The sequence below is a fragment of the Monodelphis domestica genome, chromosome 4 (genome assembly GCF_027887165.1).
Source record: "Monodelphis domestica isolate mMonDom1 chromosome 4, mMonDom1.pri, whole genome shotgun sequence".
In the NCBI taxonomy this organism is placed as follows: Eukaryota; Metazoa; Chordata; class Mammalia; order Didelphimorphia; family Didelphidae; genus Monodelphis; species Monodelphis domestica.
The window spans coordinates 172,763,043-173,051,400 of NC_077230.1; the positions used below are offsets into that span (position 1 = coordinate 172,763,043).

General features: G+C 36.4%; 2 protein-coding genes and 1 pseudogene across 5 annotated transcripts in view; 1 reads left to right on the plus strand and 2 right to left on the minus strand.

Moving 5' to 3' along the window:
• Positions 1-21,795: 21,795 nt before the first annotated feature.
• Positions 21,796-146,690, minus strand: LOC130453710 (putative sodium-coupled neutral amino acid transporter 11). Of its 4 annotated transcripts, XM_056793970.1 has the most exons (14): positions 146,592-146,607; positions 145,327-145,444; positions 116,708-117,017; positions 113,977-114,056; positions 112,402-112,476; positions 97,372-97,506; positions 95,118-95,183; positions 79,231-79,337; positions 74,984-75,063; positions 49,946-50,016; positions 49,275-49,436; positions 44,051-44,163; positions 37,571-37,702; positions 21,796-22,869 (listed from the first exon to the last, which is right to left on the minus strand). In XM_056793970.1, the coding sequence occupies exons 3-14, from the start codon at positions 116,788-116,790 to the stop codon at positions 22,582-22,584; spliced, it is 1,392 nt and encodes a 463-aa protein (XP_056649948.1). In that variant the 5' UTR covers positions 116,791-117,017; positions 145,327-145,444; positions 146,592-146,607; the 3' UTR covers positions 21,796-22,581. The 4 variants fall into 4 exon arrangements, with proteins under 4 accessions (XP_056649948.1, XP_056649949.1, XP_056649947.1 ...); XM_056793971.1 differs by lacking the exon at positions 116,708-117,017 and having other exon boundaries at positions 21,797-22,869; positions 146,592-146,690; XM_056793969.1 differs by lacking the exons at positions 116,708-117,017; positions 146,592-146,607 and adding an exon at positions 146,452-146,584 and having other exon boundaries at positions 21,798-22,869; positions 145,327-145,441.
• Positions 47,202-47,900, plus strand: LOC130458861 (YEATS domain-containing protein 4-like; annotated as a pseudogene).
• A 47,546-nt stretch (positions 146,691-194,236) lies between the features above and the next one.
• Positions 194,237-288,358, minus strand: part of LOC130453582 (putative sodium-coupled neutral amino acid transporter 11) — a 96,813-nt gene continuing 2,691 nt past the window's right edge. Inside the window, exons 2-12 of the mRNA XM_056793972.1 lie at positions 262,849-262,928; positions 261,419-261,493; positions 256,723-256,857; positions 254,595-254,660; positions 243,260-243,366; positions 239,166-239,245; positions 220,349-220,419; positions 219,672-219,833; positions 216,097-216,209; positions 210,440-210,571; positions 194,237-195,580 (exon numbers count right to left, since the gene is read on the minus strand). Of these exons, the coding sequence (XP_056649950.1) occupies positions 195,287-195,580; positions 210,440-210,571; positions 216,097-216,209; positions 219,672-219,833; positions 220,349-220,419; positions 239,166-239,245; positions 243,260-243,366; positions 254,595-254,660; positions 256,723-256,857; positions 261,419-261,493; positions 262,849-262,928 (1,315 nt within the window). The 3' untranslated portion in view covers positions 194,237-195,286. The remainder of the gene's footprint in view (positions 195,581-210,439; positions 210,572-216,096; positions 216,210-219,671; positions 219,834-220,348; positions 220,420-239,165; positions 239,246-243,259; positions 243,367-254,594; positions 254,661-256,722; positions 256,858-261,418; positions 261,494-262,848; positions 262,929-288,358) is intronic.

Genomic DNA, 288,358 nt, shown 5'->3' on the forward strand with positions numbered 1-288,358 from the left:
TGATATGGATGAATATTTACAAAAATATAAATTGCCTAGACTAACAGAAGAAGAAATAGATTTCTTAAATAATCCCATATTAGAAAATGAAATCCAACAGGCCATCAAAGAACTTCCTAAGAAAAAATCCCCAGGGCCTGATGGATTCACCAGTGAATTCTATCAAACTTTCAAAGAACAGCTAACTCCAATACTATACAAACTATTTAACATAATAAGCAAAGAGGGAGTTCTACCAAACTCTTTTATGACACAAACATGATACTAATTCCAAAGCCAGGGAGGCCAAAAACAGAGAAAGAAAATTATAGACCAATCTCCCTAATGAATATACATGCAAAAATCTTAAATAGGATGCTAGCAAAAAGACTCCAGCAAGTGATCAGAAGGGTCATCCATCATGATCAAGTAGGATTTATACCAGGGATGCAGGGCTGGTTCAATATTAGGAAAACTATCCACATAATTGACCACATCAACAAGCAAACCAACAAGAACCATATGATTATCTCAATAGATGCAGAAAAAGCCTTTGATAAAATACAACACCCATTCCTACTAAAAACACTAGAAAGCATAGGAATAGAAGGGTCATTCCTAAAAATAATAAACAATATATATCTAAAACCATCAGCTAATATCATCTGCAATGGGGATAAACTAAATCCATTCCCATTAAGATCAGGAGTGAAACAAGGATGCCCAATTATCACCTCTACTATTTGACATTGTATTAGAAACACTAGCAGTAGCAATTAGAGAAGAAAAAGAAATTGAAGGCATTAAAATAGGCAAGGAGGAGACCAAATTATCACTCTTTGCAGATGACATGATGGTCTACTTAAAGAATCCTAGAGATTCAACCAAAAAGCTAATTGAAATAATCAACAACTTTAGCAAAGTTGCAGGATACAAAAAACCCACATAAGTCATCAGCATTTCTATATAATTCCAACACAGCTCAGCAGCAAGAACTAGAAAGAGAAATCCCATTCAAAATTACCTTAGACAAAATAAAATACTTAGGAATCTATCTCCCGAGACAAACACAGGAACTATATGAACACAACTACAAAACACTTTCCACACAACTAAAACTAGACTTGTACAATTTGAAGAACATTGACTGCTCATGGGTAGGACGAGCCAATATAATAAAAATGACCATCCTACCCAAACTCATCTATCTATTTAGTGCCATACCCATGGAACTTCCAAAAAATTTTTTTACTGATTTAGATAAAACCATAACAAAGTTCATTTGGAAGAACAAAAGATCAAGGATATCCAGGGAAATAATGAAAAAAAATACAAAGGAAGGGAGCCTTGCAGTCCCAGAACTCAGACTCAGATTACAAAGCAGCAGTCATCAAAACAATTTGGTACTGGCTAAGAGACAGAAAGGAGGATCAGTGGAATAGACTGGGGGCAAGCGACCTCAGCAAGACAGTATATGACAAACCCAAAGATCCCAGCTTCTGGGACAAAAATCCACTATTTCATAAAAACTGCTGGGAAAATTGGAGGACAGTGTAGGAAAGATTAGGTTTAGATCAACACTTCACACCCTACACCAAGATAAATTCAAAATGGGTGAATGACTTGAACATAAAGAAGGAAACTATAAGAAAATTAGGCGAACACAGAATAGCATATGTGTCAGACCTTTGGGAAAGGAAAGACTTCCAAACCAAGCAAGAATTAGAAAGCATTACAAAATGCAAAATAAATAATCTGGAATACATCAAATTAAAAAGTTTTTGTACAAACAAAACCAATGTAACCAAATTCAGAAGGGTAGCAACAAATTGGGAAACAATCTTCATAAAAACCTCTGACAAAGGTTTAATTACTCAAATTTATAAAGAACTAAATCAATTGTACAAAAAATCAAGCCATTCTCCAATTGATAAATGGGCAAGGGACATGAATAGGCAGTTCTCAGCCAAAGAAATCAAAACTATTAATAAGCACATGAAAAAGTGCTCTAAATCTCTTATAATCAGAGAGATGCAAATCAAAACAACTCTGAGGTATCACCTCATACCTAGCAGATTGGCTAATATGACAGCTATGGAAAATAATGAATACTGGAGGGGATGTGGCAAAGTGGGGACACTAATTCATTGCTGGTGGAGTTGTGAATTGATCCAGCCATTCTGGAGGGCAATTTGGAACTATGTCCAAAGGCTGATAAAAGACTGTCTGCCCTTTAATCTAGCTATAGCACTGCTGCGTTTGTACCCCAAATAGATAATAAGGAAAAAGACTTGTACAAGAATATTCATAGCTGCACTCTTTGTGGTGGCCAAAAATTGAAAAACGAGGGGATGCCCTTCAATTTGGGAATGGCTGAACAAATTGTGGTATATGTTGGTGATGGAATACTATTGTGCTAAAAGGAATAATAACGTAGAGGAATTCCATGGAGACTGGAACAACCTCCAGGAAGTAATGCAGAGCGAAAGGAGCAGAACCAGGAAAACATTGTACACAGAGACTGATATATTGTGGTACAATCGAAGGTAATGGACTTCTCCATTAATGTCAATGCAATGTCCCTAACAATCTTCAGGGATCTAAAAAAATACTATCTACAAGGAGAGGATAAACTGTGGAAGTAAAAACACTGATGAAAAGCAACTGCTTGACTACAGGGGTTGAGGGGATATGACTGAGGAGAGACTCTAAATGAACACTCTAATGCAAATACTAACAACAGGGAAACGGGTTCGAGTCAAGGACTCATGTGATAACCAGTGGAATCGTGCGTTGGCTGTGGGAGAGGAAAAGGTGGTGAGAGGGGGGGGCAGTGAGGAAAAGAAAATGATCTTTGTTTCCATTGAATAATATTTGGAAATGACCAAATAAAATAATGTAAAAAAAAAAAAGAATATGTGGTCTTTCTGTGAGAGTGCTAGTCAAAGGTAGTGGTCACAATGATGACTGATGAATACTTCCCGAGAGCCCAGGTGCTTTTTCTCTCATGTACATTAGACAAAAGAAAGTATTAAGAAAAGTACTAGGAAGTCAGAGCTGCTTAATAGGTAATAAACCATCCCTATGTAATTAGGAAATATATATATATATACACATTTATAGGGGAACAGTGTGTTGCCATTATAAAATAAGTCACTGATATTTCTGATCTCTCTTTTTCACCCTAGCTCCTCCCTCCCCCCTCCCTCCCTCCTTCCCTTCCTCTTCCCTCCCTCCCTCCCTTCCTTCCTTCCTTCCTTCCTTCCTTCCTTCCTCCCTACCTCCCTTCCTCCCTCCCTCCATCCCCTTCTGCATTCCTTTCTCCCCTCCTTCCTTCTTCCTTTCCTTCCTTCCTTTTGTTCTCTTAAAATAACCATATAGGAATATATAGGAATTCCCCCTCTCTGTATACACAGATACTCACACATATACTATATATACACATGTTATGCAATATTTAGTGGCACAGTTAGTTTCCAAGAATAAATTAATTTGGATTATGAATGCCATATTGGAGAGTTTTGATTTGATCCTATTGGAAACTGGAGACACATGGAAGGATTCTGGGCAGCAGGATGGTATTATGTGAACAGTCCTCTAAGAATATTAATCTGGTGGTGGTGTGTTGGTTCAAGAAGGGGTTTTGGAAGGATACTCAGTTTATAATAAAATATATTAAGGGCAGGACTAGGACCAGAGTTCCTCAGGCTAGGATGAAGGAAAATAATAGAGTAATACAAAGGTAGAAAGTATAAGGAAGTTGCCTATAGGTAAGGACAAGGGAAAAGGATAAGAATCAAAAGAAAATAGACATGGTGGGCAGTTGGATGGGTTTTCCCCTTGCAGATGGTAAGCAAAATGCTTGCATGATGCTAACAACTTTTAAAGGTACAGATCACAAAGAATGAAAGCATTCCTTTGAGACAGGTCCTTGGTAAAGTGCTGGGACAGTCTTTTGGAAAGTGCAGCAAGGATGTATAAGCAAGGAATATGCCAAGAACAAGGGAGACCTGCAAAGGTTGAATAAAATGTGTCTAGAGGGGCAGATGGAACATTCAGGAACTTCTGGGGGAAAGGAGAATTCCACAGAAAGTTCAAAAAGGGAGAAACTGTTTGGCCAGAGGAGTTTCTGGTCATTCTCTTATCTAAGACTGTAGAAAAGAGCTGGTTAGGAGAGTTGCTCTTCTAATATCCTTTTTTTGGCTGGAGGAGCTGAAGAAAAATGTTCTGTCCTAAACTGAAGATCACCCTGGATCACAATTTCCCTGAGGTGAACTATATCCCTTGAAAGACAGTTTTGATTCCACCATCAAAAAGTAGCCATATAGAATAGTTGGCAGGGTCTCCTTGGTCCCTCTGCCCTCTATCCTCTGCCCCTCCCTTCTTTTCAAGAAATAAATCAGATAATTTAGAGTATAGAAAAAATGTCTCAAAGTTTTTGTAATAGGAGGGAGGCACTTCAAATCAAAGAAGAAGAAGACTGGGAGTGGATGACTCACTCTCTGGTTGGGTCAAGACTTCATTAAAAGTTGTCCATCTTAGTGGAGGAAGAGGGAAGGTGCTACTCAGAAACCAGTCCCTAACAGCAGCTGGTCTCAGCATCTTTCAAGCCCCCTCTCTTTTTCTCTCTCTTTTACAGATGGTAGATATGACACCTGGTACAGTATAGGGATTCCAGGAATTAGGGTGACAGAATATTTTCAGGAAATGTAGAAAGACACTTGGGGTAAGATAATGATTGAAGCACCATCCAAGGTTCATAGAATGGTCAGCAACAGCATGTCTTTGCCAGCAATAGACATGTATTACTATGAGAGACCTAAAGAAGGGGAGGGAGAGGGCACTTGGGCTCATCCACAGACAGGCTATGAATTTAAACCTCTTGACAGAGGGCATTCAGATATTTATCTTAAATGGACTCCAAGTTATCAACGTCTGACAATCTCTTAGAAAGGATAATGACCAAGGCTACAGTATTGATTCAGTTGTGTTCAAATTCCTTACTTTTGTGTTGACATGTTGATCTGCTAGCTAAAGGCTAAAAGGAAGAGAACAACTCTTTGATTCTCACAAAGTGGCTTTTTTACTTAGGCAACTAGGAAGTTGCATCTACATCAAAGGCCCAATACTTAGTCTTCTGAGCCAATTACATTTTTAAAATGCTTTCAATACCTACCCTATGTGGCAGATATTGCTTCTACCATAACCTGGAATAAGTGGACTAAAACTCTTTGAAGACACCCTGGTAAAACCATCTTAGCAGGCAATCTGAACTAGGTTGAGTGTAATGAACATTGTTTAAACTCATTGGTTAGTTGAGAAGGTGTCTACCCCAAGCATGTGAAGATTCCACTAGAAGGAATTTATAGATGAAAACAATCTGCTTCAATGACATTAAGATGGCTGAAGCAGGGACTGTGGAGCTTAGATCTTGGTCAGTCCTTGAAGACACCATGGTTATTCAGTGTTTACTGGGCTATCACTAGGCATCTTGACTTTTACATTGCCACTAGATTTTGATGAATCTGGAGGAGAGAATGAGGTGGAGGACTTTGGGCAACTTTGCATCAATTAGATGCAATTCATGTGAAAGTTAATATATCAGCCTCAGAACACTATCTATAGTCAGGACATTAGTGAATGGTCCCTTTTTATCAATATGATTAACCTGACAATAATTAGAGTCTTGTTAACTATTATAACTTCTGCTTTTTATGCTTTTTTAAAATTATTTTTCTTAATTTGGTCAATTTCAAACATTATTCCTTGTTTACAAAAATCATATTCTATTCCTCCCTCCCCTCCCCCACCCTTCCCTTAGCTGACTGCAGTGAACCATTCATGACTTCATGGAATAGAGTTCCTCTTCCCAGGTGTTTGTGACATACCATTCCTGCTGAGTATGCCAAAACATAGTAATCTCAGTTCAAGGCTGCATGAACAGTTCCAAGATCTCCTGGGAATGGGTTAACTCCCCTGTTCACATTCTGGGGAGAATTGGGGAGGATAGATTGTGTCTCTCAAGAAGAGCTTTAAATCTGGTGTGCTGCTTACAATAAACATTCATTATCCCTCTTTGATAATGTTCCAGTCTTTCTTTCTTGCGACTCCATAGCTGTTCTATGACAGCTCTAAGCTATCCCCCGACACTTCTAAACTGTCCCCTATTGTGACTCTGTAGATGTCCCTGGCAGATGACACACAATTCAACTGGGCATTACAGGTGACCTTGATCAGAACCTATTTCCATGTTGTTGATGTTTGCACTAGAATGTTCCTAAGTATTTTATATTGTCTAGGGTGATTTTAAAGGGAATTTCTCTTTCTAATTCTTGCTGCTGAGATGTGTTGGTGTGAATCTTAAAATTTCTCAGACTTGTGAATCTTAAAAATTCTCAGACTCTACCTTAGAACATTTGGTTAAGACCATTCCCCATTTTAAACAATGAAGATACTTAGTCAGGAATGTATGTGAGAACTTTACATTACTCCACCCATACTTAAGCATACCTTTAGGGGAAGATAAAGTTGTAAACTCCTTACTGAACAATGAAAAGTACTTAACCCATACTTAAAGTGAAGCAAAAATCCTTAAGCTAAGTCTATTTTTAGATCTAATACAAAAAGGTGCTAAATACCTATGAAGGTCAAATTAATCACTAAAAGTTCAAGCAAGCTTAGCAAGAGGTGTGAGGCATTAGTCTACTCAGGTGTGAATTACTCAAAATTTTAGTCTACTCAGGTGTGAATTAAGAATGGTCAGTCCTGTAAAAACGTCTACTGTGATTGATAGATGTGAAAACTTAGAGGAGGTGACATAGGAGAAAATTCTCTTTAAAAGGAGGTCAGAAAGGCCTCTGAGAAGAGTAAGCTTGCCAAAGCTGAATTGGAGGTCTCAGTGGCTGAACTTAGTGGAGCTGAGGAGCTAAACTGGAGGGCCTCTCTGAATACTAGAATCTTGCTTGGGACAAATCTTGTGGTGAGTGATTAAAGACTGACTGGTCTCTTTTAAGGCTTAAAGCCTAGGCTAATCTAGGCCGACCTAGGCTTTTTCCTACTATTCCCTCTTACTATGTTTCTCTCCCTTTCATTATTTCCTTAATTTGTATTAATTAAAATCTCTATAAAGCCCAGCTGACTTGGGTATATTTAATATTTGGGAATTTTCCCATGGCGACCACTATATTTTTGATTTGAAAACATATTTTTGCGGTCACAGTTTAAGCCAACCACTCTTATCTGTAACATTGGAGATATATAAAAATGCTGATGACTTATGTGGATTTATTTTGTATCTTGCAACTTTGCTAGTTGTTGATTATTTCCACTAGCTTGTTGATTCTCTAGGATTCTTTAAGTAGACCATCATATCATCCTCAAAGAGTGATAGCTTGCTCTTCTCATTGCCAATTTTAATACCTTCAATTTCTTTTTTTTTCTTAAGGTGGAGGCATTAGGTAGGTCAGTATGGGTGGAGTGTGAACTTAGAGTGGAGGGTGTGGGATTGGAAGCATGGGCAGGTTGTGAATTCAGAATGGAAGGTGTGGGATCAGAAGCATGGGGAGGGGGAGGAGTGTGTTGGTTAGAAGTAGGGTTTTCTGAGGCTGATGGGGCAGGGGGAGGGATGGGTTGGTTAAGAGCAGGGGGTTCTAAGGCAGAGTTGGCAGGAGGAGAAGTGGGTTGGCTAGGAGCGTTAATGTTCAGAGATTCTGATAACTCTCTTTTAATGTTCCTCATAAAAGCTATGATCTCCCCCAAACTTTCCTCCATAAGCTCAAGCCAAGTATTTAGTTCTGCATTTTGTTAAGTAGTTGAAGGAACACTTGGTTGGTTTGACTGAGAAGTGGGTTTTGTAAGGAAATACAAGTAACAATCAAAATCCCAAGGGGGAGTAGCATGTTGATTATACTTTGCCATAAGCCCCATGGTATGAGAAATTTCAGAGAGGCAACAAATGCGAATTTTATAAGGTTGGTCATGGAGCTGAATAGCCAGTTGTTAAGTACATTATAAACTGACTGTATCCACATATTTCTAAAGTAAACACATGGGAAGCAGGACAAGGCCAAAAGCTTTCCCCAGGTTTCCCTTAATCCTAATTTAGGCAGGTGTTCCCTAAAGGAATGGGATTTAGAAACAGCTCTCCTATCCAGGACCTTAGGGCCCTATTGCTAAGATTTAAAACAGCTGTTTTCTATTTAATTTAAGGAGAAATCAAAATGTTTTTACTCACCAGCTCTTGCAGCTGTGTTTTGAAGCCCAGTTAGCATGTTTAAAAAGACTGACTGATAAAGCAAGTAATAAAGAGAGAAAGGAAAGAAATTTTACAGAAATGTTTGAGGGTTTTTGTCACAAACCGACATGGTCTGCCATAAACTCTTATAGATAAAAGAGTGGTTGCCTTAAACTGTGACCAGGAAAATATGGTTTCAAGACTTTGAATTTCCAGAACTGTAAAGATAATTTTTTGTGTCTTGATTTTATATTAAAAATAAAGTGGTCACCATGGGAAAAATTCCCAAATATGAAATACCCAAGTCAGCTGGGTTTTTATGGAGATTTTAATTAATACAAATAAGGAATCAAGGAAAGGGAGAGAGAGAGTAAGAGGAAATAATGGGAAAGAGGCCTAGGCCATTGGCCTAGTTCTGAGCTTTAAGAGAGACCAGTCAGTCTTTAATCCACTCACCAGAAGATTTGTCCCAAGCAAGATTCTAGTGTTCAGAGAGACCCATCTACTCCAAATAGTCCGAGCTCCAACTCAGCTGCCAAGGCTTCACTAGTTTCAATCACTGAGAGAGAGACCAGCCTCCAATTCAGCTCCAAAGCTGAAATTCCTTCAGAGGCCTAAACCTCTTCCTTTTAAAGAAAATTTTCTCCTATGTCACCTCCCCTAAGTTTTCACATCTATCAATCACAGTAGAGGTTTTCACAGGACTGACCATTCTTAATTCACACCTTGTTATCACCTTCTCTGGGTAGACTAAAACCTCACACCTTTTGCTAAGCTTGCTTGAACTTTTAGTGATTAATTTGACCTTCCTAGGTACTTAGCACCTTTTTGTATTAGATCTAAAAATAGACCCAGCTTGAGGGTTTTAGCTTTACTTTAAGTATGGGTTAAGTACTTTTCATTGTTCAGAAAGGAGTTTATAACTTTATCGTCCCCTAAAGGTATGCTTAAGTATGGGTGGAGTAATGTTAGAAGTCCCCACATTCCTGATCAAGTATCTTCATTGTTTAAAATGGGTTTAGCTTAATCAAATCTTCTGAAGCAGAGTCTGAGAATTTTTTAAGATTCACAAGTCTGAGAAATTTTAAGATTCACACCTTCCCATGTGTATCTTTGTTTGATAAAGATTATTCCATTTATTTAATTTCTTCAAGTATCTCTTGGTGCCATCTGTGATTCTTCCCCTCCCTTTTTCTTTTTCTTTTTTTGGCATATCATCTTATAGCATTTATTTCCCCAATCTCTTCTTGTGAATGATTCTATTTCCCCCTTTTCCCTCTCTTTCTTATTTATCTTTTCATGTTTCTCTTGATCTTTGTGTTTGGATATCAAACTTTCCACTTTGTTCTGGTCTTTTCTTTACAAATACTTGGAAATCTTCTATTTTACTGAATGCCCATACATTCCCCTGGAAGTATATAGTCAGTTTTGATGGATAGGTGATCCTTGGTTGAAGACCCAATTCTCTTGCCTTTCTGAATATCATATTCCAAGTCTTGTGGTCCTTTAGTGTGGAAGCTGCCAGGTCTTGTGTGATACTGATTGGTGCTCCTTGGTATCTGAATTCTCTCTTTTTGACTTCTTGCAGAATTTTCTCCTTAGCTTGAAAGCTCTTGAAATTGGCAATTACATTCCTGGGAATGATTTTTTGAGGATTCAGTGTAGAGGGTTTTCTATGAACTCTTTCAATGTCTATTTCCCCCCCTTGTTCAGGAACATCAGGACAGTTTTCTTGGATGATTTCTTGTGGTATGATGTCAAGATTTCTGTTTATATCTGGCTTTTCAGGTAGACCAATGATTCTCAAATTCTCTCCTTGCTCTGTTTTCCTGATCTGTGATCTAATCAGTGAGATGTTTTATGTTTTTCCTTATTTTGTCAGTCTTTTGGCTTTGCTTTATTAATTCTTGCTGTTTTGCAAGATCATTGTCTTCCAATTGCCCAATTCTGGATTTTAAAGACTGGGTTTCTTTTTCAGTTTGGTCTATCCTGCTTTTTGTGACTTCCAGCTCTTTCTCCAATTGGGAGTTTTTGTCCTTTAAAACTGTTATTTTATCTTTGAACTATTTCTCACTTTTATTGCCAGAAGGCTTACATCTTTTTGATCAGCTCCAATTTAAATGCTATAAGAGCCTGTGGACAATTTTCATTTTTGGGAAGGTTTTGGTGCATTTATTTGAGTTTCTTCTTGTATTTCCTCTATAGCCTGGGTTTTTCCTCCATAAAAAATTTCCAGGGCCAATCCCTTCTTCTTGTTTTTCTTGGAGGGAGGTTGTTGTTTCTGGGCACTATTTGCCATCACTGTGGATGTTTTTCCTTCCCTTTTTAGTCAGAAATCTGAGTGAGATAGGCAGGCTCTCTGTGTATGGAGTTAAGGAGCAAGGATTTTGCCTGAGTCAAGCTCTAGAATCTCAGCAGCTTCTGCTGTTTACTGCCCTTCTCTGTGCTATCTTCCCATGAGCACCCACTGTCTGAGCTCTTCAGCCTCCTGGGGTTTCACATCTAGCTGCTCTCAGGGTTATGTCTTTGGTGGTCTTAGCCAGCTCCCAAGGACCTAGAGGTGCCCCTTACTCTCTCTAGAGGTGCCCCTCACTCACTCAATTATTCTGGTGTGCACTGGCTCTGACGCTGGCTCCATAGTTGGAGTGCGGGAGGGTAAATCAGCTCGTGTTTTGGTGGGAGCTTTTTAAGCCCCTTATAGTGTGGAAATACCCAAATCCTACTTACCTTCAATGCTGAGCTCTACTGTAGAGTCCCTTCCTTCTTATGAATTTGCTTTTTTTTTGGTCTTTTGAGGTGGTCTGTATTGTTGGGTGCTGAGGAGAGGAAGAGTCCTGGGTCTAGACTGCCACCATATTTACCTGGAAGTCTGCTTTTATGCTTTTAAAGGGAAGAGAAGGGGTACTAGTTTGCCAGTACTATTAATTCAGCTGAGTATCTCAGAATCTCTGGCCTATCTTAGAGAGATAGTTCAGCTTTATTAGTGTAAACAAAGACTGTTCTAAACAAATCTTGTTCCAAAATATTTTAATAGGAGAAATCCATGTAAAATCTACAAGAAAATAAGTTACTGTTTTCTGATACCATGAAAATTGGTGCCAATCAAGTTTTTTAGATTATAAATGTGCTTTTAAAAGTTTATAACAAAAGATTCAAATATTAAAGCAGATTTATAAATGATAAGAAAAAAGATGCAGGAGATAGAAAAAGGAACATTATGAAATCTTGTAAAAAATCATGGTAGGGAAAGGATAGAACTAAGATGGTGGAGAAGATGCATGAACTTATTTGATCTCTATGAAATTATCTTCAAAAACATATGATATAATTCCTCATAATGAATTCTGGAGGAACATAATCCACAAAAAGATGGAATGAAATAATTTTTCAGATCAAAACCATTTAGGAGGCCAGCATAAAAATTATATTGCAATAGAGTGGATTTAGAGCATTAAGCAGCAAGCCAAAGCAGGCCTCACTGTGTCAATGGGCCCTGGGCACAGCTGAATCATCAGTGAAGACCTTTGGAGCTCTCAGCCACAGATGTTGAGTGCTGTGGGGTCAGACATCTGCTTAAAAGAAGATTAGAGGTATCCCTTTTTCGGCTCTGGGCATGAGACTCTTATTGCATTGCCCATACATAGATCCAGGTAGCAGAATTGGGTCATAGTTTCAGGATGAGGAGAAGCACTATCACACATCAGTGCTTGATACTCCCCAGGGGTAACTTGGGAGCAGGAAATCCTAGTCAGAATTACAAGGTCTAATAGAATGCTTGTGGTTGTTCACAGACTGCCATGGGCCACGGTCCAGCCCCACTCGTGGATCCAGGGTTTTTTAGTAGGTAAATGAATGGTTAGGTGAAAAAATTAAAAATGGAAGACAGCTGTGCATGTAAATCACCCAGGGGCAAGCATTGCATATCATGGCTGCTCTGCCATGCCCAGGTTTGGTCTTTATTTTTATACCCATTTTCTTGGCACACAGATACATCTTTCAACACACATATTTGAGTAAAGATAATTAGGAAATTGATACATTAACTTTTAACAAATCACTTGATTAACATTTTGAGATCATTCTATATTCTTGTATTATGATTACAGATGCTGACAGAATGAATCCGGGTTCTACCCAAGATAAATGATTTCATCATAGGTGGCTTAATTTTATCATTAACCTGTGGGGAGCTTGAGCTTACAAACAATCAAGGAAATTTACTTATTATTTTAATAAAAAGAAATAATCAATCAGATGTTCTTAAAGACAATTCAACAATCATAACATTGGATTTGAGAGATCAGAGAGATATTGAGAGCAAAATTCAGATTAATTATTAGGCTAATCATTTTTCAGGGTTAGCAGCGAGTTTCTACCAAGGGGAGTTTCTGATTAATGAAATCGAGTCACTGAGGCATGGTGAAGCTTGGTGTACTTGTACATTTTCTGTAGGTCTTTATCATTGATTTATATGTTGGCTTTAGGGGACTAACTTTCTGTGCAGGGGAGTAGTGGAAATTCTGGGCTTACTGGGAATTATGTACGTAAGTAAAAGTTAACCATGATAGTCTTTTGGGTTTGGATTTGAGAGTCTTATCTTTTGGTGATGTTTTGGGGTGATAAGAGTGCAAGTACATCACTCTTATTTTATTCCTTCTAAGGCTAGGGAGAGGACAAGAATCATATCAATCCCATGAGTGAGGGATGTAGATGAGAGAAGTCATATAGAGGGGGCTGAGTGGGCAATTCCATTTTCCCAAAAGAGCCACTCTGTGACCTCTTGGCTCCCACAAGTGACTTTGTCAAGGAATCATGGCCTGTTGTCTCCCAGCAACAGAACAAAGCACAGCTGGAAGAATATTAAACACACCTCTTCTTACATCATACCACCTTGAAAGAACTGAAAGTTTATAGATGCTCAGAGCCAGCTCTGAAGGCAGTTACACAAAGAACCTGAAGCTTAAAACAGTGCTCTCCCTTAACTATAGTTACAGAGTCCAAAGTTTAACAGTTTTTTTAATTAAAAGAAAAAGACTAGAAATGAGCAGAGAAGAAAAAGAAACAGCATAGAAAGTTATTTTTGTGACAGAGAAGATCAAACAAAAACTATAAGGAGACATACAAGGTCAATACTGCCGAATCTAGAACATCCAAGAAAAATATTAATTGCTTAAAATCCCCAGAAGAAATAATGGAGAACTAAAAAACAAGCTTTTAAACATCAAGTAAGAAAGGTGGTAGAAAAATTGGGAAAAGAAATGAGAGTGATCCAGGAAAATCATTTAAAAAAAGATCCACCAGATTGGTAAAAAAGGCACAAAAATACTAAAGAAATTAATATCTTAAAAACCAGAATTGACCAATTGCTAACTAAAAGAGGCTTAAAAATCCAATGAAGAAAATTCCTCACAAGGAAACAATTTGGTCAATTGGAAAAAGAGGTTCACAAATTCACTGAGGAAAAGAACTCTTTACAAAGTCGAACTGGCCAAATGGAAAAGGAGATACAAAAGCTAATTCAAGAAAATCTTGCTTTAAAAATTAGAATTGGTTGAGTAGAAGCTAATAACACCATGAAACATCAAGAAACAAACAACATCAAAAGAATGAAAAAATAGAAGAAAATGTAAAATATCTCAGGAAAAACAACTGATCTGGACAATAAATCCAGGAGAAATAATCTAAGAATTATTGGACTACTTGAAAGCCAAGATAAAAAACCTAGACATCATCTTTCAAGAAATTATTGAAGAAAGCTGCCCTTATATTCTAGAATCAGAGGGCAAAATAGAAATTTAAAGAATCTACCAATCATCTCCTGAAAGAGAACCCCAAAAGATAACTCCCAGGAAAATTATAGCCAAATTCCATAACTCCCTGATTAAGGAGAAAATATTATAAGCTGCCAAAACAGAAACAATTCAAATATTGTGCAATAATAGTCAAGATAACACAAGATATAGTAGCTTCTACATTAAAGGATCAGAGCACCTATTATATTGCCCTTTTCCAGAGGGCAAAAGAGCTAGAACTTCAAACAAGAATTACTTGCCCAACAAGGTTGAACATACTCCTTTAGGGGAAAAATGAGTGTTCACTGAAATATAGGGCTTTCAAACATTCCTGAAGAAAAAACCAGAGCTGAATAGAAAATTTGACTCCCAAATACAAGACTCAAGAGAAGCATAAAAAGGTAAACCAAAAAAGAAATCAAAAGACATCCAATAAGGTTAAACTCTGTCTATTCCTACATGTAACACATTAACTTTTAACAAATCCTTTAATTAACATTCTATGATCATCCCGCATACCAAGTTGCTACAAAAAAGCAGATATTGCTAGAGATAAATGTCACAGGCAGGGCAACTAGGGGTCGGTCCCCACTGACCTGTTGGATGACCAGCTAAGAAAATCATTATTGCTTTTAATCAAGTTGCATAATCAATCATGATTACTTAGGAGATAGATACCAAAAACGTTTACTGCCAGGTACATGGTTAAAGAGTAAATTTAACACAACCCAGATTTAGATATTTTCCAATTTCCAGCTACCATATTTTAATGTTTCATTCTGGTATCTTAGAAATGTTACTGGGACTTCAGTAAACATAAACAAACAAACATAAGAGAGAAGTGTGCTGTATCAGCTTGGGCTTGAGAAGTGATTCCCTGGCTAGCAGTGGGGGTGTGGAATCTAGAGACTTAAACCTAAGAAGAAAAAGGGAGGTATAACACCTAAGTGGGTACATAAAAATCTTTAGGTTTTAATTCTGTAAATTTGATCTTTGGGGTGGTATTTTGGGGGGATTAAAATAGAATATATGGATTAATCCTGCAAGTAGCTTGCTCTTATATTATTTTTCTTGAAAGTAGGGAGAGATCAATACTCATAGCAATTCTAATAGTAAGGGATGTTAGTGGAAGAAGTCACATAAAGTGGGGCTGAGTGGGTGTCTCATCTTTTCTGGAGACTGCTTTGAAGCCTCAGTTTCTACCTGTGACTACCTGTGTTTGATGGTCCCCAGCACTTCTCAGCACCCAGTTGCTTATTATTGTGAATCTTAAAACTGCTCAAACTCTACCTTAAAACATTTGGTTAAGGCTATTCCCCATTTTAAACAATGAAGGTACTGAGTCAGGAATGTATTGGGATCTTTAAAATTACTCCACCCATACTTAGGCATACTTTAGGGGAAGATAAAGTTGTAAAACTCCTTAGGGAACAATGAAGGTACTTAACTCATAATTATAGTGAGGCAAAAGCCCTTAACCTAGGCCTATTTTTAGATATAATACAAAAGGGTGCTAAGTACCTATGAAGGTCAAATTAATCACTAAAAGGTCAGGCAACTTGCAAGGGACAACTTTAGCAAAGAGGTATGAAATACTCAGAAGTTTTAGTCTACCCAGAGAAGGTGATAACAAGATGTGAATTAAGAAGGTGATAACAAGATGTGAATTAAAAATGGTCAGTCCTTTGGAAAACATCTACTGTGATTGATAGATGTGAAAATTTAGGGGAGGTGACATAGGAGAAAATTCTCTTTAAAAGGAGGTCAGAGGCCTCTGGATGTAGTTCAGCTTTGGTAGCTGAGTTGGAGCTCAGACTAGTTTGAGTAGCTGTCTTTCAGAACACTAGAGTTTTGCTTGGAAGGATCTTGTGGTGAGTGATTAAAGACTGACTTAGTTTTCTCTCTTAAGGAGAAAGGCCTAGGCCTTTGGCCTAGGCCCTATTTCCTCTTACTCTCTCTCTTTCTCTCTCCCCCCCTTTCCTTAATTCCTTAATTTGTATTAATTAAAATCTCCATAAAACCCAGCTGACTTGGGTATTTCATGTTTGGGAATTTTTCCCCTGGTGACCACTTTATTTTTAATATAAAATCAAGACACTAAAAATTTATCTTTGCAGTTTTCACAATTCAAAGTCTTAAACCCATATTTTTGTGGTCTTGGTTTATGGCAACCACTCTTTTGTCTGTAACATTATTCAACCCAGGTGGACCCAGTAGTTTTTGGATCACCACCATGTCTTAGAGGCATAGCTGTCACAGCTTTATTAGTAACAAAACCTGTTGATCTAGTATTGAGATTTCCATTAATAATTATGTGCCCATATGAGGTAAAAGCATTGTTGCTAAGGCATAGAACACAGGTATTTTCTGATCAGAGAATTACAAGGTATGAAATAACCTTGATAAACAATGAAAATATCACTTTAAAATGCTGTACAACTCTTAACCCTGCCACCTTGCTTCCAGATTTACCAATTTCAGGAGAACCATTACACAGTTGGGAAAGACTAGTGTCTATGACTGAAAAGCCTTGAGATAATCTCTTAGACACTCCCTTAGACAATCCAGATCTAGTCTTATTTACTGATGGTTATTCTTTTATGAGGGATGGCATTTGCTACACTGGAGCTGCTGTAGTCACAGAATTTGCCACTGAGTTTCAGCTTTACTGTCCTCAAATATAAGTGTTCAAGGTACAGAACTTATAGTCCTGAAACATACCTGTATAATTGCCAAAGATAAAAAGGCAACAATTTATACAGATTCTAGATATGCATGTGTCATTCAGTGAGTATGTTATAGCTTCAGAGAGGATTTTTTAAGCTCAGCTGGAAAATCTATAGCTAATGCAAAAATTATTAATGAAGTTCTTTCTGCTTTCCAGCTGCCCGAAACAGCTATTTTTCATTGCTCTGCCCATACAGGTGGCACTGACCCTGTCTCTAGGGGAAATGACCCGGCAAATACCACTGCAAAGCTAGTGGTTATAGAAGGACATGAATTAATTTTAACATTAAAAATCACTGATGACTTAAATTTATCACTTTCCTGTAATGAAAAGGAAGCAGAAAAATGAAAGCAAAAATTTAAAGCAAAACAGATTAATGGAGTATGGGTGTCATCTGAAGTAAAACCCATACTCCAAATTTTCAAATCTGATCATAAAAATGATCACTTTGATACCCAGGACATTGTGGACTCTATTAAAGAGTATGGATTGCCCCTGGTATAAATACTATAACCTCTAAAGCGTGTACAGCCTGCTCAGCATATAATCATCATTCCTTTTGTGGCAAGGCTTTTGGTGGGCATCCTCTGGCTTACACACCTTTTGAGCACCTGCAGACAGATTTCATAACAATGCCAAAGACTGGACATTATAAATTTTGTCTAGTCATAGTAGATCAACTGACCAGATGGCTGGGAGCATTTCTTCCAGCTTGAGCAACAGTAGCTTTTGTTGCTAAGGTGCTTTTAAAAGAGACTAAAGAGACTATTCCTCACTTTGGCCTGCCAGCATGTATTGATTCAGATAGGGGAAGTCATTTTACCAATTCAATTTAATTCAGATATATTCTTGTTTGGGGATAACTCCTAAATTTCATGTACTGTATCATCCCCAGAGCTCAGGCCAAGTTGAAAGAATGAACAGAGAACAGAGAACTTAAAACTATGATTAGCAAATTATACAGTGAGACTCATTTAAAATGACCTGAAATTCTCCCACTGGCCCCATTTTATCTTAGAATTAGGTCCAGGGGAGATCTATACATTTCACCATTTGAGAAGCTTTTTGGATATCTCCCTATACAGGCTAAGGTCTTTCCCCCTGCATATACATCACTATTAGGGGGAGATACTTCTATTGCTTCCTATATACAGGAATTATAGTACAAACTGAACTATATGAATCTAGAGCTGCAGTACAGTACAAGCAGGACCACTAGACTTTTTACTTCATGACCTGAATCCAGGAGAAAATGGAGCTTCCATTATAAGAAACTTCCATTATAAGGAACTTCCAGTGCACTGGAGCAACTCAGCCTTCCTGGGAAGGGTCTTTCCAAATATTGCTAACCACTCCAATATCTATAAAAATTGGAGAGGACTATTGGATTCATTTCTCACATGTAAAGAGAGCATCTTCTATTGAAATGGATTGACTATATCCTATCACATGCATTGGAGATAATAGTCCAAAGGCAAGTAGATACTGTTTTTGTAAACACATTGAATTCCTGAATCTTTATTTTTATTATTACTTTTCTTTTCTTTTTATTAGAATATTTGATTTTTTCCTTTTTCTCATTTCTTATACTTAAAGTACATACAATCAATATTAATTTTTATTCTATAGTAATATAAATTAAAATATATATTTGCTATAATATTAATGCATACCCCAAAGCTTTAGACTATGGAAACATGCCATTTATTGATGAATATTATGGGACTGTGATTAATGATTGTGTCTGATTCTAGGAGAAGGGAACAAAAGAGTAACTGCACAGTGCTAAGGAGCACAAGATAAAAAGGGACCAAACCAATCCAAGTAGGATTAATGAATTTCTAAGACAAGACTTGAACCTAGTGTGAGACACAAGGTTGTGATGCTTGACATATTTTAAGATGTTGGACAAGTTGTACCACACTCTTTGTGAAATACTCACAGACAAAGGTCAAAGTTTGACTATAATCCTGACTTCCCCTATCCCTGTGAAGTTAAAATCAGATCAGGGAATAACACTTCCCTATCACAGAAAAATCTAGTCCTTTTTTCTCTCTTATATTATGGCAACTTCCTGTAGTCTTGGCCTCAAATGGGTAAGTGAAATATTACTGCATTTTGTCCTACAGACTTGTAGGACAGAAATCACTTTAACTGGGTCCTGATTCAAGGCCCTGTTATAGGTTGATTTTCCTTTACTTAGAATTTTTACACATAAGACTTTGATAGTCTATTTCATCCAGAAGTTATTTTTTCATTTTTATTTGGACTTTTTTGATGTTTTTAATTTCTCTTGCCAATTGATTCATATACCTCATAACTCAGCCATATGTTTTTCAACACCCTTTTCAGGGGGGTGGGGAATGTATTATTATTCCAAAATGCAAAGTTTAAATTCTTTTGACACTAATTTTAATTTAATAAACATGCTACCTCTCCAAATCCAGAAAGTGAACTTTTTGGGATGTGGCGATTTGAACTGTGTGGGGTTGAATACATCTGTTTTGTACGTATACTCTTATGCTGAAGGGGACTTACCCCTGACTGGCTTTTTGTCAATATGCTTAGCAATCATGGGTTTGTTCTTTTCCCTTTCATCCCCAGATTACTGTAATTTAAAAGATGGTTATGTTTACAAGATCCATTGGAGAGACCCATCTTCCACCAGATCTCAGGGGAGAATGTATAATTGAAAATCTGTTACCCCAAAAAAGAACTACATTTCTCTGGAGCCCACCATCTTCCTGTCATTATGTACGTCTTGTAGACAGGGAATAAATATTCAGTGGGCAGTCCTGTTCACTCTCTTTTTGGCTTATAGTGATCATGGTGTCAGTGGTAAGCTAAGCGAGGGAATTTTAAAGGGCTAATCATCCATGGGCATGTGGTCTTTATTTTATATCCTCTTTATTCTTTGATTTCTAATGATCATTAGTAAATCTCCTAAAATATAATATTTTTACATTTGAGATCAATCTCATTTTAATTTTTACAAAAAGAAGCAGCTTGTTTGATTGAAGTATATTTAAAAATAGAATAATAGTATAAATTAGTTGCTGGTGCCTCTTTTGTAGTTAATATTCCTTGGATACTCACTCAATAAACATTTATTAAGGACATATGTGCCAGTTAGTATACTAAGCCCTGGGGATACAAAGAAGGCAAAAGACAGTACTGCTTTCAAGTAACTCACAGTCTTATGAGGGAGATCTTATGTAGATAATTATGAATAAACAGGAAAAGTTGGAGATAATTCAAACAGAAAAGGCATTCTAATTAAGGGGAATAAGAAAAGGTTTCTGGTAGAAAGTGAGATTTTAGTTGAGGCTCAAAATAAACCTAAGAGATGATGAGGAAGAGAATTCCAGCCATAAGAAAAAGCAATGAATGTGCTGAGAATATTTAGTTCTAGAAACAAAAAGGAGCCAATGCTGCTGGATCACCCCATATTTATTTGGTGGGGACTAAGGTATTAGACAATTGTAAAGATCAATATGTGAGGGGGAGGTGATTGCAAAGGTCAAGGTGTGAGGGGGAGGGGGATAGGAAGGATTTTGAATGCTGTAATAGAAATATGAGAGACAGAAGTTTTTGCAGGACTGGAGTTCTAGCTCTAAAATGCAAAAACCCAGGATTCCACCGGAATGTCCCAGGTTGGTGGCAGTTGGAGCTGGGGGAGGGGTCTTTTTGGGTCTCTGGGTCAGGGACTGAAGTTACTTTTTCTCTGTAGGCTTTAGTTGGACACTGAGAGGAGAAACTTGGCTTTTGGACTTTGTCTCTCTGGCTCTGAGGAGTTGGAGTTGACCAGGGGTCTTTTGTGTCTCTGTGTTTGGGACTGGAAGTCATACTTTTTCCTGGTGGCTTTTGGCTGGCCATACTAAGAAGAGAAACTGGGTTTTTGAACTGGGTCTCTGGTTTTCTGGCTCTGAAGAGTTGGAGTTGACCGGGGGAATTTTTGGTCTCTGGGTCTCTGAATGGGAGACACACATTTGCTTTCTGGAGTTTGAAGTTGGCTGAGAGACTTTTGTGAAGCTGACTTGGCTTTTGGACTCTGGTGGGGCTGACTTGGTTACTTGAAGTTCTCTGACTTTGGACAGTTGAAATTAACAAGAAGGAGAAATCTAACTGAAAAAAAAGAAAGAAGATCTTGAAAAGCCATTGTCCTCCATCTCCCTATCTAATAGTCACAGTTTGTGACTGGACTACTTTCTCAATTTTACCTCAGTTAGACTAGGGACTTCCTCATCCCCTTTATCTCAGTTTCCCATCCTGTTATCCCAATAAACCCCTTACCTGAGAAAGAAACTTAGAGTATTTTATAATTCACTCAAGGGGGAGGGAAAATTGGGAGGAGAAGCATGGCAGGAGGAAGACAGTTGGAAGAGAGATTGAGGGAGGAAGGAGATTAGGAAATAGATCAGCCATTGTTAGGGATCAATAGGCAGATTCCCCTAGAGCAGTGTCCCATGTGTACCAGCATCCCTGTGTGTGTGTGGTAGGATCCCCCCAGCAACATTTCTCTGCCCTCCATTACCAATAAGCAGCCTCAGGTTCCCTCAGAAGTTTTAGGTTCCTGAAGCAGTCCTCTCTCTAGTCAAAGCCAGAGAATAGTAGCCATTGTGAAGTAATAAGTTTTTCCTCAATTTATCTTCTCCATATTAAGAAGTAAAAAGTTTAAGTCAGCTTATTATTTTATTTCAATGCCAAACAGAGGATTTGGTATTTGATTCTGGATGTAATAGGGGGTCACTTGGAATTTGATAAGGGACTATGTGCCATGATCAGATCTGCCCTTTAGAAGGTCATTTTGGTGACTGAGTAGGGGATAGATTGTAGTGGAGAAGGACCTGAGGCAGGACAAATATACCAGAAGGCTATTGCAATAATCTATGCAAAAGGTGATGAGAACCTATTACAGACTAGTGTCAGAGGAAAGAAAAGGCAAGAGATGTTACAAAGGTAAAATTACAATAGTTGGCAATAGATCAGGTCAGGAGTGAGAGAAAGTGAGGGGTCAAAGGAGGATAATGCCCAGGTTTCAAATTTGAGTGACTTGGACAAGTATCCTTGATAGTTAATAGGGAAGTCAAGAGACAGGAAGGGTTTGGCAGAAAGGATACTCTTGAGCTAGAAATCCACAAAATAGAAGAGTAGTTTATTTTTATCACTTTACTCAAAAGGAGGTAAATCACTAGGCATTATAATGAGTGGTGTTTCCATCAGTGTAGATATTTTTGTTGGCCTTTACCTTGTCTTTTCTTTTCTTCTAAAGACTTGGTCTTGAAAATTTTAAATGAAGACAAAAGAATTAGAAATCTTACTTTCCATTCCTTATTTCAGAGAACAATGTGCTAGTTCACATATTAAGAAGAAATGATCATTTGGGGGAGCTAGGAGATTTTTTTTAAAACCCTTATCTTCCGTCTTGGAATCAATACTGTATATTGGCTCCAAGGCAGAAGAGTGGTAAGGGCTGGGCAATGGGGGTCAAGTGACTTGCCCAGGGTCACACAGCTAGGAAGTGGCTGAAGCTAGATTTGAACCTAGGACCTCCCGTCTCTAGGACTGGCTAGGAGATTTTTTAAAGATTCGAGTTCTCACACTATTTTTAACAATCATTCAAAGACTTATATCCTACTGCAAAATCAAAATTCAGCCAAATCTACTTCTTTATTCAAAATAGAGGCAGTGCCTCACAATATAAAAGAAACTGAAATCTGAGTAAAGGCCAGGGTATAAAAAGGGATCTCCTGAACACAAGATAAGGCAACAGAAAGAAATACAATTACTCATGTCAAAACTTATAGGTCACATAAAATTATAATATCATATTTTTATTAGCAACTAGATTACTGGACAGTACTTGTATTCAAAACAGATGGCTGTATTGTTGGTTCAAAAGAAGAGAATGAGTTATTGAAGAAATTTGTGGATAAACAATAGGCCATTTCCTGTCCATGGCTGCAGTCATCTGGATATCGAATTGTCATGACAAATCCAACTATCATCACAACCACACCATTTAAAAGTGTTACACTGGACATAATCTTATCTGGGTGGATCCATCTTTCTTCAGAGAGTTTCAGATAACAAGCTGATGGGATGATAAAAATAAGTGGAGCAGCACAGAGGACACCCTGTAAGGAGGAAATGAGAAGAAAATAAGGTAATTTGGCAGAACAAACACATTTTTCCCCTGACAGTTACCAAACCAAAAATTTGTAATTGTTCTTTAAAATGTATTTACTAACTTGTGATTGAATCAGAAAGAGAGGAGAAAATATCAAGGGATTTAGGAATTATGTTTTTCCCTTCTCAGAGTAGATTTATATTTAGAGGATTTTCCCACTATAGAACCAAAGAATATTAGGACTAGAAAGGATGCAGAGGCAATCTTGGTCAATCCCTCCTTTGGACTGAAGTCGAGAGAAGTGTAAAGTGATCTACCCAAGATCAGAGAGACGGGCAGAACCCTACCTACAACCCAGGCATCCCGTCTCCCAAATCCCAGTGTTCTTTCTACTTCTAAGACTTTAAAATATAAAAATAAAATCATAATATAGGTAAACAAATAGCTTTCTTAAACTATGATTTCAACATATGTTTAAGAATATTTCTCCTGGATATCATGACATACTTTTATTTTTATTTTTTTGTAAATGCACGTTTGAATAATTTTAAGAAATGCACATTTTGTTTAAATATCCTATTTATGAAACTAAAACATAATTCACAAAGTCAATAAAATAAGGTACAAAGATGTATTTGGACAAATTCTAGAAATTTCCTTTTATTTTTGGTTATGTGTTAGTTCATTATTTTTCTATAATCTTGGCAGACTATCAAATATAAAGTTTTTAAACTCTTATTTGTATGAGTTTGGACTTTCTGGGGAAGCAGACCTCCTCTTTTCACCTGGGAATCTTAGTATAAATTTAAGTTTATATCCTTGTAAATAAAACAGGGTAAATAAAACTCTAAATGTGCTTAGCAATAAATAACATGTCTAACCCCACCTTTGAGTAAAATCAAACATACTCATTACCTTTGCAAATAGACATGAAGGCTCAACTCACCATCCTATATTAGCATGTGGATAAACATAACCAAAGGGAAAATAGCAGCTTTATTTAACACAGAGATTAGGAGGTAAATATATATAACTAAGAAAGGGGAACTTGTCCCTTCTACCTATTATCAACATCCTCCCCACTCCCACTATGGCTGATTTTGACTATCCTTTGTAGTATATTAAAGATATGAGAGAAGCTTTTGACTTAAAGGCTTGATAGCAGGGTTGCCTTACAGAACATGGGAATATTGCTCATATAGAAGGTTGGTGGATTTGATTGGATTCAGAGATTACATTTTTCATAAAGGCAATATTTTTCATTTTTAGGGTTTGCTTTATTTTTTGGTACTGCTATTCTTTGCCTTTGATAAAAGCAAATCTTCTGAACATGAAAAAGAACAGACAACAGCTCCAGAGTAGCTTTGATGGAAGCATATGGCCCAGTGGGCATCCAATTAGAAAACTGCTTCCAGGTTCAGTGATAAGTCACCAGGCATTTTGCTGCCACTTACCCCTATACTTGGAAAACCCAATGAAAAGAGCAGTTATAGTTTACAAAATTATGTCATTGGCACAATAGCAGTTGATAAATTGAAAAAGGGAACAGAAACTACAGAGGAATTTTGGTAAAGTTTCAGGATTTGGGAGATTATGAGTAAGGAAGACATAGTATAATGCTGTGGTTGGTCAGGAACATCTTGATTCAGATCCTGCCTTTGATACTTCTTAGAAGTTGAACAGCAGTTAAATTTATCCAACCTCACTGAGGCTCATGGATAGGATGGAGATAATGCCTGCAGTCCTTAAATCAGAAGGTTTTTGGTAAGCTTAAACCAGATGAAAGGATTCAATCTGGAATATTGGTCTTGTTTTTCTTTGAAGCCCTGGTTCTTAGGGATTCTGACTTGAATTAAAGCATGATGAAGGAAGGAAGGAAGGAAATAAGCATTTATAAAGTGCCTATAAAGTGCCAGGCCTTGTGTTTCCTTGATTCTCAAAACAACCTTGAGTTTGTTTTGTTATTATTGTTGCCATTTTAGTTGTGCCCTACTCTTCTTGAATCCATTGAAGTTTTCTTGGCAAAGTTATAGGTGTGGTTTGTCATTTCTTCTACAGGTCATTTTACAGATAAAGAAACCAAGGCAAACAAGGTTAAATGACTTGCCCAGGGTCACACAGCTAGTAATTGTCAGAGGCTGAATGTGTACTCAGGAAGATGAGTCTTTCTGACTTCAGGTCTGGGACCCTACCCACTGTACCACCTAGTTGTTCTTCAACTTTGGGAAGTAGGATGAAACTGAGGCAGAGAGAGGTTCGATGACTTGCTCAGAGTCACAAAGCTAGCTAAGTATCTGAGGCTAGATTTGGACTCAGGATGGGCCCAGGGCTCTATCCAGCATACCATCTAGCTGCTTCCTGCAGTTTGGGAAAGAAAGTGACAGATTAGAATAAGCCTTGAACAGGATTTAATAATCCTGTTCAGGAATAAGATAACATCATAGACCTGTAAAGATGCAGTTAGTAAAAATTCCAGTTAGTGGAAGAAAACACCTGGAGTCTCTATATATTTTCCATATAGAAAGACTTTGCAAAAGGGATGACTGGCAACTGACATGGAGAGCAAAAAAGATTTGTTTTCAGCTGAACCAGGTTTGAATGTGTCAGTGAACTGTGCAGACTTTGGCCCCACAGTGAGGAGCTGACTAACTATACTTCGGGGTAGTATAAAAGATTCTGAAAACTGATTGAAGTCCTGTTTCTATGAAATAAGTGTTACTGGTCTATTACTTTGAAATAAAGAGCCTTAAATATGTCAGTAAACCACTCAAATGCAAATGTAGAAAGACTATACTGTACTCTTCAAGAATCCATTTTTTGGGCAGGGATAAACATACGTAAAGCTTATTCACCCAGAACCACAGAGGTGTGGAAACTCTACAGGCTGAAACCTGCCAAGAGTTCCTCTTAAAGAGCTATCACCATCTAGAATTTTGGGACTATTCAAAAGCCAATGTGTTCGATAGGGCAGACCAGTGAGCATTCTATTTATTTTATACATCTCACAATTGAGAAAGAAGTTACTAGGAAGAAATCTAATCATTAGAAAGAAAACTAATGTTTTAACTGGAAAAAGTCTGATCAGATGTTCTGCCTGAATGCAAAGTTCTTGTCTCAGGATCTGCAAAAGCATGTAGTCATCAGCAGTTTGCCCTGAGAATTCCACCAAAATGGTGGCATGACTGATGATGCATGTCAACATTGATAGCACATACAGTATTATTTTCTTTGCTTTGGAAAATTGCATTCTTTTAAATTGAGGATATTGTGACTTCTTTTGAAAGCATGCCAATATTTGTTATACCATGGAGAAATAAGGAAAAGACTGTAAAGGTCTAAAATTTAACATCAACTAAACTGCCAACACATTTGCTGTATGCCCTGATTTTTATACATGGCACATAAAATTTCCACCACTTTATGTTGTCTACTAGTAATATAATAAATGTTTATGAGTCATTTCCCCCAGCTACCATTCAAATTCAAATTATTTTTTCCTAATTTCATTGTTTAATTCCTTACATTGAGGCAAATGATTCTTTTCTTCTCATTGTTATTAATCTAATTCTGAATATTAGACAGTTAAGTATTATAATCTTACTGTAAGTTCAGTCTCCCTGATTCCTTTAATCCGATTACTTATTTTTTCCTCTTGGTTCTCTTTAATTTAACCAAAAATAGACTCAGTGTTTCACATTCACTCAGAGTTATATTATTTCTTCTAGGTATTATTTTAAAAGACTGTTTAAATGAGACTCTTTTTTGTTAGTAAACAAAATGTTGCCTATATTCAGTTTGCATGACTTCTTTTGCTGTGTCATACTTCCCAAAGGTGATCCCACAAAAGAACTGGAGGAAATATGAGTGGATTTGCATTTAGAGGATTAAGCTCCTTCCAACTCTAAATCTATGATCCTATGATTATGGTCCCTTCCAAATATCTATAATCTTTTGTTTAAAAAAAATAACATCAGGACAAAGACAGAATTGGAGTCCATTACTAAGTCTCTTGGGCCTAATGAATTTGGGCAATTTTTTAGCAAACATGGAGAAATCTAGAGAAAAGGCTAGAGAGAATATATATCACCACCCTAAAGTGAGGGAAGATCCAGACCCAGTTCTTGTTTCAGGATTCCTTGCAAAGGGAACTGAACTGGTACCTGTGTTACCTTCAAAGTAACCACGTTGATTAAAAAATTCCATCAATCTGCCTTTACCCTAGGTCTCTTTGACATTGTACCAAATTCTAGATGTGTTGCATCTCATTTTCTCTAGAACTGACAATTTAAATTTCTCCATTTGAAGTTCCTTCTACTTTTAAGTCTAATAACTGGTTAGTTCTCTAAAAAATGTGCAATCTCCTTTTCATAATCTGAAAACTTTTCCTGAACTGCTCATGTTTTCTTCAGATCAATAGAAATAAGGATGTAATCTTCATAGTATATAGACACTATGCTTTGAAGTAATATTAAATGTTAGAAAAAAACACAATAGGAGACTACTACTTTACTACTGTGAAGATTATATATGAACACTCCCTTGATTATGAAAATGAAATTTACTCTCCCCTGATTGTGAAGATTAAATTAACTCTCCTCTGCCCATTTTTAGATTTAATCATCAAAACCAAATTACGTCCCAATTACTCTTGAGTAGGAGAAGTCTGTGAGCCACATGTGAGATAGTGGGTGATGAATCAGAATTGGTCCCCTTTGCAGTCCTAAGCAAAGCTTTAGCTATAATTTGTACATGTAAAATGGAAAGATGTAACAGGAAGTAATGAAAAGGTATGGTCTTTAAAAATGCCAAGAACTTCTTGTGGAGAGGCTCTTCAGTCTTTTGTCTTCAACTTGACTTTGGAGGAGCTCTGACATAGGATCTCAGACTGCTCCTACTTTCTTTAGAACTACCATGTGGGGTGAATAAGAAGAGCTGACTCCTTTCCTGGATTTTCTGAAGGAATTAGTCTCAGGGGAGACCTATGCCCTTGAGAGAGGCTTCCTGCATCCCCAGGTCCTCAGCTCATGGCTGAGGCCCCTCTTACTAAGGGCTAATTAGCCCTGCCTGGGTTGAGCCAGAGCCTGGAGCAAAATACTTAGTGCTTAGGCTAGATATCTTAACCTTTCCTCTCTTGGATTTTCTTACTTACACTTTTTCTATATTTTATAAATTAATTCTTAAAATAAATCTCTGGAATTTAACTTAATTCCTGTTGCCCCTACTCCTAAATAATCCAGTTCAAGCATTTACATAAACCCCTCACATTTTTCTCCCTTACACTACACATTGACCACTGCATATATATTATTTTGTCCCTATCTCCCAATAATTTGAGTTCTAAAAATACAAGCAGGAAATATGAGATGACTTAGTTCTTAGATCTTTGAGGACAGGTTTTCCCATTCCTAATTAACCTTCTTCTGCTTTGCTGATTTATTTTCTGGTTGGGATTGAACACTGAGGTATAACTACAAGAAGAGGAAAAAGGATAATTGTCATTTGAGGTGGCCACTCTGTACCCTATGGAGTGAGGGTGATGATGCTGTCACAGTACCAATATAAGGTTGATATTGCAACCCTCACATCAGTGACAATCCTATAATGGCATCACCACTGTCTTCCATTCTACCTCAGTCACTTAATTTAAACCAACTTGATATTTCCTTACCAGTCCAAAAATGGCCAGGGAGCAAAATGTCTTGTTGGATATAATTCCTTTATAGTTATAGTATTATTTTAAGCAAGATACCTTTTAAGACATGATAGGCCAAAGGAGTAGTCAGAGGAAATTATACACTGAGTATTCATGAAGGAATTAAAATTAAAATCCTGGTAAATGCTACTGTGGTTTTGCAAAATGAAGACTGTGATGATGACTGCATGTCTCATTTGTGGGGTTTGTAGCTTGCTGCTGCTACTCAGCTGCGGGAATCAAACAAGATAGCCAAAATACTAAAGCTTATTAGCTAAGACAATATGTTTCCCTTGAGGTTCCACTTTTTATTTCCTTTATAGTCATTTAAAAACAGACCTACAGGTATAACTTATTTTCTTTTTTAACTCTTAACCTTCCACCTTAGAATTAGTACTGAGCATTGATTCCAAGGCAGAAGAAGGGCTAGGCAATTGGGGTTAAATTGCCCAGGATCACACAGTTGGGAAGTGTTCTCAATCCACTCTAGCTGCCCCCAAGTCTCACTTTTTAATAAACGCATTGGGTGGACTTCTTTTAACTAACAGAATTTACAGAGAAGGGAACTGGATTATATCATATACTTTGGAGCTCAAGCTTAAGGGGAAGTCCTAGTTTCAGGATAATGTTATTAAATACTATAATAATAATAATAAATGAATACATATGTGCCAGGTACTGTGCTAAATGCTTTACAAAGATCATATCATTTGATCTTCACAACAACTCTGGATGGTAGGTACCATTATTTCCCCCCTTTTACAATCAAGGAAACTGAGGTAAAGAGTCATGATCACAGCTAGTAAGTGCCCAAGGCCAGATGTAAATATGGGTCTTCCTTTCTCCATACACAGTTTTGTAACCTAAAAGGACTCTAGGGCATCTAATCATTGTAGCCTGCAGTACCCAATGTAGTGTCAACTGCCAAATGTTTTTGTTGTATTTTTTCAGACATGAGACATCTTATCCCCAAGCACATCACACAATCTTCTCTAGGCTAGGGTATAGATCTTAGCCTTTGTCTTCACCCCCCCTACCCTTATCACTGATCTCATTTCTGTCAAACTCTGGCTGACTCCGTGGTCACACTACAAAACCACTTTGCCATTTTAATATACAAAAGCTGTCAAGTGATCCAAGGAATTTCGATGTAGAAATATACATCTGATTTTGAGAGAGAGACTCAGGGAAATAAGGAACTCGACTTATGGGCAAAAGGACTGGAATACATTGAGCTTGTGACATTAGGAGTGCATGTATGTTCATTTTGAAATAAAGTGGTTTGAATGATGTATTAATTTAGAATCTTGAACCCTAGAAACTATATTTCAAACAAGCCCCTTTTCCTTTTACTGTATGTGCATCATTTTACGTTGGTTGAGATTTTAGTTTCGGGTTTGACCAAGCTGGCTCTCTCTCTCTCTCTCTCTCTCTCTCTCTCTGGCTGGACTCTAGGAGGTAGAGAGGGGCTGGCTCGGTCTCTCTGGCATTTACTTTCCCTTTGATCTAAGTTGATTTTAATAAATAGTATTAAATATAACACTTGTAGTATTGGATATTAATTTTAATCTCTACATTTTTGGTGACTCTAAGAAGGGACTAGAACTCAGAGCTTTTTTTTTTTTAAACCCCAGCAGATTTCTGCCCTGTCTGCAGCTGAGATTGCTCTTTCTGCACTACCCAGCAAAAGCAGCTCCCACCAGTGGCTCAATCCCCAGCTAAATGGCCAGACTGTAGCTTCACCCCACCTCACATCAAACCTCTGCTAGGTTGCACAGCTGAAACAATGCCAGTGTGGCTTCAGCTGGAGCGGCTACCTTAGCCATGGTACCATGGCCCAACCTCTGTGCTTCCTGCTTTTCATACTTACCCCTGCTCCATTTGATGTACTGCCTTACTGTTTGCTGGGGAGTACAAGCTTTCCCCCACCCTCAGCCTAGCACAGAAGGGAAGCCCCTTTTCCTGACCATGGCAGCTTAGCCTATGCCAGGCTCTATGCCTTGGTATGGAGGTATGGAGGGTCCTGGCCCTCTTTCCACAATTCCAGCTCACCTCCGAACCCTCTCCCTGGTTTATTAAAACTGCCTTACTTATGTCTCTCTCAGACCCCACCTAATTTTGTAGTCATATCCTCCAATTTGGTCAGTCTGTCAGGCTATTTACTCATTCCACAGCTTGGGGATGTGGGTATGTAGCCTGGGTGTTCTCTTCTCCTCCATCTTTGGGTACTGGAGAAGGTGGGTTAATGTTTATCTGGTAAATTGAGAGGTCCTCATAAACTAAAGACTAATATTAAGAAAGAACCAGTAAATGAGACAGTGTGTGACACTGTTAATGATCTTTGGGAAACAATAGAAAATGAGATCAGTTAGGCAGGGCAAATGCCATACTGATTTTCCAAAAGAGGGAAGACAGTAGATTTTATAACCTGAAGGTCAGTGAACTTGATGTGAACCCCTGGCAGACTTCTAGAATGTATTTTAAGGGATGGTATGTAGCTGTTTCCAATAGGAAATGGTGATGACCAAGAGCCAGCCTGTCCTCATCAAAATGCTGAAATTTAAGAGGGGTATGGAAACTCCTACATTTGGGTTGAGAAACTTGTTTCACAGATTCAAGATAAGAATGGTTTGGCTAGATAGCAGCTTGTGTGGAAAAGATAAAGGGGGCCTGGCTTAGCAAAGGCCCCATGTGAGTCAGCATGCAAATGGCAATGAGAATAGCAAATACAATCTTGGGTTATGTGTAGGTATTCTACCCCCTAAGAGGATCTGCTAAAGGAACTGGGGCATGTTAGCTACCCCTATTTGAGTTGAGGCAGGGATTTGATTGTTGTCTTCAAATATGTAAGACTTTAATGTAGTGGAGAGATCAGATTTATGTTGCTTGGTTCCAGATGGTAGAATGGGGAGCAACTAGTGGAAGATGCAAAAAATGTGGGTTTCAGTTTTGATGGAGGGATCATAAGTTCTTATATTTAGAGCTATAAGAGAGATAAGAGTCCAGAAAATCTAATCTCTTTGTTTAACAGAGGAAGAAAGTGAGTCACAGAGAGGTTAAGGTACTTGCTTAGAATCTCCTAGCTATTGGCTGGGATGGGATTTGAAACCAGGTCTCCTTGACTCCAAGTGCAGGTCCCTAACTGCCTATATCAATGATGGGTAACATTTTGAGCTTGGTGTGTCAAAATTCACCAAAAAACAGCATAACTCCAGTGGTGTGTCACTGTGAACAAAACCCTCCAAAATTCACAGTATTTGTATTTTAAATAACAAACATTTATAATTGTAATATGTAACTATATTTAATAAACCATAAACTAATTATTTAACTTACCTCCTTAGTGACTTCTTTGTTCATTTGTCAGTCAGTTTCTTTTCTTGATCTTGCTATTATTTAACTTGTGTGGGGTGCCGTGAACTAAGATAAGTGAGGGGAAGGGGGATTTCTTTAACTAACCTGCCTATCAATGACATTTGTTGCTGAATTTCTGTAGGTTCTCTCTGGGGTGAGAGAAGCCACAAGGTAGGAAGATAGAGACAGGATAGAAGTTTTGATACCACGAGGGAAGTGACGGAGTCCTAGTAGAGATATGAGGTGTTCAGGATGAGTCTTTATTAATTATCAATGAGCCACAGCTAAGCTCTGATCAAAGGACCAATTCTGTAGGCTTTTCCAGTCCTGAGATCCATACCACGCAGGTCAGAGAGGTGAATAGAGAAAGATTAAAGATGGAGCTTGGCCAGAGGCCAAGCTCCTGCAAGGACAGCCATCAGGTAGCCTGAAAGAGAAGGAGCGCAGAGAGCAGAGAGCAGAGAGAGAATGAAGGCGGAGCCTGCTGGGCTAGATATAGTTTTTGATATGCAAATATACACAGTACATAGGGATGACCCTCATTGGTCAATGACAAGGCGCAGGTGTGGTTTCTCTTAACCAGGTGAGAACAAAGAAACCTGTTTTCCCGCCTAACCTGGGAGAAGCTGGGGTCAAGGGTCAGAGGCCTTCCCAGCCATGAGCACTACTGAGCATGCCCAAGACTGAGCAATCTGCACATACTGTGTTCCCCTTGCCCATAGCCAGGGGGCGGACTGCTACAATTTCATTGACTAAATCTCCAGTTGAAGGTTGGTATTTTATATACTTCAAATCTAAGCAAGCGCTAACTTCATCTGTTAATCCCTTTCTTTTGTTGGTTTTGATATTTAGTGCTGAGAATAAGGTCTCACAAAAGTATGTAGAGGGAAAAATTGTGAGTAAAGCTATTGCTATATTTTTCAGGGTGCTAAAAGTGTCTCCACAGGTGCACATGGGCCAGAGTCTTGCCCAGTCTTATGCCATGCCAGGCCCTGCCACTCCCCAGCTGGTTGGCCCTGAGGGCACTGCAAGATCAGCTGGCTGCCGCCCAACCACCAGTCTGCCTGCCCACATGCTCCTTCAACATGCTTCTCCTCCCTGCCCCTATGGGAGCCCCATGGGTCCCAGCCTCCTGGTGCGTGCCACCTATTGCTCGCCTGCTGCCCCTGTGGCCAGTGTGGGAAGCAGCCCTCCCCCTTCCCCATGGCTGCAGGCATGAGGCTCCCTGGGTGGGCCCAGAGGGGAGCTGAGCTCACATGTGGCTTTGTGTCATTGAAAATGGCTATGCGTGTTAGTACTGACCTATATGTCATAGGTTTGCCATCACAGGACTATATCATGCTATCTCCTTAAAAAAAGTCATAGTCATCTAGGTAACACAGTGGATGGAGCACCAGACTTGGAGTTGGGAAGATCTGGGTTCAAATATGACCTCAGACACTTCCTAGATTGTGACTCTGGACTAGTCACTTAACCCCAATTGCCTACCTTAAAAACATTTTTTTAAATTCTTTTATTTTTTAAACCCTTACCTTCTGTCTTAGAATGAATGCTATGTATTGGTTCCAAGGCAGAAGAGTGGTAAGGGATAGGCAATGGAGGTTAAGTGACTTGCCCAGAGTCACACAGTTAGGAAGTGTCTGAGACCAGATTTGAACCAAGGACCTCCCATCTCTAGGCCCGACAACTGTCTAGCTTTTGCTGTTTTTTGACTTAGAATTAATGTTAAGACAGAAGGCAAATGTTTTTTAAAAAGTGAATGTAGAAAAGGATCTCACAGGCCTTCTAAAGTAATAACCTTATTTTATGAGGAAATTGAAGTTTCAGTGATTTATTTGCCCAAGATCATATATATGGGAAATGTCAAATGTAGAGTTTGAACTCAAGCCTTTGACCATAGAGGAAATGTGCTTTTCATTATTTAAAAAAAAAAAACCAACTAAATTACAAAAATGTAGCACTGTCTAAAAGTGGCATGGGTTCTTTGAAGAGGCAGTAGGATTCCTACTCAGTTGGATTTTTTCAGGCATAGACTGGAGAACCACTTTTCTAGAGTATCATAGGGGGAAGATGCCTGTTCCAGTGTGAGTTAGACCAGATAAGCTTCTGAAGTTATCCCAACTCTGAGGTTCTGGATTCTACACTATTACCCCCAAAAGGTTCTGAACTTGATAGTAGAAAATGAATACATGTTAAATTGTGTGGTAGAGATTTAAAGGGTGATAATAATTTAGAGAAGGATGTAGGGGATTCATAGGGACCAAAGTAGAGTAAAGTAAAGCTAGAACTTGAAGTGAGCCTTGAAGCAGGATTTTGATTGGGATCAGTTATGGGAAGAAAGGCAATCCTTCCAACCTCACTGAAGATTCACTGCTGTCATAGTTCTGGCACAGGAGAAAACAAATATGGCTTCCAGCACATAATGAAAAGTATTGGGAAATACATTTTCATAGATAGGGTGGGTCACACATAGGATGACTCCAGGCTCTCATCTATGAGAGATAGTCATCTCCACTTAGATTTGGTTGCTGGTCCTTCAAACCCAATGTGTCCAAAATTGAACTTAGTAGCTTATTACGCTTTCCTTCATTCCCACTTCTTTATTTCTATAGCCAGGCTCATGAACATTCTTAGTCATTCAGATTTATAAGCTTGAAGCCATCTATGATTCTTCTGTTTCTCTCATCCCCAGTGTTGAAATCACTTTGAAGTCTTTTGGATTCAACCTTTATAACTTCTTTCCCCTGTAACCTCTTCTCCTTACTCACACTACTGCCAACCAAGCTCATGCTCTTGTTACTTCATTATTATAATATCTGGACTAGTGTAAGAGCTCTTATATTGTTCTCTTTTCCTCCAGCCTCTCCCTTGTCCAAAATATCTTTCATTACTGCCCAAAGAAATCTTCTAAAGCATGGGCCTGACTATGCCATTACCTTGCTAAGAAACTTTCATCATATCATTATTGTCTCTGGGATAAAAAACAAACCCATTAGCTTGGCATTTAGGGCCCTACTTAAATTGGATTCAGCCTAATTTTCCAGCCTTTTCATAATATTCTCCTTTATATACTCTATGTAAGACTGAACCAATATGGCCTCCAAACTCTACTTTTCATTTTCTGATATCTTGAATTTTCATTCACTACTCTTTCATGCCCAGCACATCTGACTCTGAATTTTCTGTGATTTTTCATCCCAGATGGGGCACAATGGGAAGAAATACCACCATAAAATAAATATTGCAAGGACCGAGTATGTAGTATACTATGGCCTGTGGATAATAACTCACATTCTAAAGTGCCATAGAGTTATAAGCTTCTCACAACAGCTATTGTGACAAAAGATGGTTCCATTATTATACACTACTTTCTGACCTAACTCATCAACTTGCTGTTCTCTAAACATGGCATTCTATCTCTTCTCTCTCTTTCTTTACTTTTGCATTGGCTCATCCTCACACCTGAAATGCTCTCTTTTGTCATATTTGCCTCTTGGAATCCCTAGATTTCTTCATGGTCCAAATCATTACACCTTTATTCAAGAATTTTCCTGATCTTCTCAATTGTTAGTGCTCTCCTTCCTGAAATAAGTAACCTAAAATAATATGTAAATATAATTAAAATAATTGTTTATTTTAAGATAAGGGAAAGAAGGGAAGGGACTTGGAATGATCCATCTAAAAACTATATATATATATAACCTTCCCCTCCAATCATGCTGATAACCTACAATATTTAATAGTTCTCTACAAATCTAATTCCTACAACTAACTAAATTAAACCACTTTAGTTAATATATAAAAGTGGTAAGAAATTGAATGTAGCAGGAAAGTCTCAAAGCATAAAGGAAAGGTCTCACTGACAGTTGTCCTCTGGAGTCTGTCAGGAGTCCTAGTAGAAATCACAGCAGCAGTAGGAACATATAGGAATAGATACAGATCCAATAAGAAGGGGAGTCATAGTTTAACTCACAGTCTACTTGTGGAGTTTAAACCAATCTCAAACACTTCCAAGAAGGTGAAACTTGCTTGGAGGAAAGGTCACAGTCTCCTCCTCCAGAGAGTAACCAACTGCTCCTCCAGAGTCAGTCTCTCCAGGATTCTGGAATTCTCTCTCTGCCTCTACCTTAGTACTTCCTGCTTTCCCTCTGATTTCTCTATAACATTCCAGAATTACTTTGTATTTACCTTTTCCACATTACCTACATTTTCTATTTACTCACCTGTATCTGTTTTTTGCCCAGTCAGAATTTAAGCACCTTGAGGATAGGAATTGTTTGCTTTGTTTTTTTTCTTTGTACTTTTATGGCTAACACAGTACTTGGTGCACAGTCGATACTTATTGAAAGTAAAATTAATGAACTGCTATTTTCCATATTCCATATCTTTTTCAAATTCTCAGTGAAGGCATCATCTTCTTTGATTTTACTTTTCTCATCAAAATTTCCTAGAACAATTTTATCCCTTCTTTGCTCCTTTCATTCTCCACTTTATATCATACTTATCTGTGTACTTGTGATACCCTAAGAACATGTAAACATCTTCAGAGATAGTAATGTCCTCTTTTGTCTTTGTTTTAGGTAGTGGGCATAAGATATGGGTTAAAATGGACTTATTGTAGAATTTACCTTCATTGCAGTTGGGAAGTAAGGTTTTTGAGTAGTAGAGTAGAAAGATGAAAACAGTAATTAAAAAAATTAGAATGGTAGTCGTGTGTTGAAGTGATTAGAGGAGAATAATGTGGAATCAGGGAGAATAGCTAGAAGGTTCTTGTTTAAAAAGACACATGGTAGTGAGGACCTTGTATTAAAGTGGTAGCAGTTGGACTGAAGAGAAAAGATGTTAACAAGCAAACATATTTAGGTACTGCTTTAGATTTACAAAGAAAAAGAAGTTTTGTAGGAAGAATGAATGGTCGAGGCTCAATGATAGCTTCATCTATATAGTTAGATATTTATCTTTTATACCCACCACAATCAATCCACCAAGAAGTAATATATTAAGCACCCACTACGCATTAGGAACTGGGGATACAGAAACAAAGATGAAATAGTTCCTGCCTTCAAGGAGCTTATATTCTACAACATATACATAAAAAGGCATGAGTTTGGAAAGATAGGATAGAATCTAGTTATGCAGGCCCTTAAAAGCTAAACAGATGAGCCCATATTTGACCCTAATGGCAAAAAAGAGATACTGGAATCTACTGAGTAAGAGAAAGACATGATTAGATGGGTAACATTAGGAAAATCACTGTGGTATGGATGATTTGGAGAGGAGGGATATGAAGTAGGAATAAATGCAGAGGCTATTGTAAAAGCCCAGTTTAGAGGGGATGAGGGTCTGAACTAAGGAAGTAGCTGGTTAAGTAGAAAGATGACAACATCTGGCAATTGACTAGATATGAGGGATATGTGAATCTCTGAATATGTTTTTGCCTGTTAAGAAAATTCATACTCATTAAGACATATTGTTTAATTGTATGAGTACTACAAATAATATACAGACATATATTTCATTAATCATGGAATCAATAGATGTTTTAGAATGGGTTCTATTGAAATTTGAAAATATATATTCTTAAGGCTTGCCCATTATTTGCTGAATGTAAACCTGTTCTGGGCTTCAGAATGGAAGAAGGAAATAATTTAATTATACTTACACTTAGGTCTAGCACGATCCCAAGACAATCAATCATCATTGACACTGTTGTAGCCATAGTAATGATGACTGTTGTCACTATAGCATGATACCTTTTTGAAAGGTTCCCGTGAAAGAAAACATTAGCAACTACCTGTCAAAAATATAATATTTGGAAAATTGAGCATCCATTTCATGTTTATATATTCTTTATTTATATGTGCTTTTTTGATACAGTATTCACTTTCTAATAAAAATGCTTTCCTGTGAAACTTTTTCTGAAAAAAAATGTTAATTGTGCGCAATTATTGGTGAGAATATTTTAAACATGATATTACTAGACAATATATGTGAATATTTAATATATGCATATGAATGCATACATAAAGATTTAAAACCTTTAAGGTAAAAATCAGAACTCATCCCAAATATATCTATATTTTCCAAAACTAAGCCTTGAAATGATCAGTACTGCTAATGATCATTTTTTGTGCTCAGGAAATAAAACATTACAAACACAAAGACAACTGACTCCCAGCTTTAGTGTAAAATATAAACTATCCTTGTGATAGAAAAGAGCTGCAAGACTTATCTTATTCTTTTCCCCTGAATACCTACAGCCCTACAACTAAAATAAACTATACACATAACTCCTTATTTGGAAGATTCCTAAGGAAAGAGATTTCACAACTTTGTTCAGTGGTCCATTCCTTCTTTGTTTTTATCTGAACTCCCTCTTGCAGTTAAAGGCTGTTTTCTCTTGTCTTTTTCTCAGTGATGGTAGAGAGGAACTCAACATCATTCTCTAGAAAATAATCAACTTAATTAACAAGCTTTTATTGATCACTTACTATTTATTCCACTGCCAGGTGCTGTAGAGAATACATAAAACGTTATCATGCATGGAATCCTTGCTCTTCAGAGCTTGCAATCAATCTTGGAAAATAAAACTAACTGCAAAATTAACAAGGAAGTGCTAACAAGTGCCTGGTATATAGGAGGCCCTTGAGAAACAAAACTGACTGACTCTCTGGTGCTCACTCTCAGTATATTAGAAATTTGTGGACAGTTTATAGAATAACAGAATTTAGAATTGCAATGAAACCTTTGAAATAATCTAGTCTCTTATTGTATAGAAGTACCTTCCATCAGCAAATGCTCATAGAAGTTCTTATTGAATACTTTAAGGGAGCGAGTGCTTGATATTACTGTTGTTGTTCAGTTGTTTTCAATTGTGTCTGGCTCTTTGTGACCACAGTTTTTGGAGTTTTCTTGCAAAGGTATTGGAATGGTTTGCCATTTCCTTCTCTAGTTCATTTTAAAAATGATGAAACTGAGGCAAATGGGGTTGAGTGAGATACCCAGGGTCACAGCTAGTAAGTGTCAAAGTCAGATTGGAACTCAGGATGGTGAGTCTCCCTGACTCCCAGACTGGCACTCTATTCACTGTGCCAGCAAGCTCTTCACCAGAGAATTTACTATGTATTCATATAGTGTAGACTAGAATAGACACAGAAAACTTTGGGAAGAAGCTAGTTCAGCTAGTATTTGAAGCAAATAGGCTTTCAATAGGCTTGTGTGTTGTTGCAGAGGGGATTAGGACACTCCAGGAGGATAAGAAGAGCATAAACAATGATATAGAGTCAGGAATGACCATATAGAGTCAGGAATACACCATTCTTGGTGTATTCAAGAAACAGAGAGATCAGAGTGAATGTAGTCAAAGGCTCCTAGACAGCTACATCTGAAATTTAGTTAATTCACAGGGCTGGAAGGGAACCTTTAATCAGGTGATTATCAAGATCCAAAATCATTAGAGACCTTGACCTAATCATCATTAAGCTAAGTCATTAGAGAACTCCTAATCCAAGCTCCTTATTTTACAGATGAGGGCACATTTTTTTTCAAATTCTTCAGGTTTTCCTTTAATGCCCATCCTAATCTGACCACTCTCTACTTTTTTTGAGTCATATTTCATAGTGTTCCCCTTACATCTTGAGTGCTTCAGTTATACTGTTTACTAATTGTTCCTCTAACTTTGTTTATTTGTGCTTTCAGACAGGCTTGCCACTATTCTTCCAATGTACCCCCTCTGTACTTGTGTCTCTTAGAATTCTGACCTTCTTTTAGGGTTCAAAGTGGGACCTTTCCTATGAAGTTGAGATTCCTACTTCAATTGGATTATATTTAATTATCTGTTGACCTCTTGTATTCTGTGAAGTAGTATGTAAAGTTCTGGGGAGCTGGGGATGTTTTGTTTTATCTTTGGCTGTTTAGGATCTAGCACAGTGTTTTATGGAAGGTATGTAACAAATTCTAGTTGAATTGAATAGATAGAACACAACAATGGCAGAACAGTAGGGTGGTACTGGATTATAGAATGCTTAAAAGAAGCTAATGAATTTTCCTGTGTTATCTAGATAAGTCATCTCTCCCGGGTGACATAATGTAGCATAGTCTCATGGATAAAGACCTTAGAATCAGGCTTAAGTCCTATGTCTGATACATACTGGATAAGTGACTCTGGGAAAGTCTCAGTCTCTCAGTGACCCAGGCAATTGCTTTCAGGCTATAATTCATGTATGTGTTTGCAATGTGCACCAATGGAAGGAGTTTCCACACCATGAGTTCCCCAAGTAGATGAAGTCATATATCTGTTCCAAATTAAACCAAACAAAAAGCCTACACAGTGCCTAAACACAATTAAAGTGCACATCTTTGGAAGGCCTTTAGGGAATAATTATACTGATAGGAAGTTCAAAATTATAACAGTGGTAAAGGAGTTATTTTGGGGCTGGTAGACCTTTTGGCAATCCTCAAATAATACCCTGTATGTGCTCTACTCTGCCTCTGAATAGCCTTTGCTGAACTCACGCCATATACTGAGTGTGTGTGTGTGTGTGTGTGTGTGTGTTTATTTATTTGTATTTTCTTGTGTATGCCTTGAAGGAAAAATAAAAAGATAGAGTAAAGGTGAAAGAGATATAAATGAGGGTATCTTTTATCTAATCACTACTCCCATAGGAGAGTTTTTAATTTAATCACCTTACCAGTTCATGGCATTTGGAAACAGAAAAAAAAATATATTTAGCTCTGAGTCCTGCAAGATGCAAACTTGAAAGTGGCATAATTCAGACAATTGATGTTCTGCATCTTCACATTGTATCAGTTCTGATCTGAAGACAAGATTTGGACCTGATACAGGATTGGAGAAAAATTAAAACAGAAGATTCCTACACCTTCCCTGCTGATGTTGAAATGAACTCACAGCTCTTTCCTCTTCTACCACAGAACTCATACTTAAATCTATGAATTGGAGCATTCACAACCTCACAAAAAGAGGTCCGTGATTAGTATGTATAAAGAATAAAAGCTGTGAGCTTAGTCCAATTATTTTGGAAATCAGGTTAGAATGATGCACAGTTACTAAAATGTGCCTTCCTTTTGATCCAATGATATATCTCCTAGGTCTACAACCCCCCCCCCAAATTAAAGAAAGAACTAAAAGATGAATATTTACAAAAATGTTTAGGACAGGTCTTTTTCTAAAGGCAAAGAGCTGAAAAACTAAGTAAGGGAGTGTCCATTAACTGGGCAATGGCTCAATAAATTATAGTATAGGGAGATAAATAATACTATTATGCTCTAAGAAATGATGAAAAGAATGGGTTCAAAGAAACCTAGAAAAATGTATTTAATAATGCAGAGACAAGTAAGAATAAGCAGAACAACAATTTTATGAGAATAGTAACATTTTAAAGACAAACAACTTTTAAAGACAATACCAAAGACAATGACCAACCAGAATTCTGGAAGATTTACAGGACTCACTTCCTGATGGAGATGAGACTCATGGTGCTGAATGAGAATACCATTTTGTTCAAGGACAGTGGAAATTTCTGTTTTGCAAGGCTATGCTTTTTTTTTTAAATAAGGGTTTTCTTTATCTTTTAAAATAGGTGTGAAGAGTGAGGAGAGAATACTTAATTGGAAAATAAAACAAAGCAAAAAGAATATAAGAAGTATTTTGATTACTTGTTCAATACCTGCCTGAGAGACAGAATGATACAGTGGAGAGAGGATCATATCTGACTCACAAGATGTGCCTCCTAAACATGTGTGACTCTGGGAAAGTTGCCAATCTACACATCTGGGGGAATTTTCTCACTTAAAATTTCCTTTTATAATGAAATCATAGGTCTAGATCAATCCATTCTAACCACCTCCAAAATATCTTCTTGCCTTCTAGAGCATACTGACTTGAATGTTCTGGATGAGCTTCAGGATTTTCACTTTATACATTAAACATATCCATACTACATTGTATAAATCATCTCTAGGATAAGGCTCTTAAGTCTAAGGGCCTCCTCAGTGTGACTTCTGAAAAACTCACTGTGGATCAGTCACATTAAACTATGAATGTATACAAGTGAATTGAATTTTTTATGGATTACATGAAGGGCCATCAGAAAACCACCTTATTTTACTTCAATATGGCAAAAACCAAAATACTTTCTCCCCTCTCCCTGATCTTAATAGAAGCTTTGTTTAATTTCTCAAATCCTATTGGTAGAGATTTCAGTGGTTGCCATTAGAGATTATCTAGCCCAATACCATTGAAATATACACGTTTCTTTTTAGATGAAGGAAAGAATTGCCTTTTTATGGATGCATAAAAATGGTTTAAGTTTTAAATTTAGGCATTTAAGGAAGAACATGACATTTCCAGTTTATATATGTGTGTAAAATTAACATATTAAAATATATAATCTAATAATAAAGAAATTATACACACACACACACACACACACACACACATATATATATATATATGTATATATATATAATTAAACTAACTGTACTGAGGGGATTCTGTCCCATACAGCTTTTGTGTTTAAATAGAGTTGACCAAGGAAAAAATTTAAGTAGAAAAAGTCATGAAAGAAATTTTAAATGGATCTAATGGACTAAAATGTTGGATATGGGTGTTGTTTTTCAAATTTGGTTGGGCTGTACCAAATTCCAGGAAAAACCAAGGTATGCACTTATATAAATATTTGACCTGATGTTAATATAAACACAAGCATCACTATGATTTACAAATTCTGCTTATGAAAATTTCTCATAAATCTCTGAATAGGCAGCAGAATTGAATGGGCAGTGGAATGAAAACTGTTTTGGAAGTCAGAGTATGTCAATTCTAGTACTAACTAACCTTGGACAAGCTATTAAATCTTTAGGGCTTTAATGTCTTTATGAAATGAGGGAGCTGGTGCTGATGATTTTTAATGTCCCTTTCAGCTCTAGAATTTCAAGAGTGAAAACATTTTCTTTCAATCCTGCTGTTGAATAATTAGATAGAAAATATAATGACTGATAGAGACTATATTGAACTCATATATTTACAAAAATTATTCTCATATCTGTGACAGAGGCTGACACTAGAGAAAAAGTGCCAGGCTGAAGAGTATATGAAGTTGACCTCCTTGATGGGGGAGGGACCCCAGGGGTGGAATCCGAAGGAAGAGAATGTTGGGAGAGCAATGACTCTCTTGGTCTTGAGAAGCTGAAGACAGAAGTTGGGGAAAAGACTTTCTTCTGAGGGTTACCCATTTTTCTTGCTGGTGACTGGAAATCTTTCCTCCCAACACTTCCCAGTTGAAGGGACTTCTGATGAGAAACCTGAGCAGACTTTACTTCAGCTCCTGTTGGCCAGGGGTGAGTCAACTTGACTTTCTCTTAGGGGGCTCAGAAGGCCTGAGTTCTCCCCCAAACTTGAGGATGGAGGGGAAAGGGTTTAGATAGAGACAGGGACCCCCTTTTCCCACATTCCTTTGCCCATTATTTCTTTTGTATTACCTGTTTGAGTTGACACTAAAAGTTATCTGTTCCCCAAGGTGAGTGTGAGTGAACAGATCAATGGGAGACCCTTTGGTCTTGAGTAGTGGAGGGGGGGAACAAGAGGGACAAGAGCGAATCTGGGAAAGCAGCTTTAGCTAAGGAGGGAAGGCAGATGGGGGAAAATATTCAAATCCCCTCTCCTCTCTCTGAGCCTACTTGCTACATCTGCTGTCTTTCCTAAACCCTGCTTTGAGAAGGGGATTCTCTTCTCTTTCTCCCTCTCCATACCAAAAGTCCAAACTTCCATCTTTTATCTTTTTTAATACATATCAGGCAGGTAGGATGCTTTGAGTATACAATATTAGAGTTTGAAGTAAGGAAGCTCATCTTCCTGAGTTCAAATATGACCTCAGACACTTACTAACTGTGTGACCCTGGGCAAGTCAATTAACCCTGTTTGCCTCAGTTTCTTCATTTGTAAAATGGGCTGGAGAAAGAAATGGAAAATTACTCCAATATCTTTACTAACAAAAGCCCAAAAATGGGATCATGAAGCATTGGACACAAACTAAAATGAATGAACAACAGCATTCTTATATTATATCAGCAGATAAATACATGTGTAAAATCTATAATAGAAAAATGGATTGTAATTTCTCACCTCTCTGGTCACAAAACATTCAAGTGGATAAGTCAAAATGACAGTGATCCCATAACAAAATCGTCCACCGTTAATTAGGGCATCACTTTTGCAATAATTTTCAAACAAATCTCCTGGGGAATAAAATAAGTTTAAGTATTTAATAACTCAATAAACCTGAGATTTGTATGAATTGTCAGAGAGTAAAATGAGCAGAATCAGAAGAAAAATTGATAATATACCATTAAAATTGTAATAAATGAACCATTTTGGAAGATTTAAGAATTCTTATGCAATGATCAACATGATTCCAGAGGATGGGTGTTGAATAATATTGTTCTTCTCAGGACAGTGGAATGTTAAGGATGAGAAACTCATTTTTGGATAAGGTCAGTGTGAAAATTTGTTTTGTTTAACTATACTTATCCTAACATAAACTTTTTTTTTCCTAGTGGGGTAGGGGAGGAAGGTGATGGAAAAATGTCTTGTTAATGGAAAAAATAAAAATATATAATTTTTACAGTGAGTAAGATATTATCTAAAATGTCAAGTTTCAATCTATTTTTTAAAAGAATCTGGAACACGACTTGTTCATTTCATAGGTCTAAGAAAAAACAAAGTACCAAGTTGTGTATTGAAACATGAGTTAGTTGCTCTCTCTCAGAACTGAAATATCACTAATTAGTGATAGCTAGTTATTCTCACCATTCATTTTTGGTGGCCTGACTACAAATTACTTTTGAAAGCTGTTTTGGGGTTATTTCTGGCCACTTGCAATATTTTTCCTTTGACCTCAGAGTTCTGGATTTGGGGAGCTTTGGATTTTGGCTCTGATATTGCTTGAAGATTTCATTTTGGGCATTCTTTCAGGAGAAGACTGATGAGTTTCCTGAGCAATGCAATGATCCAATATAACTCCAGAAGTCCAGTGATAAAGAATGGTATCTACCTCCAACAGAGAGGCGATAAATTAAACATGAGGTTAAACATGATAGAATGAGACATTTATGGTCAATGTGAAGACATATTTTGCTGGACTATGAATATTTGTTACAAGGGGTATTTTTGTGGGAAGGGAAGAAAATTAATTCTTGTTAACTGAAAAACAGAAATTTAATTAAAAAAGAATTTTAGAGAACTCTGGAATTAGCTTCATAAAAATATCCTCCTGCTTTTTTTTGTCTGATTATTCAATTAGTTGTAGAAAGAAAAAATTCTGGTGAAAATAAACAAGTTTGCTTTTGAAGTATTATTCTCAGAACAAGGATAGTCCCCAAAGGAAGTAGAGATATAGACATCTGGAGACCTGCATTTCCTGAATACCACAATACAAGAGCTAAGCACAAACTCTGTACTATGGGGAGGAATTTCAAACATTATCCTTCTTGGCATTTGGGAGTTCTTAATACATTCATTATTATCATCCAAAAATTGATACAATCTTCCATAGACAACATTATACAGAATCAAGATAAAAGGACTAGTTATCCTTTTAAAAAACTGTTAGTAACTATGTATGTCCCTCAAAATAAGTATTTTTGAGAGAGAGAGCATTATCCATTTTGAACAATTTGGAGAAGAGGATACAGAAATAAAATCAGGAAAGGGGAGGAAGATGATAAAATATAGGTATTTAGGGCTTGTACTTTTCAGCTTAAAATGTTTTTCCTCCTTTTAAATTATTTGGCCACCTTGTTTTAATCAGACCAGATGGAAGACTAGATTAAAATCACAGACTCTATTTAGCTAATCCAGAAGGAAAAGAAGGAAAAACATACTCTGAATTTTTTTCTTTCAAATACCAAACCTGCTTATGAATATAATGCACGATTCCTTTAATTCATATCATGATAGCTTCTTTCAGATGTTATAAAACTTTCAAGGGGTAGAGGGATTCAACTTATTCCATTTAGCTCCAGAGGAAAGGACCAGGACCCATGCATGAAAGGTGCAAAGAGGTCTTAGTAATTTGAGTGGAATTCCAAAAAATGGAATATGTCCCCTCTAGGGGTAATGAGTTACTTCTCCTTGGAAACCTTCAAACAAAAGCTGGATATTCACCTCTTGGGTGTATGAGAGAGGAGATTCTTTTTTCAGGTATGGATAGGATAAGATGTCCTTTGAATTCTTTTCCTGTTTTGAAATCTGGTGCTTCTGGTACGTTAAACATACTTTTAGCAGCATTCATCTGTAGTTCAAGAGTAGCAATGATAGTTTTGTGTCCACATGATACCATCAATGGTTGAATTACAAATAAACTAGTTTTAATTTTTTGTACATGTATTATTCTATTTACATGTATTGTTTTGTATATGTATTATGATTCTATTTAACTTTATTATTATGAAGATAGTGTGGTATAGATAGAGAGCTGACCTCAAAGTCAGGAAGACCTGAGATGTTGGTTATATGACCATGGGCAAGTCATTTAACCTCTTTGTTCTCTAGGACACTCTCAAAGATTATTTTTTTGTTGTTGTTGTTCAGTCCTTTCAGTTGTGTCTGGCTCTGTGACTCTGTTTAGAATTTTCTTGGCAACGATTCTGGAGTGGTTTGCCATTTTTTCTCCATCTCCCTTTAAAGATGAGGAACCTGAAGTAAACAGGGCTTAAGTGACTTGCTCAGGGTCACACTGCTAGTATTTGGGGTGAGATTTGAATTCAGGTCTTCCTAATTTCAGGCCTAGAGTGCTACACTGTACCATGTAGTTGCCCACTCTAAGATTCTAAGATGCAGCAAAGAGGCTGATTAGCACTGATACAGGAAGTTTTTTCATCCATGAGTTCCCTATACCAATGAATGATTGACCCTATTTTTATTATTACTAGTGAAAAGATGAAAGTTATTTACATTAGGTTTTCCACATGAGCAATGGTACAGGGATAAGAATGAGTACGGTGTATTTGATGAACAGCAAATAGACCTATATGATTCTACTGGATGGTTCACGAAGGAGGAGAGAGGGGCATAAGTCTAGAATGGTGGTTTGGGGTTTGATTTTTATCCAATAGGCAATGAGAGCCATGGAAGGTTTCTGAGTAGGGAATTGAAATGAAGGTAACTGGATTTTAGAAAGTTTAATCTCACTTTCTTTGAGAGGAATTTGACCATGGAACCTGACAGTGGAGGAGCTCAAGTGTGAGAACTCAGGCTGCTTCCCTTAGACGTTCACATGGATATGTCAGCATATGTGAAGAAAATCCAGTTTAAATTAAATGAAATTTATAGTAATCCTTTAAGAGTTGTGACTAAGCCACCATATGAGATTACAGAAATGGGTTGTGGTGAATTTGAAATATTCACAAAAATATTTTTCAATGACCCTAATGAAAGGCCTGTAATACTTTATCACTTATTAAAGCTATTTCAGTCAGACACCAATGCAATGCTGGGGGAAAAATAAAACAGTGGTTTTTGAGTTCTATGATGAAATGATATTTCAAGATTCAACAGCAATGATGCAACAGTTGCTAATGACATCTTGCCAATTAACCTTAGGAACCTATAAGCATGAAACAGAATTTGCTGAACTTGAAGTGAAGACCAGGGAAAAATTAGAAGCTGCCAAGAAAAAATCAAGCTTTGAAGTTGCTTAACTTAAAGATTAAAAGCAAGTCATGAAACTATCAATTGTTAAAAAATGAAATCAGGAAGCTCAAAGATGATCAAAGTAAAGAGATATATTTAAAAAATCTCACAAGGACTTAGTAGGGAAGCAACTGAAGAAAGAGTGGATTTCATGAAATGGTGTGAATACTATTATGTTTCTTAAAGGAACTCTAGGCATAATTGTGTATCTGAGGCTTCATAGCAAAGACTACAAGGATTTCTACCTCTTGGACAATTTCAATGGAAAAATCTGCATTTGCTAACCCACTGAGAGCATTTCTATGACTTCAAGTACAGCCTCTAGTTTTTTTTTTGTTTGTTTTGTTTTAATTGCATTGTGTATAAAGCTTGGTAACTTTTGTGAGAAATTTTCACTTTCAGGTATAGCTTTTGCACAAATTTTATATATTTCAGAAGGTGGAATTAATTTTTAAAAAATGAACTTGCCTGTTAAACTTCTTTGAGTAGGCTTGAGCCTATTTTGTATATGCTACTGAGAGAGAGGTCACCCAGAGAAACGAACCTTTCCTCACTTGCAGTGATCACTCTGCCTGCAGGCCACAGACTTAAAACATTTAAACCCATGGAGCCATATTGGCCATAAAGTGGATCAATAATGGACCTGAAGGGTCTTTTAGGAGTATGAAGTTCATCGCAAATGTAAACTGTGCAACTCCAAGGACACCTGGGAAAATGTCCATTCCCAGTGGACTGTGTTAAAAGTTTCTTGTTTCTCACTTTCTACATTTTGAAGGGAAGTCTTGATATTCTGTTTAGCCAGTGAAGCACAACAGCAAATTCTGTCCAGGGAGTTATCAGTGTGCCCCTTCCCATTTAGGGAATAAGGACTGAATGATGATTTCATTGGTATTGGGAACTCCTGGGTTAGAAAGCTTCTGCCAATGCAGGTAGGCATCCTTTGGGCTGTTTATAGCCTGAGAGTTGCCTAGAGCATTGCACGGTTGGGCCACTCACCCAGGGGCAGAGCCAGTGTGCATCAGGGAAAGGACTTGAAGCTGGGTCTTTCTTTCTCTGAGTCCAGCTCTATTTATTCATGGTGTACTCTGCCTCTCATTTACTTAAGCTTAATCTTAGGAGACTGAAAAATATATTTCCATGTTTGAATATAGTTTGTAAATAAATATTTGGAGATGAAATAACTTTTGATGGATTAATTAAAAAAAGAAAGGTTAATCCCACAAAGTATAACATGGATTGTTGGTAAGGATACTCCAAGATCAGAGAAATCAGCTGAGAGGCTAGTTATGAAGTATGAGCATCCTTAACTAGGGAGATGGCAGTGGTCATGGAAAGGAGAATAAGCAACAGGACCTGGTATTTAAATGTGGGAGATTGGAAAAAAGTAAATGAAGAAAAATGGAGAACAATAAAACCACTGAGAAAAATGTACAAGTGTCAGGGAGAGATAGATTGGTGAGGGGATAGGAAGAATTTAGTGTTAAATTGAGTTTTTAGGCTTCCAGCATGTAGGAGTTAATGCTTCTTTCCCTGAGATATGAGGGAAGGAGAAGATAGACATAAAGATAGGTGGTAGGAGTGTTAAATTAAAAATAAGAAAATACTAAAAATGCTACCAGATAAACAATGGAATACAAAAATGAATCTCTCACTATACCTTGTGTAAGGCCAGTAAATGTCAGATATCCAGTGGTAGCAAAAAGGACACTGATCAATGCAGAAATCATGACAGCTATGTGAATGACTCGAGACCATTTAGCCACTGTGGGTTCCTTCAGGGAGCCATAAACTAAGAAGCTGTTATGGTGGCAAATGAATGCTATAATAGAAAATAAGGAGAACATTATTAAAACACACCCCACATTTGATCCAAGTTTTCTTCTTTATTCCAGAAAAGGTTAAGACTTTTGTCCCCACTCAGACCACGACTGTGTGGTAGCCTCATGGCATTTTTGACAAAAATGTTCCCTTTGATGGAAAGTTGAAAAATCATCCCCCTACTTGTCAGTCTCCTTGGATAATCTTAGGAATAGAGCAGTTTAAAAATATCATGCAGTTAATAACAAGTGTCACTGAAAACCTTGGAAGAATATCATGACACCTGTTCAATTTCCAAGCTCAGAAATATAATTGTAATAAGAAAATTATTGGACTTTGGAAAGATTTATTCGTGTGTAAACTGAGACTTTGGTGATAAGTGGGTAGGGTAAATAGCTAATTTTACTTATTCACATGCTAATAGAAAAGCTAGAAAAGCATCTAAAAATGAATCAAAGTACTTTTATACCAGACATGCCCAAGGCTGAAAGACCAGAGTTACTTGCTTACCAAATGACATAACACCAACTGCTTGAACTGCATTGGGCTTTGCAAAAACCCAGGCATCTTCTGTTCTTGTTCTAGGAGGGAAAATAATTTTAATATTACAACTATTAAACAGTTTTGTATGATTAAAAGTGATAAAAATGAAATAAGATCAACAGATATTGCTTGAGTTATGTGAATTGAAATTTTATATTGATAATACAACATATAATAAAGGACTCCTGTATCCCTAATTAACTTCAAAATAAAAAAAAATATAAAGGAAAGGCGAGATATAGGAAATCCTGATAATATTCTCCCTCTCCCTCCCCTTCCATCTTCCACTGTAGGCCCATAACACCCACAGAGCCTTTACACTTCTTTGGGAAATAGACTATTTCATACATTCTATATTATGGAGATGGGAAAAATAATTATATTACATTAATTATGTATTATCATATATGATCATTAATAAAGCATTTGTTAAGTGCCTACTTTGTATGTGGTTTTGTGTGTTTGTATGTGTGTACAAAGGTAGACTTAGAACTGGAAAGAACCTTGGAGGTTATCTAGACTAACTCCCTCATCTTATAGATGAGGAAAACACAGAGCAGAAAGACAAAACAATTTTTGCTCCAAGTCATACTAATAATAGGTAGGGGAGAGAGAGAAAGGAAAGGTGGAAGGGAAAAAGGGAGAAGAGGGGAAATGGGGAAAACAGAGACAGAGAGAAGATTTGAACCTAGATCCTTTGACTTCAAATCCAGTACTGCTTCATTCATATCACAGAGTGATATAAAAAGTGATAAAGAATATAGACAAGATAGAAGTCTCTACCCTTTGATCTACTGTTAAGGGAACTATGAATTTTAAATGGTTAAGGCATTATGTTTGCTTGGGAGGAAAGATAGCCCAAAGTAACAAATAGTGGCAACTAATTAATGCTTTTAATAGATTATTAGATGAAGCCATTACCATCTTTTTACTGAGAGATCTAGATTGCACAGGAATAGGTCACTGGATGGGTAAGTTTGCTGAATGGTAGAAACAAGTAAAAAGTCTAGATCATGAAGTGATGCTCCAAAAAGGCAGGCTTGAACAAAGCACCGCAGGAATTAGTGTCTTGGTGAGCATAAGGGGACTTGAAAGATTAATTAGTAAACTCAGGAGTTCTTAAACTTGTGGTTCACAGACTTTTTGGCTTTTGTTGTTGAATATTTTGGGGAATGTCTTTCAATATGATTTGATTCCTTTGTAATCCTTTGTAATTTAATTTGTACATTTAAAAAACCTTCAGAAAAGGAGTGCAAAGGCTTCACCAGCCTCGATAAGGTGTCTGTGATACCAAAAAATTAAAAAAAAACTCTCAGATTAATTTTAAAGACAAAATTTGTCTATATTAATATATCCATTCAATTCAACCCACTCAATAAGCATTAATAAATGCCTCCCATACCACATGCTATGCAATGAGCTGGGGATGCAAAGACAAAATTGAGAGTTTCTGGTCTCCTGTGGCTTACACTTCAGTGATTATAGATTTAAACTCAAGTGGTCCTATGATATCACTGATACAGATTGTAACCTATCCATATCTACCCATCCTGTGCAGCAATTCTTCATATCCTCCCCAAATCATATCATAGAAAATCAACCTAAATTCTTGGGACCTTCCTAAATTTCTCTTAGCATCTTTTAGATACCCAGAGAGCACCTGGGATGTCTTATCTCTAGTTCACCATGTTATCAATACATCTTCATTCTTGATCACATATTTCTTGTAGGACATAAATTTTTAGAATCATAAAATGTTAGACCTGGATGATACCTTAAAGATAATTTTAATATGGGGTTATGAATGTGTTTGTATATGTATGTCCAATGAAATCTATGGGCCTCTTCTCAGAATAATGCTTTTGAATGCATAACAGATAGGATCACAAAGGAAGGAAATTATATTGATTAGTTATTAAAATATTTTTAAAAAACAAGTTTGTGGCCCTCAGATTAAAATCCCCTGATCTAGTTCAGGCCATTTCTTCATAGATGAGGAAGTAGGGGACCAGTTTCACATTTGGTTTTCATAATGGGGCTGGAGCAGAGCTAGAAAACACCTTTTTCAGTCTTAATGGTAGAAGCTATTCTTCTCTCCAACTTAGTGGGCCATTACTTCAGAAAAGTGAGATGGTTCTCACAGATACAAGAGAGCTTTAAAGAGGAAGCCTGGGTCTCTGCCTGCTGTCTGCTACTAATTAACTGGCTCCAATTCCGACAACTTTTTGAGTGGGAGATGCTGCCACCTGCTGCCTTCATCATTCCTGCTGCACTAAGAACGAACAAACTGGCATACCTGTCAACTTTCCCTACTAATGGAGACAGCAAATACACACACACCCATTTATAATTTAAAAAAACTCTGTCACCATTCCTGATGATGACTCAGCTCTGCCACAACCAACTGACAACTCTTTGACTCAAGGGTTCCCAGGCTTTCCAATACCTTTGATATGTTTTCTCTCCCTGTTAGTTGCCTGCATTTGAAATCTCTGCTTTCCCAAGGGAAAGAGTCTGACAATCACCCACTTTTCAAAGCTTTGGACTCAGAAATTGGGAGGTCACTTTCCATTCTCCTCGTATCTTTGACTTTCATATAATCTAAAAAATAATAAAACCTTCTTTTCTGTTTCTGTCCAATTTGGGCAAAAGCAGGAAAAGAGAAGGAAAAAGGTACCAGTGAAGGTATATAGAATCCATGTGGTCAAGCTCAGGGAAGGAGCAAGAAGTGTTGAGTATGCTGGGTTTCCCCCAATGAGAACAACATATAGGCAATTTTTAGGACCTTACCTATTAGACTCTAGGTAACTATCAAGTACAAGTCATTTATTCATTAGATCATCTATGCTTTGAAATTATTCACTCGAACATGAGGCTTGTGGAGGAAGCCAATGGCAAGCCACTAAAATTTCCTACATATATTTATTTCGTCACTTGGAGTTTAGAATACATGAACTTCAAGATCTCTTCTAAGTTTCAAATATTATGAACCTTCTTTTTACTCACTGCTATTTTATAAAAGTGTAATGTAAGGAGTGAGAGACCCCCAAAATTGAACCTTGCTGTTAAATGAATAGTTAGCCAGTGGGGGCAGCTGAGGAGCAGTGGAGAATGAGCAAGAGGATTCTGGGTAAAGGAACTGGGAGCTGAGAGAATTCTGACCAACTGAACTTCTTCCAGTCTTGGAAGGAATATTTGAGGTCAGAGGATATCTGAAACCATGAGGAGAAAGGATCTGATTTCCTTCTTGTTGTGTACCTGTCTTCAGCTAGAAATCCTCCACAACTTCCCTTCACTTGTCTCCTGCTACTCAAGACTGACAAGGAGTCAGTTGGATGCTGTGGCAGAGCCAATTTGCCCTCTCCTTTGGGTCTTTCCCCATTATAACTTTCCCTGGATAGATCATAGAGATATTGGTTTAAGTTAGTGTAGAGAGATAAGAAAAACGGTGTTGGGAAAAAGGCTTGAGGCACAAAGCCTCTGGCCAAGGACCTTTGAATACCCAGAATATGATTATTAGGGTTTCCCTATCCTTCCATCCTATTTCCTTACCCCCCACCCCACCCTCTTATTCCCCACCTCTTCAAATGAATTTCAGTTCATGTCCATTTGAGTTTTGTTTGGGAGTTTTTCATAAGAATATAAAAGTTGGGTGATTTGTGAACAAGATCAAAGTAAATCTTATTTCATCTGTGACAGCTAAGGATCCAGCTTGTCACTGAGTTTATGAGGAAGGGTCCAATAATGAAGACCCTTACCCTTGAAAGGACTGTCTGGGATACAAATCCTTTCCTAGCAGTTGTGCTCACATTCAAGACCCAAGAATATAGTTTGTGGTGTATCCTTTGGGAGAAAAGGAAACAGATCCCTTCTGTTTCTCTCTGAGTAATCAAAAACTCTAAGGTCAATCAACCTTGTCAAAGGAGTGACACAGCCATCTTTCCTCAGACCTTTCTGCTTCCCTCTCATCCTTGTCTTTCAAATCTCCTTTCAACTTCTCACTAGAGAAATATATCCACCCAGTGGGTTAAAACCTGTTTACCCCTCTTCATTAGTAAAAGAGGAGAGTCCCTCTCCATTTATTATCTTTTACAATTGGCACCCCAGATGCTTAGGATAGAACCATTGTTCAGTTAGTGGCAGTTGGAAGTGACTGGAGGGAAGGGTAGCCATCTTGGAAGAGGATAAGTTGATAGACATTACTGTTTACTCCAGGGAGGAGGAGGTTCTTAAAGGGTCAGATTTAAAACATTTTTACTGTGAAGGGGTTTTTGGAATAAAGGGCAAAGAATCAAGGTACAACACAATCAAACATGTACCAAAAAATCTTAATTATCTGTGCGGCTCTCATCATGATGGAACAGTTGTTTTATTGGCTGTATGATATGTGATTTTTGACTGCATCTGGCCAATAGTCCACATAGCACAGATAAGGGTCTGGATTAACAATGAAATCAAAGGTGTATGGCCAATGTTGCCTGCCATATATGGAACAACAATGTTAGTATGGTAAATGTTTACCACTTTAAGAAAGGGAATAAAATTAATCTTAGGCAAGCAAACCAACATTGATGACCCTAAGTTAACAATAGTTCTCAACCAAATGAACACAATGAATGAACTGTACCAAGGACTGGTGACAAAACTTGATAATATGGGAATGAGCAATGACACCAAGACAGATAAGGACACTGACAATGACTGTGACAAGGACAAGGACACTACACCTACACTAACCATAGAGGTCTGTGCTGACAAGGTAACTGCAGACAAGGGAACAAACACAGAGATTTATAGACACTGGGGGTGCTATAGGGATACAAAATGTCCTATCTCAACAGGACTATGCAAAATTGAATTCATATTCAGGAGTGATTCACATGAAAGTCCACAAGCCCTTTTCAGTAGCAGACCTAGAAGCCTTGGGTAAAAGAATTCCCAAGTTCTTTATCGAACCTTCCTATTGTTTAAAAGAGCTAAAAAGGGCATTTAGGCTGTATGAACCAAGCTTTACAGATATTGAGATTCTTTTAGAACTATTTAGTACTGCCGAGCAAGCCCAATTCATAAAAAAAAAAAACAAAAACAAAAAAACCCTAGAGATGATCCCAAACTTATGAGCTGGCCAGAATTTCAGGGGATGTTGAATTTTCTAATCCCCAGAGTTTTTCTTATCTAAGAAAAGCTAGGGAAGATCTCCTTGAAGCAGTAAAGTCTTTCAAAGGTATTATGGGGAAGGACCCAAAGGAGAGGGCAGATTGACTCTGCCACAGAATCCATCTGACTCATTGTCAGTCTTGAGTAGCAGGAGAAAAGTGAAGGGAGGTTGTAGAGGATTTCTAGCTGGAGATAGTTATACAAAAAGAAGGAAATCAAGTTCTTTCTCCTCCTGTGGTTTCAGATACCCTCTGACCCTCAGGAAAACGCTCTAGTCAGTTTCCTTCCAAGGTTGGAAGAAGTTCAGTTGGTCAGAATTCTCTCAGCTCCCAGTTCCTTTACCCAGAATCCTCTTGCTCATTCTCCACTGCTCCTCAGCCAGCTTCCCCCACTGGCTAGCTGTTCATTAAACAGCAGGATTCTGTTTTTTGGGTCTCTCATTCCTTACATTAAAAAAGGGAGGTAGCATAATAAAGTAGATATAGAGCAATCCTTGAATCCAGGAAAACCAAAGTTCAAGTCCCAACTCTGACATGTATAGCTATGTGACCTTTAAAAAGCCATTTAACATCTCAGGGGCAGTTAAGGCTATGTGTTGTAGAGAATTCAATGACCTGTATTGGAAAAAGGAGTTTCCTCACTGAGTAGCTTTCTATCCTAATGAAATGATAGTTGTCACCATAGGTGAGGATGTATAGATAGCATCAAATAATAACAATATTTAGCATTTGCATAGCATTTTAAGGTTTGCAAAGTGTTTTATAAATATTATCTCATTTGAACCTCACAACAACCCTAAGAGGTATGAGCAGTGATTATTCAGATTTTTATAAATGAATAAACTGAGACAGAGTTTAAATATATTGCCCAGGATCTTGTAACTAGTAAGTATCTGAGGCTGAATTTGGTATCAAGTATTCCTTGTGCCAGATCCAGAGCTCTAACCACTATATAACCTCACTGTCTAGCTGGTAGAAATTACCTTTGAAGATGAGATAAGCTCATACTAGACAATAAAAGAGATGGTATTTTCTTTAGACACTTTTCTCTTGGACTTTTATCTATTTTTGCTTTGTTCCTATAATGAGTGTCACTTTGGGGTCTTCCCAGTAAACATTTTGCAAGGGCTCTTTTTGCATTTTTACAGCTAGCATGACATTCTATGTTTCTTCTGACTTTATCATTTGGCTTCACATGAATCATTTAAAATAGATTGAAGTTTGCTAAATCACAGGAAACTTTCCTTTCATATCTCAGACACAAGCCCCAGGAAGCCAACCATCTTCTCTCTTGGTAAGATCAGGTTAACAAAGAGATGGCTTGGTAACATCCATAAGGAGTGTCCAACCACCACTACTTGCAACTTCTTTCTCTGACCCTTTCTGGATGATGTTTCCTCTATGAACATCTGCACCCATAGCATTAGTCACTCAAGCAAAGTAGGTGCCTCCTCTTTAGAGAATCCAATTACCTTTCCCCTCACTAGAAGAAAAGTCTGATATTTATTCTTTAACTCTGAGTGTTTTGTTTAGTGGATCTGTAACAGTATAACTTCATTATGTAGGAAGTAAAAAACAGTGAGAATATTCATGATTGGAAAATGGAGATGAGCTAGTGATGAAGTGAGATGAGGGGCAGTAGATGGACAATCCAAATTATACAGTGGTATCCTAAAAATGTGTTTGGGTTTTTTTTTTTTAAGCAAAGAACAATATCCATCATGCATGGAGGTCTCATGAAAAATAATGGATAAGAACTGCATAAGATGATTCAATATGGAGGACAATCTATAATAGCAAAGGGAATATTAAAATCACCAACTCAGGAGGGTAAGATCTATATTATGCCAATGGCACCTGGCGATATGTTTTTGTAGAAATCCCAACTAGCATAGAATATAACCTATCTTATTGTCTCACTGTCTGAAGCTAAAAATATCCCATGCCTTAGAACCTTCCTATGTCTACCTATGAATCAATTGCTTTCATCCTAGTCTTAAAGTAATCTTGTTTTGTTGTAACACTCAGTTCAATCAATGGACCTGTTATCTATAGGCAACCCTTGAATATCATTACCTCACAGATCAGCATAAGGAATTCATAGGAATTTTTTGGAAGTTTTGAGTAAGCCGCAGATGATACAAGAAGGTCAGCAGACTACAGAAAAAATTTAGAAACAGAAATGCATAAAAACTATATATCGTATTGTAAAATGTCAACATATTTGATTTTTAATACCATAAATAAAAAACATTTCTCTTTAAAAGTTAAAATAAGTAAATTATTAAAGTTTGCGAAAAGAACAAGAAAGCCAGGAGATGACACACAAGGTTAGAAATGTTACCAGTGACCTACATAGAGCCTATGACCAAATATTTAACTCAAATTGTACAGTAAGATACTATAAGAATCACATAAAAGAAAAAAGAAAAAATCAAACTTCTCTGATATGAAGGGGCAAGAAATTGGATCTCCTACATTGTTGAGGTGGGTGGGTGGGGTATTCTCCCCTATACCACTGATCACAATCCTTTCAGAGTCACCACAGCTACCATTTCATAAAACTGGTTTTTGCAGGGAGAAAATAACAGATCAACTAGAACCATTCCTGAACTTCTTAAGGCAGCCTCAAGCTCATCAATGTGGCTGAATGTGACAATGTGTGGGCTCAAGAACACCAAATTTCAGGAAACCCTGCCCTATAGTACTATATACTTTGTATATCTGCCCATCAGGTCATTCTTGTTCATGCCTTCCCATGAGTTTGAGGAGGCGGGGTGTCCCTTTATCCTCTTGGAAGACTCCTTGTTCTGTAGACTTCATTAGGATACTTGTTGAGTCTGGGGACATCCTCCTGTTATCCTTCATTCTCACCATATGATTTTTCAACTGTACATCTTCTAATAATATCCATTACTCTAGTTCTTCAAAATTCTCTCTTCATTATATGTTGTAGATAGCTCAAATTTATTATCTCTCTGGGTAGCTAGTTTGGCCCAGGAGACAGAGCACTAGGCATGGAGTCAGGAAGACCTGAATCCAAATTTGACTTCAGACACTTCCTAGTTGTGAGCAAGTCACTAAACCTTGTTTATCTCAGTTTTCTCATCTGTTAAAATGAACTGGAGAAGGAAATGATAAACCACTTAAATTTTTTTTCCAAGAAAAGTCCCAAAACAAATAATGAAAAGATGGACACTACTAAAAACAATTAAGTGACAACCACCAAATCATTCTTCTACATTTTACCTTGTATGAAATGGGCAAATCACTTAACCAGTTCATCTTTATAGTAGATTATAGTATTCTATAACTCACAGCCATGACTATATTGTCAACAGACTACTGTTATAAAAATGGTGAATATTTGTTACTTACAGAAATCTGGGGTCACTAAAGGAACTTTACAAATTCCCAAGGAGAATTTATCCAAGAATTTCCTCTAGTTTAATATTGGGTCCACTCCATTCACAGTGTCACAAGTACATGTGCATACTCACATATACAAAAACAAACACAGTGAAACCCAATACTGACATGTCATAATTTGGGCAACAGACTTTTTCATCTACATGATTTTTACTATGAAGATAATTAGGTCAAACTTTTCTTATTCTTTTACTAGTATCTTTTAGGAGAAGCAGTGATATATTCTTTCATTTAGATACTAGTTCCTTGTCAAAAATGTCAAGATTTCTATGATTCAGTTCCCTTAGTAGTATATTCACTCAATGGTCATGGGACAAGGATTACAAATTCAGGAGCCCACCATGGTCTAAAAATTGAGATTCTTAGCTCCCACTACCTCCTACTATTCTGCTACTGTCCCTGCAGAAGTGAAAGCTGCACTAGGTTGAGGGTTATTTAATTTCTTTTTTGCTTCATCTACTGCCATTGCCAAAAAAGTAATCACTGGGTGGGCCAACTTATGATGAGCCTCTCTATACTTTATTAGTCTGATCCTTGAAATGTAGATTCTCATTTTTCCAGTTCCATACTCAAAAGCCTTTTTAATATAGTGATTGTTTAGTCATTTTAGTCCTGTCTGATGCCTTGTGACCCCATTTGGGATTTTCTTGGCAGAGATACTGGAGCATTTTGCCAGTTCTTTCTCCAGTTCATTTTATAGATGAAGAAACTGAGGCAAACTGATTTAAGTGACTTACCTAGAGTCACACAGCTAGTACACAGAGGTCAAATTGGAACTCTAGTTTTCCTGCTTCCAGTCCTAGCTCTCTATCTACCATGCTTCCTAGTTGTCCTATCTTTAGAATGCTAGAGAGAACTGAGGGGCACCACTGCACTATGATATAGCTTTGTAATGAGCATGTGTGGAATAATAAGTTTGGTATGATAAATGCAGGAAGACTTCAAATAACTCTATAAATATATGAACAAAAGAAAGATATAGCTGAATCTTAGGAAATCCTACAAAGAAACTGATGGAGGAAACATTGTTCAACTCATTACATTCCATTTTAGTTCAATACTTCAAATGATAAGCCATGAAAATTAATTCTGATATATGGTCACCCTGTTATCTTTTATCCCCAAAAAGAAAGACTAATTTAAGGGTTGTTTACCTGTTATCTATTGATGTTCTGCCCTTTATGAAACCCTGTCCTATAGCAGAATATGCTACAAATACCTACCCAGCAGGTGGTCCTCACTTATGCCTTCCCATGAGTTTTAGAGGGGAGTCCTTGTATCCTCTTGCAAGGCACCTTTTCTGCAAACTTCTATTACCACAGCATTGGTGCAGTTCATTTTATTTCCTCTAGGTTCCACATTAGGGTTATGATGAAAAACAATCCTTACACTTGATCGCTGATTAAACTGCTGACAATATTTTTCTTTCACTATTAATCTTTGACACTTCCTTACCTGAAAAAGTCACACACTACCCAATTTTCTTGGCTTTTTTACATAAAAGTCTTAAAGTGTTCATTTGGCATGTGTTTGGCAACCCCACCAGATATTTGTTCTATGTTTGTCCCTGAGTCCCTTTATGCCTAAATATTGTCAGTTGTTTTTTTTTTTTGTAAGAATAGGAAACTCTCAGTTTACCATTGAAATTTGCCAGTGATGACAAGGCCAAAGAATGCTTGGAGAGATTAAAAATAAAATTCATTTACTATCTTGGAAAATTACAGATTTTGGTCAAACATTTTACGTACCAGCAGTCTAATTAAGAGATGCCACCATGACTAAATGCAATTTAACAGGCGGACCCTAAAAAGTAAATATCTAAGTAGTTTGAGCTCTGAAATTGGAGATGTCTGCTCTTTCTCTGTACCATCAGGAATATCTACAAGTTAGTATTATTTTCCTGAAAATTTCTCAGTTTCAGCTCTAAAGAACTAAATTTGTTTGTTTGTGCTCTTCTGAAGGACTAGAGAATGTTGCTCAGGTCCCTTTCTCTTTTTAAGTCGTAAGGCAACACTCACTTGAAACACAAAGTTGATTTCGCTGAAGGAATCATAAATTTACAATTTTATATTTAAGTTCTGCTGCTTTAAGAGTCATATCAGTTCTTGAGCTCTGAAATAAATTTACTTTGAGAAAATGAGATTTTATAAATGTAAATAAGTCGTAATATTGGAGAGGGATTGAAAGATACAGGGAGGCTTTTAGGAATTGACACAGAGGCCAACAAACATGTATTTACAATCTAGGGTACTCCAATCCCTTTGGAGTTTGTGGAGCCTATAATTTATTATCAAAATATGAAATTTAATAAACACAAGTAAAAGTAAGATAGAAGAAGGGGCAGAAGATGCTGGGAAATTTGGGGATTTGGCATAGAGATCAAAGCAGCCTGGGTTTACATTCAGGGTACTCCCATTGCTTCAGAATTCTATTCAGTAGAAATCATAGGAGCTATCCTAAAAAGCAATGCAGAGGAAGAAAAGAAATAAGATCATGTCCCCTAATACCAACACAAACACACACACACACACACACACACACACTAACTTGTCCCCTAAAACCAAGACAGTTAGCTAGCCAAATAAGGTAGATGCATGCACACCCAACAGTAACAACATCATGTCTTCAGAACCAAGAGAGAAAAACAGGCAGGAAGACACAAACACACACACACAGACACAGACAGACACACACACACACACATACACACACAATTTCAGTTGTAAGTTTAGGGGCAAAGAAGAACTACCTGGACTAAATTCCTAGCAACTTTAACTAAAATTTCTCGGTTTGTACATAGTGCAGCCAGTTCTGAAAGAGAACCTCCTTATTTTTTGAAAATCTGAGCAGAGATAAGATAAAACATTAGGAAACAGAGGCAGGGGTTGGACTCTGTGGACACAGAGGTTTTTTCCAGCTCCAGATTTCAGAGCTTAAGATAGCTAACAGTGTTCACAGACCTCTGAAAATGTGCTGCAAGGTGATTCCTTATCATCAGAACATTTTGCCTCCACATCAAGAGATCAAATATTACATTTCTCAATGGCATTGTTCCAAACCTTTTTTTTTTTGCTAAACACAGACACCTTTCAAAGCATACAAACTCTATAGGGAATCTGTTATTGGCAAGAGGACATCATGCATTAACCTCTTTAACCAGACATCCCTGGAGTTAAGTGCTTTGGCTGATGTGTAAACAGAGCTCTCCATTTCCTGTCACATTACCAACCATTAATACAAACAGACCTCTCCCCACTTCCCTAACCCCTTCTCTTATCTGACTTTGCAAACAGTCTGCATCACTTGACTATTTTCCATCTTCCCCAAAGTCTTGCTCACTTTATCAGCCAATCTGTCCTGGGCAATCAGTGTTTAGATGAGCAAATACAATAGTCCAGAAAAATTCCTCTATTAAGTTTACTTACTCTATTACCTCAATATCTAACTCACTGCTCTTGTGCTTCATCCTCTGATATCTCAACTTCACTTCATTTTTTTCTTAACTTAAGAATCAAAGGGGAAAATGATATTAAAATTTATAGGAAAACAGAGTAAGACAGGCTAATTTTTCTTGATCTTTAACTGACACATCATTTTTAACTGACACATCCCTTTTAGTCATGCAAGAAGCATGGACGGTCAGATAACAACAGTAATGCAAATTCTCTTTTAAAGTAAAGGAGGAAATGAAATATTGAGACTTTAACCACTACCTATGTACAAAATTCTTAGGACAAAACATGTTCATCACTTTGTAGTTAAAATGAGGCTTTCCCCATGAATTCTAGATAAACCTAAACTGCATATTCCTTGATAATTCACTATTAAAAATCATACTTGAAGAATGATTTGATTGAAATGAACACCAAAAGAACACATCCCATTTCACAAACAGTGTCTGAGCAAAGAAGAGATAATATTTGGTAGGATGCCCCACCCAAATGGTGGGGCATATTTGTGGGAATAAACAGGTGCAACATGCCTACCTATCTACATCTACCATTTAGCCTACCTAAACCAGAATTCATTAGCCTTCCTTCAACCCCAGTTTTCCTCCTCATTTTCTGCTTTAATTGAGGGTATCATAGACTTTCTAATCACTTCAGTTTAAATTTTCTATTCTTTTCTATTCTTTTTTCTGTTTTTTTTTCTATTCTATTTTTTTCTATTCTATTCTGTTTTCTATTCTTTCCTCTTATTCATCCTTGAATTGTCAGATTTTATTGATTCTACTTTAATTGTATCTTTCCCACCCATCCCCTTCTTTCTTTAAAAAGGTTTTTTAAGCAAATGGTGGTTAAGTGACTTTCTCAGGAACACAAATTTAAAAAATGTCTGAAACCAGATTTGAACTAAAGACCTGTGGACTCTATACCTGTCTCTTAGGAATCATGCCAACTAGTTGTTCCCCTCACCCCACCACTTTCTCTTATGAAATGCTAAGAGCACTGTTCCCAAGTTAGGGTTCTAATGGTAACAGAGATAAAAATAAATGGCAGTTTGGGTTGATTTGAATAATTTATCAAAGGTGATATTTGGAGTGTTTGGTTAGCTCTTGAACCAGCTCTAAAATCCCAGGATTAAGAACTAATAGTGAATTTAAAATTATTTATTCCAATTCTCTCATTTTACATATGAAGAAACTGACATCCAGAGAGAAAAATGAGTTGTTCAACATCACACAGATAATAGTTGCAGAGTTAGAATTTGATTTAGATCTTAGTCCAGTATTCTTTCTGCAACATTCCTCCCAATTCCCTTGACTGAAGTCCAACAATTCCAGATAACAGATAACAGAAGAGAAAGGATTATTGGTCACTGAACATGAACAGAGGATTTTGAACTGGAGAATGAATGTGTTAAAATTGTATACTGTGGGGAGAAGTTGGGTGTCTCAATGGATCAAGAGCCAGGCTTAGAAACCAGAAGTTGTAGTTTTAAATATGGTTTCAAATACTTTCTGGCTGAGTGACTCTAGACAAGTCACTTAAACCTAGTTGCTGAGGCCTTACCACTCTTCTGCCTTGGAACCAATACACAGATAGAAGTCACAGGTAAAAACAAACAAACAAACATCTGTATCTTGTTCTGGTCCCCTTGATCACCCACCACCCACATTAGTATAGTAAGTTTTAAAGTAGTCAGTCTAAATTAACAATAGTGAGCAGTAAGATTGCAAAGCCAAAGGGTAGGGTAGTTAGTTCAGTTGATACAGTTCTGGTCCTGAAGTCAGAAAGACTCATTATCATGAGTTCAAGTCTGGCTTCAGACACTTAGTAGCTGTGTGATTCTGGGCAGGTCACTTAATCCCATTTGTCTTAGTTTACTCATCTGTAAAATGAACTGGAGAAGGAAATAGCAAACCACTCCAGTATCTTTGCCAAAAGCACTCCAAATGGGGTCATGAAGAGTTGGATACAATTGAACTGAATGAACAACAAACCATACCAAAGATTAAAAGAACACATTTTGCAAACTGTATCCTATATGAATTAAAAATTATTTCCTTAGACTATGTGCTAAATCAGGACCTTGTTAGTTCCATGATCTCTGATAAACTCTAGACATCTTCGGTTAGACCAATAGAACACCAAATATTGCTGATAATTTTGTTAGAGTTAATGTGGACATTTTAATAAATTAACCCCAAGGTAGTATGGTTAGTCTGTCTTCCACTAGATGTACCTATAAAAATGAGGTCCCAAACTCCTGGCTTACCCCCAACCCAAGCACTCTTCTATCTCTATCAGAGTCCAGGCTGCCAAATACTTCCAACTGTAATGCAAGGTTATATGCATGACTCTCTATGCTTCTCCCCCTCTCCACTCTTTCCCCCATGCTTTCTACCTTCCTCTATCATCCCATCTTTGTCTCTGTACTGTCTGCCTCTACATCTCCTTTTCTCCATTTGTCTCTGTGTGTTTTGTGCATTTGGCCCTGCACACTGTAATGTTGTTGAGGAGAGAAAATGGGAAAAGTCTGCAGCAGAGCTGGAGAAGCTAGGACTGCTGAACCGTCAATCAAGGAGGACATTCTAATTGGAATGGTGACCAGGAAGGACTGTCCTGCCTCCCTCTTCCCCTTCTCTCCCACCCTTTTAGTTGATTCTTCTGTTGGTAGCACTGAAGTCAGCTCAAAGTGAGTATCTTGGTATACCAAATGAAGTACTCTCTCTTTTCTAAGTTTAAGTAAGGGCTTTTATTTGGGAGAAGGGGAAAGGTAAAGAAGTTGAGGGGAGAGCCAGTTTGGGGTTTCCCTAATATTAAAACAATTCCTAAGTTGGAGGATGGTGGAATAAAGTTCAGATTTGGGAAAATGGCCAACAGGTTTGAAAATTCAGTCACTGTAGTATTGTAGGGAGAAACCAGAGAACAGGACTTTTCTGTCCTTCCTCCTTTTTGTCCCAACGATAAGAGACTAAATTTTTCAGCTTGTCTGATCCTTTTTAACGGTCCTTAATTAATTAAACTCTGTGCCTTAATAAAGTGTGATTGAAACATTATTCCCCACTGCCATCATGATATTTCCTGGAGTACCTGCCCTCATCATAATTTCATGAATTAATTAGGAATTCAGAGACTTTTGAGAAATTGGCATTCAGCATCAGACCCTGTTTCAGGATAAATATCTATGTGAATAGAAACTGACAGGAACCATGACCCAGGAAATAGCCTCTATAAGATCATGTTCCAGGTCTAGTCAATTGATAAACTAAAGGGAGAGCTGTACAATGGATAGTTAGAAGAACTCTTAAATATCCCCCCTACACACACACACACACACACACACAAAGATTCCTCATCTCTACTCCCATCTCCACACAAAACTTTGTCAATGGAAATTGCACATGAGAAAACTCATCCATTTTTCATTTTCTTGCTGGGAGACAGCTGGGCTCCCTTTGGAGTGAGAAAACAGGACCCAAGGATCCCCCTATGGAGGCAATAAAGAGCATCTATTTTGAGTTATGGCAAGAGCAATGAGAACTATAAAGGGAACCATGCCACAGAGCTATGAGCTCCCTGCAGAGAGCAACATAGGGCAGGTGAAGACAAGACTCTTGGAAGGCTGAAGGAATCTTTGCTTCTGAGACTAGAATCAATTCAGAAGGAATTTATATTAGGGTTCATTCTGGAACTTCTATTCCATGTTCCTTTCAAATAAACCTTTCTTTGGTAATACTGTAAGTATACTATTTCCATTTGAGGAATTAATCTCAGTATCCTGGAGGGGTGGCATGTGAAGATTTTCTCAGGTTTCTTGAAGAAGGACACATAAATCAAGAATGGTGAGAAAATCTACCCAAGTAGAACCATTCCCTTCATGTCATGGAAATCTCTAAAACAGGGTAACAAGTAGCACCTGGTCAGTGGGAATCAACAATGGAGCCAATCTACTTTAACATAGATCCTGAATCTTTTCCTAATAGAGGATTAAACATATCAAAAAGCATTATTTCCTGCATAATTTTTCTAGTTATGATTTTTAACCACCCTACCCCAACACACATTTTTTTGTCACTGTCTGAATAGAATTTCTTTAAAGTTTTTTTTTTCTTTTTAGGCTTGAGGTGGGGATCATCTAGCTCACATTTTGGTTCCCATCATATAAATGATAACAGAATTATTTTAATTAATAATTCCATTTTAGGCATAGTCTGTGCCATGAAATCTCTGGCTAGCTTTATTCAAAGGAAATAAAACAATCTCTTCACCAGCTCTATCACTGAATTTTACTATAATGAAAATGGCCTATGAGTATTCTACTAGTATTCTTTGCCATCACTTCCATTTTAACTAAAAGCATTTCAAAGTTCTAGAATTTTGCTTAGTTCTTTCAAAGACTGCAACTCTTCTTATCAGGGCTCCAGGTTGTCTGCCATATAAAGTGCAAATGAACACCATGGAAATATAAATCCATGTTTTAATTTGGGGAACTAGAGTGGAAACATCACAAGTCATGTGTAGAAATCTGATGTGATTTTAATTTTGGAATGAAGGGTAAATAACTGAATATTTTGCCGGTAACATAATTTCTACCCTGAATGAAAATTCCATGGTAGTGTCTCAGTGGCATTTGAAAAAATGGATGAACAAACAAAAGAAAGGATTTTGACAAGAGGCAAAATGAAGATTTTCATGGTGCAAGTACTTATGTTTGAAGACACCTTTAATTCTTGCAGGCAAAACATTGGGGGTAAAAATGGATTTTTTGGATTGCTGTGATATATAGTTTTAGTGTCCCAGCTGAGATTCTACAGAGCAAGTAAACTGCTCTATCCCTTAAATATTTTCAGAATATAAATGGTTAAAAGTATAAAGCAAAGCTAAACATCCTGTCTCACAGAACCTTCCAAGCACCTGAACTAGAAAATATTTGAAATCATATCAAAAGGTAGAATTTCTGGCCATACTGAAGCAGAACTTGAATTGTGTGCTTTATTTTGAAAACACTGCTACTGCAAAAGCGTTTCCATAGTAACAAGGTCAACACCAGCAGCTACTGTAGACTTCCCCCAACATTTTTTGATGATGGCTTTCAAGATCCGTTCCAAATACCCACTTTAGAAACTCAGTGAGAGAGCGGTTTTCTTGATCACCCATCTGAAGTAAAATGAGGCAAAACATTCACACACAGAGCACGGAAAGGCTCATGTTTTATGGATTTTGAGCATTCGTATTTGTCACATTTTCAGCAAGAAGTCAGTCCTAGTAGCTGCCATGTCAGCCACTGTATGTGCCCTGCAATAAGTCTGATTATCTATCATAACAAACAGAAGATCATTTTCAGCCTTCTTCAAACAGAGATGAGAAGCTGCATGGTTTCAAAATACACCCCTCTTTTAGCACCTAAACATTGAGAATGCCAAATAAAAAATCCAGTTATTAGAAAAGTTTCAGACATTCATGTGAACCTTATCTGTTAGGAGATGATTAATCAGAAAGTTGCCACATTGTATTGCCATATAAACTAAATAGTTATTTGGTCACCAAACAAAATCATTTAATTAAGACCCACTTTAATCAAGTGACATTTCCACAAAGTAGTGTCTGGTCACCACAACCAGAAGCAATTCCTCACATCTCTGAATTCCTACAGCTCTTTTCTTAGAGCAAGTATCATGTATTATTTTGTTTATATCTTATAGTTATTGGTACATGCAATTCTTCTACTGAGAAAAAAACTATGGAAACACTTTGGATTTGCATTCATATGCACTTACTACCTGAGAAGAGTTTAGTTATTTTATCTGCCTCACCTCTAATAGGAAAATTGCAATAATTACCTCACAGGCTTATTGTGAGGAACCAAAGGGATAATAGATATAAAATATTTTGTGTAGTGTACTTTGCTATAGAAGTTATTATTAACATATAAATTCCTTAAAGGTGGGAACTTTGTAGGATTCATCTTTAAATACCTCATAGGAATTCATAGATTGGCTTGCACATAGTAGATGCTCTGTAAAGATTTATTGTTGAATGAAATTTATTATATTATTATTGTTTTTATTATTTATATAATTAATTACATAAATTATATTATTATATTGAAAGAAATCCTCTACATGCTCCTGGTAGGAGATGATATTGTACTAATTGCCTGAAATATTGGATAGCTTCCTAAAAGAGATTCATAACCATTCCCCCCAAAGTTGGGCCTAAATATCAACCCAGGCAAATCCAAGCAGAAGAATGCTTTTCTTCAGAACAAAATATACAGGGCAATAAACAACCTGTACATGCAATTTTATACACACACTGTAAAAATAGACTTGAATCTAGGACTTTAATCCCCAGAAGTCCTTGCTCCACTTCCCCAGAATGCTTTGTAATCTCACTGAATTCTCACCTGGGCCGAGAGCAAAATCATTATTTAAAGGGTCTCTGCCCACGGTAGGCTCACTTCTCTTCTTGGCTCCGCTGGCAGACAGGTCTCATGATGTGAGTGAAATTTGGGTGGGCCTCATGGCCCACCTAGCACATTCTTCTTTTGCTTGTATTTTCTTTAATAGTTGACCTTTAATAAACTTCATAAAAACAATACTCCTTGCAGAAAGAAACTAATTTCTACCTGCCTCAGTATCCCCCAAATTTTAATCTTTACAGAAAACGAAATACTCTCAATCTTCTGATTCTTTTCTTTACTGATCTTTAGTCCAGCCTTTAATAGCTACTGCCTAGAATTTTTTTTTAAGCACGTTTCTCTGGTCAAGGTTTTTTTACCCTTGCAAAGCTGCTGCTCATTCCAGCCATTAGATAGCTTGCTCCCAGCCCTGCCTGCCTGCCTGCCACTGCCATCTGCTTTGGACGGCCACTCCTCCCTGCCTGGGTGCATCCTTATCTGCAGGGCCCTGCTCCAAATCCGTTTGGAGATTGCAACTCACCTGCCTACCCCGGCTGCCAGCTCTGGTTCCGGCTCCCCAGCACACAGCTCCTGCTGCTGTCCTGGCCCTGCCCACCCTGGTGTTCTCTCTCACTCACCTGGCCCACCTGATTCAATCTAGATTGCAATCACCTGGTGACCTGCCTGCCCAACAAACTAGCTTTGGAGCAGATCACTCATCGGTCAAGACTCATTTGGTATTTGGTATTTGGTATTGGCTCCATGTGGGCGGATTGGGCTCCATGTGGGTGGATCAGAGTGTAGGAGGGAGAGAGACAAGAGGGAAAAAAGAAAGGTTTTTTCAAGCAGGAACATAAAAACATGGCTATTTTACAAGGATGTCTTTTAATTGCATTGATCCTTTTATTGACTTCACCTGCGTGTCAGAGAAAATATTTAGTTCCCTATAACCATTGAGCTAACTATGGGGAAAAGACTCTGCAGCTCAGTGAACTGAGAGCCAGGCCTATAGATGGGAGGTTCTTAGTTAAAGTCTGGCCTGAGATACTTCATAGCCCTGTGGCCCTGAGCAGATTGCTTGGACCTCATTGCTTACCCCTTATCAATTTGCCTTCAGACAATAGACATTTAAATGGATAATTAATAATTAAAAAAACACACCTAAGGAACTTTAAAGACTGGAGGTTATATATTTTAAGGCATTTCAGACTCCAATGGTTTATTAAAAAAAAAACTCTGTATTTCTATTGCATTTTCCTGATTGTTTTAAGATATAACTTTGTGATTTTAAGTTCATATATTACTAGATTCAATATTATTCTGTTATACTGTTCATTTAATGTACTGAGTTTTAAAAATTCTGTTGCTTTTCCCTATAACCATATTGAGATCATTGTAATTAAGCCCATATATGAAAAAGACCGCTTTTCTATTTTTGCCTTTGTAAAATTGTTACATTGAGGATAGATAGACTTCTTCAGAACTGGCTACAATTGCTATAACAACCTTTGGAAAATTTAATGTGTTAAATATCTCAATTGGTTTTAAGGGTTTTTTGAATATGATTTTTGGAATTTTTTTTTAACAATCTCTGGTTATTTTGCCTGCCCCTACCACGAGGTAAGGCCCACTCCAGTAGCTGAAGTGAAACACAATTATAACCCCCAACCTTCCTGCATTTCTAAATATGTGAATGGAAATTGGGGCAGTTAATCTCAGGGCATTTGTACCCCTAAAAAAAAGCCTCCAAAAAAGGAATATCTCTCATTTATACTCTTCAGCTCACTATTTTACTTCCACCAGAATGATATATAGATTTCTTATGTTCTTAAGCCAAGATGAGTTTTACTTTGTTTAAAAACATGTTTATTACCAAAGTTTAAAGATTTGCTATGATTACAAAAACTTGTGACAAATATCCATCAATTCATAGGTTTTTTTTAAAAATGCCATACAGCAACTTATGCGAAATATGATAGTGTGTTTGTTTGCTATTGTAATTAATTGGGCTATTGAGAATTTTGGGGATATTGATATCTACATATTTGTACTACTGTTCTTTAAAAATGAAAAATGTTACCTTGTTCAATTCATTTGCCTTCTACTCACAGTGGATCATGGCCAGACATGAAGAGGAAATGGATCTCATTTTTGGTGAGAAAGCCTTGTATTCTATATCTTCTTAGCTGACACAGTGTGTCAATGATTATAAGCTATATTTTTGAATTTTAAAAGACTTTTATTATATTTTTCTTGCATGTGCAATATATTATGTCAGGTGTTTTTTTATTTTTTTCTCTCCTTTTTTATATTTGAAGCACATGTCACCAGGATTAAGATTTTCTTTAACATTTTGACTTTTCAGTACTATAAGTTTAAGATACATTTGCTAATGCATACCCCCAAAGCTAGAAGAGTATAAAAATGATGCCACTAATTATTTTTAAAAAATTATGGGACTTTGCTTAATGATTCTGTCTGATTCTAGGACAAGATACACACAAAAGAGCCATTGCATAGGGCCAACAATAAGCCAATCCAGGATGGATTGATGCCCTTCTAAGCCAATATAGAGGTCTTGAACCTAGTGTGAAGACTCGAGGTTACTGTGTTTAACATTTGTTATGACACAGGCTTTCCTTGTGTCCACACTCACTCTGAAACTACTCACAGAAGAGTATCCCCAAACTTGGCTCCTACTTGGCTTCTATAATCTGGTCACTTCCTTTTCTGCCTTTCATAGTGTGGTACCTTTCTGTAGTCCTGGCTACTGACTGGGTAAATGCATCATTGCTTAGATCATTTTGATTGGGCCCTGATTCAAGGACCTGTTATAGATTTATTTTTCTTTTTACTTAGAATTTTTACACATAAGACTTTGATAGTCTATATTTTCATCCAGAGGTTTTTCTTTTTTATTTGGATTTTTCTGATATCTTTTTTAATTTCTCTTGCCAATTGATTCATATACTTCATAACTCAGCCTAAGTGATCCTGTATTTTTCAATCACCCTCTTAACGGGGAAATGTAAAAAATATCATTATTTAAATTGCAAAGTTTAAATTCCTTTTGAGAAGAATTTTAGGTAAAGGAAGATGCTACCTCTCTGAATCCAGAAACTGAACTGTTGGAGAAGCCACCATGAAGAAGCCTCCAGACCAGCTGCACAAGAATGAATTTTGGGTGTGGTTGATTGAACATTTATTTGTATGTATACTTTCATGCCAAAGGGGACTGCCCCCTAACTGGCTTTTTGTCAATGCATCTAGCAATTATTGGTTTTGTTTTTTTTCCCCCTCTTATCCTCAAATTGTTGTAATCTTTAAATTGATTATGTTTTTATGATCCTTTGGGGAAGTCCTTCTTCCCAAGAGGATCAAATGGAGAAATGTAAAAATAGACTTGAATCCAGGACTTCAATCCCCAGAAGTCCTTGCTCCATTTCCCCAGAATGCTTTGTAATCTCACTGAATTCTTACCTGGGACAAGAATAAAATCATTATTTAAAGGGTCTCCACCAACTTCTCTTCCTGGCTCCGCTGGCAAACAGACGCGTCTCATGATGTGAGTGAAATTTGGGTGGGCCTCATGGCCCACCTAGCATGTGCTTCTCTTGCTTGTATTTTCTTTAACCCTTGACCTTTAATAAACCTCATAAAAATAATACTCCTTGCAGAAAGATACCTCAGTATCCCACAAATTTTAATCTTTACAACACACACACATACACATATATTATATATGGATGTATATCCATCCAAGTATGTACTATATAATTTACATTACACATATTATATATGCCATAATATACTATATAAACACATATATCATATATACTATATGGAAATTATATAACATATTATATTATAATTATATAATATATTTTAAAATTATTTTTATTCTAGTTAAAATTTAATATATTTTAAATTTATAATATATAAATTATATAATTTTCATGTAGTATATATACTATACATAATTTATAAATTATATATACTATCTTTACATGGTATATATAATTTATAAATATATATGGTGTTATACATGCATTATATATTTATATAAATGTACATATATTTATATGTGTATATCTTATATATACAAATATACATGCATATATTCACATATATACTTCACACATATACATACATATATACACATATTTTATCGACTATTATATATAATTATATTTTATATGTATTATGTTTGTTTGTTGAATATGAACAATGAACTAGACTCAGAACTGAACGGAAGGAGGAGAGCAGGTTGGCCTGCATTCAGGAAACTGCAATTGCATTTAATAATCAAAGTTTCTCCCTAAAATAAAGGTCTATCTTTTTAACATGGAAATGTTTCTTTTGCTAGTATATAGAGATAAGTGAAGGGATGCTACAGTTGCCAAAGAATTGAAGCTGAGGCACAGTGGCCATGAATAAGCTACAATATATAACTAACCAAGATCTGCCTGAGCACATTGGTATAAAAGATGCCATCAGTGAGATGTAAGCCTGGAAAATAGTCATGTGGCAAGAAGGAATAGAAGCTGAGATGTACACTGGTATTCATCACGTTATAAGAACTAGACCAAGATTCCCAGCAGGTTATGCGAATCTTCAGAGGAGGATTTACATCAGGACATAGAAAAAATGCATAAGATGAGAAGGTATAGAAAAATTATGATTTATATTGTAAGTACTTTAGTGAAATCACATTCATTTGTGTATAAGAAGTATGATAGTTGTTGAATAATTATTCAACTTTATTATTCAATACTTTAAAGTTAAATAATGAGTAGAAGGATCCATAATTGAGGCAACATTTTAAGTTAGAAAAGTACTGGATTTGTAGTCAAAAGACTTAGGTTCAAATTCGGGTTCTATCATTTACTATCTGTGTGATCTTGGGCCAGTCATTTAACCACTGAGTTCCTTAATTGCAAAATAAAGGAAAGGGATGAAATGACTCCAAGGCTTATTCCAGCTTTAAATTTGTTACCATCTTGGATGAGAGGCAACAGTTAAAAGTTTATAGCCGTCATTTCAATCTCTTTTATGTTCTATTCATGTTTACTTGAATGCCATTCATTTCAGGCTGCATTTTTTTTTATTGCATATCCTAACAATGTCAGACCTGTATTGATTTAGAATCTTAAACTCTAAAGACTGCAATTTCCACAAGCCCCTTTTCCTTTTCCTGTCTGTGTGTCTCCTAACAGGGATTGGGGTTTTAAAGTTTCCATTTCCACCCATGCAGCCTCTCTGGCTTGTATAAGCATAGAGGAGGGAGTGATTTTTTTGCCTGCCTCAGTTCTCTCAACTGTAAAATGTGGATAACACCTACCTCCCAAGGTTGTTGGAGGAATCAAATGAGATATTTTAAAGTGCTTAGCATAGAGACTGACATTGAATATGGACTTAATAGGTGCCTGTTTCTTTATTTCCTTTCTTTCTTTCTTTCTTTCTTTCTTTCTTTCTTTCTTTCTTTCTTTCTTTCTTCCTTTCTTCCTTTCTTCCTTTCTTCCTTTCTTCCTTTCTTCCTTTCTTCCTTTCTTCCTTTCTTCCTTTCTTCCTTTCTTCCTTTCTTCCTTCCTTTCTCTCTTTCTCCCTTCCTTCCTTCCTTCCTTCCTTCCTTCCTTCCTTCCTTCCTTCCTTCCTTCCTTCCTTCCTTCCTTCCTTCCTTCCTTCCTTCCTTCCTTTCTCTCTTTCTCTCTTTCTCCCTCCCTTCCTTCCTTCCTTCCTTCCTTCCTTCCTTCCTTCCTTCCTTCCTTCCTTCCTTCCTTCCTTCCTTCCTTCCTTCCTTCCTTTCTCTCTTTCTCTCCTTCTCTCTCTCTTTCTTTCTTTCTTTCTTTTCCTTCCTTCCTTCCTTCCTTCCTTCCTTCCTTCCTTCCTTCCTTCCTTCCTTCCTTCCTTCCTTCCTTCCTTCCTTCCTTCCTTCCTTCCTTCCTTCCTTCCTTCCTTCCTTCCTTCCTTCCTTCCTTCCTTCCTTCCTTCCTTCCTTCCTTCCTTCCTTTCTCTCTTTCTCTCTTTCTCCCTCCCTCCCTTCCTTCCTTCCTTCCTTCCTTCCTTCCTTCCTTCCTTCCTTCCTTCCTTCCCACTTCCTTCTCAGAACAATTTTTGAAGTAAGTAGTATAAATATTATTATCCACATTTTACCGGTGAGGAAAATAATAACAGGTAGCACTGAGGTAGCACTTTAAGTTTGCAAAGCTCTTTACATGAGTTATCACATCTTATCCTCATGTTGCCCTTATGAGGTATATATGGATAGATACATGAAGTAGGTGTATAGATGAGGTAGGTGGTATCTCTATTTTACATATGAGGAAACTGAGAAACAGAGAAGTTAAGTGACTTATCCAGGAACATAGAGTTAGTAAGTACCTGAATCAAAATTTGAACTCTAGTCTTCTTGATTCCAAGTGTAGCAGTCTATATGCTATGGCAGCAAGCATGAAATTACTTGCTTATATTAACACAGCCACCATGCAACTCTTCTTTTTAATAGGCATATTTTCATTTTTAATACATATATGACTATAGTTCAAGATCAAGTTATTAACAAAAAAAAACTTACATGTATGGACCTAGAGTAAATGCTCTAATAATTACAAATATCAAGATCATTGCAGTTAAAACTGCCGATGTAAGGGATACCTGCCAAAGAAAATACAAAAGGTTATCAGTTCATTGATATAGATATTTTACTTTTAATGTTATTTTATTCCTTCAATCCAATTTGATTTTTCTGAGTAATTAATATTCTCAGAATTACTAATTATTTCTACTTATTGCTCTAGATAGGAATTAGGAAAACTCCAGCCTAACAGGTCAGATTTGAGCTTTGGTTTAATATCAGTTCCATCCCTTTAAAATGATCTCTATTTTCTAAATACTCGTGTCCATTGTCTTTTCATGTTTTCTCCTCCATTAGATTATAAATTACTTAAGACCAGGGATGGGGATTTCATTTATTCATTTTTCTACTTGACTATTTATTTATTTGTTTTTCTTTGTATCTCTAACTTAGCCTAGCAGATATTAGAAACTAAATTATCATTGACTTTACTTTTCATCCAGTACCCTGAGTAGGTACTGAACCATGATTTTGCCACATATGTCTGCTTCTGCAAAACGACAAACAGATCTGCAAGCTGTTAGTGGATTTTGATGCAGGGCCATTAGTTGGTAATTGGTGTGACATGCTCAGTGTCTGAATTGAAGTAGATATTTCTATTTCTATTCCTAGTGCATGCGTATGTATGGGTGTGTGTGTTTCTGTTCCCGTTTCTCTTTTTTTTCTCTTTATGAACTCTTTCTCTGTTTTTTCTTTCTCTCTTTTTCTTCTTCATTCCTCCATTTTGTTTTTTATTTCACTTTTAATTGCTAAGCCAGAGAACCAATATTAAATTTAAATTTTACCTATAAATTAATATAAATTATATGCATAGGTTTTATATTTTTTCCCAATTCTGAAAACAGATCTATAAAATATTTTGTATATTTTCTCATAAATCTATGGGAGAGAAAAATGCTTTTTAAGAAATTAATCTGATCCTTGATTAATATATATTATTTTATACTATATTATATATGCATAATATAAAATAAATATAAACATATATAATAAAACAAAATAATAATAAATATAACATAAAATTATATATATATTAATCAAGGATCAGATTAATTCCTTAAATTATATTTTTCCTTCTTAAATATATTTCTTAAAATATATTATTATATTTATAATATATACTATATCTTTATAATTTATACATATTATATTAAAATATATATATATATATTAGTTGATAGTTTCAGCATATAAAATACCTCACATGCTATAAGCAGGGGTTTGCTGCAGTCAACTTTGATCAACTCTCAATGGCTGATTGTTAAAGTTTCAAAATAATTAATTTTATCCCCAAATTGGCAAACACAAATCACGATTTGCTTCATTGTTTTGTTGATTGCTTAAATCTAAGAAAGTTAGGGGCAAAGTGTTAATGTAGATTAAACTTAAAAGTGTGACAGCCATATATTTCTTTCAGGAATCAGTTATTGAAACTTTATCAGCATACCCCTGGCTATGAAGGCTAAGAATTGATATTGGACCTATGAGTTTAATAGCTTAAGACACTCCCTTGTGAGAAAACTCCCTCTACCATTACAGATCAGCACCGTCTCTGCAACTTATGACCTTAGTGAATTTCCTGGAGCACCAGGAAGTTAAGTGACTCACCCATGGTCATACAGCTAGTACATGTCAGAAGTGGGACATGAACCCACACCATTCTAGCTTCATTAAATATCTAATACTTGATGCTTTCTTTATGAAGCTGACAGTTACCTAGTATGCCAGATTCACATACTTCTTCTATGGATTCTTTTTATTTCCTAAAATTTGAAATCTATTATTGATAGTCTTCCTGTAGTTTTTCTATATATTAAATCTAGAAAAATTTTAAAGTGAGAATTGTTTAATTCATTATGTTTACTTAGGATAGTGCATATAGAAACATAGGAACACAGGCATTTCTTAAGTTTGTTGATTTACTGACATTAAAAGGAAATCCAAGAAGAATGTTTAAAATATTGAACATAATGAAAAATTTTTTATAATATAAAAATATACATATGGAAAAAACTGGAATGAAATGAAAGAAAGGACACCTTCAGGCAGGAAGGCTTTGTTTAAACTCTACTACTAAATGGAAAACTCTTATAAATATTCATCTTAGATAACTCAAGCAAAATGGCCCTTTGGACAAAACCATGATATTTTGTGTGGAAAGTCTGGGAGAAAGAGGGCAGAGGCAAAATGATGTGTATCATTATTCTTTGCTGTTGTTTAGTCTTTTTTGGCTGTTTCTGATTCTTTGTGATCCTATCTGAGGTTTTCTTGACAAAGACATGGGTGTGGTTGGCCATTTTCTTCTCCAGATAATTTTACAGATAAGGAACTGAGCAAAATAGGGTTACATGATTTGCTCAGGTTTGTGTAGTTATAATTGTCTGAGGCTGGATTTAAACTCAGGTCTTCCTGACTTAAGTCCCTATGATTTATCTATTGCATCACCTCACTGTCTAACTCTACACTTTATGTTGCATATAGAACCCTCTATCTGTGGAAGTATACTAGATAAGTAAAGTTTTAAATTTAACCAATTATTAAGAAATTACTAACGAATGGCAAGATTTCACTTCTCATCAGAATGTTCGTTGTTATGTTGAGTGAGATCATGACTTTAGAGTTTTGAGGGAACTTGGAGGTCAATTAATCTAACACATTAATTTAATACATGAAGAAACAGAGGCCCAGAGTTTAAATGACTTGCGAAAGGGCACCCAAGGATTGAATAGCTGAACTGGCATTTGACCCCAGCTTCTCTGACTTTCCCTCTGTACCTCCTACTTCAGGCTCAGAACAATAATACTTAATGCAAATATGTTTGAGACAATAAAATGTGTGATCCAAGAGTCATACTTGAATAAAAGCATAGTAATACATAAAAGCTATAGTTGTACCATTTATTTCAAAGTGCACAGTGTTGATAGATTTTTCTAATGTGAAGAGAGACGAGGCATTATTCCTTGTGAAAAACTTTGCATGAGTTGAAATCCCATATGTTAGCTACTATTATTATCTGCAGTAAAAATCATTTAAAATTTTATCAAACTGACAAAAGGTATTAGTCACATGAATAGTAGTTTGCAATCAGCAATATTTTAATAATGTAAAAATGGACAAAAAGGATTCTAGAATCTAAAAGTTGTAAGGGATCTCAGAGGCTACCTGGTCTAACCCAAACTAGAAGCAGAATCTTCTCTATAGCATATGCTTTATTTCTTAAAATTATTTTTATTTATTTTGTTATTTTCTAGTTATATGAAATACATTTTAACAACCATTTAAAAAAACTTTTGAATTCCAAATTCTTTCTCTCCCTCCTGCCCATGCTTCCTGCCCTATTGAGAAGGCAAGCAATTTGATTTAGATTATTCATGTGAGGCCATATGGCACATGCTTTAACAAGTGGTCATCTAACCTTTACTTTGAAGATCCCAGCAGATGAAAACTATTATTTCCCAAAGAAGCTCATTTCACTTTTCTGCAGCTCGAATTATTACACTTGAAAAAAACTCATTTCTTCTTGTTCTGTCCTCTGAGAGAAAGTTGATTAAATTTCAGCTTGTTCTCTTCCCCTTCTCCCTTGCCCCTCCAAGACTTGTCTTCTCCATGCTCCAAAGCCCTGGTTCTTTTATGCAGACTCACTGGAAATCTTTTCTAGTCTTACCTTTCCTTTGCTGTCTTCTGGAGGTACTCTGGCATGTCTGGCTTTCTTGAAATGTTATACTCATTACTAAATGCATTATCTTCAAAAAAACTCTCCTCATTAAAGATGTTGAAATCTAATCAATATATTATGCTGATTTTTTGCTAATAATGTCACAGATTTAAATCTTGCTATTTTTTTAGCTACTTAAAAAGGTTGGAAAACATTTTTAATAAATGTCACCTGCATATGTCATTTTTCGTTTCTGCTCTTAAGGTATCAAGCTTGTGCCTTGCAATAGTACCTGCTTTTAACCAGAAAAAGAAAGGGCACATTTAGTTCACACTGTGATTTCATGTTTAATCACTGATCCTTGAAGACCCATCTAATGACTCAACTACAGTTTACTTTAGGATAATCATAAATCATTTGACTTTGCAGATAAACACTACAATTAAGACCTCTGCACTGAAAACTGTGATTTGGCACAATTACTTCAGTTGACAAGGAAAATTTCTGCTTCTATTTTAATTGTGGAGATTACCTTTCCCAGCTTTGCTATGTCATGGTACAAGGATAAAGGAAGGGAAAAGAGAACTGTGGCGACCCCAATAATGAAGTGACGGCCGATGAAAAAGTTCCCAGGATCAACTAAAATACAAAGAAGATTATATGTTTAGAGGTATACATAATAAGTGCACACACACATCATTATATAGAACTTAGATTTTGTTTGACCAGACCCATGATTTCCCTGGTGGCAGGAATTTTTTCTCCCAATGCTGGTTGGCACACTCTCTGCATCTGAGAGTATAAAGATCACCGGGGGCAACACAGAGTGCATCTCCCAGACACTGGGTCAGAAATAGAATTTGAACAATAGTCTTCTGGTCTGCATTCACTATGATATATTTTCTCTCATGAAGAGAATATATTCAAGCAACAGAACAAAGTTCTCCCCCAGATCTGGGACTTCACAAGTGTACCATGTCTCTAATTGATAATTTTAGAAATCTGGGGTGGGACATTGAGGTGACATGCATTGAAGTGACATTCCCAGTGCCACTTAGCTGTATCTATATCTGTGTATATATTTATATATTTTTATCCATATCCATATCTATATCTAGGACTATATCTATATTTATATCTATCCATGGGACAGCGAGGCAGCCCAGAGGACAGAGTATGTATGGGCTTAGGATCAGGAAGACTTATCCTTCTAAATTCAAATCCTCACTAGCTATGTGACCCTGGGCAAGTTTCTTATCTCTGCCTCAGTTCCACATCTTATAAAAGGTGCCAGAAAGAGAAATGTCAACCAGTCCAGTATCTTTGCCAAGAAAATCTCAAAATGTGGTCATGAAGAGTCACACATGACTGAAATAACTCAAAGCTATAAACACATATATGTATGTACCTTCATATGCACATGTCAGAAGCAGAAACTGAGCTCCAGGTCACAGGATCATAGCACTATAAATCTACAGTCAAAAGGGATATCAGCTCTTTTCATTTATTTCATCTAAAGAATCTGACACCAATGGAGGTTAAATAATATTTTCTAGGTCACACAGGAAGATTTGGAAGCAGTATTTGAAACCAGACTCTTAAATTCCAGTATTCTTTCGATCATATGCAAGTCTTTGATTCCAAGACTACTTCCCTAGCCAATATAATCTATCATCACTCGTTTTGTTTAAAGCTCAGCATATTAAAATACAAGCCATATCACAAATATTTCAGGAAGAGACAATTCTCAGGAAAGCATGTCAAACACTTAAAACTCTAACAAATGTACAAAGTATCTTAAAGCTATGTCTCTAGTTTAAATATCCTAATAATTCAAGCAGGGGTATGAGTAGTTTTTGACCTTCATCTAATTTTAAAGAAATGTTTAGATCAAACAACACATCATCTTTATATCTGTGTATCCATCCTAGGAATAGATAAATGCATGAGGTTTTTTTTTTCCCTCAAGAGAAGATGGAAGACGGGGACTTCCAGGTAATCATGGCTACAATCTAGACGCCACACACTTCCTCTCCCTGGCACTGAACGAAATAGACTACATCAAAGGAGCATAAAAATCACCTTTGGAGAAACAGAAGGACTCCCCAGTACTCCCCAGTACCCCACAGAGGCAAAGGTATGTGGGGTTTGAACATTTCCACACTATAATAAGAAGGAGGAAAAGCTTGCACAGAAACGTGAACTGAGCTACCTGAGCGCTCACTGGGACAGCGAGTGAGTGGGAAACGTCTCTGTCTGGGGGGACACTCCAGGGTCCTTGGGATCTGGGGACTGCCAGGAAAAAATGTCTCAGGGCTGTTTCACAGGAGAATCCTGCGCTGAGCACAGGGGGCCCAGGGAGGCATACTCGGGGCGGTTGTGCTGAGTATCTGGGCAGAGCTAAACACCAGGGGCAGACCACGCACTGATTATCTGAGCAGAGCTGAACACCTGGGTAGTTTGGCTGTGATCAGGGGCCAGTGCTCTAAGAAACCTCGGAGGCTGGGAAGAACTACTCTGAAGCAACCTAAATTCACAGAAAACCCACCCATATCACCCAGACCCCAGACCAAAAAGGAAAGGGGAATAAAACCACCAAAGGGATGGCTCACATGGCCCAAAATCAGGCCTCCAGGAAGAAAGGGAAAAAGGTGACTATTGAAAACTTTTATGGTGGAAGTACCCAAGGAAAAGAAGAGAATGAGGATGAAATCCAAAAAAAAATCAGAACATGCCTCCCAAAATGGAAACTATCAACAAGCTCTGGAAGATCTCAAACTGGAACTTACAGAAAAGGTGGAAACCTGGAAAGAAAAATGGGAGAAAGAGATCAGCAATCTGACAGATAAGACTGCTCAAATGGAAAAAGAGCTTGAAGCATCCAATAGAAGGGCAGACAAAGCTGAAAAGCAAAACCAGTCCCTAACGACCAGAATTAAGCAACGTGAAGAAAGTGAGATCATAAACAGCAAGAATCAATAAAGCAAACCCCCAAAATTAATGAATTAGAAGAAAACATAAAATATCTCACTGAAAATGTCACAGACTTGGAAAACAGAGGAAGAAGAGAAAACCTCTGATTATTGGTCTCCAAGAAAAACTAGAGATAAACAATAAACTTGATGTTATTCTACAGGAGATTATAAAAGAAAATTGCCCACACATTCTGGAGCAAGGGGGCAAAATAGAAATAGAAAGGGTTCATAGAACACCTTCTATACTAAATCCCCAAAAGATAACCCCTAGGAATGTAATTGCCAAATTCAAGAGCTTCCAAAAAAAGGAGAAAATCCTACAAGAAGCCAAGAAGAGGAGCTTCAGATAAAGGGGGGCTCCCATAAGGATCACACACGACTTAGCGGCTAACACACTAAGAGACCGCAAAGCATGGAACACGATATTTAGAAAGGCAAGAGAGCTGGGTCTCCAACCAAGAATCAACTACCCAGCAAAACTGACTATATACTTCCAGGGGAAAGTATGGGCATTCAACAAAATAGAAGATTTCCAAGCATTTGCAAAGAAAAGACCAGAGCTCTGTGGAAAGTTCGATATCCAAGCACAGAAAGCAAGAGAAACATGAAAAGGTAAATATGAAAGAAAGGGAAAAGGAGATAAATCTTATCTTTTTCTTTAAGTCAAATTCTCTTCTATAAGGACTACATTTACATCAAATTATATATATTAATATGTGGGGAAAATGTTTTGTATAACTCAAAAATTGTAGCATCATAAGAGTAGTTAGAAGAAACATGCATAGGGAAAGACTGGGGCATTAAGAAGATTTGGGGCAAGTGGGAGCAAAGAAAGGAAAAGGGAGGGGGGGAACCGTCGATAACACTAAGATTTACTTCAAGAAATAGGGGAGGACTTAATAGAATAATCTTTCCCATATAAAGATAAACATGGGAAGGGGAGGGGAAGAACTCTCATATGAGAAGGAGAGGAAGAGAGCGTGAAGTGGAATTACTTAAACCTTACTCTCAGTGAAATAAAATCTGAGAGGAAAGAACATCTAGGTCCAGTGGGATCCTGAATTCTATCTTATCCAACAGGGCAAGAAAGAAAGGAAAATTAAGGAGGGGGAGGAGGGAGGGAGTATAAAAAGGGAGAGAAGAAGAGGGGGGAGGGGAAGGGAGCATAAAAAGGGAGGGGCTAAAAAGGGAAGCATCTCAAGGGAGGGAACTAGGGGGACTGACCTAAAGTAAATCACTGGTTCAAAAGGAGATAGCTAAAGAAGAAAAGTCAGAACTAGGGGAAGATATCAAAATGCCAGCGAATCCACAAATGACAATCATAACTTTGAACGTGAATGGGGTGAACTCACCCATAAAACGTAGACAAATAGCAGATTGGATTAGAACCCAAAACCCTACCATTTGTTGTCTTCAAGAAACACATATGAAGTGGGTTGACACTCACAAGGTTAGAATTAAAGGTTGGAGTAAGACCTTTTGGGCCTCAACTGATAGAAAGAAGGCAGGAGTTGCAATCCTGATATCTGACAAAGCCAAAGCAAAAATAGACCTGATCAAAAGGGATAGGGAAGGTAAATATATTCTGTTAAAAGGGAGTACAGACAGTGAGGAAATATCACTAATCAACATGTATGCACCAAATGGTATAGCATCCAAATTTTTAATAGAGAAACTAAGAGAATTGAAGGAGGAAATAGACAGTAAAACCATATTAGTGGGAGACTTGAACCAACCACTATCAAATTTAGATAAATCAAATTAAAAAATAAACAATAAAGAGGTAAAAGAGGTGAATGAAATCTTAGAAAAATTAGAGTTAATGGACATATGGAGAAAAATAAATAGGGGCAAAAAGGAATACACATTCTTTTCAGCACCACATGGCACATTCACAAAAATAGATCATACACTAGGTCACAGAAACATGGCACTCAAATGCAGAAAAGCAGAAATAATAAATGCAATCTTTTCAGATCACAAGGCAATAAAAATATTGATCGGTAAGTATACATGGAAAACCAAATCAAAAATTAACTGGAAATTAAATAATATGATACTCCAAAATCAGTTAGTGAGAGAAGAAATCATAGAAACAATTAATAATTTTGTTGAGGAAAATGACAATGGTGAGACATCCTTTCAAACCTTATGGGATGCAGCCAAGGAAGTACTTAGAGGAAAATTCATATCCCTGAGTGCATATATTAACAAATTAGGGAGGACAGAGATCAAGGAATTGGAAATGCAAATCAAAAAACTTGAGAATGAACAAATTAAAACCCCCTAGAAGAAAACCACACTAGAGATCCTAAAAATTAAGGGAGAAATTAATAAAATAGAAAGTGACAGAACTATTGAGTTAATAAACAAGACTAGAAGTTGGTACTTTGAAAAAACAGACAAAATAGACAAAGTACTGGTCAATCTAATTAAAAAAAAAGGAAAGAAGAAAGGCAAATTAATAGCATCAAGGATGAAAAGGGGGATCTCACCTCCAATGAAGAGGAAATTAAGGCAACCATTAAAAACTACTTTGCCCAACTATATGGCAATAAATATACCAACCTAGGTGATATGGATGAATATTTATAAAAAAATCAATTGCCTAGATTAACAGAAGAAGAAAAAGATTTCTCAAATATTCCCATATCAGAAAATGAAATCCAACAGTCCATCAAAGAACTTCCTAAGAAAAAATCCCCAGGGCCTGACTGATTCACCAGTGAATTCTATCAAACATTCAAAGAACAGCTAACTCCAATATTATACAAACTATTTGACCTAATAAGCAAAGAAGGAGTTCTACCAAATTCCCTTTATGACACAAACATGATACTAATTCCAAAGCCAGGCAGGCCAAAAACAGAGAAAGAAAATTATAGACCAATCTCCCAATTAAATATAGATGCAAAAATCTTAAATAGGATACTAGGAAGAAGACTCCAGCAAGTGATTAGAAGGGTCATCCACCATGATCAAGTAGGATTTATACCAGGGATGCAGGGCTGGTTCAATATTAGGAAAACTATCCACATAATTGACTATATCAACAAGCAAACCAACAAGAACCACATGATTATCTCAATAGATGCAGAAAAAGCCTTTGATAAAATACAACACACATTCCTACTAAAAACACTAGAAATCTTAGGAATAGAAGGGTCATTCCTAAAAATAATAAACAGTATATATCTAAAACCATCAACTAATATCATCTGCAATGGGGATAAACTAAATCCATTCCCATTAAGATCAGTAGTGAAACAAGGATGCCCATTATCACCTCTACTATTTGACATTGTATTAGAAACACTAGCAGTAGCAATTAGAGAAGAAAAAGAAATTGAAGGCATTAAAATAGGCAAGGAGGAGACCAAATTATCGCTCTTTGCAGATGACATGATGGTCTACTTAAAGAATCCTAGAGATTCAACAAAAAAGCTAATCGAAATAATCAACAACTTTAGAAAAGTTGCAGGATACAAAATAAACCCACATAAGTCATCAGCATTTCTATATATCTCCAACGCAGCTCAGCAGCAAGAACTAGAAAGAGAAATCCCATTCAAAATTATCTTAGACAAAAAAAAAATTACTTAGGAATCTATCTCCCAAGACAAACACAGGAACTATATGAACACAACTACAAAACACTTTCCACACAACTAAAACTAGACTTGTACAATTGGAAGAACATTAACTGCTCATGGGTAGGACAAGCCAATATAATAAAAATGACCATCCTACCCAAACTCATCTATCTATTTAGTGCCATACCCATGGAACTTCCAAAAAATTTTTTACTGATTTAGAAAAAACCATAACAAAGTTCATTTGGAAGAACAAAAGATCAAGGATATCCAGGGAAATAATGAAAAAAAATACAAAGGAAGGGGGCCTTGCAGTCCCAGATCTCAGACTATATTATAAAGCAGTGGTCACTAAAACAATCTGGCACTGGCTAAGAGACAGAAAGGAGGATCAGTGGAATAGACTCGGGATAAGTGACCTCAGCAAAATAGTATATAACAAACCCAAAGACCCCAGCTTTTGGTACAAAAATCCACTATTTCATAAAAACTGCTGGGAAAATTGGAGGACAGTGTGGGAAAGATTAGGTTTAGATCAACACCTCACATCCTACACCAAGATAAATTCAAAATGGGTGAATGACTTGAACATAAAGAAGGAAACTATAAGAAAATTAGGTGAACACAGAATAGCATACATGTCAGACCTTTGGAAAGGGAAAGACTTTAAAACCAAGCAAGATTTAGAAAGAGTTACAAAATGCAAAATAAATAATCTGGAATACATCAAATTAAAAAGTTTTTGTACAAACAAAACCAATGTAACCAAAATCAGAAGGGTAGCAACAAATTGGGAAACAATCTTCATAAAAAACCTCTGACAAAGGTTTAATTACTCAAATTTACAAAGAACTAAATCAATTGTACAAAAAAATCAAGCCATTCTCCAATTGATAAATGGGCAAGGGACATGGTTAGGCAGTTCTCAGCCAAAGAAATCAAAACTATTAATAAGCACATGAAAAAGTGCTCTAAATCTCTTATAATCAGAGAGATGCAAATCAAAACATCTCTGAGGTATCACCTCACACACAGCAGACTGGTTAACATGACAGGAAAGGAAACTAATGAATGCTGGAGGGGATGTGGCAAAGTAGGGACACTAATTCATTGCTGGTGGAGTTGTGAATTGATCCAGCCATTCTGGAGGGCAATTTGGAACTATGCCCAAAGGGTGGTAAAAGACTGTCTGCCCTTTGATCCAGCTATAGCACTGCTGGGTTTGTACCCCAAAGAGATAATAAGGAAAAGACTTGTACAAGAATATTCATAGCTGTACTCTTTGTGGTGGCCAAACCTGGAAAATGAGGGGATGCCCATCAATTGGAGAATGGCTGAACAAATTGTGGTATGTGTTGGTGATGGAATACTATTGTGCTAAAAGGAATAATAAAGTAGAGGAATTTCATGGAGACTGGAACAACCTCCAGGAAGTGATGCAGAGCAAAAGGAGCAGAACCAGGAAAACATTGTACACAGAGACTGATACACTGTGGTACAATCGAGGGTAATGGACTTCTCCATTAGTGTCAATGCAATGTCCCTGAACAATCTGCAGGGATCAAAAAACTATTATCCACAAGCAGAGGATAAACTTTGGGAATAAAAACACCGATGAAAAGCAACTGCTTGACTACAGGGGTTGAGGGGATATGACTGAGGAGAGACTCTAAATGAACACTCTAATGCAAATACCAACAACAGGAAAATGGGTTCGAGTCAAGAACACATGTTATAACCAGTGGAATCGTCCTTCAGCTATGGGAGAGGGAAAAGTGGTGGGAGGGGTGGCGGGGAGGAAAAGAAAATGATCTTTGTTTCCAGTGAATAATGTTTGGAAATTACCAAATAAAATAATGTTTAAAATTAAAATAAAAAGAGAGAGAAGATGGAAGATATGCATTGGCCACAGGCAGAACTTCATAGGATAATAACAATAAATACTGTTATGTCCTGAGGTAACATGGGAAACATTTTGATATCACAATAACATCAGTTTTTTTAAAATCTGCAAGTAGTCTAACTTTTAGTTGTATGGATGGCTTTGAGACAGATGTAATGAGAATGGAATTGATTAAATATTCTCAGAATAAAATGATCTTTTTATATTATCAATCTTTATGTGATCAGGATTTATTTTCATTTTTGTTCTTTTTCCAGGAATACCTGTTCTCCCATGTCATTTGATCCCTAGAGAAGTTCTATGATCTTTGTATGTTTGCCAATTTTTCTTACATGGAGAATAGCTGACTAGGGGGAAAGGAGCTAGCATATTTTCTCCTTCCATCTCCCTCTCTTGTTTAACTAATTGTGAATGCTGAGGAGGCATCTACTAACACACACACACACACACACACACACACACACACACACACACACACACACACATATATATCAGTGGTCCACTCATATATATTTTTATATGAATGGACCACTGGCAAGGGATGGAAGGTGGAGAAGAAAAAGAAAGATGAAGGAGAAGGGAGGTTTGTAACTTTAAGAAGAGAATGATATATCTGGCTTATATCTTAAACTGAGGAGATTCCATTGAATAACTTACATACAGAGTTAGAGAATATCAGTGTGGAAAAGTGAGAGGGAAGGGGAGGAGAGAGAATAGACAGAAACTGAGAAAGAGGCAGAAACAGGAAGACAGAGACAGAACAGAAAAAGATAAAGACAAAGAGGGAGGGTGGAAGGGTCACCAATTCCTATTCCAAATTTGACCAGTTGGAGCAGTAAAAGAGACAAAAGGAAGTCAACAGAATTTGTCACTGAGCAAGGCCTCTTCCACAGAAACCCTCCTATTCAGGACTATAAGTGACACCAGAGATTTAAAATTCAACAAACTCCTCAGAATTTGCAATCATCTGTTTTGTTTTCTTCTTTCTAATAAGATTTTTACCTGTAGTATTGTGATCTCAGCTTGGGCCAGGATAAGGAGTGAAAAAAAAAAAAACAGAAAGTCTTTGAGTGAAGAAAGCAACAAAATCCTCGAAAATGTATTTGGATGCTTTGTGTCACACATTTTGGTGACACAAAAGTTATATTTATATATGATTTCTATCTCTCATTTTAAGCCTATTGAATGGTCCCTCGAACAAAGGTCTGAATCTAATAAGTAAATTTTAATACCTTTAATTGTAAAGTCCTAAACTTGGACTCAAAGAATCAAGTGCATGAGTACAAACAGTAGCTGGAAAAGTTTAACAAAATGACCCAGGCCCTTTTTTTGGTTTTTGTTCTATTGTGATGTCATAATGAGGCAATAACCTTGTAGTCAAAAAGCTTATTTGATTATCATAAGCTATACTGAGAGGCACAGTGAGCACCAAACCTGCATCTCCTGCAAAAAGTCAACATGCACAAAATGAAACCCTTTACATCTCTACATCTTCCAGGCTACCTGACCTCTTCTAAACTTTCCTTTTACCATTTAATCTTCTATCACCACCTTCTCTCTCTCTCTCTCTCTCTCTCTCTCTCTCTCTCTCTCTATCTCTCTCTCTCTCTCTCTCTCTCTCTCTCTCTCTCTCTTTCTCTCTCTCTCTCTCTCTCTCTCTCTCTTACACACACACACATACACACACACATTCACTGATGTTCTCCTCCTCCTCCTCCTCCTTTAATACCCTTACCTCCCATCTTAGAAAACTATGTATTGGTTCCAAAGCAGAAGAGTAGTGAAGGCTAGGCAATGGGGGTTATCAGTGTATTTAAACAGTGATTTTTAAAATCTGCAAGTCACATAGATAGGAAGTGTCTGAGGCCAGATTTGATCCTAGGACCTTCTGTCTCAGACCCTGACTATCAATCCCCTATAATATCTAGCTCCCCCTTTTATCCTTCTCTTCACTTGCATGTCCACCAATCTAATTCAAGGCTTCATTAATTCTAATTAACATTTTATTTTGTCTCCTTGCTTCTAATTTCTTCTTCCTCAATTATTCTTTTATACAAGTGACAAACTAATCCTCCTAATGTATGAATAAGTCTGATGGACCCTAATTTACATTGATTCATAACTACTCAAAATTCTAACTCTTAGCTTGTAATTTAAAAAGATTGGGCCTAGAGTGAGGAAGACCTGAGTTCAAATTTGATCTCAGACACTTATTAGCTGTGTGACCCTGGGCCAGATACTTAACCACTCTTTGCCTTAGTTTCTTCATCCACAAAATGAGAATAATAAGTGTTTATATCTCTCATAGTTGTTGTGAGTTCCAAATTAGATAACAGATGTAAAGCATTTAGCACAATATCTGGCCCAGAGTATTGTGTAAATATTCACGATTGCTATTATTATTATTATTATTATTATTATTATTATTATTATTAAAGTCCTACATAATCTTTTTGCAGCATACTTTTTTGCTTTTGTTTCACAATACTGTTGTTTTTAAGTTCTTACCTTCCATTTTAGAATCAAAACTGTATATTGGTACTAAGGCAGAAAAGCGATAAGAGCTAGGGAATGAGGGAATTGGATCCAATACACCATATTGATTCTAAGATGGAAGGTGATGGGGTTTTATTTATTTGTTTTTTTGATTTTGGTTTTTTATTCATTCATTTTTTTAAAAATCCCTTACCTTCCATCTTCCAAGGCAGAAGAGTGGTAAAGGCTAGGCAATGGGGGTTAAATGACTTGACCAGGGTTACACAGCTGGGAAGTGTCTGAAGTCAGATTTCAATCTAGGACCCCCCACCTCTAGGCCTGGCTCTCAATCCACTGAGCTACCCAGCTGCCCCCAGAAGGTGATGTTTATCAGAGGTGTGTGTATGTGTAATAAAATTGTAATAGTGAGGGGAACTTAAAAGGAAAGGACCAGAGAAAAGCTGTTTTAGGGGACTAAGTTTTGTGTGACACTTCCCCTGTCTTCCCCTGAGTTAAGCAGTTACTAATGGAGTCAAGAAGTTCAGAATAGAGGGTAAGTCTACTCCCCACAGCTTTCCTTCCAAACTTGATGGATAGAAATTCTTCTTCTATTACATAAACCCTGAATCAATTCTGTTATAATTCAAATATCTAATTTATTTTGAAAGGAAGGGAGAGGGCAGAGGGAAAAAGGAAGGTCCCTGCTATCTCTTCCTATGGCAACTTTTGAGGGCTTGACGAAAACTCTCTCTAGGGAATATGGCTCTGAATTTCCCCTAAAGGAAAAGAAATATATAGTCTCTATTCCAAAGGTTGTCTTCAGTTGGGCAAGAAACTTTATTCGGTTCATTTCTCATATCCATCTCTCTCAGAGTCCTAGATAAGAAGACCAGAAATTTCTCTCTGGCTCCAACTGTTTTGAACTTGGAACTCTCCCAAGGGAACAAGGGAATGGCTAAGAGCAAGGAAAACCTGAAGTTTGAAGAGATCCCTCAGAAAAAGGCAAATTAAAAATTCAGAGGACCTGTGGGGGATGGGAGAGTTCCAAGTTCAAAACAGGTGGAGCCAGAGAGAAATTTCTGGTCTTCTTATCTAGGAGTCTGAGAGAGTTGGATAAGAGAAATACTCTTCTCAAACCCTTTTGCCTGAACTGAATTGAATGAAGTTCCTTGCCCAGCTGAAGACAACCATTGGAATAAAGATTATATTTTTCCCTTAGGGGGGAACTCAGAGCCATATTCCTTAAAGAGATTTTCCTTGGTCCAGCCTTCAAGAATTATAGTTAGGAAAAAAAATAGTAGGGACCTTCCTCCTTCCCTCTACACTTTCCTTTCCCTTCAAAATAAATTAGATACTTTGAATTATAACAGAATTGATTTCAGAGTCTATGTAATAGAGGAGAATTTCAATTCATCAAAAGAAGGAAACTGTGGGGAATAGATTTACCCTCTGGTCTGACCAACTTACTCCATTAAAGCTGCTCAGCTGAGTGGAGGAAGAGGAAATGTCACACAGAACTCAGTCCTAAAAAAGAGCTGCTCTCTGGTTCCTTCATCTTTTAAGTTCCCCTCACTATTACAGTATGTGTGTGAAGGGGAGTGGTGATGGAAGAGTAAAGGGCCAAAGATGACTGAGTTTGTGAGTTTGAACTCCCATCTCTATGCACTGAGCCACCTCAATGTCCCCTCACACTAGTCTGTTTCATGCTCTTTATTTTCCAGTCAAACTGGCTATTTTGTCATTCCTGGAATTGGCATTTTGTGTCTTGCCTTCATGCCTTTGCAGAAACTGTTCCCTGGACCTCTCCCCTCCCCCAATCTGGAAAACACTCCCTCTTTAGCCCCACTTCTTAGAAACATTACCATCCTAAAAGTCTTGACTCCGTTGCTACTCCTATGAAAAGTGAATCCAGATCCTTGTTGTCAGTATTTTCTCTCTCCTTCAAGTGCCTTATATTTCCTTGAATTTTGTACACACAATGAAATCTCTAGTATCACTCAACTCCTTAAGAACACTTTTTAAAAATTGTGTATATTTTCCTCACATCCACCTTATAGTAGCAACTGTTTAATAGACATTGGATGAAACAAAACTGAAAGGAATCAAATAATGTACAAAACAAAAGAGGTGAAGTTCCTCTATACTCTGCCCTGTCAGGAGACATGAAGTTTTGTATTCAGTTCTGATCACCACAGTTTAGACTTCTAGAGACAGATTAGAATACACACTAAAGCAGGCAAACAAGATGGTGCCCTGGGAGATTTGGTCAAAGGCATGATGTTTAGCCTGGAAAAGACAAGACTTGAGGAGGAGGGGAAGGGAGTGGAACACATTATAGATGGAAGAAGGAATCAACTTGTTCTCAGAGGACAGAATTAGGAAAAATGAGAAGAATTCACAGGTAAGGTGGGGAGAAGGAAGGAAAGACAATAAGCATTTACACATTACTTACATGTTCCAGGTCTTGTGCTAAGTCAGCTTATCAGTGGTTTAATAGTTGATGGAACATAGAAGGAATAATATTAGCTAATATGTAATTTTTGGGTGCCAGGCATTGTGCTAAGTGCCTTACAATTATTATCTCATTTGATCCTCATAACAGCCATGAGTGGTAGATGCTATTACGATCCCCATTTTTCCAATAAGAAAACTGATGCAATAGGTGGTTAGTGACTTGCTTAGTCATATAACTATAAGTGTCTGAAGCCAAATTTGAGCTTAGCTTACTTGGCATGGCAGGTAATCAATCACTTAGATGGGACTGAGACACTGACTTGATACTGTGCTCAAGGAGAGAATGAATGACTTAGAAAGAACAAAACTTAGATAGTCTTTGGATGCTTCAAATAGGCTGAATAGGACCTCAAGCTATAATGAAGCCATTCTGAACACCAGGTAAAGAACAGATGAATTCATAGTCAACCTCCTGAAATGGATTCCACTGTCCTTGATACCCCAGCATCCTTTTTTAAACCCCTCACTTATTAAGTATTGGTTCCAAGGAGGAAGAGGGGCAAGGCTAGGCAATTGGGATTAAATAACTAGCCTGGGATCACATAGGTACTAAGTATCTGAGGAGAGATTTGAACCCAGGTCCTCTGGACTCAAGACCTGGCTCTCTATCCATTGAAACACCTACATAATTGCCCCTCTAGCATCCCTTTAATGCTGAGACTGATAGCAGGGTCAGTCATTAGTTACTTTACTTCCTTGAAAGAGTAGGGTCAGTTTTCTCTTTGTCAATCCTGGGCCCTTTTTCAAGTTCATTAAGTTAATAAACAGAAATCTTCTTAGACTTTGCCTCCCCTAATTTGGTCTGGGTACTCCTCAGAAAAATTTCTCTATTTTCATATGCTTCAGATAAGAGAGTCTTGACCATCAGAACTGACAACTGCATCCTAATATAACTAATGGGTGGCCCTGGAGTCAAAGGAGATTGTTGGGGGCAGTTAGGTAGCTCATTGGATTGAGAACTGGGCCCAGAGAATGGAGGTCTTGGGTTCAAATATGATTACAGACATTTCCTAGCTATGTGACCCTGGGCAAGTCATTTAACCACAATTGCCCAGCCTTTATTCTTCTGCCTTAGAACCAATACAAGGTATTCATTCTAAGACAGAAAGTAAGGGTTTAAAATAAATATACATTATTGATCTCTGGGCTTGGGTTTGGATGAAAGGATTCAGCAATTATATAGTGAAAATATCTTCTCATCAAAGTCAATCAATCAATCAATCAACAAACATTTATTAAATGCTTACTGTATGTCAGGCACTATGCTAAGTAAAGTTGTGTGACTAGCTACCTTAGCTTCCTCACCTTTAAGATAGAGTACTATTTTCTTATTCCCCCCAGAAAGTGATTGGTTAAATATTTTATAAAATACTACTTAAAGTTAGCTATTATTTAGTTCTGAAATGCATGTTAAAATCACTTTAAGATCTTCCTAGATATTGATGTCTATAAGAGATGTGACAGTCACTCGTGTTACTGAGATCAGAACTATATCATTTCTTTGGTATAGAGAACTTAATGAGAATATTCCCTTTACCAATACAGAATGGCACTATCTCTGAATTTATACTCTCAGCACTCCAAGTTGTCTTGGGCATTGAGAGTAGTTTTACTGACTTGCCCAGAATCACACAGCAATATATATATATATATATATATATATATATATATATATATATATATGAGGTGAGTCTTCAACCCAGGTATTCCTGACTCTGAAATCAAGTTTTTATTTTTAAAAAATGCATCTACATAGATAGACTGAGGTCAGATTTGAACCCAGGTCCTCCAACCTGAGGAAGGTTTCTAGTGATGATGCTATACAACTGTCGTTGGCCAGTCCTCGATATTTTAAATAAATGATTTGAAGATCTATTATATGCATATGAACACTGGGGGATGATCTGTATGGCATAATTTATGTATAGCATAGTTTATATCTTTGATGACTGAATCAAAAGGCTTGGAGATTTTAGTGGAATGGGGAAAATGGAGTAAAAGTAGTAAGTTGAAACTTTGTGGGGCAAATGTGAAGTACTACACTTAGGGTTCAAAGAATCAATTGACCAAATATGGGATTTGAGAGACCAGGATAAATAAAAGTTCATGTGAAAAGCATATCAAGGTTTGAAAGTTAAATATAACTCAAGCATGGGGAGTCACTGCCAAAATACCAAATGTAATTGTAAGCTGAATAGAAACATTGTACCAGAAGGAGGGATGTAACAATTCTCCTCTTCATTGATCAGATAACATTTACTTTGTTATGTTCAACTAAGATGAAGTATATGGACAAAATATGAGGCTTCTAGAGGGGTGTACCTAGAATATCCTTTGAAGACCTGAAAGGACTGGAGAGGTTGACTTGAAGAGAAAATTGGGCAAGACATAGATTAATAGCTGTTTTTATTGTGGAAGAGTGATTATTCTTGCAAGTGAGGCAGGAAGATCAACGGGTATGAATTAGATTGTGGCTAAATAAAAAAAAAAGTCTACCAATTAGAACTGTTAAAAAATATTGACTTCCTTCTAAGATAGTGAATCCCCATTTTCTGGAAATGTTCCAACAAAGACTAGATGAAAATGTATTAGGGGAGTCATTGAGAAAATTCCTGCATGAATGATGGTTGGACTAGGGGATCTCTAAGGTTCCTTTTAAGAAAATTAGAGAGTGTGAGAATATATTATTAGGATCCCTGGGATATATAGTACAAGGAGAAAAAAATTTTTGATTACATAACTCTAACTTTCTTTACTGGGAACTAAATTTGCATATAAATGTATAAAGATAAAAGGAATGTGTATAATGAAGATGAATATTACTATTAGTAGGCATGGTTGTATGATGGATAAAAAGCTCTACTTAATGAAAGTTTTTCTTCATAAAAACTCAAAATATAAAATAAAGAAACTATATAACATTAGTCAATAGCTTAAAAAATCTTTCATAAGGACTTACCTCCAGAAATTCTTTGAAGAACTTTGCATAGAGTGTCTCCTATTATTATGTTATAGCTAATCATAGCTAGAAACAAAATAAAGATAACATAATTAACATCAAAGACAATTTTTTTAACCCTTACATTCCATCTTGGAGTCAATACTGTGTATTGGCTCTAAGGTAGAAGAGTGGTAAGGGCTAGGCAATGGGAATCAAGTGACTTTCCCAGGGTCACACAGATGGGAAGAGTTTGAGGTCAGATTTGAACCTAGGACCTCCCATTTCTAGGCCTGGCTCTCAATCCACTGAGCTACCCAGCTGCCCCCTAAGACAATTTTCAAAGAGACATTTAATTCTGAGTGGTTCCTCCAATTAAAAAGTTTCTAGTTGTATCTGTCATTTTGATAGATTTTATTTTATTTTATTATTTGCTTTCAAGTTTGTGAATTCCTGCTTTAATTTTTCAGAATTTCTACTCTCATGATATTGATTTGTTTCTTTTCAAGTTTTTTGTTAAGTTGCATCCACAACTCATTGATTTACTTTTTTCTCTTTTGTTTATGTTTAGAGTTACACATTTCCCCCCTAAAGACTGATTTAGTAGCATTCCAAAAAGTTTTGGTATGTTGTTTTATTGTCATTTTCTTTAATGAAGATTTTTACTCTTTCCAAAACTTGCTTTACTCACTAATTTTTAGCATTAGATTAATCTCCAATTAATTTTAGGTAATTTCTTTTGTGAAGCTTTATTGAATATGTAATTTTGTTGCATTATAGCTAATACAAATTGTGCAATATTTTCGCTTTTCTGCATTTTTTGGTAAACATGCTATGCATAACTGAGAAAAATAAAATTGATTTCCAGAGAGTTATATTTATTTTTTCTGAAATTATAATTTTATCTTAAATAATATGAAGAATAGTCTGATTTTGCTTCTCTAATATGGACATTCTTTTGTCTGTTCAACTAAAAATATGAATTTAATTGTTCACCCAATATTCAAGATAACTCAAAATTTTAAAATCTCAAGTCAGAAGACATAAAAGTAATTATTTATATTAAGAAAATAAATTTCAAGTCTACAAAGGAATTGACTCCAGGATTATCTAAGTAGATTTTCTTCCAGCACACTTAAAATAATTGAAATCACAGAGGCATAACCTATATTACTCTGTTGAAAAGCTCACTTAATCAGTTAAAACAGCAAAAAGGGGAAGAATTTCTATATCATTACCTCTATTACATACAATCCTTGAGTTTTCTAATGAGATTGACAGTCAACTTACAACTTAAAAGATGGCCAATATGATATGAATTAGTCATGAAAGCAATGAAGAAACTGATCAATGTCTTAGTGACTTTTAATGAATTCAATCCATTTAGGCCGACTATCTATGGCACAATGATTTTGTACTTCAACATTTACCTTTTATTATGATGCTTTGGTAAGGAAGATTTACTCTAAGTTGCAAAAGAGAAAAACCACAGAAATACAAATGAACTATCAGACTTACAAATGTTTTTCATGAGCCATTAGGTTTACAGAAATGCTATTCAATCTTTAACTATTTGATTCTCTTGTTTTTACTTATTCTTTAGTCATCCATAAATCTTGGCACATCCAGAATTTTGTACAATATGTATCACATTTTAGCTTCTTAATAAACCCTTGTTGATTTGACTTCTCATTCTAAGGTTCAAGAGAAGAAGCTTATGTTCCTATCATATTCTCATTTTAGCCTAAGCACATTCTCATTGAAATTTAATGGAAAAGGAGCAAGAACCAGACTATTGTATTTCTTTGAATTTCACCGTCTGAGTTCCCTTTAGCATGATCTCTGTGGGATTACTTTCTGAAGCAGACCATGAAAGAGATAATGTCTGACATGTTGACATTGGTGCTATGCTTTCCTCTACATCCTCTACATGAAGGCACACAATGTCATCAGCATTGCTACTCTGACCAGAACTGACTGAAGAGAATCCATAACCTGGAACTCAGCAAATGAGGTCTGAAGAAGCTCAAACTCCAACTTCTTAAAGATTGGGCTTTAAATCAGAGAAGAAGGCAAAATGGACAAAGAGAGAAACAACATGATAGTGACCTTATATGCTCACTTAAATTTCTTACTTTATAAAATAAATAGGTAAACAATTTCTCTACTTATCCTTTCCAATATACATCTAAAACCTTCATTTAAAACTACATTTATTTGAGATGTGTCACAGTCATGAAAATAATTGTAATATTGAACTTTATAGTTGTCTTACCAATGAAAGGATATGAAAATTGAAGCAACGAGAGGAGTAGATACCCTGGAAGACCAAATGTTTTGCGGACCAAAGCCTGATAGCTATGTGTTCCAGAAAGGACTCCTCCTTTTATCAATAAAATAAGGGAAAAGTCTGTAAAGAAAACAAACAGGCTGTGTATGAGAGTATATACTGAATGCAAAGATTTTCTTATTTAAGTCTACATTAAGCTAGAGGAAAATGCTAAATTATGCTGCCATTTTGGAGGTGAGATAACAACAAAAAGGTTAAATGGCTCACTGATGAAGAATTAACTTGATAAGGTGTGATTTTCTTTTTAGGATGCCATGAGTATTTATTACTGTTGTTTTTCATTAGCTTTTTCCATCCTAGAGACAAATAGTCTCAAAGAATTAATGCATTGACTGGAACAGAAGGTAGGACTCTGAAGTGAGTGTCAGGAATTGAATTTTCATTTCTTAAAAGATTATCTGCAATTTTAGAAAATTCTTTGATGACTATTTGACTCATTTTCTCACTTTAAAAATGTAGATAAGCAAGATTAAATGAAAACTAAGTTAAAAAGAAAGGAATCCATGCAACATTGTTCCTATATTTTTCCACCCTCAAGGTTAGCAACACAAAATATGACAGGAAAAAAACACAGTTGTCCTCACAGTAAAAAGGGAAACCCCAGCAACTCTGTATCAGAGTTATTAAGTAAGCACAAGGAAACATTTCAATAACACTATATTTAGAACTTGTTGATCCAATCTGAGGGGGTTAATATGGAGTGAAAAATGTAGAATGCAAATGTTTTCACCTTTGATTTTTGTAGTTATGCCAATTTTCCAAATTATTAAATGTGTTTCTGAATAAAAATTTTAACGTATTTTTAAACTATTAAATTTACCATGCCCTTGGTTCTAAAGGAAGACAAGTGTTAGTGACATATGCATGAATTGAATTCCTCTACTAACTGACTCACTGGTCCTAGTATGAAGGTGATTGTAGGTTCTGAAAGGTCATACCAATAGGATATAAGTTCTAAAAATCTATGAGCTGAGAAGAAAGGTAGAACAAGGTAGCACAGGAGTAAGGAAAGCAGGTCTGATTTGGACTCACAGAACTGCCAAAGTCACTGGGTTCTCATTTGCCATGTGACTTTGGAGAATTCATTCAACATCTCTGGGCCTCAGTTTACTCATATATTAAAAGAAAAATTTGGATTAAATGATTTTTTAAAACCTTACTGATTCTAAGGCAGAAGAGTGGTAAAGACTAGTCAATGGGAGATAAGTAACTTGTCTTGAGTCACACAGCTAGGAAGATTCTGAGGTCAGATTTGAACCTACGACTTCCCATCTCTGGGCCTGACTCAGTCCATTGAGCTACTCAGCTGCCCCCTTGGATTAAATGATTTCTAATGTCCTTTCTATCTCTGAATTGAAAATATCAGTGTACTACATGACAGTTATGAAGGCCATTTGTTTACCTAAATATGGAAAGACAGATTCATCATCACTAGAAGCCTGGCCATTGGTGACACACACAAATGGTCTTCAGAAATTATTCAGGTTTGAAAATAAATAAAATTCATTTGGAAGTTTTAATATAATCACATTTCAATCTATGTATTATTATGATTTCATTTTTAATGTGCTCATGAATGTATGTAATCATATTCACTGTTACTTATCCAGAAAATGGTTACTTTAATCATTACAAATGCATTGAGGTTATAGACCACTTTTGATATAATCCACAAATAAGTGAAAACATTCAAATAATCAAATTACATGATGGAAAAATCATCAACATCTATTTTTACCCTTAAATAAAGCCTGTAACATATCATGAACAGAAGAATAGGCAGAGACAAACCACTAGTCTGGCTGAACATGCCTCATTAAAGAATTAAAATAGACTTAACAAGTGTGGAAGCAAACAATCAGCCAAATTAGAACATGAAGTTAAAATGAAAAGAGATGTACAATTCCTACTTTCAGACTTGTCTTTAAGAACTCTAGTTAGGAGAGTAGCATTTCTTCGATATAAAGTAGCTCTGAATAACAAGAAAATATGATACAGTTTGAAAATCCAAGGGACAAATAAGGGCAACATGATGAAGGACATTAGAGTGAGGATAAATATAGGGAGAAACAGAAGCAATAATAGAGTCATTATGTCATAGATTACCCAGCCAGAAGCAGAAATTAGATCATGAATTCCAAAAGTAAACCAAAATGTTGGCATAGAGGCAAAATACAGCAATGGGGAGGAACTTTAGTCATCAGGAAGATTTAAAAATTCCTCTTTGCTAAAAGCATAGGTGCTGAGAAATTTGTGACTAGTCACAATGGTCATCTCAACCTTAAGAAGATAGAAGAAATTACCAGGGAGTATTAGTAAAATTTCCAAAGAAAAATAATTGGAAACAGGAGAAAGTAGCTACTCCATATTAAAGTTCATGATAGGATCATAGAATCATGGAATTAAAGTTGGATGGGACTTGAAGGTATATTTAGTTCTTCTTTCTCATTTTACAGATGAGGAAACAGAGGCCTTAAGAGGCTATGTAACTTGCCCAAGGTCAAACAAGTAGTAGATATAAGGGATGGGAAGCCAAAGGAAGAGTATGTGGGGCATAGTCAGAGAAGTACATGCGATTTTGGGGGAATAAGTTACTAATAATTCAAAAAGGAAAGACAGAATCTTTTTTTTAGTTTTATAATATTTTATTTGATCATTTCCAAGAATTATTCATTAAAGACAAAGATCATTTTCTTTTCCTCCCCCCACCCCCCATAGCCGACGCGTGATTCCACTGGGTATCACATGTGTTCTTGATTTGAACCCATTGTCATGTTCTTAGTATTTGCATTAGAGTGTTCCTTTAGAGTCTCTCCTCTGTCATGTCCCCTCAACTGCTGTAGTCAGGCAGTTGCTTTTCCTCGGTGTTTCTACACCCATAGTTGGTCCTCTGCTTATGAATAGTGTTTTTTCTCCTAGATCCCTGCAGATTGTTCAGGGACATTAAACCGCCACTAATGGAGAAGTTCATTACGTTCAATTATACCACAGTGTATTAGTCTCTGTGTACAATGTTCTCCTGGTTCTGCTCCTCTCGCTCTGCATCACTTCCTGCAGGTCATTCCAGTCTCCATGGAATTCCTCCACTTTATTATTCCTTTTTGCATAATAGTATACCATCACCAACATATACCACAATTAGTTCAGCCATTCCGCAAATGATGGGCATCCACTCATTTTCCAATTTTTTGCCACCACAAAGAGCGCAGCTATGAATATTCTTGTACATGTCTTTTTGTCCATTATCTCTTTGGGGGTACAGACCCAGCAGTGTTATGGCTGGATCAAGGGTACATTCTTTTATCGCCCTTTGGACATAGTTCCAAATTGCCCTCCAGAATGGTTGGATCAGTTCACAACTCCACCAGCAATGAATTAATGTCCCTACTTTGCCATATCCCCTCCAGCATTCATTACTTTCCTTTGCTATCATGTTAGCCAATCTGCCAAGAGTGAAGTGATACCTCAGAGTTGTTTTGATTTGCATCTCTCTGATTATAAGAGATTTGGAACACTTCTTCATGTGCTTATTAATAGTTTTGATTTCTTTATCTGAAAACTGCCTAACCATGTCCCTTGCACATTTATCAATTGGAGAATGGCTTGGATTTTTGTACAATTGATTTAGCTTTTTATAAATTTGAGTAATTAAACCTTTGTCAGAGGTTTCTATGAAGATTGTTTCCCAATTTTTTGTTTCCCTTCTGATTTTAGTTACATTGGTTTTGTTTGTACAAAAGCTTTTTAATTTGATGTAGTTGAAATTATTTATTTTACATTTTGTGACTCTTTCTATGTCTTGCTTGGTTTTAAAGTCTTTCTCCATCCAAAGGTCTGACATGTATACTATTCTGTGTACCTTCTTTATGTTTAAATCATTCACCCATTTTGAATTTATCTTGGTGTAGGGTGTGAGGTGTTAAACCAAACCTAATCTCTCCCACACTGTCTTCCAATTTTCCCAGCAGTTTTTATCGAATAGTGGATTTTTTTCCCAAAAGCTGGGATCTTTGGGTTTATCGTATACTGTCTTGCTGAGGTCGCTTGCCCCCAGTCTATTCCACTGATCCTCCTTTCTGTCTCTTATCCAGTACCAACTAGTTTTAATGACTGCTGCTTTGTAATATAGTTTAAGGTCTGTCTGGGACTGTAAGGCCCCCATCCTTTGTGTTTTTTTTTTTTCATTATTTCCCTGGATATCCTTGATCTTTTGTTCTTCCAAATGAACTTAGTTATGGTTTTTTCTAAATCAGTAAAGAAAATTTTTGGGAGTTCAATGGGTATGGCATTAAATAGATAAATAAGTTTGGGTAGGATGGTCATTTTTATTATATTGGCTCGTCCTATCCATGAACAGTTAATGTTTTTCCAATTGCTCAAGTCTAGTTTTAGTTGTGTGGAAAGTGTTTTGTAGTTGTGTTCATATAGTTCCTCTGTTTGTCTCGGGAGATAGATTCCTAGGTATTTTATTTTGTCTAAGGTGATTTTGAATGGGATTTCTCTTTCTAGTTTTTGCTGCTGAGCTGTGTTGGAGATATATAGAAATGCTGATGACTTATGTGGGTTTATTTTGTATCCTGCAACTTTGCTAAAGTTGTTGATTATTTCAATTAGCTTTTTGGTTGAATCTCTAGGATTCTTTAAGTAGACCATCATTTCATCTGCAAAGAGTGATAACTTGGTCTCCTCCTTGCCTATTTTGATGCCTTCAATTTCTTTTTCTTCTCTAATTGCTACTGCTAGTGTTTCTAGTACAATGTCAAATAGTAGAGGTGATAATGGGCTTCCTTGTTTCACTCCAGATCTTATTGGGAATGCATCTAGTTTAATCCCATTGCAGATGATATTAGCTGATGGTTTTAGATATATACTGTTTATTATTTTTAGGAATGACCCTTCTATTCCTATGCTTTTTAGTGTTTTTAATAGGAATGGGTGTTGTATTTTATCAAAGGCTTTTTCTGCGTCTATTGAGATAATCATGTGCTTCTTGTTGGTTTGCTTGTTGATGTGGTCAATTATGTGGATGGTTTTCCTAATATTGAACCAGCCCTGCATCCCTGGTATAAATCCTACTTGATCATGGTGGATGACCCTTCTGATCATTTCCTGAATTCTTTTTGCTAGTATTCTATTTAAGATTTTTGCATGTATATTCATTAGGGAGATTGGTCTATAATTTTCTTTCTCTGTTTTTGACCTGCCTGGTTTTGGAATCAGTACCATGTTTGGTACTCTTTTATAAGGACTACATTTATATCAAATTATATATATTAATATGTGGGGAAAATGTAATGTGTAACTCAAAAATTGTATGCATCATTAGAGTAGTAAGAAGAATCATGCATAGGGAAAGTTTGGAGCATCAAGATGATATGGAGAAAGGGGGGGTAGAAAGAAAAGGGGAGGAGGGAATTGTTGATGGTACTAAGATATACTCCATGAAAAAGGGAAAAAACTAAATAGAATAATCTTTCTCACACAAAGATGCACATGGGAAGGGCAGGGGGAAGAATTCTCTTATAAGATGGAGAGGAAGAGAGTTTTTACTTAAACCTTACTCAGTGAAATCAACTCTGAGAGGGAAGAGCATCTAGATCCATTGGGATCTTGAAATCTATCTTATACAATAGGGTAAGGGAGAAGGGAAAACCAAGGGGGGGAGGGGCAGGGACACAAAAAAGGAGGGAAGGAGGGGGGAGGGAAAGGGAAAAAAAGGGAGGGGCTAGAAAGGGAAACATATCAAGGGAAGGGACTAGGTGGACTGATTTAAAGTAAATCGCTGGCTTAAAAGATTTTAGCTAAAGAAGAAAGATCAGAATTAGGGGAGGATATCAAAATGCCAGGGAATCCACAAGTGACAATCATAATTTTGAACGTGAATGGGATGAAAGCACCCATAAAATGTAGACGAATAGCAGAATGGATTAGAATCCAAAAACCGACCATATGTTGTCTTCAAGAAACACACATGAGGTGGGTAGACACTCACAAAGTCAGAATTAAAGGATGGAGTAAGACCTTCTGAGCCTCAACTGATAGAAAGAAGGCAGTAGTAGCAGTCATGATGTCTGAAAAAGCCAAAGCAAAAATAGACCTGATTAACAGGGATAGGGAAGGTAATTATATTTTGTTAAAAGGGAGTATAGACAATGAGGAAATATCACTAATCAACATGTATGTGCCAAATAGTATAGCACCCAAATTTCTAATGGAGAAACTAGGAGAATTGAAGGAGGAAATAGATGGTAAAACCATATTAGTGGGAGATTTGAACCAACCACTATCAAATTTAGATAAATCAAATAAAAAAATAAATAAGAAAGAGGTAAAAGAAGTGAATGAAATCTTAGAAAAATTAGAGTTAATAGACATATGGAGAAAAATAAATAGGGACAAAAAGGAATACACCTTCTCAGCACCACATGGCACATTCACAAAGATTGACCATACACTAGGTCACAGAAACATGGCATACAAATGCAGAAAAGCAGAAATAATAAATGCAGTCTTTTCAGATCATAAGGCAAAAACAAAATAATGATCAGTAAGGGTACATGGAGAGCTAAATCAAAAATTAATTGGAAATTAAATAATATGATAATCCAAAATTGGTTAGTTAGAGAAAAAATCATAGAAACAATTAATAATTTCATCGAGGAAAATGACAATGGCGAGACAACCTTTCAAACCCTTTGGGATACAGCCAAAGCAGTACTCAGAGGAAAATTCATATCCATGAGGACATATATTAACAAATTAGGGAGGACAGAAACTAATGAATTGGAAATACAAAAAAAAAACTTGATAGCGAAAAAATTAAAACTCCCAGAAGAAAACCAAACTAGAGATCCTAAAAACTCAGGGAGAATTTAATAAAATTGAAAATGATAGAACTATTGAACTAATAAATAAGACTGGAAGCTGGTACTTTGAGAAAACAAACAAAATAGACAAAGTACTGGTCAATCTAATTTTAAAAAGGAAAGAAGAAAAGCAAATTAACAGCATCAAAGATAAAAAGGGGGAACTCACCTCCAATGAAGAGGAAATTAAGGCAATCATTAAAAACTACTTTGCCCAATTGTACAGCAATAAATATACCAATCTAGGTGATATAGATGAATATTTACAAATATATAAATTACCTAGACTAACAGAAGAAGAAATAGAATTCTTAAATAATCTGTAAAAGAAATCCACCAAGCCATCAAAGAACTCCCTAAGGAATGATCCCCAGGGCCTGATGGATTCACTAGTGAATTCTATCAAACATTCAAAGAACAGCTAATCCCAATACTATAGAAACTATTTGACATAATAAGTAAAGAGGGGGTTCTACCAAATTCCTTTTATGACACAAACATGGCACTGATTCCAAAGCCAGGAAGGTCAAAAACGGAGAAAGAAAACTATAGACCAATCTCCCTAATGAATATAGATGCAAAAATCCAAAACAGGATACTAGCAAAAAGATTCCAGCAAGTGAGCAGGAGTGTCATTCACCATGATCAAGTAGGACTTATACCAGGAATGAAGGGCTTCTTCAATATTAGGAAAACCATCCACATATCTGACAATATCAACAAGCAAACCTACAAAAATCACATGATTATTTCAATAGATGCAGAAAAAGCATTTCATAAAATACAACACCCATTCCTATTAAAAACACAAGAAAGTATAGGAATAGAAGGGTCTTTCCTAAAAATAATAAATAGTACTCATCTAAAACCATCAGCCAATATCACCTGCAATGGGGATAAATTAGATACATTCCCAATAAGATCTGGAGTGAAACAAGGCTGCCCATTATCACTTCTATTATTTATCATTTATCATGAGGTGTATGGGGTGCTCAGAAAGGGGTAGTATCTCTGGTATGGAGGGCTTGTTGTGCCCTCTTAGGGCAGGTCTCTAGCCTCTGACCCTCACTTGACCCCCAGCTCTCACTCGTGGCTCCTTGTATCTGCTAGCATGCGGCAGTGGCCACACTCCGCGCAACAGCTTTGATAGGCCAGCTAAACCTTGTGAGGGTAGCCATCAGGTTGTAGACCCCTGGTGAACCAAGGCTTTGCTCACCCATCATGTGAAGACTGCTTCGGTCGAATAGACAGAAGAAACCAATAAGAAGGTTCAATGGCTGAGATGGCGACGCAGCAAAACACTGTGGAGTGCTTAGGATGTGTTGGAGCACAAAAGACAACATGGCCACCAGATGCAGCTGAGGAAGAAGTCTCCAGGTGTAATGATTTTTCGTGCCACTAGACCCAGGTTTCCAATGCCCAGAGAGTGGGACTGTCTCTGTGCATCGACTTTTCCACTTGAATCTCCTTCACGCAAAAGTGTATTTGTGCACACTCATCTATACACCATAGATGAAAATGCACAAAGACAATCATCATCCTCGGTTACCGAGAGACTACTACTACTATTTATCATTGTACTAGAAAGACTAACAGTAGCAATTAGAGAAGAAAAAGAAATTGAAGGCATTAAAATAGGCAAGGAGGAGACCAAGTTGTCATGCTTTGCGGATGATATGATGGTCTACTTAAAGAATCCCAGAGAATCAACAAAAAAGCTAATCGAAATAATCAACAAATTTAGTAAAGTTGCAGGATACAAAATAAACCCCCATAAGTCATCAGCATTCCTATACATTTCCAACACATCTCAGCAGCAAGAATTAGAAAGAGAAATCCCATTCAAAATCACCTTAGACAAAATAAAATACCTAGGAATCTATCTCCTGAGACAAACACAGGAACTATACGAACACAACTACAAAACACTCTCCACACAACTAAAACTAGACTTGAGCAATTAGAAAAACATTAACTGCTCATGGGTAGGACGAGCCAATATAATAAAAATGAACATCCTATCCAAACTGATCTATCTATTTAGTGCCATACCCATTGAACTTCCAAATTTTTTTTTTTACTGAATTAGAAAAAAAAAAACCATAACAAAGTTCATTTGGAAGGACAAAGGATCCAGGATATCTAGGGAAATAATGAAAAAAATATATACAAAGGAAGGGGGACTTAGAGTCCCAGATCTCAAATTATACTATAAAGCAGTGGTCATCAAAACAATCTGGTACTGGCTAAGACAGAGAAAGGAGGATCAATGGAATAGACTTGGGTCAAGTAACCTCAGCAAGACAGTCTATGACAAACCCAAAGACCCCAGCTTTTGGGACAAAAATCCATTATTTGACAAAAACTGCTAGGAAAACTGGAAGACAGTGTGGGAGAGACTAGGTCTGGATCAACACCTCACACCCTACACCAAGATAAACTCAGAATGGGTGAATGACTTGAACATAAAGAAGGGAACTATAAGTAAATTAGATGAACACAGAATAGTATACATGTCAGACCTTTGGGAAGGGAAAGACTTCAAAACCAAGCAAGACTTAGAAAGAGTCACAAAATGTAAAATCAATAATTTTGATTACATCAAATTAAAAAGTTTTTGTACAAACAAAACCAATGTAACTAAAATCAGAAGGGAAGCAACAAATTGGGAAACATTCTTCATAGAAACCTCTGACAAAGGTTTAATTATTCAAATTTACAAAGAGCTAAATCAATTATACAAAAAATCAAGCCATTCTCCAATTGACAAATGGGCAAGGGATATGAATAGGAAGTTTTCAGTTAAAGAAATCAAAACTATTAATAAGCACATGAAAAAGTGCTCTAAATCTCTTATAATCAGAGAGATACAAATCAAAACAACTCTGAGGTATCACCTCACACCTAGCAGACTGCTTAACATGACAGCAGAGGAAAGTAATGAATGCTGGAGGGGGTGTGGCAAAGAGGGGACACTAATTCATTGCTGGTGGAGTTGTGAATTGATCCAGCCATTCTGGAGGGCAATTTGGAACTATGCCCAAAGGGTGATAAAAGACTGTCTGCCCTTTGATCCAGCTATAGCACTGCTGGGTTTGTACCCCAAAGAGATAATAAGGAAAAAGAGTTGTACAAGAATATGCATAGCTGCACTCTTTGTGGTGGCCAAAAACTGGAAAATGAGGGGATGCCCTTCAATTTGGGAATGGCTGAACAAATTGTGGTATATGTTGGTGATGGAATACTATTGTGCTAAAAGGAATAATGAAGTGGAGGAATTCCATGGAGACTGGAACAACCTCCAGGAAGTGATGCAGAGAGAAAGGAGCAGAACCAGGAACATTGTACACAGAGACTGATACACTGTGGTACAATTGAACGTAATGGAATTCTCCTTTAGTGTCAATGCAATGTCTCCGAACAATCTGCAGGGATCAAGGAGAAAAAACACTGTCCGCAAGGAGAGGACAAACTGTGGGAGTAAAAACACCGAGAAAAGGCAACTGCTTGACGACAGGGGTTGAGGGGATATGATTGAGGAGAGACTCTAAATGAACATCCTAATGCAAATAACAACAACATGGAAATGGGTTTGGATCAAGGACACACGTAATACCCAGTGGAATCACGTGTCAGTTATGGGAGGGATGGTGGGGGGGGGGAAGAAAAGAAAATGATTTTTGTTTCTAATGAATAATGTTTTAAAATGACCAAATAAAATACTTTTTAAAATTAAAAAACAAAAAAGACATGTACAGAATTTGGAAGCAAGGACAAATAACTGAGTTTGAATATAAAGAGTAGCTTGATCTTTTAAGAATGTTAGGAATGTTAAATTCCAAAACATCTTGAGACCTTGAGTGAATGGTAAGGATATTCAAAGGATTTTTAAGGCTATATTTGACACAAGAGAAAAATGAAAGAAAGTCTAGTAGGAACTTGTTTCAGTTAGTGAAACAATGATTCTAAATGATGAAGAAAACACGGGTTATTATTCAGTCATTCAACTCTTTTGGACTCCATAGAGGGACCCACATTTTCATGGAATTTTCTTGGCAAAGATACTGATGTGTTTTGTGATTTCCTTCTCTGTGGATTAAAGCAAACAGAGATTAAAGAATTTGACCAGGGTTATACAACTATTAAGTGTTTGAGATCATATTCGAATTTAGATCTTCCTGAGTTGAGACCCAGAACTCTATCCCCTGAGTCACCTAGCTGTCCCCTGAGTAAAAGAGTACTTAACTTCCAGTTTTACTTATGTCTTTTCTGCCAAGAAAGATCATCTCCAGATTATGAAATACAAACAGAAGTCGCCAACAGGGAATGGAACACAAGTTAAGTAAGGACACAGCAAGAAATTCTATGGTTCTCAATGATTTAAGGACACCAGAAAGAATCTGTGGATGTGAGGGCTAAACTCCTTTCCGTTGATACTATTTGGAAAGGAATAGAAAATTGAAGAAATATTTACATAATGGAAACAAGTCAATATGTTTCCAGTTAAACAAAAAAGGCAAGAAAAGTGCTTCCTTCAAACTATAGGTCCGATGGGTTTAAACTTCACTCCCCCCCAAAATGAGCACATAATTGAAGTAAGAATTTGGTAGTGTTTGGAAAGGAGTGTGAATATGTACTGGCATAAATTTATTAATGTCATGGCAAACTAATCATAGATCCCGGTATATCTGGATTTCAGTCAGTAAGTAATTGAAGTCTGTCCTGATATGCTTATATGTACATAATATAAGTGACATTGACTGGATGATAATACATTTAAATGGACTTGGAACTAATTAATGACTGGCCCTAAAGATTGATGATCATTAGACTGACATGAACTTGGAAGGGATTTCCTAGTGAGTGCTACTCATTCATATCAATCCCTTAGATGGAGGCATAGAAAATGTTTTTATCAATCATTTGGGCAACATGAGCTGAGAGGTATGGCTAATACAACAGATAACAAGATTGAAATCCAAAGACACCTCAGTGGTTGCTTTGATGATTGAACCCATCAGATGACATTTAATAGTGTCAAAAATACTATTAGGTTTTTAATTTTTGTAAATCAACTACACAAATCCAGTAGGTGAGAGATATATAGACGAGTCAGCTAAGTGATGCAATGCACAAAGCACTGGGCCCGGAGTTAAGGAGATTTGAGTTTAAATCTTGTCTGTGTGGCCTTGGCCAAGTTACTTAATCCCAATAGCCTAGTCCTTGCTGGTCTTCTGTCTTAGAATTAATACTAGGACAGAAGGTAAGGGGTCAAGAAAAAAAAGAATTTTGATAATTGAAAAAATAAGTGACTTGCACATGGTCATATAACTACTATGTGTCAGATGCTGTTTTTAGATCTAGGTCTTTTTGTCTCCAAGGCTGTCCTTCTATCTAGCAGGCCCTGCTCTTCTTCTCCTTAATCTTGAATTTTAAAAAAGTCAATGGTCACTCTTTGGGTCAGAGTACAGAGCAATCATAATTGACATTTCTATAGCACTTGAAAAATTACAAAACTTTTCCCCAATAAGAATCTTAGAAGGGAGGTAGTAGGAGAATCATTTTCCTCATACTACAGATGAGGTTCAAAAAAGTGTAAGTGACTTGCCTAAGATGGGCATGGTATAGTGAGGTGCGAGGGACTGGCCAACAGCCCTCACACTAAAGGAAAGATAGATAGAAGTTTATCTCTGGGGGAAACCAGGATCTGAAGCTGGGAGGGATGGCAAGAGAGAGAACCAGACATCCAATCATATATAAATCAAGCTCCACAGACTTAAGCTCCGGCCTTCCACTTCATAGATACATGAAACAGTAAGAAGACCACAACATAACATCATGGGCATCAGAAATGAGCTTAGAGATCAGGAGAGACAAAGCCCAGTCCTTAAAGCTGAGCTTTGATCATGGACTGTTATGGCTTAATGATAGGGGTTAGAGCAGTAGAGGTGAAAGACTGAGCATGGCCAGAGGCCTGCTCCATGAGAGAGAGAGAGAGAGATAGTAGTAAGGATGAAAAATGAGTGGGTAAAGCTGGGCTGGGCCTGTGGGCTCGTCCATTTATTGATTACCATATGCAAAGATACATAATGTATAGTAATTAATGACATAGAGGATTATCATTGGTAGAAAGGTAAATTGTCATAAGATAAAGGCGGATCCTTCTTCAGCCTGGGGAGAACAAAGAAACCTACTTTCGTGTCCAAACTAGTTGGGATCAAAGTTCATTGCCTTACTGGCCATGCACAGGACAGAGAATGTGCTCTTCTCAGGCCCAACTTTATGACTTAATTATCTGTCTTGAGTAAACACAGCTGTGGACTGCTACATATAGCAAACAGAGTAGTAATAGACTTGGAGTAAGGAAACACAGATCTTCTTCCCCCCATCATCTATATGACTTTGAGCAGGTTAATTCACCTTAATGGGCTTCAATTTTCTCATCTGCAAAATGAGGAAATTGAACTAGAAGATGTACATATAATTCCTTCTAGTGTTTAAGGGAAAAGTGAAAAGTCAAGCTCAGGTCTTATGACTTTGGGCCTGGTGCTCTTTCTATTGCTTTTTTTACATATACTTATAGTGTCTCTCAGAAAGTAAAATCAGAAAAATCAGAAAATGTTTTTTGACCCATTTTTATTTATTTATTTTTTTTAGTTACTACTGTAAAAATATATGGGGCATCTCGGTGGAATTGCCAATAGTTTCAACTAAGCCTTTTTGATGTTGGTTTAATTCATTTATAAGGATCTTCTGACTCCTCTATAAAGTGAATAAACAGTCTGAATTTATGGACCGTCTGAACTTTCCAAGGTGTGCTTGTTCTGTACACATTGTTTAAATGTCCTCAGATAAAGCCAGGAGTAAATATATCTGGAAAGAAATTAATTAGTTGACAGCACAAATGGACTGGGAAATCAGAAATTAAAAATCACTAGAAGAAATCCTTTAGGAAATTGGATGGGAAAGACTAAATGAATTCAGCATTTCAGTGAAGTCTTTAAGATTAAACTCAAGAACCACCAAGTTCTGGAAGCCACATAAATGAAATTGGACTACAAAGCAAAAGTTTCATAATGATGAGCTGAGAGGTCTTAGGACATGGGCCTGGCTGTTTGAAGGTTCCTTTCTCCCCTTAATCCTATCCTCAGTTTAGTCTTCACCACATGCTTCATTTGCTCTTCTCCCAGCAAAAGGCAGTGAACCGGGTCGAAGAGTGTACATTTGAGAGCAGCACTTTGCAGTGGAGTAAGGAAGTGGTGCGAAGAAGAGAAAATGAGGATGAATCATAGAATTAAGTATGGAAAGATCGGAGGATCTCTTTCTAATCAGTGGGGAAAGGGATAGTAGATAAAAGTGACCTAAGGAAAAAGGAGTTAGGAAATTGAAAGAGTTCTGAATTGCTGAAATTTGAAACAAGTTAGTGGACAGCATGCACATTAGAAACAAAACAAAACAAAGCCAAACACCCCAAAATTGTCAATGAAATTTTTGTCTTTTCAGTGACGCCTGCATAAATGGACCATTAATTTTGAATGCATTATCCTGACTTAATGATTTTATGAAGGAGACCAAAGCACACTTCCAGTATCTGTGTTTCATGTTTTTTTTTTTTTTTAATAAAACCCTTACCTTCTGTCTTGGAGCCAATAAAGGCAGAAGAGTGGTAAGGGCTAGGCAATGGGGGTCAAGTGACTTGCCCAGGGTCACACAGCTGAGAAGTGTCTGAGGCCAGATTTGAACCTAGGACCTCCCATCTGTAGGCCTGGCTCTCAATCCACTGAGCTACCCAGCTGCCCCCACTTCCAGTATCTGTCTTTCATGTTTTAACCAAATCTTAAAAAATATTCCTGGAATTTTCTCCACACAGTGAAAGGAACACATCAAAGGATTTGAAATACAGGCAGTATAATGTTTTTCTTTAGTAATCAGACCTTAGAATCCATAAAGCTAGTAAATGACTTTAGACATTGCTGACATAATCCTGTGAATAAATTGATGATTCCCAAAATCCAAATGCAGATATTCTCTGACCCATTCAAGTAGTAATGATGATAATACAAGGATAATCAGTTATGTTGTACTCTACCTGTCACGTAAGCGACCCAAAATAAAAGTAGTATTCCTAAAGGAAGACCGGCTTGATTTATTGAATAAGGTAACCCTAGGGGAAAAGAAAACAAATACCCACATAGATTAAACATGCAGCAACCCTTTAATATTTTGGTTATTTGTGCTAATTTTAATTGTTAAGTTTCAATGGTCTCCTTGTAGCTTCATGTACTACCATGTGATTAATTGTTCATTCAAACATAAAGTCTGTAACTAGAATGAAATTAAATCTAGATATTAAAAAGGGAACAATTCTGCCTTTCCAAGGAAGCATCAAATAAAAAGGAGGTGGTGTATATGAGTAAATGATGGTTTCTTTGGCTGCAGGTGAAATGGGAACTAAGCTTGCCAGCAGAAAATGTTCTATATTTGGAAATGTAAACAAATAAAGAAATAAATGATTATGTAAAAGCATAAAAATTATGTGATCAGTCTGGTGCAATGGAAATAGCACCAGATTCAGACGTCACAGAACCTGAAGTCAAATCTCAGATGTGCCACTTACTACTTACTACCTGATAGAATTTGTAAGTCCTGTAAACACTATAGGCTCCATTTTATCATCTGTAAAAATGATCAAGTGGGACTGGATAACCTTAAAGATTCCTTCCAGTTCTCAGCCTGGGCTTTTAGCTCTAGATTCTCTGATACCAAGAAATTTTGTTTTTTCAGAAGCACATGAAGATGATTAAAAAGCATGAGAATTAGTGAAATTTCTTTTTTGTTGTAGCTCAGAAAATGATCATGTGGACAGTTTTCCACATTCAGTCAGTAGTATTTCTTTTCTACCTTTTTTCTGAGACATTGAGTTCAAAAAACAAAATGACTTTTATTTTACTTTAAGGATAAAAATATATGCAGTTCATGCAATATTTTTGTTTATTTATCATTTACTGAGAAAAACACAAAGAAATGCTGAGTTCTTTAAACCTAGTTGACTGTAGCTTTATTTGTGGTAAAGTTTAAAACTTAAAAATGAATCCAATTTTGGGGACAATGTGTGATTTTAATAAACTTATATTTCTAGAGTAAGAGTAACTTTTTTACATTTTTTTTACATCTATAAAAAGTGCTCAAATGTTGAATATTGTTTCAATTTCTCCTAAAATTTTCACTTTTAAAATAGTATTTTCTTCATGGCTTCATAATTTCCAGAGGTTTTTCAATCCAATAAAGGTTCTTGGAAAGATAACAAAAGTGGTGACTGTTAAATGCAGAATGGAAAAAAGCATAATTTGATTCCACAGTTCACTGTTCAAAACCCTACAAAAACAGGCTCAAGACCCAACATCTTGTGAGTTAATGCCTTATTCTAACGATAAGAGAATGTTACCCCTTAGCTGGTAGAGCATAAAAAGGGAATTCACCTTACTTTGGGAGAGACGAAAGAGGTTGGTATTCATCTAAATGAGGAAAGATCCCAAGAATGCCAAATGACTAATTACATCATTTAAAAATTGGGTATCATGTTGAAAGATAGAATCTAAATAATATTGCCTTTTATGATATGACTATATCTACTTATGGCTAGATTTGAATTTAAAATACTCACCTATTATTGCTGATCCTATGATTGAGTTGACAATATTAAAAACAGCAGAGGACTGATGAGAATTCATAAGGACATGCTGCCTACAAAAGAAAAATATCATTATGAAAGAAATCAACTCAATTTCTTCTTATGTAATATGAGGAAGTTAAAGTGAATGGTGTCTAAATATTCTCTTCAAATCCAAATTCTAAAATTCTCAATTCTTGAGGATTAAAAAGGTTGAAATAGACAATAAATTAGTCATTTTAATATAATTAGTCTTTTTGAAAGGACCACCTAATGTTAACTGAAACAGTATTTGTGACATTGAGCTTAATAGTGAATGTATGACGATAAAATGACACCTTTTTGTTATTAAGGACTATTTTTCACCATTTAGTTATCTTTTGTTCCATAGACTGTGACAACAGCAAAAATTTTGGCTAATTTAGGAATTTCTAGCATATTGAAACAAATTCTTTAAGATGAGGAATTAGTTTTCTATATGCACACATACTTAAAGGGAGATACCATCTTTTTACACTTAATATATCTTTTGGCTTCTGTTATTTTCTTTAGTAAAGTGTACAACTTGTATTCTGTTGTCTCTTTTACATATGCTTAAGTGATAATTGAGGTAGCTAGGTGCCTCAGTGGAAGGAGCACGGGCCCTGGAGTCAAGAAGAACTAAGTTCAAATCCAGCCTCTGACATTTACAAGCTGTGTGGTGGGCAAATTACATAACCTTTTTACCTTAATCCACTAGAGAAGTAAAAGGCAAGTCACTCCAGTATCTTTGCCAAGAACATCCCATATGGAATCATGAAGAGTTAGACATAATAGAACTACTGAACAACAAGGTAATAAATATCTAACTTCACTAATTAGAATTATCAGTTATTTTCTGTTAAATATATCACAAAATTTTCTGTTTCATTTGGAATAACTCAATAATATATTTTTTTCCACTCAGATCAATCAAGAAATAAGTATTTTTTAAGCAACTATTAGGTACCAGGAACTTTAATAGTTTCTACGAATCCACATGCCAAGAATGAAACAGTTCAAAAGCATAACAGGTTGCTATCCCAAAGGAGACAGGGATATATAAAGCACCCAGAATACATCTAAAATTAATTTTTAAAAAGCAGTTAAATCAAGGAAGTTTGGAAGAAAGGATACTAGTAATTGAGGGACTCAGGACAGGCATCAAATTTTTTAAAAGCTTATGCATGAATAGTGTCTTCTGAAAATTTTTTAATTTTTATTTTTTTCCAGATTACTGCCTATTCACTACCCACTGTCAGTCTCTTTCTAAATAGCAAACTTCTTTAATCTGGGGAGAGAGATCACTTCTCTCATTCTTCAGTTGTAACTGCTCTTCATTCAGTCTTGAGTCAGTTGAAGTTTGTTATGTTTATTCTAAACAGGGATGAAGGATAAGGTTGAATGGCTGGTAGATTGGAGTCAGGGGAAGAGGGAAAAGGGGATCCCTAGCTAGCTAAACTCTTCTCCCCAAAGTTAGGTAACTCAGGTTTGGTGCCCTGACCTCCTGAGAGGTTCAGTGTTGAACCCTGGCTTTTGACACCGCCCAACAGGTGATTCCAAGTTCAGGGTAAGGGAGATTGTGATAAGTCTTCTTGTGGACTCCTTTTCTCTTTAAGTCTCTGTCCTCTTCTTGGTTTGAGAGGGTTGTGATCAGGTTCAGGGAAGGAAAGATTTCTGAGATTGGGATCCAGTCAGATATTGACCTTCTCCTCAGGAGGTCTCAAGTCCAGAGAGAGCAGAACAACTGACTCTTTCTGGGTTGTTCTCTTTCCCCAAGGTTCCAAACCTTCTTAAGCCATCCCCCTACTGCTGATGGAATCTTTGCAGTCTCTCCAGGCTTTTCCATTTCCAAAAGTCTCTGGATTTTCTCTCTCACATCTCCTCGTTTTTGTCTTGTCTGCATGGTGTCATCTTGATCCCACAAGAATTACTTACAAATTCTTTTCCTATGATAATCTGTCTATTCTATTTGCTATTCCCACTTAATATCTCCCACCCAAAATAATAAATCTTAGTCTAGTCGATCTATGTTCTATTCTGAAACCTATCTTATGCTAAGATCTGGGTTAAGGGAAAAAAATTTTAGGTTAAATATATAGGTATAAAGTTTTTGTACAATGTAACAATTTTGACTTGGGGTTTAACAATATTTGTAACAGTATACACAAAACTTATTCCTATGCAATAACAATGTAATATATGTCTATGAAACCAATGTACTTTCTTCTACTCCTTATATCTTTTATGCTATATAAAATGTATCAATTATAATGTATATTTATATACTATTCTTTTATGTACTGGTTGATTCATTCTCTCCCTAAAGCTAACTCTCTTTGTAAAGAATTTCCCTTTCCTCCCTAAACTATTCTGTCCCTGTCTGTTAAGGGTTATTATGTTAATTCTTTCCTATCTTATGTTAGTTTATTAGCTTGTTAGTATTCTACATATGTACATGTACATTTCCTATACAAATATTACATATAATACATACACATTACATATATACATAAGCTCTGTTTCTGAAGTCATCCAGACAAAAAGTTACTCTCCTTTTTGCATGTATGCTTTCTGTCAGAGACTTATTTACAGTTGTACATTGTTCTTTGTATAATGGACTGTTCTTATTTAAGAGACAGTCCCTAAAAATCAGTGTGATAATGAGTTTATGTTCTAAGTATGTAGTGTGGATGCATATACTTACCACTCTTCTTGTATTCCTCTTCTTATCTTGTCTGATGAATCTGAATTTCTTCTTGTGTCAGGTTTATGTGCATGTGTGTGCATTTCTCTAAGTGTGATGTTAATGTATACAACAGTTAATCTTACGTGACCCTTTTTATGGAAGTTCGTTTTCCATATTGTCCTTGGTTGAAAGTTCTTTTCATGTTTTTAAAATCCATCTGCAGTCTTTGGTGCTGATTGGAACTCTCCCAGGTCCTGAACTCTTCTCCTTTTCTGGTCCCCCTGTTGTCTGTTGTCTCACCTTGACTGTCAATCTCTCATCAGGTTATCTAGAAATACAGGATCATGCATGTGTGTAAGATTGTTTTTGGCATTGTATGCTTGTGTGTAAGGGTGATTTTGTATTGGGCGTGTGCTAGTGAGATTTTTTTGCAAAAATTGTCTGTGTTTTCTTCATGAGTGAGTGAATGCTATGTTCTTATGTCATGATGTGTGTTTCTGCAGAGGTTTTGAGATGGAGAACTATATGTATGTTTTCCCTGTTTGTATATTGTATCATTTTAATCCATATTCACTTTCTTTTGGGCTTTCTGTATTCAGCATCCTTCTTCTTCCTGTGCATCGTGTGTTAGGGTATGGGTTTCCTGGTTATGTTTTGAGTAATTTCTGTTGTTCCTGTCATTTCTATTATTTCTGGGGCATTTTGTGTCTTCACGGATTCTGGGGCTATTTCTATATTTTCTCCTGACATGTAAATTTGGGCCTAATGATGTTTTACATGAGAAGAATGGTACCATGTTGGTATCTTTATCTCTCACTGTTCAGATAATTTGGATTCTGTCTGTTTCTATTTGCACTGTCTCTTGGGGATGGCCTTTTGCCTTCTTCCTGAGATACTGTCTATAATGGTCTCTATGCACTAAGCATAGGTCTTCTCTGTCTCTGGGATCTTTGGCAGTTTCACTCAATAATTTGGGGTTAGATGTATTCCTCTGGATTTAGTCAGTCTGTTCTTGCAACTACAAGCTATATTCTTGTAGAACCCTCATTACAGTGTCTCTTTGCTTGATGGCCAATATCTCCATGGGGTGCCCACCCTCTTTTTCTCCCCCTGGAAAAGTTATGCTTTGGGTGGAGGAAGAGGGATATTTGTGACCTTTTCTTCTGTTTTGGCGCATTAGAATCTTTCAGGTGGTATTGAACTGTTATGATATTCTTTTGTTCCCAGACCCATGGTACCATGAAGTGAATTTTACTTGGGTAAGGTGCTCCAATGGCATTCTTGGTGTTGCTTATTTTTATTCACTAAGGATCTGTGAAACTGTTTTAATCTTGTCAGCCACGATTTGTTAATCTGTCTAACTCAAGTTAGAATACTTTTCAGTGTTGTTTTCTGTCTGGTTTCTCTGATTTAAGTGAGGCTTCTTCATAGAATGTATTAGGTCTTTTGTCTACTCTCACTCTGGATCAGTATACGTTCTCTTGTTATATGTTTCTGCATGGAAGTTGTCCAGTCATGGTATACAGGGTCCTCAATAGGTACTGTATTTTGGCTTGTGATAGGCTCTAAATTTGAGAAAGGAAGATGTGATAGAAGTATTATGGTGTTTATATCTTCCTCAGTTTGTTTTATATTATAGTTCTGTAATGCCATTTGTTTTCATCCTAATCCAGTGTCATTATCCACAACCTTGAATTTCTCACAAAGTTCTTGATAGTTATTGATTCCCAATTCAGACATCATTCCCTCCACTAATTTTGTGTCTTTTATGCTTTGACCTAACTCTTCAGATGGGATCATTTGTTTTGGATTCAACTTGTTAATGTGTCTATCTGTTTCCCTCTCTTTTGAGGCACTGTGGTCTTGTTTGAAAAGCTTGATGTATTCATAAGGTTCTTGCTCTTCATTGGTTTCTAAGTCAAATATCACTGTATCTAGTGGTTATGTGTGATCCATGCCTTGATTTAACTCTTGGTCAGGGGTTTCTATATTCTCCAAGTTTTTTAACAGCTGTTACCCAGTAGTATGTTGTGACGCTGTGTTATGTGTTGATAAATCTGGTTCTTGTCTATTTATGTATTCCTGTGGATCTGTTATCATATTGTGAATCTGCATGATTTCTTCCATATCTTCTGCCTTTCCTTTCCCCATGTGTTGTGAATTTGTGTATTTTGTCAATGCTTGTGATTCCCTTGTGCTAAAGTATAATGCTACTTTCCTCTTTGAACTTCAGGATGTTGGACAGTGGCATGCTGGCTGCTGACAAGAGTGTCAGAGAGGAGGTCTGCATTTAGAATGTTGAGATGTAGTCTGTCAAAGCTGCTTAAAGGCTGTGTCTCAAACTCATGTTTTGTTCTCTTTTACCCATTCCCTTATATTCTGTTTCAGAGTCTGGTTCAAGAGATAGCATGTCATTGTTGAGTGAATTTTGACTTGTGCTAACTCCTTTTCCAGGTATGTTGTCATTGTGTGGTTTAGGGTTTTTGATCTTATATTGTGGGTAAAATTCCTTTGCTGTTATGTTTAAGCTAGCTTTCTTTGCATTGTCTTTTGCTTCCCCTCCATGGTCCTTAATTGTATCAGCTTGCAACTATTCTGTATCTTTTTGTTCTTTGGGCATTTTAATGGTGGGGTTTATGTCTTTAGCTTTCAATTTCTTTGTGTTTTTTTTTTCTGCTACATTGTTAAAGTGGCCTGGAGAATTTTAATATTGCTCTTTTCCTATTGGAATCATGTTAGGTTGTTGTTGCTTGAAAGATTTGTTATTCCTCCCTCTTTTTGTGATCCCCAGACCCAGTCCTCATGCTAAAAAATTATCTAAGTATGTTCTGATTTATTCTTTGATTTTTTCCCCTTGCATTCTTTTATGCCCCCTTTCTGTGAATCAATATATCATTTCTCATGTCTGAAATGCTAATTTTCAGTTGTTTTCCATTTCAATTATTGATCTCTGCTTTGCACTCATATTTTCTCCAATACTCTGCATAATTCTCAGTTCTCCCACCATTAAATTTTTAGATTCCTCCATTTTTCTTCCACCCCCCCCCTTTTCCATTCTGTGGATATATTCCCATGTTTCCTCCCTGAGGTTCCTCCCAAGTTATTCCTCTCTGTCACTTACTGTGTAGTAAGTGAAGCTAAATCCTGGCTTTATTGTGTGTAACAGTTCTCCTTGGATACCACTTCAGAGTAATGTGGCTTTGCACCTTGGCTTATGGCAGCTTGCATTGACTTCCGGTCAGGTACCTCTCTTCCTCCCTGAGTCTGCAATGGTTACAACACTGTTTATCATTATTTTGCTGTTTCCCATAAGTCTTGTTGTACCCTCAGCCCTGTGAATTTTGGTATTAGTATTTTACACCCCTGTTGTACCCTTGTTCATAGTTTTGTTTCATTGGGCAGGACTGGACTAAATGTCCTGTTCTTCCACAAACGAAACACTTCCTACTGTCTCTTTGCTCCCTCTGTTGGTATTGGTTGCTTTGTCTATTAAAAATTTTGATTGTGGCCAGGTTTTCCACTTCCTCTATTTCTTTTTGCTTCAGGGATTCAGTGGTGTCATGTAATTTTTTCTTAAATTTTTCCTTTTCCTATCCTGTTCTTCCTGACTTTTAAACAGGCAGGTGGTAGTGTCCCTAAGCTCATTTAAGGGAAGTTAATTGTATTTTGGACAGCAATTACAGAAGAAGTTTTTTAGGTGTTGAATGCATCCCCACAAAAACTGTCTCCTGACATGAGCTGTGGACTCCTAGGAGTCTTGGTTGTAACCCAGTATTGCTTCTACATTCTTGAGAAGGCAATCCATAAACAGGGAAGGATGTTCTTTCTTCTCCTGTTGTAGCAGAATGACAGTATTGCTTGTAAGAGATCTTCCCTAAATTTTTTTTTTCAAATACCTCATGTACAAGGGCCTTGCAAAATCAAGATCTGAGTGTTCCTTTGGCCAGTTAGTAAGAGTCTCATCTTGTCTATTTTTTTTTTCAAAAATTGCTTGTTCTCTTGTGGAGTAAAAAGTTCTCCCAAAAGAAACTCTACATTTCTAAAATCAGTCTCATAGAGTCAAAATGTTCTTTTCAGCTCCTTTAGAAAATGTCCTTTAGACAATGAAATGGTTCAGAAATGAACTGAGGCATTTTTTTTTCAGAGATTCCAAGTCCTGTGTTGTGAAGGACTTGTGTACTTTGGCATGTACTGTCCCAGAATTGTGTGTCACTTTTGCAAAGTCTCTGAGAGGCATGATTTTCTGAGTCCCCTGGACCTCTTCAGGTTTTCTGTTATCAGGTGTCTCTACTGTCATTGCAATGTTGTAACACACCCCTACTGCCCCTGGTGTTATGGAATTAGCTGCCTCAGAGCCCTTGTCCATGTCACTGTTCTTGGTCAAGATTTCTTTTGTCATCTTCCCAGCCATTGTTTCTGTTGGTTTTCTCATATTTTCTTTCTTTTTTAGCATGTACTCCTAGCATATTTCTGTCAGTATAGGGATCTGTGTAAATAATTCCTCTAGCCTCTTGTCCAGCACTAAGGTATTCGCTGCCTTCTTATGCATTATGATCTTGGTCCCTGACTTGATGTAATTTACTGCCTGTCCAAAAGCAGTGAGGGCTACATAAATCTTAGGGAGAGTTTAATAGAGTATTGAAAATTCTAATGGTATCTTGTTCCAGTAGTTAGTCATATTGAAAATGCTTCCTATAGTGTCATGTATCATGACTGCTATAATGTTGTATATAAAACAGTATCCTCAATATGCCATTATAGCCCCCATCAGCATTTTCCAAAACATTATCTGAAACATTTCTTTTCTTTTCTCAACTATCCATGTCTTTGTTTGGTGTTTTCCCTTACTTGGAATCAAGATGTCTGATTCTAAGTAGTAACTGCCTCAGTGCTCTTTCTCAAGTTGGCTGCCCTACCCAGGGAACTGCAACTGTCAACAGATAACAGTTGATAATGGCTTCTGTCAGACCTCTGGGGTGTCACTTGTAATAAAGGGGTTTTTTATGTGAAGAGAGAGGAGAGGGGGAGAATAGAGCCTTCCCTCCCTCAAGACCAGAACAAAGGGAGGAGGAGTTGATGTTAGGTTTGGACCAAGAGGTAGAAAGAGGGTGAGTCTGTTCTTTCCCCCTTACAGTCCTCTTTAGTTATGGCTCCTCATTAAGCCTGCCTGTTCACTCCCCACTCCCAGTCTCTTTCTAAATAGCAAGCTTCTTTAATCTGGGGAGAGAGATCACTTCTCTCATTCTTCAGTTGTAACTGCTCTTCATTCAGTCTTGAGTCAGTTGAAGTTTGTTTTCAAGTTTATTCTAAACAGGGATGAAGGATAAGGTTGAATGGCTGGTAGATTGGAGTCAGGAGGGAAGATGGAAAAGGGGATCCCAGGCTTGCTAAACGTCTCCCCAAAGTTAGATCACTCAGGTTTGGTCCTGAGAGGTTCGGAGTGTTGAACCCTGGCTTTTGACACCACCCAACAGGTGATTCCAAGTTCAGGGTAAAAGGAGATTGTGATGAGTCTTCTTGTAGACTCTTTTTCTCTTCAAGTCTCTGTCTCCTCCTTGTTTTGGGAGGGTTGTGATCAGGTTCAGGGAAGGAAAGATTTCTGAGATTGGGATCCAGTCAGATATTGACCTTCTCCTCAGGAGGTCTCAAGTCCAGAGAGAGCAGAACAACTGACTCTTTCTGGGTTGTTCTCTTTTCCCAAGGTTCCAAACCTTCTTAAGCCATCCCTCTACTGCTGATGGAATCTTTGCAGTCTCTCCAGGCTTTTCCATTTCCAAAGATCTCTGGATTTTCTCTCTCACAGAGGGAACTGCAGATATCTTCATGGTCTATGCCATCTGGAGAAAGGTGTATGGAACACTAGCCACCCTGATCAGATCCCTTAACATTGATATATGGATTGATTTGTTTACTGACACCCCAAGGCAATTGAAAGGTTGCCTTATGGGGCCAAATTACTCTGCTAAAACAGAGGCTGCTCTGATAACCAACTCACTGTCCAGAGGAGGGAAGAGCAAGCCTCCCAGAGAGGATTGGGGCACTCCTTCTCCTATTCCTCCTCTGCTCCAGGGAGATCCTCAGGAGCCACCTCCCTATATCATGAGGGAAACCTCCCTTCTCTCCTCACCTTCTCCTGTGCCTCCTCCACTATTTGTGTTTCCTTCCCAAAAGTCCCTGCCATCCCCATCAGCTCCCCCTTTGCGCACCTTCCCTACACCCAGGGGCTTAGTATGGCTGGAAGAAAAAAATGGGTGTTCACTCCCAACTACCCTTATGCCAAGGGGGTTCTGGTATGGGTGAGGATTTACAGCCATTCCTAGTTTATGCCCCTTCTTCTTCCACAGACCTCTACAACTGGAAATATTAGCATCCCTTGTTGTTTTTGTGTGGCTAGCTATAAGATTACAAGGAAGGGGCAAAAAAGAGTTTAAGATGCAATTGCACAAAGCGGAATTTCTTTCCTAGTTGCTGTTCCCCACTCCCTTCACCTACATTCCAAACCTTCCAACATCCAGCATAGCAGGCTACATAGAAGAAGCTCTGCGTGCTCCAGCAGCAAGCTTCCATGAAAATACCTGTTCAATGATTTTTTTCCTTTTTCTTCCTTTGATGGGCGCCCAAGGGAGCAAAAAGGAGAAAAATTCAGAGCAGAAAAGGGAGATTTTACTCCACAATTTAAGGTAATTTTCACTTAAAATTGTTTTTGATGTATTCAACTCACTAATGATTTTGATATGGTACAATGTAATTTCATTTATTGTGGTATCTGTTTGTCAGTTAAATGTAAAATGTTAGCCAGATTTTATTGAGCACAAAAATTCGTGGTTAGAGTTTGTTTTGTTAAGCCCTGCCATGCATAATGGTTTCAGTGAATTTGAGTTGTTTAAATGTGATTAATAGCCAGTCTGACAGAATGTTTATTCTATAAGGACAGAAATTGTACTGGCTACTTTGTGAATGTAAAAAACATTCAGAAAAAGTTGTAATGTTGTTGAGGAGAATGTATTCTGGAATTTTAACTTGGGATTTTTCAAATAAGATATTATTTTAATGTATGTGCTGTCAGAACTAGCAACAAGTAATCATATTACATAAAAATTTTCAAAGTGGTTAATCTGTGCATAGGATTTTGATTAATCTCTGTATGGGATTTAATAATACAAGTACTAAGAATTTGATATTTTATTAAAGAGGGAATTTCTAAACATTGTATTTGACTAAGGTTGTATGAATTGTTTTTAAAAGAAATGTGTGAAATGTCTTAGATGGGATTTGTGATCAAGAGATGAACATGCATTCAGACACAAATTGCCAGAAAGTAATGATGAGTGAATATAAAATATGTATGCCTTTGTAATAAAAAGAGAATTAACTTTTCCACCTAAATAAGTTAAGGATATATGATATGCAAACTGTATGCCCTTAACAAGAACAATTTTGACCGGCCCTCTGTCATACCCTTTAATCAAGAAGGGCTTGACATGGGGATTACATGCAATTCAGTATAATACCTTTCCTCCACCTACCATAATGGCAAAGAGGAGAAGGCATAAGAAATAAGAGTAATTAAAAATAAAATAAACAAATATTAGGGGTGGATTTTAGCATGAATTAAACACCAAAATTATAATTTGGAATAATGTTGATGAAATTTAATCAGGTATGTGGCAATATTTGAGGTATAAGGAAACTAAACTGGATATTCTATTCTGCTTTAGACAGAGGATTGAAAGGAGTCAGGGTAAATACTCTGAACTTCAGTTAGTTTAAATAATGAAAGATTGCTAAAAGACTTAATCAAAGTTATTTGGAAGGGTGGAGTTCAAACTAAAATCCACTGAAAGTAATTTATTATGGAAGGTTTGATACATTCAAAATTTTAAATTGTGGTAAGTCCACTTGTTAAAGAGGGATAAGTGACAAGGTTGTTAAGTAATAAAAACCTAAATCAAACCAAGCAACCTTAGGATAAATTGCTTACAAGCTATTAACCCCTTCTTCAAACATAGGAGGGAGAAAGAAGTACTTCTAATTGCTTCACATTGATACTCGGGGACTAAACTAGCAAAACAATAAATGCGTATGACCTCAAAGAAGTTGACAACTACTGTGTGATAAAAATTAAAGAGGAGTATATTTTAATTATATACTTCAGAAGTTTTAAGATATTCAAATGAGTAAACATTGCCAGTTGTGTCCCACCAAACAGCTTGTTTGAAGCTATAAAATGTTAATGCGAGTATTCCATGTCCCAAATAATAAGATTAGTTAAGTAATATGTAATTGATGAGTTATCTCACAAGAACTTTGGTAATATAACTTGAGAGACCCCCCCCCCAGATGTTAGTTGGTGTTTTGATTAAATATTGACCTATACAGTAGCCAAGGAACAGGCAGGATTTTGAAAATGGTATATGTGTGACAAATGCTTGCTCAAAATTTATGACTGTTCTGTGAATTGCTGCTAATGTGATCTAAAATTGATAACTGATGAGATCTATACTAAAGACACAGAGTTTTGATGATATAATCCTTTAAATCAGGATCTTTAGAGTTTTTGATTAGCACTTGCAGGGATACCAAATGAAATGTTATTTTTATGATGGTAAAGCAACTCAGAGGAGATTAAGAGGTATGTTGTGGTGAATATAGAAGAAAGAGGGACTTTGCTCTAGAGTCCATAAAGCTTGAATATGCAGATTTGTAGAGAAGAGAGGGAGTAAGAGAGAGAGAGGGGAAGGTGAAAGCGTGAAAGCGAACAGATAGATGTTCTGCTCTTATAATTGGATCACTGACCTAAGGATAATTTCTAAAATTAATGTTTTTGGTGTTGGTAAATCACAAATGATTCTGGAATTTCTCTGGAAAGTTACCCTGAAGAGAATCCAGTATGGACTTATTTTAGTCCTTCAGATGGCCTGGGTCCAGTAGATGATCCAACTCTGATTTATATTTACTGTGGCACTACTCAGTTCAGCACTAAGAATATGAGTGATCAGCCTTTGTTTGAGGGTATGGAAATTTGTTTTTGGGACTGCTGATGAGCAGAATTTCTCTGAGCTGTAATGGGTAATGCTTGTCTTTTAAGGGAAAAGAAGGCTTCTGGGATCTAATGGTGACAAAATACACAAAGGACAGAGAACATCCTGGGATGGTTACAGAGGCATATTCTGGGCTCACCTGGAAATGGACCTTTTCTGGCCATCTAGGTTATTAATTCTTGAGTGACACAATGATGGCATGAGTCAGTGATAGCTTTGTTCTGTACATGAAGCCCCTCACTCTGCGTCTCTTGGGGCATGAGAAGTGCTTTCTCTGTCTGTTTTTCCCTTTAGTGACAAGTTCCCATAATCAGCATATAGTGCAAATTGTAGAAATAAAAGTTTCAATTTCCCCAAACTACCTATTAGTTTAATAATTGAAAATTATCAAGTTGTTAGGGAACACACTTTGAGAACTAGGTAAAGTTAGTAATAAATGACTTGTATGTGTAGCCTTGATTTACCAAGATTAAAGTTTGGATTTTGTGCTTGGAAAAGAAATAATCCAAAGCTTTCTGGATTTCCTTGAGGATCTAGGGTAAAGAAATTCATCTTTGAAATCTTGTTATCAAGTGGTTATTGCTGCTATGTAAATGTGGGCTTTGCAAAAGAATATTGTTTGATAGAAACATCACCTGTCAGTTCTGCAAACAAAACAAAGGAATTAAATTTCCTAAAAGGATCAATTCCTGTCAGAGGATGATTTCTGGAGATGAAGTCTGTTGGCTAAGATACCCAAATGTTAATGTTTGATATCAATTTCTATTGTATTAGTACTCTCTGTCTATATCTGTTGCTCTAGTTTTTGCCCCAGTCCTAGTTTTTATACGTCTGCCTTACAGACTGACTGTGCCCCTTGTGAGCTGTCTGCTGGTCAAGGGTACCAGTCATTAGACACATCCTTCAGGTCTCCTAGCCATCAGGATCTGAGCAGTCACTGAAGACATGCCCCTGAAGACCCTGTGCCTACTGCCCCCTCCTCCCCAGGATTCTATGCCCCTTATCAGCTATGAAGAAGCTACAGAAGACTAGAACCATTGCTACTGTTCCCTTGGATACTTGGAGGAGGGGGATGGCATGGGGCATTGTGCCCCCATATTGTAGGAGATTTTTAAGCAGACTATAGGCAGGAAAATTCACTTCCTCTCACTATATACCCTTACCTGACAATGAGTCAAGGATTAGACTCTACTAGTAGTAGAGGGGGAATTGAGACAAGACAATAAAGCCTCTGGAATGGGCGGGAGAATCCTGCAGGCTCTTACAGGGGTTGGTTGGTGACGTACATGGGGAACTGATGTTAGTTAAAGATCATGTATATGCTTTTTCTATGGGAAGGGCCAACTCCTTGCAATGCACCTGGTAAATTTCACTGTACAGCCTGAGGGTGGGAGACCTCTTCCCCGTGGAGCCAGACAAACCCCAAGGTCATGCTGCAGAGAAGGAGGGTCCAGGGTTTCCCTTATAGACCTCTCAGTGGCTCATGAGATCCAGGAAATGATAGGTGGGAAAAGAGGGCACCCTGATAAAGATTGTTTTGCAGGACAAATCTGCTTGACCCAGAAGGGGGCTGAATTACCAGCACAGTTCCAGCTACACCTGAGCCTCTCCCCCTTGCCCTGTGCTCACAATCACCTGCTTGTTCCCCACCTAGATCCAGCATAGCCCCTCTGCTCTCAGCACAGGCCTTAAGAAAGCCAAAATCGGACATGGGGACTTAGGCTGGAGATGGATAGCAAGGATCCAGGGATAGAATTTACAGTGCAGCAAATAGCTGACAAAGTGCCACCCTTGCATATTGGCCATAACTGAGGGATTCTTATGGATTTGGGGCTGGCATCCACCCCCACAGTCTCTGCATCTGGGTGACCTATTGAGACTGCCATAAAGCGTCCACTTCCTCTTCACTAATATGCTCAGGACAGTCTCTTGGCTCTGTGTGAACTCTCAGCCTCTTTATTACATTGGTATCAGGGCACAGGGGTTTGTGGCTGCCTCACACTCTCTGGATGCTCTGTACATAGATTTTATCCCAGATGCTACAGCTAAAACCCAATGTAGATGGGGACATGAGCAGATCCTCACCCTTGGGGACTTGTAGGGGAATGGTACCTGTTTTGTTCATTCCAAGACAGACCTCAGCAGCTGGTTTCTTGCCCTCAGTGTTCTACTGTTGTGGCAGCCATCCCCCCCCACCCCAACTCACCAGAGGCCTGGTACTGGAAAGCCCTCCCAGATACATGGTTTGCCTGCACTATAGGCATTACACCGATTCTCTCCCCCAAGACACTTGAAACAAAGAATGCTGCTGGTAAACCTGTGCTTCACATCCTTGTCCACATGATTCCCGAGGTTTACTATTCTTCAGGTGAAGGGGATAGGGCATACTTTGAGAGAACACATGCTGAGGAACACATCTCTGATTTGGTCTGACACTGACAGGCACCCATTCTTATTCCGATTTTGATAGAACTGGGGGTGGGAAGTAGTGTAGCCTTGAGCACCATTGCTTTGGTCCAAGGCAGTTGAAATTTTCAGTTCCTATCACAGCAAATTGACCTAGACCTCAGAGAGTTAGAAAACTCTGTTAATTTTTTAGAAAAATCCTTGTCCTTCCTGGCTGAGATGGTACTTCAAAATAGGAGGGGACTGGATCTCCTCTTCCACAAGCAGGGTGGCTTCTGTGTGGCATTGGGAGAAGTGTGATGTTTTTATGCCAACAACCCCAGAATCATCCAGAACTCCCTGGCTATGCTCCAAGGCAGGATTCAAGATCAGGATCGAGGCAACCCATAAGGCCCTAATAGGTACTCTACTATTTTTGCTTGGTCACCCTGGATGACAACTTTCCTTACAGCCATTGATGGGCTGCTCCTGATTATGGCCCTTCTCACTGGGCCCAGTCAATTAACTGGCTTCTGTCCTATATCCAACAATGCCTAGGGGCTGTCAAACTTTTTGCCCACTGAGCTTGAGACTGAAGTTGAGTCAATGATTTGACTCACATACATAAGAAGAGGATGGAATGAAATAGAGTAAAATGAATTTCCTGATTAAAAGGTAAAGGTAGTAATCAATAAAGTACATTTTCCCTTATAGCAGGTTTCAGGAATATGCTTTCTCAGGTTGCAACAACAGCTGGTCAGGTGATGGTTTCTAAAGGACAAGATAAACCAGGTATAGGAGAAGCTATACAAAGAATGTCCTTCCTCCCTAGGAGATGGTACATCTGGCTTGTGTCCAATAAGACTTAATTCCCCTGGCCAGTCATTAAGGCCACATTTCATTTATTTTAAACTTAAAGCCATATATCCTTCATTAGCTTTGTATGAGCTCATTTTACCTTTTCACCTCTCTCATGTATGTAAACCTATAAAAACTGTAACTTTGCCTCAGGGCAGCTTTCACTAGGAAGACTGCCCTGACTAGTTCAGTATGTGTTATTAATCAATAGATTAATAAACAAATATTGGTTGTGTTAATTGGATTTCTGGGTGTCAGGACTTGCTTATTGAAGTAAACTACTTCATCCTCATTTTCTAGCTTAAAAAACTGAGGCTCAGGGAGATTAAATTATTTGTCCACAGTTATAGAGCGGTTAAGTGGTGAAGGCAGAATTTGAACCAGGCTCTCTGATTCCAAATCCAGAATTCTTTCCACTAACCTACATCTTTCTGCTTTGCATAAAAGCTTGTCATAAATATCTCAATTTAAAGATAAAGAATAATTTACATGAATTGGGGGACACACCTTTTTCAAATCATTAATTTTATCAGTAACAATCATTACTTAGCTTGATTCTTTTAATTTTAAGTCATCTAAACTATAAGTAGCAAGTGTGGAAATCAAGTATTAATTAAAAGTTATCTAGTGATTTTGAGCACCTTTTTTTCATATTAGTTATTGCAGCACTGGTCAAAGAATGGAAACAGTGCCATGAATGTAGGTGGCATAAAATAAAACCTTGACTGTTTTACAAAATAGGAGACAATTATGTAAGCTTAGAGATAAGTTTCATTATGTCCCTATGCTAGCAATAAACTCCAGGGAAAGAACATATTTGGTTAACTGATTATTTTGCCTTTATTGAGGAAGCAGAAATAAAGGTTTACAATATACACATTGTATTTTCAGTGTCTCTAATCTTACCCAATAGGATATTTTCTAATCATTGTTAATAGGCAGAAAACTTGGCACCATGAATTAGCAAGTAAGCTAATTGGAATTATAGTTTATTGTAGAATGTATTTAGTTCATTTTACTTTCTTAAAAAACAACAACAGGACTTCTGGTCAAGATGGTGGCTTAGAAACAGCAAAAGTTCAGACCACTGAAAACCCTTCCTTACCGATCACAAACTGAATGCTCCTAGGGGATTGAAATTCAAACTTAACAACAGAAGAGAGGTTGGGAACCCTTCTTCTAAACTCAAATCAAAAGGTACACCCCCCCCCCCAAAGCTGGAATCCTAGAACACTTGGGTCTAAGGGGAAGCCAGAAGGTAGGTCCCAGGATCCATTCTCCGCCCCCCCCCCCACCCAGAGTGCTGAGCCCACAGCAGCAGCAGCAGCCAGAAACTCAGGGCCTGCAAAGATGTTATTTTGAAGGGTGTACCTTGAAAGCAACCTGGGCCAGTCTCAGGGCATCCAATACAGACAGCAGGGAAGCAGCCTGAGAGAGATGGAGGGAGCCTGTAGCCCCCTGGCTGGGTCCTTCCATTAGAGTCTCACCAGAGGTTTTTGCTTTGGGGCACATTCAGAACAACCCAGCTGAACCTAATTCCATCAGGAGTCCTCAGAGCTCAGGGAGGCCAATACCCCTCCCTCCTTAGAGTGCAGGGCCTTCTGAAAGGACAGGAACCTCAGGGCCTACAAATGTGTTATTTTGAAGGGCATACCTTGAAAGCAACCTGGGCCAGTCTCGGGGTGTCCAATACAGATGGCAGGAAAGCAGCCTGAGAGATACAGGGGGGGCCTGTAGCCCCCTGGCTGGGTCCCTCCACTGGAGTCTCACCTGAGGGTTTTGCCTCAGGGCACATCCAGACCAACCCAGCTGAATATAATCCCATCAGGAGCCCTCCGAGCTCAAGGAGGCCAGATCCCTTCCCCCTTAGAGTTCAGGGTCCTCTGAAAGGACAGGAACCTCAGGGTCAGCAAAGGCACTGAGGTACCTTATGGACAGTGCTATGGCAGGTTCGGAGCTTGGAAGTAAGGCAGCGGAGAAGTGACTTTTTGACAAATAAGTGACAAAGGAGTGACTTTGGACACATTTTATGGAGCAAAAATACAAAATACAGAGGAGATAGAAGAGGAAACACAAACAAATGCTCCAAAACCTTCCAAAAGAAATGAAAATTCTCCACAAGATCTTAAAGAATTTAAATTGGAAATTATTAAAAAGATGAAAGCCTTCTAGCAGGAAAAATGGGAAACAATGCAAAAGGAACTCAGCAATAAGAGAAACCAAAATATGCAAATGCAGAAACAGCTCGAGGTCTCAAAAAAAAGGTCAGAACAAACTGATAAGGAAAACCAGTCTTTAAAGGTCAGAATCAGGCAACCGGAAGACAATGATCTTGCAAAAGAGCAAGAATTAATAAAGCAAAGTCAAAAGACTAAAGAATTAGAAGATAACATAAAATATCTCACTGGCAAGGTGACAGACCTAGAAAACAGAGGAAGGAGAGACAATCTGAGAATCATTGGTCTACCAGAAAAGCCAGGAAAAAATGGTAATATTGTTATGATAGTAAATGATATCATCAAAGAAAACTTCCCAGAGATTCTAGAACAAGGGGGAAAATATGCATTCAAAGAGTCCACAGAACACCCTCTACACTAAATCCCCAAAAGACAACTCCCAGGAATGTAATTTCCAAATTCCAAAGCTTCCAAGCAAAAGAAAAAATCTTACAAGAAGCCAGAAAGACAATTTAGATATAAAGGAACACCAATCAGGGACACACAGGACCTAGAAATTTCCACTCTGAATGACCGTAAGGCATAGAACATGATATTCAGAAAAGAAAGAGAGCTGGGTCTTCAACCAAGAATCAGCTATCCATCAAAACTGACTATATATTTCCAGGGGAAAGTATGGGCATTCAACAAAATACAAGATTTCCAAGTGTTGCAAAGAAAAGACCAGAGCTCTGTGGAAAGTTTGATATCCAAACACAAAGACCAAGAGAAACATGAAAAGGTAAATATGAAGGAAAGGGAAAAGGAGAAAAATGTTATCTTTTTCATTTATTCAAACTCTTCTATAAGGACTACATTTATATCAAATTATATATATTAATATGTGGGGAAAATGTAATGTGTAACTCTCAAAAATTGTATGCATCATTAGAGTAGTAAGAAGAATCATGCATAGGGAAAGTTTGGGGCACCGAGATGATATGGAGAAAGGGGGGAGTATAAAGAAAAAGGGAGGGGGGAATTGTTGATGGTACTAAGATATACTCCAAGAAATAGAAAAAAAACTAAATAGAATAATCTTTCTCACACAAAGATACACATGGGAAGGGGAGGGGAAGAATTCTCCTATCAGAAGGAGAGGAAGAGTACTTAAACCGTACTCTCAGTGAAATCAACTCTGAGAAGGAAGAACATCCAGATCCATTGGGATCTTGAATTTTATCTTATCCAACAGGGTAAGGGAGAAGGGAAAACCAAGGGGGAGAGGGAACACAAAAAGGGAGGGTAGGAACCAAAAAGGGAGGGGGTTAGAAAAGGAAACATATCAAGGGAGGGGTCTAGGGGGACTGATTTAAAGTAAATCACTGATTTAAAAGGTTATAGCTAAAGAAGAAAGATCAGAAGTAGGGGAGGATATCAAAATGCCAGGGAGTCCACAAGTGACAATCATAACTTTGAATGTGAATGGGATGAATACACCCATAAAACGAAGACGAATAGCAGAATGGATTAGAATCCAAAACCTGACCATATGTTGTCTTCAAGAAACACACGTGAGGTGGGTAGACACCCACAAGGTCAGAATTAAAGGATGGAGTAAGACCTTCTGGACCTCAACTGACAGAAAGAAGGCAGGAGTGGCAATCATGATATCTGATAAAGCCAAAGCAAAAATAGACCTGATCAAAAGGGATAGGGAAGGCAAATATATTTTGTTAAAAGGGACTATAGACCCTGAGGAAATATCACTAATCAACATGTATGTGCCAAATAGTATAGCACCCAAATTTCTAATGGAGAAACTAGGAGAATTGAAGGAGGAAATAGACAGTAAAACCATATTAGTGGGAGACTTGAGCCAACAACTATCAAATTTAGATAAATCAAATTGAAAAATAAATAAGAAAGAGGTAAAAGAAGTGAATGAAATCTTAGAAAAATTAGAGTTAATAGACATATGGAGAAAAATAAATAAGGACAAAAATGAATACACCTTCTCAGCACCACATGGCACATTCACAAAGATTGATCATACACTAAGTCACAAAAACATGGCATACAAATGCAGAAAAGCAGAAATAATAAATGCAGCCTTTTCAGATCATAAGGCAATAAAAATAATGATCAGTAAGGGTACATGGAGAACCAAATCAAAAAATAATTGGAAATTAAATAATATGATAATCCAAAATTGGTTAGTCAGAGAACAAATCATAGAAACAATTAATAATTTCATTAAGGAAAATGACAATGGTGAGACATCCTTTCAAACCTTATGGGATGCAGCCAAACCAGAAATCAGAGGAAAATTTATATCCCTGAGTGCATATATTAACCAACTAGGGAGGACAGAGATCAATGAATTGGAAATGCAAATAAAAAAACTTGATAGCTAACAAATTAAAAAACACCCAGAAGTAAACCAAACTAGAGATCCTAAAAATTAAGGGAGAAATTAATAAAATTGAAAGTGATAGAACTATTAAACTAATAAATAAGACTAGAAGCTGATACTTTGAAAAAAAAAACAAACAAAATAGACAAAGTACTGGTCAATCTAATTTAAAAAAGGAAAGAAGAAAAGCAAATTAACAGTATCAAAGATGAAAAGGGGAATATCACCTCCAATGAAGAGGAAATTAAGGTAATCATTAAAAACTACTTTGTCCAATTATATGGCAATAAATATACCAATCTCCGTGATATGGATGAATATTTACAAAAATATAAACTGCCTAGACTAACAGAAGAAGAAATAGAATTCTTAAATAATCCCATATCAGAAAATGAAATCCAAGAGGCCATCTAAGAACTCCCTAAGAAAAAATCCCCAGGCCTGATGGATTCACAAGTGAATTCTATCAAACATTCAAAGAACAGCTAATACTATTTGGCGCATACATGTTGATTAGTGATATTTCCTCAGGGTCTATAGTCCCTTTTAACAAAATATATTTACCTTCCCTATCCCTTTTAATCAGGTCTATTTTTGTTTTGGTTTTATCAGATATCATGATTGCTACTCCTGCCTTCTTTCTGTCAGTTGAGACCCATAAGCAAAGAGGGAGTTCTACCAAATTCCTTTTATGACACAAACATGGCACTGATTCCAAAGTCAGGCAGGTCAAAAACAGAGAAAGAAAATTATAGACCAATCTCCCTAATGAATATACATGCAAAAATCTTAAATAGAATACTAGCAAAAAGAATTCAGGAAATGATCAGAAGGGTCATCCACCATGATCAAGTAGGATTTATACCAGGGATGCAGGGCTGGTTCAACATTAGGAAAACTATCCACATAATTGACCATATCAACAAGAAAACCAACAAAAATCACAAAATTATTTCAATAGAGGCAGAAAAAGCCTTTGATAAAATACAACACCCACTTCTATTAAAAGCACTAGAAATCATAGCAATAGAAGGGTCGTTCCTAAAAATAATAAACAGTATATATCTAAAACCATCAGCTAATATCATCTGCAATGGGGATGAACTAGGTACATTCCCAATAAGATCAGGAGTGAAACAAGGATGCCCATCATCACCTCTACTATTTTACATTGTACTAGAAACACTAGCAGTAGCAATTAGAGAAGAAAAAGAAATTGAAGGCATTAAAATAGGCGAGGAGGAGACCAAGTTATCGTTCTTTGCAGATGACATGATGGTCTACTTAAAGAATCCTAGAGATATAACGAAAAAGCTAATTGAAATAATCAACAACTTTAGTGAAGTTGCAGGATACAAAATAAACCCACATAAGTCATCAGCATTTCTATATAATTCCAACACAACTCAGCAGCAAGAACTAGAAAGAGAAATCCTATTCAAAATTACCGTAGACAAAATAAAATACTTAGGAATCTATCTCCCAAGACAAACACAGGAACTATATGAACACAACTACAAAACACTTTCCACACAACTAAAACTAGATTTGAACAATTGGAAGAACATTAATTGCTCATGGGTAGGATGAGCCAATATAATAAAAATGACCATCCTACCCAAACTCATCTATCTATTTAGTTCCATACCCATGGAACTTCCAAAAAACTTCTTTACTGAATTAGAAAAAACCATAACAAAGTTCATTTGGAAAAACAAAAGATCAAGGATATGCAGGGAAATAATGAAAAAAATTCAAAGGAAGGGGGCCTTGCAGCCCCACCTCACACCGAGCAGATTGGCTAACATGACAGCCATGGAAAGTAATGAATGCTGGAGGGGATGTGGCAAAGTGGGGACACATTCATTGCTGGTGGAGTTGTGAATTCATCCAGCCATTCCTGAGGGCAATTTGGAACTATGCCCAAAGGGTGATAAAAGACTGTCTGCCCTTTGATCCAGCTATAGCACTGTTGGGTTTGTACCCCAAAGAGATAATAAGGAAAAAGACTTGTACAAGAATATTCATAGCTGCACTCTTTGTGGTGGCCAAAAATTGGAAAATGAGGGGATGCCCTTCAATTGGAGAATGGCTGAATAAATTATGGTATATGTTGGTGCTGGAATACTATTGTGCTAAAAGGAATAATAAAGTAGAGGAATTCCATGGAGACTGGAACAACCTCCAGGAAGTTATGCAGAGCAAAAGGAGCAGAACCAGGAAAACATTGTACACAGAGACTGATACATTGTGGCACAATCGAAGGTGATGGAACTCTCCATTAGTGTCAATGCAATGTCTCTGAACAATCTGCAGGGATCTAGGAGAAAAAAACACTATCCACAAGCAGAGGTCAAACTGTGGGAGTAAAAATACCGATGAAAAGCAACTGCTTGACTACAGGGGTTGAGAGGACATGTCTGAGGAGAGACTCTAAATGAACACTCTAATGCAAATACTAACAACATGGAAATGGGTTTGAATCAAGAACACATGTGATACCCAGTGGAATCACGCGTTAGCTAGGGGATAGATGGGGTGATGGGGAGGAAAAGAAAATGATCTTTGTCTCCAATGAACAATGTTCAGAAATGACCAAATAAAATAATGTTTAAAACAACAACAGTAACAACTCTGTGTCTTAACTGTAATTATTTAACTATTTAATGTACAATTATTCAATAAATCATAACACTAAATGTTAATGGAATAATTTTTAATAATTGATTCAATGCCATTTGTCAAAATAAACAACTTTTTATAAATTCATTAAAGAGGGTCAAAAAGTTGTTATATTTGCTAAAAAGAATTGTAATTTTTTTCATTTCTAACTATGAGATTACTACTAATGAGATTACTCTTTTGCCTTTTTCACAAGAAGATACTGCTAGCTACAGCTATACAGTTATTGAATTTGTTTCATTTTACCTAGGGATAAGTAGACTCTTTACAAACACATATTGATGATAAAGAAATAACTGGAAGTGAAAAGGAAAGGAAAAGGAAAGTTTTATCACCTTTTATGTATCTAACTTTGTATATGATTTCGGTATGAATAGAACCAGAAAGGGACATTACCATGTAAGTAATCACAGGCCTTCCTAATTCCTCCCAAAATCTCTCTCCACCCTCCCTTACACCTCTTCTTCAACTCAGTGTTTACACAACAGTGTAAAGGAATATGCTTAAGTCTATACTGACAGAGCACAGGGAGAAAAGTGGCAGTCAGAAAAATACCTCTGGTTTGAGTCTCTCTCTACTCTAGAAACACCCCCTCTATCATTCTGGTTTATAATGCCCTTTCTCTGAAGCATCCCTTCCCATCACTCCCATATGGAAATTTCCATGCCTGATTAACTGAAAAGAAGAAAAGGCCATCCCATTGCTTACAAGAATAATTTCATAATTCAATCTATTTAGCCTTCCTTGTATTACTTAAGGTTCTTAGCTCAATACCAGGCAAAGGGTCAACATCAAACTGCACTTGGGATTCAGTGAAGACCTCAACCCAACTAATTACAGCTTTAAAATCTCCAGGGGACAGCTTTAAGCAAAGTTTTCCTTGATGTCTTTTTTGTTTTCCATATTTACAGAGGAAGAAGGAATTAAAGAGTAATTATTTAGATTCTTCTTTACACACTGATGCCTTAATTTCAAGCATTAGATTCCCACCACATTCTATCGTATTTTAGGTCCGCATTCCAGTCATGTACTACTCTTTATGAGTCCAATTGGGTTTTTCTTGGTAAAGAAACTAGAGTGGTTACCATTTCCTTCACCAGCTCATTTGACAGATGAGGAAACCAAGAGAAACAAGGTTAATTTACTTGCCCAGAGTCACACAGCTAGTGTCTGAGGCCAGATTTGAACTCAAAAAGAAGAGTCCTTCCTGACTCTAGACCCAATACTATCTTCTGCCTCACCTAGCTGCATAGCACATAGAAAATAAGGAATGATGTCTGAGTTTCAAGATCAAAAGCCTCATTTTTCATTTCTAGTATACAGAAGTGTATTTTTAGGTTGCTTATATAAAGGAAACTAAGTCAATGAATATAATAAAATATTTAGGGGATCTTTAAATCCATCAGTATATGATATCTAACATTTCTTTAACATTTCAATTATCACCTCTTCTCAATTAACTTTCACTAAAATAAATCTCAAAGAAATGCAAATTAAAACAACTTAGAGGCACACCACCTCCCACCTATCAGATTGGTCGATATGAAAGTTAAGTGATAAATGTTGGAGAGGATGTGGCAAAATAGGGACACTAATGCACTGTTAGTGGATTGTGAACTGATGTAACTATTCTGGAGGGCAATTTGGAACTATGCCCAAAGGGGCTATAAAACTGTTGGATACCCTTTGATTCTGTAATACCTCTACAGAATCTGTATCCTGAAGAGAATATTAAAAACAGAGGAAGGACCTATTTGTACAGAAATATTTATAGCAGCCCTTTTTTGTGGTGGCAAAGAATTGGAAAGTGAGAGGATATCCTGTTCAATTTGTAAACTATTTTCTGTGTATTGTATGCTTGTCCTCATAAGAAAAATAGAGAAATGTAGCATAATACCCATTTTACAAATGAGAACCTTAGGGTAGCCAAAGGTGAGGCATTTTGTATAGCGTTACAAAGAAAGGTATTTTTAATTGGAATTACAACAGAACCTGTCTCCTGTTCTGGATTCTTAAGTCCATTTTTCTCCTTTAAAAGGCTATGTAAATTTTATTAAGATTAATTTCTTGCGTGAAGAAACAGCTACTTACAGTTGGCACACTGAGGCTTCCAGAGGGGATTTAATAAGCTTTGATCCCACCTATTTTCACATGAAACCAGGGCGAGGAGAGCTGGTTTTCCTCTATTTTTTGAACTTGACTTAATACAATATATTCTAGGATTATGATATCTAAATGTCTCAGAAAACTAATTCAAAATAACCTTGTCCTCTAACAGTTCCTAGCTGTTTGTCCCTGGGCAAATCATTTAACCCCCATTGTCTAGCCTTACCATTCTTCTATCTTGGTACATAGTACTGATTCCAAAATGGAAGTTGAGGATTAAAAAAAAAAAAACAGGTGGAGGCATGCTCAAAAGCACACCTTTAGTAAATATGTCAGTTTTCAAATTCAGGCTTTCTTGCCATAAGATTAGTGTTCTTTTCTACCTCATCACAGTCTCCCAGCTAACAGCATAAAGAAGGACTATATATTGTGGAAGTGAGAAATTGAGAATGATTTTGTAGCAGGAGTTTGGAGCAGCTGAGACTGATGACCTGTCATTCAAATGAGTGTTCTATTTGGAATGTGACTGGGAAAGGCAGTTGGAGACAGATCAACTGACAGCTGGCTGGACCATTTTGGCTTGTAAGAGGGAAGAAGGCTGTTTTCTCTTGACTTTGGAGACTCAAGCCTGAAGTTGTTTTTTGTCTTGAAGACAGAAGAAAGAAGGACAAAGTCCAACTCTCTCTCTGATTTGCTCTATTGTGATAGTGACTGAACTTCCAGACCTATCAGCCATTTCTCCAAATTGAAATATTCCATCATCTTCCAACCTGCGACTCATTGTAGTATTGGGAAAATCCTCAACCCTTTTACCTCCATTTGATCCTTTCCTGTCTTCCCCAAATAAACCCCTTACTTAAGATAAAGAAGAGAAAGAGTATTTCATTTGAGACATCACAAGCTCACCCTGAGTTGATTTAGAAGAAGAAGAGGGAAGAAGAAGAAAGGGAGAGGTGAGAAAGGAGGCAAAGAAAGGAGGACGGGAGAAAGGAAGAAGATTAACAGCCTGATCTTAAATTATAAATTACCAATCAAAATAGTCCCTTATTACAGTATCAAAGAATAAACTGAGGAGCTAAGATTTCAACCTAGAAGGAACCTTAGAGATTATGTAGTTCAATTTCAATAATTTTTGGATTAGTAGACATATAGTAGCTAGGAATTAAACCCAGTCCCTCTGATTTCAAATTTAGTATTCTTTCCACTACAGGTTATAACCTTTGATTAAAAGAGGATAAGAAACAAATTTTCCTTTATTCCTGACTGAAGTCATAGAAGGGAGTATGATTCATCTGAGGCCAGTTTCTTTCCATCTGAAATAACAGCTTTCTATATATTTCTTTTTACTGATTTGAAATATTCAACTTATTCCCAGGAATACCCCAGAAGGCATCTTATTTTAAAGAGAAAATTATATACACTATTAAGACATACAAAAATGCCACTAAACACAAGCATATAGGCTTTTAAAATGCTATAAAGGAGGGAATACAATTATCAGAGTTGTGCTTGAGATGGAGGGAAGAAATTACTTTTTGGGCCAAAGGGGTACTTAGTATATATCTTGTCATATACTCTCAACAACAAGGTAATGGCTAAGTGACAGTATCAGGAACAATAAAGAATACATAACACCAAACCAAGAAACAAGGGGAAAATTGGCAACTGGTGGCGCCTAACTTTTTCCACTGGCCAGAAACCAGCCTAGGAAATATGCAGAGTGCCAGTTGGGGATGCTAGGCAAGGCTAAGCCCCAGGATCCTGAGGCAAGCAGGCCAAACAGGCAGGGAGGTAAGAAGCAGTCCAAAATTCTTTAAAAGGTCCTACAAGTATCTTAATGGTCAGAATATGAATTTGGAGTGGGGGATGGGAGGAGAGAGCTCAAGGAAGAAAGGTAGGAGCTCACGCCCATGATATGCCAGAATAATGGTGCATCTGGGGATTCAATGCCTTTCTAAGCCACATATGTGAAGATTAAAATCTAGTCTTAGGTGTCCAGCTTTGAAATTCCCAATATATCCTGTCTATATTTTTGCACATAGAATCTTGCCCAAAGATCTCAAGTTCCAATTTCATCCAAAATGTAAATGGTTGGTGTTTAGTAAATGTTTATTGAATTGTTCAGTTAAATGCAGAGTCTCAGATAGGAAGCTAGGGATTAATGAAGCTAGCAAGAAGGTGACCCTTTTGATTCATGATTCTCTTCCACTAGTATTAATGAACAGAAAGTTAAGAACCTAAGTATCATTCCCTCCAACTTCAATAAGGTACTAAATTCTTGACCTCTACCTCTCAACTTTTAACGAGGGTCATAGAATTGGTCAAATGAGAATCAATAAACCTATATAGACTACATTGCTTTGTACATTCACTAGTACACAGCAACAACTCAATAAATGAGATAATCTACACATATAAATTAAGCAATGATGTTTGGCATCATAAAAACATCTTTGTCTTTTGTGTTTGTATTTCATAGCACTTAGCAGAGAGCCTGGCATATATCAAGTGCTTAAATGAGATATAGTCAAGTGTTTGTTGATAAACGAGTCCTTTTCCCCTTAATGTTAAAGATTCAAATTCTATTTTTTAATCTCTTTAGCTCTAACAGTACTTTTAAATTAACTTCCTATTTTCTTACAGTAACAAAAATCATATGCTTGCTATTCTGTGTCAAAAGAAAAACAACTCAGCTACATAGCACATTCTTGCCTAGAAAGCAATAAGGATTTGTTCATTGGTTTTAAAATTTACAAATGCGACACTCTTGAGTGAAATGGAAAGCAATCAAATTCACCCTGCATTTTTCTAATATTATGCAAACAACTATATTTATCTCTGGTAGTCTATCAAGGGGTTAATTTTCCTTAGATAAGCTGAAGCCCTTATATAAGACTGTAGACATTTGACCCTAGGGAAATAATCATGGGAAACTTTTCTCTCCTACCCTGAAAGTTTGTTTTTAGTATCACAGATGGAGAAAAAGATTTCTACAAAAAAAAAGTCACAGCAAAGTCCAATAGCAACAATGAAAATATATCTGTTTTGGGCTACTTTCTAGAGCTTACAAAAACAGTGCATAATTATTTAAAATTTTCAATTTAGATAATATTCCTGATTAACGATTATCCTTAAAAAGTCAGCTAGTCCATTCCCTGCCAGTTTGCTGGATTAGAAATTTTTTCACTATTGTTGAGTCTTGACAACTCTTCATGACCCTATGAACCATAGCAGACCAGGACCTTCTTCTATCTTCCACTATCTACTGAAGTCTGTCCAAGCTCATGTTCGTTGCTTCCATGACACAATTTCTTCATGTCATCTTCTGTTACTCCTTTTTCTTTCAATCTTTCCCAACACCAGGGTCTTTTCCATTGAATCCTGTCTTCTAATTTTTTGGCCAAAGTATTTATGCTTCAGCTTCAGTATTTGGCCTTCCACTGAACTGTCTGAATTAATGTCTTTAAGGATAGATTGTTTTAATATCCTTGCTCTACAAAGGACTCTCAAAAGTCTTCTCTAGCACCACAATACAAAGGCATTGATTCTTGTGGCACTTATCTTTCCTTTATAGACTAGTTCTCACAGTCACATAATGCTAATGAAAAAAAATCTCAGCTTTGACTATATGAATTTTTATCAACAAGGTGATAATCTGCTTTTTAGTGTGCTGTCCAGATTTTGCATAGCTTTCCTTTCAAGGAACAAATGTTGTTTAATTTCATTACTGCAGCCACAATCAGCAGGTCTTTGAGCCCTCAATTACAAAATTATCAAAATTATCATTCCCTAAATATATTTACATAGCATATAATATGTAGGCATATCTTGCTTTATTTAATTGATGTCCTTTTGAATGTGTGTATAAGCTTTCTTTCAATCAAATATTACTTTAAATGCATTTTTAAAATCCAAGAAATCAGGAATAAAAAAAGTGAAGTAGAGTAAAAATGAAGTCCCTGATCCACTGATAAAGGTAGTAATCAATAAAGTATACTTTTCTTTATAGAAAGCAGGCTTAAGGAATGTGCTTTCTTAGGCTGTAACAACAGATGGTCAGTGGAACCAGAGGATGGTCCCCCAAGTAAGAGATAAATCAGGTATAGGATAAGATATACAAAGAATGTCCATTCTCCCCAGTTTATGGTACATCTGGCTTGTGTCAGATAAGACTTGATTGCCCTGGTCATTCTGCCCCAGTCATTAAGGCCACATTTCACTTATTTTAAACTTAAAGCCATATACCCTTCATTAGCTTCAAATGAACTCATTTTGCCTTTTTACCTCTCTCACATATGTAAACCTATAAAAACTGTCTTAACTTTGCTTCCAGGCAGCTTTCATTAGGAAGGTTGCCCTGGCCAGTTAGGTATGTATTAACAAACAAATCTTGGTTCCATTAATTGAACTTCTGAGTGTCCAGACTTACTTATTGAAGTACACTACTTTAACAGGATCTACTGAAATGCTACCTACTTGGCATTCAAAGTAATTTTTCCCTCCTCTGTTTTCCCCACAGTAGTTGGTATATACTAGACATTCTGGTTTGGAAAGATCATTAAATTTGTTTCTCAACTTAACTAGGTAGCTAGATGGTCTATAGATAGAATGCTGGATCTGGAGTCAGGAAAAACTGAGTTCAAATCTGGCCTAAGACACTTTCTAGCTGTGTAAACCTGAGCAAGTTAACCATTACCTCAGTTTCCACAACTATTAAATGGGCTGCTTAGCACAGAACCTCACACATGGTAGGTAGCAGATAAATATTTGTTTCTTCCATTCAGAATAGCTGTATGGCTCTGGACAAATCACTTTATTTTCTGAGCCTCAGATCTCTTAACTGTAAAATGGATATAATAATACTTGTATTATCTACAATGACTGTTACATAAAAAGTTCTCTGCAAACTATGAAGTAGTATGCAATTGACACTACTAATATAATTGAACAGCAAACATTTCTAAAGTGCCTACTACATTGAAGGCAATATGCTACATGTTAAAAAATTTAAAAAAGGCACAGGTCTTCAACTTCAAGGAGTTTACAACTAGGAGAAGGGGGAGAAGACACAAAGTTCAAATATGAGGCCAAAAGTTTTGAGAGATTTGAATTAATATTACTGAATGTGAGAAGCAGAAAAAGAGAGCAATACTAATGACAATGTACATTTTTATAGTGCTTTATATTTTGCAAAGGTACATAAACATTGTGGGAAGAATCCATAGGAAGATTTCCCCATAAACAGATGTGGGTGAAGCCTATTCCAGATATGAGGAATAGTCTACAAATGCATGGAGTCTGGATATAAAGGATATAAAGTTTTTAAACGTGTAATCCAATATTTTGTTGTTACTGAAGCTTGTGTATTTTGTTTTTTTTTACAAATCCATAATATACCAATTAAATGCTGGTTATTACTATGGCTTCTATGACATATATACTTTCTTGTATTATAATTACTTGTCTACATTTTACCACCAAATTAGACTACAAACTCCTAAGAGTCAAAGACTTAGACTGTTTCATCTTCATAAGCTACTATCTGTATATATAGCCTTCCCTATCAGCCTACACTTAAATGCTGAAGTGAACAGAAGAAAGGGAGGAGAAAAGGAATAAACTGTTTGAAAATCTGGCAGTTATCTGAGCAAAATGAAAGAACTAATTCACATACTCCATATTTCCTCAATGTAAGCATCACATTAAATATCTTTCAGATTAGTCATATTGTTTTGAGAATTTTCCATGTTTTCCCTTCTCAATTGCCAATGTTCACATGGCCAGTGTGATGAATAAACATGCTGTGACTTGGTTCTACAGAAACTCCTGTCATGTTCCAGGGAAAAATGACTTGTGCATCCATTAAATTGAGGGGGGGAAACTACAACTCTCATTCACCAGGCTCATACTATAAATTTTCCTCAACTTTCTTATTTTCATCATATTCTCATTCACCTTTAGGCATTTCTGTGCAAGGGACTAGTTATGAAAGAAGGGTGAAAAACTGTGACAAGGTGGGGTGAGGAAGAAAAAGAACTTCTAAGAAGCACTGCATAAGACACAGATTACAGTGTTCTATTTCAAGAACCCAACTAGTGATGTCTTAGTATTTACCAAAAGCATAAGTTATTTTAAAGTTCTTGCCATAGAACTACCAGTTCTCAGGTCTGTTTACACAATGACTAAGAACAGTCAGTATTTGCATATCTTGAAAGAAAACAGTCTTCTCTTAATACTTAACTCATCATGTGATGTCTATCCCCTACCCATCTCTCTTCCAGGCACGCGTGGAGGTAAAGAAAATTATAGGTATTTTCCGTTTGAATTTGCACTCCTCTAGCCCCAAAGAATCTCCTCCATCAAGAGCTAATTGGCACAAGAGGCCAGGTGGCACAACATACCCATTCACACCCCCACCCCAAATCACTGCACCTTTCCCAAGACAAGCAACAGGTGCCCCCGCCCCAGCCAATCCCCAGCTGTCAAGCGGTCTGACAGCTGTCATTCCCTTTCCTTCGCCCTCCGAACCCTTGCTCCAAGTTCCTTCCTCCGCCCAGAGTCACTTTGACACGGAGCTTCTCCTTGAGTCACTTGGCTTTGCCAAGGAAACTTTTTTTTTCGGGAGCTCACTTTCAGGTATTGCCCGCTGTTCCTTCAGAGCCCTGAAAAGGGCCCTTTGTTGCTCTTTACCGCCGCCGGACTCCTCTGTCCCAGTTCCTGGCATTCAATCGAGCTTCAAGTTACCAGAGTAGCCCCAGTTTAAAAGAAAGCAAAGCTACAATATCAACACCACCAGCCAGAATCCAGAGAGACCGAGAGACGAAAAAAAGAAAAGCAAGTCTTCTCTGAGTCAGTTCCCTGGCTGGCCGGTAACTCACGCTTGCAGGGCAGTCGCTAGGCTAGGGGGGTAAAGGAGTTTAGTTAGGCCTCGCTGAACTCTCCCTTTCCCAGTTACTCTCCTTCCCTGCACGGAGTGGGTCGGGCGAGGCTTACCCCGAGGAAGCGAGAGGAGGCTGGGGTGCTGCTGCCGGGGGTTCCTCGGCTCTCCGGGTACTGTAGTCCATCCTCCGGCTGCTGGTGGCGCCCGCTCCTCTTCCAACTCTGCAAGCTGCTGTGGGAAGTGGGAAATCCTAGTTGGGTGAAAGCATCCAGGGAGGCTCGCCCCGAAGTTTATGCGCAGAAGAGCATGTCCACCCGCAGAGCCACCCACCCACCCACCGCCTTCCCTTTCCTTCCTTCCTTCCTTCCTTCCTTCCTTCCTTCCTTCCTTCCTTCCTTCCTTCCTTCTTTCCTTCCTTCCTTCCTTCCTTCCTTCCTTCCTTCCTTCCTTCCTTCCTTCCTTCCTTCCACCCTTCCACCCTTCCACCCTTCCACCCTTCCACCCTTCCTTCCACCCTTCCACCCTTCCACCCTTCCTTCCACCCTTCCACCCTTCCACCCTTCCACCTGTGGGGAAAACCAGCTCCCATCGCCCAAGCTGCAAAGACCGGCAGCAGCAACTAGAGGCAGGCTCTTGCCCCCCAGGCTCGAGCGACCAGCTATGAGAGGAGGCCCTGTGCTTCCCACCCAGTGGGTTTTACTCTGAAGCAATTTGGAGGCGAGCAGGGAGCCTAGCTGACCAGAGCTTTCCGGGGTGGGAGAAGGGGACTGCGACTTGAGCAGCCCTACGAGCTAGCAGCTGCTTCAATAGCAATGCAAGTACACCCTCTCACTCCTAAAGGCTGCGCCCGAGGGGTTTGAGCCCACTGCCACCTAGCAAAATAAATAAATGAAACTTTTCTCTCCTTCAAAAAAAAAAAAGAGGTTGGGTGGGAGAGTAGGGACGAGGAGGAATGTTACGAGTCTGCTTTCTCCTCTTCTCCCCAAGGCTCCGGCTTCCTTTTTCAAAGGGAGACAGAGGTTGCCCTGTTCTTTCCCTAGACTCAGTCTTCCAGGTTCCCCTTCCTCTCTTCCCTTCATCTCATGGCCGCGGTTTGGGTTCTCCAGCTTAGATTTGACTTGTAGGGAAAAGCCGCTTTTCTTTCCGTAGGGGTGACCTCTCCCGCCCCCTTCTAGATGGGTTTCCCCCGGCGCGGAGTCGGCGCAGGACGCCGCCCTCCCTAGCCTTGGCTCACCCACCCTGCCCCATGACCCTATCCCGGAGCACGGAAAGTCGCTGCCAGCTCTTCGGGATCTCAGTGCCTTCAAGGCAGCAGAGAGAATGTGGGAGAGAGGGGAAGAGAGAAAAGAGGAGGGCGAGCTGAGGTTCCGGTGGGTACCTAAGGAGAAGGAATTTCCTTCTACCGAGGGCTTCTGGTCTTTCTGGATCTGGTAGAGAAAAGCCTTAATTGAGAGTCGCTTCAGGGCAAAGCGTTTCCCTTCCCACCACTAGGGGAATCAGGGAGGCCACTACTACCAGCCTTGGAGCCCCACAGGTGCGAAGGGAAGATACCTAGCCAGGGCTAGAAAGAGGAGACTGGCTCTGTGGAAGTAAGGCTGGCAGACCCCTACTGTCAGTCATTTAGTAGCAAAGCAGTCCCACAATCCTCCTCTGCCCACCAACTTTTAGCAAAGTCCTTTCCCTGGACTGCCTGACACAAGTGGATGAGTGAGACAGAGAGAGAAAGAGAGGGAGGGAGGAAGGAAGGAAGGAAGGAAGGAAGGAAGGAAGGAAGGAAGGAAGGAAGGAAGGAAGGAAGGAAGGAAGGAAGGAAGGAAGGAAGGAAGGAAGGAAGGAAGGAAGGAAGGAAGGAAGGAAGGAAGGAAGGAAGGAAAAGGAAGGAAGGAAGGAAGGAAGGAAAAAAGGAAAAGGAAGGAAGGAAGGAAAGAAGGACAAAAAAAGGGGCAGCGAAGTCGTTCTGTGGATAGAGAGCAAGGCCTGGAGTGAGGAGGTCCTGGGTTCAAATATGGCTTCATATACTTCCTACCTGTGTGATCTTGGGCAAGTCACTGAACCCCCATTGCTTAGCCCTTATTGGTCTTCTGCCTTAGAATCAAGTACCAGATCTAAAATGAGGTAAGACTTAAAAAAAAGATAATGCCTTCCCAATATATGTTCTTTTATTTATTTATAGATAATATACATGTACTAATAGTTATACAAAAATAGAAATTAACAAAAGATGAGATAAAGATCGAATAATATCTAACTAAATTCAAAAGGAAGACATTGGAACTAACTGAGTAGAGTAGAGACATACAAAATAACTTTAGCAACTTTATAGAGGATGGATTGGATTAAGATAAAACTAGTTACAAAGTTATTTCAATTATTTAGGCAAGAGGTAATGAGGGTCTGGATTAGGGTGTGGGCTCTGTAAGAAGAAAAAAAAGAGACAGTCTTGAGAGAGATTGTAGAGGTATAAAGAAAAAGATTTGGCAACCTCTCAGACATGTAGGATATGAGAAAGTAAGGGCTCAAGGATAACCCTGGGGTTATGGACCTAGATAATTAGAAGCATGGTGGTGCCCTTATCAGAAAACAAGAAATTTGGAAGGGAGGTAATTTGCAGGAAAATCCCAACCTGTCCATGCTTGCTCATCTTTAGAGACTCCTTCTGCTTGCTGGACACCAGTCACTGTTCTAGAGAGCAAAGCCCTGCCTTCAACAGGTGCCTGCCTTAGCTGCAAGGTAGAAAATGGGGATTGAGTTTGGGAAGGATGGAGAATTTTCCCAATGGCATCTGCACAGCTGCTGTTGTGAATACCTTGAGGAGAGGTTAGATTTTAACTATTCTGAGAAGCTGACACCAAACTCAGAAAAGGAAAAATTGGGGTTTTATGTCTATGCCTCCAGTCTCCCCAGGGTTCAATCTCACCTTCACTCAGCACCACTATCAATAATTCTAAGCCTGTTCATATTGTTAGCCTGTTCCAAAAAACTTCAGTAATTTTTGTTTTGTTTCTGGAATAATTTGCTTCTGCAAATTCCTTATCTGTTATTTAAAGTCCTCTTCAGAGCTGAGACTTCCGGTCAAGATGGCGGCATAGAAGCAGCGAAAGTTCAGAGCTCAGAAACCCTTTATTACCAATCACAAACAGAGTACTCCTAGGACACCAAAATTCAAGCTGAACAACAGGATAGACCTGGGGAACCCTCCTCCTGGACCTGGATCGAAAGATACTGCACCCCAAAAGCCAGAACCCTTGATCACTTGGATCTAAGGGGTAGGCAGAAGGAAGGTCCCAGGACCCATCCCCCCCAACCCAGAATGCTGAGCCCACGGCAGCAGCGGGAACCTAAGGGTTCTGAGGAATCACCTTGAAAGCAACCCGAGTCAGTCCCCGGGGTGCCCAACACAGAAGGCAGGGAAACATAGAGAGAAGGGGGGAGCCTGTAACCCCCTGGCTGGGTCCTTCCATCTGAGTCTCAAGGGAGGTCCCAGCTGTAGGGCACCAGCTGAACCCAATCCCATCAGGAGGCCTCAGAGCTACTGAAAGGACAGAAAACTCAGGGCTGGCAAAGGGGTTGCTCCGAAGAACTTACTTTGAAAGTAACCCGGGCCAGTCTCTGGGCATTCAACACAGACTGTGGAGGAGGAGGTTGTTTTTTTTTCCTTCCCTTTTTTTGGCTCAGGGATCATTAGGCCCACTCAACCTGAACCTAATCCCATCAGGAGACCTCAGAGCTTCTGAAAGAACAAAAACCTCAGTGTCCCTGAAGGGCTTACCTTGAAAACAACCTGGGCCAGTCTCCAGGCATTCAACACAGATTGTGGAGGAGGAGAATTTTTTGCTTCAGGGCTCACTCAGCCTAAACCAGGTGAACCTAATCCCATCAGGAGCCCTCAAAGCCCAGGCAAGCCATAACCCCTCCCCCTTTAGAGAGCAGGGTCTTCTGAAAAAAAAAAAAACTGAAACCTAGAGGTGAACTCAAGATGACAGCCTAGAAGGAGCATAAACCTGGCAGCCTGGCCAGAGCTTTGGAGATCCTCCATATTTGCTCCAGCCGTCCAGGAAGTTTAAAACTCAGAGTAAACCCAGCCCAACTAAGCTGAACTCAATCTCATCAAAAGTCCCCAGAATGCAGGGAAGCCCAGGCTCCCCATCCATCCTCATTGACTGCTGGACTTTAAGTCAATCAAAAGCCTCCAGAGGACAGGAAAGCTCAAACCCCCAACAACCCTCCCCCCAGAGATTAAACCAAGAGAAGTTCTGTTAAAGCTCCAAGAGGGGAGACTGATAGAAGTCCCCCAAAAACAAAAAAATGAGAGGAACAAGAGCACAGACAAATATGGGGAGTAAAGAAGGGGTGAATTGGAACAAACAACAGAAACAGAAGAAAGAAACTACAATAGACAGCTACTACTCAGCAAATGGAACAGAGGGGGAGAGATCAGCAAACGATAAACCAGAAATCCCAGCGAATTAGATACAGGCTGTGGAAGAACTCAAAACAAACTAAGAGAGGCTGAAGACAATTGGGAAAAGAACTTAAAAATTATGATAAGTCATCTGGAAACAGAGGCACTTGAACTAAAACAAGAAAATAGTGTCCTGAAAGCCAAAATCATCCAGCTGGAAAATGAGGCAAAGGAGATGAAAGATGAGGCAAAGGAGATGAAAGACGAGGTAAAGAGGATGAAAGACGATCCTCAAAGAAAATCAGACCAGAAGGAAAAAGATGACCAAAAAGCCAGAGATGAAATCCAATCTTTAAGAACCAGAGTAAAACAACTAGAATCAAGTGACCTCACAAGGCAGCAGGACACTATAAAACAAAACAAAAAAAATGAAAAAATTGAGGAAAATGTGAAGAATCTCATTCACAAAACAGACGATTTAGAAAATTGTTCAAGAAGAGACAATTTAAGAATGATTGGACTACCAGAAGACCACGACAAAAGAAAAAGCCTGTTGATCCAGCCATAGCACTGCTGGGTCTGTACCCCAAAGAGATAATGGACAAAAAGACTTGTACAAAAATATTCATAGCTGCGCTCTTTGTGGTGGCCAAAAATAGGAAAACGAGGGGATGCCCATCAATTGGGGAATGGCTGAACAAATTGTGGTATATGTTGGTGATGGAATACTATTGTGCTAAAAGGAATAATAAAGTAGAGGAATTTCATGGAGACTGGAACAACCTCCAGGAAGTGATACAGAGCAAAAGGAGCAGAACCAAAAAAACATTGTACACAGAGACTGATACATTGTGGTACAATTGAAAGTGATGGACTTCTCCATTAGTGTCAATGCAATGTTCCTGAACAATCTGTAGGGATCTAAAAAATACTACCCACAAGCAGAGGATAAACTGTGGGAGTAAAAACACCGATGAAAAGCAACTGCTTGACTACAGGGTTGGAAGGGATAAGACTGAGGAGAAACTCTAAATGAACACTATAATGCAAATTCCAACAACAGGGAAATGGGTTCGAGTCAAGAACACATGTGATAACCAGTGGAATCGTGTGTCAGCTATGGGAGAGAGAAAGGTGGGGGGGGAGGGGAGGAAAAGAAAATGATCTTTGTTTCCAGTGAATAATGTATGGAAACGACCAAATAAAATAATGTTTTAAAAAAATAAAAATAAATAAATAAATAAATGCAAAAAAAAAAGAAAAAAAGAAAAAGCCTGGACATAATACTAGAGGAAATTATCCAGGAAAACTGTCCCGAGATCCTAGAACAAGAAGGGAAAGTAGAGATTGAAAGAATCCACAGATCACCCCCTGTATTTAATCCCCAACTGACAACACCAAGAAATATTATAGCCAAATTCAAAAACAATCAGATGAAAGAACAGATATTACAAGCTGCCAAGAAGAAGCCATTCAGATACCATGGAAACACGGTGAGGATAACACAGAATCTGTCTGCATCCACACTGAAGGACCGAAAGGCATGGAATACGATATTCCGGAAAGCAAGGGAACAAGGTCTACAGCCAAGAATAAAATACCCATCAAAACTGACTATATTCTTACAGGGGAAAGTATGGTCATTTAACACAGCAGAAGAGTTCCAAGCATTCATAAATAAAAGACCAGAGCTGAACAGAAAATTTGAAATTCAACCACAGAACTCAAGAGAATCATCAAAAGGTAATTAAAAAAGAGGGGAAAAAACAACAACAACAAGAACAACAACAAATTTTTTTTTTTAATTTTCATTTGGTCATTTCCAAACATTATTCATTGGAAACAAAGATCATTTTCTTTTCTTCCCTCCCCCCCTCCCTCCACCTCTCCCACAGCTGACACACAATTCCACTGGGTATCACATGTGTTCTTGATTCAAACTCATTTCCATGTTGTTGGTATTTGCATTAGAGTGTTCATTTAGAGTCTCTCCTTAGTCATATCCCCTCCACCCCTGTAGTCAAACAGTTGCTTTTCATCGGTGTTTTTACTCCCACAGTTTATCCTCTGCTTGTGGATAGTGTTTTTTAGATCCCTGCAGATTGTTCAGGGACATTGCATTGAGACTAATGGAGAAGTCCATTACCTTCGAATGTACCACAATGTATCAGTCTCTCTGTACAATGTTTTCCTGGTTCTGCTCCTTTCGCTCTGCATCACTTCCTGGAGGTTGTTCCAGTCTCCATGGAATTCCTCCACTGTATTATTCCTTTTAGCACAATAGTATTCCATCACCAACATATACCACAATTTGTTCAGCCATTCTCCAATTAAAGGGCATCCCCTCGTTTTCCAATTTTTGGCCACCACAAAGAGTGCTGCTATGAATATTCTTGTACAAGTCTTTTTCCTTATTATCTCTTTGGGGTACAAGCCCAGTAGTGCTATGGCTGGATCAAAGGGCAGACAATCTTTTATCGCCCTTTGGATGTAGTTCCAAATTGCCCTCCAGAATGGTTGGATTAATTCACAACTCCACCAGCAATGAATTAGTGTCCCTACTTTGCCACATCCCCCCAGCATTCATTACTTTCTATAGCTGTTATGTTAGCCAATCTGCTAGGTGTGAGGTGATACCTCAAAGTTGTTTTGATTTGCATCTCTCTGATTATAAGAGATGTAGAACACTTTTTCATGTGCTTATTAACAGTTTTGATTTTTTTGGCTGAGAACTGCCTGTTCATGTCCCTTGCCCATTTATCAATTGGAGAATGGCTTGGTTTTTTGTACCATTGATTTAGCTCTTTGTAAATTTGAGTAATTAAACCTTTGTCAGAGGTTTGTTTGAAGATTGTTTCCCGATTTGTTGCTACCCTTCTGATTTTAGTTACATTGGTTTTGTTTGTACAAAAACTTTTTAATTTGATGTAGTCAAAATTATTTATTTTACATTTTGTGACTCTTTCTAAGTCTTGCTTGGTTTTAAAACCTTTCCCTTCCCAAAGGTCTAACAGGTATACTATTCTGTGTTCACCTAATTTATTCCCCTGTAAGAATATAGTCAGTTTTGATGGGTATTTTATTCTTGGCTGTAGACCTTGTTCCCTTGCTTTCCAGAATATCGTATTCCATGCCTTTCGGTCCTTCAGTGTGGATGCAGACAGATTCTGTGTTATCCTCACCGTGTTTCCATGGTATCTGAATGGCTTCTTCTTGGCAGCTTGTAATATCTGTTATTTCAGGGGAAAGACTTTAAAACCAAGCAAGACATGGAAAGAATCACAAAATGTAAAATAAATAATTTCAACTACATCAAATTAAAAAGCTTTTGTACAAACAAAACCAATGTAACTAAAATCATAAGGAAAACAACAAATTGGGAAAAAATCTTCATAAAAACCTCTGACAAAGGTTTAATTACTCAAATTTATAAAGAGCTAAATCAATTGTACAAAAAACCAAGCCATTCTCCAATTGATAAATGGGCAAGGGACATGAATACGTAGTTTTCAGATAAGGAAATCAAAACTATTAATAAGCACATGAAGAAGTGTTCTAAATCTCTTATAATCAGAGAGATGCAAATCAAAACAACTTTGAGGTATCACCTCACACCTAGCAGATTGGCTAACATGATAGTAAAGGAAAGTAATGAATGCTGGAGGGGATGTGGCAAAGTAGGGACATTAATTCATTGCTGGTGGAGTTGTGAAATGATCCAACCATTCTGGAGGGCAATTTGGAACTATGCCAAAAGGGCAATAAAAGAATGTCTACCCTTTGATCCAGCCATAGCACTGCTGGGTTTGTACCCCAAAGAGATAATGGAGAAAAAGTCTTATACAAGAATATTAATAGCTGCGCTCTTTGTGGTGGCCAAAAATTGGAAAATGAGGGGATGCCCATCAATTGGGGAATGGCTGAACAAATTGTGGTATATGTTGGTGATGGAATACTATTGTGCAAAAAGGAATAATAAAGTGGAGGAATTCCATGGAGACTGGAACGACCTCCAGGAAGTGATGCAGAGCGAGAGGAGCAGAACCAGGAGAACATTGTACACAGAGACTAATACACTGTGGTATAATCGAATGTAATGGACTTCTCCATTAGTGGCAGTTTAATGTCCCTGAACAATCTGCAGGGATCTAGGAGAAAAAACACTATTCATAAGCAGAGTACAAACTGTGGGAGTAGAAACACCGAGGAAAAGCAACTGCCTGACTACAGCGATTGAGGGTACATGACAGAGGAGAGACTCTAAACGAACACTCTAATGCAAATATTAACAACATGGCAATGGGTTCGAATCAAGAACACATGTGATACCCAGTGGAATCACCTGTTGGCTACGGGGGGTGGGGGGGAGGAAAAGAATATGATCTTTGTCTTTAATGAATAATGCATGGAAATGATCAAATAAAATATTATAAAATTAAAAAAAATAAAGTCCTCTTCAATTTGAGTCCCACTGATGTTTTCAGCCATCATGCTACTCTGCTTAATTAATTCTATGACACCACTAAACCTGCCCATTAGTCATTTGGACTCAATCTGTCCTTGCTTATTCTGCAATAGCAAGCAGTATTCAGTAAACAAAGAAAAATACAGTCAGAACATCACCTTAGGGAGATTTAAATTTATAATAACTAGTCTCCAGGAATGTTGAATTGCTTTAAGCATCTATTTAAGTATAAATAGTGAAAATGAATTCTAAGTTCTTTTAGATACTTGAGAATAGAGGGAAGTGGAATTAATTTGGTGTTAAAGGGCTTTGTTGTTTATTTATTTCAGTGGTGTCTGACTCTTGCTCTCCCCATCTGGGATTTTCTGGACAAAGATACTGAAGTGGTTTGCCATTTTCTTCTGTAGTTCATTCTGCAGATGAGAAAACTGAGACCAAAAGAATTGTGATTTCCCCAGGGTCATACAGCTAGTGAGTGTTTGAGATCAGATTTGAACTCTGACTCCAGGGCTTAATTCTCCATCCATTTTTGGGTCACCTATTTGTTCTTGGAGTTAGAGGACATGTGAGCTCAAATCTCAGTTTTACCACATACTTTCTTTATGACCTTGGGCAACTTATTTAACATTTGGGGGGACTTAGTGGATCAGGGCCATGACAGGTGGATAAGTAAACTTATAGGTCCTTTTAAGCTTTGAATTAATGATTTTATGAAAGTAAGAACAATATCTTAAATAAATAAAAGAACAGAAATTTATATAGCCCATTAGATTTTACAAACTTCTTTATAAACTATGTTCTCTCAATCAATCTTCACAACAACCTTTTAAAGTACATACTGTAGACATCATTACCACAATTTGACAAATATGGAAATGAGACTTCAGGATATTAAGTGATGCCCACAATTACAGAACAAGTGTTAGGAAGAATCAAATGGGTACCTTCTAATTTAAATGTTATATCTCATATTTTTGTTATGAATTTAATCTTCAAGAAAAATAAATTATTACATGAAGAATAAAAAAATTCAAAACTATGAAGTTATTTTACATGGTTTATTTTTAAAACATAAACATTAAATTTATCAAGGTTATAATAAAACTGACATCAAAGTCCTCTTCTGAATTTTTTATTTCCTTCTGGGTATTTAAATATTTTAATGTCTTATTGATTCCTTTTTGCTTGTTTTCCCCATATTGTTTACTTCCCATTAACTCACCCTCAACTCAATAAAAGTTCTCTTTTTCCAAATAAGTATAGTCAAACAAAACAGACCAACAAATTGCTCATGTCTGAAAATGTCTCCATTTGCACCTCTCAGTCCTCACTTTGCTTCCATTCTCACTTTAAGCTGAGTCTATTTTCCACTATACTCAACTGCCTACTTTCTACCTATCAACCTATTTTCCTGAATGCCCTTGCCACCTGTTACAGTACACTGCACTTAGTAGTTGCTTGATAAATACTTATAAAAGTGAGTAGAATTAAGTGAAACAAAAGCAATGAGCAATTCTCTGACCAATATTGGGATATGTTCATTATAAATCATAAGACAAGACCCCTTGACAATGCTTATTTTTAGTAAGTTCTTACTACTACACATTATCAAAAACAAAATTATATTTCTTTAAAAATGTTTTGTGATTCAAACTTTTCACTAATTTAGATTTGCTTTCTCTTCATTAGTTTGAATTTATACATTCTGAAGAAATACCTGAATCTAGAAGTGACACATTTTGAGGTCTAATAGCATCAGTTGTATGATGACTGACCCTAAGATTATGACTATACTGAAAATATTTCTGTGGTATTAGATGGGTGATATAAATAGTATTTTAAAACTAGAGATGAGATTGGAAGTGACAAGTTTGCATAGCTGCTTGAGTTCCATGACCCTACCAATCTACCTTCCATTCGTACACATGAAAAGCATGTACTTCTTTGATCAACTGTTATTTTCAAAAGTGTGTTATCAATCATACGTGATTGTCATGTGTGATTATATTATCAAAGAATGTGCCTCAAGGCTTGTTTTCTCATTTTCTGATAGAGATGCTTATGGAACAACTCAGAGATGACTGGTTCACCTGAAAAGGGAAATTTCAAGGTCATTTTCACTGGCACTATATTCTAATGCTCTAAGCAACTAAACTAATCATGTATAAATACTTCCAGAGTAGAAATAAAAATGAAATTAAATAGGAGTTTCTATTTGTCAGTGACAAAATTAAAGATGTAGTTGTTGTAAAAAGTAATAAATGGCTAGTTATAAAATTAGATAGAAAAACTCACCAATACAGGTTCAAAACTGTTCAGATCCTTTTGATACAGGTAATCAAAAGTATCTTCAGTGTTGAAATGAAGTTCAAATGTGAACTTCCCTTCAGGGCCAGGTTCAAGGACTCTAAAGAGACTCTTATAAAAAGTAATATATTTATTGAAATATATAAGAATAAATAAAGGATTTCTAATTCTAAAGGATTCTGAATCCACCCAAATAAACTCCCAGGTTCCACAAGGAACTGCTTCTCCTGTGTTTCACAGGCTACACTAATCCTCCCTGATCTGACTAAACCAAATTTATACTATCTAAATAAAAACTATCATTATAATCCTTATAATTCTTAACTTTGCCTTCAAATTATAAAATAACAAAGACAAGCTGGTTGACTCTGAACAAGAATCACTTTAGGACACTGAAAGTCTAAAGCAAAGACCAAGTTTTTCTTTGGTCTTCTCAAAGTTAAATCAGTCTATAAAAACTGCAATAGATAGTCAATAGTGTTTCTCAAGTTGTGAAAGGAAAATGCGAATCTCCTTCAGGTGTTTTCCTTCAGACAGACAGAGAGGCAAAAATGTTACTTCCTCCAGCCCTGATAGAGAGTGTCTGGGAGTGTGTCTCTGCCAACTGCCAGAGACCAACTCCCAAATGCCATAGAGAGTAACTGATAGAGGCAAATGTTTATAACTGTCAATAATTGAAATGAACACATTCTCTCAACTCTGCTTCAGATTTCAACTCTTTCTCAAGTCAGGCACTCTAGTTTTTATCTCTAAACTAATAAAACAATACTTATTTTCTAATATCATCCTTACACAAGATATACCTTATATTGCTAGGAGAAAAAGTTCAGTCCCTTAAGAGTACCCTATAATCACATACACAAATTCACATCTATGCCATCTATGTCATATACACACATCATACACATCATGTATTTATACACAACACAGAAACAAAGACAGGTATATATATATGTATATACATATATATATATATATATATATATATGTAACAATGTCCTGCAAGGAGATAGTAAGATATAATTCATTTAGATGAATTATAGATAGAATTAATGTCTGTCTTCAAAAACAAATCCAGAAACTATATGAACATAATTATAAAACATTTTCTATAGAAATAAATTCAGATTTCAACTATTAGAGAAATATTAAATGTTTCTGGGTGGGCAAAGTCAATACAATTAAAATCACCATCTTTTTTTCCCCCCTCGCTTGACAGTTTTATTTTATTTTTAAATTTGTATTTAATTAGTCAATTTAGAACATTTTTCCTTGGTTACAAGAATCAAATTTTTTCCCTCCCCTCACTCCCCACTTTCCATAGCCAACATGCAATTCCACTGGGTTTTACATGTGTCCTTGATCAAAACCTATTTCTGTTTTGTTGAAGTTTGCACTAGAGTGATCAATTAGTGTCTACATCCCCAATTATATCCCCCTCGACCCATGTAATCAAGGAGTTGTTTTTCTTCTGTGTTTCACTCCCACAGTTTTCTACTGAATGTGGATAATGTTCTTTCTCCTAAATCCCTCCAAGTTGTTCTGGATCACTGCATTGCCACTAATGGATAAGTCCATTACATTGGATTGTACCACAGTATATCAGTCTCTGTATATAATGTTCTCCTGTTCTGCTCATCACACTGTGCATCAATTTCTGGAGGTCATTCCAGTTCACATGGAATTCCTCCAGTTCATTATTCCTTTGAGCACATTAGTATTCCATTACCAACATATACCATAATTTGTTCAGCCATTCCCCAATTGGAGGGCATCCCATCATTTTCTAATTTTTGGCCACCACAAAGAGCACAGCTATGAATATTCTCGTATAAGTCTTTTTCCTTATTATCTCTCTGGGGTATAAACCCAGCAGTGCTATGGCTGGATTAAAGTGCAGACAGTCTTTTAGAGGCCTTTGGGCATAGTTCCAAATTACCCTACATAAAGGTTGGATCGATTCAGAACTCTACCAGCAATGCATTAATGTCCCAACTTTGCCTCATCCCCTCCAACATTCATTACTTTCATTTGCTATCATGTTAGCCAATCTGCTAGGTGTGAGCTGGTACCTCAGAGTTGTTTTGATTTGCATCTCTCCAATTATAAGAGATTTAGAACATTTTTTTTTCATGTGCTCAGTAATAGTTTTGATTTCTGAGAATTGCCTATTCATGTTCCTTGCCATTTATCAATTGGGGAATGGCTTGATTTTTTTTGTACAGTTGATTTAGCTCTTTATGAATTTGAGTAATTAGACCTTAGTCAGAGGTTTTTGTTATGAAGATTTTTTCACAAATGGTTGCTTCCCTTCTAATTTTGGTTACATTGGTTTTATTTGTACAAACCCTTTTTAATTTAATATAATTAAAATTATTTATTTTACACTTTGTAATTTTTTCTAACTCTTGCTTGGTCATAAAACCTTTCCTTTCCCAAAGATGTGACAAGAACACTATTCTGTGTTCAGCTAATTTACTTATAGTTTCCTTCTTTATATTCATGTCATTCACCCATTCTTAGTTTATGTTGGTGTAAGGTGTGAGATGTTGATCCAAACCCAAGATCTTCCATATTGCCTTCCAATTTTCCCAGAAGTTTTTTTATACAAAAAAGTGGATTTCCCCCCCAAATCTAGTATCTTTGTGTTTATCATAGACTGTCTTGCTGACATCACTTAACCCTCTGATAGAGGAATGATCCAGAGACTTTGAAGGACAGAGTCTGGAGGAAAGACAAAGGTTCCCTCACAGGAGGGGAATGGGTGAGAAGGCTTAGAATCTTGAGGGAAAAGGAGATTCTAAGGAGAGGCAGTTGATCTCTTTCTCTATCTTGAGACAGCTAAAGTTACAGTCTGATCAGAGATTTCTCTCCTTAGCTATTCAAAATCCCTCATTGATCTTAATCACCATTTCCCCACAAAAATAACAAGGATTGTGGCAGAACCTGAGAAGCATAAAAACAGCGTAACAACTTCTCACACAGCTCTTGTGACACCCTGGGTCTGGATATTTGCTCTGCTGTGAGAAAGACCAGGGGTCACAAAACCGCAAACCTCTCAGAGACCAGGCTGGCAAGCCTGAGTCTCTCAACTTTAGAGGGAGGGAAAAAAGATACTTTAGACAGACAGGGATTTCCTTTCTCCTCTTTCCTATAGACCCCATCCTGTAGACATCTTTTTTATCTTATCCCTAACCACAATTTGTTAGAATGAAGTTGTCAGTCATCCTAAATTGACTTCCTTGTCATATTGAAAGAGAGAGAGAACCAATTTCTCTCTCTTTTCACAAGGGAAAAGTTTAAACCATTAAATCAGTTATTAGAGGGGAGTAAATGCAGAGGTAGTGGAAAGACATATTTGAAGAATACTGAAAGGGGGAATCCATCTGGCCCTCCTTCTACTGTCTTGGTATTTATCCTCAACTCTTTCTCCATATACCCAAACCAACCCTCTAATATACCCTAACTCTATTTCACTAATCCTCCTTTCTATCTCTTAGTCAGTACCATATTGTTTTGATGACCACTGCTTTATAGTATATTTTCAGATCCAGTGCTGCTACACCCCCTTCCTTCACATTTTTTCATTATTTCCATGGATATCCTTGATCTTTTGTTCTTCCAAATGAACTTTGTTATGTTTTTATTTTTTTTATAATTCAGTAAGAAAGTTTTCTGATAATTCTATGGGTAGGGGACTAAATAAGTAAATTAATTTGGGTAGAATTGTCATTTTTATTATGTTAGCTTGTCCTACCCATGAGCAGTCAATTTTCTTCCAATTATTTAGATCTACTTTTAATTGTGAGGAAAGTGTTTTGTAGTTGTGCTCATATAGTTCCTGTGTTTGTCTTGGCAGATAGATTCCTAAGTATTTTAACTTGTCCAGGGTGATCTAAAATGGAATTTCTCTTTCTAATTCTTGCTGCTGAGATATGTTGGAGATATATAGAAGTGCTTATGACTTATGTGGGTATATTTTGTATCCTATAACTTTGCTAAAGTTCTTGATTATTTCTACTAGCTTTTTATTTGATTCTCTAGGATTCTTTAAGTGGAACCATCATATCATCTGCAAAGAGTGATAGCTTGGTCTTCTCATTGCCTATTTTAAAATCTTCAATTTCTTTTTCTTCTCTAATTGCTACTGCTAGTGTTTCTAGTACAATGTCAAATAATGGAGGTGATAATGGGCATCCTTGTTTCACTCCAGATCTTATTGGGAATACTTCTAGTTTATTCCCATTGCAGGTGATGTTTGCTGATGATTTTAGATATATATTGTTTATTATTTTTAGGAAAGGCCCTTCTATTCCTTTGCTTTCTAGTGTTTTCAGTAGGAATGAGTGTTGTCTTTTGTCAAAGGCTTTTTCTGCATCTATTGAGATTATCATGTGATTTTTTGTTGGTTTCCTTGTTGATATGGTAAATTATATGGATGGTTTTCCTAATATTGAACCATCCTTGCATTCCTGGCATAAATTCTATATGATCATAATGAATAACCCTCATGATTACTTGATGGAGTCTTTTTGCTAATGTTCTATTTAAGATTTATGCCTTTATGTTCATTAAGGAGATTGGTCTATAATTTTCTTTCTCTGTTTTTGATCTGCCTGACTTTGGAATAAGTATCATATTTGTGTCATAAAAGGAATTTGGTAGAACTCCTTCTTTGCTTATTCTGTCAAATAATTTATATAATATTGGGATTAGTTGTTCTTTTAACAGTTGATAGAATTCATTTGTGAATCCATTTTGTCCTGGGTATTTTTTCTTAGGGAGTTGTTTAATGGTTTGTTCAATTTCTTTTTCTGATATGGGGTTATTTAGGTATTCTATTTCTTCTTCTGTTAATCTAGGAAATTTATATTTTTGTAATTATTCATCCATATCACCTAGATTGCCATATTTATTGCCATATAATTGGGCATAATAGTTTTAATGATTGCATTAACTTCCTCTTCATTAGAGGTGAGGTCTCCATTTTCATCTTGGATACTGTTAATTTGGTTTTCTTCTTTCTTTTTTTATTAGATTGACCAGTACTTTGTCTATTTTATTTGTTTGTTTTTTTTTTCAAAATACCAACTTCTAGTATTATTAAATCAATAGTTCTTTTACTTTCAATTTTATTAATTTCTCCTCTAATTTTAACATCTTTAATTTAGTTTTCATCTGAGGATTTTTAATTTGTTCACTTTCTAGTTTTTTAATTTGCATGCCTAATTTATTGACCACTGCCCTTTCTAATTTGTTAATATATGAACTCAAGGATATAAATTTTCCCCTAACTACTACTTTGGCTGCATCCCATAGATTTTGAAAGGATGTCTCATTCTTATTAATTGTTTCTATGATTTTTTCTTTAACTAACCAATTTTGGAGAATTGTGTTATTTAATTTCCAATTAATTTTTAATTTGGCTCTCCATGTAACTTACTAAATATTATTTTTATTGCATTATGATCTGAAAAGTTTGCATTTATTATTTCTGCTCTTTTGCACTTATTTGCAATGCTTTCATGCCCTAGTACATGGTCAGTCTTTATGAATGTACCATGTGCTGCTGAAAAGAAGGTGTATTCCTTTTTGTCTCTGTTTTTCTCCACATATCTGTTACTTCTAATTTTTCTAAGATTTCATTTGCTTCTCTTACCTCTTTCTTATTTATTTTTTGGTTTGATTTATCTAGTTCTGTTAGAGTAAGGTTCAGGTCTCCCACTAATATTGTTTTATTATCTACTACCTCCTTCAACCCCACTAATTTTTCCTTTAGAAATTTAGATGCTATGCCATTTAGTGAATACATTTTGAGTACTGATATTTCCTCATTATCTATACCGACTCTTATCAGGATGTAATTTTGTTCCCTATTTCTTTTAACTAGATCTATTTTTACTTTGACTTTGTCAGATATCATGATTGCAACTCATGCCTTCCTTTTGTTAGTTGATGCCCAATAGATTTTTCTCTATCCACTTACCTTTTCCCTATGTGTGACTACCTTCTTCATATGTGTTTCTTGCAAACAAAATATGGTAGGATTTTGGTTTCTAATCTACTCTGCTATTTCCTTGCATTTTATGGGTGAGTTAATTCCATTCACATTCAGAGTTAGGATCCCAGCTGTGTATTTCCCAACATTTTGATTTCCACTCTTAGTTCTGCCCTTTCTTCTTTCACTATTTCCTTCTACACGAGTGTTTTGTTTTTAATCAGTCCTCCTAATTCCCATCCTTATTTTACTTCCCTTTCTAACCCCCTTCTTATTCCACTCTTATTTTCTTTATGGTCTTTTTAAAGTACACCCTCCCTCTCCCTCTCTTGTATTGCTTCCCTCCACACCAGTCTTTTTGGTACTATTCTTCTTCTCTCTAGGACACAAATCAATTCTCTGCCCCAGTGGATCTTTGAGTCAATTTCAATGCACATAAAAATTAAGTATTTCCTTTCCCCAACCTCTTTACCCTTCCAGTGCATTGGTGTTCTCTTCTACTCCTGCCATGCATGTCTTTATGACAGATACATTTACCTCATTTTGTCTCTTTCCCCTTTTCTCTTAGTATTAACCTCTTTCTTTTTACCCCCCCTCTCTCTATATATAGTTATGCATTGATTCATACATACATTCATACACACACACACACACATACACACACACACACACACACACATATAAATACATATATATTGGTTTTTTATCCTATAGAGTTTATCACTGACCCCTCTAAGTATAATTCTTCTTGCTACCCATTTGATAATAACAATTTTTAAGAGTTACACATATCCTCTTTTCTTGGAAGAATATTAATCATTTCAACTTATTGGGTCCCTTAAAAAAGGTTTATTCCCCCCCTTCTTAATTGCCTTCTGGTGATTCTCTTGAGTTCTGTATTTAGGCATCAAATTTTCTGTTCAAGTCCAGTCTTTTCTTTATGAATGCTTGGATGTCTTCTATTTTATTAAATGATTATACTTTCCCCTACAAGAATACAGTCAGTTTTGCTGGGTGGTTGATTTTTCATTGTAGACCTAGTTCCCTTGCTTTCTGGAATATCATATTTCATGCCTTTTGGTCCTTCACTGTAGATGCAGCCATATCCTGAGTTATCCTAACTGTGGCTCCATGGTATCTGAATGACTTCTTCTTAGCAGCTTGTAATATTTTTTCCTTGGTCTGGTATTTCCTTAATTTGACTATAACATTCTTTGGCATTGTCAATTCAGAATTAAATACAGGAGGTGATCTTTGTAATCTTTAAATCTACACTTCTCCCTCTTGCCCTAGAATGTTGGGGCAGTTTTCTTTGATTATTTCCTGTGGAATGATGTCCAGGCTTTTTATTTTGTCATGATATCATTGTAGTCCAGTGATTTTTAAGTTGTCTCTCCTGAACCTGTTTTCTAACTCTTCCATTTTGTAGATGAAGTGTTTCTTATTTTCCTCAATTTTTTCAATCTTTTGATTTTGTTTTTTAGTTTCCTGCTGTCTTATGAAGTCATTTGCTTCTAGTTTTTGGATACTAGTTTTTAAAGACTGGATTTTATCCCTGACTTTTGGGTCATCTTTCTCCTTCTGATCTTTCATCATCTTTGTCTCATTTTCAATCTTTTTAATTTTGGCTTTCAAGACACTATTTTCTTGTTTTAGTTCAGGTCCCTCTGTTTCCAGATGACTTATCTTGCTTTTTAAGTTCTTTTCCCAGTTGTCTTCAGCCTCTCTTGATTGTTTTTTGAATGATATTTTGAGTTCTTCCAAAGCCTCTGTCCAATTTGTTGGAGTTTCTGTGTTTTTTGCTTGCAGTTCCTTGATCTTCCTCTGTTCCATTGATCCTCTTTTATTCATTGCCTGGATAGAAGCTGTCAATTATAATTTATTTTTTTCTTTTTCTGTTGTTTAGTCATAATTTTCTCTTCTTTCCCTCCTGTGGTTGCCTGTAGTCTTGTTCCTTTTATTATGTGCTGGATCTGTGGGTTTGGGCTGTTCTGTACCAAAGGCTCTTGTTCTCTATTTTACTGATTGATCAGGTTAGTCAGATCTTCCCCAGTTGACAGCAGAATCTATCTGAGAAGGAGCTAGACTTCCCACCCTGTTATCAAAGTTGTTGCTTGTAATTTGTTGCTGCCTTTGCCCCTTGGAGCTTAGTTTACAAAGCTCTCAGATCAGTCTGTGGGGGATGGGTGTTGAAGGTGTCCCTGCCCTTTGAAGGATTCTTATCTGCCCTATTGATAAGATTGAATCAGGGCAGAGTTGAATTGGCTGTGCCCTGAGGCCAAAACTTTGTGTGGGGGTGAGGGTGGGGCAAGATGGAGCATCTTGGCTGTGACTAGGGTCCCTGCTCTGCACTTCTCCTCCAGCTGCCTCTACACCACCTGTGTTCAAAGCCCTGAGCCTGGCACAGCTATGCAACTCCCTCAAGACTACCACCCATACCTGCCCAGAGATTGCAGCCACTGCTGGAGGCTCAGCATTGTAGGGGGGGGTGTTCCTGGGACCTTCCTTCTTCCTTCTCCTTAAACCCCCATGTTCTTGAATTCAGTCTTTTGGGGGGGGGCATACCTTTTAAGTTGGGTCCAGGAGGAGGGTGCTCTAGCTCTACCCTGTTGTTAGATTTGGTTTTCAGTCCCCTTGAAGCATTGTGTTTTTGTTTTGGTAAGGAAGGGTTTGTGGAGTATTGACCTATTACTGTCTCTAAGCTGAAACCTTGAGTTTGCCCCTTGCTTGACCTAAAATAACATTCCCAACTAAACTAATCTAATTAATTTATTTAAAAAATTATTTAGCTAGAAAAAGTAATAACAAAAATTATCTGGAAATTCAAAAGGTCAAGAATATTAAAGGAAATAATGGAAAATATTAAGAAAGGTCTAGCAATACCATATTTTAAAATTACATTATTAACCAGTAATTATCAAAACTATTTTTATTGGCTAAGAAATAGAAAAGCTGATCTTTGGAACTAAATAGACACATAACAAATAGTCATAAAAGACTAAAGTAATCTTGTGTTTGATAAAATTAAAAGAGCTAAGTTTTTGAAAAAAATTACTATTTGGTAAAAATTATTGGGAAAACTTGAAAGCAGTTTGGAAGAAACTAGATATATACAAATATCTCCCATCATTTACCAAAATAAAACCAAAACATATACATCACCTAGGTATAAAGGGATATATAAACAAATGGAAGAATAAGGAAAATATCACCTATCAGATTTAACGATAGTAGAATTCATGAATAAACGAGATAGAAAGCAGTGTGAAATGTAAAATGGATAATTTTGAATATATTAAGTTGAAAAGTGTTTGTGCAAATAAAATTAATATAGTCAAGATTAGAAGGAAGGCAGTAAGTTAAAAAATATTATAGAAAATTTCTTGGATAGAGGTCTTAAATCTAAAAAATATAGGAAACTTTGTCAAATATGTAAAATATGAGTCATTCCCCAATTGATAAGTGGGGAAAAGATATGAGCAGACAGTTTTTGGATGAAAAAACCAAAGCTATGTAAAACTGTTTTTAAAATGCTCTAAATCATTATTGATTAGAGAAATGCAAATCAAAGCATCTTTGAGATATCACTTTATATTTGTTAGATTGGCTAAAATGATAAAAAGGCAAAATTACAAATTCTGAAGGGAATGTAGAAAAATAGTGATACTGATACATTGTTGGTAGAACTCTGAACTGATCCAATTATTTTGGAGAGCAATCTGGAATTTTATTCAAAGTGTAATAATACCGTGTATATATTTTCATCCAATAATAGCACTCAAATTTATTTACTAAGATGATCAAGGAAAAAGGAAAAGAAACTATATGCTCTAAAATATTTATAGCAGCTTTGTTTTGAGGCAAAGAACTGGAAACTGAAGGGATGTCCATCAACTGGGGAATTACTGAACAAGTTGGGGTATATGTTTTTAATGCAATACTATTGTGCCATAAGAAATGATAAACAAGATGATCGCAAAAAAAAGTGGAAAAACTTATGTGAAGTGATGCAAAGTGAAGAGAACCAGAACATTTTACTCAGTAACAATAATGTAGGCTGATCAAATGTGAACAGTTCAACTATTATTAACAAGGCAAAGATCCAGGACAAATTGAAGGAACAAGGTTCTCCACTGCCACAGAAGGAATAGACAGAGTTTGAATGCATATTGAAATATGTCATTTTTCACTTTATTTCCTCCATGAATTTTTCTCTGATATAAGAAATATTTGTGGGACAGCCTTTCCATCCATGCTGTCCCCATGGAGGAACAGCCTTTCCATTCATGCTGTCCTCCCAAGAACTACTCCCCATCTTGCTCTCCCACTTTGCTATCCTCCTGGCCATTCTAAACATTACTTTTTAAATTAATCAATTTCTCTTTTTGTTTTTAAGCCAAAAAAAAGTAATATGTGTCTTGTTTTATAATATGATAAACAGGAAATGTATTTTAATATAATTCATGTACAACCTATAATATCACCTGTCTTCTTGGGGTGGGGGAGGATGTAGGAAGAAGAAAAAAATGAAATGAGAAACAGATTTTTGGACATAGTTAACTGTGAGAATGTGTTTCCTTTGGAAAAGCATATTTTTATAATTGATTACGTGTTAAAGGAATTTTCTTAATCTCTCCTTTTTAACATTTTTTTAAATTTGGTCAATTTCAAACATTATTCCTTGGATGCAAAAATCATTTTCTATTCCTCCCTTCCCTCCCGCCACCCCTCCCATAGCCAACATGCAATTCCACTGGGTATTACATGTGTCCTTGATTCGAACCCATTTCCATGTTGTTGGTATTTGCACTAGGATGTTTATGTAGAATCTACATCCTGTAAAGGGTGAAATTATGGCTGAGTCTGAATGTATAATTAATTTAGGTCGCCAAGAATTTTATTTATAAAATCCTAATGAAAAACCCAAATAATAAAATACCCAAGTCAGCTGCCAAATTTTATGGTGATTTAATTGATATAGTAGAGAAAATTAAGAAGGGAGAAGGAAAGGGGTGAGGATTTCTCCCTCCCCACACCTGACTGGTACTGGGTGGGAAGATTAGAAGATCTAGAAAGTAAGGGTTTGGAGTGTGAATGAGGAAGGAATCAACCTGAACTCCAAAAGGGGCTCAGCTGAGATGCCTGAACCTGAATCGGGTCAAGGACAAAACTCATGGCCAAAACCCAGACAATAACTGCCACCACTCCCAAGATGTCAGAACGCCTAGCACGCTGCCAGCCAGTCGCCTCTTCAGGGAAAGAGAAAGAGGCAGGAAGTGATGTGCCTTATGTGGATGTTTTACATCACTTTTCTGTGTCTCATCTGTACCAGTGAGGACTTAGTTTGATTTAGGACAGCCCAGAAGTCTGTCCTTTTATTGCACATGTCTGTTAAAGGTCATCTCCTCAGCTAATTAAATCTTGAGTTTGATGGAGAACTTCAAAATGTTGTTAAACTGAGTAGGGTGGAGAATGTAGAGTTTCCAAGACCTGATTATGTTATTCCAAGTATCTCCATTGTTATTGATCAGTAAATAGCTAAATCAGATCTTCTAAAGAATGGTCTGATTAGGGTGGAATAGTTTTAAAATTCACAATCCCCAATCATATCCCCTCAACCCCTGTAGTCAAGCTGTTGCTTTTCTTCTGTGTTATTACTCTGACAGGTTTTCCTCTGCATGTGAATAGTGTTTTTTCTCATAGATCCCTCCAGATTGTTCAGGGACATTGCATTGCCACTAATGGAGAATTCCATTACATTCGATTGTACCACAGTGTATCAGTGTCTGTTTGCATTGTCCTCCTGGGTCTGCTCCTTTCACTCTGCATCAGTTCCTGGAGGTTGTTCCAGTTCCTCTGTGTCTTTATGAGGCAGGAATGGAAGATTTCAAAGTAAGAGCAGCAGAGATGAAAAGAAAACTTTTTTTTCTGTGAGAGTTAGTTATAGAGCTGAAGATTTTGTTGTGTAGAAGACAAGATATATATAAGAGAGACAGTTGAGAGTTCAGTTCTTTTACCTCAGGATTCACTAGCGAGGAAGAGGTCAGTCTGTGTCTCTGTGACAGGCAGTTTTACTACTGAGGCTGTAGAGGATTAATGTTTACTGATTATCTTAGGGAGGTAGGTAGTGAATATACTTTTAGGTAGACAGTGTAGGTAATTCAGGCCTGGGTATTACCTACCCAGAAGAACCTGTCTTTGAAGAAGTTAAATTAGGGTAGGATTTTAAGTATAGTCACAAGGTATTAGAGTGATAATTTCACTTTCATCCTTTGTTTCTAACTGAACTTCTTCTAAATTAAACTTAGTGTTTTTATCAAATTTCTCTCATCACTTTTGTCAAACTCCTGCCCCAAATTAACCCTTAACATACATATTTATAACACATCTCTATTTACATGGTTATACATTATACTGCCATATATAAACATATATGGCAACAAAAAAGAAGTAAAATATTCTTTATATAAAGTCCAGATTTGCCTCTTTGCAACTTCCATTTTTTCCCTAATTTTGCTATCTGAGATCAAGCAGATAAGGTCTAATTCCTCGTTCTCAGAAATCCATTTAAATACTTGAAGATAACTATTATCTCTCATTGAACCCACTCCTTACCATCAATCTCGTCTTTTCCAGGATAAACATAGCTAGTTTCTTCAACTAAAATTTATATAGCTTGGATTCCAGATCATTCATCATTCTGGTTGGATTTTTCTGGATGTTTTTTTTTTCCAATTTGAACATTATTTTATTTAGTCATTTTCAAACATTGTTCCTTGGAAACAAAGATTATTTTCTTTTCCTCCCCCCCCTCCCACCACCCCGCCCATAGCCAATGTACAATTCCACTTGGTATCACAACTGTCCTTGATTTGAATCCATTTCCATGTTGTTGGTATTTGTATTAGGGTGTTCATTTAGAGTCTCTCCTCAATCATGTCCCCTCAACTCCTGTAGTCTAACTTTTCTGGATGTTTTTCAGCTTTTTATCAATGTTCTTGCTAAAATGAGATACCTCAAACTGGAAAAAAATACTATTCTTGGGGTCTGACCACAGTACAGTATAGTAAGACTATCTATCACATCTCTGGAAGCTATGCTTCTCAATGAAGACTATTTTTGGTGATGCCACATTACATTTTAAAGTTAAATTGATTTTATACCCACTGAAATTCCTATGATTTTTTTTTCCAGAGGAACTTTGATATATTTATTCTTCTTCATCTTTTACTTTTGAAGTCAATTTCTTTAGCTCATGTAAAGATTTAACATTTTATTTCTATTTAATTTCTTATTGAATTCAGACCAAATTTATGACCTGTCATTATCTTCTTAGATCTTGACTCCATTACCTAGTCCATTAGTTTTGTGTCATCTGCAACTTTCTTATGATTCTATTTATCCTTTAATCCAAATCATTGGTAAAATGTTGAACAAAATATTGTCAAGCACAGATCTATATAACACTGCACAGGAGATGTTTCAAGCTAACAATGAATCACTGACTAATCTTTACATCTAATTTTTCAAGCAATTCTAAACTTATTAAGTTGTACTATCATGTAGCCAACATCCTTCCATCTTTTTTTTAAACCCATACCTTCCACATTAAAGTTGATACTATGTATTGGTTCCAGGGCAGAAAAACAATAAGGGTTAGGCAATGGGGGTTAAGTGACTTGCCCAGGATCACAGAGATAGAAAAGGTATGAGGCCAGATTTGAAAACAGAACATCCCACCTCTAGGCCTGACTCTCAATCCATTGAGCTACCCAGAATCCCCCCTTCCATCTTTTCTATGAGAATAGTAGGAGATACTTTAATGTTTTGCTAAAAATTTAGAAAGCATATATTCATAGAATTTCATCATTCTAGATCAGAGTAACCCTGTCAACAAGAAAATAAGGCTAATCTGCCATAACCTTTTCTTGATGAAGCTCTTTGTGAATGCTACTTTCTAGATACATCTGATTTAATGGTTTGTTGTTCAGTCATTTCAGTCAAGTCTGACTCTTCATTACACCATTGAGGTTTTTTTGGAAAAGATACTGAAGGGAGGTGGAGTCAAGATGGTGGCAGAAGTTCAGACCTCTGAATGCCCTTCTTTACCGATGACAAACCGAATGCTCCAAGGGGACTGAAAATCAAACCTAACAACAAGACAGAGCCAAGGTACCCTCCTGCTGGACTCAATTCAAAAGGTATGCGCCCCCCCCAAAAAAAAACCCAGAATTTGAGAACACTTGGGTTTAAGGGGAAGGCAGAAGGAAGGTCCCAGGACCCCCCCGCCCCCCCCCCCCGCCCACCAAGAGCTTTGAGCCTCCAGCAGCAGCAGGAATCTCTGGGTGGGCAAAGGTGCCGGTCCATAGGGAGTTCCTTGTGGGCAGGGCTGTGCCAAGCTCAGAGCGTCAAACACAGAGAGTGGGGAAGGAGCTGGAGAGGTAACATAGAGCTGGCAGCCTGACCAGAGCTGTGGAGATACTCCATATTTACTCCAGCCTTCCAGGAAATTTTGGCCTCAGAGCACACCCAGCCCAACCCAGCTGAACTTAATCCCATCGAAAGTCTTCAGAACTCAGGGAAGCACAGGCTTCACACCCCTCCCTCATTGATTGCTGGACTTTAATCCAATCAAAAGCCTCCAGCTGACAGGGAAGCTCAAACCCCAACAAACCTCCCCCACAGACTGCACTGAGAGATCTTCTGTCAAAGCTCCAAGAGGGGAGACTGACAGAAGACCCCAAAACCAAAAAAATAAGAGGAGAAAGAGCACAGAGAAATACAGGGAGCAAATAAGGGGTGAATATGAGCACACAATAGAAAAATAAGAAAGAGATTATAATAGACAACTTCTATACAGCGAACAGAACAGAGGGGGAGGGATCAGCAAATGATAAATCAGAAATCACAGTAAAATAGATACAGGTTTTGGATGAACTCAAAAAGCAATTCAAAACACAATTAAGAGGGGCTGAAGACAATTGGGAAAAGAAATTAAAAACTAAGATAAATCATCTGGAAACAGAGGCACTTGAACTAAAATGAGAAAATAGTGTCTTGAAAGCCAAAATCAATTAGCTGGAAAATGAGGCAAAGGAGATGAAAGATGAGGTAAAGAGGATGAAAGATGACCTACAAAGAAAATCAGACCAGAAAGAGAAGGATGACCAAAAAGCCAGGGATGAAATCCAGTCTTTAAGTACCAGAATACAACAATGAGAATTAAGTGACCTCACAAGGCAGCAGGACACTATAAAACAAAACCAAAAGAATGAAAAAAATGAGGAAAATATTAAGCATCTCATTCACAAAACAGAGGATTTAGAAAATCATTCAAGGAGAAACAATTTAAGAATCATTGGTCTACCAGAAGACCATGACAAAAGAAAAAGCCTGGACACAATACTATAGGAAATTATTCAATAAAACTGCCCCAATATTTTAGAACAAGAGGGAAAAGTGGAGATTGAAAGAATCCACAGATCACCTCCTGTACTTAATCCCCAACTGACAAAACCCAGGAATGTTATGGCCAAATTCAAGAACTATCAGAGCAAAGAAAAGATATTACAAGCTGCCAAGAAGAAGTCATTGAGATACCATAGAACTACAGTGAGGATAATGCAGGATCTGGGTGCATCCACAGTGAAGGACCGAAAGTCATGGAATATGATATTCCAGAAAGCAAGGGAACTAGGTCTACAACCAAGAATCAACTACCCACCAAAACTGACTATATTCTTATAGGGGAAAGTATGGTCATTCAACAAAATAGAAGAATTCCAAGAATTTGTAAAGAAAAGACCAGACTAAACAGAAAATTCAATACCCAAGTACAGAACTCAAGAGAATCATCAAAAGATAATTTTTTTAAATAGTGAAAAAGGAAAATAAAACAAAACAAACAACCCCCCACTTTTTTAAGAGCCTCAATAAGTTAAAATGTTATGTATCCCTATAAGAAAAGAGGTCATTGGTAACTTTTAAAAACTGTTGTTATCACCTGGGCAGCTAGAAGAATTAAACTTAGAGAGAACAGTGACAAACTGTATAGGATGAAAGGACAAGACATAAATAGGCATATAGATATAAGCATGCATAAATACATATACGTGTGTGTATGTATATATGTATATACACAACTAGAGCTAAAAAAGAGTTTAATACTAAAAGAAATGGGAAAAGAAACAAATGGGGGTAAATTTATATGTCACAAAGAAGCTCCTGGCAGGTGGGGGAAGAATATCAATATACTGGAAGGGTAAAGAGGTTGGAGATAGGAAATACTCAAATCTTACATGCTTTGAAATTGACTCAAAGAGGGAAGAACAGTCCAATCCATTGGGGCAGAGAATAGATTTGCACCATATAGGGGAGTACAAGGGTAACAAACGGATTGGTGGGGAGGGAAGCAGTACAAGGGAGGGAGAGGGGGTTAATTTTAGAAAGACTACAGGGAAAATAAGGGGGGAATAAGAAGGGAGAGGGGTATAAAGGGAAGTGAAATAAGGGTGGGAACTAGTAGGACTGATTAAAAACAATCATTGGTCTAGAAGGAAATCGTGAAAGAAGAAAAGGCAGGACTAGGAGTAGAAATCAAAATGCTGGGAAATACATAGCTAGTGATCATAACTCTGAATGTGAATGGAATGAACTCACCCATAAAATATAAGTGAATAGCACAGTGGATTAGAATCCAAAAAGCTACCATGTACTGTCTACAAGAACCACACATGAGGAAGGTAGATATGAATAGGGTGAAAGTAAGAGGATGGAGCCAAATCTATTGGGCATCAACTGATAAAGAGAAGGCAGGAGTCATAATCATGATATCTGACAAAGCCAAAGTAAAAATAATTCTAGTTAAAAGAGATAGGGAAGGTAATTACATCCTGATAAAAGGCAGTATAGACAACGAGGAAATATCCGTACTCAACATGTATGCACCAAATAGTATAGCATCCAAATTTCTAAAGGAAAAACTAGTGGAGCTCAAGGATGAAATAGATAGATAAACTATACTAGTGGAAGACCTGAACCTTCTTCTATCTGAACTAGATAAATCAAACCAAAAAATAAATAAGAAAGAGTTAAGAGAAGTGAATGAAATCTTGGAAAAATTAGAGTTAGTATATATGTGGAGAAAAATAAATAGGGACAAAAAGGAATATCCGTTCTTTTCAGCAGGACATGGTACATTCACAAAAATTGACCTTGTATGTATGTAGGGCATAAAAACATTGCAATCAAGTGCAAAAAAGCAGAAATAATAAATGCAAACTTCTCAGATCACAATGCAATGAAAATAATAATTACTAAGGGTACATGGAGAAGTAAATCAAAAATTAATTGGAAATTAACCAATACAATTTTCTAAAACTGGTTAGTTAAAGAACAAATTGTAGAAACAATTAATAACTTTATTGAAGAAAATGACAATGATGAGACATCCTTTCAAAATGTATGGGATACAGCCAAAAGAGTATTCACAGGGAAATTTATATCCTTGAGTTCATATATTAAGAAATTAAGAAGGGCAGAGGTCAATGAATTGGGCATGCAAATTAAAAAAAAAAAAACTAGAAATCGAACAAATTAAAAATCCTCAGATGAAGACTAAGAGATCCAAAAAATCAAAGGAGAAATTAATAAAATTGAATGGCAAAGTACTATTGATTTAATAAATAAGACTAGAAGCTGGTACTTAGAAAAAACAAATAAAATAGACAAAGTACTAGTCAGTCTAATTAGAAAAAGGAAAGAAAAAAAACAAATTGACAGTATCCAAGATTAAAAGGGAGACCTCAACTGTAATGAAGAGGAAATTAAGGCAATCATTAAAAACTACTATGCCCAATTATATGGCAATAAATATGGCAATCTAGGTGATATGAATGAATACTTACAAAAATATAAATTGCCTCAACTAACCGAGGAAGAAATCAATTACCTAAAAATATCCATATCAGAAAAAGAAATTGAACAAGCCATCAAAGAACTCCCTAAGAAAAAATCCCCAGGTTCAGATGGATTCACAAATGAATTCTATCAAACAATCAAAGAACAACTAATCCCAATATTATTCAAACTATTTGACAGAATTGACAAAGAAGGAATTCAACAAATTCCTTCTATGACACAAATATGGTACTGATTCAAAAGTCAGGTAGGATAAAAACAGAGAAAGAAAATTTTAGACTGATCTCCTTAATGAATATAGATGCTAAAATCTTAAATAGGTTACTAGCAAAAAGACTCCAGGAAGTCATTACAACAGTTATTCACTATGACCAGGTCAGATTCATACCAGGAATGCAAGGATGGTTCAATATTAGGAAAACCAAATCACATGATTATCTCAAAAGATACAGAAAAAGCTGTTGATAAAATACAACACCCATTCCTATTGAAAACACTAGAAAGTATAGGAATAGAAGGGCCTTTCCTAAAAATAATAAAAAACATATATTAAAAACCATTAGCAAACATCATCTTTAAAGGGGATAAACTAGAAGCCTTTCCAATAAGATCAGGAGTGAAACAAGGATGCCCATTATCACCTCTATTATTTAACATTGTACTAGAAACACTAGCAGTATCATTTAGAGAAGAAAAAGAAATTGAAGGCATTAAAATTGGCAATGAGGAGACCAAGCTATCACTCTTTGCGGATGATATGATGGTTTACTTAAAGAATCCTAAAGAATCAACCAAAAAGCTCATCAAAAGAATCAACAATTTTAGCAAAATTGGAGGATATAAAATAAACCTGCACAAGTCAGCAGCATTTCTATATACCTCCAACCCATTTCAGCAGCAAGAATTAGAAAGAGAAATTACATTTAAAATCACACTAGACAATATGAAATACTTAGGAATCTATCTGCCTTGACAAACACAGGAACTATATGAGCACGACTACAAAACACTCTCCACACAATTAAAACTAGATCTAAACATTTGGAAAAACATTGATTGCTCATGGGTGGGATGAGCTAACATAATAAAAATGATAATCCTGACCAAATTAATTTACTGATTTAGTGCCATACCCATTGAACTACCAAAAAACATTTTTTTTTTACTGAATTAGAAAAAACCATAACAAAGTTTATTTGGAAGAACTTTGGAAGATCAAGGATATCCAGGGCAATCATGAAAAAAAATGCAAAGGAAGGCAGCCTTGCAGTCCCAGATCTCAAACTATATATAAAGCCACCATCATCAGTGGAATAGACTTGGGGTAAATGACCTCAGCAAGACAGTCTATGATAAACATAAAGATGCCAGTTTTTGGGACCAAAACTCACTTTTTGATAAAAAAAACTGCTTGGAAAATTGGAAGATAGTATGGGAGATTCTGGGTTTGGATCACCATCTCATACCCTACACCAAGATAAACTCAGAATGGGTGATTGACCTGAATATAAAGAAGGAAATTACAAGCAAATTAGGCGAACACAGAATAGTATACATGTCAGATCATTGGGAAAGGAAAGACTTTAAAACCAAACAAGAGCTAGAAAAAATCACAAAATATAAAATCAATAATTTTGATTACATCAAATTAAAAAGTTGTTGTCCAAACAAAACTAATGCATCCAAAATTAGAAGGAAAGCAACAAATTGGAAATAATCTTCATTACAAAAACCTCTGACAAAGGTCTAATTATTGAAATTTATAAAGAGCTAAACCAGTTGTACAAAAAATCAAGCCATTCTCCAATTGATAAATGGGCAAGGGATATGAATAGGCAATTTTCAGTTAAAGAAATCAAAACTATTAATAAACACATGAAAAAGTGTTCTAAATATCTTATAATCAGAGAAATGCAAATCAAAACAACTCTGAGGTATCACCTCACATGTAGCAGATTGGCTAATATGACAGCAAAGGAAAGTAATGAATACTGCAGGGGATGTGGCAAAGTCAGGACATTAATTCATTGCTGGTGGAGTTGTGAATTGATCCACCCATTCTGGAAGGCAATTTGGAACTATGACATGTACAAAAATATTCATAGGTGTGCTCTTTGTGGTGGCAAAAAATTGGAAAATGAGGGGATGCCCTTCAATTGGGGAATGACTGAACAAATTTTTGTATATGTTGTTGATGGTATACTATTTTGCTCAAAGGAATAATAAAGTGGAGGAATTCCATGGGGACTGCAACAACCTCCAGGAATTGATGCATAATGAGAGGAGCAGAAACAGGAAAACATTGTACACGGAGACTGATACACTGTGGTACAATTGAATGTAATGGAGTTCTCCATCAGTGTCAGTGCAATGACCCTGAACAACTTGGAGGAATGTATGAGGAAAACCACTATCCACATGCAGAGGAAACACAGTGGGAGTAAAAACACTGAAGAAAAACAATTGCTTTAATACATGTGTCAAAGTGATATGGTTGGGGATATAGACTCTAAGTGAGCATCCTAGTGTAAAAAACAACATGGAAATAGGTTCTGATCAAGGACACAAGTAATACCCAATGAAATTGTGCATTGGTTGTGGAAAGAGTGGGTGGAGGGGAGGGATGGAAATAATGTGATTATTGTAACCAAGGAATAATGTTCTAAATTGACTAAATAAATTAATTCAAATAGAAAAAAAGAAATTAGATAAATTTGTAGTGAGGGTAGGATCTAGCCAGATCAGTCACATGACTTTTTCCAACTCCATTCAGTAGTTTCTAAAAAGAAGAGGAAGAAGGATATTGAGGGAGTAACTCAAGACACAACTGCCCTCTGGGGCCACATTAAATTAGTGTGAGCACCAAACTAGGAGAGTAGCTGAGAAAAAGAGCATTGCATCAGCAAATGTCCAAATCCATTGTTGTATATCAGTTACCTTGAGAGGTTATGTAGTATTGATTGAATGAACACTGGTCTTAGAATTAAAAGACATGTCAAAATAATAGCTAGGCTTTGTACCTAATTTGAGTCCTCAAACATGTCACTTTACCACTTGAAGACTCAATTTCTTCCAATGTAATTATTTTACTTACCTCACAAAATTGTTGTAAGAAAATTGTAAGCTCTCCAATTCAATGTCAATAAAGATTATTATTATTATGACAAAAAAGATCCAGAAGTGTTTGGCCATTTCCTTCTCCAGTTCATTTGCAGATGAGGGCACTAAGGTAAACATGGTCTTGCTCAGGGTCACACAGCTATCTGAGGCCAGATGAATTTAGGAAATGGGTTCTTACTGACTCCATGTCTAATACTGTACTCACTGAACCACCTAGTTATTCCAATAGAATTTTCCGAAGAATAAAATTCAAACTGAAATAGTAATTTTCTAGGAAACAAAATTGAAGGTCCTATTCCTTTCTCTGTCATTGTCTCTATCTCTCTGACTATTTTTCTTTCTCCTTTCTTCTCTCTTTCTCTCCTCTTCTCTCTCTTTCTTTTTTCTTTTCTTCTCTCTATCCCCACCTGAACTCCCTTCTCTGTATCCCTTCCTCTTTTCTTCTTCTGACTCCATCTCATCTGTCTCTGTCTCTGATTCTCTGTCTCTCTGAGTTCTCTCTGACTTTGTCTCTCCTCTCTGTTCTCTTTGTTTCTCTCTTTTTTCTGTGCTCTATATCTATTTTTCTCTCTTCCTTTTTCTCTTCCTTCCCCTCCTTTTCTTTTTTTTAAAATAAGAACCTTTGCTCTTCTCTAGATCTGTGGTACCTTTCCCTTTGATATATCACTGACAAAATTTATAGGGAACTTTGACAAATTCACAAGGAAAAGAACCATCCCTACACTAATAAATGACAAAAGATATGAAAGGTAATTTTTGAATGAAGAAATCAAAGGCATGTACAAGCATATGAAAAAAATGCTCTAAGCCACTACTGATCAGAGAAATGCAAACAAAAGCAGTTCTGAGATATCATCCCTCACACATAAGATTGGACAAAATGACAAAAGGGCAAAATGACAAATGTTGGAGGGATGTGGGGAAATGGGGAATCAATATACTGTTGGTAGAGCTGTAGACTGATCCAACAATTTTGGAGAAAATTTTGGAGTTATAAAACTGTGTAGGCTCTTAAACTCAACAATATCATTGCTGTGTCTACTTCTCTTAGAGATCAGGGAAAAAGGAAAAGAAGCTTTATGTTTCAAAATATTTATAGTGGCTGTTTGTGGTGGCAAATGCATAGAATTGAGGGGATGCCCATCAATTGGAGAATAGCAAAAAATGTGGTGGTACATGATTGTGATGGAATACTATGCCATAACAAATGATTAGCAGACTAATTTTAATAAAATTTGGAAAAGAATACATGGGATAATGAACAACAAAATGAATAGAACCAAGAGGAGAATATCATACACAGATATAGAATAAAATGTGAATGTAACTTCCAGAATATGAACTGAAAGATGTAAACATAAAATACATAGTTTACATGAACACATTTGTCTCCTGGATGATGCCTTTTGTTAAGCAGAGAGGGAGGGAGAGGCTGGGACACTTGTGGAAAAATTCTATTAATAACTTAAAAACAAAGAAAAGGAATTATCACTGACAGTTATTCAACAAACACAACTCTAGTTATTTCTTTCAGTATCCAAGAATGCTCATCTGGGCTGTCTGTCTATAATGTTTAACTGATTGTAGTTCAGAGATGGATTATTATCTTCTTACTAATCTTGGGTATCAACTCCCTATTAGCCATTTTTGGTCTCTTCTTTCCAACTTAAGAGTGACTTTTCTGGGTAGAAAACATAGAAAAAAAGTTAAAAGGTACTTCTGACTTTTCTAACCATTCATTCTCAGTTATAAAGAATTCCTATTCTTTCCTTGACCCTTCTCTTTCCTAACATTTAGCTTTGAAAAAAGAACAACTTGGTTGTTATCCTTAGCTTTCCTCAATAGCCTCAGGTCAGTCTGAACTTTAGCTCCCAACACTGCTCTTATAGGATCATGCCAATCTTTTGCATTCATTCCTTGTTTTTTGCTCTTGCTGCCATCATTATAAGTGGCATGAGCATTGTACCCCCAAAACTCATGAAAACTGTAAGTAGGGATATTCCTTTGCTCCCTTACATCCTTGTGACTCCTAACCCAAAACATCTGATAACTCTAATAAGACCCTGAGAGTATTATCCTCCTTGGATTGTCCTTTAGATTTAAGATGAGCAAAGAGATGCACCTCTAGGCTATACCTGGATACCATTGGACTGTATCTTAGATATCCATCTGTCCTCTAAACTATGAGGCAGTCTTTAGGCAGACTCTGGTCAGATGATCAACCCCCCCCCACACACACACACACGAAATTACGAAATTCCTGAGTGTTTACCACTCTAGTGTCACCATGACCCAGCATCACATCTACACTGTTGTAAAGAGTATAAAATCCCCAGAATTGATGTAGTCTGGGGGACAGCTTTTCCATCCATGCTGTCTTCCCAAGGAACTACTCTCCATCTTGCTGTTCCACCTTGCTATCCTCCTGGCCATTCTCAACATTACACTCTAAATTAATAAATTTCTTCTTTTATTTTTTAAGCTAAGTTTTGGATCTTGCATTCTTGGAAAATGTATCCTTCCTGAACCCTAGGGGTTCACCTTTGTACTCCACAGCAGTTCAAAAGGTTGCCCATCACTGTGTTAAACTCTAGCCAATGCTGTATTGATGGAAGAATAGTTAACATTTTCTTCCCTCCTACATTTTGTTCTCCTAGAGAGCCAATTATCTTGTATAAGTAAAGTGTCTTCTTTACATCTTAGTGCTTTTTGCATAAGAGCAAGAGTCTTGTATTGCACACCAAGGATCTAAACTCAGGGGAAAATTCCCCAAACTTTCACATGCTAATAGGCCTTGTCAACACAAAGACCTTTTATCAATCAATTAATGAACAGAAAGTTGAATTCAACAAGAAATTTAGTAATTATTCTCTCCTTGTTGTAGATATTATATTTATAGATATAGAATCTAAATTAACAGAAAATGTGTTTACCTGCCAAACTTATTATTTAATAATATTTATTTTCACTCTCATAGTGTATTCATAATATTGTTTTTTTTAATCATAAAATTACTTTTTAAAATGTGGTACATTTAGTCCCATAAAGTGGAAGTTCTGGGGACCTAAAATTTGCAATATTTCTCATAACATCAGTAGTAAATAACAAAATCAGAACTGGAAATTACATATTATTCTTCATCCCTAAGATTAGACATTTAGACACTTTCTCTGGGCATGAAAGAGCAAAAATAAACTTAACTCATATACATTGACATGGCATGGAACTCTGGGTTTCCCTTTATACCCTGATTCCACAAGTAGAAAATTTCTTTCCTTACTTATTATTCTTATGATGCTGAGGAAAAGGTGCATTTGGGCCTTAGAGACTCATGATAAGGCAAGATCCCCAAGAGAAATATTTTAAATATTTTCCTTGAATTCTCCCCTAGATTTTGAGAAGGCCATAGAGATATACCTTCCAGCTATGCTTTGATACCATCTGACTATATCTAAGTCCGTGTCTTCAGGAAACAAACAACATCACTCTAGCCCCCAGCCAGGTGACCAAAAGTCCTCCACTTCTTCCTTTGCTCATACCATCACCATTCCCTTTTCAGACACATAGAAAAAGGATATAAGAAGGTCAGAAAGAATCCCCCTGGGGAGGTAGTATCCCATCAATGCTTTTCTCCCAGTCTCTTCAACATGAATTCCAAATAAATAAATTTCTCTTTTTATTTCTAAGCTAAGTTATAGAGTCTTTCACTCTTGTAAAGGGTACCTGTCCTGAACCCAGGGGTTCACCTCCAATCCCCCCAGAAAAGACTGACTAGAGATATATTGTTTCTTGGTTCTTTGTCTCTGGTTTTTGCCTTTTTGAGTTCTGGAGCAGGTCTACCATGCTCAAACAGCAAGAATGCATGTTGCCCTGACTCTTGATTCAATGTTAGGTTTCCTTCCCACTTCAATAGATCTCTGTAAATTCTCTGCCATCTTACTCTTACTCCACTCACCTTAAAACCATATGCTATGACCAAGCAACCAACCATCCCCATTTCCCTATCTGGTTGTGCTAAATATCCTGGTAGAGGGAAGTGGACCAAGCCAGCCTCCTCCATTCTGTTCTGTGAATCCTTATTAATATTGTGGAAGTACCTTACAGGAATCTTTTGTATGCTGGAAAAAGCTATACCTGTACCCTCTTCTGACTCTGGACCCCATGAGAGTTTGTGTGTCCAACTGGTCTGTGAATACACTAAAAGCTTATTTTAGTCTTCTAAATTGAAAGAATGGAAAACAATCCTTAATAGATTTTAGTAATGGAAGGAAGTGAAAACTGAAAATGTTATTAAAAATCTATCATCAAAGAAAGATACTAGACATGAAAAATAAAGTCTTGTATAAATGTGTTCATTTGTTACTTTAAAAGTTCCTCTGAGCAGGGTAGTGGGGAGAGCAGGGGATAAGCATCCTTCACTCAGACAGAAATCTTGATAGATTTGGACTCATCAGCCTGGATAGAGACAAGGTAGCTGGATTGTAATCAAATGGATTGCCTAAATGGGGCTTTCATTAACTTGATAATTATGTATTTGGTAGAAGTCAATGCAGTGACAGCTAAGACAACTTAGGCTGATCTTTGATGATGTAGTAAGGGATTTCTAGCAAGGCATAACAAGGCAGACTGACAGCATGGGATGCTGCAAACCAAGATCTCACAGGGCAATGACAGGGCCAACATTCCAAAACTCCCAGGAGGGGAGGAAGGAAACAGAAGCTGGCAGTTGGTGGACTCTGGATGAGGGAGAGAAGCTGCTTTGGCTCTAGCTGTCAAGATAACCAGAGGGTAGCCGTTTGGTATTTCTGGAGTGGACCCAGAAAAACCATTGGTTTTTTCTCTTTGGTTGTCTTGACATTTCTTCCTGTTCCTACTGCTGATGCTACAGAGAAAGTGGATTTCTACTGGTACTAGTGACATCTCTCTGGGACTGCTGTCTGGAGCAAAGAAAGACTCTTGGTTGTGAGATCTCTTTCAGCCCATGTTGTTGTTACCCCTACAAATCCCTCTGTAACTTTAATTACTCCTATCATTAGTTAGGTTAAGATAATTTTAGAAAGTATAAGGTTTTAATATCTGGGGTTTGTTAGAAGTAAGTCACTCCCTGATTCACTTCCCTTCCTTTCTCACTTTTGTTAAATAAATCTTTTTATATATTTATAGTTACTTTGAACCCTTCCTTTAACCCTCCCCATAATAGTTGATGAGTTATCTAGGTACTAACCTGGAAAATAATTGACTTAGGCCAGCAAAAATCAGATAGAGAGGAGATGGGCAGTTGGAGCTATCTGGGAAGATTCCATTAACCTTCTTCAGCACTTGGGTGCTCTCCACAGGGCTGGCCCTGATTGAAAGGGAACTCTCTGGCTCTTTCTGGACTCTAGGGGGGGATTTAAAAAAGTTTAAGGGCCACTAGCATATGTGCTAGGAAGCCATTTTCTGTTGCTTTTTTAAAATTGATATTTTGTTGTTCTGTTCTTGAATGTTTAGTAATATTAATCAAAGTGGATAATAATAGAGCCTATTGTATCATATAGTAATATCATATACACTGTTAATATCATGTCAGAGGACATGGAAAATGTGATATTGTTTTTCCTGTGGGATTATTTCCTTTATATCCCTTATGGAATTTTTAACCTTTTTTCCCAGTGTTGATATATGATTTTAGGGTATGAGTGAATGGAACCGGTGATTGTATTAAGTATAAGATCAATGTTAGTCTATGTGCTTTTGATTTGTTTATGTGTATTTGTATTATATAAATGTGACTTTGTGTTTTTTTGTGTGTGTTGGCCATAGATTTAGAGCTATTATGGGATGAATAACAAAGGATTCTGAGATGAAACAGATGATTATGATAATGAAAGAAAAAATAGAGGCAATAGAGTTATGCATGAAATTCCAATTCATGAGGATTCTCAAAAGATCTTTGCTTTTATCTGGGAAAAAATTAAGAGGATCTGGACTAATTTGCCCCAGGGATTTACTGACTTGCCTAGCAAGTTTTCAAAAATTCTGAATGGATACCTAAAAACTATGACATTCAAAGAAAGTAAATTGGTGCATTTTGTGGATGATATTATTCTTGCATCCCCAAATTCCAAGAGGTGTCTAAAATAGCAATATTCTTTTGTTGGAATTATATAAATGTGAGCATAAAATCTCCAAGGCAAAATGACAATGGGTTTTGCCTCAAGTGCAATATCTTGGTTTTTGTTATATCAGAGGATTCCAGAAATATGTGAATCTTAAAAATTCTCAGACCCTACTTCAGAACACTTGGTTAAGACCATTCCCCATTTTAAACAATGAAGGGACTTAGTCAGGAATGTGAGAACTCTACTCCACCCATACTTAAGCATACTTTAGGGGAAGATAAAGTTGTAAACTCTTTACTGAACAATGAAAAAGTACTTAACTCATACTTATAGTGAAGCAAAAGCCTTAAGCTAATTCTATTTTTAGATTTAATATAAAAAGGTGCTAAGTACCTATGAAGGTCAAATTAATCACTAAAAGGTTGAGCAACTTGCAGACTTGCAATGGGCAAAGAGATGTGAACTTACTCAGAAGTTTTAGTATACTCAGGTGTGAATTACTCAAAAGTTTAGTCTAATCAGGTGTGAATTAAGAATAGTCTGTCCTTTGGAAAATATCTACTGTGATTGGTAGATGTGAGAACTTAGGGGAGGTGACATAGGAGAAAATTCTCTTTAAAAGGAACTCTCTCTGAGAGAACTGGGTGGTGGCTGGCTGAAAATTCAGTTTGCCAAAGCTGAATTGGAGCTTGGACTAGTTGGAGTAGCTGGGTCTCTCTGAACACTAGAATCTTGCTTGGGACAAATCTTGTGGTGAGTGGATTAAAGACTGATCTCTCTTAGGGCTTGGACCTAGGCTGGCCTGGGCTGACCTATCCCTTTTCTCATTATTTCCTCTTACCCTCTCTCTCCCTTTCATTAATTCCTTAATTTGTATTAATTAACATCTCCATAAAAACCCAGCTGACTTGGGTATAGTTCATATTTGGGAATTTTTCCCTGGTGACCACTTTATATTGGATTTAACTCAAGACAATATCTTGAAACTATATTTCCATTGTCACAGTTTTAGCCAACCAATCTTTTAATTGTTACAGTTCATGGCTGACCATGAAGTTGGTGGAAAAACCCTCAAAAATTTCTGTGAAATCTCTTTCCTTTCTCTCTTTATTATTTGCTCTATCAGTCAGTCTTTTTAAATGTGCTAACTTGGTTTCAAATTACAGCTGCAAGAGTGGGTGAGTAAAAACATTTTGATTTCTCCTTTTAAATCTTAGCAGCAGGGCCCTAAAGGCCCTGGATAGGAGAGCTGTTTCTAAATATCCTTTCCTTTAGGGAACAATTGCCTAAATTAGGATTAAGAAAAACCTGGGAAAAGCTTTTGGCCTTGTCCTGCTTTCCACACGTTACTTTAGAAATATGGAGTTACAGCCAGTTCAGAACTTAGTTAACAACTGGCTTTTTAGTAAATACTTTGTTCTCTTTTTAGTACAAGCATTGATTTGCAACTTACTTAAAAGCTGGCTCATCAACTCCATGACCAAACTTGTAAATACAGAATTCCTCGTCTCTGTGAAAGGGCTCATCCCATGGAACTTATTCCAAAATTTAATTGACATACTAATTTCCCTTGAGTTTTTGATTGTTGTAGCTGTAATATTGGATCTCCTTGAAGAACTCATTTCTCAGTCAAACCAACCAATTGCTCCCTCTAATATTCAACAAAATGCAGAACTAAATACTCAGTGGGAGCTTATAGAGGGAAGTCATGGGGAGATTGTAACTTTTATGAGAAGCATTAAAAGAGAGTTAAGGACTTCCGGGTAATTATGGCTGCAATCTAGATGCCACACGCTTCCTCTCCCCGGCACCAAACGAAATAGACTACATCAAAGGAACATAAAAATCACCTTTGGAGGAACAGAAGGACACCCCAGTACTCCCAGTACTCCACAGAGGCAAAAGTACGTGGGGTTTGAACATTTCCACACTATAATAAGGAGGAAAAGCTTGCACAGAAAAGTGAACTGAGCCGCCCTTCCCCCACCCTACCTCCCCCACTAAACCAGAGTGAGCTACCTGAGCGCTCACCGGGACAGCGAGTGAGTGGGGAACATCTCTGTCTGGGGGGCACTCCAGGGTCCTTGGGATCTGGGGCTACTGGAAAAAACGTCTCAAGGCGGTTTCACTGGAGAATCCAGCCCTTCAGCGGAGCTGTACTTGGGGCGGCTGTGTGGAACACCAGGGGCAGACCACACATTGATTATCTGGGAGGAGCTGAACACCTGGGCAGTGTGGCTATGATCAGGGACCCAGCACTCTAAGAAACCTCGGAGGCTGGGAAGAACTAGTCTGAAGCAACCTAAATTCACAGAAAAACCGCCCATATAACCCAGATCCCAGACCAAAAAGGAAAAGGGAATAAAACCACCAAAGGGATGGCTCACATGGCCCAAAATCAAGCCTCCAGGAAGAAAGGGAAAAAAGTGACTATTGAAAACTTTTATGGTGGAAGTACCCAAGGAAAAGAGGAGAATGAGGATGAAATCCAAAAAAAAAATCAGAACATGCCTCCCAAAATGGAAACTATCAACAAGCTCTGGAAGATCTCAAACTGGAACTTACAGAAAAGGTGGAAACCTGGAAAGAAAAATGGGAGAAAGAGATCAGCAATCTGACAGATAAGACTGCTCAAATGGAAAAAGAGCTTGAAGCATCCAATAGAAGGGCAGACAAGGCTGAAAAGCAAAACCAGTCCCTAACGACCAAAATTAAGCACCTCGAAGAAAGTGAGATGATAAAACAGCAAGAATCAATAAAGCAAACCCAAAAAATTAATGAATTAGAAGAAAACATAAAATATCTCACTAAGAAGGTCACAGATCTGGAAAACAGAGGGAGAAGAGAAAATCTCCGAATTATCGGTCTCCCAGAAAAACCAGAGATAAATGATAAACTCGATATTATTCTACAGGAGATTATAAAAGAAAATTGCCCTCATGTTCTGGAGCAAGGGGGCAAAATAGAAATAGAAAGGATTCATAGAACACCTTCTATACTAAATCCCCAAAAGACAACCCCTAGGAATGTAATTGCCAAATTCAAGAGCTTCCAAGTAAAGGAGAAAATCCTACAAGAAGCCAAGAAGAAGAGCTTCAGATATAAGGGGGCTCCCATAAGGATCACACATGACTTAGCAGCTAACACACTAAGAGACCGCAAAGCATGGAACATGATATTTAGAAAGGCAAGAGAGCTGGGTCTCCAACCAAGAATCAACTACCCAGCAAAACTGACTATATACTTCCAGGGGAAAGTATGGGCATTCAACAAAATAGAAGATTTCCAAGCATTTGCTAAGAAAAGACCAGAGCTCTGTGGAAAGTTTGATATCCAAGCACAGAAAGCAAGAGAAACATGAAAAGGTAAATATGAAAGAAAGGGAAAAGGAGATGAATCTTATCTTTTTCTTTAAATCAAACTCTCTTCTATAAGGACTACATTTACATCAAATTATATATATTAATATGCGGGGAAAACGTTTTGTGTAACTCTCATAAATTGTCGCATCATAAGAGTAGTTAGAAGAAACATGCATAGGGAAAGATTGGGGAATTAAGAAGATTTGGGGAAAGTGGGGGCAAAGAAAGGAAAGGGAGGGGGGAACCGTCAATAATACTAAGATTAACTTCAAGAAATAGGGGGGGAATCAATAGAATAATCTTTCCCATATAAAGATACACATGGGAAGGGGAGGGGAAGAACTCTCATATGAGAAGGAGAGGAAGAGTGCGTGAAGTGGAATTACTTAAACCTTACTCTCAGTGAAATCAAATCTGAGAGGGAAGAACATCTAGATCCAGTGGGATCCTGAATTCTATCTTATCCATTAGAGCAAGAAAGAAAGGAAAATTAAGGAGGGGGTGGTGGGAGGGAATACAAAAAGGGAGGGAAGGAGAAGGGGGAGGGGAAGGGAGCATAAAAATGGAGGGGATAGAAAGGGAAGCATCTCAAGGGAGGGGACTAGGGGGACTGACCTAAAGTAAATCACAGGTTCAAAAGGAGAAAGCTAAAGAAGAAAGGTCAGAACTAGGGGAAGATATCAAAATGCCAGCGAATCCACAAATAACAATCATAACTTTGAACGTGAATGGGATGAACTCACCCATAAAATGTAGACAAATAGCAGATTAGATTAGAACCCAAAACCCTACCATATGTTGTCTTCAAGAAACACATATGAGACGGGTTGACACTCACAAGGTTAGAATTAAAGGTTGGAGTAAGACCTTTTGGGCCTCAACTGATAGAAAGAAGGCAGGAGTTGCAATCATGATATCTGACAAAGCCAAAGCACAAATAGACCTGATCAAAAGGGATAGGAAAGGTAAATATATTCTGCTAAAAGGGAGTATAGACAATGAGGAAATATCACTAATCAACATGTATGCACCAAATGGTATAGCATCCAAATTTTTAAAAGAGAAACTAGGAGAATTGAAGGAGGAAATAGACAGTAAAACCATATTAGTGGGAGACTTGAACCAACCACTATCAAATTTAGATAAATCAAACCAAAAAATAAACAAGAAAGAGGTAAAAGAGGTGAATGAAATCTTAGAAAAATTAGAGTTAATAGACATATGGAGAAAAATAAATGGGGACAAAAAAGAATACACCTTCTTTTCAGCACCACATGGCACATTCACAAAAATAGATCATACACTAGGTCATAGAAACATGGCACTCAAATGCAGAAAAGCAGAAATAATAACTGCAGCCTTTTCAGATCACAAGGTAATTAAAATATTGATCAGCAAGGGTACATGGAGACCCAAATCAAAAATTAATTGGAAATTAAATAACATGATACTCCAAAATCAGATAGTTAGAGAAGAAATCATAGAAACAATTAACAATTTCATTGAAGAAAATGACAACAGTGAAACATCCCTTCAAACCTTATGGGATGCAGCCAAGGCAGTACTTAGAGGAAAATTCATATCCCTGAGTGCATATATTAACAAATTAGGGAGGACAGAGACCAAGGAATTGGAAATACAAATCAAAAAACTTGAGAATGAACAAATTAAAACCCCCTAGAAGAAAACCACACTAGAGATCCTAAAAATTAAGGGAGAAATTAATAAAATAGAAAGTGACAGAACTATTAAGCTAATAAACAAGACTAGAAGCTGGTACTTTGAAAAAACAGACAAAATAGACAAAGTACTGGTTAATCTAATTAAAAAAAGGAAAGAAGAAAGGCAAATTAACAGCATCAAGGATGAAAAGGGGGATCTCACCTCCAATGAAGAGGAAATTAAGGCAATCATTAAAAACTACTTTGCCCAACTATATGGCAATAAATATACCAACCTAGGTGATATGGATGAATATTTACAAAAATATAAATTGCCTAGACTAACAGAAGAAGAAATAGTTTTTTTAAATAATCCCATATCAGAAAAAGAAATCCAATAGGCCATCAAAGAACTTCCTAAGAAAAAATCCCCAGGGCCTGATGGATTCACCAGTGAATTCTATCAAACATTCAGAGAACAGTTAATCCCAATACTATACAAACTATTTGACATAATAAGCAAAGAGGGAGTTCTACCAAACTCCTTTTATGACACAAGCATGGTACTGATTCCAAAACCAGGCAGGCCAAAAACAGAGAAAGAAAATTATAGACCAATATCCCTAATGAATATAGATGCAAAAGTCTTAAATAGGATTCTAGCAAAAAGACTCCAGCAAGTGATCAGAAGGGTCATCCACCATGATCAAGTAGGATTTATACCAGGGATGCAGGGCTGGTTCAACATTAGGAAAACTATCCACATAATTGACCACATCAACAAGCAAACCAACAAGAACCACATGATTATCTCAATAGATGCAGAAAAAGCCTTTGATAAAATACAACACCCATTCCTACTAAAAACACTAGAAAGCATAGGAATAGAAGGGTCATTCCTAAAAATAATAAACAGTATATATCTAAAACCATCAGCTAATATCATCTGCAATGGGGATAAACTAAATTGATTCCCATTAACATCAGGAGTGAAACAAGGATGCCCATTATCACCTCTATTATTTGACATTGTATTAGAAACACTAGCAGTAGCAATTAGAGAAGAAAAAGAAATTGAAGGCATTAAAATAGGCAAGGAGGAGACCAAATTATCACTCTTTGCAGATGACATGATGTTCTACTTAAAGAATCCTAGTGATTCAATGAAAAAGCTAATTGAAATAATCAACAACTTTAGCAAAGTTGCAGGATACAAAATAAACCCACATAAGTCATCAGCATTTCTATATAATTCCAACACAGCTCAGCAGCAAGAACTAGAAAGAGAAATCCCATTCAAAATTACTGTAGATAAAATAAAATACTTAGGAATCTATCTCCCAAGACAAACACAGGATCTATATGAACACAACTACAAAACACTTTCCACACAACTAAAACTAGACTTGAACAATTGGAAGAACATTAACTGCTCATGGGTAGGACGAGCCAATATAATAAAAATGAACATCCTACCCAAACTCATCTATATATTTAGTGCCATACCCATGGAACTTCCAAAATTTTTTTTTACTGATTTAGAAAAAACCATAACAAAGTTCATTTGGAAGAACAAAAGATCAAGGATATGCAGGGAAATAATGAAAAAAAAATACTAAGGAAGGGGGCCTTGCAGTCCCAGATCTCAGACTATATTACAAAGCAGCGGTCATCAAAACAATTTGGTACTGGCTAAGAGACAGAAAGGAGGATCAGTGGCATAGACTGGGGGCAAGCAATCTCAGCAAGGCAGTATATGACAAACCCAAAGATCCCAGCTTTTGGAACAAAAATCCACTATTTCATAAAAACTGCTGGGAAAATTGGAGGACAGTGTGGGAAAGATTAGGCTTAGATCAACACCTCACACCCTACACCAAGATAAATTCAAAATGGGTTAATGACTTGAACATAAAGAAGGAAACTATAAGAAAATTAGGCGAACACAGAATAGTATCCATGTCAGACCTTTGGGAAGGGAAATACTTCAAAACCAAGCAAGAATTAGAAAGAGTTACAAAATGCAAAATAAATAATCTGGATTACATCATATTAAAAAGTTTTTGTACAAAGAAAACCAATGTAACCAAAATCAGAAGGGTAGCAACAAATTGGGAAACAATCTTCATAAAAACCTCTGACAAAGGTTTAATTACTCAAATTTATAAAGAACGAAATCAATTGTACAAAAAATCAAGCCATTCTCCAATTGACAAATGGGCAAGGGACATGAACAGGCAGTTCTCAGCCAAAGAAATCAAAACTATTAATAAGCACATGAAAAAGTGCTCTACATCTCTTATAATCAGAGAGATGCAAATCAAAACAACTCTGAGGTTTCACCTCACACCTAGCAGATTGGCTAACATGACAGCTATGGAAAGTAATGAATGCTGGAGGGGATGTGGCAAAGTGGGGACATTAATTCATTGCTGGTGGAGTTGTGAATTGATCCAACCATTCTGGAGGGCAATTTGGAACTATGCCCAACGGGCGATAAAAGACTGTCTACCCTTTGATACAGCCATAGCACTGCTGGGCTTGTACCCCAAAGAGATAATGGACAAAAAGACTTGTACAAAAATATTCATAGCTGCGCTCTTTGTGGTGGCCAAAAATTGGAAAACGAGGGGATGCCCTTCAATTTGGGAATGGCTGAACAAATTGTGGTATATGTTGGTGATGGAATACTATTGTGCTAAAAGGAATAATAAAGTGGAGGAATTCCATGGAGACTGGAACAACCTCCAGGAAGTGATGCAGAGCGAAAGGAGCAGAACCAGGAAAACATTATACACAGAGACTGATACATTGTGGTACAATCGAAGGTGATGGACTTCTCCATTAGTGTCAATGCAATTTCCCTGAACAATCTGCAGGGATCTAAAAAAAATACTACCCACAAGCAGAGGATAAACTGTGGGAGTAAAAACACCGATGAAAAGCAACTGCTTGACTACAGGGTTGGAGGAGATAAGACTGAGGAGAGACTCTAAATGAACACTATAATGCAAATTCCAACAACAGGGAAATGGGTTCGAGTCAAGAACACATGTGATAACCAGTGGAATCATGGGTCGGCTATGGGAGAGGGAAAGGCGGGGGGGGGGGGGGAGGGGAGGAAAAGAAAATGATCTTTGTTTCCAGTGAATAATGTATGAAAACGACCAAATAAAATAATGTTTAAAAAAAAAAACTTGAATTTGGGGGTCCATCTTTAAATGTCAATATCTCTTATGTAGAAGGCCTTGATCACAAAAGTATTATAGAATTAATGAAAAACTCAGTATTCAGTTATCTAAAACAACATTTATTCCTTAATGATTTCTTTCTATTTAGGCTCTGTTTTTACAGTTTAAAGTATTAAGTAAAAGGGTTCTCATAAATTCATAGAAATAAATTTTGTGATTGGGGAATGGTTGAACAAATTGTGGTATCTGTTGGTGATGGAATACTATTATGCTAAAAAGAAAAATGAACTGGAGGAATTCCATGTGAACTGGAAAGTCCTCGAGGAATTGATGTAGAGTGAAAGAAGCAGAACCAGGAGAATTAGTGTACACATAGACTGAGACACTGTGGCACAATTGAATGTAATGGACTTCTCTACTAACAGCAATGCAATAATCCAGGACAATTCTGAGGGACTTATGAGAACGAACACTATCCAAATCTATAGGAAGAACTGTGGGAGTAGAAACACAGAAGAAAAACAACTGCTTGATCACAGGGTCGATGGGGATATGATTGGGAGGTCTTGATCAATGACACATGTAAAACCCAGTGGAACTGCTTGTTAACCACAGAAGTGGGGTGGGAGCAGGGGAGGGAAAGAACATGAGTCATGTAACCATGGAAAAATATTCTAAATCAATTAATTAAATAAAAATTTTCAAGTAACAAAAGAAATAGATTTTGTAATTCTTCTAATAATTATTAGTCATAGAGTTCTTTCATCTCTCCAAATTCTCCCACTGTCTCTACTAAGTGAAAAAGGGGATTTAGACAAAAATTAAGGATAGTGCATTTACTTTCACTTCATTTAGAAGGGCAATAGCACAAAGATTCATGTCTAAAGTGATGGTATTGGTACTAATTCTTTTAGTTTGGATCACCTTCAGTTCATTTGATCCTTTTCTTATCTTCTGACCAAGCTTAAGGAAAGTTTCTCCCCAAACCTGTACAAGAAGATCTTTTGAACTGGATAGATAGAATCCAGTTCAATCGGTATTACCTTTCTACTCCCCTCGAAAAAAAAAAAAGCCTACTTTTGGCTCTATTAGAAGAAAATTGGAATATGGGATAATACTGTAATTATAATTAGCAACTAATTGAAAATGAAACCTTTAAAAATTGACTGTCAATTTTCAAATTGTTTAATATGGGGGACTTGAAAATATATTTAAAAAAAGACCATTAAAGTTTGGGTTCTCTATGACTATAAATAATTTACCTCACTGAAATAAAATAACTAAAAATAAAAAAGTAAAAGCACTTGTAGGAAAAAAAAACAACTAGAACAATTTTTTTGGTTAATAGCCTAATAACCATTTGGAACATAGCAAACATTCTTGTGTCTGTTACTTACTACTAATACTGTTACTTAATATCATTCCTACCTTGATACCTTATCTGATGTAGCTTTTAACATATTCCCCCTCCACCCCCCCCAGAAATGGGTGAAGAGGACAGTTTGGAGGATATGAAATGCCAGCCTTAGCAATAATTTAATTTGAAAGCTTCAGGAAAACAGAATGTAGTCTACATTAAAACATACAAAAAGAGAGAGAGCATGAGAGACATAAAGACAGTTAGATGGAGGTAAGAGAGAAAAAGAGAGAGAGAGGGAGAGAGAGAGAGATAGGAAGAGAGAGAGAAAGAGAGAGATAGGGAGAGAGAGAGAGAAAGAGAGAGATAGGGAGAGAGAGAGAGAAAGAGAGAGATAGGGAGAGAGAAAGAGAGAAAGATAGGGAGAGAGAAAGAGAGAGAGAGCAGAGAGGAGGTTAATGGGAGAGGGAGGTGGGAGAAAGGGAGGGAGAGACAGACAGACAGAGTCTTAGACAGAGGGGTAGGGTGGGGAGAGAGAGAGACAGGGAGGAGAGGAAGGGGGAAGGGGAAAGGGAGAGACAGAGACAGAGAGGAAAGGGGAGGTGGGAAGAGAAAGAGGGAAGGGAAGGAGAGAGAAGGAGTAAGCAGCATTTAAGATAAGGTAACAAAGGCATGTGGGTGGAAGACACTATAACATATGAGGGAAAAGAAACAGCTAGTTTGAAGTATTAAAAATAGAGTAATAGCATAGATTAGTTGCTAGTCCATTTTTTTTGGAGTTAATATTCCTTGGATATTCAGTCAATAAACATTCATTAAGCACATAATGTGTGGAAAAAAAGGTAGCACTGATTTCACGTAACTCACAGTCCTATGATGGAGACATCATATAGATAATTATGTATAAACAGGATAAATTGGAAATAATTCACAGAAGGAAGGCATTCTCTTTAAGGTGAATAAGGAAAGGTTTCTGGTAGAAAATGGGATTTTAGTGGAGGTTTGAAATAAACTTAACAAGAGCTGATGAGGGAGAGAATTCCAGTCACAAGAAAAAGCAATGAACATGTAGAGAGACCTTAGTTCTAGAAACAAGAAGGAGCCAATGCTAGTGTATCACACTATATTTATTTGGTGGGAACTAAAGTATTACAAGATTGCAAAGGTCAAGGTGTGAGGGGGAGGAAGCTATGAAGGATTTTGTATGCCAAACAGAGGATTTGATTTTTTGATTCTGGATGTAATAGGGAGCCACTTGGAATTTGATAAGGGAGGAGGTACCATGATCAGATCTGCCCATTAGAAGGTCATTTTAGTGACTGAGTAGGGGGTAGACTGTAGTGGAGAAAGACTTGAGGCAGGACAAATATACCAGAAGGCTATTGCAATAATCCAGGCAAAAGATGATGAGAACCTACAACAGACAAGTGTAAGAGGAGAGAAAAGGCAAGAGATGTTACAAAGGTAAAATTACAATACTTCACAATAGATCAAGTCAGGAGTGAGAGAAAGTGAGGAGTCAAAGGAGGATGACACCCAGGTTTCAAATTTGAGTTACTTGGACAAGTAACCTTGATATTTAATAGGGAAGTCGAAAGTCAGGGAGGGTTTGGCAGAAAGGATACACTTCCTCTAGAAATCCACAAAATAGAACAGAGTAGTTTTTTAGTATTTTACTCAAAAGGAGGTAAATCACTGGGCATTATAATGAGTGGTGTTTCCATCTAACCTGCAGTATAGATATTTTTGTTGGCCTTTACTTTATCTTTTCTTTTCTTCTAAAGACTTGGTCTTGAAAATTTTAAATGAAGACAAAAGAATTAGAAATCTTACTTTCCATTCCTTATTTCAGAGAACAATGTGCTAGTTCAAAGATTAAGTGGATGAAATGATCATTTGGGGGAGCTAGTAGATTTTTTTAAAGATTTGCGTTCTCACACTATTTTTAACAATCAAAAGTCTTTGGACTTATGTCCTACTGCAAAATCAAAATTCAGCCAAATCTACTTCTTTATTCAAAATAGAGGCAGTGCCTCACAATATAAAAGAAACTGAAATCTGAGTAAAGGCCAGGGTATAAAAAGGGATCTCCTGAACACAAGATAAGGCAACAGAAAGAAATACAATTACTCATGTCAAAACTTATAGGTCACATAAAATTATAATATCATATTTTTATTAGCAACTAGATTACTGGACAGTACTTGTATTAAAAAAAGTTGATTGTATTGTTGGTTCAAAAGAAGAGAATGAGTTATTGAAGAAAGAGGCATTAGTGGATAAACAATAGGCCATTTCCTGTCCATGGCTGCAGTCATCAGGATACAGAATTGTCATAACAAATCCAACTACCATCACAACCACACCATTTAAAAGAGTCACAGTAGACATAATCTTATCTGGGTGGATCCATCTTTCTTCAGAGAGTTTCAGATAACAAGCTGATGGGATGATAAAAATAAGTGGAGCAGCACAGAGGACACCCTGTAAGGAGAAAATGAGAAGAAAATAAGGTAATTTGGCAGAACAAACACATTTTTCCCCTGACAGTTACCAAACCAAAAATTTGTAATTGTTCTTTAAAATGTATTTAATAACTTGTGATTGAATCAGAAAGAGAGGAGAAAATATCAAGGGATTTAGGAATTATGTTTTACCTTTCTGAAAGTAAACTTATGTTTAGAGGATTTTCCAACTATAGAACCAAAGAATATTAGGACTAGAAAAGACTCTGAGGCAATCTTGATCAGTCCCTTCTTTGGACTGAAGTTGAGAGAGGTGTAAAGTGATCTGACCAAGATCAGAGAGATGGGCAGAACCCTACCTACAACCAGGCATCCTGACTCACAAAGTCTAGCGTTCTTTCTACTTCTAAGACTTTAAAAATATACAAATAAAAAAAATAATGTAGGTAAACAAACAGCTTTCTTTTTTTTTTAAACCCTTACCTTCTGTCTTGGAGCCAATACTGAGTATTGGCTCCAAGGCAGAAGAGTGGCAAGGGCTAGGCAATGGGGGTCAAGCGACTTGCCCAGGGTCACACAGCTGGGAAGTGTCTGAGGTCAGATTTGAACCCAGGACCTCCCGTCTTTGGGCTGGCTCTTAATCCACTGAGCTACCCAGCTGCCCCCATCAAACAGCTTTCTTAAACTATAATTTCAACATATGTTTAAGAATATTTCTCCTTTATATAATAACATATTTTTATTTTTTTATAAATGCACATTTGAATAATTTTAAGGAATGCAATTTTGTTCAAATATACTATTTATGAAACTAAAACATAATTCACAAAATCAATAAGAAAGGTATAAAGATATATTGGGACAAATTCTAGAATTTTTTATTTTTGGTTATATGTTAGTTCATTCCTTTTCTATAATCTTGGCAGACTGTCAAATATAAAGTTCTTAAATCCTTGTTTGTATGAGTTTGGACTTTCTGGGAAGCAGACCTCCTCTTTTCACCTGGGAATCTTAGTGTAAATTTAAGTTTATATCCTTGTAAATAAAACAGGGTAAATAGTACTCTAAATGTGCTTAGCAATAAATAACATGTCTAACCCCACCTTTGAGTAAAATCAAGCATACTCATTACCTTTGCAAATAGACATGAAGGCTTAACTCAACATCCTAGATTAGCTTGTGGATAAACATAACCAAAAGTAAAATACCAGATTTATTTAACACAGAGATTAGGAGGTAAAACATATATAACTAAGAAAGAGGAACTTGTCCCTTCTACCTATTATCAAAATCCTCCCCACTCCCACTATGGCTGATTTTGACTATCCTTTGTAGTATATTAAAGATATGAGAGAAGCTTTTGACTTAAAGGCTGGATAGCAGGGTTGCCTTACAGAACATGGGAATATTGCTCATATAGAAGGTCAGTGGATTTGATTGGATTCAGAGATTACATTTTTCATAAGGCAATATTTTTCATTTTTAGGGTTTGCTTTATTTTTTTGGTACTGCTATTCTTTGCCTTTGATAGAACCTTTAAAAGCAAATCTTCTGAACATGAAAAAGAACAGACAACAGCTCCAGAGTAGCTTTGATGGAAGCATACGGCCCAGTGGGCATCCAATTAGAAAATTGCTTCCAGGTTCGTGTGATGTCACCAGGCATTTTGCTGCCACTTACCCCTATACTTGAAAATCCCCAATGAAAAGAGAAATTATAATTTACAAATTATGTCATTGGCACAATAGCAATTGATAAATGGCAAAAGGGAACAGAAACTACAGAGGAACTTTCTTAATGATTTCAGGATTTGGGAGGTTATGAATAAGAAAGACATTATAGTATAATGTTGTTGTTGGTCAGGAACATCTTGATTCAGATCCTGCCTTTGATACTTCCTAGAAGTTGAACAGCAGTTAAATTTATCCAATATCACTGAGTCTCATGGGTAGGGTAGAGATAATGCCTGCAGTCATTAAATTACAAGGTTTTTGGTAGGCTTAAGGCTGATGAAAGAGTTCAATCAAGAAGATTTCAGTCTTCTTGAAGGGAGAAATCATATTTTTTTTCTTTGTAGCCCTGGTTCCTAGGGATGCTGACTTGAATTAAAGCATGATGAAGAAGAAAGGAAGGAAGAAAGGAAGGAAGAAAGGAGGGAAGGAAGGAAATAAGCATTTATATAGTATCTATAAAGTGCCAGGCTTTGTGTTTACTTGATTCTCACAACAACTTTGAGTTTGTTGTTGTTATTGTTGCCATTTTAGTTGTGTCCTCTTCTTGACTCCATTTGAGGTTTTCTTGGCAAAGATATAAGTGCGGTTTGTCATTTCTTCTCCAGGTCATTTTACAGATAAAGAAACTGAGGTAAACAAGGTTAAATGACTTGCCCATGGTCACACAGTTAGTAATTATCTGAGGCTGAATGTGTATTCAGGAAGATGAGTCTTTCTGATTTCAGGTCTGGGACTCTACCCACTGTACCACCTAGTACTTCTTCAACTTTGGGAAGTAGGTTTTATTATTAACCTCATTATACAATTGATGAAACTGAGGCAGAGAGAGGTTCAATGACTTGCTCAGAGACACAAAGCTAGTTAAGTATCTGAGGCTGGATTTGGATTCAGGATGGGCCCAGTGCTCTATCAAGCATACCATATAGCTGCTTCCTACAGTTTGGGAAAGAAAGTGACAGATTAGAAAAAGCCTTGAACAGGATTCAATAATCCTGTTCTGGAATAAGATAACATCATAAAACTGTAAAGATGTACAGTTAGTAAAAATTCCAGTTAGTGGAAAAAAATACCTGGAGTCTCTATAAATTTTCCTTATAGAAAGACTGGCAACTGACATGGAGAGCAAAAAAGATTTGTTTTCAGCTGAACCAGGTTTGAATGTATCAGTGAACTGTGCAGACTTTGGCCCCTCAGTGAGGAGTTGACTAACTATACTTTGGGGTATTATAAAAGATCCTGAAAACTGATTGAAGCCCTGTTTCTATGAAATGAGTATTACTGGTATATTACTTTGAAATAAAGGGTCTTAAAAATATCAGTAAATCACTCAAATGAAAATGTAGAAAGACTATACTGTACTCTTCAAGAATCCTTTTTTTTTTTGGGCAGGGATAAACATATGTAAAGCTTATTCATCCAGAACCACAGAGGTGTGGAAATTCTACAGGCTTAAGCCTGCCAAGAGTTCCTCTTAAAGAACTATCACCATTGTGAATCTTAAAAAAACTGTACTTTAGATTTGATTTAGCTATTTCCTTATTGTAACAATGGAGATACTTGGTAATCAGGAATGTCTTGGGAACTTTACTTTACTCCACCCATACTTAGACATACTTTAGTGGAAGATAAAGTTGTAAACTCCTGATTGAACAATGAAGGTACTTAACTCATACCTTATAGTGAAGCTAGAACTTTAAGCTAAGTCTATTTTTAGATCTAATACAAAAGGGTGGTAAGTACCTATAAAGGTTAAATTAATCACAAAAAGGTCAAGTAACTCACAAAAGGCAAGTTTAACAAAGAGGTGTAAAGTACTCAGAAGATATAATCTAACCAGAGAAGGTGAGAACTAAAGAGTGGTGAGAACTAAAGAATGGGTGGTCCTGGAAAAAGCGTCTACTGTGATTGGTAGCTGTAAAAAATTAGGGGAGGTTACATAAGAGAAAATTCTCTTTAAAAAGGAGGCTAAAAGTCAGTTCAGGAGGTCCCGAACTCAGTTCAGGAGATTGAGTTCAGTGGAGGACTGGAACTTCCTTGGAGATAGTCTTGTAGTAAATGATAAGACTGACTCCCTTTCCTTTAGACTCAGGAAGGCCACTTTGACCAAGGCCTTTAACTACTGCCTGGCTCAGTCTGAGCCAGAAGAGTTTAAATTAATTCTCTCTTTCTCCATCTCTCTCTCTTTTCCTTAATTTCTTTTCTCTATATTAATTAAAATCTCCATCATTCCCAGCTGACTTGGGTATTTTATTATTTCAAAATCATCCCTGATGACCAATTATTTAGATTTTTCAAGTCAAAATGCCAAAATTATCTTACACCATCTAGAATTTTGGGACTATCCCAAAGCCAATGTGTTCGGCAGGGCAAACCAGTGAGCATTCTATTTATTTTATGCATCTCACAATTGAGAAAGAAGTTACTAGGAAGAAATCTAATCACTAGAAAGAAAACTAATGTTTTAACTGGAAAAAGTCTGATCAGATGTTCTGCTGAATATAAGGTTCTTGTCTCAAGATCTGCAAAAGCATATAGTCATTGGCAATTTGCCATAAGAATTCCACTATGTCTGATGATACATGTCAACATTGAGAGCATATACATTATTATTTCCTTTGCTTTGGAAAATTGCACTCTTTTAAATTGAGGATATTGTGCCCCCTTTTGAAAGCATGCCATTATTTGTTATACTGTGGAGAAATAAAGAAAAGACTGTAAAGGTCTAACTAACATTTTACCATCAACTAAACTGCTAACACACTTGCTGTATGCCCTGATTCTCATACATGGCAAGTAAAGTTTCTACCACTTCATGTTGTCTACTACTAATATAATGAATATTTATGAGTCATTTTCCCCCTACCTGCCATTCAAGCTCAAATTATTTTTTCCTAATTTTATCCTTTAATTCCTCACACTGAGCCAAATAATTCTTTTCTTATGATGGTTATTAATCCAATTCTGGTTATTAGATGGTTAAATAATATAATCTTAATGTATGTTCAGTCTCCCTGATTCTTTTAATCATATAACTTATTTTTTTTCTCTTGGTTCTCTTCAATTTTGCCACATGTACCAAAAATAAGCTCAGTGTTTCACATTCACTCAGAGTCAAATTATTTCTTCTAGGTATTATTTTTAAAAGATTGAGTAAATGAGACTCTTTTTTTGTTAGTCAACAAAATGTTGTCTATGTTCAGTTTGCCTGACTTCTTTTGCTGTTTCATACTTTCCAAAGATGATCCCAAATAAGAACTGAAGGCAGTATGAGTGGATTTGCATTGAGAGGATTTGTGTTCAAATCTACTTCATACATTTACCTGCTACATGATTCTAGGCCCCCCTTTCCTCTTCTTAAAAATGATCAGGCTGAACCTCTAAAGCACCTTCCAACTCTAAATCTATGATCCTATGACTAAGTTCCTTTCCAAATATCTATAATCCTTTGTTTAAGGAAAACATAAGGACAAAGGTAGAATTGGAGTCCATTACTAAGTCTCTTGGGTGGGCCCAATGAATTTTGGCATTTTTTTTCAAACATGGAGAAAGCTAAAGAAAAGGCTAGAGAGTGTACATCACCATACTATAGTGAGGGAAGATCCAGACCCATTTCTTGTTTCAGGATTCCTTGCAAAAGGAACTGAACTGGTACTTGTGTTCACTTCAAAGTAACCACATTGATTAAAAAATTCCATCAGTTTGTCTTTACCCTAGATATCTTTGACATTGTACCACATTCTAGATGTGTTGCATATAATTTTCTCCAGAATTGACAATTTGAATTTCTCCTTCTACTTTTAAGTATAATAACTGGTTAGTTCTCTAAAAACAAAATATGCAATCTCCTTTTCATAATCTGAAAACTTTTCCTGAGCTGCTCACATTTTCTTCAGATCAATAAAATGAAGGATATAATCTTTATGGTATGTGGACACCATGCTTTGAAGTAATATTAAATGTTAGGGAAAAATACAAGAGGAGACTATTACTTTACTACTTTGAATATTATATATTAAGACTCCCCTGATTGTGAAAATGAATTTAACTCTCCCCTGATTGTGAAGATTAAATGAACTCTCCCCTGCCCATTTTTAGATTTAATCACCAAAACTGTATAAACCCAACTTACACTAGAGTGGAGGAGTTCTGTGACTCACATGTGAGATAGCGGGTGACAAATCAGAATTGACTCACTCTCCCCAGTATAGTCCTAAGCAAAGCTTTAACTGTAATCGGCACATGTAAAATGGAAGGAAGACACAGGAAGTGACAAAAAGATACAGTCTTTAAAAATGCCAAGAACATCCTGTGGAGAGGCTTTTGCTTTTGTCTTCAACTTGACTTTGGAGGAGCTCTAACTGAGGATCTCACACTGCTTCTACTTCCTTTAGAACTACCAGGTGGGGTGAATAAAAAGAGCTGACTCCTATCCTGGATTTTCTGAAGGAACTAGTCTCAGGAGAGATCTATAATCTTGGGAGAGGCTTCCTGAATCCCCAGGTCCTCAGAGGAGCAAAATACTTAGTGATAAGGCTAGACACCTTATCCTATCCTCTCTCTAATTTTCTTACTTTCACTCTTTCTTTGTTTTATAAATAAATTATTAGAATAAATCTCTTTGGAATTTGACTAATTTTTATATAAACCCCTAACATTTTCTCCCTTATATTACCCATGGACCAATGCCTCTTTATTATTTTGTCCCTATCTCCCAATAATTTGAGTTCTAAAAATACAAGTAGGAAAGATGTGATGACTTAGTTCTTAGATCTTTGAGGACAGGTTTTTTCTATTCCCAATTAACCTAATGTCTTCTACTTTGGTGATTTATTTTCTGGTTGGCATTGAACACTGAGGTATAACTACAAGAAGAGGAAAAAGGATAATTGTCTTTTGAGGTGGCCACTCTGTACCCTGTGGAGTGAGGGGGATGATGCTGTCACAGTACCAATATAAGGTTGATATTGCAACCCTCACATCAGTGACAATCCTATAATGGCATCACCACTGTCTTCCATTCTGCCTCAGTCACTTAATTTAAACCAACTTGATATTTCCTTACCAGTCCAAGGATGGCCAGGAAGCAAAATGCCTTGTTGGATATAATTCCTTTATAGTTATAGTATTATTTTAAGCAAGATACCTTTTAAGACATGATAGGCCAAAGCAGTAGTCAGAGGAAATTATACACTGAGTATTCATGAAGGAATTAAAATTAAAATCTTGGTAAATGCTACTGTGGTTTTGCAAAATGAAGACTGTGATGCTGAGTGCATGTCTCATTTGTAGGGTTTGTAGCTTGCTACTGCTACTCATCTGGGGCAATCAAACAGGACTGCCAAAATACTAAAGCTTATTCACTACTAAAATGTTTCCTTTGACGTTCCACTTTGTATTTCCTTTGTAGGCATTTAAATACAGACCTACTGTCACTGATATCTATAGGTATCACTTTTTTCTTTTTTAACTCTTACCTTCCATTTTAGAATCGGTACTGGGAACTGATTTCAAGGCAGAAGAGTGGTAAGTGCTAGGCAATGGGAGGTAAGGGACTTACCCAGGGTCACACAGCTTGTAAATTTTCTCAATCCACTCAGAAACCTAGTTGCCCCCAGGTATCACTTTTTAATAAACTCATTGTGTGGACTTTTTTAACTAACAGAATTTACAGAGAAGGGAACTGGATTATATCATATACTTTGGAGCTCAAGCTTAAGGGGAAGTCCTAGTTTCAGGATAATCTTATTAAATACTATAATAATAATAATAAATGAATACATATGTGCCAGGTACTGTGCTAAATGCTTTACAAAGATCATATCATTTGATCTTCACAGCAACTCTGGATGGTAGATACCATTATTTCCCCATTTTAAAATCAAGGAAACTGAGGAAACGGATCAAGATCATTGCTAGTAAGAGCCCAAGGCCAGTTGTAAATATGGGTCTTCCTTTCTCCGTACACAGTTTTATAACCTAAAAGGACTCTAGGGCATCTAACCATTGTAGCCTGCACTACCCAAAGTAGTGTCAACTGCCAAATATTTTTGTTGTATTTTTTTTAGACATGAGACTTCTTATCCCCAAGCACATCACAGAATCTTCTCTAGGCCAGGATACAGATCTTAGACAGCCTTTGTCTTCACCCCCCTACCCTTATCACTGATCTCATTTCTGTCCAACACTGGCTGACTCCACGGTCACACTACGATACCAGTAGGCCATTTTAATGTAAAAAAGCTGTCAAGTGATCCAAGGACTTTCAATGTAGAAATATACCTCTGATTTTGAGAGAGAGAGAGAGAGAGAGAGAGAGAGAGAGAGAGAGAGAGAGAGAGAGAGAGAGAGAGAGAGAGAGAGAGAGAGAGAGAGAGAGAGAGAGAGAGAGAGAGAGAGAGAGAGAGAGAGAGAGAGAGAGAGAGAGAGAGAGAGAGAGAGAGAGAGAGAGAGAGAGAGAGAGAGAGAGAGAGAGAGAGAGAGATATGCTCAGGGAAATAAGGAACTCGACTTATGGGCCAAAGGACTGGAATGCATTGAGCTTATGGCATTAGTAATGCCTGCATGTTTATTTTGAAAGAAATATTTGAATGATGTTGTTTAGTCATTTCAGTCATGTCTGACTTTTCAAAGATACTTGGAATGGTTTGTCATTTCCTTTTTTAGTTCATTTTGCAGATGAGGAAACTGAGGCAAAAAAGGTTTGGTGATTTGCCCAGAGTCACATAGCTAGCAAATATTTGAGAACAGATTTGAACTCAGGAAGATAAGCCTTCCTGATTCCAGGTCTGGCAGTTTTTCCACTGTGCCATCTAGATGCCCACAATAAGAGTCAGGGAGAAGCAAAATTTTGTAACTCCTATGAGCACTTGTCCTATTCCATCCCAACTCTTTTTTCAACATGCCACCTTGTCTCATTTTCTTGGCTCCATTAGACCCTTACTTGATGTTATAAAGTGAATGCCCAGTAAGGGACAAGAATAGTTCACCTTGCTGTCTCCTCCAACTTGTAGGCCATAAACACCATTTTTGAGGCATGTTTTCCTCCTATGTCCTGAACTATTCATTTGTTAGTGTGTCAGGTTATTTACTCCATCCACAGCTTGGAGATGTGGGTATGTAGCCTGGGTGTTCTCTTCTCCTCCATCTTTGGGTACTGGAGAAGGTGGGTTAATGTTTATCAGGCAAATTGAAGGGTCCTCATAAACTAAAGACCAATATTACCAAAGAACCAGTAAATGAGACAGTGTGCACCACCATCAGTGACCTTTGGAAAATGATAGAAAATTAGATCAGTGCCTTAGGACTTAGGCAGGGCAAATGCCATACTGATTTTCCAAAAGAGGGAAGACAGTAGATTTTATAACCTGAAGGTCAGTGAACTTGATGTGAACCCCTGGCAGACTTCTAGAATGTATTTTAAGGGATGGAATGTAGGTGTTTCCAATAGGAAATGGTGATGACCAAGAGCCAGCCTGTTCTCATCAAAATGCAGAAATGTAAGAGGAGTATGGAAACTCCTACATTTGGGTTCAGAAACTTGTTTCACAGATTCCTGATAAGAATGGTTTGGCTAGATAGCAGCTTGTGTGGAAAAGATAAAGGGGGCCTGGCTTAGTAAAGGCTCCATGTGAGTCAGCATGCAAATGGCAATGAGAATAGCGAATACAATCTTGGGTTATGTGTAGGTATTCTATCCCCTAAGAGGATCTGCTTAAGCTACTGGGGCTCTTTCTCTACCCTTATTTGAGTTGGGGTAGAGACTTGATTGTTGCCTTTAAATATTTAAGACTTTAATGTAGTGGAGAGATCAGATTTATGTTGCTTGGTTCCAGATGGTAGAATGGGGAGCAACTAGTGGAAGATGCAAAAAAAGCCGGTTTCAGTTTTGATGGAGCCATCATAAGTTCTTATATTTAGAGTTATAAGGGATATAAGAGTCTAGAGAATCTAATCTCTTTGTTTTACAGAGGAAGAAAGTGAGTCACAGAGAGGATAAGATACTTGCTTAGTATCTCCTAGCTATTGGTTGGGATTGGATTTGAAACTAGGTCTCCTTGACTCCAAGTCCAGGTTCCTAATCCCTAAAAAAATCATGAAGGCAGCTAGGCAGCACAGTGGATAGAGCACCAGGCCTAGAGTTTGGAAGACCTGGGTATAAATATGGCCTCAGACATTTCCTAGATGTGTGACTGGGCTAGTCACTTAACCCAAACTGCCTAGTTTTTGCTGTTCTTTGACTTAGAATTGATGCTAAGACAGAAGGCAAATGTTTTTTAAATAGTAAACATAGGAAGGATCTCAGAGACCCTCTAAAACAACACCCTAATTTTATGAGGAAATTGAATTTTCAGTGATTTATTTGCCCAAGATTTTATATATATATATATATATATATATATATATATATATATATATATACATATATATATATATACGTATATATATATATATATATATATATATATATATATATATATATATATATATATATATATATATATATATATATAGGTGTATGGGGTGCTCAGGGAGGAGTAATATCTTTGGTATGGAGGGCTTGTCATGCCCTCCTAGGGCAGCCCTCCAGCCTCTGACCCTCACCTGACACCCAGCTCTCACTTGTGGCTCCCAGTAGCTGCTAGCATGTGGCAGCAGCTACACCCCGGGCAATGGCTTTGACAGGCCAGCCAAACCTTTTGAGGATAGCCATCGGGTCGTCGACCCCTCGTGAACCAGGCCTTTGCTTACCCAGCATGTGAAGACTGCTTTGGCTGAACAGATGGAAGAAACCAATAAGAAGGTTCAACGGCTGAGATGGCGATGCAGCAAAGCACTGTGGAGTGCTTAGGGCGTGTTGGAGCACAAAAGACAACATGGCCATCCAATGCAGCTGAGGAAGTCTCCAGGTGTAACGACTTTTCGTGCCACTGGACCCAGGCTTCCAACACCGAGAGAGTGGGACTGTCTCTGTGCATCGGCTTTTCCACTTAAATCTCCTTCACGCACAAGTGTCTTTGTGAACACTCATCTATCATAGATGAAAGCGCACAAAGACAATCATCATCCTCGGGTACCGAGATACTACTACAATATATATATATTTCCATATATATATATATATATATATATATATGGAAAACATCAAAGGTAGAGTTTGAATACAGGCCTTTGATCATAGAGAAAATGTGCTTTTTATTTAAAAAAAAACAAGTAAATTACAAAAAAGTAGCACTGTCTAAAAGTGGCATGAGTTCTTTGAAGAGGCAGTGGGTTTCCTCATTTGGATTTTTTCAGGCATAGACTGGAGAACCACTTTTCTAGAGTATCATAGGGGGAAGATGCCTGTTCCAGTGTGAGTTAGACCAGATAAGCTTCTGAGGTTATCCCAACTCTGAGATTCTGGATTCTACACTATTATCCCCAAAAGGTTCTGAACTTGATAGTAGAAAACGAATACATGTTAAATTGTGTGGTAGAGATTTAAAGGTTGATAATAATTTAGAAAAGGATGTTGGGTATTCATATGGACTAAAGTAGAGTAAAGTAAAGCTAGAACTTGAAGTGAGCCTTGAAGCAGGATTTTGATTGGGATCAGTTATGGGAAGAGAGGCAATCCTTCCAACCTCACTGAAGATTCACTGCTGTCATAGATCTGGCATAGGAGGAGACAAACATGGCTTCCAGCACATACTGAAAAGTAGTGGGAAATAAATTTTCATAGATAGGGTGAGCCACACATAGGATGACTCCAGGCTCTCATCTATGAGAGATAGTCATCTCCACTTAGATGTGGTTGCTGGTCCTTCATACCCAATGTGTCCAAGATTGAACTTAGCAGCTTATTATGTTTCCTTAGTCCCCCTTTCTGTATTTCTATAGGTTGCATCATGGACTTCTCAGTCATTCAGATTTATAAACGTGAACTCATCTATGATTCTTGTGCCTCTCTCACCCCCAGCATTGAAGTCACTGTGAGGTCTTTTGGATTCAACCTTTATAAAATCTTTCCCCTGTAACCTCTTCTCCTTGCTCACACTACCACCAACCATGCTTATGCCATTGTTGCTTTGTCATTACAACATCTGGACCAGTTTAATAGCTCTTATATTGTTCTCTTTTCCTCCAGATTCTCCCCTGTATAATCTATCATTGCTGCCAAAAGAAATCTTCTAAAGCATGGGCCTGACTATGCCATTACCTTGCTAAGAAACTTTAATCAGATCATTATTGCCTCTGGGATAAAGAACAAACCCATTAGCTTGGCATTTAGGGCTCTACTTAAATTGGATTCAGCCTAATTTTCCAGCCTTTTCATAATATTCTCCTTTACATATTCTATGTAAGACTCAATCAAAATGGCCTCCAAATTCTGCTTTTCATTTTCTGCTATCATGAATTTGCATACACTACTCTTTCATGCCCAGCACATTTGACTCTGAATTTTCTGTGATTTTTCATCCCAGATGGGGGCACAAAGAGAAGAAATACCACCATAAAATAAATATTGCAAGGACCAATTATGTAGTATACTATGGCCTATGGATAATAACTCCCATTCTAAAGTGCTATAGAGTGTGAAGCTTCCCACAACAGCTATTGTGACAAAAGATATTATTATACACTATTTTCTAACCTAACTCATCAACTTGCTATTCTCTAAACATGGCATTCTATCTCTTCTCTCTCTTTCTCTACTTTTGCATTGGCTCATCCACACACCTGAAATGCTCTCTTTTGTCACATTTGCCTCTTGGAATTCCTAGATTTCTTCATTGTCCAAATCAGTACACCTTTATTCAAGAACTTTTCTGATCTTCTCAATTGTTAGTGCTCTCCTTCCTGAAATAACTAACCTGAAATAATATATAAATATAACTAAAATAATTATTTATTCTAAGATAAGGGAAGGGAATTGGGATGATCTATCTAAAAACTATAAATAACCCTTCCCCCCAAATCAAGTTTGTAACCTACACTATTTAATAGTTCTCTACCTACAAATCTAATTCATACAACTAACTAAATTAAACCCCTTTAGTTTATATATAAAATGGTAAGAAATTGAAGGTAGTAGGGATAGGTTTCAAAGGAAAGGCCTCACTGACAGGTGTCCTCTGGAGTCTGCCAGGAGTCCTAGTAGAAATCACAGCAGCAGCAGGAACATATAGGAATAGATACAGATCCAATAAGAAGGGGAGTCATAGTTTAACTCACACAGTCCACTTGTGGAGTTTAAACCAATCTCAAACACTTCCCAGAAGGTGAAACTTGCTTGGAGGAAAGGTCACAGTCTCCTCCTCCAGAGAGTAATTCCACCAACTGCTCCTCTAGAGTCAGTCTCTCCAGGGTTCTGGAATTCTCTCTCTGCCTCTACTTTAGTACTTCCTGCTTTCCCTCTGATTTCTCTATAACATTCCACAGTTGCTATGCATTTACCTTTCCCACATAACCTACATTTCCTATTTACTTACCTGTATCTGTATTTTGCCCAGTTAGAATTTAAGCACCTTGAGGATAGGAATTTTTTCCTTTGTTTTTTTCTCTTTGTACTTTTATGCCTAACACAGTACTTGGTGCACAGTTGATACTTAATGAAAGCAAAATTAATGAACTGCTATGTTCCATATTCCATATCTTTTTCCAATTCTCAGGTAAGGCATCATCTTCTCTGATTTTCCTTTTCTCATCAAATTTTCCTAGAACACTTTGATCTCTTCTTTCCTCCATGTATTCTCTACTTTATATCATACTTATCTGTGTACCTGTGGTACCCTAAGAACATTTAAACATTTTCAGACATAGAAATGTCCTCTTTTGTCTTTGTTTTAATTGGTGGGCATAAGTAATTGAAGAATTTACCTTTATTGCAGTTGGAAGTAAGGTTTTTGAGTAGTAGAGTGGCATGATGAAAACAGTAATTAAAAAAAATTAGGATGGAAATAGTGGGTTAAATTGATTAGAGAAAAATAATGTGGAATCAGGGAGAATAGCTAGAAGGTTCTTGTTTAAACAGACACATGGTAGTGAAGACCTTGTATTAAAGTGGTAGCAGTTGGATTGAAGAGAAAAGATATTAACAAGAAAATATATTTATGAACTGCTTCTAGATTTACAAAGAAAAAGATGTTTTGTAGGAAGAATGAATGGTCAAGGCTTGAGCACAGCTTCATCTGTGATATAGATAGAAATTTATTTTTTATACCCATCACAATCAATCCACCAAGAAGTAATATATTAAGCACCTACTATGCATTAAGAACTGGGGATACAGGCACAAAAATTAAATAGCTCCTGCCTTTAAGGAGCTTACTTCTGCAACACACACATAAAAAGTCAGGAGTTTAGAAAAGTAGGATAGAACCTAGTTATGTGAAGGCCCTTAAAAGCTAAACAGATGAGCCCATATTTGATGCTAAAGGCGAAAAAGAGACACTGGAATCCACTGACTAAGAGAAAAGCATGATTAGATGGTTAACATTAGGAAAATCACTTTGGTAACTATATGGTGTGGATGATTTGGAGAGAGGAGGGACATGAAGCAAGGAATAAATGCAGAGGTTATTGTAAAAGTCCAGGTTAGAGGGGATGAGCGTCTGAACTAAGGAAGTATCTGGTAAGTAGAAAGATGAAAATATCTGGCAATTGACTAGATATGAGGGATAGGTGAATCTCTTCGAATATTTTTTGCTTGTTAAAGAAAATTCAAAATCTATAAGATATATCCATTAATGATACATGAGTACAATAAATATTATATTAACACACACATATATGTACATGTATGTATTTCATTAATCATGGAATCAATATATTTTACAGAATGGTTTCCATTGAAATTTGAAAATATGTATTCTTAATGCTGCCCATCCTTTCCTAAATGTAAACCTGTTCTGTGCTTCAGAAAGAAAGAAGGCGGGGCAACTGGGTCACTCAGTGGATTGAGAGCCAGGCCAAGAGACAGGAGGTCCTAGGTTCAAATCTGGCCTCAGACACTTCCCAGCTGTGTGACCATGGGCAAGTCACTTAAACCCCATTGCCTAGCCCTTACCACTCTTCTGCCTTGGAACCAATACATAGTATTGATTCCAAGACAGAAAGTAAGGGTTTTAAAAAAAGGAAGAAAGAAACAAGTTAAGTATACTTACACTGAGGTCCAGCACGATCCCAAGACAATCAACAATCATTGACAATGCTGTAGCCATAGTAATGATGACTGTTGTCACTATAGCATGATACCTTTTTGAAAGGTTCCCATGAAAGAAAACATTAGCAACTACCTGTCAAAAATATAATATTTAGACAATTGAACATCCATTTCATGTTTAAATATTCTTTCTTTACATGAAGACACATTATTTGTTTCTTTTTTGACACATTATTCACTTTCTAATAAAAAAATGCTTTCCTGGGATACCTTTCCAGAAAAATGTTAATTGTGTGCAATTATTGTTGAGAATATTTTAAACATGATATTACTACACAATATATGTGAATATTTAATATATGCATATGAATGCATACATAAAGATTTAAAACCTTTAAGGTAAAAATAAGAACTCATCCCAAATGTCTCTATATTTTCCAAAACTAAGCCTTGAAATGATCAGTACTGCTAATGACCACTTTTTGTGCTCAGGAAATAAAACATTACAGAGACTCAGACAACTGACTACCATAATTAGTATAAAATATAATCTATCCTTGTGATGGAAAAGATCTGCAGGATTTACCTTATTCCTTTCCTCTGAATACCTATAGGCCAACAACTAAAATAAACTATATAGATAACTCCTTATTTGGAAGATTCCTAAGGAAAGAGATTTCACAACTTTGTTCAGTGATCCATCCCTTCTTTGTTTTTATCTGAACTCCCTCTTGCAGTTAAAGGCTGTTTTCTCTTGTCTTTTTCTCAGTGATGGTAGAGAGGAACTCAACATCATTCTCTAGAAAATAATCAGCTCAATTAACAAGCTTTTATTGATCACTTACTATTTATACCACTGCCAGGTATTATAGAGAATCCAAAAAAACATATCATGCATTGAATCCTTGCTCTTCAAAGCTTGCAATCAATCTTGGAAAATAAAACTAACTGCAAAATTAACAAGGAAGTGCTAACAAGTCCCTGGCATATAGGAGGCCCTTGAGAAACAAAACTGACTGACTCTCTGGTGCTCACTCTCAGTATATTAGACATTTGTGGACAGTTTATAGAATAACAGAATTTAGAATTGCAACAAAACCTCAGAAATAATCTAGTCTCTTATTGTATAGAAGTACCTTCCATTAGCAAATGCTCATAGAGGTTCTTATTGAATACTTTAAGGGAGAGAGTGCTTAATATTACTGTTGTTGTTCAGTTGTTTTCAGTTATGTCTGACTCTTTGTGACCACATTTTTTGGAGTTTTCTTGCAAAGGTATTGGAATGGCTTGCCATTTCCTTCTCTAGTTCTTTTCACAGATGATGAAACTGAGGCAAATGGGGTTAAGTGAGATACCCAGGGTCACAAAGTCAGATTGGAACTCAGGATGGTGAGTCTCCCTGACTCCCAGACTGGCACTCTATTCACTGTGCCAGCAAGCTCTCCACCAGAGAATTTACTATGTATCCATATAGTGTAGACTAGAATAGACACAGAAAAGTTTGGGAAGAAGCTAGTTCAGCTAGTATTTGAAGCCAATAGACTTTCAATAGGCTTGTGTGTTGTTGCAGAGGGGATTAGGACACTCCAGGAGGATAAGAAGAGCATAAACAATGATATAGAGTCAGGAATGACCATGCTACATTCTTGGTGTATTCAAGAAACAGAGAGATCAGAGTGAATGTAGTCAAAGGCTCCTAGACAGCTACATCTGAAATCTAGTTAATTCACAGGGCTGGAAGGGATCATTTAATCAGAGTCATTAGAGTCCTTGACCTAACCATCATTAAACTAAATCATTAGAGATCACCTAATCCAAGCTCCTTATTTTACAGATGAGGGCACATTTTTTTTCAAATTCTTCAGGTTTTCCTTTAATGCCCATCCCAATCTGACCACACTCTACTTTTTTGAGTCATATTTCATAGTGTTCCCCTTACATCTTGAGTGCTTCAATTATACTGTTTACTAATTGTTCCTCTAACTTTGTTTATTTGTGCTTTCACTCAGGCTTGCCACTGTTCTTCCAATGTACCCCTATGTACTTGTGTCTCTTAGAATTCTGACCTACTTTTGAGGTTCAAAGTGGGTCCTTTGCTATGAAGCTTTCATTGAGATTCCTACTTAAATTTGATTGTATTTAATTATCTGTGGACCTCTTGTATCCTGTGCAGTAGTATATAAAGTTCTAGGGAGCTGGGGATGTTTTGTTTTATCTTTGACTGTTCAGGATCTAGCACAGTGTTTTATGGAAGGTAAGTAACAAATTCTTGTTGAATTGAATAGATAAAACACAACAATGGCGGAACAGTAGGGTGGTACTGGATTATAGAATGCTTAAAAGAAGCTAATGATTTTTCTTGTGTTATCTAGATAAGTCATCTAACCCAGATGACATAATGTAGCATAGTCTCATGGATAAAGACCTTGGAATCAGGCTTAAGTCCTATGTCTGATACATACTGGATAAGTGACTCTGGCAAAGTCTCAGTCTCTCAGTGACCCAGGCAATTGCTTTCAGTCTGTAATTTACATATGGATTTGCAACTTGCACCAAAGGAAGGAGTTTCCACAGGATGAGTTCCCCCCCAAGTAGATAAAGTCATAGGTGTGTTTCAATTAAACCAAACAAAAAACCTACACAGTGCCTAAACACAATTAAAGTGCACATCTTTGGAAGGCCTTTAAGGAATAATTTTCTGACAGGAAGTTCAAAATTATATCAATGGTAAAGGAGTTATTTTGGGGCTGGTAGACCTTTTGGCAATCCTCAAATAATACCCTGTATGTGCTCTACTCTGCCTCTGAATAGCCTTTGCTGAACTCACGCCATATACTGAGTGTGTGTGTGTGTGTGTGTGTGTGTTTATTTGTATTTTCTTGTGTATGCCATGAAGGAAAAATAAAAAGAAAGGAGAAAGGGGAAAGCAATATAAATGAGGATATCTTTTATCTAATCACTACTCCCATTGGAGAATTTTTAATTTAATCACCCTACCAGATCATGGCATTTGGAAACAGAAAAAAAAATACATATTCAGCTCTAAGTGCTGCAAGATGCAAACTTGAAAGTGGCATAATTCAGACAATTGATGTTCTGCATCTGCACATTGTATCAGTTCTCATCTAAAGACAAGATTTGGACCTGATACAGGATTGGAGAAAAATTAAAACAGAAGATTCCTACACCTTCCCTGCTGATGTTGAAATGAACTCACAGTTCTTTCCTCTTCTACCACAAAACTCATACTTAAATCTCTGATTTGGAGCATTCACTCCCTCACAAAAAGTGTCCCCTGATTAGTATGTATAAAGAATAAAAGGTGTGAGCTTAGTCCAGTTATTTTGGAAATCAGGTTAGAATGATACACAGTCACTAAAATGTGCCTTTCTTTTGACCCAATGATACATCTCCTAGGCCTATAACCCCAAAAAGTTAAAGAAAGAAGAAAAAGTTCAATATTTACAAAAATATTTCAGGCAGGTCTTTTTCTAAAGACAAAGAGCTGAAAAACTAAGTAAGGGAGTGCCCATTAACTGGCAACGGCTCAATAAATTATAGTATAGGAAGATAAATAATACTATTATGCCCTAAGAAATGATGAAAAGAATGGGTTCAAAGAAATCTAGAAAAAATGTATTTACTAATGCAGAGTCAAGTAAGAATAAGTGGGAGAACAATTTTATGAGAACAATAACATTTTAAAGACAAACAACTTTTAAAGATAATACCTGGTCAATGCAATGACCAACCACAATTGTGGAAGATTTACAGGACTCACCTCCTGATGGAGATGAGACTTATGATGCAGAATGAGAATATCATTTTGGACAATGACAATGGAGATTTCTGTTTTGATTGGCAATGTCTTTTTTTTAAATACACATTTTCTTTATTTTTTAAGATGGGGTGAAGAGTGAGGAGAGAATACTTAATTGGAAAATAAAATAGAGCAAAAAAGAATATAAGTAATATTTTGATTACTTGTTCAAGCTGTAATGGCCCATGACTGGCACTAGGCAGGTACCTGCCTGAGAGACAGAATGGTATAATGGAGAGATGATTATATCATATGTGCCTCCTAATTATGTGTGACTCTGGGCAAGTTGACAATCTACATAGTTGGGGGGAATTTTCCCACTCAGAATTTCCTTTTCTAATGAGATCATCGATCTGCATCAATCCATTCTAACCCCCTCCAAGATATCTTCTTGCTTTCTGGAATAAACTTACTTGAATTTTCTGGACAAGCTTCAGGATATTCACTTAATATATTAAACATACCCATACTACATTGTATAAATTATCTCTAGGATACAGCTCTTAAGTCTTGGGGTCTTCTCAGTGTGACTTCTGAAAAGCTCACTGTGGATCAGATCAGTCATATTAAACTATGAATGGAAAAAGTTAATTTAATTTTTAATGAATTGCATGAAGGGCCATTAGAAAACCACCTTATTTTACTTCCATATGGCAAAAATCAAAATACTTTCTGCCCTCTCCCTCATCTTAATAGGAGCCTTGTTTAATTTCTCAAATCCCATTGGTAGAGATTTCAGAGTGGTCACTATCAGATATTATCTAGGCTAATACCACTGAAATATACATAATACTTTTTATATGGAGGAAAGAATAGCCTTTTTATGGTTGCATATATAAAGACTTAAGTTTTAAATTTAGGCATTTAAGGAAGAACATGATATTTACAGTTTACATATATATATATATATATATATGTATATATATTTAAATTAAACTAACTGTACTGAGGAGATTCTGTCCCATACTTCTTTTGTGCTCAAATAGAGTTGACCAAGGGAAAAAAATCTCAGTAGCAAAAGTCATGAAAGAAATTTTAAATGGACCAAAATGGTGGATATGGATGTAGTATTTAAAATTTTGTTGGGCTGTACCAAATGCCAGGAAAAATGAAGGAATGTGCTTATATAAATATCTGAAGAGATTTTATTATAAACACAATCCTAATCATGATTTACAAATTCTGCTCATGAAAATTTCTCATAAGTGTCTGAATGGGTAGCAGAATTGGATGGGCAGTGGAATGCAAACTGTTTTGTAAGTCAGAGTATGAAAATTCTAGTTCCAAACCTATCACTTACTAACCTTGGACAAGCTATTAAATCTATAGGTTTTAATGTCTTTATCTATGAAATGAGGGAGCTGGTACTGATGATTTTTAAGGTCCCTTTCAGCTCTAGAATTTCAAGAGTGAAATATTTTCTTTTACTGTTCACAGTTTACAGTTAATAGAAAATATAATGATTGATAGAGACAATTTTGAACTCATATTTACAAACATTATTCTTATATCAGGTAGCTAGGAGACTTCAAGGATACAGTATTAGAGTCTGGAGTAAGGAAGCTCATCTTCCTGAGTTCAAATATGGCCTCAGACACTTAACTGTGTGACCCTGGGCAAGTCCCTTAACCCTGTTTGCTTCAGTTTCTTCATTTGTAAAATGGACTGGAGAAAGAAATGGCAAATTACTCCAATATCTTTACCAACAAAACCCCAAAAATGGGATCATGAAGCATTGGACACAAACTGAATGACTGAACAACAATGTTCTTATAATATATCAGCAGATAAATACATGTGTAAAACTTATAACTGGAAAATGAATTGTAAGCGCTCACCTCTCTGGTCACAAAACATTCAATTGGATAACTCAAAATGACAGTGATCCCAAAAAAAAATCGTCCAAAATTAATTAAGTCATCATTCTTGCAATAATTTTCAAACAAATCTCCTGGGGAATGAAATAAGTTTAAGTATTTAATAACTCAGTAAACAGGAAAAGACTTGTATGAACTGTCAAAAAGTAAAATGAGTAGAATCAGAAGAAGATTTATACTATACCATTAATATTATAACAAATGAACCATTTTTGGAAGACAAGAATTCTGATGCAATGAGTAGAATCAGAAGAAGATTTATACTATACCATTAATATTATAACAAATGAACCATTTTTGGAAGACAAGAATTCTGATGCAATGATCAACATGATTCTAGAGGATGGGTGGTGAAGAATATTGTTCTTCTCAGGACAGAGGAATGTTAAGGATGAGACAAACATTTTTGGATATGGTCAGTGTGAAAATTTGTTTTGTTTAACTATTTATCCTAATACAAATATTTTGTATTTTTTTCCTAGTGGGGTAGGGGAGGTAGGTGTTAGAAAAATGTCTTTTTAATGGAAGAAAAGAAAAATATATAATTTTTAAAGTGAGTAAGATATTATCTAAAAGTTCAAGTTTCAATCTATTTTTTTAAAAGATTCTGGAAAATGACTTGTTCATTTAAGAGGTCTAAGAAAAAACAAAGTATCAAGTTGTTTATTGAAACGTGAGTTAATTGCTCTCTCTCAGAACTGAAATATCACTAATTAGTGATAACTAGGTATTCTCACCATTCATTTTTGGTGGTCTGACTACAAATTGCTTTTGAAAGCTGTTTTGGAGTTATTTCTGGCCACTTGCAATATTTTTCCTTTGACCTCAGAGCTCTGGATTTGGGGAGCTTTGGATTTTGGCTCTGATATTTCTTGAAGTTTTCATTTTGGGGATTCTTTCAGGAGAAGACTGATCAGTTTCCTGAGCAATGCAACGATCCAATATAACTTCAGATGTCCAGTGATAAAGAATGGTATCTACCTCCAAACAGAGAAGTGATAAATTAAACATGAGGTTAAACATGACAGAATGAGAAGCATTTATGGTCAATGTGAAGGCTTATTTTGCTGGTCTATGAGTATTTGTTATAAGGGATGTGTTTTTGTGGGAAGGGAAGAAAATAAATTCTTGTTAATTCAAAAACAGATATTTAATTTAAAAAAGAATTTTTGAGAACTCTGGAACTAGCTTCATGAAAATAGCCTGCTTTTTGTTTCTTATTATTCAATTAGTTATAGAAAGAAAAAATTCAGGTGACAATAAATAAGTTTGCGTTTGAAGTTTTATTCTCAGAAAAAGGATAGTCCCCAAAGGAAGTGGAGAGAAGAACTTCTGGAGACCTGCATTTCCTGAAAACCACATTACAAGGGCTAAGCACGAACTCTGTACCATGGGGAGGAATTTCAAATATTTTCCTTCTTGGCATTTGAGAGTTCTTAATACATTTATTATTATCATAAAAATTGATGCAATCTTCCATAGACAACATTATACATAATAAATATAAAAGGACTAGTTATACTTTTAAAAAACTGTTAGTAACTATATATATGCCTCAAAATAAGTATTTTTGAGAGAGAGCATTATTAATTTAGAGAAGAGGATACAGAGATAAAAGCAGGAAAGGGGAGGGGGAAGACAAAAGAATAGTTATTTAGGGTTTGTACTTTTCAGCATAAAATGTTTTTCCTGCTTTTAAATTATTTGACCAATTTGTTTTAATAAATCCAGTTGGAAGACTAGATTAAAAACACAGACACTATTTAGTTAATCCAAAAGGAAAAGAAGGAAAAACATACTCTGAATTTTTTTCTTTCAAATGCCAAACCTGCTTATGAATATAATGTGTGATTCCTTTAATTCTTATCATAATAGCTTCTTTCAGATATTATAAAACTTTCATGGGGCTGAGGGATTCAACTTATTCCATTTAGCTCCAGAGGAAAGGACCAGGACCCAGGCATACAAGCTACAAAGAGATCTTAAAATTTGAGCGGAATTCCAATATGTTCCCTCTTGGGGTAATGAGTTACTTCTCCTTTGGAAACCTTCAAAGAAAAGCTGGATATTCACCTCTTGGGTGTATGAGAGAGGAGATTCTTTGTTTCAGGCATGGATGGGATGTCATTTGAATTCTTTTCCTGTTTTGAAATCTGGTGCTTCTGGTACGTTAAACATACTTTTAGCAGCATTCATCTGTAGTTCAAGAGTGGCAATGATGGTTTTGTGTCCACATGATACTGTCAATGGCTGAATTACAAATAAACTACTTTGATTTTTTTGTACATGTATTATTATTCTATTTACATGTATTGTATTGTACATGTATTATGATTCTATTTAACATTATTATTATTATGAAAGTAGTGTGGTATAGATAGAGAGCTGACCTCAAAGCCAGCATGACCTGAGTTTGAGTTCTCTCTTCCATTTACTGGTTATATGACAATGGGCAAGTCATTTAACCTCTTAGTTCTCTAGGAAACATTCAAAGATTATTTTCTTCTTGTTCAGTTCTTTCAGTTGTATCTGACTCTGTGACTCTGTTTAGATTTTTCTTGGCAAAATTCTGGAGTGGTTTGCATTTCTTCTCCATCTCACTTTAAAGATGAGGAACCTGAATCAAACAGGGGTTAAGTGACCTGCCCAAGGTCACACTGCTACTATCTGAGGTGATATTTGAATTCAGGTCTTCCTAGCTGCAAGTATAGTGTCCTATAATGTACCATGTAGCTGCCCACTCTAAGATTCTAAGATGCAGCAAAGAGGCTGATTAGCACTGATACAGGATGTTTTTTTTCATCCATGACTTCCCTATACCAATGAATGGTAGACCCTATTTTTATTATTACTAGTGAAAAGATCAAAGTTATTTACATTAGGTTTTCCACATGAGCAATGGTACAGGGATAAGAATGAGTACGGTGTATTTGATGAACAGTAAATAGACCTATATGGTTCTACTGGATGGTTCATGAAGGTAGAGAGAGGGGCTTAAGTTTAGAATGGTAATTTGGGGGTTGATTTTTATCCAATGGGCAATGAGAGCCATGGAAGGTTTCTGAGTAGGGAATTGAAATGAAGGTAACTGGATTTTAGAAAGCTTAATCCCACAAAGTATAGCATGAATTGGTGGTAAGGACAGTCCAAAATCAGAGAAATCAGCTAAGAGGCTAGCTATGAAGCAAGAGCATCCTTAAATAGGGAGATGACAGTGGTCATGGAAAGGAGAATAAGCAACAGGACCTGGTACCTAAATGTGGGAGATTGGAAAAAAGTAAATGAAGAAAAATGGAGAATAAAACCACTGAGAAAAATGTACAAGTGTCAGGGAGAGATAGATTAGTGAAGGGCTAGGAAGAGTTTAGTGTTAAGTTGAGTTTTTAGGCTGCCAGCATGGAGGAGTTAATGCTTCTTTCCCTGAGACATGAGGGAAGGAGAAGATAGACATAGAGGTATGTGGGAAGAGTGGTAAGAAAATACTAAAAATGCTACCAGATAAACAATGAAATACAAACATGAATCTCTCACTATACCTTGTGTAAGGCCAGTAAATGTCAGATATCCAGTGGTAGCAAAAAGGACACTGATCAATGCAGAAATCACGACTGCTATGTGAATGACTCGAGACCATTTAGCCACTGTGGGTTCCTTCAGGGAGCCATAAACTAAGAAGCTGTTATGGTGGCAAATGAATGCTATAATAGAAAATAAGGAGAACATTATTAAAACACACTCCACATTTGATCCAAGTTTTCTTCTTTATTCCAGAAAAGGTTAAGACTTTTGTACCCACTCGGACCAGAACTGTCTGGTAGCCTCATGGCATTTCTGACAGAAACATTCCCTTTCATGGAAAGTTGAAAAATCATCCCCCTACTTGTCAGTCTCCTTGGATAATCTTAGGAATAAATAATAGATCAGTTTAAAAATATCATGCAGTTAATAACAAGTGTCACCGAAAACCTTGGAAGAATATCATGACACCTGTTCAATTTCCAAGCTAAAAAATATAATTGTAATAAAAAATTATTGTGCTTTAGAAAGATTTGTTTATGTGTAAACTGAGACTTTGGTGACAAGTGGGTAGGGTAAATAGCTAATTTTACTTATTCATGTGCTAATAGAAAAGCTAAAAAAGCATCTAAAAATGAACCAAAGTACTTTTACACCAGACATGTTCAAGGCTGAAAGACCAGAGTTAATTGCTTACTAAATGACATAACACCAATTGCTTGAAGTGCGCTGGGCTTTGCAAAAACCAAGGCATCTTCTGTTCTTGTTCTAGGAAGGAAAAGAATTTTAATATTACAACTATTAAACAGTTTTGTATGATTAAAAGTGATAAAAATGAACAAGATCAACAGAGATTGCTTGGGTTGTCTTATGAATTTAAATTTTATATTGATAAGACACCACATCAGAAAAGACTCCTGTACCCTTTATTAACTTCAAAATAAACAAAAATATAAAGGAAAGGTGAGATATAGGAAATCCTGATAATATTCTCCCTCTCCCTCCTCTTCCATCTTCCACTGTAGGCCCATAACACCCACAGAGCCTTTATACTTCTTTGGAAAACAGAGTATTTCATACACTTTATATTATGGGGAAGGGAATAATAATTCTATTGCAATAACTTTGTATTATAATATATGATAATTAATAAAGTATTTAAGTGCCTACTTTTTGTCAGGCACTGTGCTAAATGCTTTGTAACTATTATTTCATTTGATATTATTTACATTGATGGAAGATTAATAAAAAACATGGTCCTTTTCTCTCCTCTAAAATTCTGTTTGTTTATTCCCAAGTTATACTGGCAAATTGGTGCTGTATGGATTCCACAAGGCCTTCCTCATTTTTATAAGTGTGTGTGTGTGTGTGTGTGTGTGTGTATGAAGGTAGATTTAGAACTGGAAATAACCTTGGCTGTTACTAGACTAACTCCCTCATTTTATAGATTAGGAAATCATGGACCTGAAAGACAAAATAATTTTTGCCCAAAGTCATGCTAATAATAAGTATGGCAGAGAGAAAGGAAAAGGTGGAACGTAAAAAAGGGAAAAGAGGGGAAATGGGAAAAACAGAGACAGAGAGATGATTTGAACCCAGATCCTTTGACTTCAAATCCAGTGCTGTTTCAATCATATCATAAAGTGATATAAAAAGTGATAAAGAATATAGACAAACTAGAAATCTCTACCCTTGGGTCTACTGTTAAGGGAACTATATGAATTTTAAATGGTTAAGGCATTATGTTTTCTTGGGAGGAAAGATAGCCCAAAGGAACAAATAATGGCAACTAATTAATAACTTTAATAGATTATTAAATGAAACCATCATTGTCCAAACTCTTTTTAGTTAGAGAGATTAATTGCACTGGAATAAGTCACAGAATGGGTAAATTTGCTGAAGGGGAGAAACTAGCAAAAAGTCTGGATCATGAAGTCATGCTCCAAATAGACAGGCTTGAACAAAGCTGCACAGGAATTAATGTCTTGGTCAGCATAAGGGGATTTGAAAGATTAGACTTGGGCATTTTTAAACTTGGGGTTCACAGAATTTTTGGCTTTTGTTGTTAAATATTTTCGAGAATGTGTCTCGATATGATTTGATTCCTATGTAATCCTAATTTAGTTTGTACACTTAAAAACCTTCAGAAAAAGAGTTCAAAGACTTAACCAGCCTCAATAAGGTGTCTGTGATACCAAAAAATAACAACTCTCTCAGATTAATTTTGAAGACAAATATTCATTCCATTCAACCCACTCAATAAGCCTTAATAAATGCCTCCCATATCACATGCTATGCAATGAGCTGGAGAAACAAAGACAAAATTGACAGTTTCTGGTCTCCAGTGGCTTACCCTTCAGTGATTATAGATTTAAACTCAAGTGGTCCTATGATATCACTGATACAGATTGTAACCTATCCATATCTACCCATCCTGTGCAGCAATTCTTCATGTCCTCCCCAAATTGTATCAGAAAATCAACGTAAATTCTTGGGATCTTCCTAAATTTATCTTAGCATCTTCTAGATGCCCAAAGAGCACCTGGGATGTCTTATCTCTCTCTCACCATGTTATCAATCCATCTTCATTCTTGATCACATATTTCTTGTAGGACATAAATTTGTAGAATCATAAAATGTTAGACCTGGGTGATAACTTAAAGATAATTTTAATATGGGGTTATTAATGTGTATGTATATGTGTATCCAATGAAATCTATGGGCCCCTTCTCAGAATAATGCTTTTGAATGCATAAGAGATAGGATCACAAAGGAAAGAAATTATATTGATTAGTTATTAAAATATTTTTAAAAAACAAGTTTGTGGCCCTCAGATTAAAATCCCCTGAACTAGTTCAGGCCATTTCTTCATAGATGAGGAAGTAGGGGATCAGTTTCACATTTGGTTTTCATAATGGGGCTGGAGCAGAGCTAGAAAACACCTTTTTCAGTCTTAATGGTAGAAGCTATTCTTCTCTCCAACTTAGTGGGCCATTACTTCAGAAAAGTGAGATGGTTCTCACAGATACAAGAGAGCTTTAAAGAGGAAGCCTGGGTCTCTGCCTGCTGTCTGCTACTAATTAACTGGCTCCCACAACTTTTTGAGTGGGAGATGCTGCCACCTGCTGCCTTCATCATTCCTGCTGCACTAAGAATGAACAAACTGGCATACCTGTCAACTTTCCCTACTAATGGAGACAGCAAATACACACACACATACACACACACACACATATAATTTAAAAAACTCTGTCACCATTCCTGAAGATGACTCAGCTCTGCCACAACCAACTGACAACTCTCTACTTCAAAGCTTCACAGGCTTTCCAATACCTTTGATATGACTTTTCTCTCCCTGTCAGTTGCCTGCATTTGAAATCTGTTTTTCCAAGGGAAAGAGTCTGACAATCACCCACTTTTCAAAGCTTTGGCCTCAGAAATTGGGAGGTCACTTTCCATTCTCCTCCTCTCTGACTTTCATATCATCTAAAAATAATAAAACCTTCTTTTCTGATTCTGTCCAATTTGGGCAAAAGCAGGGAAAGAGAAGGAAAAAGTGAAGTGTATATAGTGAAGGTATATAGAATCCATGTGGCCAAGCTCAGGGAAGGAGCAAGAAGTGTTGAGTATGCTGGGTTTTCCCCAATGAAAACAACATATAGGCAAATTTTAGGACCTTACATATTGGACTCTGGGTAACTATCAAGTGCAAGTTGTTTATTCATTGAATGTTCCATGCTTTGAAATTATCCGCTGGAAGATGAGGCTGGTGGAGGAAGCCAATGGCAAGCCACTAAAATTTCCTACATATATTTATTTCCTCATTTGCAGTTTAGACTACATGAACTTCAAGATCGCTTCTAAGTTTCAAATATTATGACCCTTCTTTTTACTCACTGCTCTTTTACAAATGGTAGGTAGTATAGTGAAATAGATAAAGAGCAATCCTTGAACCCAGAAAAAACGAAGTTCTAATCCCACCTTTGACATGTATATCTATGTGAACTTTAAAAAGCCATTTAACATCTCAGGGGCAGTTAAGGCTATGTGTTGTAGAGAATTTAATGCCCTGTATTGGAAAAAGGAGTTCTCACTGAGTAGCTATCTATTCCAATGAAAAGATAGGTATCACCTCTATCTTCTCTTTTACTATAGAGATATGGATACCTGAGGATGTGTGGATTACATAAAATAGTAACAATATTTAGCATTTACATAGCATGTTAAGGTTTGCAAAGTGTTTTATAAATATTATCTCATCTGAACCTCACAACAACCCTATGAGCTATGAGTGGTGATTATTCCCATTTTTGTAAATTAGTAAACTGAGATAGAGGTTAAATGCCTTGCCCAGGATCATGTAACTAGTAAGTATCTGAGGGTTATCTAGTCTTCCTGGTGCCAGATCTAGAGCTCTAATCCCTATATCACCTCACTGTCTAACTGGTAGAAATTACCTTTGAAGAACAGATAAGGACATACTAGACAATAGAATAGATGACATTTTCTTTAGATACTTTTCTCTTGGACTTTTATCCTTTTTTGCTTTGTTCCTATAATGAGGTTCACTTTGGCATCTTCCCAGTAAACATTTATCAAGGGCTTCGTTTGCACTGTTATTTCTAGCATGGCTTTTTAGGTTCCTTCTGACTTTATCATTGGCTTCAAGTGAATCCTTTAAAGTAGATTGAAGTTTGCCAAGTCACAGGAAACTTTCCTTTAGTATCTCAGACACATTCTCCATGAAGCCAACCATCTTCTCTCTTGTTAAGATCAGGTTAACAATGAGATGGCTTGGTAGTATCCATCAGGAGTGTCCAACCACCACTACCTGCCTCTTCTTTCTCTGACCTTTTCTGGATGATCTTTCCTCTATAAACATTTGCACCTATAGTATTATTCCCTAAAGCAAAATAGGTGCTTCCTCTTCAGAGAATCCAATTACCTTACCCCTCACTAGAAAAAAAGCCTTTTATTTATTCTTTAACTCTGAGTGTTTTGTTTAGTGGATCTGTAACATTATAACCTCTTTATGTAGGAAGCAAAAAGCATTGAGGATATTCATGATTGGAAAATGGAGATGAGCTAGTGATGAAGTCAGATGAGAGGCAGTAGATAGACAACCCAAATTATATAGTGGTATCCTAAAAATGTGGGAGTTTTTTGAAGGAAAGAACAGTCTCCCTCATGCATGGAGGACTTATGAAAAATAATGGATAAGAGCTTCATAGGGTAATTCAATATTGTATTAGTGAGTTGGTTTGGGTATAATGGAGAAAAAGTTGATGATAAATGCCCAGAAGGTAGGAGGGTGAGATGGATTCCCTCCTTCACTCTTCTTCAAATATGTTGCTCCACTAATCCTGCCTTTACTCCCCTCTAATAACTGATTTAATAGGTGAACCTCTTCCCTTGGGGAAAGAGAGAAATCAGCACACTCTCTCTCTTCCACTATGACAAAGAAGTCAAGTTAGGATACCTGTTATTCTAACAACTGTGGTTAAGAGAAAAATAATAAAGGTCTCTGAAGGTTAGGAAAGAGGAGAAAGGAAATACCTATCTGTCTAAAATCTCCCTTTCCATCTCTCCAAAATTGAGAGACTCATGCTTGCCAGCCTGGTGAGAGGTTCAGGTTCGTGATTCCTGGTCTTTATCACAGCAGAGCCAATGTCCAGAGCAAGGGTGTCACAGGAGCTATGTGAGATCTTGTTAGGCTATTCTTATTCTTCTCAGGTTTCTGCCACACTTTTTGGTATCCCTCAATATTCCAAGACTTCTCAACATCCCCCTCTGTGGATGGAAACCTTTTCATTTCTCCCAGGTTCTGTCATTAAAAGTATCTGGATTATTCCTCTATCATAATATTGAGGGCAATCTGTAACAGCAAAGGGAATATTAAAACCACCAGCTCATGAGGGTAATATCTACATGATAACAATTGCACCTGGCAATATGGCTTTGTAGCAATCCCAACTAGCATATAATATAACCTATTCTATTGTCTCAGTGTCTAAAGCTAAAATGTCCAATGCCTTAGAACCATGTCTACCTATCAGTCAATTGCTTTCATTCAGTCTTACAGTAATCCTGTTTTGTTGTAACACTCAACTCAACCAATGGACTTGCTATCTATAGGCAACCCATGCATACCATGATCTCCTTGCAGATTTGCATAAGAAATTTATAGGAAATTTTTGGGAGTTCTGTGAAAGCTGCAGATGATACAAGAAGGCCATCAGACAATACAGAAAATGTTTGGAAACACAGAAATGCATAAAACATATGTATGGTATTGTAAAATATCAATATATTTGATTTTTAATACCATAAGTATAAAATTTCTTTTTAAAAGTTAAAATAAATAACATAAAAAATAAATCAATAAAATGAAATAAATAAAATGAAAAGAACAAGAAAGCCAACAAATGACAAACAAAGATAGAAATGCCAATATTGACCTACATATAGCCTATTACCAAATACTTAACCCAAATTGTACAGTGAGATGCTGTAAGAATCACATAAAAGACAAAGAAAAAAATCAGACTTCTCTGATATGAAGGAAGGGGCAAGAAATTGTATTTTCTAGATTGTGGAGGTGGGTGCGAGGGGTATTCTCTCCTATACCACAGATCCTTCAAGAGTTACCACAGCTACCATTTCATAAAGATGGATTTTACAGGGAAAAACCTAACAGATCAACTAGAACATTCATGAACTTCTTAAGGCAGCCTCAAGTTCATCAATGTGGCTGAATGTGACAATGTGTGGGCTCAAGAACACCAACTTTTATGAAACCCTGTACTCTAGCCTACCCATTAGGTAGTTCAGGTTCATGCCTTCCCATGAGTTTGAGGAGGGCGGGTGTCCCTCTCTCTTCTTAGAAGACTCCTGGTTCTGTGGACTTCATTAGGATACTTGTTGAGTCTAGAGATATCCTCCTATTATCCTTCATTCTCACCATGTGATTTTTCAACTATATATCTTCTAATAATATCCATTACTCTGGTTATTCAAAATTCTCTCTTCATTATATGCTGTAAATAGCTCACATTTATTATCTCTGGGCAGCTAGATTGGCACAGTGACTACAGCAATCTGCATTGTGAATGAGAAAATTGGAGAAAACCTACAGCAGAACCGAAGGAGTAAGATTTGCAGAAAGCTGTCAATCAAGAAGCATTCTGGAATGGAATGGTGACCAGGGAAGATGGTTGAAAGGAACAGCCAAGCTGTGGGAAAGTGTTCTCTTGCTCTTGAGACAGAAAGGAGTAAAAACTGAGAAGATCCTTCTCTTACTGATTTCTCCCTATTGGAAAAAGTGACTAAAATCCTCTACCTGTTAGCCATATTCCTCAATTCAAGACTCTATTCTACTATTCTTCAATTTAGGAGTATTTTAGATTAGGGAAACTCTAAACTCTCTCTCCCATCAAACTTCCCTGTCCTTCCATTTTCCCTAAACAAACCCCATTTGTTTAAACTATTCAAGGAGAGAGTTGTCCATTGGATTTATCAGGAAACTCACTCAGAGTTGTCTTCCACTGTCACCAGCTGAAGAAACCAACTGATGGGAGTAGAGGGAGAAGGGAGGGAAAAGGGAGGATGGAGGAAGGTCTGATCTCTCAGTCACCATAACCCTTAAATCAATTACCCAATACAGCATGGAGTCAGGAAGACCTGAATCCAAATTTGACCTCAGACACTTCCTAACTGTATGACCCTGAAAATTCACTAAACCATGTTTAGCTCAGTTTCCTCATCTGATAAAAATGTATTTTTCAAGAAAAGCTCCAAAACAATTATGAAGATTTGAACACTACTGAAAACAATTAAGCAACAACCACCAAAACTTTCCTCTACATTTTACATTGCATGAAATGGGCAAATTACTTAACTGGTTTGTCTTTATAGTAGATTATAGTATTCTATAACTTGCAACCATTACTATATTGTCAGTAGACTACTGTTATTAAAAAGGAGAATATCTGTTTCTTGCAGAAGTCTGGGGTCATTAAAGGAACTATAGATTCCCAAGAGGAATTTATCCAAGAATTTCCTCTAGTTTAATTCTGGGTCCACTCCATTTACAGTATCAAATTCATATACTCACATGTACATGTGCATACTCACATATGCAAACACACATAGGCAAACCCAATACTTGCATATCATAATTTGGGCAACAGACATTCTTCATGTCATATATTTCCTTTAATTTCCTTTTTAAAACAAATAAGAACACAAATTGGAGTCTTAGAATTAAATCATTAACTCTACTCCTCTGTATCTTTCTGTCTCTACAGGCTGCCTTCAATCCTTTCTTATCCTTTTCTCTCCCTCTTTTTCCAAGCTGGACATCATTATGTAAAAAAAAAAATCAACTTTTAAAAAATGTAATAGGAGTTTGAAAACTGACTGGCATCCTAGGAATTATAATTCAGAAGGATTAATAATAACATACAGTTCTAAAATTGATTTGGATCATTTAAATCTTTGAAATGGAAGGGAGATTGAAGTCATAACATGGAGTTTTAAAAAAGACATGCACAGAGGCAGAGTCAAGATGGTTGCTTAGAGGCAGCAAAAACTTCAGAAGTCTGCACAACCCTTCCTCACAGATTAAAAAAAAAACACAATGCTTCAAGGGATCTGAAAATCAACTCTAACAACAGGACAGAACTAGGAAACCCTCCTACTGGACTCAACTTAAAAGGTATGCCCCCCCCCCCCAAGCCTGGATTCTAGAACACTCAGGTTTAAGGGGAAGGAAGAAAGAAGGTCCCAAGATCCCTCCCCCATCTACAGTGCTGAGCCTCTAGCAGTGGTTGGAATCTCTGTGTGGGCAAGGGCGCTAGTCCAGAGGGAGTACCTTGCAGGCACAGCAGTGCCAGGCTTGGGGCATTGAAAATAGGCAGCAGGGAGGCAGTTGGAGGAAAAACTCAGAGAATGCAGCAGAGAAGACAACCTAGTTGCAGCCAAGATACTTCATCTTACCCTCACCCCAACCCCTTTCTCAGGAGGTTTTGGCCTCAAGGCACATCCAGCTTTGCAGATCAATTCTGCCTTGGCACAATCTTGTCAATAGGGCAGATAAGAAGCCTTCAGAGGGCAAAGAAGCTGAAGCTCCAATACCCTTCCCCAGATTGCTCTGAGAATCTTGCTGACTAAGCTCCAAGGGTGGAGGCTGCAACCAATACAGGCTACAACCTTGATGACAGGATGGGAAGCCCAGATCCTTTTCAGCTCCTGCTGCCAGCTGGGGAAGATCTGAAATCAGGGCTCATCAATACCATCAATGCAACCTGGCCAATCAGCAGAGTAGAACAGAAGCCCCTTCAATACAGAATAGCCCAAACTTGCAAATCCAGCACATAATCAAAGGAGCAAGATTACAAACAATTACAGGGGGGAAAGAAGGGAAAAATATGACTAAACAACAGAAAAATTAGAAAGGAAATTACAATCGACAGCTTCTATCCAGGTAATGAACAAAGAACAAACAGAAAGACCAAGGAACACCAAGAAAAAACTCAGAAACTCCAAGGAATTGGTCACAGCCTTTGGAAGAACTCAAAATACAATTCAAAAAACAATTAAGAGAGGCTTATAACAACTGGGAAAAGAACTTAAAAAGCAAGATAAACCATCTGGAAACAGAGGCACTTGAACTAAAATGAGGAAACAGTGTCTTGGAAGCCAAAATTAGCCAGCTTGAAAATGAGGCAAAGAAGATGAAAGATCAGAAGAAGGATCAGAAAGCCAGGGATGATATTCAGACTTTAAAAACTAGAATCCAACAACTAGAATAGAATAGAACCAGAACTAGAACCAATGACTTCACAAGGCAGAAAGAATCTATAAAATCATCAAAAGAAGGAAAACATAAAACCCCTATTTGCAAAATGACAGACCTTGAAATCAGAACCAAGAGAGATGATTTAAAAATTTTTGAACTACTAGAAGATCATGACAAAAGGAAAAGTCTTGACATCATTCTATAGGAAATTATCCAAGAAAACTGCCCCAACATTCTAGAGCAAGAGGGAAAAGTAGAGATTGAAAGATTCCAAAGATCACTGCTGGGAGCCATCAGGTCACAATACCTTCACAGAGTCATGTGTGGTAGCTAAGGAGGCCACAGAGTGGCCCTTGGCAAGATGTGATTGTCCACTCTATGCCCTTTGCATGACCTCTCTCATCAATGTCCCTTACCTATGGAATTGACATGATTATCATTCCCCCTAGTCTCAGAAGGAATAATTCAAGAGCAAAATACCTGTACCTTAATTCCCCAAAACATCACCAAAAGATCAGACCCTCAAACCCAACCCCAAAAGACTATCACGGGTTAACTTCTACTTAGGTATATAATTCCCAGTAAAACCATAGCTACAGGCCAAGCTCAGAACTTTCCCACTCACACAAACTGATTCTCATGAAGCTAGCACACAAATCAATCATAAAGGCCCATACAATACGTACAGGTACACTATAGGTACACTAAGCTTCAATATGCCTCAGTGACTCAATTTCACAAACCAGTAACTCAGAAACTCCCTAGTAAACCCTGAAAGATGACCAGTCTAATATTTAATCTGAATTATGTTCCCAGCACCTCTCAACCTCAATGGTATGATTATTGAATTGTCTTTAAGAACTTCTGATTGATTATTTTTTTTATTAAAAGTAATAAGTAATTTTCCTTGATTGTAAGCTCAAAACTCCCCACTGTGTAATGAGAAAATTAAGCCACCTGTGAAAAAATCATTCATCTTGTGTGAAACCTTTATGCTATCTGTAAGCACAATACAAGAATATAGAATGTTAATCAAGTGATTTGTTAAAAGTTAATGTATCACTTTTCTGATTATCTCTATTTAGACATTTGTCTTTGGTAACATATCTGTGTGCCAAGAAAATGCATATAAAAATAAACATCAAGACTGGGGATGGCGGAGCAGTGATCAGATACAAAGCATTCCCATGGCCATAAAGATATAGCTGTCTACCATTTGTTATTTTCTTGAATGATTGTTCCCCACCTGTTGGGAACCCCTGAAGTTGCGAGTGAGGCTGGACCTTGCCTGTGGCAGATCACCTCCTGTATTTAATTCTGAATTGACAATGCCCAGGAATGTTATAGCCAAATTCAAGAACTTCCAGACCAAGGAAAAATATTACAAGTTTCTGAGAAGAAGTCATTCAGATACCATGGAACCACAGTTAGGATAACTCAGGATCTGGCTGCATTTACACTGAAGGACCGAAAGGCATGGAATATAATATTCCAGAAAGCAAAGAAACTAGGTCTACAATGAAGAATCAACTACCCAGCAAAACTGACTATATTCTTGCAGGGGAAATTATGATCATTTAATAAAAGAGAAGACTTCCAAGCATTCATAAAGAAAAGACTGAACTTAAAACAGAAAATTTGATGCCCAAACACAGAACTCAAGAGAATCACCAAAAAGTAATTAAGAAAGGAGAAAAAACAACAACAGCAAAAAAACACCCTTTTTTAAGGGATCCAATAAGTTAAAATGATTGATATCCCTATACAAAAAGAGGATATTGGTAACTCTTAAAATTGTTATTAGCTAGAAGAATTATACTTAGAGGGAACAGTGAAAAACTATATAGGATGAAAAGCCAAGATATATATATATATATGTATATATATATATGTATGTATGTATGAATGCATAAATATATATATATATATATATATATATATATATAACTAGAGGTGATAAAAGAGGCTAATATTATGAGAAACAGGAAAAGAGACAAAATGGTAAATGCATATGTCATAAAAAAGTGCATGGCACATGGTGCGATTTGGTGAGAACACCAGTACACTGGAAGGGTAAAGAGGTTGGAGACAGGAAATATTTAATTCTTATGCACATTGAAATTGATTCAAAGAGGTAAGGACAATCCAATCCATTGGGGCAGAGAATTGTTTTGTGTCATATAGAGAAGTAGAATGATAAAAAACAGACTGGCAGGGAGGGAAGCAATACAAGGGAGGGAGAAGGTGGGATGTAGTTTAAAAAGACCATAAAGAGGGGGCAGCTGGGTAGCTCAGTGGATTGAGAGCCAGGCCTAGAGATGGGAGGTTCTAGGTTCAAATCTGGCCTCAGACACTTCTCAGCTGTGTGACCCTGGGCAAGTCACTTGACCCCAATTGCCTAGCCCTTACCACTCTTCTGCCTTGGCGCCAATACACAGTATTGACTCCAAGACGGAAGGTAAGGGTTTAAAAAAAAAAGACCATAAAGAAAATAAGAGGGGAATAAGAAGGGAGGGGGTGGAGAAGGGGAAATAAAATAATGGTGGGAATTAGGGGGACTGATTAAAAACAATACACTCATGTAGAAGGAAATAGTGAAAGAAGAAAGGGCAGGACTAGGAGTGGAAATCAAAATGTTAGGAAATACACAGCTGGTAATCACAACTCTGAAATGTGAATGGAATGAATTCACCCACAAAATGCAAGAAAATAGCAGACTGGATTAGAAACCAAAATCCTATCATTTATTGTCTACAAGAAACACACATGAGGAAAGTAGACACATATACGGTAAATGTAAGCAGATGGAACAAAATCTATTGGGTATCAACTGAGAAAAAGAAGGCAGGAGTCACAATCATGATATCTGATAAAGCCAAAGTAAAAATAAATCTAGTTAAAAGAGATATGGAAGATAATTACATCCTGATAAAAGACAGTATAGACGATGATGAAATATCAGTACTCAACATGTATGCAAAAAATGGCATAGCATCCAAGTTTCTAAAGGATAAACCAGTGGAACTCAAGGGTGAAATATATAGGTAAAGTATACTACTGGGAGACCTGAATCTTCCTCTATCACAATTAGAGAAATCAAGCCAAAAATACATAAGAAAGAGGTAAGAGAAGTGAATGAAATCTTAGAAAAATTAGAGTTAGAAGATATGTGGAAAAAGACAAAAATAGACAAAAAGGACTATGTCTTTTCAGCTGCACATGGTACATTCACAAACATTGATTATGTACTAGGGCATAAAAACATTGAAACCAAGTACAAAAGATCAGAAATAATAAATGCAACCCTTATAGATCATAATGCAATAAAAATAATAATTAGTAAGGGTACATGGAGAGGCAAATAAAAATTAATTGGAAATTAAATAATATGATTCTCAAAAAGCAGTTAGTTATAGAACAAATCATAGAAATAATTAATAATTTCATTGAAGTAAATGACAATGATGAGGTATCTAAGGAATGCAGCCAAAGCAGTACTCAGGGAGAAATTTATATCCTTGAGTTCATATATTAACAAATTAGGCAGGGCAGAGTTGAATGAATTGGGTATGCAAATTAAAAACCTAGGAAGTGAACAAATTATAAATCTACATATGAAAAATAATCTAGAAATCCTATAAATTAAAGGAGAAATAAATAAAATTGAAAGTAAAAGAATAATTGATATAATAAATAAGACTAGAAGATGGTGCTTTGAAAAAAAACAAATAAAATAGACAAAATAATGGTCAATCTAATTAAAAAAAGAAAAGAAGAAAACCAAATTGACAGAATACAAGATGAAAAGGGAGACCTCACCTCTAATGAAGAGGAAATTAAGGCAATCATTAAAAACTATTATGCCCAATTATATGGAAATAAATATGTCAATCTAGGTGATATGGATGAATATTTACAAAAATATAAATTGCCTAGACTAGAAGAAATAGACTACCTAAACAAACCCATATCAGAAAAAGAAATTGAACAAACCATCAAAGAAGTCCCTAAGAAAAAATCTCCAGGACCAGATGGATTCAAGTGAATTCCATCAAACATTTAAGGAAAAACTAATCCCAATATTATACAAACTATTTGACAGAATAAGAAAAGAAGGAGTTCTACCAAATTCCTTTTATGAAACAAATATGGTACTGATTCCAAAGCCAAGCATGTCAAAAACAGAGAAAGAAAACTACAGACCAATCTTTAATGAACATAGATGTAAAAATATTAAATGGAATACTAGCAAAAAGACCCCAGCAAGTCATCCCAAGGGTTATTCATTAGGACCAGGTAGGATTTATACCAGGAATGCAAGGAAGGTTCAATATTAGGAAAACCATCCACATAATTGAACATATTAACAAACAAACCAACAAAAATCACATGATTATCTCAATAGATGCAGAAAAAGCATTTGACAAAATACAACACTCATTCCTATTGAAAACACTAGAAAGCAAAGGAATAGAAAGACCTTTTCTAAAAATAATAAACAGTACATATCTGAAACCATCAGCAAACATCATCTGCAATAGTGATAAACTAGAAGCCTTCCCAATAAGATCAAGAGTGAAACAAGGATGACCATTATCACCCCATTATTTAACATTGTGCTAGAAACACTAGCGGTATCAATTAGAGAAGAAAAAGAAATTGAAGGTATTAAAATAGGCAATGAGGTGACCAAGCTATTATTCTTTGCAGATGATATGATGGTCTACTTAAATAATCCTAAAGAATCAGCTAAAAAGCTGTAGAAATAATAAACAATTTTAGCAAAATTGTAGGATACAAAATAAACCCACACAAAGCATCAGCATTTCTATATACTTTCAACACATGTCATCAGCAAGAATTATGAAGAGAAATTTCATTTAAAATCACCCTAGACAATATAAAATAGTTAGGAAACTATCTGCCAAAACAAACCCAGGAACTATATGAGCACAACTACAAATCACGTTCCTCACAATTAAAACTTGATCTAAATAATTGCAAAAACATTAATTGCTCATGGGTAGGAAGAGCTAACATAATAAAAATTATAATCCTACCCAAACATGATTCTTGTAACCAAGGGAAAATATTTTAAATTGACTAATTAAATAACATTTTAAAAAATGAAAAGTTAATCAAAATGAGTGAAATGCTGGAATTGAAATGGGTCAATTATTAAATTATTTAATTATTAAAACCTAGAATGTAAAAAAAGAGATATGCACAGTCACAATCTTTGAGAGCAGTCACAGAGAAACAAGTGAGGACTCCAAGAACAAATCAGCAGCACTAATAGAGAAAAAGGGTCCCCAAGTCAGCTCTGGAGCCAGACTAAGCTGGAAAGAACTGGAATACAGGGTAAAGAACCAAAAGGGAAAAAAAACTATTGGATAGTTGAGCAGAATCAGAAGAAGAAAAGACTGAGGTGAGATATCAGGCTCTGTAATTTTCTTTGAACAGAAAACTCAGACTAAAAGTTTCAGTTGTACTCATCTCTTTGAGGACTATGAAAATCTACTCTCAAATGTTTATTTTTTTCCCATATTTTCCTCTCATGTGTGTCTTGTAATACACATTGTAAAATACTCTTGTCACTTTTTAACCTAATTTTTCACCATATCCTGGTTTTGCTTCATCAAACATAATAAATAGGTAAGGAAAAGATATACTTGTTTTGTGGCAGTTGCATCTTTGTGATCCCAATTAGGGTGTTCTTGGCAATGATACAGGAATGGTTTGCCATGTACTCCTTTGGTTCATTTAATAGATAAGGAAATGGAGGCAAATAGCATTAAGTGACTTTCCCATAGTTACACAGTAAATATCTGGGGCTGAATTTGAACTCAAATCTTCCTGACTCCAGGTCTGGTGCTCTAGCTATTGTGCCACCTAGATCACCCAAGTTAAATATACAGAAGACTTTAAATTAGGACTGAGAGTTACATCTATTTGGTAGGAATTTTTCAATGAGGGGTTTTGAGTAATTTTTATGGGACTACTGACTTTTTTTTTGATCTGTTACAACAAAATCCATAAAAGAGTCAAGAAAGAGGCCATGTGGACCCAAGAGACATTTTATTGCCCTCTGTCTAAAAGTAGCATGGTTGTTGCATCATGGTGGGCTAATTAAATCTCTGGCCTCTAATGGGAAAAAAAAAGGAAAACAGATAAGGCAGTGGGTGGTTAGATTCAGATTCATCCCCTCTGGAGGAAAGGAAGGAACAGAAAGGAGTAAGTACTTTCCACAGAGCTACCCCACTAGTGTTACAAATGTATTTGTAGTTTGAGGGCAGGCAAGAATCATGTCTTAATCTTCATTGCATTCTACATAATGTCATATACTTGGAAGAGACTCAACATATATTGATTGAATGAACAATGAATTATTTTTTTCCTTCATGGCAGGCTATTTTGCTATATTTGCCAAATAAACAAAAAACTTTTACATTCACCAGCAGTCATGTTTATGAGTCAATGTTTTACAATGAAATGATTTTATCTAGTAAATGAAAGGTTTTTATGAAACCATAACTTGTAGGGATGGGCATAACAGGGTAGCCCTGGACTTGGAATTCAGAGAGATGAGTTTGAACCCCAGCTCCCATTTGTTAACTGGCTGTGTGACTATTAACAAGTCACTTGAATTCCCTGAGTCTTACCTTTCTCACCATTTTATAAAATAGGTAATAACATTCCTAACTGCTTTTCAGGGTGTTTGTCAGCAAATCAGTTTGGACACCAAAGTTCCATATTAAGTTGTTATCACCATTGTTTATTTTGCCTTAGTGTGCCTATGTGCATAGATACAGAAATAGAAATTTTATTGAATATAGATGGAAAATAAAAATATTGCACAGAACAGTATGGGCTAACATTATTAAAACATCAAATATTAATAGCTATAAATTCACATACATCTTTTAAAGGTTACTGATTTTTCCAACAAAAAGGAAAAAGGCTAAAAAGCTCACAGCGCTCCAAATGAACTGAAAGTATTTTTAAGTTTTCTCTATTGAGCTGATTGGTATTGAAATTACAGGTAGATAGACTATTGGGCCCAGAGTCAGGAAGATGAGTACAAATCGGACCTCAAACACTTGCTACCTGAAAGACCCTGAACAAGTGATTTAACCTCTATTTTCCTTAATTTGCTCCATTATAAAATGAGGATAATAATAGCACCAATCTTGAAGGACTGTTTGAGGATCAAATGAGATAATATTTGTGAAGCATTCAGCACAGTAGCTGGTATATAGCAGGTACTTAATAAATGCTTGTTTCTTTCTTTCCTTTCCTCTCCTTAAATGAGATTTGTGATAATTCAAAAGATTCATAGAAGGGTGAATTGGATGAAAAATCACTTTTATCTATTTTAGGACATGCTATTAAATGGTCAGTCCAGGGCAGTTAGTGCATCAATATCTATGTTTAGGATTGACATTGTGGGTGGATAAATTGGACACAGACTGAACAGCAGAAAGAACCACAATGCTTTTTTAATGATTCCAAAGATTAAGGATTCCAAAATCCAATTTAATGATTTAATCATCACTCCTTGATAATAAAGGTTTACATATTCATATTTTCAACAGAAACATTCTCCAGTCATGGCTACCTATCATTTTGAATATGATAAAATCTCAGACTTTGAAAAAGCAAATTCCATGTGTCTAAAAGGGAAATAGAGACACTCATGCATGGTGAGCTATTTCACACTTTGAGTAATGACATATGCTCAAGAAGTTGTATAAGACAGTTTGGGAAACAAGGACCTATTTTTGTATAGCCCACAATTTGAGAATGGTTTTTGACATTTAAAATCTATTACAACTTTATTTTAAAATGTAGAAACCACTCATCTCATAAACCATACAAAAGTAGAATGTGGGTCATTTGTAATTCACAACCTAGTGTGTGACCCTGGAAGCAAGAAAAAGCAGATGGACATGCCAAATGCTCCATTGGTACCCTCAAAATGTAAAAAGTACTGGAGGAGGGCCTATAAGTACACTGAGTATATTCATGGAGAGGCTCCCTGGAAGAACATGGATAAGAATCACACAGAAGAAGACAAGGCAGGGCTGCAGTCTTCAATGAGGAGGGAATATCTGCTTTGAGGAGGACATCCAAGTACTGAAGACTGAACAAACACACACATAGACCACATTAATGGTGGCATGAAAATGTACAAATTCTTGATGCAAACTAAGCTTCATTCAACTATTTCTTTGGACCAATTTTATTTGGTTCATGAACACAACTTAATAAAGTCTTATGACTTGTCTAATCACAATAGATTAAAACAAAATGCCATTTATTAATTAAAACTCTGGTTATCACCAAGGATAAAATTAATATGGGACGGTTTGTCTGAAGCTCCCCACTATCTTTATGTTTCTTTATCTCCTTTCCTAGAAGGGAAAAATGTAAATTTAGCAACTGAAATAAAGCTGATAAAGTAACTTGGGTGTTTTGGAAGGAGATATTCTAGAAGTAATAACTTTATTCATTATGTTTTTTTTTTGCTGTCTTAAATGAATACTGTTATGGAGGAGAAACAGTAGTTTCTTCCATCTCTTGACATTTGGGACCATGCTGTCTTTGCTCCCCTTTTAGAATTCCTATTACAAGGAACTGAAACCACTGTTCAGGTTATTCCCTTAAAATTACAAGTGACCAATAATTTTAATCCTGTTTGCAGTGCAAACTTCCATAGGAAAGTTCTTTTGTAAATTTCCTCCCATTCTGGTAAACAATGGAAGGAGGAGCAAGAGGAGAATGAGAAAAAGATAATACTATGTTACCTAATACTTTATAATTTAAAAACTGTTTTCTAAAATTAAGTCAGCAACACACATTTATTAAATGACCTCTGTTTACAAAGCACTGTTCTTTTTCTAGAATATCTATGTCATGAATAGAGTGCATGCCCTTTTGTTAGGAAGAACTGAGTTCAAAATTGGCCTCAAACACTTAATAGCTATGTGACATATCATTTAATGTAAGCTGCCTCCGTTTCCTCAACTATAAAATGGGGATAATCATAACATCTCAGGGTTGTTGGAGGAATCATATGAGATATTTGTAAAGTGTTTAACATAGAGACTGGCATTTAATATGCACTTAATAAATGCTTGTTTCTTTACTTCCTCTTTCTTCCTTCTTTCCTGCTGTTTTCCTGTCATTCTTTCCTTTTCCTTCCCTTTCGCCTTCCTTCCTTCCTGACTTCCTGCCTTTCTTCTCAGAACAATTTTTTGAGGTGAGTGGTATATATATTATCATTCATATTTTACAGGTGAGGAAAATAATAACAGGCAGCATTGAGGTAGCACTTTAAGTTTGCAAAGCTCTTTACATGAGTTATAACATTTAACCCTCATGTCACCCTCATGATGTAGGTATGGATAGGTACATGAAGTAGGTGTATAGGTGAGGTAGGTGGTATCTCTATTTTACATATGAGGAAACTGAGAAACAGAGAAGTTAAGTAACTTGTCCATGGACACAGAGTTAGTAAGTGTTTGAGTCAAAATTTGAACTCTAGTCTTTTTGATTCCAAGAGTAGCAGTCGATATGCTATGCCACTAAGCATGAAATAACTTCCTTATATTAACACAGCCACCATGCAACTCTTCTTTTTAATAGGTGCATTTTCATCTTTAATACATATATGACTATAGTTCAAGATCAAATTATTAACAAAAAGACTTACATGTATGGACCTAGGGTAAATGCTCTAATAATTACAAATATCAGGATCATTGCAGTTAAAACTGCAGAAATAAGAGATACCTGCAAGAGAAAATACAAAAGGTCATTATCAGTTCATTGTTATAGATATTTAAATTTTAATGTTACTTCATTCCTTCAATCCAATTTGATTTTTCTGATTAATTTTCTCAGAATTTCTAATTATTTTGACTTATTGCTTTAGATAGGGGTTAGGAAAACTCCAGTCTAACAGATCAGTTTTGATCTTTGACTTTTTATCAGTTCCACACCTTTAAAATGATTTCTAATTTACTTTATAGATACTCTTGTCCATTGTCTTTACATGTTGTCTCTTCCATTAGACTATAAACTCCTTAAGACCAGGGGTGGGGATTTCATTTATTCATTTATCTATTTGTTTGCTTTTCTTTGTATCTCTAACACTTAGCACAATGCCTTGCAGATATTAGAAAATAAATTATCATTGACTTTACTTATCATCCAGTATCCTGAGTAGGTACTGAACCATAATGTTGCCAGATATGTCTGCTTCTGCAAAACCACAAACAGATCTGCAAGCTGTTAGTGGATTTTGATGGAGGGTCATAAATTGGTAATTGGTGTGAGTCTCCGTAAGTATCTGAATTGAAGTCGATATTTCTATTTCTATTTCTATTTCTAGTGCATGTGTGTATGTGTGTTTCTGTGCCTCAGTCCTTTTTTTCTCTTTCAATGGACGAGTGATCAATTTATAGCTCTGCTAGTAATTGATTTATCTTTCTTCAATAAAGTTGCATGAACAAAAAAAAAACATATCTCTCTGACTTTTCTTCCTCATTCCTCCATTTTCATTTGTTATTTCTCTTTTAATTGCTAAGCCAAAGAATCAATATTAAATTTAAATTTTACCTATAAATGTATATAAATTATACACATATGTTTTATTGTTTTTGTTCCTAATTCTGAAAACAGATCTTTAAAATATTTGGTATATTTTTTCATAGATATATGGGAGAGAAAATGTTTTATTAAGGAATTCATATGATCATTGATTAATATATATTTTAGTTGGTAGTTTCAGCATATAAAATATCTCACATGCTATAAGCAGGGGTTTGCTTCAGTCAGCTTTGATCAGCTTCCAAGGGCCAATTGTTAAAGTTTCAATATAATTAATTATATCCCCAAATTGGCAAACACTATGAATCAAGATTTGCTTTACTGTTTTGTTGATTGCTTAGACTTAAGAAAGTTATGGGGGGTAGTGTTAATGTAGATTAAACTTAAAAGTATGACAGGCATACATTTCTTTTTTCAGCAGTCAGTCATTAAAACTTTATCAGCATACCCCTGGCTATGAAGGCTAAGAATTGGGATTGAACCTTTGAGTTTAATAGCTTAAGACACTCCCTTGTGAGAAAACTCCTTCTACCATTACAGATCAGCACCTGCTCTGCAACTTATGACCTTAGTGAATTTCCTGGAGCACCAGGAAGTTAAGTGACTTGCCCATGGTCATACAGCTAGTATATGTCAGAAGTGGGACATGAACCCACACCATCTTAGCTTCAAGAAATATGCTTTGTTCAAGCTGACAGAGTTACCTAGTATGCCAGATTCACATACTTCTTCTAGGAATTCTTTTTATTTCCTGGAATTTGAAATCTATTATTGACAGTCTTCCTATAGTTTTTCTATATATTAAATACATAAAAGAATTTTAAGTGAGAGTTGATTAATCCATTATATTTACTTAGGATAGTGAGCATATAGAAACACAGGAACACAGGCATATCATAAGTTTGTTGATTTACTGACATTAAAAGGAAAACCAAGAAGAATGTTAAAAATGTTGAATACAATGAAAATTTTTTTATAATATAAAAATATACATATGAGAAGAAAACTGGAATGAAATGAAAGAAAGGACACATTCAGGCAGGCAGGCTATGTTTAAACTCTACTATTAAATGGAAAACTTTTATAAATATTCATCTTAGATAACTCAAGCAAAATGGCCCTTTGGACAAATCATGAATATTTCATGTGGAAAATCTGGGAGAAAGAGTGCAGAGCCAAAATGATGTGTATCATTATTCTTTGATGTAGTTCAGTCATTTTCAGTTGTGTCTGATTCTTTGTGATCCTATCTGAGGTTTTCTTGACAAAAACATGGGAGTGGTTGGCCATTTTCTTCTCCAGATCATTTTACAGATAAGGAACAGGAAAATAGGGTTACATGATTTGCTCAGGGTCACATAGTTATAATTGTCTGAAGCTGAATTTGAACTCAGGTCTTCCTGACTTCAGGCCCTGTATTTTATCCATTGCATCACCTCACTGTCCTCTCATGACCCTAACTCTACACTTTATGTTGCATGTATAACCCTCTATCTGTGGAAGTATGCTAGATAAGTAAAGTTTAAAATTTAACCAATTATTAAGAAATTACTAATGAATGACAAGATTTCACTTCTCATCAGAATGGTTGTTGTTATGTTAAGTAAGATCATGACTTTAGAGCTTTAAGGGAACTTAAAGGTCAATTAATCCAATGCAATAATTTAATACATGAAGAAACAGAGGCCCAGAGTTTAAATGACTTGCCAAAGGGCACCCAAGGATTGACTAGTAGAACTGGCATTTGACCCCAGCTTCTCTGATTCCCCCCACCCCTGTACCTCCTACTTCAGGCTCAGAACAATAATACTCAATGCAAATATGTTTGAGACAATAAAATGTGTGATCCGAGAGTCATACTTGAATAAAAGCATAGTAATACATAAAAGCTATAGTTGCACCATTTATTTTAAAGTGCACAGAATTGATTTTTCTAATGAGAAGAGAGATGAGGCATTATTCCTTGTGAAAACCTTTCCATGAGTTGAAATCCTATATGTTAGCTACAGTTATTATCTGCAGTAAAAATCATTTAAAATTTTATCAAACTGACAAAAGGTATTAGTCACATGAATAGTAGTTTGCAATCAATGATATTTTATTAATGTAAAAATGGACAAAAAGGGATTCTAGCATCTCAAAGTTGTAAGGGATCTCAGAGGCTACCTGGTCTAACCCAAACCGGAACCAGAATCTCCTCTACAGCATATACTTTATTTCTTAAAATTATTTTTATTTATTTTGTTATTTTCTAGTTATATATAATAAATTTTAACAACCAATTAAAAAAACTTTTGAATTCCAAATTCTTTCTCTCCCTCCTGCCCATGCTTCCTGCCCTATTGAGAAGGCAAGCAATTTGATTTAAATTATTCATGTGAGGCCATATGGCACATGCTTTAACAAGTGGTCATCTAACCTTTGCTTTGAAGATCCCAGCAGATGAAAACTATTATTTCCCAAAGAAGCTCATTTCACTTTTCCACAGCTCGAATTGTTACATTTTCCTCTACATTTAAAAAACCTCATTTCTTGTTCTGTCCTCTGAGATAAAGTTGATTAAATTTCAGCATGTTCCCTTCCCCTTCTCCCTTGCCCCTCCAAGCCTTGTCTTCTCCATGCTCCAAAGCCCTAGTTATTTTTATGCAGACTCACTGGAAATCTTTTCTGGTCTTACCTTTCTTTCGCTGTCTTCTGGAGGTAGTCTGGCATGTCTGGCTTTCTTGAAATGTTATACTGATTACTAAATGCATTATCTTCAAAAAAATCTCCTCATTAAAAATGCTGAAATCTAATCAATATATTATGCTTTTTGCTAATAATGTCACAGATTTAAATCTTACTATTGTTTTAGCTACCTAAAAATGTTGGAAAACATTTTTGATAAATGTGACTTGCATGCAGCATTTTTCATTTCTGCTCTTAAGGTATCAAGCTTGTGCTTTGCAATAGTACCTGCTTTTAACTAGAAAAAGAAAGGGCACATTTAGTTCACACTGTGATTTCATGTTTAATCACTGATCCTTAAAGACCCATCTAATGACTCAACTACAGTTTACTTTAGGATAATCATAAATCATTTGGCTTTGCAGATAAACACTACAATTAAGATCTCTGCACTGAAGACCATGATTTGGCACAATTACTTCAGTTGACAAGGAGAATTTCTGCTTCTATTTTAATTGTGGAGATTACCTTTCCCAGCTTTGCTATGTCACGGAACAAGGATAAAGGAAGCGAAAAGAGAACTGTGGCGACCCCAATAATGAAGTGGCGGCAGATGAAAAAGTTCCCAGGATCAACTAAAATACAATAAGATTATATGTTTAGAGGTATACATAATAAGTGCACACACACATCATTATATAAAACTTTGATTTTGTTCGACCAGACCCATGATTTTCCTGGTGTCAGGAAGTCTTTCTCCCAATGCTGGTTGGCACACTCTCTGCATCTGAGAGTATGAAAGATCACCAGGGGCAACACTGAGTGCATCTCCCAGACACTGTGGGTTGGAAATAGAATTTAAACACTAGTCTTCTGATCTGCATTCACTATGCTATGTTTTCTTTCATGAAGAGAATATATTCAAGCAACAGAACACATTTTCTCCTCCCGATCTGGGATTTCACAAGTGCACCATGTCTCTAATGGATGATTTCAGAAATCTGGGGTGGGACATTGAGGTGACATGCATTGAAGTGATATTCCCAGTGCCACTTACCTATATCTATATCCATATCTATATCCTTGTCAACATTAATTTATTTTTATCCATATCCATATGTATGATTATATCTATATTTATATCTATACATGGGACAGTGAGGTGGCCCAGAGGACAGAGTACTGGGCTTAGGATGAAGAAGACTCATCCTTTTAGATTCAAATCCTCTCTAGTTATGTGACCCTGGACAAGTTCTGTATCTCTGCTTCAATTCCTCATCCTATAAAAGGAACTGGAAAAGGAAATGTCAAACCAGTCTAGTATGTTTGCCAAGAAAACCCCAAATGTGGTCATGAAGAGTCACACATGACTGAAATAACTCAAAGCTACAAACACATATGTTCATGTACCTACATATGCACATGTCAGAGGCAGAATTTGAGCTCCAGGTCACAGCATCATAGCACTATAAATCTACAATCAGAAGGGATCTCAGCTCTTTCATTTCATTTCACCTGAGGAATCTGACACCAAAAGAGGTTAAGTAATGTTTTCTAGGTCACACAGTAAGATTAAGGAGCAGGACTTGAAACCACACTCTTAAATTCAAGTATTCTTTTGAAAGTAAGTCTTTGATTCCAAGACTACTCCCCTAGCCAATGTAATCTATCATCACTAATTTTGTTTAAAGCTCAGTTTGTTAAAATACAAGCCATATCACAAATATTTCAGGAAGAGACAATTCTCAGGAAAGCATGTCAAACACTTAAAACTTGTAATAGATGATATTGGAGGGTATCAGGTAGTTATCTTCTTTTGCTTACCCTTCTCCCTTTATACCTCCCTACCTCCCTCTTCCAACCTCCCTTCCTCCCTTCTTCTTCCCTTCAATTTCCCTTCCCCTTCTTCTTCCACCTCCTTTTAAGTCATTCAAGGTGAACTATGATCTTTCAAAGGAAATGCTCCTTTCTCTTCTTTATCTCAAGTAAGCATTTATTGGGGAAAACAGGAAAGATAGAGGATAAGGTAAGAGGGGTGGAAATTTCCCAATTATCTACAGTGAGTCTTAGGTTGGAGGATATTGAGAAAAATGGCAATTCAGTCACTATCATGAAACAGAGCCAATCAGAGAGATATATGGACTATTGTCCTTCTGCGTTCAAATCAGTCAGGCCACCTCCTACTTGATTATCCCAAATCCCAGAGATAAACCCAGCTTCTTCCTTCAAAGTCACCATCAGCCAAAAGCCCAGAAAAAAGTTACCATTGGCTTGGCTTTTCTGGTAACATTCCAAATGGAATTTTCATTTGATTGACAGCTGATCCATCTCCAGATTCTTGTCTTTTGCATGCATGCCTCTTCCAGAATTCCTCCCTTTTTGTCTTTTAAAAATGCACCCAGCATTTTTATAATGATACTCACCTTTTGGATATATTTTGTCATATTTCTAACTATCTAATTCTTAACCCTGTACTATCTTAAATATTCCTTTACCCTCCAAAAATAACAAATCCTGAACTTATCTTAGCTATTCTGTCTATCTAGTTCTATGCTAAATTTTGGGTATAGGAAAAACAGTTTTGGTAATAGGGATTTACATAAAAATGGTTTTGATATAATAACTTATATAAAAATTTTAAACAATTTCAACAATTTCAACAACATTTTGAATATGTACCTGTCTTATCTCTTAATGTCTATAAATTCAACTAAGTAAAATTTTCTATTACTAACAATTGTTAACCTACAATTATAATGTAATATAACTTCTATGCTTAAGTAGTTTTAGGTCTGTCCCTACTTCCCTAAGACTTTGAACAAATTTTCTACACTGTCCCTATAGTTAGTCATTAGAACATTAATAAATTATTCTAATAGGGTTAGCTTGTTAGTACATTAGTATTTACATGTGTACATACATTGTATTTATACAGATTTACATATATACATCCATATACATTGTTCTTTATTTCTGTGCAAACTCATGCAGATAAGAAATATCTTTGTCTGTTTGAATTTTCCACAGAAATGTATATATCAGTGCGACTTTAGTATTTTGCAACTATGTATATGTTGTATACTTACTCATTCCATGAGATATCTTACTACATTATATTTCTACATAGTATGTGTATGCGTATATGTGATGTTAACATGTATGTCACATTCTTACATAACTTCATGATCACAAGTCCAAACTTTCAAAGTCCCTCCATGTCCTTTGATGTTGATTGTAGAAACTGTGTGTCCTTCGTCATCTGGTCAGCATGCCACTCTTTTCTGCTGTTGATCTTGATTGTAGTCCTGTGTTCTTCAATTCAGGAACAACTGGAACAATCAGGAACATACTGGAAGAATCAGGAATGTGCATGGGTGTAAGGTTTTTACATGTGCATGAATGTAAGATTGAAATTTTCATTGTGCATGGAACTAAGCTATGAGTTCTTCATGAGTGCTTGTCAGAATTCATTAGTTATTCTTCATGTGAAGAAGTAAGCATTACATGTGTTCATTTTCATGTGTGTAAGTAAGCTTTACATGTGTTTATCTTCATGGGTGGGTGTAAAGTTTACATATGTTGATCTTCATGGGTGGGTCTAAGCAGTATAGTATAAATTCTTAGAATTTTGTTAAGAATGAGAATTTGAAGTTTTCTTACCTTTTTGATGTTTGAAATTTTCACAAGGAGATTTATTGTATGTTGTCTTTAGCTATGTTTTGGAGATAGAATTTGAATATACTGTATTTCGTTTGGTCATGGAGTTATGTATTCATTTGAAATAATTTTGTTTCTTTCTTTTCTGTTATTATGGTTAGCAGAGACTTTGTATAAAATGTATAGGCTTTTCTTTGGAGTTAAAATTTAAAATTTATGTTTTCCTTTTTTCTGTGTTACTGGCTGTATTTCTTTCTGGAACTGTTCTATTTGCTTCAGGGGTGCTTTCCTGTTATCATTTTAACATGTGCAATGCTCTCTTGTCTGTACTTTCTGTTGATAGTGAAGTCTTGTGTGTTTTCTTTTGTTTTCCATTCACAGGCTTTCATTCATAGGGGCTGTTATTGATTTCTTCTATGTGTTGCTTCTAATAACTAGGGATATTTTTTCTTTAATCAGATGTCATTTGTATGTATCTTCATTGATGACATGATCACATTGCTGTTTCTTGTGAGGTATCTGAAACTATGAGGTAATATCTTCATGATATACCCTCCCTCTCTTCCTTCCCCTGGTAGAGATTGTTTAGTTTGAAGGTTGAGAGATATGGATAACCTGTTTCAATTCTCAACTATAACTTGATGTTAAAGTCTTTGATAACAAATTCATCCAATGTGAATCTATGCTTCCATATGTAGTTTGTAATATGGAGATAGAAAAAAATAGTGAAAAAGAGACCACTAGAAGTAATAGAAGAAAAAAAGAGAAAAAATGGTGAAAATTTAACCCAAGAAAGTGAATCTGTGAGTGATAGCAAATTCAATAAACCAAGAGACAGGCAGAGACAAGTAAAACAGCTAAATGCAGAAGTTAAAGAAAGCATTTCTCAAATAGTAACAAAGATAAGAGACTCAGAGAAAGGCTGTATAGTAACCACACAGGAAAAGGTACAAATTAAGTTAAAACTCTAACAAATGTATAAAGTATCTTAAAGTTAAATCTCTAGTTTAATGTCCTAATATTTCAAACCAAAATATGAATAATTTTTTACCTTTATTTAATTTTAAACACAAAATGTTTAGATTAAGAAACACATCATCTTTATATCTTTGCATCCTTCCTGGGAAAAATGAATGCATCATTTTTTTTCACAAGAGAATATGGAAGACTTGCATTGGCCATGGGCAGAACTTCATGGGATAATAACCATAGATATTGTTATGTCCTGAGATAACATGAGAAACATTTTGATATCACAATAATATCAGTGTTTTTAAAATCTGCAAGTAGTCTAACTTCTAGTTGTATTGCTGACTTTGAGACATATGTAATGAGAAAGGAATTGATTAAATACACTCAGCAATAAAATGATCTTTTTATATTATCATTCTTTATGTGATTAGGATTTATTTTCATCTTTGTTATTCTTCCAGGAATACCTGTTCTCCCATGTCATTTGATCCCTAGAGAAGTTCTATGATCCTGTGTATGTTTTACAATTTTTCTTACTTGGAGAATAGCTGACTAGGAGAAAGGTGCTAGTATCTTTTCTCCTTCCATCTCCCTCTCTTGTTTAAGTAATTGTGAATGCTGAGGAGGCATCTACTAACAAACACACACACACACACACACACACACATATATATATATATATATATATATATATATATCAGTGGTACACTCATATATATTTTTATATATGAATGGACCACTGGAAGGGATGGAAACTGGAGAAGAAAAAGAAAGATGAAGGGAGGGAAGTTTTGCAACTTTAAGAGAAGAATGATATTTTGGCTTATATCTTAAAATGAGGAAAGTCCATTAAATAACTTACCTACAGAGTTGGAGAATATCAGTGTGGAAAAGTGAGAGGGAAGGGGAGGAGAGAGAATAGGCAGAAAACGAAAAAGAGGCAGAAACAGGAAGACAGAGACAGAACAGAAAAAGATAGACAAAGAGGGAGAGTGGAAGGGTCACCAATTGCTACTCCAAATTTGACTAGTTGGGGCAGTAGAAGAAACAGAAGGAAGTCAACAGAATTTGTCACTGTGAACAAGGCCTCTTCCACAGAAACCCTCCTATTCAGGACTATAAGTGACACCAGAGATTTAAAATTCAATAAACTCCTCAGAACTTGTAATCATCTGTTTTGTTTTCTTCTTTCTAATAAGATTTTTACCTGTAGTATTGTGATCTCAGCTTTGGCCAGGATAAGGAGTGAAAAGAAACAGAAAGTCTTTGAGTGAAGAAAGCAACAAAATCCTCCAAAATGTATTTGGATGCTTTGTGTCACACATTTTGGTGACACAAAAGTTATATTTATATATGATTTCTATCTCTCATTTTAAGCCTCTTGAATAGTCCCTTGAATGAGATGGACTTGTTCTAATATGGTAAAATTTAATACCTTTAATTATAAAGTCCTGTAGTTAGGCTCAAAGAATCAAGTACATGAGTACAAAATGGGGAACTCAAGCTGAAAAAAGTTTCTTAAAATGACCTGGGTTCTTTTTTGGTTTTTGTTCTATTTTGATGTCATAATGAGGCAATAATCTTATATCAAAAAAGCTGATTTGATTATCATTGGCTAACTGAGAGTCACAGTGAGCACCAAATCTTCATGTCCTACAAAAAGTCAACATGCACAAAATGTAACCCTTCACCTGTCTCCATCTTCCAGGCTACCTGACCTCTTCTAAACTTTCCTTTTTCTCTTTAATCTTCCATCACCACTTTCCATCTCTCTCTCTCTCTCTCTCTCTCTCTCTCTCTCTCTCTCAAACACACACACACTCACTGATCTACTTCCTCCTCCTCCTCTTTCTCCTTCTCCCCAAGACTGTTGCCAATCTGGAAAGCACTCCTTCTTCAGCCCTGCTTCTTAGAAATATTAGCTTCCTAAAAGTCTTTGTCATTCCTGGAATTGGCATTTTGTGTCCTACCTTCATGCCTTTGCATAGACTGTTCTGTGGACCCCTCTCCCCCAATATGGAAAACACTCTCTCTTTAGCCCCACTTCTTAGAAACATTACTTCCTAAAAGTCTTGACTCCTTGCTACTCCTATGAGAAGCCTACCCAGACCCTTGTCAGTATTTTCTCTCTCCTTCAAAAGCCTCATATTTTCTTAAGTTTTGTACACACAATGAAATCTCTAGTGTGATTCAATTCCTTAAGAACAAGTTTTTTTTTAATTGTGTATATTTTCCTTGTGTCCACCTTATACTAGCAACTGTGTAATAGACATTGGATGAAACAAAACTGAAAGGAATCAGATAATGTACAAAACAAAAGAGGTGAAGTTCCTCTATTCTCTGCCCTGTCAGGAGACATGAAGTATTGTATTCAGTTCTGATCACCACAGTTTAGAAGTCTAGAGAGAGGCTAGAATACACACTAAAGCAGGCAAACAAGATGGTGCCCTGGGAGATGTGGTTGAAGGAATGATGTTTAGCCTGGAAAAGAAAAGACGTGAGGAGGAGGGGAAGTGAGTGGAATACATTATAGATGGAAGAAGGATTAAACTAGTTCTCAGAGGACAGAATTAGGAAAAATGAGAAAAGTTCACAGGTAAGGTGGGGAGAAGGAAGGAAAGACAATAAGCATTTACACATTACTTACATGTTCCAGGTCCTGTGCTAAGTGCTTTGTAAATATTATCTCATTTGAACCTAACAACCCTGTGAGACAGCTACTATTATTATCTTCATTATATAATTTTAAAAAACTGAGGCAGAAATTAAGTGACTTGCCCAGGCTCGCACATCTAGAAAGCTCTTTAGTTTGGGATTTGACCTCACATCTTCTTGATTACTGGATTATTGCTCTATCCACTTTGCCATCTACCTACTTCTAAGGCAAATTGACAATATGTACGGAAAAAGTAAGTATGAATCTTGAATTTATTCATTTAAGTTGAGTCTTTTAAATCACAAGCCAAAAAAAAAAAAAGATGATGATGATACAGATAAGTCAAATCCCAAGCTAACTCAAAGGGCTTTAATTTATCTAGATATTCTGAAATCATGGACTCAAATTATCTGGATGATAGACTTCATTCCCTAGTTCTATTTGCATAATAGACAAATATATGCTCAAGATAATTCATATATCCTTGGGTGTTACATTAAAGAATCTATGGGGTCTTGAGTGAATATTTAAATTGAATGCTATGGTTAGTCACTCTATAGCCTAATTATATGCATCTCACTAGTTATTTCCACTTGAGTCTGTTACCAATAATAGATCATAAGGAATGATATTTCTAAAGCACTTAGCACAAAAATACCTGACATGTAGTAGGTGCTTAATAAATGCTTTTTCTCTCCTCCAAAAGCCCACCAATGTCTTTCAGCCAAATATGCAATGAAAATGCATTAAAAAATAAACTATTTTTAGTGCATGTGGAAAAGGAGTTATATACAATTTTTCATAGTCTTGAGAAACAGCTATGAAAACAACTTTCAAGGAGGGCATACTTAATCAGGTGTGCTTCAAGAGCTATTGCTTTGATTTCTCCTAAAGGATGGTCAATTTCCAAATATATATCTGAAAACACTGGCATTGTGGGGAGCCCTGAAAAAAATATTTTTTGTAATAACTATTATTGAAAATATTCTGGCCTCTGCTTTTGGCTTCCGCCGAAGAAGCTCAAAGAACGCAGCATTAGACATGACACACTTAATGACGGGGAAGATAACCTGTTAATGGCAAAGCATTCTTTGATCATATATCTTGTTTTAGTACCTATGTTACTAAGAGAAAAACCAAATGATTTGTTCTGGGTAAAGAACAAACATGGGGAAACTTGTAACAATGGCCCCTACTTTTTTGTCATGCCATAGGGTTTGCAAAGTGCTTAATGTACAATAACTAATCTGATCCCAACAACCACCAATTTAGGTAGATATGACAGGCATTGTTTTCATTTTAGAGATGAGGAAACAAGTTCAGAGAAACATAATGATTTGCTTGTGTTTACTAAAAAGTTCGAGGTGGAATTCTAACCAATGTATGTCCTGACTACAAGTCCAACATTCTCTCAACCATACTCTAAATATTCTAATGGGTAGCATCCATGGGAGACCTCCCTGCTTTAGGAGAAACAGGCATAATTAGGCCCCGGAAACCATATTGATTCTAGAGGAGTGTTTATGTCTGAAGTCTCATCCAGGTCTAACCTGTATGATCTCTCCACCAGCATCCCCTCCTTACAGCTGTACTGATTCCAGATGCATACCATTAATAGAGTGGCATATAAATAAGTTATTCATTTGACTGACTCTAAATAGACCATGCCTGTGCTGATGATCAATAATTCTTATCACCAAAAGAAACTTCAAATACGCAAGTTCCCACCTAATATGGGAGACACATTTTTCCATTAGACATTTCAAAGGTATGATCAACTCTTGTGCACCTGCAGCTGATAATCATTCAATCAAACAACATTTATTAAGTGTTGGGGATGCAAAAAGAAGCAAGACAGTCTCTGCCCTCAAGAAGCTTATAGTCTAAAGTCAGGCTAAAATTTAACCATTATAATGCTCCTGAGGATGTAAAATAGTTTCTGGTTGGCACTTCAGTAAGTACAAGCCTTGGTATCCAAATTATCCCACTGGAAACCCTGCTCCCTCTGTAGGACATTAAAGTCATCCCTGTGTCTCCATTATTTCTTTCCTGTGGTTATGAGTGAAAATATGGAAACCAGGAGGCATTGAGCCTTACAGTTTAACTGTGGTTTAAAGTTAGCTTCTCAGTGGTTTAATAGCTGATGAACGAGTAATAATAGCTAATAGGTAATTTTTATGTGCTAGGCATTGTGCTAAGTCCCTTACAATTATTATCCCATTTGATCCTCATAACAGCCATGGGTGGTAGATGCTATTATTATCCCCATTTTTCCAATAAGGAAACTGTGACAATAGGTGGTTTAGAGACTTGCTTAGTTGTATAGCTATGTGTCTGAAGCCAAATTTGAGCTTAGCTTACCTGGCATGGCAGGTAATCAATCACTTAGATGGGACTGAGACACTGACTTGATACTGTACGCAAGGAGAGAATGACTGACTGAGAAAGAACGAAACTTAGATAGTCTTTGGATGCTTCAAGTAGGCTGAATAGGACCTCAAACTATAATGAAGCTATTCTGAACATGAGTAATACAACTGATGTATTCATAGTCAACCTCCTGCAATGGATTCCAGTGTCCCTGCCACCCCTGCACACTTTTTAAAACCGTTTACTTATTAAGTATTGGTTCCAAGGAGGAAGAAGGGCAAGACTAGGCAACTGGGATTAAATAAATAGCCTGGGATCACACAGACTAAGTATCTGATGTCAGATTTGAACCCAGGTCCTCCTGACTCAAAACCTGGCTCTCTAGCCAATGAACCACCTACCTAATTGCCCCTCTAGCTTCACTTTAATGCTGAGACTGATAGCAGGGGAAGTCATTAGCTGCTTTACTTCCTTGAAAGAGTAGGGTCATTCATCTTTGTTAATCCTAGGCCCTTTCCAGTTCTTTAAGTTAATAAACAGAAATCTACTTAGACTTTACCTCCTCTAATTTTGTCAGAAAATTTCCCCATTTTCACATGCTTCAGATAAGAGAGTGTTAATCATCAGAACTGACAACTGTAACCTAATATCACTAATGAGTCCCTAGAGTCAAAGGAGATTGTTGGGGGCAGGTAGGTAGCTCAGTGGATTGAGAGCTGGGCCCAGGGAAGGGAGGTTTTGGGTTCAAATATGATTTCAGACATTTCCTAGCTATGAGACCATGGTCAAGTCATTTAACTACCATTGCCTAACCGTTATTTTTCTGCCTTACAACCAATACAAGGTATTCATTCTAAGACAGAAAGTAAGGGTTTAAAATAAATATACATTAGTGATCCCTGGGCTTGGGTTTAGATGAAGGGGTTCAGTAATTATATAGTGAAAATGTCTTCTCATCAAGGTCAATCAATGAACCAACAAACACTAATTAAATACTTACTGTGTGCCAGACACTATGCTAAGCAAAGTTGTGTGACTAGCTACCTTAGCTTCCTCATCTATAAGATAGGGAACTATTTTCTTAATAGTGATTGCTTAAATATTTTATAAAATACTACTTACAGTTAGGTATTATTTAGTTCTGTAATGCATGTTAAAATCACTTTAAGATGTTCCTAGATATGGATGCCTATAAGAGATGTGACAGTCACTTGTGTTACTGAGATCAGAACTATATTGTTTTTTTGGAATGAGAACTTGATGAGAACACTCCCTCTACCAATAGAGAATGACACTATCTCTGAATTTATACTCTCAGCTCTCCAAGTTGTCTTGGGCATTGAGAGTAGTTTTACTGACTTGCCCAGAATCACACAGCAATATATGTAAGAAGTGAGTCTTGAACCCAGGTATTCCTGACTCTGAAATTAGTTTTCTTTTAAACAAATGCATCCACATAGATTAATAGACCGATGTCAAACTGAGAAAGGTTTCTAGTGATGATGCTATAAAACTGTTTTGACCTATCCTCAATATTTTAAATAAGTGATTTGAAGATCTATGATATGCTTATCAACACTGGGGGATAATAAAAAAAAAATACATGGCATAGTTTATAGCTTTGATGACTGAATCAGAAGTCACAGAAATTTTAGAAGTATGGGGGAAATGGAGTCAAAGTTGTAAATTGGAATTTATGGGGCAAATGTGAAGTACTATACTTAGGGTTTAAGGAATCAATTGCCCAAATATGGGATTTGAAAGGCCAGGATAAATAAAAGTTCTTGTGAAAAGCTTATCAAGATTTGAAAGTTCAATATAACTCAAGTCACTGCCAAAACACCAAATGTAATTGTAAGCTGAATAGAAACATGGTACCAGAAGGAGGGATGTAACAATTCTCCTCTCCTCTTCATTGATCAGATCACATTTTCTTTGTTATGTTCAACTATGATGAAGTATATGGACAAAATAGGAGGCTTCTACATAACTTCAACTTTGTTTACAGGGAACTAAATTTGCATACAAATGTATAAAGATAAAAGGAATGTGTATAATGAAGATGAATATTACTATTAGTAAGCATGGTTATATGATGGATTAAAATCTCTATTTAATGATAGTTTTTCTTCATAAAAACTCCAAATATAAAATAAAGAAACTGTAAACAGTAGTCAATAGTATAAAAAATCTTTCATAAGGACTTACCTCCAGGAATTCTTTTTAAAACTTTGCCTAAAGTGTCTCCTATTATTATGTTATAGCTTGTCATAGCTAGAAACAAAACATAGATAACATAATTAATATCAAAGACACTTATCAATCATACATTTAATCCTCAGTGGTTACTCCAATAAAAAAAGCTTCAAGTTTTATCTGTAATTTTAATAGATTTTATTTTTCTTTGCTTTCAAAGTTTGTGAATCTCTTCTTCAATTTTCAGAATTTCTTCTCTCATGAGATTGATTTGTTTCTTTTCTAGTTTTTTTTTAAGTTGCACACAAAATTCATTGATTTTCTTTTTTCTCTTTTGTTTATGAAAGTATATGGAGTTATACCTTTTCCCCCTAAAGATCAATTTAGTAGCATTCCAAAAAGTTTTGGTATGTTGTTTTACTGTCATTTTTTTTACTCTTTCGAAAACTTGCTTTACTCACTAATTTTTAGTATTAGATTAATCTCCAATTAATTTTAGGTAATTTCCTCTGTGACCCTCTATTGAATATATAGTTTTGTTGCTCTGCAGCTATTAAAAATTGTGCAATATTATTCTTTTCTGCATTTGTTTGTAAGGTTTTAATGCCCGATATATGACCAATTTTTATAAACACGCAATGCATGACTGAGAAAAAATAAAATTGATTTCCAGAGACTTATCATCTCTATTTTTTCTGAAATTATATTCTTATCATAAATAATATGAAGAATAGTCTGAGGTTATTTCTCTAATAATATGGATATTCTTTATTCTGTTCAACTAAACTATGAATTTAATTATTCACCCAATATTCAAGATAACTCCAAATTTAAAAAATCTCAAGTCAGAAGACACAAAAATATTTATATTGTGAAAATAAAATTCAACTGTACAAAGGAATTGACCCCAGGATTATTTATAAGTAGTTTCTTCTTCTTGCACACTTAAAATAATTGAAATCACAGAGGCATAAGCTATATCACTATATTGAAAAAGCTCAACTTAATGAGTTAAAACAGCAAAAAGGGGAAGAATTTCTAAATCATTACTCATCTGCAAAAGCATGGGAGGCTTTCCCTAGAAATATTACATATAAACCTTGAGTTTTCTAATGAGTTTGAGAGCCAGCTTACAACTTAAAAGATGGCCAATATGATATAAATTAAAATCACCAATTAAATTAATCATGAAAGCAATTAAGAAATTGCTATCAATCTCTTAGTAACTTTTTAATAAATTCAATCCATTTGAGACAAATATCTATGGCAAAATGATTTTGTACTTCAACATTTACTTTTTTATTATGATGCTTTGGTAAGGAAGATTTACTGTAAGTTGCAAAAGAGCAAAACCACAGAAATACAAATGAACTATCAGGCTTACAAATGTTTTTCATGAGCCTTTAGGTTTACAGAAATGCCATTCAGTCTTTAACTATTTGATTCTCTTGTTTTCACTTCTTCTTTAGTCATCATAAATCTTAGCACATCCAGAATTTAGCACAGTATGTATCACATTTTAGCTGCTTAATAAATGCTTGTTGATTTGACTTCTAATTCTAAGGTTCAAGAGAAGAAGCTTATGTTCCTATAATATTCTCATTTTAGCCTAAGCACATTCTCATGAAAATTAAATGGAAAAGGAGCAAGAACCAGACTATTGTATTTCTTTGAATTTCATTCTCTGGGTTCCCTTTAGCATGATCTCTGTGGGATTACTTTCTGAAGCAGACCATGAAAGAGATAATGTCTGACATGTTGAAGTTGGTGCTATGCTTTCCTCTACATCCTTTACATAAAGGCACACAATGTCATCAGCATTGCTACTCTGGCCAGAATTGACTGAAGAGAATCCATAACCTGGAACTCAGCAAATGAGGTCTGAAGAAGCTTGAAGACCAACTTCTTAAAGATTGGGCATTAAATCAGAGAAGAAGGCAAAATGGACAAAGGGAGAAACAACATGATAGTGACCTTATATGCTCACTTAAATTTCTTACTTTATAAAATAAATAGGTAAACAATTTCTCTACTTATCCTTTCCAATATACATCTAAAACCTTCATTTAAAACTACATTTATTTGAGATGTGTCACAGTCATGAAAATAATTGTAATATTGAACTTTATAGTTGTCTTACCAATGAAAGGATACAAAAATTGAAGCAACGAGAGGAGTAGATACCCTGGAAAACCAAATGTTTTGCGGACCAAAGCCTGATAGCTATGTGTTCCAGAAAGGACTCCTCCTTTTATCAATAAAATAAGGGAAAAGTCTGTAAAGAAAACAAACAGGCTGTGCTGAGAGTTTATACTGAATGCAAAGATTTTCTTATTTAAGTCTACATTAAGCTAGAGGAAAATGCTAAATTATGCTGCCATTTTAGAGGTGAGATAACAACAAAAAGGTTAAATGGCTCACTGATGAAGAATTAACTTGATAAGGTATGATTTTCTTTTTAGGATGCCATGAGTATCTATTACTGTTGTTTTTCATCAGCTTTTTCCATCCCAGAGACAAATAGTCTCAAAGAATTAGTGCATTGACTGGAACAGAAGTTAGGACTCTGAATTGAGTGTCAAGAATTCAATTTTCATTTCTTACATGGATTATCTGAAATTTTAGAAAATTCTTTGATGACTATTTGACTCATTTACTCACTTTAACTATGTAGATAAGCAAGATTAAATGATAACTAAGTTAAAAAGAAAGGAATCCATGCAACATTGTTCCTATATTTTCCCCCTCAAGGTTAACAGCACAAAATATGACTAGGAAAAAAACACAGTTGTCCTCACAAAAAAAAGAGAAACACCAGCAACTTTGTATCAGAGTTATTAAGTAAGCACAAGGAAACATTTCAATAATACTGTATTTAAAGCTTGTTGATACAATCTGAGGGGGTTAATATGGAGTGAAAAATGTAGAATGCAAATGTTTTCACTTTTGATTTTTGTAGTTATGCCAATTTTCCAAATTATTAAATGTGTTTCTGAATAAAAATGTCAATGTCTTTTTAAACTATTAAATTTACCATGCCCTTGGTTCTAAAGGAAAACAAGTGTTAGAGACATATGCATGAATTGAATTCCTCTACTAACTGACTGACTGGTCCTAGCATGGAGGTGATTGTAGGTTCTGAAAGGTCATACCAATAGGATACAAGTTCTGAAAACCTATGAGCTGAGAAGCTAGGTAAGACAAAGCAGCCCAGGACTAAGGAAAGCAGGTCGGATTTGGAGTCACAATGGGGGCTAAGTGACTTGCCCAGGGTCAGGAAGTTAGGAAGAATAAGGCTAGATTTGAACCCATGACCTCCATTCTATGGGTCTTACTCAGTCCACTGAGTTACTCAGCTGCCTCCTGTATTAAATGATTTCTAATGTCTTTTCTATCTCTGAATTGAAGATATCAGTGTACTACATGCCAGTTATGAAAGCATTAGTTTACCTAAATTAGGAAATTTATCCTCATCATCACTAGAGATCATCATCACTAGAAGCCTGGCCACTAGCGATACACATAAATGTAACTACATATGTACATGTATGTGTACACAGAGATAGACATACATATATGTAATCCACAGTAACATCTTGAAACCATGTGCTAAAAGTATGAGTTCACAATTGGGGTCCAAGGAAGGAGGACTGCCAGTGATGAAAACCCAGGTCCTCTGAAGTTATTCAGGTTTGAAAATAAATAAAATTTATTTAGAAGTTTTAATATAATCACATTTCAATCTATATAGTATTATGATTTCACTTTTAATGTGCTCATGAATGTATGTAACCATATTCACTGTTACTTATCAAGAAAATGGTTACTTCAGTCATTATATATGCATTGAGGTTATAGACCATTTTTGATATAATCCACAAATAAGTGAAAACATTCAAATGATCAAATTACATGATGGAAAAATCATCAACATCTATTTTTACCCTTAAATAAAGCCTGTAACATATCATGAACAGAAGAATAGGCAGAGACAAACCACTAGTCTGGCTGAACATGCCTCATTAAAGAATTAAAATAGACTTAACAAGTGTGGAAGCAATCAGCCAAATTAGAACTTGAAGTTAAAATGAGAAGAGATGTACATTCATCCCCTACTTTCAGGCTTGTCTTTAAGAACTCTAGTTAGGAGAGTAGCATTTCTTCGATATAAAGTAGCTCTGAATAACAAGAAAATATGAAAAGCCAAGAGACAAATAAAGGCAACATGATGAAGGACATTAGAGTGAGGATAAATACAGGATGAAACAGAAGCAATAATAGAAGCCAGAAGGAGAAATTGGGTCATGAATTACAAAAGCAATGTGAATTTGTGCTGTCATAAATTTATTAATGTCATGGAAAACTAATGATAGATCCTGATATGTCTGGATTTAAGTCAGTAAGTAATTGAAGTCTGTCCTGATATTCTTATATGTACATAATATAAGTGACATGGACAGGATGACAATATATTTAAATGGACTTGGAACTAATTAATGACTGGCCCTAAGAAATTGATGACTGACATGAACTTGGAAGGGATTTCCTAGTCAATGCTACTCATTCATATCAATCCCTTAGATGGAGGCATAGAAAATGTGTTTATCAAATATTTGGGCAACATGAGCTGAGAGATATGGCTAATACAACAGATAACAAGATTGAAATCCCAAAATGCCTCAGTGGTTGCTTTGATGATTGAACCCATCATATGACATTTAATAGTGCCAAAAATAGCCTTGAGTTTTTAATTTTTTTAAATCAACTACACATATCCAGTGGGTGAGAGATATAGATGAGTCAGCTAAGTGATGCAATGCACAGAGCATTGGGTTTGGAGTTAAGGAGACTTGAGTTCAAGTCTTGACTGTGTGGCCTTGGGCAAGTTACTTAATCCCAATAGCCTTTGCTGCTCTTCTGTCTTGGAATTAATACTAGGACAGAAAGTAAGGGGTTAAGGAAAAAAAGAATTTTGGTGATTGAAAAGGTGAGTGACTTGTAAATGGTCATATAACTACCATGTATCAGATGTCGTTTTTACATCTAGGTCTTTTTTGTCTCCAAGGCTGTCCTTCTATCTAATAGGCCCTGCTCTTCTTCTCTTTAATATTGAATTTATAAAAAAAGCCAATGGTCACTCTTTGGATCAGAGTACAGAGCAATCACAATTAACATTTCTATAACACTTAAAATTTTACAAAAGTTTTCCCCAATAAGAATCTTAGAAGGGAGGTAGTAGAAGAATCATTGTCTTATATTACAGATGAAAACTCTGAGACTCAGAAAGTGTAAGTGACTTGCCTAAGATGGGCATGGTATAGCAAACAGAGTAGTAATGGACTTGGAGTAAGGAGACACAGATCTTCTGCCTCTCATCAGCTATATGGCTTTGAGAAGGTTAATTCACCTTCATGGGCTTCAATTTTCTCATCTACAAAATGAGAGAATTGAACTGGAAGATGTACATATAATTCCTTCTAGTGTTTAAGGGGAAAGTGAAAAGTCAAGCTTAGGTCTCATGACTTTGGGCCTGGTACTCTTTTTATTGCTTTTTTACATCTATTTACAGTGTCTCTCAGTAAATAAAATCAGAAAATGCTATTTCACCCATTTTTATTTTTTTTAGTTACTACTGTAAAAATATATAGGGCATCTCAGTGGAATTGCCAATAGTTTCAACTAAGCCTTTTTGATGTTGGTTTAATTCATTTTACAAGGATCTTCTGACTCCTCTATAAAGTGAATGAACAGCCTGAATGTATGGACCATCTGACCTTTCCAAGGTGTGCTTGTTCTGAACACAATGTTTCAATGTCCTCAGATAAAGCCAGGAGTAAATATATCTGGAAAGAATTTAATTAGTTGACAGCACAAATGGACTGGGAAACCAGAAATTAAAAATCACTAGAGGAAATCATTTAGGGTATTGGATGGGAGAGACTAAATGAATTCAGCATTTCAGTGAAGTCTTTAAGATTAATCTCAAGAAACACCAAGTTCTGGAAGCCACATAAATGAAATTGGACTGCAAAGCAAAAGTTTCATAATGATGAGCTGAGAGGTCTTAGGACATGGGCCTGGCTGTTTGAAGGTACCTTTCTTCCCTTAATTCTATCTTGAGCTTAGTCTTCACCACATGCTTCATTTGCTATTCTGCCTGCAAAAAGCAGTGAACCAGGTTGAAGAGTGTATATTTGAAAGTAGCACTTTGCAATTGGGTAAGGAAGTGGTGCGAAGAAGAGAAAATGAGGATGAATCATAGAATTAAGTATGGAACTCTTTCTAATCAGTGGGGAAAGGGATAATAGATAAAAGTGACCTAAGGAAAAAGGAGTTAGGAAATGGAAAGAGTTCTGAATTGCTGAACTTTGAAACAGATTAGTGGACAGCATGCACATTAGAAACAAAACAAAACTAAGTAAAACACCCCAAAATTGGCAATGAAATATCTGTCTTTTCAGTGACGCCTGCATAAATGGTGGTCATGACCATTAATTTTTGAATGCATTATACCCAGTTAATGATTTTATGAAGGAGACCAAAGCACACTTCCAGTATCTGTCTTTCATGTTTTAACCCAATCTTAAAAAATATTCCTGGAATTTTCTCCACACAGTGAAAGGAACACATGAAAGGATTTGAAATACAGGCAGTATAATGTTTTATCTTTAGTAATCAGACATTAGAATCCGCAAAGCTAGTAAATGACTTTAGATTTTGCTGACATAATCCTGTGAATAAATTGATGATTCCCAAAATCCAAATGCAGATATTCTCTGACCTAGTCAAATAGTAATGATGATAACACAAGGATAATCAGTTATGTTGTACTCTACCTGTCACATAAGCGACCCAAAAGAAAAGTAGTATTCCTAAAGGAAGACCGGCTTGCTTGATTGAAAAAGGTAACCCTAGGAGAAAAGAAAACAAATGCCCACACAGATTAAACATGCAGCAACCCTTTAATATTTTGGTTATTTGTGCTAATTTTAATTGTTAAGTTTCAATGTTCTCCTTGTAGCTTCATGTACTACCATGTGACTAAATGTTCATTTAAAGATTTAGTCTGTAACTATTAAATCTAGATATTAAAAAGGGAAATTCTGTCTTTTCAAGGAAGTATCAAGATAAAAATGATGTGGTACATATAAGTAAATAATGGTTTCTTTGGCTATAGGTGAAATGGAAACTAAGCTCTCCAGGAGAAAATGTTCTAGATTTGGAAATGTCAACAAATAAATAATACCTACTACCTGATAGAATTTGTAAGTGCTGTAAACCCTATAGGCTCCATTTTATCATCTGTAAAAATGATCAAATGGAACTGGATGACCTTAAAGATTCCTTCCAGTTCTCAGCCTGGGCTTTTAGCTCTAGATTCTTTGATACCAAGAAACTTTTCTTTTTTCAGAAGCACATGAAGATGATAAAATTCATGAGAAAAAATGAAATTTCTTATATGTTGTAGTTCAGAAAATGACCACATGGACAGTTTTCGATCTTTAGTCAGTGCTATTTCTTTTTCTGAGACATTGAGTTCAGAAAACAAAATGACTTTTATTTGCCTTTAAGGATAAAAATGTATGCAGTTCATGCAATGTTTTTGTCTATACATCATATACTGAGAAAAACACAAAGAAATGCTGAGTTCTTTAAACCTAGTGGACTGTAACTTCATTTGTGGTAAAGCTTAAAACTTAAAAACAAATCCAATTTTGGGGGCAATGTGTGATTTGAATAAACTTATATTTCTAGAGTAAAAGTAATTTTACAACAGTAAAAAGTGCTTAAATGTTGAATATTGTTTCTATTTCTCCTAAAATTTTCACTTTTAAAATAGTATTTTCTTCATGGCTTCATAATTTCCAGAGGCTTGTCAATCTAATAAAGGTTCTTGGAAAGATAACAAAAGTGGTGGCTGTTAAAAGTAGAAGGAAAAAAGTAAAACTTGATTCCACAGCTCACTGTTCAAAGCACTACAAAAACAGGCTCAAGACCCAACATCTTTTGAGTTAATGCCTTATTCTAAGCCATAAGAGAATGCTACCCCTTAGCTGGTAGAGCATAAAAAGGGAATTCACCTTACTTTGGAAGAGACGAAAGAGGTTGGTATTCATCTACATGAGGAAAGATCACAAGAATGCCAAATGACTAATTACATCATTTAAAAATTGGGAATCATATTGAAAGATAGAATCTAAATAATATTGCCTTTTATAATATGACTATATTTCCTTAGGGCTAGATTTGAATTTAAAATACTTACCTATTATTGTGGATCCTATGATTGAGTTCACAGTATTAAAAATTGCAGAGGACTGACGGGAATTCAAAAGGACACGCTGCCTACAAAAGAAAAATATCATTATGAAAAAAATCAACCCAATTTCTTCTTCTGTTATATGAGGAAGTTAAAGTGAATGGTGTCTAAATATTCTCTTCAAATCCAAATTCTAAAATTCTCAATTCTTGAGGATTAAAAAGGTTGAAATAGACAATAAATTAGTCATTTTAATATAATTTAATATAAATTTAATATAATATAATTTTAATATAATTAGTCTTTTTGAAAGGACCACCTAATGTTAACTGAAACATTATTTGCGACATTGAGCTTAATAGTGAATGTATGACTATAAAGTGATTCCTTTTTGTTATTAACCATTTAGTTATCTTTTGTTCCATAGACTGTGACAACAGCAAAAAATTTGACTAATTTAGGAATTTCTAGCATATTGAAACAAATCCTTTAAGATGAGGAATTAGTTTTCTATATGCACACATACTTAAAGGGAGAAATCACCTTTTTACACTTGATATATCTTTTGGCTTCTGTTATTTTCTTTATTAAAGTGTACAACTTGTATTCTGTTGTCTCTTTTACATATGCTTAAATGATAATTGAGGTAGTTAGGTGTCTCAGTGGAAGGCCTGGAGTCAGGAAGACCTAAGTTCAAATCCAGCCTCTGACATTTACAAGCTGTGTGATGGGCAAATTACATTACCTTTTTACCTTAATCCACTAGAGAAGTAAAAGGCAAGTCACTCCAGTATCTTTGCCAAGAACATCCCATATGGAGTCATGAAGAGTTTGACATAATAGAACCACTGAACAAGGTAATACATCTCTAACTTCACTAATTAGAATTATCAGCTATTTTCTGTTAAATATATCACAAAATTTTCTATTTAATTTGGAATAACTCAACAATATAATTTCTTCCACTCAGATCAATCAAGAAATATGTATTTATTAAGCAACTACTAGGTATCAAGAACTGTAATAGTTTCTAAGAATACACATGCCAAGAATGAAACAGTTCAAAAGCATAACAGGTTGCTATCCCAAAGGAGACAGGGATATATAAAACACCCAGAATACACCAAAAATTATTTTTTTAAGCAGTTAAATCAAGATAGTTTGAAAGAAAGGATACTAGTAATTAAGGGGATCAGGAAAGGCTTCAAGTTTTTAAAAAGTTTAGGCATGAATAGTGTTTCTGAAAATGTTTTAATTTTTAATTATTTTCCAGATTACATGCTGTTCAATTTTCAACAGTTGTTTCCTAGCATCTTGTGGTCCATATTCTCTCACCTTCTTCCATACCTCCCCTCTTCCCAAGACAGCAGTTAATATGATATAGGTTGTATATGTGCACATATTTCCATGTTGCTCATGTTGTGAAAGAAGACACATATCACACTAGAGAAAAAATATAAACAATGTCTTGAAGGAAAGGGACAGATTCTATGAGGTAAAGAAAATAATGAATTCCAGGTATAATGGCCAATTAGTGCAAAGCCAGAGAAATGGAAGTGTATGTGAGAACACAAAAAGGCCAGTCTGACTGCATCAAAAAGTGCAGGATGGAGAATAATATACAATCAAGCTGAAAAGATAGTTGTGGCCAATTTGTAAAGGGCTCTAAAAGCTAAAAAGAACAAATTGCATATGATTCCAGAGCTAACTACAAGTTTCCCGAGTCTAGTGCAAAGTACAGTATCCTTTAAAAATATATACAATGCTCAGAACTTGAAACAATAAGGTGAGTCATATGGAGACACCTAAGCTCTAAGATGAGGACACAAGTAAAAAATAATTTATAATCAAATTTACCTTTGAAAAACCTTCAAACTGTCCATATGGAGTTATGGGCTCTTTGAAAGGCAGTATGTAAGGGGCAGCTAGATAGAATGTGGCCTGGAGATGGGAGATCCTGGATTCAAATTTGATCTCAGATACTTCCTAGCTATGCAACTCTGGACAAGTCACTTGATCTCTATTACCTAGCTCTTAGCACTTTTCTGGAACTTAGTATTAATTTTAAGACATGAGATGAAAGTTTTAAAAAATTATCACTCAAATTTCCCATATTTGGAAGGAGGCTCTTCAAAAGGTGGCAGTCTTGAAAAAGTATTGCATATTACATACCAGAGTTTATACACACACACACACACACACACACACACACACACATATATATATATATAAATAATAGTCTATATGACACAGTATAATATATTTTAGGTTGCTATAGAAACAACTGAATATACATTTTAGCTGAACTTTATCCAATTAATAATAAGCACTTAGTAAATGCCTAAATAAAAAAAGTTCAACATGGAGATACAGATATAATGAATAAAACAACTCTTATTTATAAGGAGGCTGCTGCTAAGAATACAGCCAAGAACTTAAGTCTCAAGTATAAGGGAACAGGAAATGGGAAAAAACTTAGCAAAGCAAGAGAAGCAATGATTAGGGAAAACAATATTCTTGAAAGAGCTTTTACACATTAGTATGATTATATTTGATAGTGATTACAATTCCATAAAGTTCTTCCTGCACCACCATACCTGGAGAAGAGAGGACTCAAGCAAGTGAAAGGAAACAGCAGAAGCCCTCCAGCTGCCCGGGAATGCTAAGAAGGCCAACTAAGGTTGTACCTATCACAGCCTGCTTCAGAATGAATAGAGCATTTGTGGTTATGACAAAAAGGAGATTCTAGAATCACACTCAGCCAGTGAGATGTGGATACTATGGGAGGCACAAGTAACTGAGATCAGCTGAGGGAACAGCAGATTCTCATCTCCCATCTCACTGAAAGAAACAGTGGGTGCTTTTCCTAAACAAGAGCCATCACATTGTTTAAAAGTGTTCTGCTGAACAACCTCCAGGAATTGATGCAGAATGAAAGGAGCAGAACCAGAAGAACATCATACAGAGAGACAGATAGTTTGTGACACAATAGAATGGAATCGGTTTCTCTAATAGCAGCAAAGCAGTGATCCAGAACTATTAGGAGGGACTTATGAGAAAGAACACTCTCCACATTCAGAGAAAGAACTATTAGAGCAGAAACACAGAAGAAAAACATATCATCTATCATGTGGTCGATGGGAATATGATTGGGGTTTTGGCATTTAAAGATCACTCTATTGTAAATATGAATAATATGGAAATGGGTTTTGAACAAAGATACATGAATAACTCAGTGGAACTGCTTGTCAGCTCCAGGAAGGGGGGGGGGAGGAAAGAAGATAGGGAAAGAACATGAATCATGTAACCATGAAAAATATTCTTAATTAATTGATTAGTTCATTAGAAAAAGAATGGTTTGCTTTGCTCATACATAAGGCTAACTAATCCAAATTATCTTATCAGGGCTCAAAATCTAATTCACAATATTTTGTGATCATTCTACATTTAAAGGATAGGAGTTTATGAAATCATTTTCTCCATTAAAATATATTTCTTCTTATTACTTGTTTTGTTAAGGATCACCTATTTGACCTGAAACCTAAATATTATTTTATGTTAACAATTAATAATAATTATGACATTATATTTAAAAGCATTTAAATTTTCTTACTAGAGGTACAATTTAAGCAAAAGCCTTTAAAGTTCAGACTGAATAATTCCATTTTTAAATCATTTCATTATCTTATGTTGTTTCAAAATAAACCCAGAATGTGAAAACCAATTTAGAATGTGAAAATTTCTAAATATTCAATATTAAGACTATTTGGCTTATATTAATAAGAAATGTAACAAAACTATAAATAAGTATAGAAACGTACTTTATAATTCAAGATTTTTAAAAAGATATTCTTGTAGGTTTTCAAGACATATGGCATACAGATTTCTATTGTAGAATCTAAGTGATCCCCATAGTACAAATATTATTAATATCGATATGGGTTTTGATCAATGATACATGTAAAACCAGTGGAATTGTGAGTCAGCTATGGGAGGGGGTAGGGAAAAACATGAATCTTTTAACCATGGAAAAATATTCTAAATTGTCTAATTAAATATAATTTTCAAAAAATCCTAATTTTACTAAAGTAATTTCTTTTTTTTTAAGTTTTATATTTATCCGACAGTCGTGTCTTATTTTGGAAAAATAAAGGAATTGGGGTTGGGAACTAGGAAAGGGAACCAACTATGTGTTGAGAATACTCAATTCTCCAATGGCAACTAGAGATAAAAATATAAAAGGTTTTCTTATAAACTATTTTTCAGAGACAATATATATCAGATGTTTTTTCTGAAGCAAAATTTCTGAACCTTTCAAGATTCAGACAAAACACAAGACCTCAAAACCCTTACTTTTGAGAGTTTCATCTGATTTCTGAGAAGATTTTAAACTCTAAAAGTCTGGCACAAATTGTGGACTCCACTTAATCTATGAATCTGTGGTTTCTTTCTTCTCTTTATAAGTATTGCTGACACTTTTTAGGGTCAAAGAAATCCTTTGAAAAGTAATTTCAAAGATTCCTTAGAGATCAACATGAAATTAAGAGTTTTAAGGAGTAAGACATTTATTACTACTACTACTACTACTACTACTACAACCAGATATATATAGCTAAAAGTAAAGGAAACAAAGAAAGAAGGATCGAGGCTATATTTCTATATTGGCAGTCAAGCAGACAGGTGGCTGGGTGCTTCTGTACTCCCTCCTCTTTGGTATGGAAGGAGGCTAAGATGATGGCAAGAAGACGATCAAAGAACTGAATCAGAAGCAACCTAGTATAGTAGAAAGACTTAGAGCTAGAGAACTAAGGTAAAAATCTCATGTTGGCCACTAACACTTGTGTCACTCTAAGAAAGTTACTCCTCTTTGAACCTATTTCCTCATTTGCAAAAAGATAAGATTGGAATAGATTGCCTTTTCATCTCCTTCTAGATTTAAATCTAAATTGTTCTTGAAGGTTTAAACTAAAAGGAGTATCTCTGAATTTGTTTTTAACAGTATATATGTCTGACATAGAGAGAGAGGAGGAGTCAAGATGGCGGCTGAGAAGGAGCAGAAGTTCAGACCTCTGAATACCCTTCCTTACCGATCACAACCTGAATGCTCCTAGGGGACTGAAAATCAAACCTAACAACAAGACAGAACCAAGGAACCCCCCTGCTGGAATCAATTGGAAAAACATTGATTACTCATGGGTGGGACAAGCTAACATAATAAAAATGACAATCCTACCCAAATTAATTTACTTATTTAGTGCCATACCAATTGAACTACCAAAAAACTTTTTTACTGAATTAGAAAAAAACATACAAAATTCATTTGAAAGATCAAAAGATCAAGGATATCCAGGAAAATCATGAAAAAAAATGCAAATGAAGGAGGCCTTGCAGTCCCAGATCTCAAACTATACTATAAAGCAGTGGTCATCAAAACAATTTGGTACTGGCTAAGAGACAGAAAGGAGGATCAGTGGAATAGACTTGGGGTAAATGACCTCAGCAAGACAGTCTATGATAAACACAACGATCCCAGTTTTGGGGACCAAAACCCAGTATTTGATAAAACTGCTGGGAAAATTGGAAGACAGGATGGAAGAGATTAGATTTGGATCAACATCTCACACCCAACACCAAGAAAAACTCAGAATGGGTGAATGACCTGAATATAAAGAGGGAAAGTATAAGCAAATTAGGGGAACACAGAATAGTATACATGTCAGATCTTTGGGAAAAGAAAGACTTTAAAACCAAGCAAGAGCTAGAAAAAAATCACAAAATATAAAATCAATAATTTTGATTACATCAAATTAAAAAGTTTTTGTACAAACAAAACCAATGTATCCAAAATTAGAAGGGAAGCAACAAATTGGGAAATAATCTTCATTACAAAAACCTCTGACAAAGGTGTACTCAAATTCATAAAGAGGTAAAACAGGTGTACAAAAAATCAAGACATTGTGCAATTGATAAATGGGTGAGAGACATGAATAGGCAATTTTCAGTTAAAGAAATCAAAACTATTAATAAGCATATGAAAAAGTGTTCTAAATCTCTTATAGTCAGAGAAATTCAAATGAAAAAAACTCTGATGTATCACCTCACACCTAACAGATTGGCTAACATGACAGCAAAGGAAAGTAATGAGTGTTGGAGGGGATGTGGCAAAGTTGGGATATTAATTCATTGCTGGTGGAGTTGTGAATTGATCCAACCATTCTGGAGGACAATTTGGAACTATGCCCAAAGGGCAATAAAAGACTATCTGCCCTTTGATCCAGTCATAGGACTGCTGGGTTTGTACCCCAAAGAGATAATAAGGAAAAAGACATGTACAAGAATATTTATAGCTGCGCTCTTTGTGGTGGCCAAAAATTGGAAAATGAGGGGATGCCCTTCAATTGGGGAATGGCTGAACAAATTGTGGTATATGTTGGTGATGGAATACTATTGTGCTAAAAGGAATAAGAAAGTGGAGGAATTCCATGGAGACTGGAACAACCTCCAGGAAGTGATGCAGAGTGAGAGGAGCAGAAACAGGAGAACCTTATACACAGAGACTGATACACTGTGGTACAATTGAATGTAATGGACTTCTCCATTAATGGCACTACAATGACCCTGAACAACTTGGAGGAACCTATGAGAAAAACAACTATCCACATCCAGAGGAAACACAGAGGGAATAAAAACACCGAAGAAAACACCTGCTTGAATACATGGGTCGAAGGGATATGGTTGGGGATGTAAACTCTCAATGAACATCCTAGTGTAAACAACAACATGGAAATAGGTTCTTATCAAGGACACAAGTAATACCCAATGAAATTGCATGTTGGCTGAGGAAAGAGTGGGTGGAGGGGAGGAAAAGAAATAATGTGAGCATTGTAACCAAGGAATAATGTTCTAAATTGACTAAATAAAATTATTCAATTGGAAAAAAAAGTCAGACATAACTAACTGAAGATAGAATAATAAATCTCCTAGAGCATGGTATATTGGAAAGTTAGGAAGATCTAGTATGCTATCTGTATGACCTTGGACAAGTCACTGACTTTCTTTGGGTCCTTCTATCCTTATATATAAAATAATGAGTTTGTACTAACTGATCTAAGGTAGGTTGGTGGCACAATGGATAGAGTATTGGTCCTGGAGCCAGAAGTTTTTGCTGAGTTCAAATCTGGCCTCAGACATTTATTAGCTGTGTAGTTTTCTCATCTGTAAAATGAACTAGAGAAAGAAATGGAAAATCATTCCATTATTCTAAGTAAATTCCAGATGGAATCATGAAGAGTAGTATCTAACAAAAATGACTGAACAACAATAGTTATCTCTAAATTCCAATCCCTTTCTGAAATCAGATTAAGTCTTTTATTCCATGAATTAGGGAATGCATTGTATTGTAGAAACAACAAAGTTCAGCAGAGCACAAAGCATTTGTAATAAAATAAGACTATAGATCTCAAAGCAGTGTAAAGGCACACATTTTATTGCACAAAACTCACAGACTTGGTAGTAGGAGACTAGGGATGGCAATATGGCTCAGAAAAGGAGGGATTTCATCATTCAGAAATCCACAGGAATGAACTTTCTACCAAAATCAAGTAGTGCTAATTCCTTGGCATTCCTCCATAAAATTATCATCCTTCAAAAAGTGGAGACACCAACAAAAGGAAATTCTACTCAGGATTAGATTTTCAAATGTACAGAGAAGCTAATGAATAGAGAAAAATAAAGAGAACTTTGAGAAGGGCCTACTTTATCATGCAGTTGAGATGATAAAAAAGGATCATGGACTGGCACAGAAAGAAAAGAACCCAAATACAGATTGAAACATTCCATTCTTCACTTTATTTCCTTCATTAATTTTTCTCTACTGTAAGCAATAGGTGTCGTGTTTCACAACATGAACCTGAAAATATATGTTATATGACAATATATGCACAACCTACATCATATTATCTGCTTTTCAATGGCAGGATATCAGAGAACAAATATTAAAAATTGTATTGACATGTAATTGAGGTGAAAAAAGCAGGGAAAGGACCAATATATCCCCTTGATTTGGGGAAGTAAGTTTTTTAAGAGTTTCAAATACAACATTAAAAGGACTCTACAGTGACAGTCAATTGGGAGAGAAATTATTACTTCCCTAAAAGGAAATTCTGAGGAGGCAAACAGTAACAATTCTAATCAATGATGAAGACAAAGGAGAATCATCATTTAGTCATGTTTTTCTAAAATGCATATATAGAAGATGGAATGAAAAGCAGTTATTGTAGCATGAATACAAAGATGATAACATTTTATAAGAGGCAAAAATGGAAAAGCTCAGAATTATCTGAGACTAATAAAAAATTAAGAATAATGAAGGAATTGGGGGTGAGAGGGAAAGGCACAGGAAGGTGAAAGAATTATAATGGATTAAAGAATGGCATCAAAATGTCATTTGAAAATGGGGAATTTCACACAATATTTACATTTAACTAAATTTAACTCTTCATGGATGATCCAAAACTTTTTTTTTAAATCTTTTTCAAAATGGGACTTTCCAAAATTACTTCTTTAAAACAAGAAGTTTAAAGAACATTAAATATAATTTAATTTTGTCTAATGACTAAGGAACACATTATTTTCCTATTGTAAATATAATTTAATTTTTCAATTAACAAAATTTGTTTTTGTTCTTTTCCAATTCATCATTGTGTGTGAGGAAACCAGAAAAATAAAACCCTTATAAAAATAAAGCCTGGCAAAATAAATTCTCCCATCAGCTATGTCCAAAAAATCTCGCATTCATCACTTCTGTCAAGAGGTAGGTAATATGATTCACCACTAATCTTCTAGAAACTTTGTTGGTCATTGTAAGAACACACTATGGAATTATGTAATGATACTGATATATATGTATATATATTTAAAATCTGTTTAAACTTTAATATTTTCTGTTTCATTTTCAATGTCTGACTATCAAGATGCCATTTCTGCTATTGTGGTATCTGCCACTAATAGCACCTCTTTACCATTTTCTACTTTTATTATATTGTGGACCAGAAAAATAATTCATCAAATTGTTCTAACTCACTAACTCAGTCTTAGGGAGAGAGTCAAAGTTAGACCCAACCAATAAATTATGATGTAGTAGTAGACTTTGAAGTTTTATCTAACAGATCTCTAAGTCAATATCCCTTGCTTTTTTCATATTCAAAACACATTCAGGTTTCTTGGGACCTAAAGTGGTATTCCCTTGATTTGGTTATTGCCATTAAGTTATACTCTTCCCCTCACTTCAATGTAAAACATAAATGATTGTCTCCATTTGGTACCTTCACTTCCTCACCAAGGTTAATTCTTTGACTTTCCCCCAAATTTTCACATTTCATTATTTGTGTCCAAGATATCTCTATTAAACTGTCCTATTAAGTTTTTTTAAATGAGGTCTAAGTCATATTTATCTTTATATTAATAGTCCTTAGGACAGTTATACATTTGTTAAATTATTAAAATTCCAGGAGAAGAGGAACAATGCTGTTAGTTGTACTACACCCCTACCTGCCTTCCCCCATAATCCCAAACTTTAATTGGAAATAATAGAAATGATATCAAATTAGTATCAGTTTGAATTACTCCCCTGCTAAACAATTTATCTCTCTTCTCCATCTTAAAAAAATTTGAGGGATGGATTAATTAATCCCTAAATATCTTTTTTTTCTCTGACAAATTGTGATTATTAGTTTTTTATTGTTAGGTAAATTCCCTTCTTTTTTTAAATTTTATTTATTTATTTTTATTTGAATTCATTTGCATAGTCAATTTAGAACATTATTCCTTGGTTACAACAATTACATTATTTCCCTCCCTCCCTTCCACCCACCATTCCTGCAGTCCATGCACAATTTCATTGGGTATTACTTGTATCCTTGATCAGAACCTATTTCCATGTTGTTGGTGTTTGCATTAGGATATTCATTTAGAGTCTACATCCCCAGCTATAACCCCTCAACCCATCTATTAACACGGTGGTTTTTCTTCTGTGTTTCTACTCCCACAGTTTTTCCTCTGAATGTGAATAGTGGTTTTTCTCATAAATTCCTCCATGTTATTCAGGATCAATGCATTGCCATTAATGGAGAAGTCCATTACATTCAATTGTACCACAGTGTATCAGTCTCTGTGAATAAGGTTCTCCTGTTTCTGCTCCTTTCACTCTGCATCAATTCCTGGAGGTCATTCCAGTTCCCATGGAATTCCTCCACTTTATTATTCCTTTTAGCACAATAGTATTCCATCACCAACATATACCACAATTTGCTCAGCCATTCCCCAATTGATGGGCATACCCTTGCTTTCCAGTTTTTGGCCACCACAAAGAGCGCAGCTATGAATATTTTTGTACAAGTCTTTTTGTCCATTATCTCTTTGGGGTACAGACCCAGCAGTGCTATGGCTGGATCAAAGGGTAGACATTCTTTTGTCGCCCTTTGGGCATAGTTCCAAATTGCCCTCCAGAATGGTTGGATCAGTTCACAACTCCACCAGCAATTCATTAATGTCCCAATTTTGCCAGATCCCTTCCAGCATTCATTACTTTCCATTGCTGTCATGTTAGCCAATCTGTTAGGTGTGAGGTGATACCTCAGAGTTGTTTTGATTTGCATCTCTCTGATTATAAGAGATTTAGAACACTTTTTCATATGCTTATTAATAGTTTTGATTTCTTTAACTGAAGATTGGCTATTCATGTCCCATTTATCAATTGGAGAATGGCTTGACTTTTTTTGTACAATTGGTTTAGTTCTTTATAAATTTGAGTAATTACGCCTTTGTCAGAGGTTTTTGTTATGAAGATTATTTCCCAATTTGTTGCTTCCCTTCTAATTTTGTTTGTACAAGACCTTTTTAATTTGATGTAATCAAAATTATTGATTTTATATTTTGTTTTTTTTTTTTCCTAGCTCTTGCTTGGTTTTAAAGTCTTTCCTTTCCCAAAGATCTGACATGTATACTATTCACATAATTTGCTTATAGTTTCCTTCCTTATATTCAACTCATTCACCCATTCTGAGTTTTTCTTGGTGTAGGGTGTGAGATGTTGATCCAAACCCAATCTCTCCCATACTGTCTTCTAATTTTCCCAGCAGTTTTTATCAAATACTAGGTTTTTGGTCACAAACCCTGGAATTTTTGGCCTTATCGTAGACTGTCTTGCTGAGGTCATTTACCCCAAGTCTATTCCACTAATCCTCCTTTCTGTCCCTTAGCCATTACCAAATTGTTTTGATGACCACTGCTTTATAGTATAGTTTGAGATATGGAAATGCAAGGCCACCTTTCTTTGCATTTTTTTTATGATTTTTCTGGATATCCTTGATCTTTTGTTCTTCCAAGTGAACTTTGTTATGTTTTTTCTAATTAAGTAAAAAAGTTTTTTGGTAGTTCAATGGGTATAGCATTAAATAAGTAAGTTAATTTGGGTAGGATGGTCGTTTTTATTATGATATCTCATCCTACCAATGAGCAATCAATGTTTTTCAAATTGTTTAGATCTAGTTTTAATTGTGTGGAGAGTGTTTTGTAGTTGTGTTCATATAGTTCCTGTGTTTGTCTCAGCAGAAACCTAAGTTTCTTTCAAGCTCTAAATCCTACAATTCTATATCTGTGCATCCTAAGAATTTCCACTGAAGAGAACAGCACAGTTGGTTGCTACAATTTCATCAGTAGTCAGAAGAATAAGTGCTAGAAAGATGTTCAATAGCTCCTAATTGACATTTATACTCCTAGCTTCTCCACTACACTATCTATGATATTTTGGGGATCTATGCCCAAGAATTAAAACAAATACCAATAAAATATAGGAGCTTTATGAGTATTACTTGGATATTTGGGTATCTTTTATGCTTACATTTTAGGAACATGTTCTAAAAGCATGAGGTGGGCTCAAAGTCTGACCCTTGAATAAGTGAGATTTTATCAATAGCTTCTTTAAAAACCACTTGTATTTCTGTAAAGGGTCACCTCAACACAGTAACAAACAGCTAAATCCATATTATATGAAATATGAAGAGAGTATCTGTCCCAGTAAAGACAAATTTAAGCATGAAAGGGAGCTATAAAGACTTAGGAATACAGTCATTGCCAAGAAATCTGCCCAAACCTCAGACACAAGGTATATAATGAAGTGGAGAAGAAACAATTGGTGAGAAACCAGATATGCCTCTATTGCTTATAATAATGAAGGCAGGTTTCCATTGACTTTCATTTAAAATGTGACCTTGTCTTGAAAGGCTGGTAGATTTGGAAAGGTTTTTGTGTACTTTGTAGTGGGGAAAAAGCCAGCTTTGCCAGTTGGTTGTTTTTTTTTTCTTCCCATAACTACAAAGCTTTAAAAATACATATTATTATTTTGAATATGTTATTTTGTGCCATGATAATAAAAATATTGGCATTTTTATAACACATGCAAAGTGTCATAATTTTCCTAGCCTGGTGAAACCTTAAAATTACCCATTCTAAGATCTAAATATTTCAATGGCCTTGCCCTCAGAGTCTTTCTGAATAACCTCTTGAATGTCCTCCTTTTTCTTCATCCATTTTTGTTGGGTTATAGCCAGTAATGTTAAACAACAGATAACTAAGTGATTTAGAAAAAACAATAAAGCTTTCAGAGTTATCCATTTAGCCATTTGTCCTTCTGCAGAAATATTCCCACAGAAGGGTTTTGTTTTGTTTTGTTTTTTGCTTTTTTTTAAAGACTGTGAATATATCCATGTAAAAATGTCTGTCAGTTTGGCAAAATGTTGCTTCCATTGTCACTCCAGACTACTACTCTTATTGCTCTTCATAATCTCTACATTGGTATCATTGTTCTCACTTACAATCCCATAACCTTTATCCAATTTACATTCTTCTCTATTTTTCATTATTGCACAATCATTAGAATTTTCACCTAATTTTACATTACAATTTTTTCCTCACAATTAATACTAATTACATTATTCTTTGTTTCAATCACATTATTTATAAATTCATTAACCTTATCTCCATTACATTCAATTCCATTTATTTCCAATCCATTTCCCTTTGATTTTTCAAATACTTGTGAACTCCAGCTATGTCTTCATAATGAACATGCACATTTTTTTCTGATCATCCTCATGCCCACTAACCACTTGGCTGTACTTAAGCCTCACTCCCAATTTTACCCACTTTGCATTCTGTTCAAATCAGATACTTGAGCTCCCTGACAGCAAGCATTTGGACAATTATTACTATTATTTCTTCTCTGATAATTGTTATTGTTATTCCAAGCATTATTATTCCATGCATTATTAAATTACCTATTTTATTTGTTATTCCAATTAATTTGCCTAGAAAATTGTTCTCTGAAAATACAGTCTCTTACAAAATGCCCTAAACAATTACATAAATAACACCATGGAACTCCTGATCTTCTTTCTCTTGGTCTGTACTGATTATTTGGTTGCATAGACCTCAGTGCTGCCACTGCTTTTATCTCTTTGATCTCACTATCTCTGTCTTTACTCTCAGCATACCTTAATTTCTTTCTCAAATTTTCAATCACTGAATCTTTGTCTTTATATCATCTATCCTAATTATCTAAACATAAATATGTCACTTTTCTTTTTAACTCTTCCAAACTTAGCTCTTCCCAGTTTGGAAAATTGCTCTTAAAAATTGCTTTCTATTGGGACAGGCATTTTTAACTAACAATTTTTTGATGTGGACAATGGTGTCTTCCGCCAACACATCCAGTCCTAAATTTAATTAGTCTTGTCTATAATTCTATTCAGGAAACTAGTTGTGTTTCGTCCTGCTTTTGTCTTATACTTTAAAATTTTGATCACGTATTGGAATGCCTAGAGTGCCTTTTCATTACTTCAATTATTGATCTCCTCACCTGTTTCATTTGTCTATATTCAGTAACAGAATTCATATCCATGTCCTCAAAATCTTTAGGCCTTGGGGTCAAAGGTGGATTATTTCTGGACTCTTCAATAAATTGGTTCCTCTCTCTCTCTCTCTCTCTCTCTCTCTCTCTCTCTCTCTCTCTCTCTCTCTCTCTCTCTCTCTCTCTCTGTAAGTAATTCCTCCATTAGCAAGAAAAAATCAGTGTAGTTCAGGTCAAAGATCTTAATCGCCCTCTGAGATTCCTTTGTGATTTCATTAGGTTCATTAAAAATGAGGAGTTCTATGCTTAATAGTTTCTAGGTCCTCAGGAGTGAATAATTTATGGGTCTTAATTTTAAACACTTCATCCTGAGTGACAACCATTATATCACTGAGAGGAAACAAAGTAGCCTGGGTCTTATTAAATTCAGCATTCTCTCTGTCTAATCTAGATAGTTTTTTTTAACATTTACTTCATTAATTTCTTTATCCATAACATTTTCCTGTAAATCATGTTTAACACAATTATTTATAATCATTCCATCCTTCATACATTGTTCCATAGCCTCAAGTTTTTCTTTCACTAACAACATCATTTATTTCATTTCTGAATCCCTAGTCATCCATTGTTTTTTGTTAACAATTCCAACAAACAGGTCCCTGCATTTGTATAACACTATCAAACAGAAGCATAGTAAAGGTAAGTAGGAAAAAAATGGTTCTTAGAGTTAAAGACATAATTGGTTCCAACCATTCATAACCTAGTATCATGTACTATTGGTATTAATACAGTATCATGTAAACATTAGGGAATAGGGTAAAAATCCCATAAGGGATATACATGAAACTGTCATAAAAAAGAATAAAATAGCATTTATCATGTGTCCTCACATGATGCCAAATATATAAATAAAGGTGTTGAATAGGATAGGATACGGGTTGTTAGTGTCCACCTTGATTACTAATAGTAATAGTCAATAGATGAGAAACAACAAAAAAAGGCAAAAAACACTTCTTTTCTTCTAGCAAATGTGTTTTTTTTCCCTTTAACTTTGTACTTTTAAATTAATACTTTAATTTTTTAAATCCCCCCTAGTGTCAATCAATTGAAAATTCTATGGTGCAGAACCTTGGACAGCAACCAATTGCTGAGAAGGAGAATAGAATTTTGGAAGATGTCCTAAATGCCCACCTCACATACCTTTCTCAAATACCCTGGTCTAGGTCAATTTATATATATTCGACCTGCTGACTCCCCACTGAAATAACTATATTAAAATACTAGGTAGAACATGTAATTATATCAAACTAACAGTTTATTTAAGCTAAAGGAAGGAAGGGAAGGGAATTAGAAAGACCTAAACTTAACCCCCAAAGACAATGTACCAAATGCCACTAACTAATGATTTTCACAACCTACAAAGCTATCTAACTATAACCAATTAATTAACCCCACTTAGTCTTGAAGGTTACAGGAACAGGGTTCAGAAGAAAATCTCACTGACAGTTGTCCTCAGGAGTCTTGAGCAACTCTGTTGAAAATCACTCTTCAGCAACAGCAGCAGGGATAGGCATAATCTGAAGAAAAATCACAGGAGGGAATATCTGGTTCTCTAGGTCAACTCCAGAATAATTAGACAGAAAACCCTCCTGGCTCTTCTGACTGTTAGGGAAAGCAACAGCCTGTCACTCCCCAATGTTTTAGAATCTTTCTGCTCTCAAGGACTTCTTGCTCCTGCCTTGTAGAACTTCTTCCTGCATTGCAGCAAAGAGCTAAATCCTATATTCTTCCAGCAAGACACAGGATCATAAGGTCCTAGAAGAAAATGACTACAGGAACACAGATTTTGAGTTGGAAGGCACTCCTCATTTTCTAACTAATAAAACTGAGGCTGAGGGAGATTAAATTATTTATCCACAGTTATAGAGAGGCTAAGTGGTGAAGGCAGAACTTGAACTAGGTTCTCTGATTCCAAATTCAGCATTCTTTCCACTAACCTACATCTCACTCTTATGCATAAAAGCTTGTCATACATATCTCATTTTAAAGATGAATAATAATTCACATGAATTGGGGAGCACATCTTTTTTCAAATCACTAATTTTACTGGTAACCATCATTAATTAGCTTGATTCTTTTAATGTTAAGTCATATAAGATATGAGGCAAGTGTATAAATCAAGTATTAATTAAAAGTCATCTAGGGATTTTGAGCACCTTTTTTAACATTAGTTTTTGCAACACTGGGAAAAGAATGGAAACAGCACCATGAATATAGGTGACATAAAATAAAATGTTGAATATTTTACGAAGTATGAGACTATTATGTAAGCTTAGAGATAAGGTCTTTTCATTAGGTCCCTATGCTAACAATAAATTCCAGTGAAAGCATATACTTGGTTAATTGATTATTTTGTTTTTATTGAGGAAGCAGAAATAAAGGTTTATAATATACCCATTGTGTTTTCAGTGTCTCTAATCTTAACCCATAGGACCTTTTCTTCTTCTTTTTTTAATAATTTTTTTATTTGAGCATTTCCAAACATTATGCACTGGAGACAAAGATCATTTTCTTTTCCTCCCCCCCCCCCCCAACCTCCCATCTCTCCCATAGCTGATGCGCAATTCCTCTGGGTATCACATGTGCTCTTGATTCCAACCCATTTCCATGTTGTTGGTATTTGCATTAGAATGTTCATTTAGAGTCTCTCCTCAGAAGTCCCCTCAACCCCTGTAGTCAAGCAGTTGCTTTTCCTCAGTGATTTTACTCCCACAGTTTGTCCTCTGCTTATGGATAGTGTTTTTCTCCTAGATCCCTGCAAATTGTTCAGGGACATTGCATTGCCACTAATGGAGAAGTCCATCACGTTCGGTTGTACCACAGTGTATTAGTCTCGGTGTACAATGTTTTCCTGGTTCTACTCCTTTAGCTCTGCATCACTTCCTGGAGGTTGTTCCAGTCTCCATGGAATTCCTCCACTTTATTATTCCTTTTAGCACAATAGTATTCCATCACCAATATATACCACAATTTATTCAGCCATTCCCCAATTGATGGGCATCCCCTCATTTTCCAATTTTTGGAAACCACAAAGAGTGCAGCTATAAATATTCTTGTACAAGTCTTTTCCCTTATTACCTTTTTGGGGTACAAACCCAGCAGTGCTATGGCTGGATCAAAGGGCATATAGTCTTTTATCACCCTTTGGGCATAGTTCCAAATTGCCCTCCAGAATGGTTGGATCAATTCACAACTCCACCAACAATGAAGTAATGTCCCTACTTTGCCACATCCCCTCCAACATTCACTACTTTCTGTAGCTGTTATGTTAGCCAATCTGCTAGGTGTGAGGTGATAACTCAAAGTTGTCTTGATTTGTATCTCTCTGATTTTAAGAGATCTAAAACACTTTTTCATGTGCTTATTAATAGTCTTGATTTCTTTAACTGAAAATTGCCTATTCATGTCCCTTGCCCATTTATCAATTGGAGAATGGCTTGATTTTTTGTACAACTGGTTTAGCTCTTTATAGATTTGAGTAATTAGACCTTTGTCAGAGGTTTTTGTTATGAAGATTGTTTCCCAATTTGTTGCTTTCCTTCTAATTTTAGTTACATTGGTTTTGTTTGAACAAAAACTTTTTAATTTGATGTAGTCAAATACATTTTGTGACTCTTTCTAAGTCTTGCTTGGTTTTAAAATCTTTCCCTTCCCAAAGGTATGACATGTATACTATTCTGTGTTCACCTAATTTACTTATAGTTTCCTTCTTTATATTCAAGTCATTCACCCATTTTGAATTTATCTTGGTGTAGGGTGTGAGATGTTGATCCAAACCTAATCTTTCCCACACTGTCTTCCAATTTTCCCAGCAGTTTTTATTGAATAGTGGGTTTTTGTCCCAAAAGCAGGGATCTTTGGGTTTATCATATACTGTCTTGCTGAGGTCACTTGCCCCAAGTCTATTCCACTGATCCTCCTTTCTGTCTCTTAGCCAGTACCAAATTGTTTTGATGACTGCTACTTTGTAATATATTTTGAGATCTGGGACTGCAAGGCCCCCTTTCTTTGTATTTTTTTTTTCATGATTGCCCTGGATATCCTTGTTCCTTTGTTCTTCCAAACAAACATTGTTATGGTTTTTTCTAAATCAGTAAAGAAATTTTTTGGAAGTTCAATGGGTATGGCACTAAATAGATGAATAAGTTTGGGTAGGATGGTCATTTTTATTATATTGGCTTGTCCTAACCATGAGCAGTTAATGTTTTTCCAATTGCTCAAGTCTAGTTTTAGTTGTGTGGAGAGTGTTTTGTAATTGTGTTCCTATAGTTCCTGTGTTTGTCTCAGGAGATAGATTCCTAAGTATTTTATTTTGTCTAAGGTGATTTTGAATGGGATTTCTCTTTCTAGTTGTTGCTGCTGAGCTGTGTTGGAAATATATAGAAATGCTGATGACTTCTGCGGGTTTATTTTGTATCCTGCAACTTTGCTAAAGTTGTTGATTATTTCAATTAGCTTTTTCATTGAATCACTAGGATTCTTTAAGTAGAACATCATGTCATCCACAAAGAGCGATAACTTGGTCTCCTTGCCTATTTTGATGCCTTCAATTCCTTTATCTTCTCTAATTGCTACTGCTAGTGTTTCTAGTACAATGTCAAATAATAGAGGTGATATTGGGCATCCTTGTTTCACTCCTGATATTATTGGGAATGCATCTAGTTTATCCCCATTGCAGATGAGATTAGCTGATGGTTTTAGATATATACTGTTTATTATTTTTAGGTATGACCCTTCTATTCCTATGCTTTCGAGTGATTTTGATAGGAATTGGTGTTGTATTTTATCAAAGGCTTTTTCTGCATCTATTGAAATACTCATGTGATGTTTGTTGGTTTGCTTGTTGATATGGTCAACTATGTGGGTGGTTTTCCTAATGTTGAACCAGCCTTGCATCCCTGGTATAAATCCTACTTGATAATGGTGAATGACTCTTCTGATCACTTGCTGGAATCTTTTTGCTAGTATCCTATTTAAGATTTATGCATCTATATTCATTAGGGAGATTGCTCTACAATTTTCTTTCTCTGTTTTTGACCTGCCTGGTTTTGGAATCAGTACCATGTTTGTGTCATAAAAGGAGTTTGGTAGAACTCCCTCTTTGCTTATTATGTCAAATAGTTTGTATAGTATTGGGATTAAGTGTTCTTTGAATGTTTGATAGCAAATTCACTTGTGAATCCATCTGGCCCTGGGGATTTTTTCTTAGGGAGTTCTTAGATGGCCTCTTGGATTTCATTTTCTGATATGGGATTATTTAAGAATTCTATTTCTTCTTCTGTTAGTCTAGGCAGTTTCTATTTTTGTATATATTCATTCATATCCCCTAGATTGGTATATTTATTGCCATATAATTGGGCAATGTAATTTCTAATGATTGCCTTAATTTCCTCTTCATTGGAGGTGATGTCCCCCTTTTCATCTTTGATGCTCTTAATTTGCTTTTCTTCTTCCCTTTTTTTAATTAGATTGACCAGTACTTTGTCTATTTTGTTTGTTTTTTTCAAAGTACCAGCTTCTAGTCTTATTTATTAAGTCAATAGTTCTATCACTTTCGATTTTATTAATTTCTCCCTTAATTTTTAGGATCTCTAGTTTGGTTTTCTTCTGGGGATTTTATTTGTTCGCTCTCAAGTTTTTTTATTTGCATTTCCAATTCATTGATCTCTGCCCTCCCTAGTTTGTTCATATATGCACTCAGGGATATGAATTTACCTCTGATTACTTCTTTGGCTGCATCCCAAAAGGTTTGAAAGGATGTCTCACCATTGTCATTTTCCTCAATGAAATTATTAATTGTTTCTATGATTTCTTCTCTAACCGATTTTGGAGTATCATATTATTTAATTTCCAATTAATTTTTATTTGGTTTTCCATATACCCTTAGTGATCATTATTTTTATTGCCTTGTTATCTGAAAAGGCTGCATTTATTATTTCTGCTTTTCTGCATTTGTATGCCATGTTTCTGTGACCTAGTGTATGATCAATCTTTGTACATGTGTCATGTGGTGCTGAGAAGGTGTATTCCTTTTTGTTCCTATTTAGTTTTCTCCATATGTCTATTAACTCTAATTTTTCTAAGATTTCATTCACTTCTTTTACCTCTTTCTTATTTACTTTTTGATTTGATTTATCTAAATTTGATAGTGGTTAGTTCAGATCTCCCACTAATATAGTTTTACTGTCTATTTTTACCTTCAGTTCTCCTAGTTTCTCCATTAGAAATTTGGGTGCTATACTATTTGGTGCATACATCTTGATTAGTGATATTTCCTCATTATCTATAGTCCCTTTTAACAAAATAGAATTACCTTCCCTATCCGTTTTAATCATGTCTATTTTTGTTTGGCTTTGTCAGGTATCATGATTGCAACTCCTGTCTTTTTTCTATTAGTTAAGGCCCAGAAGGTCTTACTCCATCCTTTAATTCTGACCTTGTGGGTGTCTACCCACCTCATGTGTGTTTCTTGAAGACAACATATGGAAGGATTTTTGGATTCTAATCCATTTTGCCATTTGTCTATGTTTTATGGGTGAGTTCATCCCATTCATGTTCAAACTTATGATTGTCACTTGTGGACTCCCTGGCATTTTGATATCCTTCCCTAATTCTGACCTTTCTTCTTTAACTATAACCTTTTAATCCAGTAATTTACTTTAAATCAGTCCCCCTAGACCCCTCCCTTGATATGTTTCCCTTTCTAGCCCCTCCCCTTTCCTTCCCTCCCCCTTCCCCCTCTCCTTCCCTCCCTTTTTGTGTTCCCTCCCCCCCACCCTCCTTGGTTTTCCCTTCTCCCTACCCATGTTGGATAAGATAGAATTCAAGATGCCAATGGATCTGTATGCTCTTCCCTCTCAGAGTTGATTTCACTGAGAGTAAGGTATAAGTAAAAACTCTCTTCCTCTTCTCATAGGAGTTTTCTTCCCTCCCCTTCCCATGTGTATCTTTGTGTGAAAAAGATTATTCTATTTAGTTTTGTTTTTTTTTCTCCCCCCCCCATTTCTTGGAGTATATATTAGTACCATCAACGATTTCCCTCTCCCTTTTCCTTTCTATTCCCCCCTTTCTCCATATCATCTTGATGCCCCAAATGTTCCCTATGCATGATTCTTCTTACTACTGATGATGCATGTAATTTTTGAGAGTTACACATTACATTTTCCCCACATATTAATATATATAAATTGATATAAATGTAGTTCTTATAGAAGAGAGTTTGAAGAAAAGAAAAAGATGACATTGTTCTCCTTTTCCCTTTCCTTCATATTTACCTTTTCAGGTATTCCATGCTCTTTGTTTTTTGATATTGAACTTTCCACCGAGCTCTGGTCTTTTCTTTGCAAAAACATGGAAATCTATTTTGTTGAATGCCCAAACTTTTCCCTGGAAGTATATAGTCAGTTTTGATGGATAGTTGATTCTTGGTTGAAGACCCAGCTCTCTTGCCTTTCTGAAAATCATGTTCCATGTCTTACGGTCATTCAGAGTGGAAATTACAAGGTCTTGGGTGACCCTAATTGGCATTCCTTTATATCTAAATTGTATTTTTCTGGCTTCTTGTAGGATTTTTTCTTTTGCTTGAAAGCTTTGGAATTTGGCAATTACATTCCTGGGAGTTGTCTTTTGGGGATTTAGTGTAGAGGGTGTTCTGTGAATGCTTTCAATGTCTGTATTGCCCCCTTGTTCTAGAATCTCTGGGCAGTTTTCTTTGATGATATATTTTATTATAATGTCGAGATTTTTATTTATTTCTGGTTTTTCTGGAAGGCCAATTATTCTCAGATTGTCTATCCTTCCTCTATTTTCCAAGTTTGTCACTTTGTCAGTGAGATATTTTATGTTCTCTTCTAATTTCTTGGTCTTTTGGCTTTGCTTTATTAATTCTTGCTCTTTTGCAAGATCATTGTCTTCCAGTTGCCTGATTCTGACCTTTAAAGCCTGGTTTTCCTTTTCAGTTTGGTCACCATAGGGCCTTTTCTAATAATTACTAATAGCCAGAAAACCTGGTGCCAAAATCATACTCCAGAGAAATAGCTAGTAAGCTAACTGGAATTACAGTTTATTGTAGAATGTATTTAGCTAATTTTCATTTCTTAAAAAAAAACTGTGCCTTAACTGTAATTATTTAACTATTTAATGAACAGTTACTCTATAAATCATAATACTGAATGTTAATGGAATAATTGTAATAATTGATATAATGCCATTTGTCAAAATTATTAAGTTTTCAGAAATTCATTACAATTGGTCAAAAAAGTTTTTATATTTGCTAAAAAGAACTGGATGTTTTTCATTTCTAACTATTAAAAATTGGATTACTCTTTCTCCTTTTTCACAAGAAGATACTGCTAGCTACAACTATACAGTTATTTAATTTGTTTCATATTACCTTACCATCATTTTGAGGATGAATAAATAACTGGAAGTGAAAAGTAAAAGTAAAGTATTATCACCATTCATGTATCTAACTTTGTATATGATTTGGGTATGAACAGAATGAGAAAGGAACATCAACAAGTAAGTAATCACAGGCCTTCCTAATTCCTCTCAAATTCTCTCTCCACCCTCCCTTATAACCCTTCTATAACTCAGTGTAAAGGAACATGCTCAAGTGTATTCTGACAGAGCACAGGGAGGAAAGTGTCAGTCAGAAAACCTCTGGTTTGAGCACAAAGGAGATGGGAAGTATTTGCCTACCCATTTTTGGGACAAGCTTTCTCTGTTTGTGATATGCCTTATCTTCTTGCCCAATATATCCACCCTGATATTTCTGAACCAGCTCTCCTAGTGAAATATGGGAGAAAGTTTGTAGCTTAAGAGTGATCAAGAAAGCATATTTAACAAGTTTCTAGTTTTCATTTAACATAAACTATCTGAAGCATTGTTCAAAAGAAAATAAAATAGTCTGGCATAACTTGTTTCTAAAAAAACCTAGCATGAGTCTTGGTATCACTGCTTCCCCCACCCCCAACCCCATACACTCACTAACCCTCTGTGCAATATATTAGAAATTTTCCAGAAATCAAAGTGGAGATTTACAGTAAGTTTGAATTCAGAGGACTGGGTTCCAAGTGTTAGCTCCAACCCTTGAACGTCCTGGATTTCTGTTTCAATTTTGAAATCTATGAATGTAGCTTTATAGCTTGCATATTCTATTCTATTTCCTTTCAGGGAAATATTAGGGGATTTGTTCACTGGTCACATGGCAACTTACTTGATCTTCATAGTTTTTCAAAGTTAGTCAAAATATTACTCAAACAAGTCAGGACACAAAGATTAAAGGACATAGAAGGAAAAGAGTTTGAATGCAAATTAAAACATCATTCTTTACTTTATTTCCTCAATGAATTTTTCTCTATTATAAGCAATGTTTTCTTTCATAATAAAAACATGGAGATATGAATTATATAATAACATATGTACAACCTATATCACTTAATATACCATATATATGTAATATAGATATAAAACCTTCTTGAAGAGAGTAGTGAAAGAGAGAGAACATGGATTGCAAAATATAAAATATGAATAAAAAAATGCATTCACATATAATCCCTTATCAAAAGCTATTTGGAAATTTTTAGATCAGACTTTCCTTACTCTACTATGTGCATGTGTGTGTGTGTGTGTGTTTGTTTACTTCTTTTGAAGTTGTTCAAATATCTCTTTTTTGGAAGACAGAATCCCATATCCACTCTAAGAAAAGCAAATTTATATTCCTAGAAGGAATGGTATTTCCATATACTATATATTAATTTTTTTCAATAGTTGACTAATGATGAACTTCAAGCAAATTTGTGTATCAGACTTTTCATTATAATACACTAGAGACCTTCACATCTAACTTCAGTCCCCAAAATCCCTTTTACAAAATATGGATTGAAAATACAATGATTGAGTATAGTCTAAAATCCCTGAGTATCTTTACCATTCATACCTTATTAACTAGTAAAAAAAGCTTATTACAATGCCAAGCTTTCAGATTCAGGAGGGAGAAATCAAAAATCAAGTCACTAGGTTTAAGGAAAGAGGTAGTTCACAATTACTTGGACTTAGGACAAAATTTTATATAGCAAGAAAATTCCAGTAACTTTGTAGTTCATCTCTACATTAAAATGCACTTTCCTGAACAAAGCAACAGTTTCTTTGTCATCTCAAATGATCACTCGGAAAATGCTAGCTGAAGGTTGTCCATCTACATAATGTATCCCTAGAACCTCTACTGTTTTGAAGTGTTCTCTATTACTGTCCATTCCAACAAATGTGAGTTTTCTAGGTTTGCAAATCTTTAAAGTATTTGTTCAACTCATTACTTCTCTTTTCCAATGGTGATGAACATCCACCAATTAATTCTAACCAAGCACTGGGATAAGAGGTAGTCTGAAAACTTTTGGTTTGAGATTGGGGGTGTATCTATCTGGCCATTCTCATAATAGTCTCTCTCTACTCTAGAAACACCCCCTCTATCATTCTGGTTTATAATGCCCTTTTTCTGAAACATCGCTTACCTAGTACTCCCATTTGGAAATTTCCATGCCTGATACAAACTCAATAATTGGTGTCCTTCTGCCTATAACAGCAAAGGTAGAAAATCAGATGCACCTGATAAGATACTGCCCCTCCACCCAAGACTCCTGACCTTCAGCATCCTAGAGTGGCTTATTGGGGCTATGTTTACTCAAATATAAATATTTGTATTAAAACATTAATGTTCAAAATCCTACATAGCTTACTAAATGCTATATATTGCTAAACTGTTAGTTTCATCTTCCCTAGGACATTTTGGACACACTATACTTTATAAATGTTTATTGAATAAGCAGTGAAGTATATTTTATAATAGGTTTGCAAAATGTCACTTTTAACTTATATGGCATTATATTGACAGCAAAAGTATTGTCTTCATTAGTATTTCTTCATTTTGTCACCAAAAACTACAACTGAAAGAAAAAGCCATCCCATTGCTTCTGAGAATAATTCCATAATTCAACCTATTTAGCCTTCCTTGCATTACTTAAGGGTCTTAGCTAACTATAGGAAAAGGGTTAAGGTCAAAGTGCACTTAGGATTCAGTGAAGACCTCAATCCAGCTAATTCCAGCTTTAAAATCTCCCAGGGACAGCTTTAAGAAATGTTTTCCTTGAGGTCTTTTTTGTTTTCCATATTTACAGATAAAGAAGGGATCCAGAGTAATTATTTAGATTCTTCTTTTACTCACTGATGCCTCAATTTCAAGCATTAGATTCCCACTACATTCTATAGTATTTTAGGTCCACATTCCAGTTGTGTACTACTCTTTATGAATTCAATTGGGTTTTTCTTGGCAAAGAAACTAGAGTGGTTACCATTTCCTTCACCAGTTCATTTTACAGATGAGGAGACCAAGGAAAACAATGTTAATTGACTTGCCCAGTGTCATACAGCTCAAGGAGTACTTCCTGACTCCAGATCCAACACTCTAAACACTGCCTTAACTAGCTGCATGGCACATGAAAAATAAAAAATAATGTCTAAGTTTCAAGATCAAAAATCTCATTTTTCATTCCT

What these genes read in the sequence shown, in the direction of transcription:
- LOC130453710 (XM_056793968.1), bottom strand. An exon ending in CATAGGATCAGCAATAATAG is followed by an intron (nt 112,477 to 113,976) that starts GTGAGTATTTTA and finishes CTTTTCCCCTAG; the next exon opens with GGTTACCTTATTCAATAAAT. An exon ending in AGTTGGTGTTATGTCATTTG is followed by an intron (nt 49,437 to 49,945) that starts GTAAGCAAGTAA and finishes TTTCTATTATAG; the next exon opens with CATTCATTTGCCACCATAAC.